Source organism: Rhea pennata, chromosome 5 (genome assembly GCF_028389875.1).
Source record: "Rhea pennata isolate bPtePen1 chromosome 5, bPtePen1.pri, whole genome shotgun sequence".
NCBI lineage: Eukaryota > Metazoa > Chordata > Aves > Rheiformes > Rheidae > Rhea > Rhea pennata.
The window spans coordinates 48,106,984-48,395,341 of record NC_084667.1 but is presented as its reverse complement, the minus strand read 5'-3'; the positions used below and the strand labels follow the sequence as shown (position 1 = coordinate 48,395,341).

The 288,358-nt window shown below is 38.2% G+C and overlaps 2 protein-coding genes and 1 long non-coding RNA gene across 4 annotated transcripts; 2 read left to right on the top strand and 1 right to left on the bottom strand.

The window, feature by feature from the left end:
* Positions 1–74,677: 74,677 nt before the first annotated feature.
* Positions 74,678–89,790, bottom strand: LOC134141599 (uncharacterized). The gene is made up of 3 exons (XR_009958665.1): positions 89,716–89,790; positions 76,030–76,125; positions 74,678–75,229 (listed from the first exon to the last, which is right to left on the bottom strand). It is a non-coding gene; the product is annotated as an uncharacterized LOC134141599 (long non-coding RNA).
* A 70,356-nt stretch (positions 89,791–160,146) lies between these two features.
* SEL1L (SEL1L adaptor subunit of SYVN1 ubiquitin ligase) lies at positions 160,147–198,993 on the top strand. Its single transcript, XM_062576934.1, has 21 exons — positions 160,147–160,323; positions 167,181–167,218; positions 167,562–167,784; positions 171,369–171,536; positions 172,124–172,229; positions 173,665–173,827; positions 175,613–175,666; positions 175,747–175,806; positions 176,423–176,504; positions 176,773–176,927; positions 177,693–177,749; positions 178,547–178,615; positions 179,853–179,930; positions 181,025–181,087; positions 181,791–181,878; positions 182,135–182,283; positions 183,155–183,320; positions 185,480–185,554; positions 186,880–187,052; positions 193,621–193,749; positions 195,003–198,993. The coding sequence occupies exons 1-21, from the start codon at positions 160,176–160,178 to the stop codon at positions 195,204–195,206; spliced, it is 2,448 nt and encodes an 815-aa protein (XP_062432918.1). The 5' UTR covers positions 160,147–160,175; the 3' UTR covers positions 195,207–198,993.
* Positions 198,994–207,873: 8,880 nt separating this feature from the next.
* STON2 (stonin 2) lies at positions 207,874–288,021 on the top strand. Of its 2 annotated transcripts, XM_062575925.1 has the most exons (8): positions 207,874–207,956; positions 221,212–221,276; positions 225,262–225,473; positions 225,919–226,173; positions 232,825–233,022; positions 274,049–275,884; positions 282,422–282,624; positions 283,796–288,021. In XM_062575925.1, the coding sequence occupies exons 3-8, from the start codon at positions 225,386–225,388 to the stop codon at positions 283,877–283,879; spliced, it is 2,664 nt and encodes an 887-aa protein (XP_062431909.1). In that variant the 5' UTR covers positions 207,874–207,956; positions 221,212–221,276; positions 225,262–225,385; the 3' UTR covers positions 283,880–288,021. The 2 variants fall into 2 exon arrangements, with proteins under 2 accessions (XP_062431909.1, XP_062431910.1); XM_062575926.1 differs by lacking the exon at positions 221,212–221,276 and having other exon boundaries at positions 207,904–207,956.
* The last annotated feature ends 337 nt before the right edge of the window (positions 288,022–288,358 follow it).

The following is a 288,358-nucleotide window of genomic DNA, read 5'->3' as shown; positions in this document are numbered from 1 at the left end:
CAATCAAGGTCATCTAAACTCTCTTCACCTTCTCTCTATCTGAATAACATGGTAACCATTCCATGGTCATGATCTTAGTGATTCTGTCTTCTGTGGGATTGCAGGCAACTAAGTGAAAGACTTTTCTATGGTGACTGTTAAAATATACTCAAGTCTTTTTCCCTCATATATTTTTGTTCCATAAAAGCTCTGCATTCATATTGTCTATTTTAGCTTACTTCTATGACTTGATCTTTTTTCCTTTGTTATTCCCAGCACTCTGCAAATAAAGTTGTTTATTCAGCTCATGTTTTTTCATAAATTACTTCGTATGTTCTAATTTAGAGTCTCCAGTCCATGGAATAAACTGCCTGAGCTGAGTTTGAGAATAACAGTATGTCTATTTAAATCTTTTTAAAAGATGTATGGACTGTATCTGCTAAAGCAACTTGGTAATTTTGTCGACTTAAAGTTCAAGTCTCAGCATAGAGTTGCTCCATCTCTCTCCCCATGAGAATAATTGTCTATTAAAATACAGACAATTACAACTCCATTTTTTTTAATACATTATACTTTCTCTTACTCTCCACTCAGCTTTGTATTTTAATTGCTGGTCCTTTGCTACGTGAATATCATCTTATTGCCTTGTGGATACCATTAAAACCATTAATAAGTCATTTCAAAAGTAAGGTAGTCCAATTCTGAATACACACAAAGAGCAGATCTTTTAAGTAAGACGGAGCCATTTTAGAAATCATTATTTGGAACAGAATCACATTTTAAAGCTTTGGAAACAAATACAGGAATCATTTTCTTAAAGCAGATACCGCAAACATCATACTAAACACTGACACAGGACTAGATTTTCACATATAATTTATCAGTCATATGACTTGAATTCCACTTCTGCCTTTTGGGTCATAAACAGATCATGATCTATATTACTCTGAAAAGTGGAGCAGCTGGTTCTTGTGTGACCTGTAGTCTAAAACCTTGCACGAACTTTAATCATTTAAACAACATGGTATTTTTCTACACTTCAGTGAAGCATGCAAAAACATACCCTTATTACTCTTTAACCTAATTTGGTAATTCCTGAAAAATAAAAGTTGAAGCTATTACATGAAAATTTGTTTTGTTTAGCCAGCTGATAAATTTGGCTTGAGCATTTTTTATATTATTCTTACCACGGCTTCTTGTTCAAATTAAATGATTGCAGTTAATTCTGACAAGTTAATCAAGGCTACAAAGTATTAGAATCTGATTAATTGAGTTTCCTGGAATTAGTCATTCAACAAACACAAAATTTAAAAAAAATGGTCAAAAATACACCACTTCACTGCTTAGTTTGAGTTGAGATTGGATGGGCTGGGGCAAGTAGCCAAGTGGAAATACATGTTTTGATTTTTCTTTAATTGAAACTAATAACTAAAAATGTGTAGAGTCATATTTCTTGTGGAAGTGCACCCTAGTTGCTCCAAAGCTAAAAAAAAGGCTAGAATTTGGATGCAAGAACCAGAGCAGCTTCAACTCTTGTGACTTCTGAGGCCTGGTTATTCAGCACTTCTGCATATAGCGTTAGTGATCTTGATACCTCTGTCTTACTATTTTTTAGAGTAGTGAGATGTAGTTGACAAAGAATGTAAGGAATGGACACTTTAAGTCTCAGATGAAAGTTTGTGTAATGCAACTGAAGTCAGAGGATTACTATACTTAGATCTCAAGCTCCTTATTCAGGAATAATTCTGAAAACTGCACACTGCCAGCAGCCAAAATGAACTGTGTGAAAGGACAAAGCAGTACCAGGCTCTGTAAGAGTTTAAAATCACCAGCACTGCAGAAAACTGGAAAATGTGCAAACAGCTGTGTGCTATATCTGAAAGCAATAAGTGATGGTGATAATAATTAAAAAAAAAATCAACATACTTTATATTTGACAGTGATGATCCTTGAATTATTTGATTTGTTTTAACAGCTTCAGTTTACTCAAGCAGAGGAGGCAGTTTATAAAGTTCCAGTACAGAAACATGGATTCCCATACAGAAATTAACAGGGTACAAAAAAGAATATGAAATTACAAGAGATCTTGCAACTGACAGGAAGATGAAAAACAGATTTCATTTTTCTGGGGAATCACCATTAAGAAAAGACTAGCTCAGAGATAGTGATCACACACACTAATTCGTGGAAGAGGTAGAATCACCTGATGATGAAGAAATTAGAATTTATCCAGCACAGACAGCCACCAAGTCCATGATAAAGTGTTTAAAGGTTAGTGGTGTTCTGATGATGTAGACATGAAGACAAACTTTGAAACAGAGACCAAGTGGGAAGTCAGTCAAAGAAGCATAGCAAAATGAACTGCATGCATTACTTGGAAAATAAAACCTTTGTCTTTGCGTCAAAGAAAAGAATACTTCTTGTAGGAGTGGACTGTTAAATTGTCAGTCTAACTGGAAAGTGAGACATTCAAAGCAATTAAGAAAAAGTCATGGGATGCTTCCATGGAACAGAAATAGTCCTATCAATCTCAGATTTAATATTTTTCTATGTACTTAAAAATCAAGTGTTCGTGAAAAATCTCCTGTGAAGAGGAGGCTTTAAAGAAATGGTATCTGTTAGGCAAGTATAGATGTTTAAAGAAAAAAATCATCTTAATTTTTTTATCCTGAAACATTACCTCCTCTCCATCTTAATGAACATAATAACCTAAATGTTAACAGCATACCAATACTGTCTTTAAAGAAGCAGGTGAAGAATCTACAAACACAGCTGAAAAATTGTATGGAATGTCTCATCAGTACTGTTCATGAATATTTATGGCATATATTTAGAGTAATATAAAAGGCCACTGTCAAGCAGAAATCATGAGTCAGATCCCTGGAGCTCTTTCAAAGTTCCAGGCCACTTTTTCATCTTTTATATTGTTTACTTTGCATCTTTCAGTCATCTTGAAATACAACACTAGGCTGATCTTGCACAGCCCACATGACAGATGGGCCAAATTCAGCACCTAAAACTCAGATCCTATTTAGTAGACATGGAATGAATTAGAGGTATTTAGGGCCTTCTTTTGCTGCAAGGCTTATAATTCTGATACGCCAGAAAAGTCTATAGCTTTTAATGGTATTTTCATTTTTAAGGGAAAACAATTCACAACCAATGACTGGTTGATTCTTTTAAAATTTCCACCTTGACTTACCCTGTTTTTTAGTATTCATCAATACAGTATATGCTTGTGCAGTCAGTCTGGTGTTCATCTTGCTCACTGAAGTATGGGAGGTTTCATAAAAGGAGCTCGGGACCTGCATCATAGCCAAAAAGATACTTGGCAGGAAAGAATCTTGTGTAGTCATGCACCATTGCAGAGAATCAACTGGGATAGACAGAAAATCTAGAGATAAACACACTGAATTCATTAAATAAACAATCTTCTCCTAACTGGGCAAAGATAATTCTGGATCAGAGAAAATGAAAAGTTTAGACAGATCAACGGGACAAAAATCAGTCCTTATCACCTTAAGGAAACAGTCTAAGAGCACCCCTGTGTGGGGGCTGGAAATCACAGGCAGAGTTTGTATTATTACCTCATTAAAAACCTAGCTTGTGACAAAAGATCACAAACTGGTCCCCTTTATCTGATGAATAATGCAGCAGAAAGCAGCAGGAATATCCAATCAGCTGATTACATGAAAACTGCTGTGATGAGGACAGCAAACATGCTAGCCAGTCTCTATAGGGGACCTCTTGACACTGTTGTTTCATAAGTTGATGGCTGCTGGCTGTCATTCCATCCTCTTCGTTATCTTTCACTATTGTTTTCAAGTAAAGGTTACTTCCTTTCTTCCCTTTTCCTTTCTGTTACAACGATAGAGGTTAAATATGGATAAAAAAGGCAATTAAAATGGATCTATCATGCATTTGTTATTCTGGTGTGTCACGCTGTATTCCTACTCTGCAGTGAGTTGACACTCTATGACAGTAATTGAAATTCTTCACCGCTGACAGCTCATAACTAATATGGTGATTTTCATTACATGTTCCTCTGAATACAGCAAAGATGAATGCATATTGAACTAGAAAAGTGGCAGATGTGTGGGCCTGCGGAAAATCACTACTTTCTCAATTCAGCACTCTCATAGGCACATGGCAACAAGGGTCACAAGCACTAATAAGAAATCAATGACCAAAACTAGCCAAAAAAGCTCCCAGGCATTTTCTAGCTAAAGAAGTATCTCTAAGCAATCTCTTTTCCAATTGCAGCACTTGTTTTACCATTCCCTGACAAAAGCCAGTAAACAAATTCAGATAAAATCCAAGTCTGCTCCAGTTATTTGAAGCATTTTGGTAAGCCCATGGGGTGCCATCCAGGTGGTTAACAGGCCTAAGAGGTAAAGGGTTGCTCCACTGCTACCCAGCTTGGTGTACAGGAGAGAAATCTAGTCAGGCATTCAGAAAAGAAAACATAGGCAACAAAGACATGAGGAGGCTAGAACCTGTATCTGTCAATCATCCTTGGATACTTCATCCTATCTATCTAAGCATTTCCCATACATGCCACACAAATAAGTGATCCTGTTGATACTGCATTTGTGTTTTCCTAATGAAAAACAAAGGGAAGCAGAAAGGAAAGAGCTTAGGGTGTTACTTGTTCCAATGAGAGATCACACATAAACACAATGTCCCGGTTGACTTGTAGCCTCCTGGCTCTTTAGGAGTCCAGAGAAAGAGAAAGTTTGTTTGTTTGTCTCTGCTGTCAATTCCATGTGCCAAAAATAATTGCCCATATAACATTTCTGGAAATCTGCAATATGCGTTATGTTGCATGAGCCCCAGTAGAATCGGGGAAAGACAAAAAGGGGAAAAATGTACAATATGTGTTGGAATTCAGTGTTGCTATAAGTTGGACTCACTTTACATAGCTTTTTCTAAGCAAACTTTGAAAATTCAACATCCCAAATCAGAATGCTGGAGGTCTACTTTATTTTTCACACGTCTTTCCTCTTACTAATGACATTAGTAGGAAAGTAACACTGTGAATCAGCTGCAGTACCAAAAAGATATGGAACAACTGTTAGCATTTTTGCATTTCATTAATGTATAATTGTGTGAAATGAAATGACAAATACTTTCATGCAAAGCTCCACAAGGGAGAGATTGTATAGATAGATACATCCAAGACTGTCTTTGAAGTTACTAAAAGGCCTCGTTGCTTGGAGGAACAGACTATTTCATGATCTGATTTTGATCCACTAAATACAAATGCAAAAAGAGTGTGTTTTTGTTTGTTTTTTGCTAAGTGTTTTTATTGTATACTAACTTAATACAATTTCTTTGCCAAAACCTAGTTATGAAGAAAGGCAGCTGCTGAGCCAGGTTTGTTATGTAAACTACTTGGCACAATTCTGTAAAAACACATTGCACAACAGTGAGTTCCAATCTCGTTTGCCAGGTGAAGTCTGGGCTGTTGTAAAGACAGGGCCAAAGATGTCCTTTTCTATCTTTTTACCTGGGAATGATTTAGTTCTTTGGACTAACAACTCTAGAAAGCGACAGCCTCTGTGTACTGTAGAAAAAGCATCATCAGCCAAAGGCAGTATAGGAATATCTCTTTTCTGGACCCCAAGAATGCACAGATTCCTACTTGGAGATACCATTTGAAGTCAATAAGCAGAATAATCTCTTAGGTCAATCAAAATACTTCATTGATAATGCTCAAATGCAAATGACATGGATCTACACAGAGAGCATAAAGGGGGAAGTGTGCTTAGCTCTCAGATACAGACCTGCCTGTTTCAACCAAAAACACTATGACCTACCAGCTTGGACTATTTTTCTGTATTTCATGATCATACACACTGTGCTTCTCTTGGCAAATGATGGTTTCTGCCCATCTGGCAGAACAAGAATCACAGCAATGTAGCCCTGCTCTTGTTACAAATTTAAGACAAATCAAAACTGCAGAATTAAATGAGGGCTTTCAGATTTCAGAAAGTCAGATATGGTCTCCTAAACTACAGGGTTTAAGCTCAAACTGATGTTTGCTGTAAGTGGGCTTAAAAGCTGTTACTAAATATTGAAGTACTAAGTAGGCAGTAAAAATTAGTGACTACAGCCAGCAAAATGGAAAAATCATTGCCTCTGAGCCTATGCAGTAAGTGGAAGCTCCCATTTGTCCCATTTTTTCTTTAAAGCTACAACTGGCCCTTAGACTAGTGTTTCCATGTTATCTGTGTGTTTTATGGACTGCAATTAGTTCCAAATGTGAAAATCAATTAGTTTAAATGGAGAGAAACTATGCAGGCTCCCATTGGCTTTTTGATAAGGGTCAACCAGAAAAAGCTGGCTGTCAGAACCTGTATGTGAGACAACTAGCAGCTGACAGGTATCTTCATCAGATATTTCAAGTCCATACAGGTTCATGTTATGTTTTAAAAGACTTCTAATCCCAAATTGAGTGATTTTTTTCCTTCATATTATCTCCCTTGTTATTTCCATAAATTATATTTTAGAAAAACTTGTTCTTATTTGCTACTGGAAGTAGCAGGCTGATTTATAGGAGAGAAAGGTCTGGCTTTATCCACCAAATTTATCCCCCAAGTAATATCATGGACTTTATAAAAGTTGTATTATGGAAAAAGCTGGCCCATCACCTCACTACATCATTGGCTTGGTGCTGTAAATATAATTTTATCGCAGTAGGAAAATTACAAAAGCATGTCAGCTTTGACACATTTTTTAAACTAAAAAAGTATTACTAATTGAAGAAAAAATGTAAAAGTCAAAAATTAAATGCCATTTCTCTGAGTTATATATATTAATACCATTCAGCAACAGCATAAGGGTCATTTATTACACAGTAGTTACATCTCCATAAATGTTTTCTGTCTGTTTTCCAGAGGATGTCTTGATTCTGTTTAGAGCAAACACTAATGCTTTTGACAACAGCAGAGAATGGAACGAAAAGAGAGAACTAGGGAATGTTCCAAACTTCCTTGGCTGGAAGACACAGGCTGAAACTGTATTCTAGCCCTGTCCTTATATTAATGGGATTACTACTGAATATACATCATGACAGCCAGCAGTCTTTTAAAGAAATAAGACTCAAGTTTAAAAAAAATGCAAATAGTTACCTTTACATATTTAATAAGATATTTCCTCAAACTCAAAGGAAGCTGTAAGTGAGAACAGGATTAAGCCAATTTCAAAAAGATCGGAGCTGAGTCTTCAAAGTCTAAAAATAAATAGTTTGGAAGCCAAAAGAGTTCTTTGTATCAGGACAGGAACTGATAGTTTAGTGTACCCAGGACTCAGAGGCTTGTGCTGTTCAGAAGCTAACTAGTGAAAAATAAAGAGTGATCATTATTTATATATGTTAAATTAATTTCCATTATTCAGTGGAAAATACAATCATATCCTTGAACAGGAAAAAAAATGACTCTACAGGACTTTGCCACTAGGAATTTTATCCCCAGACAGACTGCAATCTCTAGCCCTAGCAAAGTAAAGCTTATCCTTTACATTCTCAACTGGAACTTTATTTACTTAACTAGAAAGAGTTAAATGACTAGGTGCCTGCTTTCTTACTAGAGACTTGTTTGCTTTTTCCCCCTCAACAGGATTAAGCTCACAGCTTAATCATGCTGTCCATAAAGGTTTCTTTTTTCAGAAGTCTGAATATGTGGATCTTCAATAATTAATGTTTTAATTTTACTTTTTTCAGTGAAATGGCTTATGCTTCATTTATATATCTTGCTGTCATGTTTTTTTTTTTTACCAATGTGTTATTTGTACTGTGACTCAGCTTCAATTCTACACCACCTATTCTCCAAGATTTTCTGAACAATCTTATTCTCCATGCTCAGGTGCTGTATTTCTGAGTTTTAACAGTCTATTAAAAACAAAATGATTGGTTACTTTTAATAATAGAGTGTGCCTAAAGGCATAATCCAATATGAGGTCCAAACTGTTAGGAAAAATATAAAGAAAAAAATACACAGACTGCCAAAGACCTCTGAGCCCCTCTAAGCTTTGTCAGACAAAGCTTTACAACAGCATCTTAATATGTGCAACTACTAGCAAAACTTTCCATTTCTTAGTGTTTTGCCTGGAATTTAAAAACAAGTACCAGATGCAGTTTTGCTTTCTTGGGTCTCTTTTCCACCTGGAGGCAAGGGGCAGGAAGGCTACTCAGGGAAACAAGAAGGTACTGACCCCACCTCACTAAGCAGACTCACAGCAAAAGTGAATTCCTTTCAGAAAAAAAAAAAAAAAAAAAAAAGACAGAAGATAGGACCAAATGATGCTCTTTCGAGGTAAAGAGCTCCATCAAATGCTTGAATGGTGCTTACTAATGCACAAAGCTCTCCAGGTTTGAGCAGTGAGTCAGGAAAGCAGGTGTTAGGCTGAGGTGCCAGCTCTGCAATGTGTTGCCAGTTAGGTTGCCTTTTTCTGCCTTCAGTGCCCGTAATACATTTTTGTAGGTGTTATTGCCACAAATCAAGAGTTTTAAACCTTTTATCCACAACTGAAATTGTTCAGTTTGGAGACAGGATGGAGAACACTGAGAAAATACAAACAGCAGAACAGAGGCAATCCAATTCTGTCTTTGTGAGGAACAAATTGTCTGATCTAGATTAATCGGGCTAATAATATTACACAATGCTTTGTCCTTCTCTAGTACTTTCCCTTTGAGCCTCTCAACCGGGAGGCTTGAGGTAGGGAAGCATTTATTTCCCTTCTTTGTTTAGGGAGCAGAACAAGAAGAAATGATTTGTCCAAAGTTGCACAAGAAGTTTAAGAATGAGCTGAATATACAACCCCATTACCCAAGTTCCCTTCTTCTAAGATCACTGATGCTTTGAATATGGTGGAATTAGATACAGAGGCTTTTGCATACCATCTGGCTGAATGCTGACTATACAAACTGTTCAGAAAACTGAATTTTAATTCCATTGAAAATATAGACCTCTCAATTCAGAAGTAACAAAATTGATCTGATTGGTTTTAAGCAAAACAAACAAACAAAGTTTTGAGAAAAGAACTATCAATATAACTTGACATTTAGATGTAGAAGTAGGTTTTATCTGTAGACTTTAGTTGTACTTAGTGGGGATTTTTCAGTTGTTTAAACCAAAAAAATAAGAATCAACATCTTGCACTGACACAAATGGACAAGTATTTTTTAACTAAAATCAAATGTGATGAATGAAACTCTTCATTTTTATATTTTTTAACCACAAAAGCCCAATATTTCTCAGCAATTGACACTTACATATGAAAAATTTGCTTAAATTACGTCATTTTTTTTTTAATAGGAAAATTTGCAACATGAAAACTAAGAGTAACTTGTATGAGTTCTTTTGTTTAGATCCGTGTTATAACTCAACTACTTACTAAATCCACTGTGATGACCAAGCCCAGAAAATAATCCCGTTCTTTTTTTGAACTCAGGAGAGCACTACAGAGCGAGATTTCTTGGAGACTGGAAGTCCTTGCCATATACCTAATAACTTGCAGAGTAACTTTACTTACAAAAACACTCTCTAGAACAAGGCTCCCCTTGAAAGTAAGTGCCTGTCATTCTACCATACCAATTCTGTCCACAGGAGTAATAATGGTGAACTCAAAGCCATTGGACTTGTCTGGCTTTCAAAATACAAAAATAAAGAATGTTTTGTCACAGGATTTACTAAGGTCCTTAAAATTTCCTGTCACAGTTTTTAGTTTTCTTACAGGGTCAGCTTAAATCTAGTTGTTCATAGTTCAACATTTTGGGTTTTTTTAAAGTCTAAATTGATTTGAATACATACAGATTACAATGAAGATAAAAGTCTCTGATAACTCCTGGTAACTCCACCAAGCAGGATTTCTTACTGCAGGTTAATCCACTGGGAATCAATTCATATTTTCTTTTTTTTGGCTTATATGTAGAACGGCTCAGATGATGTTCCTTAGGGAGAGGAAACAATTCCATTTCTCTAGCACACTTTAGGAAAGAAAGAATAGGATAATAACTTATATTCTGTCCTAGACACTTCTTATGATTTGAGATGGAGAATTTCACCCTAGACTTTCATTTCTTCATCTCTAAAATGCAAATAATATATTGGACTATGTCCTTTGCATGAATTTGTCAGCATATGGAATGCTTTGGGGAATCTTACAGTAAGAATCTATTATTAAAATATGCTTCACTCTACTAAAACCTGTTCAACACTTGTTTCATAACTGCAGAAGAGCTCTTTTGCATTGGTATAAATTCTCTGTGACATGCATATATCCCCGCAGCGCCTGATCAGATCATAGCTGCATGCTGTCAATGTAGTATCAACAACTCAGTAGATCTGGATAGTTTTTTAAAACATCATTTTCTCATCACCAATCTTGTTCTCCTACCCAACTGCCCGCTGTGTGCATAAGCTCTAATTACTGTTTTTTTGACTTGGCACCTCAGTACCTTTCAGATATGAGGGAACATCAGCTATCCTAGGTTTTCTTTCAAAGCACAAGGTGGCTATTTTATCACAGCTGAAATCTTTGAATGTTCTTAAAAATAAATAATATCCTTCACCCTTGGAAATGGGGAAAGTATGGCAACAATCAGCGATTCACAGTGTGAGATTTTTAAGCACTTCATTTTTATCTTACTTCAAGTGTTTTATCTCTTCAGAATAAAGAATCTAACATGAGATGAACTGCCTTTCTGTCTAACAGCAGTGTCTTGCATTAATGATCAATTACACATATATCCAAGAACAGACTTGTCCTAAGAAAAGTAATAGGATTTAAACTTGAAATTATGATGAACAGAACTGTAGCACTTTTGCACCCCTTTTCACTATTTGAGAAGACCTCACAACAGGCATGCTAATTCTATATTTAACACACTGCAACATATTCTTCCAAGAGAAAAAGTCATGAGGTATTTGTCAAACTTGTGGCAGAATAACTGTGATTGGACACCAAGTAGGGAACCCAAGAAACTGAGTTTGGGGGCTTCTGGGTTCAGTTTTTCCTCTAATTCATCTTAAATTCCTCACGTCATTCAGTCTTTGTCTCTTTTCTCATCTACAGAAAGAGGATGGTACTTTATCTCCATCAACACACTGCTGCAAAGCTTACTTGATAGTATCTGTAAATCACAGTTGGTATCTTAAAATGCAAGACTCTCAAAATGCTTTGTCCCAGTAATTTGCTATTACTCAGAAGAAATTTAAACTGCACTTCCAGCTACGCTTTAGGATGTGTAATTTTAGTGGGTTTTTCTTCTTTCGTTGCCTAAACAATGTCGGTGTCTTTATTTCCTTTTTTTATTCAACAATACTTCGTCTTTGTTCTACAGTAATGTGAAAAAAGCTGAAGATAGATTTCCTTAAGATATTAAAGACACAAAGAAAAGCTATAAACATGAGTAGAGAAATGGAGAAAACAAAGGTTTTCAGTGAGAGTTTTAATGAAACTAAACAAAATAAGCACCTTTATCATCAGAAGAATGAGAGTAACATGACTGTTTAATATAGATTCCTATAGAAAGGTGGTATTTTCTACTGTAAGACTTCTTCAATTTTGTAAAAGAAAAGACAAAACAAGAAATAATAGTAGTACCAGATTGCCAATTTCTTGATTAGTGTTTTTTGAGAAGATGAACTTTAGTGAAACACAAAGTACTAGATTCAACACAAGAAAAACTGTGGGAGTCTACTTGATCTAAGTTATACAGAGCCTAGACTGAACAATTCTTCCTGGTCAAAAAAAAATCTATGAATAGCCTCTATCCCCAGCATTATGTTTGTTTGCAGTAGCAACATTCCCCCTAAAAACTCCCTGAAGAACACATGACTTCTCTATTTCTTAACAAAATTCTTAACTCATAGAAGATTTAATGTGGAGTTTCAAGGTGACAGAATGCTTAAATGATTGGATTGTGATTCACAGCTTCTGAAGCTTTCCTTGAAAAAGGCTACCTTCTACTTCTGTATTGTAGACTTAATAATGAAATCCTTACTCAGGCAAAACTCCAGTTATCCTCATTGAGTAAGGCTTGAACATGAAAAAACGTGAACAAAAGAACATCTACATTTACTTCCTGAAATAGCAGGCAGCACTATATAAACTGGATTAATTATAATGAAAATTGTCTGGCAATCTTAGAAGTGGCTTTTCTGCTTATAATGCCATGCCACTTGCATAATTTGAATAGAAGTTTTTAATGCCGAGTATCCACCAGGATGACCACCATTACTACTGTTTAACAAAGCAGAAGAAGCTGGCCAAAGACATTCAGCTGTTTCTGGGAATATATCTGTAGGAAAATATTTTTGCTGTATTACGATATTCTTGGGACTTTTTTCCCTTGAAATGTATTATTGCCCTCATGCTTTGAACCACACACTGAAGTTTGTTTTGCAATCAGAAAGCAGGTCTCTGTGGACTTCATGAAAACTTGTTCTGATTTAACCAATAAGTCTTTGAAAAACTGCAGTTCTGAATGTGGAAAATATGCTCAGTAGAAACATATTTAGCAACTTGAAAGTTCTGAAGACTCCAGTTCTACTGACATTTTTCCCATCCTCTTGGAGGTTCTCATGCTGAGGGTTTCTGCACTGTTCAGATACACCAAAGGTGGCTCACAGTAAGTGAGTTTCAAAGGACAACATGCATTAGAATGTGTCTGATGAGGGCACTACCAGGTGTTCATTCTCCATTATCTTTGTAATCTTTCAGTGATGTATTTAGACATATTTAGATTCTGCTCCTTTTCACTCTAGTCACACCAGTGGATGTAAGATGATATTTAGTGTCAGAAAAATCCAGGGTTCCTGAATGATAAGAAATTTTTATTTAGAAAAATATTAACAAATCAAACAGATACCCTAAGGATAAGTAAAAAGAAGAGGAATTCAGGGACATTGGAGGACCCACTAAAAAGCTGAAGAAGTGAACCATTTCAGCTATTTACAGGTGACTCCTGTTATTTTCTTTGAGGTTTTTATTCACTATTTTCTTTTCTTTTCCCTTCTCCTCAGCTTCTAAGATCATATCCTTAAATGGTCAAACCAGAATAGCTGAGATCTGATTCTGAGTTCCATCAATGTAAATAAAATGATTTTGGCAATGATAAAATGATTCCATGGTACTCAAAACAGTCTCACAAAATCACCTTAGACATATTCCAGATTTAGTTTAGAGAGATAGAGTATATCCTTGGAAAGAGCAGTCAACTCCTTTGGTAATTATTATGAAGATCAGTCAAAGCAGGAGAAGATCCATCTCAGCACTCCTTTGGCTTAATAATTTACATAGTTCTGTTTGGAGACAGCACATTTTAGATTCAAATCCAGTTCCTCACTCATGCTTAGATTTTAAACAACTTCAAGGATTAAGATGTGTTTAGACGTAGATTTTGTCTTTGTAATCATCCTTCTTTTGTCTTGAGCCTATAAGTATGATATACTAAGAACTAAATGGTCTGTATAAGATGAATTCTGTAGTCCTTTTAAAGGTAACATTTCTGTTAACTTTAATGGGAGATTCACCCAACATAACTGATTCTGTTCATTCATACTAGTTATGTGTTATAGTCTTTCACTGACATCAAGAATCTACCCTAATTTACACTAATATTACAGAGAATAAAGCCCAAAATAACAGACTGAAAATTCAGACTTTTATGTCATCAGAAGTGTGGAAGAAACTTTCTAGACAACTGACTTTCAGGCCTAAGTCAGAAGATCCTATATATATACACAAAGTGGCTTCTCAGCTCAAGGGTCATGAACCATTGTGAAGGACTTTCTGCCTCCCATACATTTCTAATGAGGAAGTTGTCCAAGTATGAAAAATACTGAAGAATAATTAAGTGCTTACACAACATAGAGGTTAGAGAGGAGGGATAGGATGCAACAAAATGCAAGATGAATGAGTTATGGGTGATTAACATGCATCTTGACTGACAGGCATCCTTATTAGTTTATATCACATTCTTGGCAATATCATGAGGTGTATTAGATGGAGCTCTAACATAAAAATGTTTCAAACATTCAGCCAAGAAAGCCTTCAGGTCTGAAGGTAAGGCTGATGCTTGAGACCAACAGATGATTCTGCCTAAGAAAAGAATATATATGCCACATATGTATGTGGTCTGAATGTGGTGAAAGCTTACCCAATGGATCATGACAATGAACACAGAAAGGAGGTTACATAAAGTCCGTTTGATTAGCTAGGAAGGGTCATGGTCTGTAAGGCTCTTAAAGGTCATCAGCTGAGCTTAATTTAGTAAGATGTCAATGTAATTGAATAAACATAACATGGAGGGTGAATAGTGAGGAGACTAGAAAATTAACTGGGCAGTACACTTTGGAATAGCCTTCAGAGACCAGGGAGGAAGAAGAGGATCAAGAAGAGGGAGGTAAAAGAAAGGAGAAAGATTAATATTCAACTTTGTTTTTATTGCAAACATCGACTGGAAGATAATCAATTCTAGACCTAATACTGAAATTCATACTACCTTGTTTCAGACAATGAAGAAATGAATAATTAATAAACCACTTCAAAGTTCAAAATTTCCTTCTGCTCCTCAGAGCTAGTCATTGGAGAGGTAACAGCAAGCTAATAACAGCTAATAAGCTTGCTCACAGTGTCTTTCACAAATTAAAGCTTCATTCTCATCATTTCAAGATTTTCCTAGTAGCATGGTCAGAAGGAGACCTGAGACATGGCCATACTCCCCCTAACCCCACTATTCCAGCTCTGCTTTCATTCAAGTACGTAAAAGTCAATTAGGACATTAAAATGTGGTGGCCACAAAACAATGCTGTTTATAAAACTTACAGAGATAACTTTATGGGCAGTTGGAAGATGAATAGATCAGACATAGAAAAAGGGGCACCCAATCTAGGGACTCTGACTCTCTAAACTGATGTATGAATCTTATAATCACCTCATGCAAACAAATGTTATTAAAGAACATTGAGTTCTCCAGAAAAGAAACTAGCTTTGTCACATAAACAGTAATAAACTGTTTCAGAAATAAGAGTGTTCACTTCCTGAAAACCCTTTATCCACTACAGAGAAAAAAATCTCTTTTGAGGCTCCAAAATTTTCCAGAAACTGTGTGATTTATCCAAGATAAGAACATAAATGCCACAATATTGCAGAGAAAAAAAGGCTTTGTAATATTTTAGGCTACACTTAACAGAAAAGGTCATGGGAAAAATGTGAATTTTTCCCTGCAAAATCTCCTGAAAAGTCAGTTATGAGAAGTTCAGATGTGATTTACCATCCAAAATTTACATTTCATTCATGAAGAAGGAAAGAAATGCAAGGTAAGTAGAAGATAGGATCTTAGATTAACTGTTTCACCAATTTCTCTTGTATAAAAATGTCTATGTTCAGATTTCTTCTCCTTACATTTACATTCTTTCTACATAAATGTTCTGACTGCTCAATCTAACACCTACAGGAAACCATTTCCAGTTCTTTTTCAGTGTTTCCACAGGGCAAACATATCATTATGTCTCAATTTATTTCTCCCCACCTGCAAGATAACCATCCTTGCTTTGCTTACTCACTAGCAGGATTTTCAAGGACAAATGTAGCCCTGAAATAAACAAGGACAGCACCCATTCAGCTGTGCCTAGTTGTTACATTTTGACCATGTAAACATTATTTCACTTAAGTCTTGCTACTTCTGTCTCAGATCCATCTCTACCACAGAAATCTCTGGGGAAAAGAAAAAGGAAATTTTCATGATTTGAAGAATATATTTTGATTTTTATATCTTCAGTTATTTAATAGTTCTAAACTGTTACAAACTAGATTCTAATAAAAATGCAGCAAAATGAGTAATAATAAAAATAAAGCATAAGTCATGGCAGGAACCTGAAGATGAAAAAAATGAAAAACAAAAACAAACCCAAAGATTTAGAAATCCATCGAAGAGCACTTCCTTTACTACATCCCATCATAGGCCCCAAAAGCATTGTTTCTGACACTGATCCACTTGGTGTCAACCAAGTATGTCCTTACCCAGTTGGAATGAACATTAGAGGTTTTCAGTATGACATAAGCATAAAATTTGGATCAACAGTTTGGATACCCTTTTTGAAAAATTGAACTCCTATAATTTTCACCAAATGCAAATTTGCACCCTCCTGCATTCTATATTTATTAAACAGCAGGATTTGTTTTTAATAAATTTTCAGCTGACATGAGGAGCAATGACAAGAACTATTACTTAAGCAAAGAATATGCACTGCTTTTTCTTTTCAAAATTCAATATGCAATTTAGCTACTGTTTTCAGAAAACCTCAGCATTCTTATCTCTCAGTAACAAGTGCACAAAGAGTATTATTTCTGTTAAGATTAAAAAGTCAAATTTGATCATAAATGTAGACTTCCAAAAGAGTATTTTTCCACAACTGAAACATCCATATGCATATTTGCATAAGCACATGGAATGCACATCCATTTTAGTGCCATCAACAATCTTATTTTAAAGCAATTAAATATTCCCACATAGTACATGTGATACAAGCAGTAGAGCTACATGTAAATGCACAGAAATTGGAAATTAAATGTGGTGACTGGTCAACAAGTTGACTACTTTAATTGCCCAGTGAATTCAGAAGATATGGAAGAAAGAAATATTTACTGGAGGAAAGGAAATTTTTAATCCATTCCCTTTATGAAAAGATACATGATAACTTTATAAGAAATAAATATATCTGTGCGAGAATAAACAAACTAATATAAATTATAGAAATGTTTATTTTAGCCTAAGCATCCCAAAATCACACGTAAAGGAGTAAGCCTCAGTGACACATATTAGTAAGCAAGAACGCTATGAAATTCCAGTCTTCAAGGAAGGCCAGACAGCCACTGTTCTCATTCATTTTTTTTTTTAAAGCAGAATTATCTTCCCTAGGCAGGAAGTGCTCAGGATCTAGTCCTGATACTGTGATCTCTGTCATTATATGACCCTTTATAAAAACAGAAGTGCTGCCATTCTGTCAATAAATCAATTAAACAAACTTTGCCTGTAGGAGGTGAAATTTAATTCTCTGTGACAGTGACTATTCAGAAAGCAGCTAGCAATACTGCTAAGGAGGCAGAGAGCTTAAAAAGAAAGAATCACATAGCCAAGTAAATCTTATACCCTTAGTTTTTCCTCTTATCTGCTTTTCTGGGCTGTTTTCCCAAATTAAGAGTACATGGTATGCAGTATCAAGCATTAGCAATTCTTACTCTCTTGTTCTCATTACAGCCTGGATCTCTTTAGTCTTAGAGACATTTAGACAAATTTTCAGTGTATTTAGTGGATTATAACGCATCTCTTGAGATAATTAGTCATGTCAGAGAAATCCTTATAAATACACATGCCTGCTTCTTGAGCAAAATACACTTTTCCATCAGTGTACTTTCACAAAGAGTAGCCTGAGGATGAAGTGAGCTTCTGATCATCCAGGGCAAGGTCAGTGAGACCATCATCACTGTTGCAGGCAGAATAATGGTGCTATCAATAACAGTTAGATCAGGGTTAATAAGTGGGAGATAATGAGGAGGAAGGGGAGGTCACATTAAAATACACTGCAAACTTCTTGGCTTACAAAGGTGTTCAGCAGGGCGTGCTATTTTCACCTTGTCCATAGAAAGAATCTATTTTTACTATGCATTTAAACAGATTCAGTCTTCATCAGATGTTCATTTTCCTGTCAACTTCAGGCAAATAAGGGCCAAATCCTGCTGTGTAATTGAGTTCCTGCAGCTCAGAAAAAAACTAAATGAGGCCAGAACTGACTGAAGAATATTTTACTACAGAGATAAATAGTTTTGTCCCAAATTTCTTAGTTAAGAACAATGAGATAAGAATGCATAGATTTATTCTTTTTCTGTGCATTGCACAAATACACTTAGCTCATCCTCACAACTTTGCAAAGATTCAGATTCAAGGGTCTAGCTCATCTTCCAGAGCATGGAAGAGAAAGTCGTGACAGAGATATCACGCCTATAGCTGAACAGCTACCACTTTTTTTTTCTCCTTGGATATATGGATGAATAAAACATTAGATTGTGCTTGACCTCTGTATGCTCTCCAAAAAAGCCACCTCCTCTGTGTAAGAAATAAGTAAATTCTTAGATCTCATGTTTTCACCTCTCTAGAGCCCAGTAGCCAAGCTAACTCAAAAGCAGCATAACAGTATCCCTACCCTGCAATTACTGACACTCAGGGATAAATGTGCTGCTCTGAAAGAGCACACTGCGAAGGAGTTAGCAGTTCTATGTCAGCCAAATGCTACCGTTAATTCTCATTCAGTCTTTGGGCCTTGCTAGCAAGACTGCAGCTGTAACTAGAGCTGTAACTAAAATTTTTATAGTCTTAAGATGAATTGAAATGTTATAATACATTACAGTCTGTTCTTGCACTAAAACTTTCAATAAAACATTTATTTGCCAAGTGTTGCAGCTGTTTAGCCTCTGAATGCTAAAATACTTGATCTAACACAAATTACTGGGCTGGCTGGCCTTTAATGGTCTAATTAAATCCTCCTAGAAATTCACCTGCAGTATTTGTCTGGGCTCTACCCACCCCCATTTTGTGGTATGATTTGTGGTTTGCTCTCTACCGGTGTGTGGTAACTGAGACTGACTGACAGAGCAACAGTCCCACCTCATGGGAGAGCGAAGCCCCACGCAAAGGCATGCACTGACAGGAAGCCCTGCCAAAGCCCTGCCATGAAGACCACTGGGTTCCCAGTGAAGCTCAGGGTGATGTGACAGCTTCCTTTCCTACATGACTAGATGACAAAGGAGTCTAGAAGGATTATTTGGCAATAATATAGGTCACAGTACAACAAAGACAGAGAACTGCTATGGTGGGCTTTCCCATCTCTAATTTCAGAGGATATTTAACTTCTCCAGCTCTACTTTACACAACTTGTCAGCAAAATTTGGACATAAAACCTTTAAACATATCTTTAAACATATCAGCACTTGATAATAGTGTGCTTTAATAACAGCATAGCATAATTGTACAGTATTCATTAGCATGTTCACACACTGTTCCCTGGCTTGGTTTTATTTTATTGTTTGTTGCAGCTAGCTGTGCTTCTTGATTCTGAACAATGTGGTTATGCTGTGATCTGCCATTGTGGTTGAGGTTGAATCAGAAATATATGCTCAGAAATGGCTTCAGAAAAAAAAGATTAGTGTTATGAAGTTGCTGAGTTAAACAAATTGCTATAAGACTATTTTTCACCTAGAGAACAAAAGAAGCTTATGAAAAATCATCAACTCTGTCTTCTCTCATTACGTACTGTAAGACTGTTGGTACGAATTAATATTTTATCACTCTTGACCTCTACTGAGCAATTCTAATTTCTTATACGCTACCATTCACTGCAGCTTCAGCTAAGCAGGAAAGAAGAAGGGCTTTCCCCCACTTCTTATTCTACCAGTATCATTCTCAGTATCATGATTATCTAAAGAGCTGCTGTTTGGATTTGTGTCCCATCTGACACCAAGTTATTGAAAGAAGTGCCACAAAGAAGTGGCAGTTCTTACAAAGGAGTTCTCCTGCCCAGCCTCTCCAATGTTCCATAAACACAAAAAGAATAACAAGTTTCACCAGAAATCCATTATTTAGGTAGGTCAGGTTCAGTGCTGCACTGTGGTTTTCATGCTTCTCATTACTGGCATTAGTAGAGAGCTCCCACAGACACGCATTGCCTTCACGCCTGCCATTACAGAGACAGCACAGGAGAAATCTGCAACCTGAAGAGCGAAATGCCAAAGCTGTACAAGAAGAAGCAAGGTCGCTCTGGCGCTAGGGGCCCAGAGATGAAATCCAGAGTTGGCAGTTGATTTATGATTGTGGAGGAAGGAGCAAGACTGAAGAAATCAATAAATGCTAAGAAAATAGGATTCTCTTCCCCTTACACATACATATTCATACACACGTCCAAAGATAACATACTATTGCTCTTTGCATCAGTGCAAATCAGCAGTACGTTTGAGAAAGTGTTTTAGTCTATATAGGTATAATTTAGTTCTTTCTAGAATTATCTGTAGAGTAGATAAACATATATCCTGATATCTTCAACTTGACCTAAATCTATTTGGATAAGAGAAGATTGGTGTTCTGCTTGCTTGAGTATTTTGTGGCTAGCCTTTCTGCTTCTCTTAGATCTTTCTAATTCACATGACTCATCGTACCCACCCTTCAGTTAAAATCTCACCCTCTCAAAGTGAATAGCCACTTTTTGTACTACATGACACTTCGTGCTGCTTTTTTTTTGGGGGGGGGGGCAAGGAGGAAGGACATGAGGGATGTATGACAGAGTTAGAAGCATCAGCTGCATTTTTCAATATTTGTCTTTGGTAAAATTCTCATTCCTAAGAAAGATGTATTTGGCTAACTATCAAATTAAAATAACAAGTATTTCAAAACTAAACAAGCTAGGGTAGAAGTTCTACATTAAAACAAGGTAAATCTCAGTGCAGCAATGTGTTTGCCAATAAATGGCAATGGCTAGGTCCACACAGGGCTGGCCACTTGTACATTATTTACGTAGGTACATTTTGAAAAGACTGCCAGTCTCTTCAAAACAACAACTGCAAAGCTGCTCCAAATCTCACTATCCTCTACTTTGTTGATGAGGTACAATGAAACACAGCAGAGGAGACTTCACATACCTGTTCCCAGAAGATCCCAGTATAGACACTTATGTGGAAAACACACTGGATGGTCCAGAGTAGGTCATTGGAGAAACTTTAGCTGCAGTCAGCATGTTAACTTTTAAACCAGAATTCTTCTTCCTTTTTTTTCCTTTTTTTTTCTTTTTTTTTTTTCCAGGGGGAAGAAAAGAATTATAATTTTAAAGTTTTACCTACTTTCTAGAGAAATTTATCAAAAAACATAATGGCCTGGTTGGTCACATGTATCTTCTCCTTCTAGAAAATATACTTTGACTACATTGAATCACATGCTGTTTTCATAACACACATGTATTTTAAAAGTTACAAGACTCTATTAATGGAGTATGCATAAGCAGACGTTTGCACATATAGTCTTACAAATACATAATCACTAAAAGATACTCTCACATTGAATATCACATTCTTTCTTTTTTTTTTTTTTTTTTTTTTTTTTTTAACAGTCTGGTATTTTAGCACTGCCAAAGGATTATGACATCCTCACCCTGATCTCACCTAACTCTGAGATTCTCTTTCACTCAAAGAAAAGGTCACTCTGCAATATGCTACTATATTCCATTTCATTCTGAAAGTGGTTTTCCCCCAAAAGCGATTTCTCAAACACATGCTCCCTCTCCTCAGTTTGCGTGGTTCTTGCACTGCATCATCTTTGGCCATACACTAGGCTTATTCAGATAATCAATGGACCTTTCAAACAGTCATCTCTTTCCTCTTTCCCACACTAGTCTGCTGAATTAGAATGACACCTTGCCTACCCCCTGGGAAATTAAACCGTCGATCCAAATCCTGTAGAGCTGTAAGAGGCCACTTCTCCACTAGCTCTCTCCTTGATGCTGTCTATGCAGTTGGAATCTATCCTCAGAAGAGAGAGAAGAGCAATCAATAGTATCTCTAAAGAAGATGCCATCAGCAGCACAGTAGCACTTAACCACTGCAGCGAACCACATGCTCCTGATTAAGATGCCTGGGCAGGGACTGATTGATTTGCTTGTCTGCACAGCATATTAACCATGAGCCTTAAGCTAAGCAGCTTTTTTCCTCCCCACCTTTCCCACACTTCTCCTTCCCAGATAAGAGGGAGCATATCTGAGAACACAGTACTTAAATCTGCAGATTGGAAGAAGAAATGCTGATGGCTGATAACTCTCTGAGAACTCAGCTCCTGAAGTAATGAAGTGCATGACTAGAACTCCTAGAGACACATAAGAGAGAGATAAGAATGGCCTATTGGATTACACTTAATCCATCTCCCTGGAGATTCCTACAAAACTCTTCTTATAATGTGTTCTTTAGGGCTGTGTTCATAATGTGTTCTTTAGGGCTGTGTTCAGTCCACTTTAAAGTTACTTGAGTAATTCCTCAGAGACTATTCCAGAGCCTAACAGACTTCACTGTTGGTAGCAAAGTGGGTTTTGTCCTCTCAGCGATATTCATTTTCATGTTTCTTTTCTGAGTTTTCTTGGTCGTTTTATTCCACATCATGGTATTATTATTCCACACAAGATCCACTTCACTGGATAATTCAAAGTCTTTCTTTTCTTATGCTCCTTGCTGGCATTTGTAGACTTACATAGTTGCTACAGGAATGATTCTTATTGTCATTAGCTATTTTCTAAACTCTGCCACTGTATCACCAGCACTACACAAATATAATCTCTAAGGATGCTCCCTAAAATAGCAATTTCAACAAGAAATAGAAATGGAAAGAACTGCAAGGTTAGAAAAAGCAGTAACATAGAAGGGCTGGAGACAGAATTTATTACACACAGTACTGAAAAGAAGAGAGCCTGTTAAGGAATCTGATATGTGAAAGATGCTGCTTAGTTCTGGGAAGATATTTCATGTCTACTATTGGCATGGAGAAAGCTCCAGAAGGAGCTTTTATTCAGGGAGTCAGCTTCTTTCACAGCCTTGGCTCCAGACTCTAATCTTCCTTTAAAAGTCAGAGTATGCAACTTAAGGTGTAACCTAAGAACTAGACAAAGTGAACTTTTGCTCAGAGTAGCCAGGAAGTGGCCAAAAAATCAAACAGCCATTCTATTCATTTTGCTCAAGCTGGCTGCTGCTCCCACCACCAATTAGGAAAATTTAAGGACACAGGAACAGTAGTTTAGGTGCAGCAGTCAATACAAACCTCCCATCAATCCCTCACAGGAACAGTGAACATGACTCTCCATAACTGTCTTTCCAGCATGTTTCATTTATTTTCCTCCTCCTTTTTCTGATGATAAGAGCAGTTCAGCCACAACCTTATTTCAACTCTTCATCCTTCTGGGAGGCAAAACACAGTTTTGCTTGCATGCTGAAAACCATCTTCAACCATTCCTCTTTTCTTCTTAGATGTTTTTCACATTCGGTCACATCTTCTGGATTCCAAAAAGGAAACAAGGTATTTTTTTGTAATCACCTATACATAATGTACACTGCAGTTTGTCCTCATGCAAATGGCCAGTGCACCACTTAAAACCAACTGAAGTTCTCATAGAAGTGTTTAAACAATACCTAAGATTGGCCTTTGTCATCTCTGTTCCTTGCCAAGCTGGCTCAGCATAAGTATCTCCAAATTAGCAAGCAATATCACATAGTGATCTCAGATGTGACTTACCACTAGCCATATTTTTTGACATTATTCATTTTTTGACATGAATTTGTATCTCTCAGAGAATGCTTCTGTTTCTGATTGTTTCCTACTCTGCATCAGATCCTTTGTCTTCTTACAGCATAACTGTGTGTATTTTTCCATTCATGTGCTGGTGAGATATGTATCTGTAAAGCTGATGGGTGTACTGTTCCTTTTAAATTTACCTGCCATCTTCATGCCTAATAAATGACTTCATGTCTAGTCATCTTAACTTCCTAGCAAAATTTTGCTTTGGTAGTTCAGCACAGGCAGCTGAAGATGAAGAATATGGTCTATATACCATCCTAACTCTTTTCCCTCCAACACTTGGATTTTTTCTTCCTTGCTTTTGTAGTCTCTCAAAGAATATAAAGGACTTTCTGATTGACAATATCTAGGTGTATTTTAATTCTGTGTGCATTTAAAAAACAAAAGTTAGTAACATTATGTAAAGCATGAGGTACAGATGCTTTCTTGTTATTTCCCAGTCCGTCTGGTTTCCAGTGTATCCAAATTAGACAACACCTGCAGACTACACTAAAAGGTTGTTTTAACCCCTTTCTTAGGTCAGCAACGTGTCTCATGTAAAACCAACTTCATACTACAGCACTTCACTTGGCACTAGCTCTTTCCTACTATATTTCCAAAGATATTACTGTTCATTATTAGCCTTTTTGCCTTCTGCTCTGTCAGCCACTCTTCAATCCAGAATTCCACAGCCTTGAGCTCATACATATGGTTAATTCATATTTGAAATAGACTTTTTCAAGACAGCAATTAGGGAAAATGCAAAGTAAAATAATGCCACTGCCTGCAAGCTGTAACATTATCTAAATTTTAGAGACAGGGAAACATCTCTATAGTCAGTACTGCTGGAATATTAAAAAGTAGTCCATATAATTATACTCTTGGGAACAGTTCCATGTCTCAACCACCAGGTGGCAATTTCATTGCATTATACGTTCCATTGGGCAGGCAATGGCCTAAATGGTCTGGAAAGATGAATGTATTTTCAGACGATGTAGTTGGAGAAGGACAGAGAGATTCTAGTGGTAGGCAGGAAAAATGTCTCTTTGTAAGACAGGACAGCCGATCTCTTCGTTGAATTTCGATAGTTCTTTTATTTGTGGCTATTTTAGTGTTCACTCACAATTACAGAAGATCCCCAGTTTCTGAATCTGAGAACAAGCATTTGCATAAAGTTTGATAATCATAGGGAAATCCTGAGCTCACTGAAATTAAAAGGAACTTAGCTTTTATTCAATCACGATTTTTGATCAGGATGGGGATATGAAGATAAATGAGTCCTCAAAAATCTGAACTAAGACCTTATCAGGCTTTTCCCAAGCGGTACCAAATTTGACTTTTTTGGACTGCACTGATTTTGAAATGACTGAATAAATCTCCTCAACCCTTAAAATTTTCTTTGCTGTATTTCTTGAAAACTCTGACATCTCTCTTCACTACCAGTAATGTTTGTCTTCATCTCTTCTCCTCAGTAGATCTCCTGGCTCTGTAGCTAAGTAAGAGAGAGAATTCATCCCTTTCACAAGCTATATCATGGGGAAGAGGGAGCATAACTCTTTCTTCCTCTAAACCATTAATTCTTGATCTTTACACACAACGTAACAAAACTAATGACACCCTTCCCAAGCAAACTCATATGGCAGCAATCAACTGTTCCATACTGCTATGTGCCTCATGTCCAACTCTGTTTCGAGCCCATTTCCAAAGACAAATGATCACTAACCCCAGAGTCCAGTTTAACTCTGCTCCAAACTCACTAATGTTATGAAGCTTAAGATTACTTTAGAACTGTCATTTCTTATTTTATCCAGAAAGTATATTGATTATCAATCTACTTCTATTTTGCTTAATATCTAAAACTACATGTTTTGAGACCTCAGAGAGGGAGTGTCAAGTTTTAAAATACAAAGCCAAGCTCAAATTTCTAAATATTATTGATATTGAAGTTAAAGCCTTCACTTGATCTTATATTCAACTTTCAAATTCTCCAACTGCCTAGAAGGGAATAATTAATGTATCTATTTCATGTCAATGTTTTTATTCAGTGTTACAAAGCATACATGAATACAATAGCCATAAAAGAAGTCCCAGTCCTGGAACTCATACCCTTATCCCACCTCTTTCCATACTGGTTATGGTGATGTATACCCTCTTCTGTCTCCACAGATTGCCATCACCCTCCAGACTGGAAGTAATGTATGGCATGTTACCTTTCTCATACCACACCCAAGTAGCCTGAAACAGATAGTAATATCTAACAGTTCCAAGGTCCTTCATGAAAAAAAAAAATAATTAAGGGACTTCCAGAGTTTGCTAAATTCAGCAGCTGAATCAAACTTCCCAGAGCTGACACTTTCATACTTAGCTGAAAAACAAATTCCCACTGCTTAAGCTTTTTCTTAGCAACTTTCTTCTGGGACTTTCCAGTACAGTTAAATCTTTGGCTCTCTAAAGTCCTGCAGGAAATTTTGATAGAAATGCATCGCACCTACAGATGAAAGGGTTTAAGTGAGCATATTTCTTTCTGAATCTCTTTTTGGAACAGAAGAAAACATCTATTTGTGTGACAGGGTTATTTTCAACCCCTCAGCAATTAAAGATGGATCATTCTGCATTTCCTGAAGTGCTCCCGATCAAGTCTGTCAAGCAGGAAAGCCATCTGGGAAGTTTTCTCTGGTAGCATATCCTGTGGAGCTTAAGTGTCAAATGCAGCGCAGGTTTCCAAAAGAGTGGAGTGAAGCAGAGGATTTAGTGGAGGAGCAATAGTGGCTGCTTTTCCAGTCAGCAGAGTGTCAGCTTGGGTGATCATTTCAAAGCTCCAGGCATATTTTCAACAGTCCCATGGAGACTCTACAGAGATTGTTGTTTAATTACAGTAATGACATCCTTCCCCCCCCCACACCCCCAATTTTTGACTAACCCACATGAATGATGGGCAGAATCATGGTTCTAGTAGGACAAATCAACCTGAGAGCCTAGAGTAGGAAAACAGTGAAAATTAAACTACATCACATTAAAGACATCTTCTGTATAAATGAGGAACCTTTCACCTGTCCAGTGTCAATTGCAGTTTACGGCCACTTCCCTTTTTTCAAAAAACATAAAGCTACACGTGCCTCTGAAGTTTGCAGGTATTATTGGGTATTTTACAATCCAGAAGGAGGAAAGTATTTAGCAATTAGGCCTTCAATTTGGAAAACTTACTCTTGAGACAACTGCTTAAAACAGCTATCATCAGACTCATTGAAAATGGAGCCTTTAGCAGTAATAACTGTAGTATAAATTCCTTCAATTTCATGCATATAGTATTAAATCTGTCACACTCCACATCAGTAGAGAACAACCACTTCCATCCTTGTATAGCCAGACTTTGAGAATGACAGCTATGTAAGACACCACAGGCAGCTGATACACGTGGCCAGTGAACAAAGGAAAGATAAGATTCTGTTCATTAATGGGGAAGCATTTGTCAAAGGATATACTGTATTTGTTTTGTCTCCTATCAGGAATGTGCCATTCACTATTCACTGATTAAAGTGGGAACTTTAAGAGCAGAACCATACTTCTCAATAACTGTTTCAATGTCTACTTATGTTATTGTGTATGAAGATTTTAGCACTGGTATAGAGAAGTAAATACTTTTTGATTATGTATGAAAACGGCCTCCAACTACCTCAATCACATTTCGTAGACAAATCCTGATATGTAAATAACAGCTCTTGATTTCAATCCATTTTTGATGCCTAGTGACTTCCTCATTTTCCACCAATCCTGTTCTCACTATTCTATGTTCTAGAAATATTATGAAATGCTTATACAGGAATGCTGAATATTGTATTTCAGCCTATAGTACAAAAATTTCTCTGTTGCCTGAAGTAATCACTGCATATTTCACCTACCTTACAAAAAGAAAGGATGTCTTCTCAAGACATTCTAAAAGCATATATTGTTCAATTAGTATGAAAGAAATTAATGGTGATGCTATCTGTAAAAAATATATATATACTATATATACTATATTCTCTATATTACTGTATACTGTGCTAAACATATACTGTGTACACTACAAATATATACATATATGTATACACACACACACACACAAACACACATACTATATACTGCATAGACAGAGAATTCTTGACAGTTTGTGAGATTTCAAAACATGTTTCAACATGTCATGCTTCTGCATGATTATCATCACCAGATTCCTCCATAAAAGATTACTGCTGCTTAAGGAAAAATAATTTTGTCTTTAGACATAAAAATCATCTGCAAAAAGGAAGAACATGTTACCTAAACATAGAAAGGTTTATATAAATACTAAAATCATTACAAAGTGAAAAGACAATTCTTTACCCATTTTCACCTTTTAAATGCAGACACTAGAGAATTTCAGTATGTGGTTGACATTTCAGATATTGCAATATGACCTCCTCAGGACTGTAGTCTGTAACAGAAGATGAATTCTTCAGATAGACCAGTGCTCTCACTCAAATGTCCTGGTGCTTCACAAAAACATTCCCAGCATTAAAACCAGTGGGTTTTAGAGGCACAGAGTAGAGTTTTCAGGGCATGACAAAACAAACTGTGCGTATTATAACCATTAACAATAGAACTCTAGAAGAGCAAATATATCTGCTGATTCATCTCCCTGAATAGCCATTTTTCCAAAAATGTTTTTCATACAACAAAAGGCTTTCTGAGTTACAAGGTTTCTGTATATCTATTCTCTGTATATCTATTCTCTGCCTGTTTTAGAAGAAACATGTTAAATTTTCCTTCATCCATATCACCCACCCTGGTTCAAATGTCAGACATCTTTGAAGCATGAAGAAGTAAGTTTTAGTTTTATCAAACTCATTTAAATCTAATCTTTAGAAAATAGTCTTCAACTTAACAAGCAGGACCCGAGTTGCTGCAGTTCTCGTGTCACCTCCCTTTGCAAGAAGAGCCCTTCCTTGTTTCATCCTGTGAGTGGAAACAAGGTATATGTTCTGTGCACTCTCTTGACTTTCTAGGATTAAAACCAGCAAGGCAAAAAAATATACAGCCAACTTTAATAACTGTTTGATTTAGCACTCCCAAACTGTTCAACCAGCTAATATTGCTCTTTTTAAGAGAGCCTTCTATTTCTCAGACTTTTTAGAGTGTTGTTTCTCCCTTCAAAGACCCCCAATTTTGAGTCCCATCAAGAGGATGCTTTCTGTTAAGACGCTAAGCATTTTTCTGAAGCAGTTGCTACTCAGTCATCTGAGACCAAACTGAGTGTAACTTTCTCTGTTGGGGAAAAAGCCTGAATGAGTTGCTTTAAGAGAGCTGTATTTCTCTTCACACAGCTGGACATGTTTTCCTTCAGCAGGCTCAGGTTTTAAAAGAGTCTCTTCCTAAATCTTCATTTTATACCCAGCAGTAGCTCTTTTCAATGTATAAACCACTAACTTATCTGAAGAAAGAGCTCTACTCTTAATCTGAAAGCTTCTAATATAAGAAAATTCAAATCCATCAACAATTAACCACAATGCTTTGGGGGAGAATTTTCAAAAATCTCTAAAAAGAACTGAGTACTACTAGTGTGCATCGGTTTTCTTATGGCTGTAACTTGCAAATTACCCAGGCGATTTTAAGAAGAAATGTGTACTTTGTGTTTCAGTTAATGCTATTTTTTTTTCTGTTTTTCTTACTCCCCCCTGCCCCTCAGGGTCTATGTTCTGGGCTACCCACATACTATTCAGTTTCCTATGATGTACATATTTAATTAAGATTTTTCTTAGTTTCATTACTTTCACTAGTAAAGTGCATTATATCATTTGCAATAAATGATTTTACATTTATTTCATGGCTTGAGAATAACTGACTAATAAGATCAAAAAATAAGCATTCTTCAGTATTTATAAATGATATTTATAAAGTAACTTCTTTATAAAGAAGTTGCCAATAGTTGTGTCACACATTCTATTCTCAGACCTAACAAACAACATTGACTGGGCATTATTCCATATATTTTTTTTAATAGAATTACTTTTACTGAAGTTGTTTGGCCTGTAAAATTTTCAGAAAACTGAATGTTTCCATTGTATGCTGATTTCCAAAAACCATTAAGATTGTCATTTGCCATTTTGGTTATAAGCCTCTTATTAAGAAGACTACTTAGCTAAGGATCTTTCTTAAAGTATTTTTGTTTCTATCTCCTGGTAACAATACACACCTACTATGTGTCTCTAACCTTTTAAGGTTGTTTCCCTTACGAGCTACACCATAATCTGGGACTAAATCACTCAAAACTGTCAAAATTGATTTCTTCATTTTTCCTCATACAGTATTATCCCCCTGCCTTGTATACTGGCCTTTCTATTTGACATTTAAATATACTTTTTTGGTCTTGCTAGCATGCATTGCATGATGCTTTGATTTTCTAGTATCTCATTTATGAGTGAGTTCCCTTAAATAATCACCCATTGGATGGTTCAAGTCTCCCTTATGATTCATGAATGTCACATCATCTGTCAAGGTATTGGCAATAATCTTGCATTTCTGTAATAAAGTGTTAAGTGATTGTAAGCATGGGTGAAATGGGCTATGAAAATGCTTTTACTACCAATGGGTAGCTGCCTTTGGCATGCATCAAAGTACAAACTATTCCATCGTCACCAGAATTGCATAATGAACCCTGGCAACTGCAGGGAGGAAAAATAGTAAAAGAATTTACTGGGATCAGTGACAGTACTGGAAAAGAAAAGATTTGTTCTTTGTCCAAATTTACTACATGAAGAATTCTAGAATGATTTAGTAATTTGGCATTTAGTGGAGCTTACTGATTTTATGACTAAATTCACCTGCCCATTCTGACCATGTATGGCACAGAAAGAGAGACCTCGTATTTTAACACTGTCATTTCCAAAATAATTGAGGGATGGGAACATTTCATGAAAAGTTTTGAGATGTTCAATATATTCTTTGCTTTTTCTTACAAAATTGAATGGAGTGTCTAAATAAAAAGAATAGATGTCATCACAGATTTAACTCTCATGCAAAAGGATACAATTAGCCCTCTCAATAGAAAGTACATATCTAGGCACTAGGGGTTGTGACAGTCAAGTTCATTTGGGAAAATCCCTATTCTCTCACCCCAGGTGAGAGCTGGCTAGCCATGCTGTTCTGCTTTTGCTCCCGGTTAGTTTTACTGCAATGTTGTCATCTTACTTCCCTTAAAAGTTTTCACTTTGTTTTACCGCAAGACAAGACATAACCATGGGAAAAAAAAAAAAAAAAAAAGAAAAAGAAAAAAAGAAAAAAAAGAAATTCTAAAATAAAATGTTGTGGATTTCCTATTTACTGCATGACTATTTGAAAAGAAAGACTTGCCTTCAATTCCTCACCCTTTATCTTAAGTAATCATAGAATAGATTAATATTTGTCTTGTTCAAATTCTTGTCAAATTTGATCTTCTGTCACATTCTTGTTTGGAGGAAGAAGCACTGTGATGCCCTAAGAACATAAACTTGTAAACAGCTATGAAGGCTGATGTCAGGTTGTGTACTGGAAAGGATTATTATGTCATCATATCAAGATACATTTCTAGCCCCTTCCTCTCACAGACAACTTCACTGTTATTTTCACAATTTCATTTTTTTAACATCCATTTGAAAACTGAAAGCCAGTTCTTTACGTAAGTCTAAAGTCTTATTCCAGCATATTCAAGAAATTCCACTTTTTCACTCCAAGCACATTGATGTCAACTCTGCAGTACCTCAGGCTGGGCAAAGGTTCAGCATTGATTTTTTTTTCTTTCAGTATTTCAGAAACAGTCATAACACGTTCACCTCTGAAATACCACCAGAAGAGGCGTCTGCTAGGTTCATGGGTAAAATTTCATCTCAAAACAGAATGCTTAGAGGCTCTACTTCTCTGCATCTTAGATCTTTTCATAGCTGAAATTATCCCCCTTTTCTTTCTACAGATGCCCAGCAGTGAAGTGGTGAGGTGAGCTTTGAGAATGGGCCCTATGAAGGTGTACGCTTCTGGAACTGTGGATCCATGAGGGTCTTAATAAAGGCTAAATTTCCAAGACTTCTTTCAGCTTTCAGTTTGTTGAAAAAATATAACTTTATATGTTGCTTCTCTGTCCCCTGTGTGCAATCAAGTCATGAAAAATATTCTTTTTTGACTGAAGTGCACTGAAGAGCCCACCCACATAAAAATGCTTGTGAGACTTCCCTTCACAGTTGAGTGTTTACTCCATAAGAAAACATGGCAAAATATTTAGTGTGGTTATCAGCCACTTAAACTCATGTGTATAATCTAAGCAACCTACAAATAGGGCATATCTGAAGCAGTTCTAAGGTGCTTGCATATGTTTCCAGATGGCACTGGAATCTGTAAGTGGCTGCACAGTTTTATGTGTCTAACTTGATTCTCAAGCACATTTTACTCGAGACAACTTTTCTCACATCCAGACCTCTATAATTATGCTTATGATGAACCTAACTGAGGATAGTCTTGGTGTATAAATAAAAAATCTTTTTTACAGAGCCATCATAACGTTTGGTCTGTTAATATTTGCTGAATGCAGTCATACTGATGATTGTTATCTTTTTTTCAGTCTGATTACTCCAGTATTTCTTGGAGTTTTTTTGACACTACTGCTATTTCTGCATCCATGGTGATGCCAACAGAAAGAGCCAGGACATCACAGAACTGCACAGGTCATTACAAACGACATTTAGATTTGCTATATGCTACCTTTTTTTGTGGATGAACATTCTAGAGGGGACAGCACTTATAAGTATGGCTAAAAACAGAGGTAATTACAGATCAAGTTGAATTTCTCTATTCTTCTACAGTAGTTTACAAATTCAGTTTAGAAAATTAATGTCAGAACATCCCCATTCACTTATTTTCAATTATAAGATCAGTTGAAGTATCAAACAGTAAATACAACTGTAGAAAATGACCTTGCAATCATTCATTTCACTAACAAGATTGGTACATCGTTATGTCTAGGACTTCAAAAAGCAAATTGGTTCAGCACGTTTTCCACTGGCAAAACAGAAGTCTTCAGAATATATCCCACCTCTCGCCCCAAATCACAGCATCGGTCATGCCTCCTCTTCCACCTGTAGGGCCACTCCTCACCCTCAGCCTAACCAAGCTGCCCTGTCATCATTAAGAGTTGGATTTTCCCTGGGGAAAGACCTCTCTTAATGACTCCGCTCCTCAACAGGCTCTCCTTCATTATCAGCAACTAGCGAAACACTCTGAGAAATTTTCAGACTATTTCCTTTTCAGCTTCTTCCAGGACATGCCGCATTACCATGTCAATTTAAGAGCTTCTCCTCTTGTTTTCTTCTCAACAAATAGCCTTTAGCTTTTCTCATCCTCACATACAATCTCCTACTCTTATTTTTTCTTGAAAACAGTTTGCCTCCTGAGGCTTAACCAACACTATTTACTCTATTCAAGAGATGAATCACACCTCATTTTGCTGACACCCAGAGCCTCTAAACTTGCCAGCGTATGACAGGTAGGGTGCTCACTCTTAGTCATATCTATTTGAACTTAATATTTTCCCTAGAAAATCCTTTTTCTTTCCCTATCCTTTGGCCATCCTTTGCATATCTTTTGCACAAAGCTGTACTGTACGGCTTGTAGAGGTGTTATCACTACTACGAATAAGTTTTAGTAGCCCTGATATTGTTGTTTCTCTTTCTTCACATTCTTATCAGGATATGTTTTAGCAAATATTGCAGTGAATATCATGCTGTATATAACTCTTTATTTCCCAGTACCTCCTAAGCTGGGGTCCTGGAAAATTTGTCCTTAGTCTGAAAGTGTAAAGAAACTGGAAATCCTGAAAAAGTTTAGCTAACACACGTATGCAAAAGTATCTACTACATATTATTAAGTTCTCAGGTATCTTAAAAATAAAAGCTTAAAATCAGCTACACCTAAAATGTATTTACTTCAGGTCCTTTGTACATTTGTCCACAGAGCTGGAGACTTTTCCTTTTATGAGTTCTCATTTTATTTCTTTTGAGCTTACCAGCACCATAAATGGGTTCTGGTTCTGCTAAAACTGTTATTATTATTCTATTATTACACAACTAAAATATACTTGTAAACAGTAAGATGAACAATATGCTTAGAGATTGTCCTGAATATATACTGATTTTAATAGCATCCATTAACATTAACATCCAGCTGAGATAAAACAGCAGAGAAAACAAACAAAAAAAATGTAGAATTAGCACTTGAGCTGCAGACACACAACATCTATTATAGTTTATCCTGTAGGTTTTTTTGAATTCTACTTTTTATTATGTTTTTAGTGACATATGATCTCTGACAATCTGGAATAAAACTCTGTGTTTTTTGATGAATGCTATTACAGAATCATATACAAGAAATACAGTAAGTAATGCTGATATTTCCAAACCACACACCTTTTTGAAAAAAGCATTACAAAGCATTAACTGTAATATTGCTGAAGGCCATTTTACTTTGCCTTATAAATTACTTAAGGGTTCCAGTATTCCACCACTAGAGAGAAAAGCCTCAAAGCAAGATATAAACACTGATTAGTGAAGGAAGAATATAAAATTTTTCTATCTAAACATATATAAATATAATTATTAAGGTAGTTATATCCAGAACTCCAGTTTTGTAGCAACTGTTTTCAGGATTTCCAGGTGGAAGAAAATAGGTAAGTTTAAAGAAGGAGTTTTCTGTTTTGCAGCAAGAGAGATATTTTAAATTAAGTCATGCTGCAAATAATGAAAATGTGTCAAGTTCCAGAAACATTCTGTGAACTGATGGCCAAGGTGACCACCATCCACCAGGGTCCAACACAAAAGTTAGACCAAATTATGCAGAGCTTTGTTCAATTGAAAATCTGCAGGGGTACTTGCACATTTCTGTTTTCTCTTCATTTGTTGTAAGGGTTCATTTGGGGTACCTTCTACAAAGTTTTGGATAAAATTGATATTACTAGTCATGGCAATCAAATTCATGCAGATTCACATCTAGAAGAGTTTAAATTCTGCGACTTTACTGCTTGATTGCTTGCTATATAACTTTTAACATTTAATTTGATGTATCTAATGCCTACACAGACGAGAAACATTTAGACAAGAACAAATATAAGTTTTCAGCCTATTTTATCACAGACTTTTCATGATACAAGTCATATTTTTTTTCTTTAGCATCTCTAGGTTTTTCTTTCAAATAAGTCCTTTTACAAGAAGCAGTTTATAATCTCTGCTACATAGAATTAATTCTCCATTCTGTGTAAGACTTCATCGGCCTGCTCAATTATGTTAATTAAAAAATCATAATGTAAGTCTTTAGATTCTGCCATAGTTTTAAAGAGGACAAGCACCATGACAGATTCTTTTGAATGAAATGAAAAGAGGTTCTCACATCCTAAAGCTGAGAATAAGACTGAGAATATTTTCCAGGTATAGATAAACTATAAAAACTGAAGATGTCGGTTTTTACTGGTAATGTTCCAGGTCATGCAAACAAGGATCTCCTAGCCCAGGGAATCTATCCCACAACCCGAGAGGGTCAGCTAAACAAGGTGTGTTTCATAAGATGTTTTTCTGAAGCATATTTCATAGGTAAGATAAGCAAATAGCCCTATTCTATACAGTTGAAATAGTTCTTGTCCCCAGAGGTCAACAGACCTCATTTTATGAGGCTGCTAGTAAACATAGCATTTGAGGGCCTAACAGATTTACTGTCACCACAGATGTTATCTACATTTCACAGGTGGGTCAGGTCCAAAGCAGCACACAGCAGCACGTCCAAGAAACCTGCTAAACAGAGACTTGAAACCAGATCTCCTAAGTATAGTGCTGCTCATGCCAAGGTCATGGGCTCAGTCCCCATGTGGGGCTATGCTGAGGGTTGGACTAGACAATCTCCAGAGGTCCCTTCCAACCTTACCATTCTATGATTCTATGAATTCTCTTGGTGTTTTTGATCCTAGGCATCTGTCTTAGCTAGGGAAGAACCAGAACTGTCCAGATCTGATTATAATATAGCCTTCATCTGATCTTTCTTCCTAAATCATAACCTCAACCTGACCTTCTTTCTTGCTGTCATGGTAGGTTTCATGACCTTGCTGTCATACTAAAATCAACACATATCTCTGTCATTTGAAGTCATCAGTCATCCTACTCTACCTAATAATCTGGATGTATTCAGGGAATTATTTGGTGCATGCATGTTTACTGGTGCTTGCAATTTTGGCTGTGTATGTAGCATGTTTCCTATGACTTCACTGTGGAAAACTTCCCCTTTTTAACTCTCCTTCCTTTGCTGTTGGTTAGCAAAAATAATCAGTGCAGATGATCTGACAGCAAGTGATTAATGCAAGGAAGGGCAGCTTGTCTTTCACAGATCCATAGCTAATACATCCACATAAGCTTTTCAATTTGCTTTGACCAATTGATTTAAAATTCGTAAGTCTGAGTCATGTCACTTGTGAGGGCAGTCCCAGCTCAAATTAGCCATCCATTCTCAGTCAGATTGTCCTAACTGCCTTGCCACCAGAAGCTTTAATGTAAGCCTCATGGTAAGCTTCAGTGCTAGAGGGCATGTAGACATTCACTAGTATTATTCGTAAAATTCTCTGAGATGTTTAATTTCAACTATTTCATTTCTTTGCATGGCATGTAATGGTTTCAGATCTTAAAGACAATAGGTGTAAAGACAAAGTTGTTATGACTGTACAGTTGTTGCTGAACTTCAGTGGCATATGTTTCCTCAGATTCTATTTAACTGAGACAAGGGTCATACTCTCAAGTCAAATTAATAAAAGATAATATAGTTAGTTTTCCTTAGAGACGCATCACTTCTTAGCAGAAAGCTTCAGTGAAACAATAGCTTGTAAAAGCCCATGAGGATACAGCGCTTATCTTGTGCCTTTAAACTGTCAGTTACACCTATGGCGCTTTTCAAACAATAATGTAGTTGGGTAGTTCAGTTGGGTGAACTGTTCATTCAGAACCACAGTCAAAAAAGACTGATTCTTCCCAAGGATTTGCAAAGGTCACAGATCTGATGTTGATTATCTATCTCTCCATTTCACTCTTCAAACTAGTGATAACACTGTCACAAAAGAGCTGAAGAAAGGAAGTCTATGCTTGTTCTCTACTACCTCTCTTTATCCAGTAAAAGCAGGGGCTAGCTGCAGGGGTTCTAGCGTTTCAGGTCTATGTGAATAAGATCGAGTCATGAGTCGCAAGAATAAATCAGCTCAATACTGACTCTTCTTATCACCTGCTGGATTTGTTCCTAGGACACATAACCAATGCAGGAGATGTAATGGGAGGAAAATCAGCTTGGAAAGAAAGGCTGTGTGAGAATTTCTGGTTCAATGCCTTAACAAAGTTGGGGAGAGAAGGGGGTTCACTATATCCTGTCTGGCTTTAGACAGATATAGCTACTTGTCACTTCCTGTGCAAACAACTCTGACAGCGATATCTGCACAGATGGCTGTATATGAGCTTGTTACAAAAAGCAGCTCTCCCCTTACCTCTTGACTCCAGTCATAGATTCTAATTCTTGCACCTGATTTCTCTTCTCACTGGGAGTGTTTTACCTTCTCATATGCTACCATACACTTAAAACATTCCACGAGAGCTTTTCTGTCAGCCTGCTTCTCTCTCTCTCTCTCTCTCTCTCTCTCTCTCTCTCTCTCTCTCTCCATCTCCTCCCTCAGGTTTCTTCTGAACTGATCTGTTGTAAAATGTCTTGTCTTGCATTTGTCTTGCCTTGTCTTAAAATATAAGCTCTTTAGGGCAGGTAACATCTCTTTCTAGGTGTCTAAAATCTATGTAATTTGATCCCACTCTATAAATGTTTTAGAATAATAACAGTACCAGAAGACACTTGCATATCTCAAATGTCAGCCCAAATAAAGGCAAATATTTCACATTCTAAATATTAGCTACTAGAGTCTTCTACTTGTAGCATAACTGACAGACGTTATTGTAATCAGTTAGCAAAGCTACCAAAGTTTCACCTCAGAAAACTGCAAAATGAAAATGAATGAAGAAGCTATGGAAATGACATAGAATCATAGAATCAGTTGGAAGGGACGTCTGGAGATCGTCTAGTCCAACCTCCCTGCTCAGCACAGTCACCTAGAGCATGTTAGACAGGGTTGCATCCAGGTGGGCCTTGAATATCTCCAACGAAGGAGACTCCACAACCTATCTGGGCAACCTGTGCCAGTGCTCCGCCACTCTCACAGTGAAGAAATTCCCCCTCACATTCAGGCAGAACTTCCTGTGGTTCAATTTCTGCCCATTGCCTCTTCTTGTCTTGTCACATGGGACAACTGAAAAGAGTTTGTCCCTGGCCCCTTGACACCCTCCCTTCAGGTACATATACACATTGATCAGATCCCCCCCCCCCCTCAATCTTCTCTTCCCCAGGCTAAAGAGACCCAGCTCTCGCAGCTGTTCCTCATAGGGCAGATGCTCCAGCCCTCTGATCATCTTCATAGCCCTACTCTGGACTCTCTCCAGTAGCTCCATGTCTCTTTTGCACTGGGGAGCCCAGAATTGGACACAGGACTCGAGATGTGGCCTCCCCAGGGCTGAGTAGAGGGGCAGGATCACCTCCCTTGACCTGCTGGCAACACTCTTCCCAATGTACCCCAGGAGACCATTGGCTTTCTTGGCCACAAGGGCACATAACTGGCTCATGGTCAACTTGTCATCCACCAGGACTCCCAGGTCCTTCTCTGCAGAGCTGCTTTCCAGAAGGTCAGCCCCCAGCTTGTACTGGTGCAAGAGGTTATTTTTTCCCTAGGTGCAGGACTCTGCACTCGCCTTTGTGGAACCTCACAAGGTTCCTCTCCGCCCAACTCTCCAGCCTGTCCAGGTCTCTCTGAATGGCAGCACAGCCCTCAGGTGTGTCAGCCACTCCTCCCACCTTGGTATCACCAGCGAACTTGCTGAGGAGGCACTCTGTCCCCTCATCCAGGGCATTGATGAAGTTGAACAAAACTGGATGCTGTACTGATCCCTGGGGGATGCCACTAGCTACAGGCCTCCAGCTAGACTACACACCACTGATGACAACCCTCTGAGCTCTGCCTTTCAGCCAGTCCTCAATACACCTCACTGTCCACTTGTCTAACCCACACTTCCTAGCTTACCTAGGAGGATGTTGTGGAAGACAGTGTTCGAAGCCTTGCTGAAGTCAAGGTACACAATGTCCACTGCTCTCCCCAGCCAGTCATTCCATCACAGAAAGCTATCAGATTGGTTAAGCATGATTTCCCCTGAGTGAATCCATGCTTACTACTACTGATCACCTTCTTTTCCTCCATATATCTGGAGATGACATCCAGAACGAGCTGTTTCAACACCTTTCCAGGGATGGAGGTGAGGCTGAGTGGCCTATAGTTGCCTAGGTCCTCCTTCTTGTCCTTTTGAAGACTGGAGTGACACTGGCTTTCTTCCAGTCCTCAGGCACCTCTCTAGTTCTCCCTGACCTTTCAAAGATGATGGAGAATGGCCTGGCAACAACATCTGCCAGCTCCCTCAGTATCCGTGGGTGCATCCCATCAGGGGCCATGGATTCGTGGATGTCTAGCCTGCCCAGAAGGTCTCTAATCCTATCCTCCTCAACCAAAGGAAAGTCTTCCCTTCTCTGGACTTTCTCCCTCACATGCAGATTCCAGGATTCTTGAGGGCTGCCCTTAGCAGTGAAGACTGATGCAAAGAAGGCATTCAGTAATTCTGCCTTCTCTGTATCCCTTGTCACCAGGGCCCCTACCCCATTCACTAGTGGGCCCACATGTTCCCTGGTCCTCCTCTTGCTGCTGATGTATTTGAAGAAACCCTTCCTGTTGTCCTTAACATCCCTTGCCAGACTCAGTTCCAACTGGGCCTTAGCCTTCCTTGCCGCATCTCTACGTACTCTGACTGCGTTTCTATAATTCTCCCAAGTAACCTGTCCCCTCTTCTACATTCTGTGTATTTTCTTCCTCTGTCTGAATTTGGCTAAGAGCTCCTTGCTCACCCATGCAGGTCTCCTGCCTCTTATGCTGCACTTCTTACTCATAGCGATGCACTGCTCTTGAGCTTGGAGGAAGTGATGTTTGAATATTAGCCAGCTCTTCTGGACCCCCTTTCCTTCTAGGGTCTTAACTCATGAGATTCCACCAATTAGTCTCTGAAGAGCCCAAAGTCTGCTCTCCTGAAGTCCAGATTTGCAATCCTGCTCTTAATAAGAATAATGAAATTCAAACACCTAGTGCAAGTATGGTGTATAATCCATTACTTGGAGATTAGATGAGGTATAAATGCCTAAAGGATATGAAATTATTGATCTAACATAAGTCATCTGTTTTTGTAAACACAGAATGGCAAACAACAGACATGTAGATGATGCACAGGGCAATCCAGTATTTTCATGGTAGGTGAGAATAGAATTTAATGACCTGCACTGTCAGGCAAGGTCTTACTCAGTTTGGGATGTTTTTCTGCTTTTTTATTTTTTTCTTCATATTAACCTAGAAAATATTGTCAGGGTCTGGATAATTTTTTAATTAATTCATCGGGTCTGACACTCAGAGCATGAAGTTTCAATCCCCAGTTCAGCCAAATCTCTCTATAACTCTGTTGCTTGCCTGTGATAGAAGGTAACAATGTTTCCCTCTATCATATACATGCTGAGGATGCATTTGCTAATCTTCACCACACGCTAAAACTCTGCACCAATGCTGGATGTTGATGTAAGCAGAAAGCTATGAAAAATCTAAGATATAAATAAAAAAAGCATTAAGCTTGGATTCCAGAGACCAGGAGTTGAGGAAGGGTTGAACCCTGGAAAATGTTACCTCTTCTAGGGAACTTAAGTTAAAAGGCAGGTATTTTTCAGTAAATGGTCTCACAGTTCTGGAGAAGCACACTAGCTGTCATCTGTTTGAAGTGAAAATGGTTAATAAGTCTCCTGATCCTATTATTCATCACCTCAGCCAAGTGTAAGTTATTTCAGGGGAAATGATCTGTCCTGATATTTGTATCATCTCTATTCTTGTAGTGCTCCAGCATCTTACAACCAAGCAGAGAGCACAATGTGAAGGCAGGATGGGCAGTCTAGAATTCAAAGGGCAGCAAAAAACAGACACTGCAAAAACTCCTGTGCTACTCCATGGAGCACCAGCAAACATGCAACAGAGCAAGATTCTGAACCTAGGTGTCACTCTGGACAAATCTACCCGATTACCCAAATAATCCAGCAGCACCAGCAGTAGACAACAGTCAGGACACTTTACAGGAAAGCATGTTTCAGTTATGGATACTTCATGCTCATGATGCACTGCTATCTGGTAGCCAGTGCATTTAAGTTGAAAGGCAGCAAGAAAAACAATGTTTATACTGTACATTCACTAAAGCTGACCTTTAGTCTAAAACAGTCATGCTTCTGTAACATGCAACAGGAGCATGTCTGGCACCTGTAACATGCAACTATACAGTTTTCAGCATGCAGGCCCTGCATTTCCGGTCACTAAGCACATTGGAGGGCGGGGGGGAGGAGAAGCTATTGCTTAGCACAGGCCAAAATAAATATTTAGTTGCAAACAGAGGGTGCATGACTATGCATTCCCAACCTGAGCATGTCATCATCTATTTCATAAGATTTCTGTCTTGTGTGGGCTTTGTAACGAGCTGGTTAAAGACTCTTCATTAGAAAGGTATATTGTTATGTGCACAACAAAAGACTACAGGATAACTAGGATAATTAATTTAACTTGGATAACAATGTACAAGTGGTACCCTTCAGATAAATGTGGATCAGGCACACTTATCTGACAGTAATATCATAATCTATGATAATAATTAATGTAAAATAAGAAATCTGCAGTCTTACTTCCTTACTCAGCTGTAACTAACCTCTTTGATCTCAGGGTTTGAATCTTCTTTGCTCATACCAGTTTTATCACCAGATTTGGAGCCACAAAATGATTGCAGTGACTAGCCTGCCAAGTGTGCAGGCCAGCCAGACTGCACACAGGCTTGATGTGTCTGGCATAGAGAACTTGCTATATGAAAGCACAGAGGAAGGCCTGTATGTGTATACAACCACAACTAGAGATAAATGTCCAATAAAGCTGTCAAGTTATCTATAGTATGCAGGCACTCCAACAATGAGTGAGAAAGACAGAGTACTAGCCATCTATAACCATTTCCATGGACATATTAGTTCAGTGGGCCCACTATCATCTGTAAATACTTTAAAAAGGTAAGACATGAAGACAGTTAGCTAAATTTGGCTTCTAATTCACTGTGTGCTCTTGGGTAAATCACTTAAAATCATCACACTTCCTTTCCTCTTTATTTGCCTGTTGTATCGATACTGTTTGTATCATTCATTGCTAGGAACAGATTTCAGAGGACCAAATCTAGTGTAATTTGAACTGCATTTGAGTCTTTGGGCTCTGCTGCAACAAAACAATCACAAATGACAATGGAAACATTAGAAATAGCTGACAGCTTGAGGGCAGTGTTATGATAATTTTCCACATATATGCAGAAGTTTTATTTTCAGAAGGCCCAAGCTAGTTTGCTTTGAAGGGAATACTCATGAACATCCAGGTTGAATATACATTATGTCAGTGTAGGATTGCTTGTAAATGCACTGGAGTTTTTTTGGTTTTTTTGTTTGTTTTGTTTGTTTTTTGTTTTGTTTTGTTTTGTTTTGTTTTGTTTTTGGTAGAAAAATTGTAGCAAGTTATGAGGTTGTTGATCCAAAGATACTTAAAGAGATAAAAGGGTCATTTCTCTTTTCTTAAAGTCTCTCTAACTCTGCCCCAGGCCTCAGCTGTTGTGTAGTATCTTTCTACAATAACTGGAGAAATGCTTATCATTATAGGAAGGAACAACCTGGTAAAATACTATCTACGTTTAGAGATGCATCTGGAGGTTTCTCTTTGTCTGATTTATTGCTGTCCAACATAAACATTCATTACCTAGATGATTTAAGAGAATCCCTCATCATTTCTTCCAGAACACTTCTTTATGCTGTGCATTTTAGGCTGGCCCCACGTACACCATGTGCACTTTATACAAATTTCATTAATGTCCAAGTAATTACTTCTGCAGTTAATAGGAAACACTGAGTGGTCTGGAATAAATAATAAGTAGAGTAGGTCTTAAAGAGTTAAGTGACTCTTTAACTCTTAGGTAGCCTTAAGTAACCTCACTTGTCTATCCAGGACCTCTCACGTTTCACATGTTACTGCCAACAGATATTCTAGAGAAAGAACTGAATAGAAGAAAGGCTTGAACAGGAATATGCCTGTAAGAGGCACTACTCAAGGGCTGAAGCAGGTTTATCCCAGCTGCCAGTTCAACAGCAACATTGGTAGCAATTAGTTACAGCCCTGCAAAGGGCCAAGTATGACTTTGAAGTATATTGCAGACCACTAGCATCACAAATACCACAGTTTGTGCAAAAATCCTATTGTATTCTGAAGATTAAAAAGAGTTTAGAAAATTTGCCTTCTATTCTTGCCTCTGTCACTGAGTCATGCTGTGCAGTTTCCAGGATCCTTTTTACTTTTTTCCCTCCATTCATTTTTCTGCCTTGTCAATTTAGATTGTTGCTATTTGAGCCAGAAACTACATCTTGCTACATGTTTGCAGACTTCCTGGTATAATAGAAGTCCCTTCTGGATAGAGTGTGAAGCATCCTAACACATGAAGTAAAATACTGTTTTGAAGAATCAAACTGCATTTGTGATCATTCATAATTGCACTGAACAGCTGCCTCTGAAGAGCGTCAGGTTATACTTTTTGTATTGAGCATTCACTGCAAACTCCTTGCTGACTCTCTAACCAGATACTTAGAGAGTATAACTGAATGTAGTCTGATAATACTCCTCTGGGGCAGCGGAGAACTATTCCTGCTTTCCAATTTGTGTGTGTGTGTGCGCACGTGTGTGTGTGCGCACGTGTGTGCGTGTAACATGATTCAACATCATACTTCAGTCTCAGTAAGATAATTGCCAGCTCCACTTCTGGCTGCTCCAAAATTTACATTGCAAGCTTATATCTAATTAAGATAATCTCATAGAATTAAGGCATCAGGAAAAAAAGGAAGACTTCACAGAGTGTAATTGCCTTCAGAAGAAAAATATTCCCTTATGAATTTAGCTTTTTCTGAATAGTTTAAATGTCAAATAATTTTTTTTTCTCATTCTCTCTCCTCCTTTCAAATATATCAAAAGCTCCTTTCCTAAGGTTCTGGAAACTGTTCAGATGAGCAGCAAATATTGATCACTACAAGTGTGCTAAATCTATTTTTATATCTTCAGCTCATTTCCAGGCACATTTTTCCATTGTTGTTCCTTTTGATGCTCCTAAGGCACCTCATTCAGATAGAGTTCTCACTTAAAATATCCAGAGTTCCTTGAAGAAAAGACCAGAGAAGGGGTATGTCCCTTACGAATCCTATTCTTCTGCATCTCAGTATAACACATACTTAAAAGCACTAAAATCTGTTTTTGTTTTTTCATCATTCAGCTTTCATAGTGCAGATCACCATACCACTGAGACAGCTGTTTGACGAGGAATGCCTACAGACATATACCTCTATTTCTACTGTTAACCTAATGTGCTAAAGCATATTCTAGTAAAACTAGCAACTCTCTGGGCTGTTTAGGCCTGTCTTGCATTTAGATAAATTGTTGTATGTATCTGGTCAATGATATTATAACTCCGGTACTCAGCATCTCAGTCCCTTGAACGATCTGCTTTGGCAGAAACATGTTACACACTGGGACACGCCACTATTCAGTAGTATGTCCATGACACAACATTCTGTTCTCATTTGATTTAATCTTTCATGAATATGAGGAGGAATCAGAAACTTATATTTCACATTGCTAGCTTAGCTGATCCTAGTCTTTGACCAGGAGCTTACTTCAGTGTGTTTCTTACTGGTGCTAGCTATGCAGCCTTCCTAGGGATATTCCAGTCAAAAATGTTACTCTAATATGTTACTACAAACTTTGTATCATCAGCAAACTTCTTAAACTTGTGTCATGGTTGTTAATTAAATATCAAATAAGATTAGCTACAGGACCAAGACCAATCTTTGAGGAAATCTGCTTATTATCTACAAGCACGCTAGAAACTGTTCCAGCATTCAAAAAAAAAAAAGAAAGAAAGAAAGAAAGAAAAGAAAACATACTTAACTCTTTCTTCTACTTCACCGTTCAACATTCAAACAAATATGCCTCCCAAAAGTAGCATGTAATTATCCTCCAGTACCAAAAATAGTGCTCTTTCTGATCAGAAGTAGAAGGAAGGAACATAGCAGTGCAACAGCACATGACATCATTGTTTGAATATCATCTGAATAGCTCTTCTTGATGATTGCACCTGCACCTGGTGCCTGCCCTAGGTTTAGTGCAGCCAGTGGGAATTGGTTAAAAAAGACAGGAGAATTCAGCATTTGAAAGCTACTGAAACAGCAGGTGGAGACACAAGGAATTAAATTACATTGACATAGAGACTTTCAATCACCCAAACCGGGAATCTGTCTGTGCAATTTATGATTTCTGGGTGAAATACTGAACTCTTTGTATGTATCCTTAAAAATTTGGAGAGTCCATTTTGTATATACAGCACATTCTTCTGTATCACTGCTTCTCTCTGAAACTAAAAAATGTAAGACTTACAAGACACTCTAACTTATGCAGCTTTCTTTTTATGCATACAACCCTAAACAACAGCCTAGATCACACCCAAAAAGGGTGATTTGTCAGAGACAGGTCATTCTAGTTACAAAGTCTTCCACAAAGTTTTACAATCACATGAGCTAACCGATCCAGCAGTCACTGCTTGAAGGCCAGGAACTACCCATTTTAAGGAGCTATATTAATAAATGAGGAGTGTGGGTATTAATTGCAACAGAAGTAGGCTGATGAAGAAGGGACAATCCAGCCTTCCTGAACAGACAGCTCCACTCTCAGACAACAGTGAAGGACTCTACAGTTAGTTTGCTCTTTGTTAGATGATCTGTACTCTCAGTTTTGTTTGGCAGGTAAAACACTAGTATTTCCAGACTTCTGCTCTTACCTAATATTTCTCTGACTCTCTGCTTGTAGCTGTTGTATATGCCTGACTTGTCAAACTTGTTAACCTGCAAGTCGTATTCTGGGAGAAGGTGTTTTAAGTGACAGAACAGCGTGAAGAAATCAGCATTGCTCCTAGGAGAAAAAGGCACTACTGAGCTCCAGACCCAGGGAGTACATATGTCAAGCAGCAGCCTAGGGGCCCTGAAATCTGAACCAGTGCCTAAATTTAATTCTGGAGGGAATAAACTATTCAGTAGATTCAGTGGCTGAATCTCTTTCCAGTGTGGTCACTCAACAGGGTAAAGTGACCATATCTCAAAAGTTAAAATTAGCTTGCAAGATTACAGAAAGACCATCTTTTTGTGCTGCAGGAACCTGCTTCATGCTATAAATAAAGAAAAGGAGTATTTCCCTTTTTATAAGCCATTTCACTGAGGCAGAACAATTGGAATTAAAGAAAGAGTTCAAGAGAGAAAAAAAGAAAAAAAAAAAAAAAAGAGGAGGAGGGGAGAAAAAAAGCAGTTTCTTCAGGTTTCTCTGCTCCAACACAGAAAAGCAGTTTTATAGGGGCAAGGCACTACATAAGTCGTTCAGAAACACTTTGTTTTGTAAGCAATATGTCAAAGAATAGGGGAGTGAAGTGAAAGAAGAACCAAAAATAAATCTGATAGCACTGTATTTTGCAGAGAAATCATCTGACCTTCCTGAATTCTCTTCTTCCTTACATTTTAAGAGATGGGTAGCCAAAGTTTCTATCAATCACTCATGTGTGGAAGCATAGCAGCAAATAAAATTAAAAGCCCTTCTGGATAATTGTTATAGAACTTAGTAAGACATGGAGGAGAGCTAGGGAAAAAATATCAGAACCAGAGATGTGCAGAGAAAAAAAAAAAAAAAGATGATATTTAAAATACCAGCCTCCTGTGAGCATTTCTTCTTCCTCTCGCATCTTTTGCCATTCACAGTTCCGGCCATGGACTGCTGCTGCCATCTACTGCCACCTGCAATGCCAGGAGCTGAGCTTCCCTCCTGGATCCTTGCAATGTGATGAGGTGGGGGTGGGCAGGAGAAGAGATCAGGAAATTAAAGATTTTTGGATGATGGAGTAAAAACAGGTTCAAGGGAAGAAAGCCTCATAGCTAAGATAAAACACCAAGCACTGCACCACCCATGGAAGACATAATGCAAAAAAAAGCCCAAGCTCTGAGTAGAGAGGCCTAAATGAAACTATTCTCATTTTGAAAGGCAAAGGAAACCCCATACCTTGATCAACCTTTCTGTGATGCAGTGACCTAAATCTATCCCCAACACTTACAGGTTATTAGTTTAAGTAATTGACATAATTGACAGTCCCCATTAAATGATGATCCCAGATGAGCAGCATAGTATTTTTAAGCTGGCTGAATCAGGAGTTTGTTCTTTATGTAAAAGAATATTTGTAGAAATCTAACACTACCTTCTCCTTCCCTCCCCAACGCAGGCATCCTGAATTATGTCTTCCCTAGATGCCCCTGGAATGGGTAAGATAGAGCACCCTGTTAGACTTAAACAGTCTTACAGGCACCCTGTTAGACTTAAAACTACAGCAAATTAAAATCATTTCCCCATACTTGGACTCTAAAATTACATCTCCAGAGCTCCTCATAGAAAAATAAATGCCATCCTAGAGCAAACTGACTAACTTATTGCAGGGAAACCAAAAGAAATGAATGAAAGCCTAACAGAGGATGGTATAAATCAACTGATGAAGCTACATTTACCATATTCTGTTCAGGAAATGTTAAACATATATTAGCTAGTGGAGAATCACATAGTTCAGTAATTTTTGGTATATCCAGTGTGAGATCCATTTTAGGTGTCATTTAGATTGCTATGAACCGTGAGTAATTACAATGCTGCTTCTAAAGATGGGCCAAGTCTTTCAGCTAAAGCACAGGATTTTGATATCAAACTCAGTTTAGTGCCAGACTGTCAAGGGCCTTCTGGATGAACTATGGCAAATTTCTTCAATTAATTCCTTTTATAGAGAAAATGCATCAAGGAAAGACAATGGGTCAAACTGGACCACATTAGTGGATCATTCAGAATGTGAAGCCCAAGTCAGTGCTTCCTTGATACATGTGTGCTAATAGCTATGCTATTTAAACTGGTAAAATGGGCAAAGTAGCATTAGACCAATTTTACAAGAAAAGAAGGAACATAAGTCAGTCCTCTGCTTTTCCTTAATAACATCTTTACTGTATCAAAGATGCAAAGCAGAATGCAGACTGTCATCCCTAAATCACACACATGCAGTTCCACAGAACTAATATAGATGCTTAATAATGAACAAAAATATTACATAGTAATGAGCCAGCAAACATAAACGGATCATTTATCCAAATAAAACTGCCAACAGAATTAGTCAGCTACTATAAATTATCCCAAACTGTACTGATGAGGACTCACGGTGTAAATCTGCACGATGTATGTCACAGAAAGCCTTCTGGACAGTTTACAATTTTTTTCTCATTACCATGAGAAGGACTATATATGTAGAATTCATTTTCCTCACTGTTTGAGTTTCTGTCTCTGCTTGCATCTGAGATCCAAAATAAGCTCTCATCCCTCCACAGAAAACTAATTTTTTTTTCCTTCTAAAATCTGGCAGATACAGTTGTAGAAAAGCTGTCATTTATGCTAACATGAGGTATGCTGCAACCCTATGTAAGACCACTAGACCATCACATCAACCATGAGAAATGAAACAAATCAAGGGCCATCAAACACTGAACTGCAGCAGCAAATCTGCACAGAGTGATTCCATGCAGGTGTTTCTGTAACCGTGAGACACTGGGCAATTCATGGCAATCAATAGCCCTTGGCTTCCCACTTCAAGCTGTGAGGAAAGAGGAGGTTACTATGCTGGACTATAATCAAAACATTTAGGGTATTGACAGACTCAGAATTTGCAAATAGCTTTTTTTTTCTCTGCCTCTGTTGTTTTATTTGTCAGCTTTTGTTTGTTGCCACTGCATCTTTATAAAAGCGCATTTTTATAAAGCTTGCAGAAGAATACGGGAAAAAGAAGCAGACCAATGTGGTAAAGTATAGATCTACTTCTGCCTCTCCTCTAGTATTCAGTTGTGACTTTTTTGAAGTCATCCCTAATATAAATTGGTCTCAGGAATAATGAATTTATGACTTCATAAATTCAATAAAGGTCACACTCTTCCAAGTTACAATCAGTTTGATTACAAGGTGCACTCTGCTGCTGAATTTGGAAAGGCTACATCCTGACTGCTTAATGTTCCACAATGATGTTTTTCATAAAAATAGAGGGTTATCACCAATATATTAATTATTTCTTACTATCATTACTATCATTCTTTCTGTTGCTCCTCTGCAGTATGACAGATACTTCATCTTATCTCATGCTATTACCCAGAATTGTGGTGCTCATTGAAGCACCTGCTGTGTTTCTCTCTAGAAATGGATGCAATTCATTGATGACTAAAATGATCCTTTTAAATACAGCATAAATCAATGGTGGTGTAATAAGGACTGACAAAACTTTGAACTCTTTCAACGATAGGTGTAAAGTAAATTCAAATGAATGTCAAAAATAGACACAAAAATGAAATAACCTACTTCCCCCCCCCCAAGTTTATCATTTCCTCAGAGCTGAAAATGGCTATTGGCACTATGTGATTATTTCGCTCTGCTGCAGAAGTGATGGTATATGTGTTGGGCCATAACTTGTTTACTCCTCAGCATCGATCTGAATTTCATTTTGTTCTAATATGATTCCATTCTGAAAGGTATTAGCAGCCTTACTCCTAACATTTCCTATTTATAAAAGCACCTTATATTTTATCAGTCAAAGGTTTCCTCTAACCTGCCACAGACTTGAGAGAGTGGGAGGAGGGAGTGGGAAGGAAATGAAGAAAAAGTGCATTGATAGAGGCAATCCAACAAGTCTATAGCTACCGAACAAGACTTTTAAAGGACAAGCTTTCTACTTTGCTTTTAGGACTGGCTGTATAGTAAGTGAGATGCACTCTAGACAAAACAATAGTTTGCTTCCTTAAGATAAAAGTATGTACAACAGCCTAGCACCGTTGAACCTCCTGCTCTAATTCTAGCTTGTTTGTGGATTGAGGGCAAAAAGCTACCCTCTGTTACAAGTACAAGATTTCCAGGAGTATTTTCCAGTACTGAGTAATTCCACTGCTGATCAAACCCTATGCTATTCATCCTAGGAGTTGGATCTGAGCACAAATATGTGTGTTGCAAGACACCTCAAGTCCATGAGCTGAAAGAGGAATCTCACAGGTTCTCAAACATGGGACATCCTTAGTTTTCTAACTATTCCTAGTTCATTGATTTTAGTTGGACTTTCTCACTAGTGGAGTTAAATACATATACTGGGAGTCTACAGGTTCGGGTGCTTATTGATCCCCTCTCTTTTATGTCGACAATTAACATCACTTAGACCTCCTGTTATGTTAGGCTAAAAGCAGGTCATAGCTCTACAATTAAAATTATAAAATAAACAACCTCTGAAACACAAACATAAAAAATATCAGTGACTTCTCCTTTGGCACAGTTTTCCCTCACTTCAGATAGCTCTGAAGAGTTGGGTGTCACTGCATAACATTTTCTCTAAGACATCTTTGCCAATATACTTTTGTATTGGTCCCTAGTATTTTGTTATGACCCTGTGCAGCAGACACTGGCAGGTTATCTTACATAACCAATACCATAGAAAATAAAAATTCCGATATGACTATTCTAGTTTAACATAGTTGTGAAATTGCATTGTATTTGCTCTGAATACTGAATAAATTCCACTGTGTCATCTTTTTTAGTCAGATTAAGCTCTCTTAGCTTTGTGAAAGTCATTAGAGTTATCCCAAAATTACTATAGAGTGATAGGGAGCAGAATGCACTATCTTGCTATAAAGACTGTAAATGCAACTTCTTATGCTCAGGTAAATGATGATAGATGCTGTATTTTATTTTCTACCAATTTTTCACAGCATCCCTTGCAAATGCAACCAAACAAGTGGATACAGGATATCACTACAAAAATAATATTTTGGCTCTACTTGTCATATTCATACTGATGAAAAAGCAATAAAGAAATTTAAAATGTTTTTAAAATAGCAGTGTTATCATGTTGAAGTCTTAAAAATATCTGTTGCCTATATCAAGCTATGTATTCATTTGATATAAAATGGGGAAACACTGTTACAATTGCATATGAGGAGAAAAAAGAGTGCTCCTTTACTGCCTAGAGTGCCTTACTGTGTAGTGTATTGCAAAGGCCCTCTTCCAATAAAGACAATAAAGGCTTCATTTCTGATCACTTTTATACCTATGACCAGATAAAGTAACTCAAATAGTAGTAATACAATACTACTTATGAAACAAGAAGGTTAGCTGGGGAGGACAGCTTATGCTGACTCAGGATCAAATCCTGTCATCTTTTTCGTGAACAAAACAGCCACTAGAGTCAGAGCAAGGACTGAGAAAGTCTGAGTAAAGCTCAGTACCAACTTAGAGTTTTGAGTTGCCTTCTAAATAAAACAGGGGTCTGAACTGACACCTAGACCCTCTTCTTCAAAACTCCAGGTCTGGATTTAGATTTTGTTGCTTTTTGATAGGTCAGAATAAAACCATATTTTTTTGCCTGGTCATCCTTGGACCTGGAAAACTTTCAAAAAGCAGATTGGAAGCCTCAAAATACATCCCAAGATCACTGGTTCTTTAAATGAAGTATTTGAATCACCATGCTACACTAAATATGAATTGACAGGGGATATATTTATTTCCACCTAAATATTGCTTGTAGTCTACATAGTTGGATGCAATATTCACAAAAGTGAGGGTCTAATAAATCTTAAAACTAATTTTATCACAAACCGTTTTCATAAGGTTTTCCTATTCTCTGGAGCATGTCACTGCTCTCTCTCACAGCATCTTTCCTGTATCCATGAGAAAAAAAGCCATATTGTGCATGCAGTGCTTTAAACTTGCTTGCAGTATGAGAGTTTTTAATGTAGAAAATGCCTGTTGAAGACACTGTTCACAATCATTGATCACAAGATGGGTGAGTCTGTGCATTAGAAAACAGGAGGGGAGAGAGAAGGAAGGTGGTCTGGTAGCACCAAATCTCTAATCTTTCCTTCCTTCCTCACAGGAAAAATAATTCCACAGCATAAAATCCCCCATTAACTATGATTTATCAGAAAGCTCTATTTAATGTATATTGCTCCCCATTATCACTCCTATCCCTCTTCCGAGCCTACACTGCCCAAGTTAGGGAATTAACCTCAGATTTAATGAGGAATTAGATGAGAAAGGAACCTAATGATTTACAGGCAAAGACCAATTTAACCTAGCTGATTTCAGTGCTCAGAGAGTGGAAGAGAGGAATGTGATGCTCCTAACAAAATCAAGACAGCCACCTTTCTGCAGTACACATAACATCTGTTCTTTTGGACTGGTGCTGAATCTACCATTTTTATTTCATTTAAAATTCAACACTTCTCCTTCAAGTTACAGTATATAAAATAGAGCTGATATTTTTAATACTTCCTCTCCCCCATAATACAGCTTCTAATTAGGCAGCTGCAACTATATGTAGGTGTAAAAAGCAGGCTATGCGTTGTGAAAACATCAGCATTTACCACATGAAGTATATGACTTACAGTAAGATTTTTCCACGGGGCACAAAAAGATATCAGAGAGGTACAGAAATAAAAAATTTATTTATAGAATGTAAAGATACTGTTTTTTAAAGCTGCTGATCAGAGAGACACATAAAAAATGGTCAAAATTTTACCCAGCTGCTCAGGAGACCTGTCTCTGCCACCTACTGGCATCAGATGCTCAAAAGGAAGGTTTGCACATGAAACATTTGTCTCAAGCTTAAAACTCCTGGTGAAAAGCTGAAATCTAAAATTTTCCCAGGCTCTGAGAAGGCATCCGTAACTTCTCACAGCAGAAGAGGATCCAGTAACCGTCTTCTTTCCTCATCTATCTTCATCTCACTCTCCATTTCAAAATATAGTTGTTAGTTTTGGGCCTTGAGGAAAAAAGATTCAACAACCTTCCTCAAAAACACCTGAAGAGACTAGTATTACTTATAAAAAATTCTGGTCATTTTGTTATTCAGATGAATATTCTTTTTTCATATATTGAGATGTTATTTTGCCTTCAGTGATGCTCTGCTGCAGCCATTTCTGTGGTGTAATCACTTATGTGCAAAACAATTACCACTGTTTCAAATTTCCCAGTATACTACCCTATAAGCTTTCTGAAAAAAATTTCTATAGAAATGTGCTAATATTAGTACATTGTCATTGAACACACTAGAAGAGAAATGTGTATTAGAGCAATAAAGAGGAATGTTTTTTGCTGCATACATGCTTTCCCAGAGAGATTGTTCAACAGCCTTGTATTCCACCCAAGAGACATCCAAATGCCTACCCCTAGCTGTCCACCTGCTCATCTCCTGTTTTGTACTCTACTCATTCCGATTTCTGTCTGTTAGTGCAAACAGTAAGATGGCCTTTACTTCTTTGAGACATATTTAGGTGGGCTTCATCCTGACACTTTCAGGTGAAAAGGAAGGAACTTCAAATTGTGTAGGAGACCTGTATTTGTACTGTATCGCTGGAGAGAAGAGCCCAGAAAAGCGATCATTAAAGTTTTTTTTCCCCCCTTTTTTTTTTAAGTGACTGAATGTTTATTCTGGTTTGAGGTAAAATTTATGATTTCCACTTTTGCTAATGCTTCAAAGTCAGCTGTGGCACTTGGCAGAAGTTGGTATTTGTTGTTCCTGACCTTGTTACCACGGTAAGTATTCTGCAGCAGAGTTGATGTGACATTTGAGCCAGTCTGACACTGAAAGGATTCAGCATCTTCCTACCATACCTATATTGAAGGAAAACAGGAAGTAAAAGGAAAAGAGAAGTAAAAATTATGTTTTAAGTAGCAGTGTTGACTTGAACCAACAAAGAGAGCAGGTAAGTTATATAGAAAGTTGCTGGTTTTAGCCACATCTATGATTATTATCATACTTAAACTTCATTTATTATGGTTTTTTCTTTAATGCTACAAATTACCTTTAGAATCTTGATTCATTGCAAGTTATGAGACAGTAAGTTTATTGATTCCCACAAAGTGAATATGGAAACTGGCACACAATCAGAATGCATTTAAGCTGATGAATTAGAACATTATAACATGCAAACACATGCACGGGCATGCAAATACACATATATAAGGTTGGAGCTACCTTTTCCAGCTGCGAGACAAATGCATGGCACAATCTCCTCTGTCTAAACACAGATGCCCTGGATGGGGGGACAGAGTGCCTCCTCAGCAAGTTCGCTGCTGATACCAAGGTGGAAGGAGTGGCTGACACACCTGAGGGCTGTGCTGCCATTCAAAGAGACCTGGACAGGCTGGAGAGTTGGGTGGAGAGGAACCTCATGAGGTTCAAAAAGGGCAAGTGCAGAGTCCTGCACCTAGGGAAAAAATAACCTCTTGCACCAGTACAAGCTGGGGGCTGACCTTCTGGAGAGCAGTTCTGCAGAGAAGGACCTGGGAGTCCTGGTGGATGACAAGTTGACCATGAGCCAGCTATGTGCCCTTGTGGCCAAGAAAGCCAATGGTCTCCTGGGGTACATTGGGAAGAGTGTTGCCAGCAGGTCAAGGGAGGTGATCCTGCCCCTCTACTCAGCCCTGGGGAGGCCACATCTCGAGTCCTGTGTCCAGTTCTGGGCTCCCCAGTGCAAAAGAGACATGGAGCTACTGGAGAGAGTCCAGAGTAGGGCTATGAAGATGATCAGAGGGCTGGAGCATCTGCCCTATGAGGAATGGCTGCGAGAGCTGGGTCTCTTTAGCCTGGGGAAGAGAAGATTGAGGGGGGGGGGGATCTGATCAATGTGTATACGTACCTGAAGGGAGGGTGTCAAGGGGCCAGGGACAAACTCTTTTCAGTTGCTCCATGTGACAGGACAAGAGGCAATGGGCAGACATTGAACCACAGGAAGTTCTGCCTGAACGTGAGGGGGAATTTCTTCACTGTGAGAGTGGCGGAGCACTGGCACAGGTTGCCCAGAGAGGTTGTGGAGTCTCCTTCGTTGGAGATATTCAAGGCCAGCCTGCATGCAACCCTGTCTAACATGCTCTAGGTGACTGTGCTGAGCAGGGAGGTTGGACTAGACGATCTCCAGAGGTCCCTTCCAACCTTACTGACTCTATGATTCTATGATATATAGAGCAAGTAAGAGGTCATTGGTTTTCTGAATCTATGCATTTTCTCTTATAAAGTCAGATTCTTTTGATCATATGTATGTCTACATGAAATATCAAAAAGCAGCTCTTATCTTTCTTTGTGCAATGAGAGTCTTAAATAGCAGTAATTCTCAGTTCTTACACTCAGAGACAATGTGGTGCCTATCACCAGCTGAGGTTAGGAAGAAATTGTTTACAGTACTGCAGTGTGACAAATATTTATTTTCCTATAGTATCTATATAATATATTCCACACAAATTATTGCTCTATATTGACAATACTGTATCTTTTACAGTCCTTCCAAATATCGAGGACATAGATCAATCAGTGTCTACAGCTACACATACCAATCACCAAGGTTACTGATGAAGCAATGACAAAGAAGAGAAAATAAGTAAATCAAAAGTAAATTTATCATTGTGTAGTGACTGGATCTGTACAATGGCATTGCCTTAAATAAACTCACCATATGGAAAGGCATTTTGTGTCTGATTCTAGTGCATTCCTGTGTGCCAATCTTAAAAAGAAAAAGAAAGAAAAAGAAAAAGCCTGGAAGAGATAGATCTTCACTGTGATCAAACTCATTTGAAATGCATCCCATAATTAAGGATTTTAAAAGGAAAAGAGATAAATTTTGTCAAATGTATTATTAAAGTATAATGGGGTCCCCTAGGTCCCAATTAGGAAACTGATTAAGAAATGTTTGAGTTTAAAAAGCTGCAGGTAGGGAGCTGTGCTCTCAGTTGCCTTGAATTAGCATATTGACGGAACCACAGCTCTAGCTGGAAGGAAAGGCACAGACCCAGCACATATTTTGCCAGACCAGCACAGTGCTTTCTGAGTACTAGTGCCTCAGCCTGAATATAGAATTATTTATACAACCAGGTGTGATCAGCAAAAACAGAAAGTTAGAGTATGAAACTGCACTACTGGTCAGTAGAGGAGCTGGAAAGAAAGGTATTGCAGCTGGAGCAACACAAAAAAAACAAACAAACAACAAAAAAAAACACTAAAACAAGCTAAAATCTGTGAGGTTTCTGGTTTGTTTGTAGTAGGACCTTCATCTATGACCCTGATCCATAACAGAATGATGGCCTCAGTTACAGCATATGACAAAGTTCTGGTGCAAACTCAGAAAGCTTTGTTAGAAAAGCCCTTGAAGTCTGGCTTAATTTCTATCCTGTAGAAAGCTTAGGACTACTGTTTGCAGTAGATTTCAAAATGGAGCCCACAATTTTGGCTTTGCTTGAATATTACTTTGACTTCAGATTTTTTACTCAGAGCTCTTAAACATTACAGCTGATGCTGGTATAGTGTCTAACCCACCTTGATCATAGAAATAAGACCTCTGATCATTCAGGCACTTTCTGCACCTTAAAAGTACTTGTCACTTGCCATGGAACCTGGCACCTGGCTCAAGAGGAACTTCCCACTGTACTAGTTACATTCATTTCACTTACTGCAAATGCTTCTGCTCACTACCATCTTGCAAAGGCTCTGCTTGAGCATGCTGCTTTTTTACCTATCCCTTCCTGACTCAAAACAGCATCCTTCAAAGAAGCAGCAAAGCGGAAATTTGTAAGATTTTTTTATGGCAGCTATTAAGGAAATTGCTTCAATAAAGTTCTCGGGGAACACCACAGAAAGTACAATCCTGGTGAGCAAAGGAGAAGGGCAGGTGAAGCTAAGGGAAAGCAGCAGGAGGGAAAGTTCTGATAGGCTTATGGGAAGATAGAGAATTGATAAACATGAAACGTATGGAAACTCTCAAACTAATGAATATATACACAAAGAGAAGATGATTAAATTGATTTATATTTTGGTGGAAAGGAGGTATTTTTGTCTGAAGAATATCACTATTACTATTGCTTCAGGCAGATCTTTTGGCAGGAGACATTGGAAGGTTTGCACATCATCAAAAATTACTTGGGTGGATAAAGTCAAAAGAATTCACACAAGTGTGCTGAGACTGTGTCTGATGATAGAGGTAAGAGCAACATGAACTGTTTTCTATTTTCTTTTTAATATCTTACTCTATTACTAATAAAAACAATAGTTCAGAAGGACCACCTGGGCATTTTTGTTATCCTGAAGAACTATACTCATAATGGCAGTCCACTGCAGAAGCACGTACCCAAATGTGAAGGGAATCTTCCTTACTTTTTAATTCAAGGACTCCTTGGCTTCCTGACTTGTAACAGCTCCCTCTCATCTGAATGATTTTCTTGCACAAAGATTTTTTTTTTCAGATTATAAAGTGATTCTTCTCCCAAAACACATGCATGAGGAAAAAGAATGAAAATGCAAAAGAGCCAAGAAGGTCACAGATATTGCTCCCATTGCATCTATAACTCAGCTCTCCTGAACGTGCACAGTATTTCATAATACTGAACTTGCTGCTAAACTTACACCTTGACTATACTGTATATACAGGACATTATGGTGTCTTTGACTGTTCAGCTAGTTTGGGTCTGTTAAACCTTAGAAGGTAGTTTTACATCTGCTGCTTATCAAAGAGCAGTCCAGTCTGCTGACCACATTCTGGACTGCTTCATGATCTCTGTCATAGGTCCTGCGTTAGCCTCTTAGAGAAAAGAGGATTTTGATAGTGTAAGGATGGACGAATGGCCTAATGATGTCCATCTGTACAGCCTGAGAGTGGCTGTGGGAGAAGATAGAAGCACACACAGGAAAGACAACTTGATAACTCTCTGCATATACTGAGCTCACATTGTGTCACTGATGCCACTGTCTGTTCTGGTGCAGCATGGTCTGAGGAACAGTAGTCTCTGATGTTCTGTGAAGGTTTTTGAAGTTTTGCTCTTCTTCAAAGGTCAACTAACCGAAAATACAGCTTGGTCAGTACTTCTGGCCTGCTTTTTCTTTTGAGAAATGACTATTCCTATATTGAGAAATTCCTAGAGTAAAGTGTACCTCTGTCTAAAAGTGACATTGTGCCTTTGTGAAACACCAAAAGTCTGTGCTACTACTAAATAACACGTTGTTCGTGTGGGCTGCAATACAGCTGTTGTCTGGAGAACCATGAGTTTGAATCGCCAGGCCTACATAGGTACATACTCAACAGTACTCAGGGGTTACCTCAAAGCACATCAATGCTTTTCTTTTTTCAAAATATCACCAACAAAATGTCAAGTGAAACCAACAACTTTAAACTCAGACTCTGAAAGACTCTCTCTGAGTGAGCTGCACTTTGTGCATATGAGAGAAGAGTTCTTCTCATGAGTTCTTCTTTCATATGTTACCCTCTAAAGAAAATCAAAGATCAAATTTCTTATACATTAAAGCACAATATGAAAAGAGGCCTAGTAATGCCTGCCAAACTGCATAGACAATTAGTAATACAAGGTACCCTTCACACAGCAGTGGATACTCAGGAAAGACTCCAAATAAAAACATTTCTTCTTAGAAATCTCTGGAGTGTAGCTAGCCTCTAAAATTAGACTGGAGTTTCCCTTATATATTCAAATGAAGATACATACAAATTTAAATATCATCCTAGACAGACGAAATGTTCGTCTAGGTGAATATTCCATCTCCTAAGATATCGTTAAACACACAAAGAAAAGTATAAAAATGGGGCAATGCTTCTCTACAAGTGTTACTCTCATGCTGCAGATATTTCTAGCTTTAAAACTGTGGCCTTAAAATCTACAGTCTAGCTCTCAAGAGAAACTCGGGTCACAAAAGAAGAATGAGAAGAAGGCAGTTGCTAAGTATGTATGCATTACAGCAACAGTAGCCAAAATTTTGAATCTGCACATAGAAGAGCTGCTGTTTTGAGGCAGGAGGAAAGGGAACACTCTCATGCTCAGCTCACAGAGGCTTCAGAGTTAGATAGGCCAACAGCAACTCTTGTCTACTTCTGTTAGACCTATGAACTCACCAACATTCACAAACTTCTTATATAGATCAACCACTAGAGTGAGGCAAAGGATAGTTTTCTCCTCAAATAGCTTACATTCACCATTGATACTTTTTTTTTTTAATTTGAATAAAATGCATTCATGCTTTAAGTGTATTAATCTTTTCTGTATAAAATTCTACAGATTAAATTCGTAATATCCCTACTGTCACCAAAGTTGGTAAAAAAAATCAAAAAAGAAATGTTGCTGTTAAAAATAACATTTTAATCTAAAATTGCTGCAGTTTATCATTTGTTGCAAAGAGTTTTAAAACTCTTGTTTTTTTCTTTTTGTTTTGTTTGGCAGTGCATCTTTTTTTCCTCCTTCAATTTTGTAAACAAACTTTTAACCCCAATCCAGACAGAAAATTGTATTAAAATAGTTTCATATTTATGAAGCAAATCAAGTAGTCATCGTCACCTCAAAAATGTTAGTAAAAATATATTTTGAGGATGGGAAAACAAAATGATGATTTGACTGTCTTTGCTAACAGTTTTTTTGATATTCAGAAACTTCAAGAATTCTGTTATAGCAACTAGGTTTCCACAAAGCTTATTATAAGGAAAGCAGAGAAGTACATATGTTTATACAATTAAATAAGCAGATGGATTACTGCACTTTTTTTTTTTTTAGCAATTTGATGCAAAATTCAAAAGGGAAAACAAATAGAAATGAATAGGGAAGCAGTATAAATCAGAAGACTGTCAAACAATCAGCTCTCTAAAACTGCTGAAATAGTTCTAGAAAAAGAAAAAAATGCTGAGGATGAAAAGCTTATATTTTGTAATGTCACCTCACTCAGATTTATATTTCATTTGTCCTAAATAGACTGGAATATCTTGTGTGCAGAGTAGAATATCTAGTGACATCTAGGTTAGCAAAGAATTATGACTCCAGTTAATGATGTTACCAGGACCAAGAACAAGTTTTTGCAAAAATCTCACCTATTCTGATCCTGCTTTTCTATTGGTAAATGGAATTAGAATGAAGTCATACTATCATTAATTTATCATCATAAAATGCTAGTGCTTCTAAAATCACTTGAGAGGGCATAGAGAAATCCATGGCTACTAAAGCATAGTGCCCAAGCAGAGCATGACCCATTCTGCTAAATTATAATGTTAAGCCACATGGCACCCTACAAGAAAGCTTGCAGTTAAAGTGAAATTAGTGTGAAGTCACCCTGCTGCTCTGTTCAAGGCAAAATGTTTGAGATTTTTTGGAGATTAAAGAATTGTATCAACAGATACAATTTCCCTGGGCTAATTTCTAAACAGGCTTATGATTAGCCCTACGGAGTGTTATGAAATATGCTTTGGAAAAGGTAGTTGCTCTACCTGATAGAGGGCACAAAGGAAGAATAAGCAAGAGCTCCGGGTACCATCTTATTCTTCTGCAAGGTAGAGGAGGGTCAGTAAAGCTCTTTCTTGGAGATGGTGCATCTGTATTAATTTACTATCACAGTTATTTCCTTTGCATAAACATCTCATAAAGCTACCTTGGGAGCAGTAAATCACAGAACTGTATTTTAACGGGGTTTCTTGAGACTAAGACCACAGCAGCAGGTTCAGGCAATTATGGTATTCAACTAGACAGCTCTGGACTCCTTATCCCTGTGAAGATTTGCCCTCAGATACATGCACACTCAAACAGAACCCAGAGAAGCAACATCTCACTGTCCTATATGTTTCCCCCTTTTCCCTGACAACCTATCTTTTACTAGACCTAGTATAAATTATGTCATACATCACAATCCAGAAAATTATAAAACCTTAGCACTGGGGAGCAGGAGCTGCACTTCAGTTCTATGTTTGACTTAAGACACTGGAGTAACTACTTTCTGTGCTTTACAACAGTAAACGCATGTTTCTCAGGCCACTGCTTCAGCTGCTGCAAATTCCTTTTTGCCAGTTAATTCTGTGGCTCTCTGCAGCCAGCTTAAGATATATGTCTCCTCTGAGTTAAATCACCTGATATGGAAAGAATCTGGTCCCTACTCAGATGCAATGAATCGGCTGCCACTGTGAAGTTATTCAAAATTTCGCAATGGCAGCACTGCTCCAAGCAGCTTGTTTTATTAGTTCCTAATTTATATTAATTCCATATGCTGCAGTGTATTAATATCTCTCTTCCCTCTTGCCTTTAGAAATAAAAAATATGATTTATCAGCGGCCTCTTTATACTGCCAGCATATAATTGCATGTGGGTTAATTGTTAAAGTTCTGAGGGAGCTTTATGAAGGGATCAATCCTTTTATTGCTGTAGTAATGAGCTTCTAATGGTTGGCTGGCTAGACCTCCTAGCCTTCCCAGGGAGGCAAGTTTTAGCCATCCCTTTGCTATCTGCACATTAATCAACGGTCTCCCCTGACAGTAGATCAAGGGCAGAACTGTGCTGTTGAAAATAGGGAGCAAAAATGAGAATCATTGCATCTCATTAGCTCTGCTAATACATAAATATAGCAGCAGTCCAAATAATTTCCTTACATGATTTGAAAAGAAGTCCTGGATGGCTCAGAGCCATGGTAAAGAGACATCAAGCTTGTCTTCTCTAGGTCACTGATTCACATCCAGGCCAGAATAATAGTGACCTACAGTCATTACCATCTGATGGCAAGTTTAAAACCTCACTCTAGGGAAACAGCCTAGCATTGCTATTAGTTATAACTGTCATAGTTGGTCACTGGAGAGCAATAGCAGGTTCCTTCTCCAGGCCAGAGAGTAAATCTGCTGATTCAACTGCACTCACAAAACTGAAAAAAGGAAATGAAATCTGAAGCTGAAGGAACATTTTGTGTGTGAAGAAAAATCTCAAGAAAAGAAGGAAGGACCTGAGATCAGTGTGTTCTGGTAATGAAGCTTAATGTTCATTACCTGTGTTGCCTGTGATAGTACAGGCATGGGTTTCTCATCCCACATGGTCTCTCCAGTCCTACAACATCAGCTACAGACACCTTTTAGGAACTTGACTTACTATTGCTAGTAAGACTTAAGGCCATCTAAAATGCCTTGTTGTATGTGTTGTACTTCCTGATGAAGGAATAACATCATATCTCATGGTTCCACTAATCTCAGTTGGTAAAAATAGTTACTAAAAATGTTTCTCTCATCAAAACAAAGTCTTTTATGTTTGGCACCAAGGAATCCACCTATCCAGTCCAAAGGCAGCTGAAAAGCCATCATCTCTCCACTGCAACAACTCAGTGAGCCTTTAGACTCTAAACACAGGCATTTGACTAAAGTGCCTTACCATGTTTGGTGAATATCTTTTATGAATATCTTTTTACAAGGCCAGAAGTAACATTCTTTGGAGATTTTAGAGTTCATTTTCACAATAGTACCTTTTCTCAGTTTCTATCAATAGGACAGTGCAGGAGGGTTCAAATATTGCTCCTTTCCAAGAAAAAAATACATTTGTGGAGTCAGTAAAAGGAAGAATGGTTGAATGAGCTACTTTCTTTAAGCCTCTGGGAAGGGTAGAAAATAAAGTAGGTGGACAGGCACTACTGGGAAATCAACAAGCACACTGCATAGTCTGGTACTGTGCCCCAAAAGTCAGGCTGTAATCTAGCAGTTACATGAACCTACTTTCTCATCAACTATGATGTAAGGATTCTATGATTCAGCTCCTTTTTCATGAAACATTTATTTTCCATTTGAAGGAAACTGTACACTATCTTGTTGGCACTGCAGTGTTAGCAGGAGGTTACATACATGTCGTCTATGCTCTGTCATAAATGCCACAGGCTGGGACAGTAGGTTTACTTCATGTAAAATACATGATACCCATACATCTTGTGTCACACACTATTTCTGCCAAAGTGCAGAAGTTCAGATGGTAACAACTGCAGTGTGTTCTAGGACCTGGCGTTCAGTATAGGAAGCAGCAATCTGGCTGTTCGATAAGCAGGAGGAATATCTCAATTCCTATGTAGCTGTCTCTGAAAGAGGAGTATCCGGAAAAGATTTTCATAGCATTTTCAGCACAAAATCTCACTGCCAAAAGCAAAAACTGTTCCAAATACTGCAAAGCAGGCAAGAATCTGAAAAACTTAGTAATCACAAAATCAAATACCTCTTCAGTACAGAGCTCTACATATGGAGATGTTCAAACTACAGTTCAGAGTCACAGACTAGTAGGGGTTGGAAGATTATCTCCAGATAATCCAACGTCCCTGCTCAGACAGCATCATCTACAGTATGTTGCTCAGGACCATGTCCAGTCATGTTTTGAATAGCTTCAAGGACAGAGACACTGGGACGTTTGTGAGAAGCCTATTCCAGTGCTGAGTCACCCTCACAGTAAATAAGTGTTTTCCTATGCTCAAGTGGAATTTCCCATATTTCAGCCCATCGCTTCTCATCTTGTCACTGGGTACCACTGAGAAGAGTTTGGACCCATCCTCTTCACACACCCCCTATCAGATATTTGTAAGCATTAGCAAGGTCCCCCCAGGCCTTCTCTTCTCCAGGCTAAACAGTCCCAGCTCTCTCAGTCTCTCTTCATGTGAGAGATGTCTTAGAGGTAAGATGCTGAGAGGTCCCTTAGTCATCTTTGTGGCCCAGTTAACCTTCTAGTCTTATGTGCTCTAGTTAACCTTCTTGTTCTGAAGTTGTGCTGTCCAAAGAATAAAGGAATTCTATGCTCAATTTCTCTGTGAAATGGAAAGAGCAGAGAACAGCTCTGAAATTATACTTTTTCCTTACTTTATACATCTAAAGTGTAAAATTTCTTTGCTAATCAACAAAACAGATTCCTTTAATTTGGCTGTGAAAACTAAATGATATAGAAAGGAAAATAAGAAGAAAAAAGTTATATTTAATTTTACTTTCATTTAAGAAAAAAAATGTTGTATTTAATTTTACTTTCATTTACCTAGGAAGAGCAATCGAGAATGTTATTGCTTTGGACATTAGACTATTGGTTTTAGTGGTGATATACTAGTTACCTATTTTTGCAGCAATCTGCTGGCTTTTCTGACAAATGGTCACCAGACCTATGCTAGGCTGGCTTTTTGTTCTCACGATGAAGAGTCTATACAGGCTATTGCCTGCCAGTGCACAGTTAGCCCAGGAAGTCTAGAACCCGTGAGACTGACCAAGAGTGCTGAGCAGAGCTCCTAATTGCATATGCTTTCCTCAGCAGAGTATTTGCATCTCTGAGCAAGGGAAATAAATTCTGAATAACGTATATTTGAATTCTTCCATAAATTATGTGTTGGGGATCTTATGCTACATTCATGATCACTTCACTGAACTGCCTGCATTCTTGGATATTTAAGGCCATTCAGGGAATATACGAAGCATTACATCAGGTTTATGTTGAATTTCCAGTAATTTTCCTTATTATCCAGTTACAAACAGAAAAACAAGAACATTTATTTAAACAGAAATGAAACTGACACTGTGGTAGAAAAGATTAATAAGTATGAGTTTTACTTAAATCTTTTGATATCCTTAATCCATCAAAGGTGTGCTAGAGAGAAAACTAGTAAACATAACATTTTCCTTTTGATATTTTTAATAATGAGTAGTGAGAGAAATCTCTTTGCAGGGGTAAAGTAAATATATATAATATTTTAAGACCAATGCAGACTGAAGGAGAAACATCTGAAAAGATATTAAAAAAAAAAAAAAAAAAAAAAAAAAAGAAGAAGAAGAAGAAAGATACCACTATTCTTATTAACATCCTTCTTTAATCTGCATAGAGTTGAATTCCTCAGTCTTCTGTAGCAGGAGAGGTATAAAATCCACCCACTCGAGTAATTGGGACATGCATTGCTAATGAAGCACTCTGTTAAGGAAACATATTTTACAAATGGATACAAAGTTAACCTAGTCAGAATTATTCATGACCCAATTCTGTAATGTCTTCTGCTATTGTCTTTTACAGCAAGGCCAAAAGTACATAAAATGAAACTAAACCAGACTGGAAATGATCTACAACAATTTGCATTACTATTGTTTGCAGCAGCGCAACAGAGTATTGTGCTCTAACCTTCTAATTTGGTGGCATTTTATGGCTAAATCGCCTAGGTTTAAGTAAATACAGGCAAGACAGTGGCCTATCAAGGCCCTGTCACTTGGAGGGCAATCTGCCTCTGGCTGTCAACCATGTAAATGTCCAGGAGCTGCTCAAACATTTCTTTCAGGGACCTGACTGATGGGCCATAAAGGAACACGGGTGCTCTGCGTCAAATGGCAAGGGCACTGATGTACGCCCTGCCAGCCCTGAGCTATGGAGCACACAGCCAGCCAGTTTAAATGCAAACAAGCGCACTGTCAGTGGAAGCTGAGATTTGAACACACAGGTCTTGTGTCATCACTCTTTGCTTCTTAAGCCTTTTACTTATCGTCTGGTAAATTGGAAGCCATCAGGATTAACAAGCTTTCAGAGTCAGGCTATGGGAACAGCTCAGCACTGAATGTTAAATGCTGCATTTCGGAAAGCAACATGTAAGTCCTTATTCAAACTAGTAAATTAAAGACCTGCACTTGCCTTCATTGCATTCCCTATCTGCCACCCCACTCTGCCAAATTTCAAACAGGCAATAGTGTATCTTAAAACAAGTAGCAATTAATACAGTTCAAATGAAGTGGAAGTGCCAGAAAGTTAGTATCATCAATTATCTTTCAATAGCAACTGTAATATTGAATGGAAAATCTCTTATCTGTATTACGATGCAGCTCAGAGACCTGAGCTAATATTACCACTAACTGAGACAAAACCCAAACTAAAATGTACAGAAACAGGATTTCAACCCTTATTTGAAATTCAGTTTATTATACTTATTGCCTATTAAGCCAATTTCTTTATTTAAGCAGCATCATGCAATAAAAATACATCAAGATTAAACTCACAGTTTAAGTGATTTAGCTGTAAGACACATGCAAAATGGTCTAGCATATGTCTTCTAAGCACAGATTAAAATACTGCTCCATAACTTGGCATAATTTGCACTCTCTACTTGAAAGGAGTCTGGTCCTCATATGTTAGAGACATGTTTCAAAGCCAGACTGAATGTCCTTTCATGGAACATGCTCTGTATTAGCATTGCCTCTAGTCTAAATATATAGATGCAACTCTGTTGATATCCCACTAAAGATGAGAATCTGGCAGAGGTAGTAGGGAGCTATGATCACCCAGAAATGACATGAGAGTTCCAAGCCAGAAATAATTTGTACTGACAATAATAGGCTGAGGCACCTGGAGAAGATGCACAGGGAAACATTGATCATGCTCTTTTCTTATATAGAACAAGGAGGAAATTAAAGGAAAATAGCTGGTTGCAGATATGCAAGAAATGGTAGGAGATTCTTCCTCACACAGTTAAGCTGTTGAACTCACTGCCATAGGACATCACAGCTGCAGGATGTTTACAAGGATTCAAAAGGCAATTGGAAAAAATGCCCAGAATAAAAATTCATCAAGGTCTAAGAAATAGAAAGATACAACCTCTGCCACAGATCACCAGATGCTGGAACAGCACATCAGGGAAATATCAGTACAAGCTTACCAAGTTCTTACACTCAACCATAGGCACTCACAGCTGGCCATGTTTTATGTTCTTGTATTAAAGGACTAGGCATTGTAGAAAAACTAAGGTAGACAGGATAAAAAAAATAAAATAAAATAACCATAGAAATTACTGTTGGAGAGAAATAACACAAATTACAGGAGCTTTCTGCCGAGAAGCCATGCCATGAATTAGTACATGTCTATTGCTACATAACAAGCCTAAGTCTCCCAATTCCTATTAGTTCCTTAATTTTCAGGGGTAGCAAATTCATTCACCTATCTTAGAATATTCAGTTTAAAATATGGATGAAGCATGTACTAATTTTCCATTGTTCTACAGAGGAGGAACAGAAATACTGTTACTAGTAAGGGAAGAAAGGATTGTAGGAGTGTAATATTTCTTTGTTTAGAAAAGGACTGAATGGACCTGTGCTTTCTTTGTACTCAGAATCACTCATCTTTCATCTCTGTAGCACAGTGCCAAGATAATGTTAGTACTACTGATGAAAAGCAATCAAGTTGCCTAAAGGGCTTATCCCATTTGAGATTTTTTTACTGTTTCCTTTTTGCAAGGATGGTGAACCAGCTCCATCAAAACTAAAAGGGCAGGCAAGTGGTCAGTTCAATATTCAAATGAGGTTTTTTACACAGTTTATTGTTGTGCCAAGGTTTCAGGCAAATAATGTATTACAAAATGTTATGTCCCTACAAAATAAAACAGAATGCTTCTTTTGTGTATGCTCTGCTTCAGGCATCTATGTTCTGACTAGATAATCTACCAAAATATGATGTAAGCAAGTATGAGGGAAAAGAAATAAATTGAAGTAATGAGAAATAGATAGACATTTTCCTTCCATCAGTATTTTATAAGCATTTATTAATCCTTATCATCTCTGCAAAATAAAGAATACAAGAGGTGATATTACCATACAATAAATTCAAAAAGCAAAAGGTAATTCCTGAATGTCTATCTATCTGAGGCACTGCATTTCAAGTTGCTGGTTTCACTCCACATTTTGGGTTGAAATATCTACATTCTTAATCAAGTCTTCAGAAGCTTTCCAGAACATAGTCCCAAATTCTTTGTCTCAAGTCATCAGGTCAGTCCCTATCAGAATTTGGACTGTAGCCTTATAGTATCCATACTGTGCCTCCATTTCCCTGCTCAGTGTGCAGAGGCACACATGGAGAACACCTTCTTACAACACCTTCAGCAGCATTATCCTCAGCTGCAGTAGGATGACTTTTCCCAACTATTTGAGGCTTGAGGCTCAGTTTGCACCAGATCTCAGAGGCTAGTTCGCCACATTTAGTCAGTGAGGCCCCTAAGGGAATAGGAAAAACTACAGTCCTCTGCTGCACATCCCCAAAATGCAGACATCACATCAAGGGAGTGTAAGTGGAAAACCTAAAGCAGTCAGTCAGTCTCATACTGAGTCATGAGACCTGAGAGGTCTGTGCATTCATGCCTACATCTCTCCTTGCAATGATGTGCAAACACTCACTCAATGGTAACCGTGTAGTCATCGTATAAACCTGGCATCTCATAGAAAGTGTCTGGTTTTATGGGAATGGATTGAGTCAGACTTCTGACTTCTTGACAGAACAAGATGATAGTTAACAGGCTAATGAAACAGAAAGATGCATGAAGGGAAATGGGATTTTAATACATGTCTCCCTGTTTAGCTGTAGGGATAAAATACACAAATGAATGACATGACCTAAGACATTACTAATGTCCTTCCTGTGAAAAGAATATTTAATTGCATGCATGTCGCTCTGAATATTGGCAATACATGCCATTTTAGCCTAGGGAAAAGGGAGCTAAAAGCTTCAGATAGATTTAATTTTTAATCTTGGATGTATGCAGCCACTCTCAAGCCTTGAATGTATGGTCTTTGCTTGCTTCAGTGCTCTTAGCATCAGCAGAGAACAACAAGCATGCATATGCACGAAGAAAGAAAACTGTAAAGAGGAAGATCATTTGCAAAGCCTGAGTGGTTCACTGAAATAAACAATCCCGTGAACTGCATGTAAAAGCAGAAGGGGTCAGGGTGAATCAAGAGGCCACACAACCACTTACATTAATATGTTGCTTTAATTCTCTCCTAGCTGATACTAAATTTCTGAAAGAAAAAAAAACAAATTTAATAGTCAGGATAAGTCTACTGGAACACCACAATATTTGGTAAGCCTAGAAGCACAGGAAAGGAGAGAAAGGAACAGCAGCTGGTTTCATTTTTTTATGAAAAGGAGAAAACTGCCCGTACATATAATTTTCTCACTCAGTACTGAGGGCTTTATGTCCTTATGCTGTCATCAGCTATTGCACTGTAGAATATCATGCAGTAACACTATCAGCTCCTAACTCTAGCTGGAGCATTTTTATACAATGGAAGGCAAAACTACATCTGTTGCAACCCTTGAATTCCATTGTCACATAAATTCTATTCTATACCTCAGCCACATCCCCATCTCTTCTTGCAAAAATGTCCATTAATCTTAATAGAGGAACATATTCATTGACGTATGGTTCGTACCTTCAGCACTAAATCTAGGATTTGGGGCATTACACTACCTCTGATCGCTAACTGAACTTCTGCTTCTCTCCTGCTCTTTGGCTTTACATACATTTCTGGCCCCCTCTCAGCAGACTATAGGCTGATATAAGACTGTATTGTCCTTTTGGGAAAAGTGTGAGATCAGAATTCAGCCACAGGCAGGGCACTAAGATAACAAAACAATGGGTGCCAGAATGCAGAAAATGGTAAACTGCATTACACAAGTACTGAGTTCTGGAGCATCCTGACAATTTGCCCTGTTGTGGTGGCAAAGCAGTTATAGATTTCATAGTGCTCCCTACTGAAAGAAATGGGGTGGTTTTCATTTCCCCAATCTACTGTTTCAGGCTTTTTCACAGAATCACAGCACGGGTAAGGTTGGAAGGGACCTCTGGAGACCATCCAGTCCAACTCCCCTGCTCAAGCAGGATCACCTACAGCATGTTAGTCAGGGTTGCATCCAGACAGGCCTTGAATATCTCCAGAGAAGGAGACTCCACAACCTCTCTGGGCAACCTGTTCCAGTGCTCTGTCACTCTCACAGGAAAGAAATTCCTCCTCATATTTAGGCAGAACTTGCTGTGGTTCAGTTTGTGTCCAATGTCTCTTGTTGCATTTTACAAAATCAAACAGGATTAAATTGATTTCCACTTGGCTCACTTGTAGATGTATAATTAATAATTACTAGAAATATAATTGCATTAAGGAAATCTGATACTAAAAAGCATGGATATGTGACAAAAAGTAAATTATATGTCTACAGAACACATGGCCACTACACTAAATTAAAATAACCCTCTGACAGATGCTCTTTTTTTAGATGGGAATCAGGATTACAAACTGCTTAGAGAATACAGCTCCGGCTTTTTTTCTATGAGGCCTCCATTTTTTTTTTCTGACTTTGAACCTTTTTTCTCCCTTAATAGAATGGCCAATGATACAGCAATTAAGGGTAGCACCTGCCAGACTGAAGTCTTTTTCAAGTCTTGGAATCTCTTAAAGATAAACAGATAATGCTTAGATAAAGTAGAATCGGCTGGGGAGAAGATGATTGTTAGCCATGTCAAAGAGCAACTTAAAACCACTCTTAGGTTAGTCTAACAGAAATGTTCCATGCTAGGGAAAGCACGAAGGGCAGGGACTATCAGTACCATCTGATTTGGTTTAGTTCTGCATTCAATTATCACAATATCACAGGATCATGCATAAAGGGTCTAGAATTGTAGATGCACTGCATCTTGCTTTCCTCTCAAATACTGAATTCATGACAAAAATATTGGGAGAAATTAGGGAGAATAAAATCTGTAAACAATATCAAAGAAAACGCTACAGGAAGTATCAACTATGTATCTTTGAATAGGAAACACTCATTCCTTTTGTACTTTTTTCTATGGGAAAAAAACCCAGCTATTTCAGCTGAGCAACTGTATTTTATATCTGCATTCTTGAAGAGCTGCTTAGGAAGGAAAGTCATCACTGTTTTCAACCCGGTACTATCAATTAGCTTTTAACAAGTGCTTTTCAGAAGTGAATACAGAAATAATCTGCTTTAAAATAAGCTGATTTATCTACTCCAGAACAAGAGTTCTGTGTAGTATCAGCAACACATGTTAAGTGTCTGAGAAAACGTTTGCCTGTGAACTGCAGCAGGGACACAGATAAACGGTGCATATTTCAGAGTTTAGCTATAGAAGGCATTACCTCCTGCCTTGTCTTGCCAAAGCACTTCATCACAAGCCCCAAAAGAGAGAGTGCCACCTGATAAACCAGAAACAGGAACTGTTATTTTTCAGCCCAAGATTTAAAAGCACTTGACAAACATGAAGGGCTTGGCCATGGCAGAATGCCAGCAATGCACTGACCAAGCAGAGCAGTATCACACTCTCAGGAGCAAAGCGGAGCTGTAGCTTCAGGTCCTCCCTGTGGACCTAGCGCATGACTGTATCCAAATGGGCTAATTCCAGTAAGGCAGGAAAGAAGGCAGAGGTATAGACTTACATCCTATGTGGCAGTTCTGACACTATCCACAAAAGCAGTCAGACAGGTGGATAAACAAGCACTTGACCATAAGACTTATCCAGACAAAGAAAGGAAACTGAGCTACTGCTAAAGTGAGACCAGAACCTAGAAATTTGAATTACTATTCCACACCTGTTCCCTTTCATGCCTCCATGAATATTCCCCTTTCAGTAACCCCAAAGTTCATGACTGGATCTGAACTGTAGCTTAGTGCTGCATCAATACACACAATTAGCACAGGGCAGTCTATTATCATAGAGCTACTTCATAATGAACTAGTTAATGGTTCAATTAACAACTTTTAACAATTTCTCTTGAATTTCCTCTTTTCACTGCTGTTTGTTTATTTTATTCCACTCCTCCCTCTTCTTGTCATGCAAATATAACTAGGAGAGACCTAATTAGCTGAGGATATTGCTTTATAGAAACTTAGCTAATGACTTATTCTTGCCAGAGTGTCAGCTTAAGTGTCAACAGTTTCCTGGGAAGCCTCATCGTTTTGTATGTGAACTTTGATCCTTACTAGAAAATTAATGACTAATTCATATAACTTAATATACCAAAAGCAGGCAACTCAGAATTAGCTGAAGAGATCTGTTTACTTGTCTATGTATTTGCTTATATATTTGTGAAGAACATGCTATGTCAGTTTATTCTGTAGAAAAATTTAAAGCCTTTACCTCTAAACTAGGCTTTTATTGTTAGCTGCTGTTTTTAGCTAGTTAGCTGCTGTTAGCCTATGCCTTTAGCTCTCTTTTAGCCTTAGGGCAGGCTTTTCTAAAATGATGGACTTTGAATATGACCATAGTAACAAATGTCAGCAACCATGCCACATAAACATCTGGCTGAGCTCTGACAATGGGACTCACTCTAAACTGTAAGCTCTTCCACCTAAGAAATACATTTTTCAATTTATTTGTCCTACAATCCCTAAATCATTTCTGAAATGATATTGCCTCCTCACGTCTTCCACTGAGGTGACACAGGGTGATAATGCCTGTGTTTCAACACTGTTGAACCTGTGTTGTTTAACACAAAGAGAATACAAGTCTGCTCCCAGGGTCAAAAAAGCTGCTTTCTCCTTGTGCACTAAAGCATTTTATCCCAATGGCTAGATCACCTGTTCCCAGGTATTCAACTGAAATAATTGTTCTTGATTCTATACCTCAGTTCAGATCTGACTCAATCCCAAAGCAAGAATTCAGACTGACAAGCCGCTCTACTCCAGCCACTTTTAATGGCAGACTCAGACCTGTTAGCCACTTATTTCAAGTGCTAAGCCTTAGTAGTTGAGGAAGTGTGAGAAAACTGGCTGCATTAGTTCATCTGTTGTATGTATCATGAGAATGGTACTGTGAATCAGATGATTCTACCTTATTTGATTCAAGTCCTTCAATTGCATTTGCCTCATCTTCATCTCAAAGCTTTGTTTGCTCACTTGCTCTTCCCTACTCTCTACAAATCATTGGAATAGATTAGCTACAGCATCCCAGCTACTCCTACAGAGTTACTGATGGAAAATGACTTGAATCAGAAATCTCTTACATCTCCCAAAGACTGCATCCTCATCCAAACCATTATAGACATTCACGTCTAATTGTTCTGGTGCTTTTGGTGATTATATATTTATCTGTCAATCACATACTTCTTATGGTCTTCCAAAACCCATTATTTATTTCTAACATTCATTATCTTTTTATAACAACTTGCATGCAAAGGCCTCAAAGCTCTCTACAAATATTAATAAGGTAAAGCCTGCTAATACCCCACCGTCCTTATTCTGAGGATGGAAAGCCTAAGGCATTGCAAGGGACTTGCTTGTGTCAGTGCCAAAGGTCAGAAGAAAGCCATGACTAACCGTTCCCTGATTTACTACTGTGCAAACATATGAAATCTATGCTTATGTTAGACATAAATTAAAAATTATGTGGTCAAACATACTGAAAGCAGCCTCAAAGCTATCATATCATTCAAAGAGAATCATTGGAAAACAGCTAATTCATGATTTAAGACTGATCCCTAACAGGCAATTTGCTGTAATTATACTAAATAGTTCTATTATTATTTTGCATGTTTCATGAGAACAAACTAAGGCAACACTAACAGCAAGGAGAGAGTGGGTTTCCAGTTTTTGTAAGACTCTTTAAGATCAAACAGTTCCCAGACTAAATTCCCAGTTTTCTCCATAAGTCACACTAGCATCACTGGTCCTCTCCTGTGGACTAAGAACTCCTTCACAACATTGCTTTACTTTATGGACAATCCTCAATCTCAAGGTCTGGTGTCTCTATTTTTCACAAGTCTCGTGCAATATTAAAGAACACAAGTGGTAAACAGACACAAAAACAGGATACATCTTCTCTATTACTTACTGTTCCAAAAGTTACTTCTCAAATATAAAGAATAAGCAGAAAGATGACCAAGCTACGTGCACCCACTATCTTTCAGAGAACCATTTGTGTGAGTGTACTCAAGAACGTTGTACTGTCGGCAAACAAAAATATCTGTTGATGTCAAGAAAAACAAACCGTAATACCATCTCTTCTGTTCACAACATATCATCAATATGATCTCTCAGAAAAGTTACTAGATAGCTATAATTACTTCCCCTTATTGCAAAATTTTTACATTCTCCTTCTGGAATAATATTTTCCCTTAGAATTTCTCTTCTTTCTATCCTACTGGTTTTGCTTGTATTCAGCATTTTTGCTTCCTCTTCCTCATCCCCATGCCTTGGTGAACTAGATAGCTTCTGTTTTTAACACTTCTGAGTACCCTTTCACTAGAAGAACATATTATTTTCTATCTTTTGTGTTATACTGAGAGTAAAAGCAGGGAGTTTTTATTATTATTATTATTAACAGATCTGAAAGCCCAGGCTCTTAACTCAGCCTTCATAGTGTCTCCAGAGCTTTTCAGACTTATAAAACGATGCTTTTAATTTGGCATTTCTAGAAAAGAATCAGAGAACCTTATTTATGGAAGCTGTGTAGTACTCTTTTGCAGGTCAGAACTTTAAGTACACATGAAGACATTTAAACCTGGGGAATTATTCAGGGAACTTAACAAGGATGCAGACAGTGCTTTGCATCAGGTTATAACCACCAGGTTGGGAGACAGGAGGAAGGTGCCTACAGTGTAAAAAACATGCTCAGGAAATGAAAAGCTAAGATGGATCCCAAATTGAAGAGCAGTGCAGGAACATCAGCAGAGGTCAGAAAAGCAAGGCATTGAATAAGGCCAAGAAAGTTATTTACAGGAAAAACAAAAGGGCTAGTCAGGAATCTGGGACTGGAAGAGAAGTGACAGAGGAAGAGCATAGAACAGAAGGTCCAGAAAGATGCTAGAACTAAGGAGCAAGTAAGCAAGGAGGTGATAGACCCAGTAATCAGAGCTGGTTACTCAGCTTGTAAATGTAACCAATATCCAGCCCAGAGCAACTGAGGGGGTAAATCATGCAACACTTTGAATGCAGCAGATCATCCAACAGGCTCAGAGGTCAGTTCTCAACTGGTTGGGCTTCTCAGACTGTTATCCAAATTGGAGCCCAGCTGATGATAGAAAAGTGTGCTTTTCCAGATGAAATCTAACAGGGGCTCTAAAAATCTTTAAATAAATCACTTGGCTTTCAGAAGTGCTGAGCAAACACTGGTTCTTCTGACTTCATTGTTACTCATGCACTGAAAACTTCCTTCACTCCTGAAAAAGATTTTATAGAATCAAAACACACGCCAAAGTACTGAAGGATGAACAAAAAAAAAAAAAGAGTTGTGGTGAGATATGAAATTTGATTAATGTAAGTAAAGCTGGTGACCCCTCTGTAAATACCTCTGTAAGTTGTTCATTTCACACCCCTGAATAAATGCAACTAACAAAATATTAAAACAGATAAAAACATTTATTTATTACAACCTCTACAGCATTAAACTCTAAGTGTATGATAATTGTGGAGTGAATAATTAGCAGGGGAAAGAAAATCCAGATTAAAATTTCCAAAATTTTCAAAAAGGGCAAGAAGGAGGATCCAGGCAACTACAGGTCAGTCAGCCTCACCTCCATCCCTGAAAAGGTGATGGAACAGCTCATCCTGGATGTCATGTCTAAGCATATGGAGGAAAAGAACGTTATCAGGAGTAGCCAGCATGGATTCATCAAGGGGAAATCATGCTTAACCTGATAGCCTTCTGTGATGGAATGGCTGGCTGGGGAGACGAGGGGAGAGCAGTGGATGTTGTCTACCTTGACTTCAGCAAGGCTTTGGACACTGTCTCCCATAACATCCTCCTAGGCAAGCTCAGGAAGAGTGGGCTAGATGAGTGGACTGTGAGATGGAATGAGAACTGGCTGAAAAACAGAGCTCAGAGGGTTGTCAGCAGCAGCACACAGTCTAGCTGGAGGCCTGTAGCTAGTGGTGTCCCTCAGGGCTCAGTTCTGCGTCCAGTCTTGTTCAGCTTCTTCATCAATGCCCTGGATGAAGAGACAGAGTGCCTCCTCAGCAAGTTTGCTGATGATACCAGACTAGGAGTGGCTGATACACCAGAAGGCTGTGCTGCCATTCAGAGAGACCTGGACAGGCTGGAGAGCTGGGTGGAGAGGAATCTCACGAGGTTCCACAAAGGCAAGTGCAAGGTCTTGCACCTAGGGAGAAATAACTCCATGCACCAGTACAAGTTGGGGGCTGACTTTCTGGAAAGCAGTTCTGCAGAGAAGGACCTGGGAGTGCTGGTGGGCAAGTTGACTATGAGCCAGCAATATGCCCTTGTGGCCAGCAAGGCCAATGGTCTCCTGGGGTACGTTAGGAAGAGTGGTGCCAGCAGGTCAAGGGGGGTGATCCCCCTCCCCCTCTACTCAGCCCTGGTGAGGCCACATTTTGAGTCCTGCATCCAATTCTGTGCTCCCCAGTGCAAGGGAGACATGGAGCTACTGGAGAGAGTCCAGCGTAGGGCTACAAAGATGATCAGAGGGCTGGAGCATCTGCCCTATGAGGAACAGCTGCAAGAGCTGGGCCTGTTTAGGCTGGAGAAGAGAAGACTGAGGCGGGATCTTATCAGTGTCTATAAATACCTTAAGGAGGGTGACAAGAAGATGAGGCCGGATTCTTTTCAGTGGTGCCCAGCATTAGGACTCTTGAGAGTAGGCACAAACTGAACCACAGGAAGTTCCAGCTGAATATGAGGAAGAATTTCTTTCCTGTGAGAGTGACAGAGCACTGGAAGAGGTTGCCCAGAGAGGTATTCTCTCTGGCTCTGGAGATATTCAAAACCCACCTGGATGTGATCCTGTGCAACATGCTCTGGGTGACCTGCTTGAGTAGGCGAGTTGGACTAGATGACGTGCCTTCCAACCTCAACCATTCTGTGATTCTGTGAAAATAAAAGTTGAGTGATTTAGTCTATTGTGGGCAATAGAAGGTTTTTAGAATGGTGCAACTACCCTAGGTATTTCCAATGCAGGATTAAATGCTGTAAAGAACGGTGTCTGATGGGTGGGATTAGATGCAGTTCTGTTCTCTGGATTGCAAATAACTATTTGCTTTTCCAAGAAAGCTTTGAGGCAGTATTACTAAAAGCTCATAAGCTGTCTGCCACTAAGTGAATTTTTGTGGAAAGCATAAACATGTCTACTGGGAGAGGTTTATCACCATTTTTTCAAAGAAATGATTCTATCTAGAATCTGTGATCCTCTAGAAAGAGAATACTCTGAGCATGAATTGCATATTGTATGTGGTTACTGTTAGACAGAAACGAATCATAGGTTAGAACAGATGAAGCATAAGAAGTCAGGGACCTTCTATAAACATAGATATCTAATGCATGGATATGTGGCCAGGAGAGTATTCATCTGCTGATGATCTCTGTTGGTTTGATGTAATAACAAATGTTTTTGTTCTAGGTTCTAGCCTAAGGAAAAGAAAAACTACACCTTGTAGCTCAAACCATACGTACAGGATAATTTCAGACATACATAACCAATTTCTTAGTCCAAAGCAGAAGAGAGTAAGATCCATACTTTAGCTGGTAGTTTAATACAACAACATGGAAGGCAGAAAGCAATATCTAATTCACAGATTGTAAAGGACGACTTTAAGACGGATTTAGGAAACTACAACACGTTCCTAAGACATACCTGGATTTGAGTAAAATAGTTCTTTATAGAGGTGTTTTAAAATTGCATCTCCAGCTTCAATCAAGGGCATGTTGATGGAACAGGAATACAGTGCAGAGGAACTCAAGTGACAAAGTGCTGAAGAATGTTTTACATAAGAGAATCACAGCATGAGGAGACTTGCTAAGAACTCTGCTGGCAGGACTCAAGGAGGAACTGAGGCACTTTAATAAGATGATCGGGGTAAATGAAAGCAAAATAAAAAGAAAAGAAGAAGAAAGGCCAATGTAATAGAAATTTTGTCTGACTACAAAGGCTGAAGAGATGAAAGGCAAAAGGAACTTCATATATTTTCTACCTTCTTGTTTTTGGTCTCGGATGCACTGACGTTTCTCTGCAGATGTCAGCAAGTCAGAAAGTAAATCAAAAGAAACAGCTCTGATCTGGCTTTTGAAAATTAGTAGACCTACAGAGGCTGTAAAATGGCACATCACGCCACCTATATAATGAGGTGCAGCAGATGGGAAGGAGGATAAATTACATCAACTCCTAAATGAGAAGGCTGGTAGAAGAGAAGGATCTGTTTTGCTGGAGCTTTTAGTAGGAATCATTTGTGTAACAGCACTTTGAGCCTCAGCTTTGGTTCACTCTTTCCTATACAGAACAAGTGCTGTTGGACAAAAGATCTCAAGGAGCTAACCTCTGGATGAGAGCCGTGGAAAGCTATGCTCTCTATAAACTGTTTCCAGAAAGCTTGCAAAACACTGAGCCAAAGCCAATTTTTTGCTCACATTTTGCTAGTGTTTCAGAAAACATTGTGAAGTTAAAAGAAATTACCTAGGTGTCATGATTTGTAAGCTACATCTGAAAATGTTAATCATTAACTTGTTCAATAATTTCTTTTGACATTCACAGAATTTTGTCTTAAAATTGTAGCAAGTGAACAAATTAGATCCATAGATAAATGTAAAATAAATGCAATATTTTTGATGAGGTAAAAAATCAAAATCAAAGGGAAAAGAGGGGGGAAAAAAAAGTGAAATAAGTACCTAAGTTGATAGAATTTTAAATAAGCTTTTGAAATTTGGTCAAAAAGCTTTAATATAGTTAGACAACAAATTTCTCATGAAAATTTAGGAGAGATGCACATTAATGTAACTATTCTGATGAAAAAATAAAGTGCTCAAAAGAGCAAGTTGAAAGATAGCATTCAAAAAATGGCTATGGTCTCTTTCATTTATGTTTTACCAACACATTCATTTGAGGTCTCTCTACCCTTACTGTGAAATAAAAATGGGATGGGTATGTAAGCAAGCATAACTTGTTAAGATCGAACTAATCCCTGCAATGCTGCTGCTGTACTTTTTCTCCTTGAACTTTTGTGGGTTTTTTCCACTAGTTTTCATGTAACTACACTTGCTGAGCAAAATCAATTTCATTCCTGTGTGTTGATATCCAGACAGTGAGTTTTACATCTACTTCTGTGAACATTCACACGACCAAAAATGACAAATTGAAAAAGCATCATCTAACTTAATTTACAGCTATCAATTAAGCTCAAATTACCAAAATAATAAAGTAAAAAAATTATGTCTATCAACATAAAAATATTAGATCTTTTTGTTTGCAAATATATTTGCAGAAGTCATGTAGAACACTGGTCATTAAACAAGTCAGGTTCTTCACTGGTTCATTATTAGCTTTATGTTTAACTATTGCACAAAGTTCATATTAGTAAGTGGAACACCATAAAAAGTGGACAAAAAAAAGGTTAGGTCAAGTTATGTAATGATAAATATCAACATTAAATTTTGACCAGTACTTGAACTAGCTGCACAGTTTGAGTTTTTTCAGAAAGTTAATTTCCTTTCTCTTTTAATTTCATATTATTCTGCTACTCATCATTACTGAGAGCTACAAATGGAAATACTGGAAAACATAATATTCTCAAAAACCACACAAATCGGGTTATTCCTCTTCTGTTTCAAAGCCCGAGGAGCCAAAAACCTCAAAGGGAATTCTGTTCTAATGAGATTTCTCCTCCAAAGATTTTTGGATGCACTTGAATACACATTTGAACCCTTCAGGGTCTATCTGATCAGGAATGAAGTGCTGGGCAACCTTCATATTCTCATGAGGCCAGCATGGCCTGACCTGGAACATCTTGTTGTGCTGGAAGTGACAAAGTAATGAAACTAATAGCTTTATTAGAATTAAAAGGCTAAAAATGAATCAGGAAAAGACCAAGATAATTAACTAGAGCTCAGTAACTTTATCAGGGTATTTAGTATCATATCTCAGCTGCCATTGCAATACATTTCCACAAAACCAAAAGACTAAGTTTCATGTATAATAAATGAAAGTGCAATCTCTCTTTATCAGGACACATTGACATCTATGCTGACTTTCATTTGAGGATAAAAGATTAGGATGCCAACTGAATGACAGAGTGACCTTAAATGGAGTGATCCAGGGCAGAGTAAATTGACAGAAATACACAACAGTTTTGCAGAAAGCAGAGAGGATTTGCTGGCAGACAGCTTTTAAGCACAGCAGCTTTCTAGGCACTAGGGAATTATACATTTTTGCTGTTGCTTCTGCATGTTACTGCTTTAGTCATTTAAATTGCTGTGCAAAATGGTAAACATTTGTGAGTGAAGCATTCCAGGAATATAGTATCTGCAGCCATTTTTTCCCTTCTCAGAAGCAGAATAAACTACATGAATGCAACCTGTTAACCCATCTAATGTCCCTATAATACCAAACAGACCGGAGCCTTACCTACAACCTGAATGTTTGCTCTCATTCTGACCAAAAAGCTCTAGCTGGAAAGGACTGTGGGAAACTGAGATTATAATAGACAGTGATTTGGGGGACTAATGCAGATTGGCAGGTTGAGTTGAAGACGAGTTTTGGAGGAGCCGAGCATGCAACCCAGGTTTCACAGGTTTATGAACACTGAAGCACAAGTTTGGCTATTGATTATGGGTTTCTAATAGGGAGGGAGATTTCTCTAACACCTTTTTCTTATCTGTTCTACTAAATAAAACTAGGGATATAGCAGCATCTAGCTCTGCAGTTCCCATGGAGACAAATATGATAATGAAGTGATTGAAAGGGACATGAATAGCAGAAAGCAAGATCCCTTCTTCTGTCCCATTTTCTTAAAAATTCTATTCACTGTAGTGCATTACCAAGTTTATTTGTTTAAGCAGCTAATACAGTTCATTTCATTTCAACTCTGGTCCCTACAATTTCAGATCTTAGATTAAAAAACAACAATGCTAAGAACTGAGAAGACATTAATAAGGGCAATGACATGGGAGGCATAAGAGCAGATCTGAGCGTAGACAGAATACTGAACAACACTACACTGCACGCGAAGCAGCAGTTGTGCGCTGCCTATTGGCTGTGCTTCAGGTAAAGTGATCCTACGACCTAAAGATGTCATCGCTGGCCTCACTGAAATGAATAGAGAGAAACAACTGCAGACAGAATTTGGTTTATTGCAGAAGCAAGGGCTTTCTGCAAAGAAATACAGTTTTACGTCAAGCATAAATGATGAAAGACTCCTTACTGTTGGTCTTTTCTATGTACTTGGAACATCTTTGCTACACATATGCATTCCTTCCTTTGCCCTCTGTAACTACCCCTTTCCATTATCATCTTTATCTTACTGAGCAGCAGCCTATGATTCTGAGCCAAAAAATTGTGCGGTTTGTCAGCAGTCCTGTATTTCTGGAGCAGACAGAGATTGGCAGTGTTTGTTTGGCCAAAGATTGTAATATGTTATTCCAAAGAGAGCGATGTTTTTTCTTTCTTTTTTTCTTTCCCTCCTTCCCCATACCTCATCATAAGCTACTTGTAAGAACTTTTTGAAACATAAGCCAAGAGCAGATTTTAGTTGGTATTTAGTACTGACCTCTTATCTTCACAATTAGAAGTAGGCAAAAAAACAAACAAAAAAAATCCAAACATACTTCTTGGATTTTTACATTAATTCCTTTCACATGTGTTTGTCCTTCAGAAGCGTTGCCCTGAACAAGGCTTCTGTCGGAGTTGGTTAGGAAAACAGCTAATTTCTAGTCAATATCACAAACTACTTTAGATTAAAGTCACAATTTCCCATCACTAGTATTCACACTAAAACTCAGTTTCTGCTACTGACTTAAGGTATAGAAATAAAATCACCTGCATCTCAAATGAGCCATCTGGAATTCTGAATTCAGCAAATATGAACTAACTGACTGCGAATAAGCTTCCAAACAAGAATTACAGAAACTAGCCACGAAGGAAGGAGAAAATCTGATCTACTTCAGAAACTTTCAAACATAAAAGGTGACAGATTCACTGAATACTGTATTCATTTTAACCAATCATGCAGAGAAGAAAGGCTTTGCAGAGGATCAGCTGAAGGTGCCTAATTAGTCCAATGGATTTTTGCACAGAGATGAGCACAGGCCAGAAGGATGCCAGCTAGGAGCAGCAGTAAGGCAGGTGGTACAATTAGTGTATGACAACACTTTCACAACACAGAACAAAATCAGAGCCAGCCAGCTGTTGGTATTCATTGCAAAGAATGAAGGCAACAACTCGAAGGAAGAACTGTTAAGTCCTGCTGTAAGACATTAATCTGGATTATTGTAGTCATAAGAAAAACAAAGGCATAGTAAGAGTGACTGGACATTACATTTAATAATTGGGCTGTTCAGAAAAGATAGATGGTAGTAAAGAAATAGGAAGTGGTAAATAGATAAAATAAATTGAGTTCAAGACAAATCAGAGGAAGAAGCATACAAGCAAAGAATCAGAAGTGCCATTATTTAAAAAAAGAGAGGAAAAGCGATCTTGGCAACTACAAGGCTTGACTAAAATCAGAAAAAAATATGAAAGAATAAGAACTAGTGTATATATAAAATATAGTGAAAGACAATCTGTTATTTTTACTTATTATAGTAACTGATTTTCTAGAGAAATTTGAAAAAATCCAATCCATTGGACTGCAGAAGAACATTCAATAGGGTCCCAGAGAGGAAACATTATTTATGATGAAGGAGATGTGGCATAGTTCTGAACTTCAAGATGATCTAACAATGCTGTGAAAAAGAACTATTGGTGATTACAATTTACAGAAGTTATATGATTTTTTTTTAAGAAACAGGATGTTTCTGGTGATAGAAAATAGAGATGCATTATCAACATAAATTAAAGTCTTTCAGGAAGCCCTTGTTGCTGGTAATTGTCAAAAGCATTGAAAAAAATCTGTTTCACAGCAGAGTTGTGCTTTTAGGCACTCTAGTTCTGTATTAGAACTAGGATTCTGCTATTAAATGGAGAATCATCACATAGGAGAGACAAAAAGCAAAAATCTGGGAGTATTAGCTCATCACTGAAGGTACCAAGAAATGTAACTTTGGCATGACAAGCTCAGCTCCAGGCTATGTGCAAGGCAAAGTATTGCCAGTGAAATACAACACAATTGTACAATGCTGTTGTACAAAGCATAGCAGAATGAGGTAATTCTACTCATCCATGTTCAAGAAAAAATAAATTAGAACAAAGACAAAAAGTGTTCCTGAACGGAAAGAGATAGTTATCTTACAAAAGGCAAATATTTGTCCAAGCAAATGCAAGCTGATCAAAAGTGCAACTGCTCTTTGCTACCATAAAGAGGAGGACAATTAGTTAAGCTAGAGAACATAGAAATTAGTACATATGAACTAGCAAAATATACAGTTGCTGCAGAAGTAAGAAAAGAGATTTAACTATTAAAGCATTGAGGTTCTTGAACAGCCAGAAAGTAGAAAGAAGATCAGAAAAACTGCCTAAGGTTAAGATAGAGCGAATAGTAATACGACAATCATTCTGGGGTATATTTTGGACTTAATAGGCCCAAGTGCTTGCTCCTGGCCCTAATTTGAGTGTTCTCCCTCGTTGCTCTCTGCAACCTCTCCACAGCTTGCAAATTCACATAGCATCATCTCCAGGTAGGGGCTCTCTCACATCCAGCCTGTGCTTCACACATTGAGGCCTCATATAAAAAGCATATTGTCAGTGGCTCTTTAAATAGTAATTTAAAAAAAAATCTTCAGGGAATCAAAAACATGACAGAGAGTATAGGATGGGACTGGATGCTGCAGCTTTGATAAAAATCTTGAACCTGACTACAGCATAGAACTCATTTACTCCAGAGGGTTAATAACAAGTTGTTTTACAAAAGAGAGTTCTGTTTACAGAGAAATAGATATTTGCATTTATGTTCATGTTTTCCTTATTACAAGATATTCTTGAGTGTAAGCAGGGAACGGACTAAACTGGAATCAATGCTGTGTTTGCTGTGTTCTTGATTAGAGCCACCAGAATCCAAAACAGGACAGATCTCAACATCAGATGCCACAGAATCACGAAACTTGAATTTTAGGCAGAAGATAGATTTATTCATTTTCAAAGAACAGCCTCAGCCTTTTAAATTAAAGAGCATCTCTGCAGTTAAGACTATGCACAGGCAGTTGAGCAGTTCAGGTCCCTCCTACTAAAAGGCTTAATTCTACACAGCACTCACAGTAGAGACTGATGATCATCTGCTAACTCCAATGATTTGGTAAGAGGGCTTGCAAAATCTTTATCTGTTTTCTGGCACATTAACTGGACTGAGTTACGCTCCAAACTAGCATAATGGCCAGAGTAGTCCCTCTGATAGCCATTATAAACAGTTGCATTGAATTCTTGCCCATTTTTCCCTGTGAAAGAAAGCCACTAGGTCTGGACTATTACAAATCCTTTTTTGTTAGAGCAGCTCAGCATGTTTCATGGTCTGTGACAGGGGAAATACTGCAACTCCTCAAGGAGCTCTGTAAGGATTTTCTTGGAAATAAGACTTCTCAGTAGTGCCAAAATGTGACCTGCAGTGCCATATCCTACAGCTCCCCTCAGGCAGAGTTGGTATGTGATAAGCAACCTCAGCCAACGGTAGTGAACACACTCACCTTAGCAGTGAGGTAACCCTATGTGTTCAGCAGATATAACGTGCAGGGGGGGAAATGAAGAGTGCAAACCTCGAGGGAAAAAAAGTAAAAAGCAAGAAAGCTGAGCTTAAAGAGAGCACAGGGTCAGTAGTTACAACCGGTGTAGTAGACCAAATTTTTTTCTGATAGAACACCATCCATAACTTGGGTATTGATGGCTCTTAAGATTCTTTCTCCATAGTAGAATATTCTAGGTCCAAATATGTACAAAAGCGAAGTTCTGAAATCCCTGAAAATTCTTTCAAAATTTATTTTCCTTTGTCATCTCAATGACAATCCCATGTTTTCATATTCCACACCAATTAGGTACAGCAGAATCATCATTTAATAACATTACACTGTAAAATCCTTACCTAGTTGAAGGATTAATTTAATCTGAAAGAAAGTGAATAAAAAACTTCTTTGCCAGGAAATATGGTGTGCTGAGGTATTTGGTGGCTCCGGATTCCACAGTTCCCATCACATACCATTTTTTTGATCAAAATCTTTTCCAACATAATTGAAAGATGAAGATACCTGTGAAAATTATATTAATTGAAAGGCATTGGCATTTTCAAAGGCAGTTGGTGCTAATGAGCCCAGAAAGAAAAGCTATAGCCAGCTATATAAGTAAAACAGCACGACACTTAACCCTTTGCTAAGAATGGTAATTAGCAAGAAGGTCAGGCTCAGTATTAATGAGGTAATATTTTTATTTCAGTGAGATTAAGTTTAACAAAGCAACTGGTCCAGTGTAGGGAGGAAGAATTGCTAAGATCTACAGCAATACAGAGGTGGAAGTAAAGTCGCCCACTCAGAAATGCCACACGGTTACTCCAGCCTCTTAAGAATCTGTGGCACAAGGAGTTTCAAAGTCATATGAATGATTAGGGAGGCTAAATCCCTGAGTTTGTCACTTGGACTCTAAAAAATAAGATAAGATAAGATAAGATAAAAACTACTACTCCTCCTCTCTGCCACAAGCACTTAAATGGACAATGTGGAGGTAAGATACTCTGCCCTTCACCCAGTGCGACTGACAGACCAAAACCTTGCCACAGCACTCAAGCAAGCCAAATTTCATGGTGCATTTTGTGATGGAGGACATCTAACTGCCTTTGTCCTGACAAGAGAAGTTCAGCATATTGATCCACAGGATGATTTTATATTTACAAGAATGCTAGTTTCTAAACTATCTGCATAATCTCTTGCCTCTTCAACCAGTCACAGGTGGGAGGAACCCTTTGAAGTGAAAGGAAACATTATTAAAATGAGCCCAACGGATCATCTTCTCCTGCTACTGTTAATCACTTCAAATATGTGGGAATGGATTTGAATGTTTGTTATGGTGTGCTGAGAAAGAGATAACATACATTTGTTCACCAATTCTGTAGAAAAAAACAGCATGACTTGAACTGGCTTTGAGTATTGATTTTCTCACTCTATGCCACACCCACAGTCCCTATTTTCATTACATCATGAAGTGTTGGACTTGATTTTTCCTACTAGGCATATTTGTGGCTTAGTAATGGGAAATTGCAGAGGAAATCACAGACTTCATTTCTCTTCCCTTATAATGCATGTCTCCCTGCTCTTGCATAGAGTCCTACCAAGCAGTGTGCATCTGGCAAGAGGCACTCTCCCAAGTAAGCAAGTGCACACCAGTGAAAGCAGCAGTGTTTAAAGCTGGCATGTTCCTTGAGCACTGACTTTTATTGCCATTCTCGGTTCATCACTTCAGTACTTGGTGGAGCTTTGAATTCTCTTGGCTCACAGTTCCTTGCTCTTTACACCACAAAGCATACATCAGGCCTACATCCTCACAGACATTATCCCTTATCATCTGCTTCAGAATGAACAGGACAATTAATAGGAAAATTGAGGAGAAACATTCTGCTTAGACATGTCAATGCATACAACTGCATTGTGTTCAGGCAAGTGGTTCTTTGTTCTTTGTTCCTGTTTTAGTATCTTGCTGCTTTTCGGCAAGCATTATACCTTGGCAGTCGTTCAGGAATTCTGAAATGTTTTCACATACCAGGTTGTTATCAAATGTGCTAGCAAATATATTCTTGAATTATTAGTTCCAATACCATCTAGACTGAGCTAAAACTTGGCATTATAGAATGGCTGTTTGGAAATCTAAATAAAACAAAGCCCTTTGCTAGTGGGCAAGCATCAACACTACAGGCAAAAGCATCAGAGCTGGCCCCTTTGTTGGTAGTCTCAGCATAGATACCTAGCTCAGTGTAGTGTTAAGCAGGCTAGAGAGTCCAAATTTTAACTCTCAGAACTGGTCTTCACAAATCAGACCTGCAGCAGTGCCACAAGTTTCAAAAAAGGCTCAAAGAAATGAACAAACATTCCAGTTGTCTGTACTCTGCCTGGATTGATCTTGAGAAGACCTGAGCATCTGTAATTTTTTAGAAAACAATCAGTCCCTAGAGCTGCCAGATCAACCTCTTCCATCGGCCCAATAACACTTTTTTTCTCTAGGATTTCCAATGCTTTACAGTATTCAGAAAGGCCTGGTGAGTGAGGAGGACTTTGACTAAAGAATAATTCCACCTGTCCAGGCTGCAGCAAGTACTGTTATATACTTCTCACAACGAGTTTTCTGAAAATCCTCTCCGTTCTTTCAATCCAGAAAATTGTATATGCAATTACATAAAGTGATTACTGAAGTCTATAAAGCTTGAGAAGTTAGTTATCTCTGGTATTTAACAGCCAAGATTCTCTATTAATACACGTTAATACGCTAATAACCATTTGTTAACAGTAGTAATTGACAACTTGTGAGAAAATTACACTGTATTTAATAAATGGTGCTGGGGAAGATGTACAGCAGGACAGGACCAGCATCTGTGTATGCAACAGTAGTAACAGACTCCAGAATTTGTTGCTAAATTTTCTGACTATTCTTCCAGCTAATCAGAGTAGACTTCTAGTTTGGTGTTACAATGGTTAAGAGTTAGACATTGTTAAATGTAAATACAATTGAGGTCAAAATCTGCTTTGCATGTTAAAAGGTGTTCTGTCACATTTTCAATTTCATGAGAGTTTTCAGTTGCTCTATTCCCCAAACATAAGTCTGGTGAAAGCTGGATGTCCATCTTGTGGCACTCCACACCTCCACTCTCAGTCCCTCTGTAAAAAACACTTCATATTACTATCATTCTCTGGATATTAGGTAGCTTTGAGGGATTCAATCAAATTTGTCTGAAAAGCTGCTGTAGTTTATACATAGGTTTCAGTCCATTAAGACAACAGCTCTAATGCTGCGGAAAAGTAAGCCTCTCCCTTTTACGTCCTGTGGAGGCTAAGAGCATTGAAACTTGGTTCATTTTACTATATTAACGATAAACTGGTCTTTCTGTTCTTGTACCTTTGTTGAAATACAGTGTCATTAGACTGTTGTCCTTAAGAGGCCTCCCCACCAAAACTGCTAAACTCATTTCAGTCTAGATCAACATGAAGAAGGTATTTCCATCTCCTGCTGCAGGGAGTCACATGCATCTCATCTTGACAGCTTTGAAGGGAGAAGCAGTCCCTATAGAACTAGGGAAGGAACGAGATGGCAGGCTGTCCAGCAACAGCCAGTGTCATCTGATACAGCAGCCCATCACACTATTATGTGAATGAAATGCAATGCACAAAAACTCCTACATTTCCCTGCTGGCTTTTATATGCTGGAAGAGGATTCATCATGCACATTTAGGGGTTTGACAGTTCAGAATTTGTTCCAGTAACAACAATGCTCAGAAGTGGAAGCTTCCTGAAAAATTACTTAAGATGAGAGCAGTTAAACCTCCTCGGAAAAAAACATGACATAGGATGAAAAGTTGATAATATTTAGTAGAACTAGGGTGTTGGATGATGCCATCTCATTTAATGTCCTGTCCATGTAACTCATTCTCATCACCACACTATTGCAAATTCATAATTCCTACTAGGTCCTGAATTTGTCCCTACCCACTAGAAACACAGAAGGAGCAGATGCTCCTGCATTGGTTAAACAAAAAGGCCAGAGAGGAGCTGGAAGACCTATAGCAGATAGCGATAGTGTAACCAAAGCAGACAGTGCATAGTATATCCTTGTTCTTCTACAGTAGGTTCTACAACACTGCATCTTGTTCCAAGACAGAAACGCAAGAGGAGAAAGTTGCTGCTGGCTGTCACAAACAGCACCCAGAAATCTGCAAGATTCCTATTCCTATTTTTGATATCTGTGTCAGATGGATGCAGTAAGTGGTTGAATTTAATGGCAAATAACTAACCAGAGTCTACTACCCCATGGACCATAGCTGGACTATGTGATACACTAAATGAAAACTCCAAGCAAACACAGGAATTCTCTCTGAAACATCTGCAGTTGCTTCCTATGGGTTACAAATTTCTATATAATCTCTTCTGCCCAGGAGACTTGCTAGTTTGCTGGCTTCTTCAAGTAAGCCAGCAATTGCTACATAGTAAGCTACAGTAGAAATTCAGATTTTGGGGCTTTGTCCTCTGGCTTAGAAGTGCTCTAATAAGGCAAAAAAAATGGACTCCTAAATTCTAAATGTGGGGAAAACACAAGTATTTGTGGGAAAAATTCCCTAGTCTCATATCCTCAAAAGATCAATTTTCTTGTACCGTTTGCCACTAAAAACAATGAAATGTGCTTCAATAAAATTTGAGGGTTTTTAGCCTTCCTCTCCTCCTCCCATTTTTCTTGTACTTCTTTCTGCAAATTGAATGCAACAGATTGAACAATGTCCAGATTTTCCTTCATCACTTTTCTATACTCCTTTTTAACAGTATAGCTTTTTCAGAGGCTAAAGTTTTGAAATGCTGAGGAGGAAAAGAACAAAAAGGAAACTATTCAGTTCTTCCCTTCTGCTAGCAAAAAATAATAAAAATGATCAATAAGGAGGAAAAAGGAAGAAACGTATGTCATCTCTTATTTTCAAAACTATGTGGAAGGCACAGAAGGGAAAAAAAGATTAATGTTTGAGGAAAGTTCTGCAAATATTTTATAGATTAGTCTCAACATTTTACGTTAAAGACAGTATCGGAACTGAATAATGTCAGAAACAAGGTAGAGCTCTAAAAAGGTACAATCAGAAAGCACTCACAGTAGCAAAACTGAGTAAAGTCACACAATTCAGAAGTTTTAAAATATTTGAAAAATAACAAACATATCCTTTCATATTACTGTAATTTCTATTGTTAGAGCAGGAATTAATTTCTCTATAGCACAGAATGAATCATCATCATTCCGTATTTTTACTGAAATTTTATTTTAAGAATAAATGTATGCTTCCTTGTGTCTTCTTGTTTGTAACCATTCTGGTAACATAATTCTCCTTTCACAGGCATTCACCTGATTCCACGAAAGAGTATGGGGATTTCTTTTAGAGGCTACTTATCAATAAATGTCTAACAGCATATAATGGAAGCACGCTTCTGAAGGAGACTGTTTAAAGTACAAAATTTATTCAGTATAATTATACCCCCAAAATAAACAAACCTAACTTTCCCCATTTAATTCTGAAAAGTATGAGTTTTAAACTAATAAATTTTGGAGGCACTGCTAGTAAATTTTAATATTTCTCAAGGAGGAATGAATGACTTGTAATTTATTAAGATGTTACCTACTCCTATTTTAATTAAATCCAGGCATCAATAGCAATTCCTCCAAAATAAGATATGAAAATACAAATGCAACAAAATAAGTTAACAACATTGTGTTACCCTGAAATAAAATGAGCCAGGAGCAAGGAGAGATGACTGAGAAACTGAGAACTAGAAGGAATCTGGGTATGCCCATCTCATGCAAATTTGTGCAATATTTTACAATACCTGCTGCATTCTGCATGCATTTCACCTCAAAGAATCTCCCGCTGGTTTGCTAAGGACTGGCAGTTGAAGTGCCTTCTGTGAACAAATGGCTTATGAAATAACACCTACCCTGGGGCTCCAATTAAAAAAAAAAAAAAAAAAAAAAAAAAAAAAAAAAAAAAAAGATAAGGTACATAGGAAAGAGAGGATCACCAGAGAGACCAGCTGTCCCTAAAACTGGAGCAGATGTATTCCTTTTCTAGGATACAGACTCTGGTCCCACACACTGCTCTGACCATGTCCAAAGACATGTTGTTCCTGCTGTGCCAGGAGTCAGTGATAAACTCTGATCAGCTGCAACAGGAAAGCAGCAGACTTGGAGACAGCAGAAAGAAACAGGCTGTCAGATTTCAAGTGTTATGGGAAGTTTAACAGATAGGCTATATCACAAACAAACACTTTGAAATCTTCCTCTACTTTCCTTGCAATATATTAACACACCTTGTTATTTGTATTACAAAAATCTTGGAACTCAGTAAAGCTGGAGGTCCACTTTATTAAATATTTTATATAGTAAGAGAGGCCCTTAAATCTTAACATTTAAAAACATAAGGTAGGCAGAAAGTGAAGAAAAACTCTTTTGCATCTTGTTTGAAGCTCAGTTAACACCACAATATTTCCAACATCTTTAACCGTTCACCATCTTTCCCCATACAAAATTAGCTGTGCTCATTTTTATAAATGGAAACTGAAGTGCCAAAAGGCTGAGGAAATCGTCCAAGCTCGCAAGAGGAGTAGCAGAGGTAGTTGTGAATGAATCTCACTGCAGCAAGACCAGTTCTTTAACTGCTTGACAAATCTCTCTCTCAGGAACAGTTTTCACTTCCATTAGTATGTGCCAGTGAGATTTTAGGAGTACCAAAATACTGAATCTGAATATAGGTATAGGTATACTATACATCCCATGAGAGGAGATGCTGTATATTTAAATAACAGGAGATGCTAAAATAGATTCTGCCTTGAAACAAAGCTAAAAAAAAAAAAAAAAAAAAGAAAAAAAAAAAGAGTTGCTGGGTTTTTTTTTTTTTCTTTGTAGGAAAGACCTTTGAAAAGTCTGTGCACAAGCTGCCAGACTTAGTTTTCCACATATCTATGTAATCAAAGCTATCAGGTTGCATACCCAGGTACTGGAGTTCTGATGAGCACAGATGAGATACAGTCTTCTCAATGTATTGCTTTCTACTTGCTGATCCCTTCCTCAGAGAGACAAATAATCCAGTTTTCTGATGAGAGCTGGATTCCGTAGAGATAGATAGGCTGAAGCAAAAAAAAAAAGCAGGGGAGATGACTAGAGAAGAGTAGAAAATTAGAAAATAAAATAAACAAGGCTTTACTTTAGTCTCAGCTAAGCTCAGCTTAGCTATCACATTTCCTTTAGTTTGATTTTGTCCTTTCAGATTTTCCCAGAATTCCTGAAACTCAGCATAACAAAATAGAAACAACGTAATTGCCAGGTTACCCAAGAGGAGTCAACAGACTACCCTGAAGAACAGATAACGCAGTCCTGCACTGTGTCCTTACTAGTTCTGTCTCACAATAGTCAGAGCTTTGGCTTTAAGCTCTTCTCACTTTGCTACTCAGCTTAAAAATTCTGATATTACTCAGACCCCTTATCAGTGGAAATGCAGTGGCCTCTGCATATTATGCAATAGATCGCAGTGGAAAAAGTATACATTTTAAGAAATTAATGCAATAACATGCTCAGAATAGGAACAGAAATTCAGCAAGAAGTGTTGCCTCCCATACACATCACACGTTGGTGATTTTACACTCTTGCAAAGATCCTGTGGACTTCATGGAGTGTTGACTGATACAATCCTAATTCTTGCTTGGAGAGGCAAAATGTTGCTGATCACTAGGATGTGCAGTCTGTCTCTGGAAAAGGCTCAGGCTGCAGGCTGCCAGCTTCTTCCCAGTTCCAACCTGGGTAAAGAGCGGGAGCTTGATGGAAGTGGCAAAGAAGTTGCCACAGATCAATACATCTTGCTCTTGCACAGGAGGCAGCAGCTCCCAGTTCTCAGTGACCTCTAGGACCACAATCTTTGCACCCAGCCTAGAAGAGATTTCACAAATTTGCCCCATATCTATGGTTGTAAATACAAATCCCAGTAAGTTTGTAGGAATATTCTTCATTGAGTACCAGCCATTCTTGGTAAAGAGAAGGCCAAAACTAATGGTGACAATGTATGCACATTTACAAAGGTGAAAATGTGAAAAGTGAAATGCCATAAAGGAGAAAGAAGATTAAATGCTCACTGCTCTGATGAGCATCTTTGCTGTACATATTCCAAGAAAATATAGATTCTCAGATCAGCAATCTTAGTGTTTAAGGTTAGTGTAGGAGAGTAGAATATTGTTTTCCAGAAATATCTGGGGTTTTAGCTTTTAGCTTGCTTTTTTTAAAAAAAAAAAAAAAAATTTTAACTATACATTCTCTTAACTTTATATTTTAAAAATATGCTCCAAGAACTTCAGTAACTTTTTGAATTTGAATTGTATTTCACTTTGTTCTGAATGCTAGTGTTTCTAGGCTTTAATCCTGCCTGTTTATTCTATGCACATGTTTGTTCATTCACTTGGCTTGGTATATAATGAGGTTGTTGGCAGTTGGGGCTTTTTTTTTTTTTTTTTTTTAAGTATCATTAGATTTTATGATATCTACAAGTTCAACATAGCGGAATATTCACCTTATTAAAATGCACAGAACAATATCCACCAATTAATACTGGCTGCAGGAGTAGTGATGCAGACACTATGAAATAAAACTAATAAAAGAAATCATTTTCCTATCCTGATATTTCTATTGCATTCTGTCTTCCAAAGAAAAAAGAAATGCTTCTGTCTCTTTCCAAAGCCAGTCCTCTGGTTAAATATAGAATGAAAACATGCATACACTATATTCACACACACATTCATTTAAAAAAAATGAAAAAAAAATCTTAAAAAATCTTTTTGTCCAAACACCATGTTCTCCCTCAAGAAATATGAATCAACCCAAAATGACAGCTCCCCCCCCCAAAAAAAAAAAAAAAAAAAAAAAAAAAAAAAGAGGAGCTAGTAGAGGAAAAACTGCTTGCAAAAGTCAGCTCTGTGACACAGCTTTCACATTTGCAAGGAAACTCAGGGAAAATAAACCTTTATAACTACACAAGACTCCTCCCCCAACAGTGAAGAGACAAAAATCATAGACATGTGACATGAGCTGATTCACAGGACTCTTTAGATTTCTCAAGATACTTTGTTCTTGGAATGAATCTTTGTACCTGGAATGAATCTGTCATGCTATGGTAGCAAGACCAAAGCACTATGCAGCAGAAGAGAGCGTGTGTTCCCTGAGGCTCCCCAGGAGAGCAATTCACCCATTAGCTGCTTGTATGAAGCATCACAGCTTTCTTCCTTCACCATGACCACACATGCTGGATACAACTCGCCAGCAGAAAACACAGTCAATTATCTGCTATACAGAGTCAAAGACAAGGAGGTCTTCTTCTACATAACCCATGGAGCTATGCAGCAAATATATGATACACAAATGCAACAGCAGGGAGCATGCAGAGCAAACAAAATGTAAAGCTCGCACAGTATGACACTTAAGTTAAATATAGGGATTGTGAAAAAGGCTAGCTGAAAGGTACTCTAATCAGTAAAAATGCTGGAAGGATGTAGGGAGTGTTTCTGTTAAGTCATTCCAAGAACATTGACATAGGAGAAAAACTCAAACCTCATTAAGAACAGTTTTAAAGATTTAAAGGATATTTAGTTTTTCTTTAAAAAATGAAGTGGCTAGCATTCTTTTAAATTATGAGGAAGGAATCAAAACCATGGAAGGCATCATTCATATTTCTCTGATAACACAGTACGTTTAGGGACTGGTAGCACATTATGTTTACAACTTTTGGTGTCCTCTGGATCTACAGTTGATTGTACACTGCTGTGAAGTGCATTGGCTTGAGGTAGAATTGCTCCCTAGAGTTTTATGGACTAAATGTCTATTACAGGATTGGGCAGGATTTATTTGCTGACCCTGGAGATATGTTCATGTTCTATGTGTCTAGGTCCTAACAGGGTTTATGAAGTATAAGCTGAAATTCTACAATGATTCCATAGAGCATATTTTTTTAAAAAAATAAAACTAAATACCCCATCTTTAGTTATCAGATCAAACATATGCTAATTTACCCATATATCATCAGTATAATGACTTTTGTGTGCCCTAATTATTCCAAGATTCAGAATCAAGGTCAGGGTTAATGCAAAGCAGACAGATATAATATAAATCTTGTGGTTGCTTTTTTAAAAAAGAAAAAAAAAAGTGTTGGAATGCTCTCTTCATCATGCTCCAATATCTCATAATTACATACACTATACTGTAAACCCCTAAAGGGAAATGCAGCTATTATAAAGAAACTTGAGAATGAAACAAAAACAAAAACTCATGTTCAGAAAACTAACCCTATCCATATACACTTTTTCCCCCTCAAAAATCTCGCTACCACTTCCCAATTTAATTAACATGCTATTTGAGCAATAAATTATGTGCTATGCAATACAAATAAAAATAACCACACAGAGCTGTCTATTAAACTAAGCCTTCCAAATATTTAACAGTAGATTAAAAAACAGTTCTTATAAAAGCAATTAAAATAATGCCACACACAGTATTTGAGTACAGTCTCCTACACTCTGAGCATTTTTTTTCTTGACAATTATTTGGCCTGTTTCATATTCTCACTCTTGCAATATTTTGCTTTTCATATTTTGGAACTAATGAATTCAGCTCTTCCAAAAAAAAAAAAAAAAAAAAAAAGTAGTTTCACAGAGGTCTACCTGTCAGATTATGTTACTCATTTCTCCTCAGTGACTCTTACTGTTATCACCCTTTGAGATGGCTACAGTTAGAAAACGACAATAGTCCAAACTCCCTGACAGATGCTTTTATTAAACTGCAAAAGCAAAAAAAAGGATAGAAACCAACTCCCAGTCTCCATCCAGGTGCTAAGTCTGCCCTGAACTACATTTCTTCCCCCAGCTGCTCCGTGTTTGTCTCAATGTTGGTTACATGAGCTTTCCTCTAGATGGCAAGTACAAGAGAATGCCTTATGTTTAAATTCATCAGCTGATTTTTTTTTGTTTTTTCCTTTTTAAAAAATATCAATTTACAAACAGATCAGACTTCTTTCAGGTATAACACAGTGAACAACCATGAAGCAGTCCTAAAAAGATGTCCCATTTATATCAGCACTCCAGTATGTTTAGTATAATTCCTCTTTTACTGATAATCAGAAGTTTATTAACTTTTTTTTTAACTTATTAACTAAGTTTATTAATAAACTATATTTAACCTTTCTGTACTACTTTTATGAGCCATGCTCCTACAGTCATGCTAGGTTGCTAAATATAAGACAATTTTCAGCTGGAAAAACTGAGGAACAGAAAAGTGACATGACTTGTCACATAGGATCAGCAGGAAAGATTAGATTTCTTCTTTCACCCTATCGTCCTGCATTGCTACGCTTACCAAGGAAAAAGAAAACTACAATCAGTATAAGAACAGCATCACATTTCAGTCATGTTTTAAGAAAACTGGAAATAGAAAAGTAATATATTAGGTAGAATGGAAACCTGAGTCTGAAAAATTGAATCTCAGATACCATGCATCACAAAGCAAAATGTTCCCAAGCATCCCACTCTTCTATTCAAATTCACTGATTTATTGCCATAAAGCTACATGTAATTTATTCACTCTCTAGTTATGCTGCCAATTTAAAGAGTTATAAATTAGGATTCAGAAAGCAAGGTAAAAAAAAAAATCTTTTTTTTTCAATCATGTTTTTCTAGCTAATATGGGTTTTGGACTCCTCCAGGCCTCCAAAGTTCATATGAGAGCTCCACTTGTTCAAAAGTCAACTTTCCATGCATGCAGAGATAAAGGAGAAGACAGAAGATGCTCTTACCTCCTGCCTCACTCTCTCCATATAGTATAGGCAGTAAAATTCTTCAGCTCTTTACCTTACTATGAGATCACAGGAGCCCTTTTCCTTTGAAAAACTATTTAGTAGATGTTTCTGCTCCTAAGTTGCTCCTCTATGTTCCTATTTACAGATTTTAAAATCAGCATGAATGGCACAGAGTTAAAAGGATGTTTTTATTATTCATTATCAATTAAATATTCATATTTAATATGAATTAAATGCTTACTATTTTATTTACTTGCAACTGCTTTGTGATTTAGAGACTCAAAAGTCTGCCTTATCACACGATATTGGATTCAGGAACTTATAGAAGAATGGGTGTCCAGCCTCCTATGTGCACTTAATAACAATGACAAAAATCTATCATATAAAACCACAGTAATGTTAGTTATGTACTGGAGCAGGCAGGTGACCTATATTTCACCTTAAGATCTCTCCCAGATCTACTGCGTTATGATTTCTATGATTGATCTAAAATTTAATTTTACATCAGTATGATGAAATACAAAGTGCATAATGGCCTGTAATCAAGCAAACATTATTTCCTCATATAAATCTTACAGGTCTTAAGATGCATCCTATTGCCTATGGTATAGAGTGTAGTATAAATACCAAAATGAGGCATGACTAGACAGATGGTCCCATACAGTTAGTATAGCATTCATTTATCTAGTCTTTAGACTTTTCCTATTAAACATCTATATCCAAGCTAATTGTTTCAACTCTCTTTATAATGAGTAGAGAAAACCTTCTGTGTAATTCATTGAGTGTATTTTAGATTGTCAGAGGGACTGTGGACAGCATCACAGTCCACAAAGAGGCTGCCTTAAGGCTGACTGCTACTTCTGACAGATACCACCATCACCACAATCACCTGTGTGAGAAATTCAGTACCATTTACATTTTTTCTTGGCAATCAGATTAAAACCCAAACCTTTCCACATAATGTGGAATAGATACAGAGAAGCTTCAGATGCAAAGGAATCAATGCAGTAAGCTCATTTTCTGGTCCTACATCCTTAAGTGCATTCTCCATTTATTTTCAGTCTTAGCAGAGTCCACTTTATTTCCCCAAATTCAGATCAAGCTATTCTGTTTAGTTTTACTCTTTCCTTGTATTCAACCAGAACTTGTCCTTTCCAAAACTCTCCTTTATTAGCAGATAAAAATGTCTTCATGCATGAAGAATCAACAGGTAATACAAGAAATATTGAACCTATAAAACACACAGCTTACAAGTACTGACGTATTAGCTGTTTCTGCAGGAGCCATGAGTGCTTGGATTCTAATACTTTCTAAAATAAGAAATCTTCTTACCGTATCTCAGTATTCTAACACTGTGCACATTGTAATATATCCACTACAAATATCATCCTTTGTTAACAGCCTCACAACAGCCTTTAGGCTATCTTTAATCTGAATGCAAGGGTATCACATTAATAAACTTTACATCTGCTTACAAAGCATTCAGTTAACACTCAGTATTTCATATTTTTGTCATAGACCTTGCATGGAACTGGTCCTCAGTTCTGCTTATGGCAAGTGGATGCTTTAGACTTTCACTGCCACAGATTGTTGTGGCATTAATTTTACAGAAGGTTAGAAAATATTTTGGCCTCCTCACTGCTCCCCCTCCGGTTTCTAGAATGGAGCTAGAGACAATGCAAAGGGATCCAGTGCTGTGGCAAGGGATACTAGAAGAACTAACAGAGAAGAGCTGGAACTAAATCTAGCCCCAGGGCTGCGCTGATTTGGGTCTGCCCCCACTAAAGATACTATCAGATAATCCTACTACAGCCAAGGACTTCCTCCTTGGAGCTCAGGCTCTGCCTGCACCAGGTGCCTGGACAGTGTGCCAAGAACTTTTTACCTGATAAGTCAGCAGAACACGAGAGAAGAGAAACAAGAATACACAAAAACAGTATGCATCTCTAGCCAACAGTTATTGTAATTACAGATGTTTAGAAGTCTTCAAATGAAGCTTTTTCTTGGATAAGTGTCCCTTTATTCCAAAATAATTTCTAAGATATTTGCATTTCTTAATGAACTTTTTTTAAAAAAAATCAGACTTTAATTTTGTGCTTCATTAACATCAAGCTACATTCAAAAATAGATGATCAAACACAAATACATGCTTTCTTGTGCCACTGGGTAGCTGTTCCAAAGCCAAATATAGTTTGAGAATAGTATGCACTGAAGGGAAAAAAAAAAAAAAAAAAAAAAAAAGAAGAAGGAACAGAACCTTGGACTTTACTTCATTTTACTGAACTCATTCTCAAGAAGAAAAAAATTGGGAGATAAGAATGAAAAATCCTTTTCCTTTACAGAAAAAGTGCATGAAACAGTTGTTTCATTCTCTAGTCTACTTCCAGCTCTATTTTATGACAATGTTCTGAAAGGTTGATTCTTGTCCCCTCTACTTGCATCGCAAAGCATGTTACTTTGTGATTACTCCCCAAATCAGAGGGATTATCTGCAAGACGATTACGAGCTTGATCAAGGATGGCAAAGTTTTTGTTGTTGTTGTTGTTTTATCTCTCAGACTTCTGAGAAGCAAAAAGGAAAAATATAAATGGTCAGTTCCCACTGCAAATTAGAGCTGTCTCAAGATACACCTGCATCCTGACTGTCACAGTCTTGCAGGCACTTTTACTAATCCAGAGGATCCCAAGAGCATGGCTTTGCCTATTCTTGTCTGCACTAAAAAGACAAGACTTCAGCATTCCTGGTGTTTCTAAGGTCAGCTAACGTAGTAAAGAACACCCTGTGGGGCCTCCTTAATCCTAGTGGGAAAAGAGCACTCACACAGCTTGTTCTCTTTGCAGAGATGGTACACATAACTGAACCCCCACAGCCACATCAGACAAAATTTGTTTGGACAGAACAACAGCCTGAAGAGACCAGGAACATTTGGGAATGAAATAAACCCAAGTCTCTAAATCACAACCAACAGATCATCACCTGCTACCAATATCACCACCTAACTCTTACATACCTCTAATCAATCAAGAGAACTCCTGTTCCCTTGGAAAAACCTATTCTGCCTTCTTATAGCTCCTCTAAGGGATACAACATTCACAAATATTGATTCATCTTCTCTGCTTAGTGGAAATACTGTTCATACACTATAAACCCAGAGAAAGACCAGTTGCCATGCACAACCAGAATTCATTTTGAAAGGATTTACCTTCTTCTCCTTTTCCACAATTTAATGACTAGATCTTGATTTTAAGCTATTTTTAACTCAGTCAGAGGGCAAATGCTTTTTCAAGAATATCACACACTTAAATCATTCATCATTTTAGTTCCCTGACAAACCACCACATCTCTAATAGAAATATGGAAATCTACAGCTGCATTAACTTAGACCATCTTAAAGAGGCCATTTATAACAGCACTGCACCAAGTCTTGAAAGCAACCCAGACTATAATCCTCAGGAGTAGCTTCAGTTCTTGCAAGAATTATCCACAGTACAGGGATGACATGGGACCAGAAATTAGCCTTTGCTGAATGTTCATAAAGCTGGAGTCTAATACCATTAGCAAAATTATTTTATTCAGACAATAGTAAAACTGAAATCAAAACTTAGCAGAGCTACGAAAATATTTTTTTTCTTTAATGGGATAAATGGAGGAATCAGAACACCTGGAAGGCCACTCTGAGGTTTTATGTTTTTGTTGAATTTTTCTGAGAACTAAATACCAAGAACATCTTATTTCTCAAACTCAAGCTTTCCTGTTTGTGTAAAACCAGCAATAGTAGCACAGGTTTCTGTCTTGCTTCTCTGGTCATTACTGATTTTGACACAGGTGGATACTCTGGGTAGTGAATAATTGAGGGATGCTAAGTTGTTTAGTGACAAAATCAGTGGGTAAAATTAGATCTGGCATGCAGCTTATCTGCTTATGCTTCAAAGTAGAATTAAGGAGCAAAATTTCTCAGTTATGCCTCAAGTTTACTAAAAATAGGCCTGAACCAAAATGCCCTTGCAAACATCGCAAGATGTTTGTCCCACTGAAACTAAAAGCAGCATGGTAGAGTGGGTATTCACACACCATTGTTCAAGAACTTAAATTATGTAATACCTGCTGCTGTAATTAAGCATTTGATTCAAGTTTAGAAAAAAGCTAACTGATTCCAAGTGACTCGGTTAGAAAGAAAAAAAAGATATTCTTGGATAAATTAGAATGTCACAAACAGCTGCTCTCTGCTAGATACCGCTATACCACTACAGAAGTGAATGGTTACCACGAGAACGTGAGTCCAGCCTTTTCTTGGTGCAAAAAAATCTCTACAGATCTGCCAGCAGAACCCTTCAAAACCTCCTAATTTGTTCAGACAAAATCATTTGGTTAGATTAGACTGTGGTCCAGAATTAACCTGGATGGTTTTCCCTGAAGCAAGTGAGGGAGTACTTTCAGAGATTGCTCTAAAGGAAATTGACAGTGAAGCTAAGCTTCAAAGCAAATACCGTCTCCTTAGGCTGATAGTCTTTCGAGAAGAAAAAAAATCCAAGCACTGCCTGCCATGACCATGGGGATTCAGCTTCATCTACCCGTGCTGCATACAGTCTCCATACTGTCTGCACGTGAGCTCTTTTTCCACAAGGGTTGAGGAAGTCCTAGAGGCTGTTCTTTGTCATACTATTTGAGCTTAAAAATAGCAGCAGAAATACTAGGAGCAATGGAGCACAGCTGAGGTCAGTAAATTCTTCCACAGACATAGCTAAATCCAGAAAACAATGTCTATGCAGGGCCTGGAGCCAGGAACCTGTAGCCCAGTTGGATAGGACACTGTGCAGCTGCAGATAGAGATCTTCTGGGGCACAGTCTCAGGACTGCAACAGAAAGGGCTTTTGCAAAGAAAAAGTTGACATGAACTGATGCAGCTACTGCCTCGTAACACTGATAAGCAGTGCAGGAAGTCTGACTTTGAGTCACTAGCAGTGAGGGTTTTCATGATTTCAGTAACATTTATGTTGACTTCACATTTTTGAAGAAGGGGATTTGGGGACTAGAGTCTTCATTTCAATGAAAAAATTCAAACCCCTGTAGTGTGCTGGGTTTCAACAACAGAAAACAATTGTCTCTCCCTACCATCTGCATAACAAAGAAACCAGGTCCCTCTTTTCTCTTGCCTTAGGGAAAGGTTTCCCCTGCACTAGAGGCACTGCAGAATGATCCTGTAAATCTCCAGCATAGACAGGGGAAAGCCCTTATATTTCAAAGCTTTCTATAGCACAACAGAGGGCAGTCAGGGTGTGGGATAATTGTGGTAAAACAGGTTAATTTTGCCTTTTGCTTTAGTAAAAATAGCTACTGCATTTTCTTTTTTTCTAACTTTTGATTCTCTTGATTATCGTGCTACCTGAAATGGAGATGCTGTTATTCTGAGCTGTTTCTGCCCTTGCATTGTTATTGTAGGGATGCCACTGACCCCTGGCTTGAGAACACTGGCCTTGTACTGTGTATACTTGTATGTGCTGAGTACTGTATAATGTTTTGCTATCCTCTAGTTACGAGTCCTCAGCCTCAGCTGCACGTAAGCTAACCTGCTGTTGTAGAAGTGCTAAGTGCTAGATGACGTGCTTTTTCTCATATTATCTATTCATGAACTCCAGGTTAAACAAAGATATTTTTCTATGGTTGCTATGGAGGCCAGAGTAGGCTACACTGCCTGTAAGAGTTAGCTGAACTACTAGAAAATTATGGAGAGAGGGTAAAAATGTTTTCTAGATTTTTTTTTTTTTTTTGCAAGCACAAATATATCCTAAAATTTTTCATAAACACTAATAAATAAATGGGGACTGTATATCTCAAAACTGCAAGAACTCCAGGAAATTCACTGTATAGTCATGCTGCTACTTAAGGTTGAAAGCTTGAAGCAATTCATCAGACAGAGTAAATCACTAGGGAGCTCTTCAGCCTCTGATGAGGATTGCTGCGCAGGCCAAAATAACTGATATTTTGTGGCCAGCCTGTTTGTGCCTACTGAGGGATGCTGACTCTGGTCTTTTCTAAGATTTTCATGTATATTACAAGTACATAAGAAAAAAAATGTAGAAACAGATTATCTGAAAAATAACCTTGTCAATCCGCCTTTTAACTCTTAAGGTGATATGGTGTTAATTTTTCATGCCCAGCAGAGAGTCAGAACACTCTGTAGTACATTTGGAATCTTTTCCTCAGGTTGGAAAAAAGAGTTTGAGTCATTTAGAGCAGTAAATATTTCACAACAAACAAACAACGTATACAGAAAAGCCGTGTAGCATAGACTGTCAGGCGATTTGGGATTTTTCATGTTAAAATTGAAACCAATGTTTCCCGTTCTGGTTTTGATTTTGACATAGTAAGTCCAGTGACCTAAAAGCAAACTGTGTTATTTTTTCCCTCTCTAATTTGGATCAGTTCTACATACCCATTGATGCCAGTGGCCAAAGCCTCATGAGGAATGAAGAGATCAGGGATGAGAGGAGAGATCAAGCACTGGTCATGCAGCTGCAAAAAAATACCAAGCTAACAAAAGTCACCTCAAGTCTTTTCATGGTACAAATTCATCCTAAGCTCTATCAGCTTCTGACAGCCTAGACATGAGGGAAAACTGAGTATGATGGCAAAAAGAGCCTCAGAGAATAATTTTGAACAATGGTGGACAAACCCTCCAGCAACTTTTACAACAAAGTAACTTAATATGAAATACTTATCCTTTTAAAATAATTGAATATTTCCCGTTTCCTGACATGAGTAAGATTCTACCTCAGCAACAGACCGATGTGACGTATACATGGGATCTATCAGGAAGAAAAGAAGTCGGAAAAGATACAGAGCACGCTTATCTTTGAATAACCTCCACTACAACTCAGATTTTGGAGGACAGAAATCTCCAAAACAACAGTATCATTCAAGTTCTCTCAGTATTCTCAGTCCAAACGTTCCCTGAGAAGGGAAGGCCCACACTGCCTCTTGTAAGCACAATTCAAAGGCAGAGTCTGGCAGGAGCTGCTCTATCTTTCTGCAAAGGCCAAAAAGGTAGAACAAAGGACAGGTATATAAATTGCCCATGTGAACCACAGAAAGCTCCATGAGCTCATCTGACACAAGGAATTTATACTTAATATACTTAACGTATAATAAATTGCTTTATGGTCTTTTCTGCTTTATAGGACTATACCTCAAGATTATACAAACAGGAATTATTTAGCAACAACGTGCAGTCCTAATTGCTTCTCTTGAACTGTGTCAAAACCACAGAATTTCTGCCTCAAGGTAAGTTTGTGTATATCACTAGATTTGCTAACTATAAACACGCTGACGTCTCCTGGTAATGTTGCTCTAATCAGGATTATAGTCAAATTAGTATAATAAATTAAATATTACTCTGTATTCAAGGGTAGGTGACAGTAAAGCCAATGGCAACTGAACTTTCTTCCCTCTCTCCACTGCATTCCCATTTTCAACTAAATAAGTAAACTTGCCTGGAAAAAGGGCTTTGTTTCTTGAAACGTACCTGAGTAGTTCTCACTTGTGACTCAAAAATAATATTAGCACATCATCTCTTCACAAGTTCACAGTTCATAATCATATGAAAAATAAAATTGTGAAAAAAGAAAATCAGAAATACCAACTTCTCATTGAAGGAAAATAAATAACAAAAGAAAAAAGATACATACAAAAAAAAGGCTCTACACTTATAAAGTATCATCTGCTCTGATAGTGTCTTTTCTATGGCTCTATCTTTTATATGATCTTACCCCCCAACGCAACCTCCTCTCCTTTGTCTGAACTTTCTCCCTGAAGTAACAAATACTTGTCTATAAAGCATTACATGTATATTGCTATGATATTAAGCAGTGTCTAAGATAGCTTACACAAAGAACCAAGTAACCCTCAAAATCTTACCAGTCTCTCTTTAAACGAACGAAAGCTACACAGAAAAGGAAAACGTATATAAAAGTATTTTTGAGGGAGTGAGTTTTTTTCTGTCCATTGGGAGGGGGGAAGGAAGGAATTGCTGCGTAACATTAGACCTGCATTCTATCTCAGCAAATTCAACTGAAATTGCAAGAAAGAGTTCTATTATAATAAAAAAGCAAAAGATTTAGACTCGGAGTATTTATCATGATATGACCTTGCCCAAAACCTTTTGGCATTCTCATCAAAGGCAGTGCCTTGGAATAGAAATTTCTGATAATCTCCGTTTGCCTTCATTTGTAGAGAATAGGAGTTTTCTTCACAAGCTCTTTAATACATTGCCTCTGTAGAGAACATATAGAAAATACTTGAGTCTCTAATTTTTTTTAAATAAATTTGCATTGTAAAAAGGTGTGGTAAGAAAACAAGAGAAGGTTGAATCTAGGGAGCTCAAGCAATCCCTGCATCCCCAATCTGCCTGAAAAAGATGCATCAGAGATTTCCCTACTTGCTCTAACATAGCTATATCAACAGGGACAATTTAAACCTCCAGTTAACTGAAAGGCTCCTATTTTACATAGGATTGCCCGAAGCTGATGCCTAAAGGCTCCTCATGTTTGCATTAGCAGAATGATCCTGCCTGTCTAAATTTCCCATGGCAGGACTTTGACATGATTCCTCCCCAGCAGACTAAGGAGTATGGAAGATCAACCTGTATTTCGGCATATCTCTTAAAATTACTTGGAAGTGAAATTTACAGATAAATCACTTCTGCCTTCCCCCTCCACATGAGCCTTAAAAAACTTTCAATGCTGATTATCAGTGATGCTTAATGTGCAGGTAGAACAGAAAGCTAGCCAAGCTGGAAGCCTTTAAACCCTTGACTGGGTGTAAGGTTCAGTGACCTGTGTTAATTTACTTCATTTTTTGCATGGTAATAGTCTTAAAAGCACTATACCAGCAGATCAATGAACCAAACAAAAAGTTCTCATTAGCCAGCTGCTGCAACGATGTGTAATAACACAGGAACTGCATGCAATACCTTGAGAGAAGTAAGAGCCTATTCAAATGATGGTACAAAGCAGTTTTACTTCACTGACTGATGGCTGCGACACTCATTCAAGTGTCAAAATGTTCTGCAGCTTTTCACTTTGTCTCATCCACAGCTTTACAAGGGAAAGGTTACCCTATCACTGTATAATGGCTCACCAGCACTACTGTCTTGGTCCTCTACTCTCTCTGACAAAAGGTAGAGTCCTTACTGACGTACTAGACCAAACTGTTTCAAGTTGTAAATCCATCCTAGCAGCAACTTGCTCAAGTGCGGACTAGACTTAAGCTTTATAGACTGGAGAAGCTAAGAGTTTTGGCTATCATTCCCTCTCATATCTTCTCTCCCCAGGGCACACTCTGTATGAAAGAGCAGCAGAGAAAGTGGCCTCAGCATTTGGAAGAGCCTTCATTAATCAGGCTCATACAATTGATTCCATATCCTCTAATGTAGGAAAGTTAGACCATCAACTATGCCCTGTAGATTCATGCCCTTTGGTCAGCCCCTTTACCTACTATTTTGAACTGGCTCTGGAAAGAGTTGTGTTCCAAGAATAAATCCTTGACACAGAGCATATCTAATTGCCTAGAAGTGCTGATACTACAGACTTACACTGCATATCCTGCCTGGAACGGGTATCAGCCAAGCAGGCTGTTGGACAGCTGACCTTCTTACCAATAATTGTCTTCAAATAAAATTAAAACTTCAGTCAGCTATATATTAACTTTATTTTTTAAGAGAGACTTGAATGCTTGATTGACAGTCCTGGCTGGGAAATAAGCATTTCCCTTCACCGGTTAGCTAAAGTATAACAGGTAGCAATGCAAGTATCTCTGATTCTTTTTCTCTCCAGTGAGTTAGGTCCAATTCAAGAGATGAGAAGTTCATATCATTTGGTTTATTCCATCTTGTTTGGTCCAGCCAGGGAATCAGCAGTGTATCTACTCCAGCCTTCTAGTGGTTGGAGTAGAACCAAAAAACTATTGGCAGTAATCTAGACTGTATTTGAACTAATATCCCATACTTAAGAGCCTCGAAAGATACAAACTGTTCCTTGACCTACTTATGGCTGAAAATAATCTTTTCTATAAATAAACTTGGAATTTTACCTCCAAGTTGTACAATAACCTGTTTTTTTTCCTCAGATGCCCACAATAAAGACAGATAAATGGAAATCTTAGCCTGAAAGTATGCTGTATAGGTAGAAATGCATAATTACAGCACTAACCACCTATAGCAATCTCTTCCTATTAACAAATATTCTGTTCATTGTAAATAGAGAGGAAAAATAACAGGGGAGGCATATTATAGACAGATTTAATCAGCTACAACTCCTCTTGTCAAACAACTTCAAGGGAAATTGCCTTGGCTCAACTGCCTTCCAGTCAGATTAAGTGTGACTCACTTCACATCATTCAGAAAGATGCTGACCAGTTTCATTACCCTCAAAAACTTCTGTCATTCACCATCCTATAGTTCACAGGAAGCGACTGAAAATGAAGTGACAAAGTTGGAGGGGGAACTGATAAATAGCTCTGATTTTGAAAGTTAGTAGAATGTCAAGAAGTTTTCTGATCGCAGGTCAGGATAGGTTTAACTTGAGCTTTAGCCAGAGTATAGGCAACACAGAATCTCAGTACTGGAAGATGCCAAAGATGAATTTGTAATCACTGTTGCTTAAGATGCTGCACAAAAAGAGCGAATACTTGAGGAAAATATGTACTTTCACATACAGCTTGTTCTGTATGTGACCTGGCTTAATAGATGTGTGTGTTGTTTTGAACAGTGACAGCATATGCCTTCTTCAATAATAGCGCTATGTTGCTATCAACATTTTTGAATGATAGATTACTGGCATGATCCCTACTGCAAAGAGGACTGTGTGCTTATTGAAGAAAAATTCTGAAGAGGAGCATATTGAATTTCTTAAGTGCTCTGAATGGCAAAACGACTTGTCCAAAAAAAAACCAAAAAAAAAAAAAAAACAAAAACAAAAACAAAAAAAAAACCTACTTAAACACTGAGGATTCTGGTGGCTTTTCATTACTGGCTGAAAGCCATAGCAATCCTAGGTACTTGCTCCACTTGCTACTGTTGCAGGAGCAGTCAGGTCAAATCCACTCGTTGTGCTGCAAAATGTCTCAGTACACCAGGCACAACTCTACCGCTGAACAGCCCACATGCATCAGCCAAGAGACACTGGGCTGCAAGGCACTCAAGATGCTCAAGGTACTCCAAGGATTTTCACTTGTGCAGCAATAGCTGAATTCAATGCCAATAGGGCATCTTCATTATCACTTACATACATTCCAGCAGACCCATAATATATTTTATTCTCAGAAGCAAGAAATCCCAGGAAAAAAAAAGGAAAAAAAAAAGAAAAACTGCCATAAATTTTTTAAGTACATATTAAGTAAGAGAGAGATTCCTTTGACACAATTCAGAGTCACCATTAACATAAGAGTAGTAGCTGATGAGGATCTGACTCACCCAATTTTAATGCTTTAATATATGCATTCTTTAAAAAATAAATAATTGAACTGTCAGGTCCATCTAACTGCCTCATTACCATTCATCCATTTCTTGTTAGCACCACAAAAACAATTTGGAGAAGGGCTTTGCATAAGGATAGAGCTCACATAGGAAAGGGGGAAGGTGTTATATGCAAGAAGGAGAGCATGGGAGATGGTACAGAGATGAACCAGTCAGCACCGAAGTATGTGATCAAACATCAGAGAAGTAAAGTATACCTGAGGCAATCTGGCATGGAGATTTTAAGGTGTAAGTAGCTATTTAAATAGCCAATGCTAAAAGGGATATTATATTCCAAGGAAAGAAGTATTTCATGTGCCAGTGTCCTCTGATTGTGCAAAGTCCCCTAGCAAGCTAATGCTCAACAGTAAAAGGAGACTATACTAATACATACTCTCTAATTCAGTATTATTGAATCTAGATCACCTCTGCACCACTGGCCTTTCCTCACAGGCAGGACTTATCATTGGAAACAGCACTGAAAAATACATGCCTGGCAACTAACGGATTGGCTCTTATTTTCCTACCTTTCCTATGCTACAGGCTGGGAGACTGACTGATCTTCCAAATTTCAGAGCAGCCTCTGCACAGAGGAAGTAGTTAAAACAGTTTAAAGCCAAGTTATTACTGCTATTACTAGGTACGCAGGCAGATACCTTGTAGTTCTCACATCCTGCTGGAAGACAGACCATCATTGTGCCCCCTCACTCTTTTCAGAGAGGGAAAAGGTCAGCACCAAGATCTGAAGTGACCTGCCAGAGGAGTCAGGAGGTGAGGATGTCAGTTTTCTCTTTCTGTTTCTCAGCTTGGACATGGGACCCAGGCTCCTGCTGAAACCCAATCTGAGCTCTGTGGCTGATGAGTGTGCAAAGGATAGCTTGTGAGCGACAGAATGAAAAATTATGAACTCAAAGAGGAAAATCGCACTAACTCACTCCTGCTTTTATGTAGTAGGAGAGCCTTTAACTTCTGTCCTTCTTTGTTCTGCACAGAGCATGGATTCATAGATTATTATAATGAAAAAATAAGTTATGTTGCAGTCCCTACGATCACACCATTACCGTACAGTGAATCACAGTCCTTTCCAACATGAAGCACTGCTTCAAGGCTTTTTCATATACCCAGTGCCATAGGGATCTTTTCAATGAACTAAACTATATCTTGTAGAATAATAGCCATAGACTTTTAGCCAAAGCTTGCAGGTGAATGGGTGTTTATGTGTACATTTGCCAAGTTAACATATATGCAAATTAAACTATCCTAAGAGTAGGTGTTAAAATAAATGGCAGAAATACAATTGATCATAAAGACTGCGGTAAATCTTTTTCTCATAAGGGCTGACTACAGCATTAATTTTACTAAGTCTGAATCAGTACTGTATCAGGTCTTGGTTCAGTAACAGCACTTATCACAAAGTGTTTACAAATGGAGTACTTATTCAATTGTCTGTTTATGCCATTAATACAGTAGGTTTTTTTTTTTTTTTTTTTAATGGATCACATAAATGGAAATTTTCCTGGTCCAGAGAATTCAGCCACTAATAACTCAAAGACACATTTTGGCAAAGACCATGCATATGTTTTACATAAAGGCCCATAGTCCAGTTGACTTGACAAAAGCTCAAGCTGAAATCCAAGTATATTAGGTTGATAACAAGTCCTCTGGTACCACATGGTAATACGCAGTTATTACACATAGTTATTATATATCATACACAGTTTGTTTCCATCAACATTGGCAAGAACCTAATCATAATACTACTATACTACTGCAGTGGACAAAGTCATGGTTTTATAGGGTTGGTTCTGAAAATCATTGCAAAACAAAGTTTAATGCTTACTGCCCTTCCGCTGTTCCCAAATTATCAGCACACGCCTGCATAGACAAGGACTTCCAAGGGGTTTCAGAGTGCAACAGAACATCTAAATATGGCAAAAGCTGGAAACTTCTTCAGCATGGCCTGAGGAGGAGAACTCTTGGGAAATATCTATTCAAATAATCAGGAAATATTTAATAGAGGGTGACAGAAAGTCCCAAATTTAAATACTGTACTTAAAGTGACTTCATTGTAGCACATGTCATGCCTTTGTTGTTTCCTACCTTTTCTGCCCATTTAAATTGTATTTTCAGCTTTTAACAGAGCTGCAAGAAGAAATATTTGCATCTCACGTAATCCCTCCTCCTTCTCCACAAGTATCATTTCCCCTGAACAACAGAAGGAGCTGTTTTCTGTTAATTGCTCAGTAAGAGGGAGTGCCTCAGGGCTTTATTAAGAAAGGTTTCCAAAAGACTGAACCATGTGCAACCTAAATTGGCTTCATAAGTGGTTTCTGGAGGGCAAAAAGCAGTATTCACAAACATAATCGCCTTTCACCTTGACATTAATTATATACTTTAACATTCAAAATAAGTCATGGTCATGAGCTCGAGAGTTTGTAAAATAAACATGTAATGGAGGGTAGATACTACAAAATGAACAAAAAATAGTCAATTCAGCACTATTAAAAATCCTTTTCTCCCTTCCCTCTTTTATCCTCTAAATCTACAGCATGGCCTGAGTAGCAAACAACCATTGATCTCTACAAGGCAGCAGCAAATCTTCACCTCTGTAGGTTGCTTTTTTTAAAAAATAAAAACAATAAATGAATGCTCATATAGGAAAATAAAAGAATCTTACTGGCTAAAAACAATTTGAAGAGCTATATGTGCCTCAGGGTCTCAGAAAAACCCAAACAAATAAACCACTTCCCTTAATATATATATATAGTTTCCTACAACCTTTCACTTCTGCATTTTACTTTCCTGCTTTTTTTTTTCCCCTAGACAACTGCTGATGGTTCCTGTTAGAGACTGTTGAATCAAGTGATCCCTTAGATCAGATCCAGTATGGTTGTTCTTATTGACTATCTGTACAATACCTCCATTCTCTGGCTGTTAGCTCTTATGTTTCTCACATAAGGAAAGACTAAGTTTCCTTCAGAACAATGTCTGCCATTCTATAAACTGAGTATTTTATAAGCCTTTGACATCTTCCCTTTGATTCAGACAGGGTTTTAGTTACAAGTATAGTAGACTACATTAATATTACCCTTTAAATTTCTTGCACTTGTTTTTTTAGAGCTTAAGGCTCCAAAAACATGTAGATCACAGCTTTGATGAAATATATCGAAGATCACTATTAATCATAAAGTGGTGTTTAATTGCAGGAATATAGTGGCACTTCTAGTTCCAATAAATTAATTGGGAGCCTTATTATAGACTGCACTGGGTCTGAAACGACTGTGATGCACAGATTCCCCAGCAAAGGGATTCAAGTAAGAGCAATACCAGCAGTGAAGAGGTCTAAGAAAGAAAATACATCATGAAAGATGTATGAAGAGCTAAATGATCCAACATTTAGGTGTAGTATGCTGACTTCAGCAAAATGAGAGCTACTTGCAAGAATGAGGATCCAGAATTCTCTGTTATTCCCCAAATGATAGAAAAATCCAAATCTAGGAAAAATAAAGTTTAGTTCCCATGGACCATTCAGTCTCAGTTCCCCTGCTAAGAACATTAGCTTGTCTGTAAATTAGAATGATAGGGGCATATGTCCCACTAAGGCTTCATCTACACTAGATGGTATAGTCACCTTAGGGAAATTATCAAAAGCTGCTGGCACAGTTATGCACTTGCTAATACCTTTTATTCTAACTCTAAATAAAAGCCTTTTTGTATTACTAACTACATTAGTGCTTTCAATCTTGTAGAAACATAAAAGTATTACACTCATTTACTGTGTTACAGGCAACATTTCTACTGTAGGCATACCCTATATAAACAGAGATCCACCAACTCCTTCCCAATAGACCTTTAAACAGATTGGATACTGGTACTTGCAACTTGCCTAACAAATCAGGAATCAGATCTGTGACTAGGAATTAAGAAATTTATCTTCTATCACTGATTCAGAAATGTTTCCAAAACTTTGATGAACATTTTTGTTTTTCTCTACTTGCAAGAACAAACTAATATACATCTACTGATAACATCACAGCCCTACTTTTACAAGAGAAAATTCAGTAAGTATATTAGGAATTAGCTGATCGTTAATTAACATTTGAAAGATAACAGACCAGAACATAATTAAAATAAATGTTACAAATAAAATATCTCCCCATTATTCTTTTGACAATTCCATCCCCATTAAGTGTTCACTATGTGTTCAGTGAAGTGCAAAGAGAATAGTTTTCCTTTCTAGTTATTTACCAGGAGGTCAAATTAGTCAAGATTCAAAGAACCTCAGCTCTGATGGAGACTTCCATATGTCCTACTTAAAACCTCAGCTCAATCACCACTATTAAAAAAAAAAAAAAAAAAAAAAAAAAAACAGCCTATGAAAAAGAATGAGTTATTCTTATCATGCCTTTAATTCAACAATATAAGAGCATAAGTATTAAATATTTCACAGCATATTAGTTCAGTCATTGTGCACAGGTGAGAAAAACTAAAGCTAGAGGAAGCAAAATAACTTTATCTTTTTACGCAGGAAAACGATGGCACACTTCAGAATGGGGAAGCCCAGTCTTCTGTTAAATGCCACGCTCAAGCACAACAGCAGCAAAGGCCCTGGAGGTCTGTCATTTTTATCACTGTGGCTATTCAATGCCTCTCGAAATAATGTCTTGCATAAAGTACACACAATAAATAGTATCAGGAGGAAAGCAAAACTCACTTCCTTTTCAGAGGGCTTATCCCCAAGAACATACATCAAATTTCCTAAACACAAGGTTTTCAGAAGCTCCCTTGAGAGGTCTTCCACAGCATACATACATTCATAGCAGCACTCCAGTCAAGCAAGCTATGCCACCACATCTCTGATCCCAATGAGATGGCAGTCTTGCACTTGCACACACACCTCTGATTCCTTCTGTTTGTTCCCCATACTGCAGTCATTAGCATACAGGCACTCCAGAGAGAACTCAGTTGTACTGATTTCCCAGAAAAGGTAGGAGAGCTTTCTCCACAACGCTGCCCTCACAGCACTTCCTTATTTGTGAGAATATGCGCAGAGGAGACTCCTTTCTGCCCTGTTTTGTTTTCAGGGCCTCTCCTTCACATCAGCTTGCTCCTATACTTACCAATCCAATACACCACTTCCTCAGTCAATTGTGGGTCATATCTTCCTCTCCCTAGTTTAAAACTCTGCTTATCAGGTTGGTCAGCTTGTTGACAAAGATGCTTTTGTACCATGTGATCAGATGGATCTCATCTCTTCCTAACCATCCTCTACCCTTAAAGAAGGTCTCCACAGTCATAAGCCAAGATCCTGTTGTCGACATCAGCTGCAGCCAGCTGATCTGCAGAACCTGTCCACTCCTCTTCAAGTGCTTCCCCACCACCAGCAGGACTGACCTAGCCCCTCATGTCCTTGCCCTCTGCCTTGAGAGTCATGTAGTCATTCTGGTTATGGATGTCAGAATTAAGTGATTTCTAAATTCCCAGATCTCCCTTAGAACTTTCCTTTAGAACTATTGGTTGAATACAACACAGGCCTGAATATTTTTATTAAAATGTTGTTAGTCTTATGTGCTCTCTGTTTTATAAAATTTATAAATATCTTTACAGTAAGTATCAGATACAAAATACTAAGAGCTGTGTAATTTAGGTCATCCCTTAAATCTGCACAGATGTCTCTCCAGCAGTAGAATTGAGTGGGTGGAAGTAGTTAATTAGTGCAACTCTTGCCACAGGTGCTATGGATACTAAAAGTTTACCTATGTTTCAAAAGCAATCAAATTAATCAAATCAAATTGTCAATGGCTGTTAAATATAAAGACCTCCCTTCAGTTTCAGGAACACTTGGTGTTTGGGAGTATACTCTGGAGAAGTATCATTAGCAGTTTTCCTTCCTCTTAGTCTTTTTACTTAGCATTCATTATTGACCACAATCAGCTATTCTTTTATAATTATGTAATAGAATGAGAAGAACAAAGCCAAGGTCAAAGAGAAAGGAAAGTTTCCATATTCTGCCTAATAAAGTGTCAGATGCTCAGAAATACCTACCAGTAAGAAACAAAGCTCAATGTAGCAAAGAAGTATTTATTTGTTACAAAGAAACACCTCTACCAATCTGTTCAATTGATCCAGTTCTCTTCTGACACATTGCAGTAAGTGTAGAATTCTTGCAATGCTGATGGTTAAATATCATCTTCATAGAAGTGACAACTTTATTTTTAAGTTTGGTGGGCTCAGGAGAGTCTCCAATGAATGAATGAGCTATAGAGACTGAATTTGCTGATCAGTCTTCTGGGGGACTGTCCAGAAATGATTTATACCTCATTGCCACGGGCTGTGTTGCATCATTGCATAAACAGAAACAAAACTGTCACACTGAAAACTTTCACCAGTACAAAATTCCCTAACAGACAAGAAAAGGAAGAATATGAAGGGCAGGGGAAGGAATCACCCAGCACTGCAGAGAGTTACTAGGAAGAGAGAGGAAGGATACAGCTATTTAGCATTTCAAAAGAGGCCTTTCTTCTTATATTCCTTCAGAATGTTACAAATCCATCAACAAAACCAAAAATCCTTAAGCTACAGTAGCAGCTGGTCTGTTTTAAAGGAGATCACCCTGATGGATTGTAATATATTGAGCTAGTATGTCAGTGTGGGCTAATCTGAAGTTACAGGGGTAATTTGTCAATTCTAACAAAGATAAATACTGCTTCACAGTGCTTCATAATGCCAGGCACTGGCCACTGGTTTCCCCAACATGATGGATTTTACAGTCAGGTGTGGTGACATCTCACGATCTAAATAGCTTTCACAGAATGGTTGGTCTGTTTTGAATGATGATGGATTACACTCCAGAACTCCCTGTGAAAAATGACATTTCAGGCTTGTAATATTGTGTGGATATGGATAAGCCCTAGCCAGCTCTTAGGCTTTCACTTAGTAAGCTTTCTCATGGTTTTATTGCAACAACCTTTCCATATTTTCACAGGCCTTATAGCTTCTCTTCCTTCCCACTCCTGGCCTTGTTTCTCAGTCATCTTACCTTTAACTGATAATTGCATTCTTCTCTGCATATCTTTGCAGGGTTGCATATGGAAATAGGAGGGAAGAGATATGAATATCGGAAATACTGGTAAATGGCCCCTTGAAATAATTAAGAAACACCAGATTTCTGAGAGGTCATGGATTTTAAGTAGCCAAGTTGGCAACAATGACAAAAGATATTAACAGCTGGGCATCAAGCATGAGAGAATTGACCTAATCCAAACTTTAATGAGGCACTAACTAGCCCCTTGCTAGCAACTAGTCTCAGCAGAGAATAAATTAAGAAATAAGACTCATTAGAAAGATCACTTCTAAAGACAGCTCCTAACCAAAGTTGAATCATTTGACAGATAGCAATTGACTGTCCACAATATATTTGGAAAATAATTCCTTTAGTTTGTCCAATAAACAGTTCTGGTGTCCTGCAACATTTTACCACATTCAAGTTAGGAATTTTAAGATAAAGAAGAAAAATAAGGAAATTCTTCACCTACCGCTGGAAAGTTTGCATTAAAAAAAAATCCAACCCTTTCATTCCTGTGGCAAGTTGCTATGGAGCTGTATTACAGAAGTTTCTCTGTCTGACTCTTGCTGTTATGTGCCAACAGGTGAAGCATTGCTTATATTTTGCCCCCATATGGCAGGGTGTCATATGACAGGCTTTTCTTTCGCTTGCCATCCTCCCCGCTCTCAACACACCACTGTTCAGTGTTCTCCCTTGGCTCTTTATTCCTTCAGTTCAGCTCAAGTATTCTTGAGCTCACAGGAGAAAAACAATCTACTGAAAATTTGTTCTAAAGAATCCCTCCCCCCCAACAAGTATATCTAATTCCACATTTCTTTACTATAAAATTTCCCTTTGAGTTGTCAAGCAGTGTTCAGAAGAAGCCCTAAACCAAATAACTTCTTAAGTTTTCAGTCCTCTCCTGGGGGAAAAAAAAAAAAAAAAAAAAAAAAAAGATATTTCCTTTCTTCAGAAACCAACACACAAGGGTACCATGCTGGGCCTTGTTCCCTTTTCTAAAGCCTAGCACAGATAAAGAAGGAGTAAGGAACAGCAGGAACAGTTAAGATACCAACACTGATATTTTCACCTCTGTGTCTTTTTAAACAGAAGCCAATTTTTCAACTGGTGGAAGAAATAACCTCTTGCCTGTAAACAAAGTATCCCAAACAAATGCAACTACATGCATTCTCAGACTACATCTAGCCATCAATAGCCACAAAGCAAGTGTTCCTTCCCAAGCTTGTTGACAGAAATCACAACAAATAACTGGGGGTTTTTAAGCAGAAAGATTTGTATTTATTTCATGCTCACAATGTTAGGTAATTTTTCAGCAAACATAAATATGGTTGTTTCCATTACACAAAGCATTTTCAGTCTAAGGAAGTCAAAATAAATCCACAGAATGCTTTATTCAAACAATGGGTTTTCCTTCTCTTCTGCTGATGTTCAGTCCTGCCTGGGGTACTGGACAAACACTGCCCATCTCAGTGTTTCCAGAATATTCCTTCTATCCATTTTCTTTACCTGTTGCCAGGTCTCTTTTCTTGGTAATTACCAAAGGGAGTTTAAGCAGATGTCAGTACTAAAGGAATACATTTCTACTGAAGAAGAGCTATTACACTACAAATAAGGATCACTTGCTTTTTCAATATACATAAATTAATGTAGTTCTTTAGAAATTAAGTGACTGACTACAGACAAGATTAATCCAAGTAAGCTTTTCATATATTGTTTTTCTGGAGTGCCTCCCTTTGATCTGCAGTACACAGACTATTACATCCACACTTTGTAGCTGTTCTAATACTGACAACAAGCCAAACTTATGCCAGACTGTCCTCCCATGACACATTCAAATATTCCAACTGTGGTTTCCACAGAGAAAAGATGCATGCTATCAGAATTATCTTGAGCCCTCTAGTAAACCAGCTTGAACTAGAGCTGACATCAAGCTCTATCATTCTTGTACTGACAAAATTGAAACACAGGTCACTGGGAATATTGCCTAGGCAAAGGCTCCCTAACTGGGTCCTTTGAAAAGGGTTTTCAGCATTTCAAGCTAGTGTACACACTGGCTCCTAACTTCTACTGTTTTAGTGGTTGGAGTGCAAGTGTTTTACAAGATTGGAAGTAATTGCTCCAAACAATTAGCTGCTTCCTGTTAGATTAGTACCCTGCAGGCTAGAATCTTGTCATTTGAACTAGAATATAGATGGGTAAATCTTGGAAGACAGTTTATAAACTCTGTTTATTCTCAGTTTAATACTAATACCAACCTCTCTTTCCAAATAGTAGTCATGTATACAAATCATGCTAGGAATATTCAAATTCAGCCAGAGTCATACTTCAATGTTAGGCTAATCAACTGCACTTCAATCAAGCTGGCAACTCTGCTACAACTTAGAGAGTATCAGATCCATCAAAATCAAGGTCATTTAAGATGACATACAGACAAAATAAGCCCTAACCCAAACCTTCACCTGAGAGGCAGTTCTTGTGAGACTGCTCCCATCAGTAATTTACGTGCACTACAGAGTCAGGCAGACTCATTTCATCCTCATTTACTTTAACAAATGCAGTGCCACCTGTAGTAAATGGTCTCTTTGAGAGCTGAAGGTGAGAATGATCACTTTGTTCTCCTCTCAGCTTAATAACCCAAGCCCTCCTTGAAAGCGTGCTCCCTCTGTACACATCAAAAAATGAATTTAGAAGATTGTCAAAGCAGTTCATAGGAGCATATGTATGCCTATAGAATTTTTCCACAGGAAACACACATAATTCAAGTCAGTAAATTTGTACCAAAGAGCTAAAGATAAGTCGTCATAACATACCAGAAATTGTATTTTAAAAACAGCTCCAGAAATTCTTCAGGATTTGTTTCTTTAAGGGACAGAGAATATTTTACAGCCAAATTTCTCTTTATTAGCTCATGAAAACTGCAAGAAGACATTTGCTTTTGTTTTTACAAGCATTGCAGGGCCTTTCACATGTAGTAGAAAACTGACATATCTTCCTTTGTATCTAAATAAGGACAACTTTTAGAAAGAAAGTTTCCCCTGACTTTACTAAAATTAAAGGAAAAAAGAGATTTTAAAAAGCACAAAAATGCAAACCTATTGCCTACCTTTCTTGGACACTTAGTGAAAGAAAGAGTAAACTCAGATTTTCCCAGTTCTCAAAATACAAGATATTATAGCCATTCCAGAATTTAAGGTGACAGAAATGGTAGAACACCAATTCCTCTTGCTTTGAAAAGCATGGATTAACTACCTGAACCTAGGAGAAATTTCCTCACACTATTAGCCCTACAATACTCACGAGATTCAACAAGTAGTTCTTACTTTTACTTGCCCGTCTCACAGAACTTAACTATATGGCTTTCTTAATCGGAAATATTTAGTAAGTGGTTGTCATGCTCTAAGTTTTCCTTGAATTCATTGACATTGGAGCTTTCTCACATTCAGTCTGTTTGTTAACAAGATAGCAACTCTGATGCTCCAACAAGACATTTTTGTTTTGCTTTACAAATTTCATTGCATTAAAAAAAAAAAGAAAAAAAAAAAAAGAAACAGGCAGAATGCTTGTAAGAGTATTTGGAGAATATTTTAAGTTCACTGCTGTGCAAATTCCCCAGATGTAATGTCCATTCAGATTTCTGGGTGACATGCAGGGACAGGGGAAAAATAAGGCAAGCTGAAGGAAGGAAAAGTTAGCATAAGAATTGCAAGTAATTGTTAAGCAAGATGGCTAAGCAAAAGTGCATCTTACTAAAGGTGAGTGGAAGTGCCATGGAAGCTGAAAGTAAATTTGCTTGAAGATCAGCCTTAGGACTGAGCTTAATATAATTGAGAACTCTAGCCCAAAAAAAGGAAACACATAATCTCACTGATATGAACACTGAAGAACCAAATATAATTCTGGGAGGTTTCAAGAAAATATTTACTAAAACCAGGTTAAGTACAAATGTCACTTTGACCTATAATGTAATACAGTTGCCTGACAGCAGAAAACTCAGTGATCCAGATGTTCTAGTGCTACATTCCTAGAGAGGAGAGTAGCAAGCTTTGTCAGTCAGAAATGCTATACATGCCCTCTGGTATTCGCCCCTCAAAGAAGGGATCAGAAACAGAGGTTCAGAGAACGGTGATAAGAATGGTCAAGGGCTTTGCAAAGATCTCACAAAAACACACTGAACTGGCTTCAATTGTTTGCCCTAGAAAGGGGCTGAATAGGAGGAGCAAGATAAAAATGTGTCAGACAAAGAATACTACTGGCAGAAGGACATGGGGAGTTTCTTTTCTTTTGCATAATACTATATTGGGGAGATGTGCGATGAAACTGAATGGTAGAAATTGAAAACTGGTAAAATCTAATAGTTATCCATACAATATGTAGATAGATGGCAGAATTTATGTCCACAGGAAGCTGAGGATGCCAAGAACTTAACAAAGTTTTGAAAGGAAGTGGATGTTTACAGGATAATCCTTTGTTCTGAAACCCTTGAGATGCGAGAACTCTCCCCACAGGTTCTGCTGCTTTACTGGGTAATGTTACTCTTCAGAACACTTTATTCCTCATCAATATCTATGTTATCAATCTGTAAGCCTGCCTACCCATCTGAAGAGAAAAACATCATATTATCCTTGAATATTGCCTGGTACTCAAGTGCCTGACACTGCAAGAGTGGGTAAGTACCTCAATTTAACGAATCAATACAGGATGATTTCTTGTTTGCTAGTTACTCTAAAACCAGCCTTAACCCAATCACAATAAGGTAAAAATAAAATCAAGAAATCTACTTGCAAAATGCAAATATAAGAATATATAAAATTATAAAAATTCAAGAGTTTTAAAAATGTAAAAATACAAGTGGAAAACTTTAAAAAATGACACTTGATCTACCCATCCCTGTATAAGCCCTGGAGAGTTTATTCATTAAAGACTGACCACCTGGCAAGCTGATCAGAACTCCTGATTCTGTACTGCTGTACAAAAAAAAACTAGGGCAAATCTAAAAAGTATAAATACACTCTTCCCTTCACAGAATTATGTATGGCAGAAAGTGTAGGACTCCAGTTTGTCCAGATGTCAATGGACACTTATTATCTGCAGCCTATTGCAAAGATCAACCAATCTATTCCATATTTTAACAGCTTTAGTTCACTTACTCTCAAACACTTACTTTCTGTTTAGTTCACTTACTGCCAGACTCCAAGCCTACATTCTTCTTAGTTTCCTCACTTCATCCACCTGCATCCTCAGATAAATTTTGTCCAGAATTCTCCTTTGTCACCTCAGGTCCAAGGGAAATTCATGCATTAGCTTTCTACATATTTCCTCAGTAATCTTTTGACTTCTTGATTGTCTATGTTCATCTTCCCTTACCTTCCTTCAGCACCTCTCTGATACAAGGTAAGCCAGTTTGATGTAGATAAGATGCACACCAACCCCAGTCTTTCAGCTGGTCCCAACCAGGACTCTGACTGGGAGTCAGAGACCACTGACCATTTACCGTAAGCATCCCATTTCCCCCAAGAACAGTCACAGCTAGACCAGAAGACCTTGACTGGTGTGTTCTGTACAAAGCAAGCAAGCATGTGCATGCATGGGCGTATACAGAAAACACTGCCCACCCACTCACCTTACACTTAGTAAATAAATTTCAAACATTTGTGGTTCTGTTCTTGCAGCTAGCCCACCTTAAATTCCGCCTGACAATCAGTTTTTTGCTTCTCTACAATCTCATTGTTATTGCTAACTTAGGGTGGCAGGGGGCTGAGCTGCACCTAGAATCTGGCCCATACCCCAGCCACTAGGCACAGCCCAGAGTAATCTGATCAATGTTTTACAGCCTCAGCAAGCTTCTCCTTTTCTACTTGCAAGTTATTTAATTTTAAACTTTCCCAAACGGAGTTGGCGGGAGTGAATGGCTGTGTGTCCTGCATTCCTTGCCCGAAGGCAGATTCACTTTGGTCATAGTTACTAGATCTTAGAGATGAAAGAAATCTTAATGGAAAGACTCTGAACCATATCTTGGGCTCTGGCTGTTTTGTGATGCGAGTGATGAAGAAGTCTTGCTAAAAATATCTAATCAGAAATACGATCCAACTAAATATAGCTCTAGATCCTTTACGACTTTAACAGAGCTTACATGGGATGAGACATCTCGACATATCAGGTCTAGGGCTATGCTATGATTTCCTTCCCTTAATATATCCTTCTTGCAGTCACGTGTCAAACAGAACAGCACTGAAAAGACCAAGAAATTCATTTTAGCCCTGAGCCTAATGAGCTGAAATAATTATCTCTGCAGTATAAAAAAAAAAAAAATCTAAATTCTGTTAAAATTTTTCAAGGATGTTTTCATAAAATCTTAGTCTTCCTTTAAGAAAGAAATTTTCTTCACTGAGCATTTAAGTGTAACCTTTTCTTTACAGAAAAAAGTAGCTGCTGAGCAATACAAAATAGCAGCACACAGCCAGTCAAAGTAAGAGGTAAAGGACACTGCTCCATTCCCTTGAGCAAAGATGAGTTTTATTATCTAAAACTTCAAAAGACAAAAGACTCAATAAAATTCGGAGGGCTCAGTGTACCAGCTCTAGAGTCTTAGAACGTTTTAGTTGAGGAATCCTTTAATCTTTAACACTAACTACACTAACACTCTAGTGTACTTTGTATTCTTGTTCTCACATGAAACATTGCTCAGGCCACTGAAGTGGCCAGTAACAACATTTCAGATGTTTTGACTGTGTCCCATCTCTGTCTCAAAATTGAGACAGAATCTAGGATTAAAAACCTCTTCTAATTTCCAGGGAAATGCACTGGGTAAGATAATGTCAGCTTTAAGGTCTCAAATTCTGATGCAACTTCTCACTATATTCTAATGCCCAGCAATAAGGATGTTGAACAAAATAACTGCATCTCTCCAAAAACACAAATATCAAGTTCCCCATCCCCACCAGGATACCATCCACTTCTGCTTGCAGTGTCTTTCTGCTAATTCTCAAAGCACCCGCTTAGTGACACACAGACAAAACAGACCTGCCAAACAGGAAGAAGTAGAGGAGCAGGGCCATGCTTCAGCCCCTTCTCTCACTCCATCGTCATTCATGCTGCTGAAGCCAGGCACCAGTCCTTACATGGTCTCCCTTCCCAGCACAGAGTCAATCACTTAACAAAAGTGGGAATGCAGGCAGCATAGCTATGACCACTCACTTCAGGAAGCATGTATTCATTCTCATCAGCTGCAACCACTTAGGGAGAATAGAGTCTCTAGAAACTGCTTAGCTGCCACCTTAGAGCTAGTGAAGATTAAACATCATGACCCTGCCAGGCTCTTGCTACCACATAGGAGTTACCCCAAGCAGCTGCCTACTTGACTACACTAACACTGCTTCTGCACAAGGATGTGTATGTCCTATCCAAGACATAAATCACTAGGACTGAGTTGGATTCCAAGGAGGACTACAGTCAGATTAAGATTCCAATAAACAAGGGAGCGGTTACATATGAAATTTCTTTATAGGCAAGTAAAACGTTATACAAATGCAAGAACCAGACTTTATTATGAGTTTAAGAAATGCTTTAACAGTCTAATAAAAATATAAAAAAACACTAATAATTCAAATGATCCTACTCCTATTAAGAACCAGTAACGCAATAAAGTCCACAGAACTAAGTATCTGTTCCTTTCTTCTGATAGTTCTTACCCTTTCAATGAAGTGAATTGTCAGCTGGGAGAACAGCATTGGAGGTGAGGATTTTTTCCTCAGCCTTGTGTCCACTCTAGGTTACTTTCACATGTTTATACTTCCTATTTGTTAACTGATTATCTTTGGGGGATTTTTTTGCTCCTTTTCTAATGGTTCTCCAGGACAGTTACAACACAATACCTTCTCCATGTAGGGTATGATACAGTACAGTGCACTATGGTATCTATCAGGGGAGAACCACAAAATAGCACACACTTAAGTAAAACTTAGCAAAATTCGGCAATAATATAACCAACAAGCTCCAAATCACAGGATAGGTAGAAGACACCTTAACATTGGAAAATTCTGCTACTACAGCTAGGATAGGCCAGACAATAGTCATCTGATTCTACAACAAGTTGCAAGCGCAGAAGTTTGAGTGACTTTGTAGATGCATCTAAAGTTAAGCTAAAAATAGATTCAAAGACTATGTAAGCCCAAATAAGGCTTGACAAGATCTGAGGCCTGTTATGGCTATTTGTTATTAGACAGCGTGAAGGCTGTTACCAGTGCTTGGAAATATCAAATTGTCTGAGTCACAAGAGTACAGAGCCAAGGACAAAAAAGAAAACAGAGAAAGCAGGGAGACACCACTTTGAGACACTGTAGAAGAATACAAGCATGCAGTCTGGGTCAGAATTGCACATAATCTGCATAGATCAGTCAAAAAAGATAAAGCAAGAACACAAGACAGGCTATAAACCAGTCAGATACTCAGGATACTGGGAGAGTCAGGATGAGGTACAGACAGGTACCTTTTTGTTTTTTGAAGCAAGAACAAAACTTTAGTAGGAGATGGAACAACAACTCAGGAACTATTGACTATAATTGAAAAGATGGAATCAGGAAGGGAAGTAGGCTCTGCCATAATTATCTACAGGGTTAAAGTCTCCACATTACCCAAGTATTTATCTATTGTTCTCATTCTGTAAATATTTATCAATACAACTAGGTTAGTCAGTTCACATCTATTCCTGACCAGTTTCACTTTCTCAAGCACTAAAAGAATTCCCTTATCCTGATACTGTAAATGCTGCAGAAGGATGTTTATCTGACCCTGGATTTAACTGTAGTTCTACTTAATCTTTATGCTTTTGCACCTCCAAACATATTCAATGAAGAGTAAGAATGAATCCCTAAAACTGAAGTAATCATTCAGGACTAAGTGGACATTATTTTGACATGTTCAAACAATTCACAATAAAGAGAAGACAGATTTTATTCCGATTCAGTTTACAAAAAGAATTCTGGAATTGCTGCTAGGATACAGATTATGAAATTTATATTCCCACCATCTAACACTTTTGTTACATAATTCCAATTCCTTTAGCCTTATTTTATCTGCTCTCTCCTATAGGCAACTGTAGCTTTACTTGTGCCATAACCAGATGAAAATACACTACTTTTAATCGCATTCCTTCCCCCATGCAGATGTGAGAAAATTAACTCACTCATGCAAACAAGAGTTAGGCTCAATAGGAGGAAAAAGTGCTCACTAAAACTCTTGCCAAAATGCAAGAAAAATAAAGCTGGAATTATACCTCTGATAAAAACAAAAACTGCACAATTCTGCATCAGCATGAAAAATGGTTAGCACCATAGTCAACATTCTGTCTGTGCTTTTGCCCTGGGATGCCATCTCATGATGTCTTCTCAGGTGCTCATTTGTAACCAGACAGTGAGTCAGTCCTTGGAATTAAAAACAAAAATCAAGAGAGCAACTTCAAGTGCTGTTGTATGTCGTAAATCCAATTGGTCTTGGTTATTAATGCAACAGTTAAATACTTCTGGTAATATCAATTTCCCAGAATTCCCAATTCTGTTTTACCTCTCCAAGTCAAAAAGATCTCTAACTGTTCAGCCACTCTCCTGATCACAAGTTTTTTCCACTGTGAATAGGGGTTACAGCTGCTTTAGTACAGGCTAGAGGAAACTAGGTAAGTTTAACAACAAGAATTTATAAAGTGGTATTTGAACACTGCTTCCTAGATTTAGAACTATATGTAAGGATAATCACACCAGTGGCTAAGATGCAATAGAGCTCACTTTTGTTTGTTTTGGTGGATTAGGCAGCTAAAGTCTTGAAAGGAGCACAGGTTCATCAGGTTTCCTCCTCTGCAAGCAGTGATGCATCCCTTTGCTTTCTAATTGAAGAGTGTGTTTTGCAAATATTACTGCTTTTTCAATTAAACATAAAAATAAAAACATTGACTGAACATATAAAATTTTTCCTTTTTAAAAATTTCAAGGAATATTATGTGAAGGCACTTTCACTATTTTCTATTTCAAAGATAAAGAACAAAAGTATTATTCCCTAAGCAGCAAAAATAATTTTTTTCCATTAAAAGTAAATTAAACTTTTCGAATGATGTGAGAATTATCTGATGTGAGAATTAACAGCCTGTATAAAGGTTTTAGTTTGTTGGGTTTTTTAATTGTGAAGTAGATTTTTCCTACCCTAACCCATTCTGTAAATAGCGTGCAAAGGAAGATACTACTTCTATTTGTTGTTTAGGAAGTAGGAAGATAACCTTTTTTATGAATTCCCTGCTTTTTGGCACAAGATGCCAGCTAGTATTGAGTTTCTTGGCATTCTGATCTCTTCTCTGGCACAAATGTCTGCTTAGAACTTGTGGGAAGTGTTTGCCTCATCCTTAAGTTTCAACCTCCTTCTTGTGTCCACCCTCAAAATCCACGTGGCTTTCGCAAAAACTAGCTGTGATACTTGCTAATTCCTCATGAACTCTTCACCTCTTTTTTTTTTTTTTTTTTTTTTTTTTTTTTTTTTTTCCAGCAAAACATTCATTAATTCTCCTTTGGCACCACTTATAATCAAATGTCAGCAGGTACCAGGAGAGCCCTAGAGCCAATGATGTGAAACAGACACAGAGGGAGAATAAAGGAAAGGTGACTTTTACAGTGGTTTGATAGTTGCCAATCTTGATCCAGTGTCATCTTCTTTCCTGCTCTCCTCCCTCTTGTGTTCTGGAGCCAAGAACAAGCTGCTTCTTTGGAAACATTTTTTGCTTAGAGAGTTTTGGGTGAGGAAATAGAAAGCAAAGGGACCATTAATAGACCTCAGTGATTATTAGAAAAAGATTCCCAGCTGTAAGTCCTAGAATATATACATATACATGCACAAACACACACCCCTTTTCTCCTTATGGTTAAAATAACAGGCCATCATTAATCCATTTAGGAAATGAATTGTCAATGAAACCTTCCCTCCACCCTTCCCACTGGACTTTCTGCTGCCAGCATCCCGGCTAATCAAGCTAGCACTCAATCTTGCCCCTGTCAAGAAAGCAACAGTCAAGACACTTTGGGGCTATCAAATACTCATCAATTCCAATTCAAGTGTGCTGATATTACAGGTCGCATGGTTAACTTCTGCTGCCTGAACTCTAACCATTCAAGCTGTTGTTTTGTCCCTCTTCTTCTCACAAGTAAAAAGGCTTAAGCTGAACATAGTTGACCATTTTGCATATTGTACATAGCATAAAAAGATCCATCTCACTATCCTGTAGTTTTACTACATCTACAGGACTAACAGGAGAATCAAAATATTATTTTGTCATTTTACTATAAATAAAAAGATAGTATCTTAATATTTTTAGGGAACTGATGTTGAGACCTAGCTCTGTTTTGTATTTCACCTCATATCAAGATTTATATTGGAAAAAATCTCAAATCCTACTAAAGTACAAGCAAAGCATTACACTTTTAAGACACACTACTGTGATTTTCAATACAAACGATGGCAGAAAGGTTGGCACCAGGTTACAATTAATGTCACTGCCTGCTGAATAAAGATGTACAACTTCCATGATGTCTTTTCAATAGTAGCCAGAGTTTAAAATGGAAAGTCATCTATTACCACTCTAATATTTGGCAACACATACATTTGGCATGCTGCATGCTTCCATGAAGGATGTTTATCTGATTATTAGCTGATCTAGATGATCAACTACTCATCTATAGCGCAGCAATTAGATGACATATCACCAACCGACTGCACATTTGGCTGTATTTAAAATTTTTAGAAAAGTGACAATTGAAGAATTACTGCCTTTTTTCATGACTTTCAGGCAGGCAAGTGTGTTCCTGTTTTGGCACAGATGGTTCATTTGCTGGTGTAAAAGTTTCTGTGGACAATATGCCTCCATGGAATTACTAAGGAGCTAAATTATCTTTTAATCACATTGAAAAGGAAAGACACTAAAAAGACTGGAGTAGATTCCTACCTTGGTAGGAATTTAAAGTAGGACCACCTGTTAAACAGCACAGCAGTGATGCTTGCCATTTTCTTCCCTCAAGGCAAATTCCCTTTTCATCTGCAGCATTTCTACTACTTTAGAAAGCTAAGCTTTGAACTGGATACTAACTAAAGCTGGGTGGGTTTGTTTTTCAAAACGAGAAAGGCTACTCTACCTGCTTGTTCACAGACTCCTCAGAAAAGAAGAAAGGAAGAAGCCCTTTTTATAAAATAGCTAGCCTCTAGATCCAGCTAGAAAATAAGTCTGGAAGGAATTCCAGTACTGTCCTCCAACTCTTGGACTGCACTGTCAATAGTAAAAAGCTTAATAGAAAGAATTCTATTCTGCCCTGTAGCACACAGCTCACACAAGACTGTAATGCACGTACACTAATGTAGCTGCATGTAAATTAAATGCTATTTACCTCACGTCTGAATTTTTGCTCAAGCTGGTTTTTCCCTTTAATGCAAATTGGCTTCTACATACAGCAATTAAAACTAAGCTGACAAGCAGAAAAAACTGTATAAACCTCTCATCATCCTGGCATCTTACACTACCCAGACTGCATTTTAACAGCTCCTTATCTTACCTAAAACGGATGATCTTAGTGATGTTGTATAGTCAATGAACTTCCACTAGATCAGCTGCCTCTTTTTTTTCTAATCCTGTGTTAATTTTACCAAGTCCTGAATAATATTTTGGACCAGCTGGATTCCAGATGTTTCAGCCAAATTGTATTCTACCCAAAGCTCTATTCACACTATACTGGGAAAATACCCGTTATACCTTACAGATCTTCTTCAGATGGCTTGTTGGAAGTAAATACTTACTTATTTTGCTTCCTGGATGCCATAGGTAATCTGAAACAAAAATCTGAACTGCATAGAACCTGCTGAATTCAAGTTCTTTACTTAAACTCAAGACTGTGAACATATTTATCAAGAAGATTAGATCACAAACCAATTTCTAAGAAAATGCAGTTGTTTTACAATGGAAAGTTAGTGGCTTTTATTCTGTTTCACTGAAAGGATAAAACAATTTGGGTTTGGAACATGTTTTGTTTTGGCCTATGAGAGTGTTTAGTACTAAAACTAACAGAGTTCATAGGAGAAGAAACTAAGAGGTATTTGTCTGAGAGATCTGAAGAGAAACAGTTTCATGAAGCCTATCAGCAAAGCAAACTCCTTATAATGAAAAATGAATCTGTGTTCAGGGTGCAGTTAAAAGGAATGAGATTTTTAGCTTTTCTATACAACTCCTAAGCTATTTTGCTAAAGGGTAGTAATATTTTGATCAGGCACACATACAGAAAAGGACAGATACTCTTTGGGTTAAATCCAAGACTGAAGGCACAAGAACTGGTTTTGTTCTCAGGTCTGTTGATGGTTCAGTGACCTTGGAGTATATTCCCATAGCTTTCAAAATAGAACTAAAACATTGATCTCACATGAATCATTAAAGGGCTTGCTTTCTGAGGTTCAGAAACTTTAGGGTTCCTGCTGAGAGCCAACTTTAATAGTGGTAGTAAAATTAAGCATAATTAATCCAGAAATCTGTTCCCCTCTACTGACTGAGGGGACCACAGTCAAATGAACATAGTAAGAGAATAACTGATCTGATACTTTTAGAGTAAAGTTATTGTCCTGGAGAAGGAAAGATAAAATAAAGTGCTAAGGAAGAGATTTGAAGAAAAGAACAGGATAGCACAAAAAGGGTATTCTTGTTTCAAATGTTCATATGTGCAAACAACAGAAGACTTGTAAACCTCAGGAGGAAGACTGGAGAACATATCTGGAGATCAGACTATATTTTTAATCACATTGTCTATAAATCAGGTAGATATTTTTACAATTTAAACTTTCTTGTATTATTAGATGCCAAAACTTGATGCTGCTTGCTCTGAGGTGAGAGTCAGATAATCTGACTGTTTCAATAATCTGAATACATCTGAGTCTGTACGTCCCTTTACAGGTGTTCAGAAAGGGATGAATCATACTTACCTGTTGTCATATTTTCAAGTTCAATATCAAATGAATAACAAATAACAAAATGGGAGACAGTGTCAAAAGCCTTGCTGAAGTCAAGGTACACAATGTCCACTGCTCTTCCCTCATCTCCCCAGCCAGTCATTCCATCATAGAAGGCTATCAGACTGGTTAAGCATGATTTCCCCTTGATGAATCCATGCTGGCTACTCCTGATCACCTTCTTTTCCTCCATGTGTCTGGAGATGACATCCAGAATGAGCTGTTCCATCACCTTTACAGGGATGGAGGTGAGGTTAACTGGCCTGCAGTTGCCTGGGTCCTCCTTCGTGCGCTTTTTGAAGACAGGAGTGACATTGGCTTTCTTAAAAAAAATGCTGAGGGATGCCAGGGGCCATGGCCAGTAATGCCTGAGACTGGCAACTGTGAACAGCTGCATAACATAAACCAACACAAATTTCTGCCTAACCTTCCTGGACAAGCAACAATCTCTGGGCCAGGAAAAACTCAAGACTTCGTGAGCATAATGCTACAGTCACCAGCAAGTAAGTACATGGGGTAATTAAGTAGTATAATAATTTTAATCTCATTGGATCTTGAATAAAATCCCACATGCAGGTCCACTATGGATTGTCATCAACTCTGTCTCACCCGTTACACCTTCCAGAAAATTGTCTGTACAAATTTCAGACAACTATCTGCCTGCTTGATCCTGCAATATTCATTCTTAAATAATTGACCACATTTAAAATCCCCTTCCTCTTTAAAGTACAGAAAAGAGCAGAAGAGTGAAAGTTGCAGTACATGATGTTTCATTTATTGGTAGCCAAAAGTGATGCATGAGCCACAAGCAAGTATATCTCACCAGAGGGAGAAGAAAAATACTCAAAGAAAATAATTATTTATTACTTCTAATTTGCCAGTTTTTTCATGCAACTGAGCTTAAATATCACATGATACAGCTGACACTAGAAACTCAAACACTGGTGAATATACTTTGGAACACACTTTGCACAATAGACTAGCATAAACCGCCAGATGTTTTCTGCATCTCCTTTTGCACTTTTAGTTGGTCATTTTTTATTGATAATTTGAGATGTCTAGCCTTTCTTGAAATATCAGCTTTTTTTTAATTTCTTTTTTCTTTAAAAAGCCCTACAAATTACGGATTACTGTGAAAAGATGGACATCTCAAATTTTGTACTTCTGAAGATAGGTTTCTAGTCCTAGCAGTAAGAGATAAGACTGCAGAACTTTAGCAGTTTGAAAACAAGATGACAAAGCAAAAACTAGAATCTTTCATTTTTGAATTTGAAATTCATTCCACTTATTGAGGAGAATCTGCACTCCCATTTTAAATTACTGAAGCTACTAATAAGTTTTGAGTTTGACTCAGTCCAAGGTCTGAAGCAAATTCTATCACATTTTCCATGATAAGAGAAACTATAAACAAATTGTTTTGCAACTTAATCTAATTTCACTTGCAGCTTTTATTCCAAATTCAGCTGCAGCAGGTGGAAAAGGTATCAGCTGCGAAGTTTGGGTTAAAATCTACTTTTTCCTAAAGCTCAAGTCCAGATTTTCTGTACAGCCTGCTACAGAAATAAGAGCTATCCACAAAACACAGCCATCAATCCTGATATTCTTTGGCCAAGAACTTTTCAAAATCCAGATACTTAGGATACCACATACTAATGAATTCTCAGAGATGCTCCAATAGTGTGATGCTCCATCACACTCTCTCCTTTCAAACACAAGCTTCCTCTTTCTACCATCCTGTGCACAAGTAGCATTTTTATTCTATTTACTGCTTCACTAACTGACTCTTTTTTGAAGGCATGTCCACCCAAAAAACTGAAGGAGAGAAAAGTGGAGAAGCCTGGACAAAATGAAGGAAGAAGCATAATTGCAAGAAAAAGAAGGGAAGAGGAAGCCACTCCTAACAAATCTGGCCCAAGATCCTGAGAATGATACGATATACATGTGAGGAAAGTGTTTAAGCCTGTTCTAGAGAGCGCTTCACTCTAGAGAGTTTTCCTTCTTTGCTAAGGATTGCGCCTAATGCATTAAGTTGTTACCTTCACGGCCGTAGGCCTCTAAGATGTGAAAAGACATGCCTCTTTTTCAAGCACAATATAGTTATCTGCAGAGAGTGGTACAGAGCATGATCTCATGAAATCAAAAAGGAGAAAGCAAAGGCAAGATGACGTTTTATTCTTGCTCATTGTTTTTAGTCTTGAACACTTCCATTTCTTGAGTCCTCCCCCTCATGTCACTTCTCATCCAATCCTTACCTCCTCTTTACTATCACAAGAGCCTTCTCTGCAGCCCAACGAAGTTAAAATTGCTGCTTCTCATGCTCTGCACTATCTTTTTCCCTTTAATTTTCAGCCTCAGCTGGAAATGCTCTCCATCAGTGCTTCTGCTGCCAGTCTTATGCCTGATTGCTTTAATTAAAAGGCCAGAAGGGATGATTTAAGAGTCTCATCATCAGGCTTGACATAATTAGACTCCTGGAGTCAGTGTCAAATGCTGACAGGGTTTCCTCAACCTTTCATCCTTCTAAGCCAGCTATAGGCAGTACCATAGAATATGCTTTATGGCAGAAACCCTTTCTGATAAAAGCTTTAGAAGAAAGGTTTTGTCTTCTTGAGACATGAAAGAGCCCCTAGCGCTTTTTATAAGAGCCCAGATTTGTTTTAGTAACCTCAGCCAAAGCAGTCCTAACATTCATGCCAGAAGTAGCTTTAGTTTAGTAACAGCAAGGGTATGAGGTTGAAAATTGTCTAGTGATCTCTGGAACAAAAGGCAGTACGTAAATAGCTTTGCTATTTATACCCTATATGGGGCCACTTTTTAACTAAAACTGGAAAATTAAAGGGGAAGAAAAGGTCATTGCATACTCCGATATTCTCCTGCATTTGTCAGTATCAATTAAGTACGCAAGATCAAAACAGCTGAAAGAATAGAACAAGATTGTTTTCAAGGTGTGTCAAGTCCCAGCACACATGACAACTTGGTATATGCCACTGAGCTTTGCCAAATCACCAGAAATGATCTGCTGCAGGTCATAGATATGGGGGCAGGTTTAGCTCAGTCGGTTAGAGTGTGGTGCTGCTAATGCCAAGATTGCGGGTTCAATCCCTGTATGCGCTACACTGAGGGTTGGACTAGATGATCTCCAGAGGTCCCTTCCAACCTTACCATTCTATGATAGATATGGTGTTAGTCCCATAATTACTGTGTTTTCTCTGACTCCTCTCTTGCAGAATAGCTCCTAGTTCTTTCTGAAACATTTTAGAGTTGTGAAAGCGATGCATTGAACATAGTAGGGGACACTGGGAGATCCTTTTATTAAGGATTTTTGCTTGTCGTACAAAGGTGATACCACTACAAACACAGACAAGCAGCTAGCAGCTAAAAGGTTTGTGTCTGTGAGATCAAATTAAATAGGACATACACATGACTGAAAACTCAAAGCTCTGCCCTAGAAGTAGAAGTAGTTACCATGAAAGAATGCATCTGCACCACTGCTGAGGTGCAAGCCTTAAAAACAAGAATGTCTACGCTCCCTATTTCAGTGGTGTTGTACTGCCACCAAGTGGGGAACATGCAAAGGAAGGAGAAGGATAAAGATGGTCAAAGATGTACTAACAAGGATACCAAACCGAGCAGTTCCAGAATTGTGAATTCCCAGTTCTAATATTTACATACTAGAAGACCATTTCAAAGTAATGCACAGATATTCTGCTGAAATATCACTTATACCTCATAGATACTAAGTATGGATAAGTAGTACACCAAATGCATCAAAAGCTTGTAATCAAACCACAAATTAAGCCATATGAAGAGATCCTGACAGAGTAATCTGAATTATCAGAAAAGGGAGAAACATTTTCCAGGGCAAGGTGAAGGTTAAGTTCTGCAAACAAATCACTAGTTATATATGATTCAAAAGAATTACTCAGAAGTGCATGGTTCTCCAGAGGCACACAGAACTCTAGAGATGTATCCTTCTTCTCCTTCTTTGGGTTGGTTTGGTTTTACAATCATATGCTCTCAAACAACTGAAGGGCAAGACTTGGGCCAGGGAGTGTACTTGTGGAATTACTACCTCCATCTTATGTCACAGGTTTTAATTCACTGGAGAATGCAGTACCCAGCTCTGCTTAGAGCCTGTGAAAGGGTTTTTGCATAGCCCAAATCTAGCAGAATGTCTCTTCTCTCTTAAAGAATGCAGGTGTGATGAGAAGAGGAAGTAATACTGAGCCCTCAGCCAGCTGCCGCCACCTGCAGTGCCTTAGCTTCAGGCAGATAATGCAAACAGTTCAGCATGCTAGTTTTGATGGGGAGCAAGAGGGATATTCTTGAGTAGACAAAGAGATTCTCTCATATTAGTGTTCACATTGCCAGGTTCAGAAGAGGACAGGAAAGTTGTGGGGGTTTTTATTTGGGGGGGGGCACAGAGAGGAGCAGATAACAAAGGTATTCCTCTGGCAGCCTTTAACCAATGAAATTCAGACATGGGATTTAGATAAATGGTATGAAATGAGACTCATCAATCCATTAAAAAAACATGTCACCAGGTGGTATTATTCATGTTTTATGAGTCCAAATGTGCTTTATATGTTACTGAGTGTTTCCATTAACTCTCAGGCACAAAGGGAAATGTTCACATTTTGGCAGCAGGTTACAGACAGTACGTACAATCAGAAACTGAGAAAAGTGTGGCTGAGGGCTGCCATTCTCAGCAACAGTCACTAACTGGCAGGCTTTAAAAGCTGTCTCAAAGACCGAGGTTCATCCATTGTACATGCACCCCAAGCAGGTCCAGTAGAGCTAATGAACAGGTTAATGCCTTCTGAATGACTTGTTACCGTAACAAGGGCAAGATCCTTTTTACACATGTAGAGCTGCCAAGCTCTGTAAAGATGTTCTTCGTTTCTGGGCTGCAAAGTTGAGATTCAGGTCTCTCTCAATTCTCCCCAACACTCCCTGCCCAGTAACCCCACGTATGTAGTACTCTAAATAGATTACAGGACCCTGATCACAGTCTTCAAAGAGGAAGGGATTAATTTGCTCTCAATTACCCTGTTTTGGGGTAGGGGAACACATTAAATTACTTTAAGATCTTCTCCAGAACTATTTCTCCATGATTCCAGGAAACTAATGAGAGAATAGACAGTGTGCACTTCCTCTGCTACTTGAAAAACAAAGTGATCACCTACTCTGGCTGAGTCCTTAAGATGATAGAGAAAATTATATAGAGAACCATGGAGATTCCACAAATTTTGCATAATATCCTTCCTTTGACAGAATCCACTCAAACAGTGGAGCTCACCTAATCTAGCTACTACTCTTTAACACAGGCCACAGAACTGATACGCATAGTCAGAATTTGTCCCAATCTATACATTATATCAATTTATAATCCAGTGCTGAGTTTGGCCCTAAATACCTCAGAGCCCCCAACTTTTCTACGTATGGTTCTGCAGCAGCTGAAATCTAGATTCTCCCAGAATAGTACCTTACTTAATAGGAGAGGTGACTGACAAACAAAGATTCACACTACAGTAGGAAAAGGAACTAGCATGTTTTCAGGAAATTACAATTATCTCTTCAGTAATACTATACAGGCTATCTGCTTGAGCTGGATAATCATGCATAAGCTGAGGAGGAGGAATAAGGACTGCCTGAGCAAGACAAAGGCACAGGAACACAGACCAGTGATAAGAGTAATTCTGTAACTTTTAATCTTTTGCTGTTTGCCTGAGACTTCAGACACCACTAAAGTACCTATATTTATGACAGTGACAGAGGTAACTGAAGAAAGCCAAACATCTTAGACACCTCAGAAAGCACAATCTAGGCAGCTGAAGCAAAAACTGAAGCAGCTGAGCCACTGGGGCAGGAAAGACCAAAATATGATGAAACTGTGCTTCACAATTTAGAGAAAACAAGTGGAAGCAAAGGTAAGAATTAATTTTCTCAGGTCTAACATGTCCTGTATGAGAAATCAGGTCCAAAAATCAGGAAATTTATCTTCTTTCTGGTGGTGTTTTCTCTGTAATTGCTTACATAAAAAAGCCTCAAAGAAAATGGTTTGGAGAGTAGGTGGATGAGTAGGTGGATAACTTTACACCGTAATGCAGTCAACTACTTTGTGGAGCATGGTGGATGTTTAAATGTTCTGTCACATTGCCAGAAGAAAGTGCAGAAAAATGTTGTGTCTAACTGCAATTGCATGGGGAATCTGGGAAGGAACGATGCCATTACTCAATGAGAATGCAATAATGACACTGCAACAAACAAGCCCTAGCTTCCTATCTTCCTAAAACAGCAGTGACAGTCAAGTTCCAAGATTCCTCGGGACACTTACAGTCTGGAAAACAGAAACCAGCCTGAGGAAAGATGCCATATACGAACCAAGACCTAGGCTTAGTATTAATATCCAGACTTCTGTCAAGATCAGCCCGCTTTTGAATTTCTCAAGCTTCTATATTTAACAGGCTACATCCAAATAATCTTAGACTCTTTAGTTAGAGAGTAGATGATCCAAAAATCCAGATTTGTATCTAAATCAAGGACACCTATTCCTGGAAACATCACTTGCTCTTCAAAGAATTTCCCACTGGGTAAAATTAATTTGTTTGCTTGCCAATTAATTCCTGCAGTGAAAGCTGCATATGTCCCTGCAGCAAAATGAATGAATGGATAAATTTCAAGGTTCTCTGGCTTTATCCCATACACAGCTATCTGCCATCTCTGATGTCTGTAACCCTTTGAGCAGAGGCTCCCACCCTAGCCCTTTGGACAGATTTCATGCACTGAACTGCCTGCTAGGGACCAAAAGCAACAGTAAGGTAAAGTCCTACTATTCTCACTTTTAATACAAGAATGTATGGTAGTGATAAAAAGCACTGACAAACCCTCTGTAATTCCACTGTGAAATTAACTGGGTGCTTACAGCCAGGCTGAAATGATTTCCAGCTATTTTATACTACTCATTTAACTACAAATATTTCAACTTTAAGATTTATTATAAAGAAAAAGCACTACAGGCAGGGAGTCACTAAGTAAAGTTTCTTACAGCTCTCCACCCACCAGATGGTTATTATTCTTAATAATGCATACAGCGGCAGAAAGCATTTTTCTTTCTCCTCTTACTACTTCTTACAACATGCAGCCTTTTAGACTTCCATAACAACCTGTCCACTATCACAAATCTGTCACTTTTACATGTCATGTTCTCTCCTCCATCCACCTGTGGTTTGACAGTGCTTTTTAAATAGTACTGAATTAAATAATTCTCAGGGAAGCTGCTGGATTCGGATTTGGTCTTGTGCTGTCTCAAATCCAGAGCTGTATTAAGAGTGTATTGAACATTTTTCTACAGAAAATAAGATGTTTCAAATGAAAGGAAGATATAAACCATAGGAATTGTCATTCATTCTTATTTTTGTTACACGCAGATCTCACTTGGGATCATGACCTTGTTGCACAAGGCACACAAGATGATTAAGTAAACTTGAAAAATATGCTGGCATATCATAAGCAAACTTCCAATATAAAAACTTTATTAGTTGCTGAACTTCCTTGTTATTGGGTAACTATTGCACAGCTCAGCTCTTAGGTAATGACTGTTGCAAAAGAGCATTTGATAGTGGCATTGTACCACATCACCACAAGATTCTGCATAGGATCACCATACATCACCTGCAGCACATGGGATTGTTAACATCCAAGACATACCTGGACACCACAGGGTGTTGAGAGATTTCGAAAGAATATCTGATATAACTTATTCCATGCCAGAAAACAACCAAGAAAGGGACAAATGTAATGAAACATGGGTTTCCACATCATCCAGTTTTACGTGCCTTAATTGAGATTAATCACCTCATTCAGTCCAGAGACAGAAGCTTTTGCAAGAATTAAGAGAGATCGCTTAACTGAAGTTATTATTCTCAGCTGCCTGCTGCAAGAACCCATTTGTACTACCAAGGAACCAAGGGAAGCTAGTCTAAGATAAATGCCCACATTTAGATGTTTGGTGCTTGACACCAGCTGTAATGACTTAAAGGCTTGCAAGACAAAAATGCTTATGGCACAGGGGGACAGACTGTACTGAAAAAACAGGGAAAATGACCAGGAATTAAGATGCAAGTTAACATAAATCCATCAGCATCAGCAGAGCTTTGCCAGTTTCAATATACCAAAGAACTACAGTAAAACTGTTTTGCTGCCTTATTCCCTTCCTGTGGCAGCCAGTCTTGCGGTGACACTAGATTCAATAATTAAAGACTAACACATAAATGCAACAAACAGTAAAGATATGTTAGTAAAACTGTAGCACCAACATTTTCTTCTTCTGACAGTCTCCCTTTACAAGCTAAGCACTAAAGCACAGTGATTTTTATAAAATATGTGTAGATGTTTGTCACTGACCACAGTGAATGCCTGATTACATTATCACCTCTTTTTAATCCCCCTACTAAAAGTAACTGAATCATGTTTACATGTTTTTAAAAATATATTGAAGCAAGGTTTTAACCAAATAGAATGAATAATTTATCTGCAATATTTTAAAAATACACTGTGCTGCTCTTCCTAAGCTGCAGCTGAGAATTATCAAGATCTCCCATAAGACTACATGAAAAGATGAACAGCAGGCAAACCAAGGCAAGTGCCTCCCCAGCTTTGCCAAGAACTAAGCGCACAGCTCCAGCAGCAGGAGGGCTTGCTTTAGTAACAAAATCTGTTTTAGCCTGTATCTAAAAGTTTTTCTAAAGCTGGAGATTGAAGTTTAAAGGCCACTAGAAAAAATGCAGAGACAGCTCCTATAAGAAAAATGCTATATAGAATTTCCAGAAAGAAAAAGGTAATTATTACTTTTAACAGCAATAATAATAATAGCAATAGTCCCTATTCTTAATGATTCTTTCCCAAGAGATCTCAGCTTGTTTTAAAAGCTATATAAGCACCAGTACAAGTTCACATAATATTGTGCTCCATCTCAGAGATGGCTGAATTTCAGCTGCACAAAACAATATTAAATTACATGTTAGTATGACAGAAAAAATGCTGTATTAATTTGAAATCACAAGGGAATTCTGGCAAGACATTTGGTGAGAACACCTAGGCTAAGAGTCCTGTCTTCCTGGAAAGGTGCCATGGAACATTTAATGATCTGAAATAATCAAGATTTCTGGCTTGTCAAAGAAATGAAAAAGACACCTTTCTCCCCTCCCTCCACGTTGCAAACTGAGGCAGTCCATTCATGACTGAAAGGAAAAAAGCCTCTGCATACTGAATGGGAATAGCCATTCAGAATGTAAACAGAAGCACAAGCACTACTTGCACTGCAGACTCGTTTTATCATGAGGAAATTAGTACCATTTCATGTTACATGTGCATGTAAAGCATGGACTGACACATGCTCACAGCTAATATATGACAGACTGATAGTGTAATGTTAGCCTGGAATTATTTGTCTTAGCACAGTGTTAAAATGATGACAAAGGTGAAGTGTGATAAACTGAACAGTAGGAACATGATAAGTTTCCAAAGGAAATTAGTTTGCTCAAAATATTACTGAAATACAGCCCAACATACATGTATATCTGTCCTACAACAATGCTACTTATTACTTAGTGACAATGAAGGAGGCAGAGCTTTTCACATTTTTACCATTTCATTAATAGGCACAAGTAGGCAAGGCTTCCATTGTACAAAGCAAGGTGGAATATGGTTAACCTACTCAAATGTTACACACTATCTTCCCACAGTCACATACATTTTTTCTATTTCCTCTGCTCATCTTCTCTATTAACCATCATTCAATCTTATCTTTGAAATCCACTGATACTCCATGTTGGGTATTTCTTCAATTAAAAACAAAGAGCAAGAAAAACTTGAAACACAGATAAAGTGCTTATGGTCTGGAAGCATCAGCAAAAAAAATTGCAACTGGAAATAAGCAGAATTTTTAAAAGTATTTTAAAACTTCACTTATTTATTTTTAATCAGCTTTATGGTCTTCCCAGACCAGAAACATGAATTTTGAACACTTAGGCTTGAAAGCACTTCATAAATCTCTTTGCCACTTCTGTCTTTGATATAAGTTGAGTTTTGAGCTAGATAAAAAATCAAAAAAAAAAAAAAAAAAAACAATTGGGAAAAGCACAGAAATGTACTTGGTATCATTTTATATTGTGGCCAGAAGCAAAGGACAATCTAGCACCACCTCAGCATGATTAAAACATGCTTCATTGACTGTATTAAAGAAAAAATAGCTAATGCAAGCAAGAGAGGATTGTCTTTTTCTTCTAGCCTGTTTTGATGGCTCAGCTGGCCTCTGATTATACGAAGATTCAGAAGTCATCTGAACACGTTAGTATTCATCTATTTAATAATAATACAGTGATCAAGTGTCTAAAGCTACCTTAGCCAGTTTAGCGAATGTCTAAGGCAAAATGAGCTAAATTAACAATGGAGACACAATGGCTCTTATTATGGCAAGGGTATTACAGTAATTGCTCTTAACAGTAATCTCCTGCCAAATTGATGCCCATAGATATTATATAATTGTTTAACACTGTACATTGGCGGCATTTCTGTCATTCTCAGAAGACTTGCCAGCAAATGAATGGACTGTAGAGACTTAATTGCCCATTAATGTTCATAAAATCACCTGTGCAGGTGAAGTAGCAGTAGCCCAGACAGTGCACTAGGAGGAGAATTTAGATCCCCTGCTGCAAGAAAGCAAGCAGTACATTTACAATCAACATTCAGAATCCTATCAAGGAACAACAGCCACAAGTCGTAGCTTGGGAGGTTCATAGTAGAGATAAGAAAAAGCTTCTTCACTAGGAGGGAAGCACAGAATTGCAAGAGGTAACACAGAGAGATGGTAGAATCTCAGTTACATCTAGACAGATGCAGTCAACGTGGTCTAACAGCACCAACAGTCCTACTCCAAGTGGGAGGCTGCAGGGGCCCTTAGAAGCCTATTCCAACCAACTTTTCTGTGATTCTATGATCTTAGGTATCGGCACCAATGAAGCTAAGAACCAGCCACAACAGGAAGTATCATGATATGGCAATAAGGCTATTTGCCTGCACAGATTCCAGGTAAAGACCTATACCACAAGCCACAAGGCCCTGCACTCTGTTCTGCTGACTAAGTATAATTTTAACTGGCTGGTGAGATCAAGACAAAAAGGTTTTATCACAGCCAATCCAAACTTACAGAGAATCCTAAAAAAAGGAGCCTACAGTGGCATTTTTGGAAAGGGTGGGGCATTGCTCTGGACTCCAATACTTCTGACACAGCTTTTAAGTCTTTTCTTCTCATCCCAGTAGCAGCCTCAAGTGAAAGTAGAACACTGATGAGAAAAATAAATGGCTATCACTATGTCTACAGTGAAAGGTCTTTGTATCAGGCTAGCTCTTGGACACAGAATACAGAAGAGTTAAGGCTGGAAGGGACCTAGTCCAATTCCCCTGCTCAGACATGGTCACCTAAAGCAGGTTGCCCAGGACCATGTTCAGACGCCTTTTGAACATCTCGGGAGACTCCACAGTCTCTGGGCAACCTGTTCCAATGTGCAAAAAATCATGAATCTCTGTAGAATATGCTCTATAGTCCAGAAATGCAAGGGCCAAAATGCTATGAACCCTGGCTTCTTATGATTTCCTGGAAGGAAAAAAATTTTTTTTTAAATCCTTCAGCCCATGTATGCCAAGTTAGAGCTATGCTAGTGACCAATGCATTATGTGAAAATGGAAGAGAAGGCTTGCTTCCATATGAAGCATTTCATTCTTCCTCAAAATGAGCAGTGCAGGGTAATCAGAGATAAGGTGCCATTAACAGTGGTGAAATATTTACATGCTGAGGCACTTGGAATAGTTCATTCTCTCCTTCTTTCCCTTTTCTCCAGCGTGTCTGATTTTTCCAAACTTCCTACCTTCCTCCTTGTTTCTTTTGTTTCATCATCTCTCCAAACACTAGCTTTTCATTTTCCCAGGTCATCCTTCCCAGGGCTACTGTCACTCAGAATGTTGTCATTAGACAGAGCCTTGACCCCAAACCTCAAACAAATCAATGTTTATGCAGGTCTTCATATGTTTTACAACCTGTAAAGATCACTCAGCATAACTTTTTACAGCCTTAAGGCAGCTTCCAAAAGCTATATTCAAACATATTCTTTAACAAGATACTGTCTTGTTTTGAAGTTAAGACTTCAGAAGTGAGGGTAAGTGCACAACACTCCTTGGTGAACTGTCTAAAGGTTATCTTCTGGCTCGATTATTGCAACTTATTTTGCAATTAAATTTGTCTAGTTTGTTGTGTCATTGCAAACAAGACTGAAAATTCCTATAAGAGCGTATCTTTTTTTTTTCAGATAGTTACCTGCATACACTGATTAAGTCAGCTCAGACTCTTCTTCAACATAAATGGAGAATATCAATGTATTCAAACTCATTTCCAACTAAGGATCACTTTTATGCCCTCCTTTGAACTTTCTCCACTGTTACCATGTCATTTTTGGAGTAGAAATGCCAAAACAGGATGTAGGATTATAGCAATCTTACTAGTGTTGTATTTAGAGGCAAGAACGCTTCTATATATTTACCTGCTATTGATCTTTTCAGGGTTCAAGCCTTCATATCAGATATTTTTTGCACATCATTTTACTAAAAGCTGATATTGAGATGATTATTCATATTAATTATCCGAATTACTGCTTTTCAGGAGTTTATTGGAAAGCTTTTTTAGGCAGAGCTAACATTCTCCTCTGTGTACTAAGTTGTACTTATCTATATAAAATGTTTAACTGATGATTTATCTAGGTAACTCAGATTACTGTGTAATAATGTGGTAGGGTCTGCCCTCTTCATTATTAAATAATCCACTAATCACTATTATTTGATAGTATTTTAAATAACATTTCAGAATACTGCTAAAATGTTGAATATAATAAAAGCAAATAGATTCCTGAGAGAGATCTTGTTAGAAATAGACTTACTGATTCTGTCCCAATAACCACCGACTTGAGATCTGACAGGATGCCAGATTTGATCCATCTAGTATATAACCTGTAAATTCAAAGGTTTTTTTTAGATTAAGATGTTAGAGTACTAAGTCAAATGCCTTTAAGAAATTCAGGTATACAACTTTCATTCTGTGTCTTTACCTGCCCAGTCTGCAGTCTTGTTAGAGAATGACAGTTATGTTTGACAGGACCTGTTTTCATAAAACTATCTTGACTGACAATAATATGCTCTTTGTCTCTAATTTTTTGTCAATGGCATCCAAATGAACTGTTCAGCTCTGTTGTCAGAACTTTCATGAAAGTAACTGTTCTCTTGAGTTTGGGATCTTCTCTTACAATACTTTTAAATATGGGATTATGATGACAATCCTGTACTGCTATAGAACTTTTCCAGTCTCCAAAGCTCTTGAACATTGAATTAGTTGTTCAGAGAACTTAATGTTAGACCTCTTAGGATTTCTGGGTATCAGTTAACCAGAGCTGCTGCTCAGAAAAATATTTACTCTTTCTTAATAGATGTTCCCTACATCTCCTTTTACCATAGTAAATAAGCTTATACTATGCATATCATTAAAGGAGGGTTAAAAAGAGAAAAACAGCTGCTTGAACACTTCTGTTCTGCATCATTATTTATAATTTTACTTCCCATTCGGCAATGGATAAATCAATTGACCCAATTTAAAAAAACAATTTAATCAGGGGAATGTGGAGAGCAAGCTAACAGATTGCCAAGAAAAAGTAGGATTGAAAGTTGCATGCCCTTTATTCCTATACCTTGCTTTAACAGAGACAAAATACAAATTAGATGCTTAAATTTACCTATGTCTTTCATCTAAAAACATAGAAAAATGATGCAAAAAGATTCTTGTCTAAGTAGCTCTGTGCATCGAAGAAGGCAAGCTTCAATGAAGAAAACACTAACTGAAACAACAAGCACAAAAAGAGACCTATTTCTTCAATGTTTTTCACTCCACTCATCCTTTGAATGTTAGAATTATCTTCATTATCTTTGGATAAGGTATAGGCTAATACAGAAGCCCAAAAGTTGTTTGATTACTTTAAATATAAAAATAGAATTGATGCCTGTGAGAAACAAAGCCAAAGCATCTAAAAAGTTTATCTTAAATGATGGAAGATACAATGCCTCCTTGATCCACTCCCCAGCTCCTGGATTTTGGAATGGCATAGAGTGAGTTAAAAAAAAGAAAAACAATGCAACTGAAACCTTTTCCCAACAAACTGAAAAAGTTGATTTTGAACACTAGTTCATTATGGAGCATCAACATCAAAAAACAAAAGTGCCAGAGTGGGACAGACAGAGAGATGTCCTGATTCTATATCTTGATTAGATTCTTGCTTAAGGGTTGGCGGATTTCTACTACAACTCTTCACACAAGGAAAGTTTCTCCATTCTGTTTCCCTGAGGAGTGGGAGGGGATGGTGTAGAGGCATCCATACCTCTCTCATTATGTTCTGTGCTGTTATGTTTAGTTATGCATATGCCAGGGACATGAAGCATATGGCCTGGAGGCTGACAATGTCCCACCTAGCAGATGTCTTCAATATATTCTCCCATAAAAAGTCTTTTTAGGGGGGCTGGTTAATTGCTTTTTCAGATCATTGTTTGTAATTGGTTGATAGAAAGTTATTCACTAACTAAAATCCCACTAAGTTAATGCAGCTTTTAGTGAGCAGGAGCAAAGAAATGGAAGACTACTATTCTCCCAAATTAAGCATGCACCTAGCAGTTAGATTACATAGAGGTAGATTCGTTACTATATGTTACATGAAATCATGAATCTTCCAAAAGTCATTATATTGCTTTAGATTTTTGGACTAAGCAGTGAGAGACACAGGAAATAAAGACAGTCTTTTGAGAGGCAAGCACTCTCAATGTGTGACATTACTCCATGCCTCCAAAGATAGATACACCAGGTAGCACACTTTTGCAAGCCTGGCATGCCAACAGGAAAGAGGAAAGCACTTACATTTTACAGAAAAACAGCAGAGCAGGCAAATTAAGTATTTAAGGTGAATAATAACCTTGTGAGCTGCCTGGGAATCCACTGCAAATTAATTTTGCATTCTGGCATTGTAAGGATTCACCAGATAGTTCAAATGGTGAACAATATTTAGTCCAGTAGGCTGTTTTACAACTCCTTTACCTGAATCATTTTCTGGCCAATTATTTCCACACTTGATATTTGGGCATTTAACACTTCCTTCTTTAAGAGGCTACAAGTGTTTGGAAAAATCCATCAAAATGAAGGACAGAATCCTGCTAGAAATTATTCTTTTTTGTCCAGTAGAGGACAGATCAACAGATAGCAGAATAATGCTGGATGGTGTAAGACAATGCTGTGGTACAACATTGATGCTCTGTGTTAAGCCACAAGACAAAACAAACAACGGTGAGAGCATCGAAGCTAACAAGATTCTAGTCAGTGAGCTCTAAGGCAGCAGAAGGAAACATGAAAAAATAAGATTTTGTTTCTATTTGTAATTACATTTCTTGTTAAATCTGGACACTTCTACTACCAAGTATCAGGATCAGTTTTAGTTCTGATCTAGAATTCAACATATGCATCACCCAAAACTTGTGTCCTCACTTAAAATCAGAGGGAAATGCCTAGTACATTTTTGATCCTTCATGAAAATACTACACAGAGCAAGACTAAGCATAACTCAAAGGAAACACCTTTTAAATGCATCTAGTTTGAAAATGAATTATTTCACTTTAGTATGTTTTTCAAACCAGAGGGGACCCTTTCCATTCTCTTGTTAATCTGAAAATTACAAGGTGTCCCAGATTGAATGACTGTCTGAGATGCTAAGATCTTAAACTCAAGAGAACTTATTGATTTTCCTCTTATCAAGACAGCCAGACACTCTGACCGAGAAAGAAATGTGAAGACTAGACTTTGCCAAGCCAGCACAGGGTATTTTTCTTTGCCCTGTTAAACCCAATATGCTTATAAACTGGCTGCTTGTTGATTTGACTCTCTTGCCATCAAAGTTAAAGCAACTTGCCAACTTGGCACTCTTTTTCCTTCTCTAAGCTCATACAATGTTTACTATTTACAGTTCTCTGGAACCTATCTCCATTCTCTGATAGTTCTTAAAGATAATCATTAATAGCTGACAACTGTTTTGTCTAGTTTTCTGAGTAAACTAGAGTTAAAGTAAATTTTATCAGTTCCTGTCATCTTTCCTTTTCAAAAAGACATTCAAGTATCTGGTCACAATTAACTTTTTGTGGATGGCAGCAGGTAGAAAACAGGACAGACACTGAAGCCTGAAAGACATTAAATATTTAAGCCTTCTGCATAGTCCACTATTCGCTTTCCTGTTGCTGGTGTTATTCTCTGATATAAACCTATTCTAAAAAATCAGTAATGTATTTCATACATTAAATTGAAAGACACTATGGGTGATAAATCATCATTAAACTAAGGACAAATTTAGAGGAGCAGAAAAGCTTGAAAGCAATGAAGGCAAGTGGGTCAGACAGAGAAGCTACTCATGATATTCTGATGCTTCCTTCAGTTGTAACATATAATTTTACTCTCAACGGGCTACTGAAGATTCAAACAATGCTGAGACTAATATGGTCAGAAGACTAAATTTAATCCCAGAGTTGATTAGGGGTTTTTCTATTCCTAATAGATCTACTGCCCCTCCCCACAAAAGAGAGGGCTTTTTGAACTATCCCAATAAAATAATGTTTTCAATCAAAATTAAGGAAAATTTAGATTTTTTCCTCCAATAATTCCCCAAGTCATGCTCAGCATATTCCCTTGTATCTGTGACACAGAATAAATCATGTTTTAAGAACAGGAATTCCCCAGTTTTTTCACAACCTCATTATAAATACCCCAGTGGACAAAGCTTCCACTCTCTTCTTCAGGACATTATTCCATACTCTAATGAATTTCACTACCCATTTGGGATTCAACACTATGGAGCATAAAATTTGAACAGATCAAAGGAAACTGTATCTAACTCTACAGGCAAATTATACTCAATTTTAATGCATTTTTCTATATCCTTCTGAGAAGTCAATCACTTGATTTAGCTCTGACTTTTGCTGCTGGATTGCCATTTAGCTATAACGCAGTATAAAAGTTTAATAAGCATATAGAAAAGTTTCAAATTATTAAGAGAACTTTTTATTTCCTTCAGTTGCTGCTTAATTCTTAGAACATTTTGTATTGGCCCTGATTCAGTAAAGTACTTGAGTATGTTTTTGTTTAACTGCACTGTCGTCCAGTAAGTAAATAGTGCCTTGTTTTCTACGCAAATCAATAAACAAGTTTATTTTGTCTAAGGGACATTTTTTCCTACTTCAGTTTAGTACGAGTCACACCTGTCAAAACCCTTGAAATATCTCCAAATGACTACAATAAGAGCAGACAGCTTGGGCAGCTGATGTAAATTTTACATAATCACTTATTTAAGTTTAGAACTATACATATATCTACTCATTGCTGTCTAGATAAATCTTTACTGTCTTCCAGCCCACAAGTACTCTGTGTCTGAGCACAATCATAGAACAGCTCTTGTGTTTTCTAACTGCTCAACTGTTCATTTTAGCAAATCCATGATAACATCCATAGCGTGACAATGGCAGTGCAGAGTGATTGCATACCAACACTTCAGGAAGGTTTAGCAATGTGACACATTCTCAGAACTCAGATCTGATTTTAATATTCCTACCCACGCTCAAGGCAAGAAGTTTCTCTATCAGACAAAGCCAAGAACAAAAAGAAAATAAAAGCTCCTACGATGACCAGGATTACTGAAGAAAGACAGTAGGAAAAACAGTTTTCTTGATGTAACTATCGAAAGAAAAGTCATAATTGACATTTTTAAATTATATTAAAAATGTATGATCATTGGTTTATGGGTGGGGAGCTTGACTCAAAGAGAAGAAAAAGGAGTGAAAGAAAATGTAATCAAGTACTGTTCATCCTTAGGCTTGCTAAAGAGAGAGACATGCATGCTTAGTGGCAAGCTTAAAAATGTGTAAATTGAACCGAGGCAATAGCACAGAGCCAGGCTATTTTATTTAAGGCACCAAACATTGATATACAAAATCCCTCACTACAAAAGCTAGGAGAGCAATTCACAGTGAATAATTTAGTCTCCAAATATAGCTCTTTCACTATTCAAACTGTCCACAAAGACCATGCCGTTTTTCACAGATGTTTGCTATTAATAATTCTCCAGACCAATTTCTTTCTAATCCATGTCAGTTCTCACATACTAAAGATTCAGAGTTCACAATGACAGTACTGCAACATGTCAAGCAATTTAGATATTGTTTCTGCTGCTTAACTAGATAAGCTAACTTTATGCAGAACTACAAACTTCTGAAAGTAACTTTGTCTTAATCATTGCAGGAACTACAGGCCTGAGATTATCTCCCAAAAGCTTAGTATAAGAATTGTATTCCCATAAAAAAAATATATATAAGCCAAAGAATTTTACTGAAATGTTTCACAGTTGTTAGGGTTTTTTTAACTTATTTCTCCAACTGCCCTTTAAAGCACAGGAAGAAAAACAAGACAGAGATAGAAAAATTTAGTAGATGTTCCCAGAGATGGTTAAAATTAGTCCTTTTTGTCTTATCTGTCCCTTTCCTCCACCCTTTGAAATTCACTTTCTTATTTGATGAGATAGCAGAGCTGAATTCAAACCAGTAGCATCTAATTAAAAGGTACTATACCCCATTACTAAACCTCCAAGGCAGATGCTTTCATTGGTACAGTGCTAATTGTCACAGTGCTTGCAAATTTGATGCTTTGCATCAGGAAATACATCTCATTTTTAGCTCAGATTTTTAGCAGTCCTAACAGATATCAGCAGAAAGGTCTGTCATTTGTAATTCACATAAATAATATTCCATTTGGCAAAGTCAGGTTTCTTATTTCCTTTTCTGGTCAAAATACAAATAGAAGCACATCTGCCTTGACGAAAGAAGTTATACCACCTGCTTTATTAGTGCTATAAAGAAAGTTTAATGTATGAGATCTTTTATAACAATGCTTTCTTGAGATTATTCAAGGATCACAAGTCTCTTCCCATTATATTCATCTTAACCTACTAAAATATTCCCATTTTACAGATGGAAAGATTGACATCACTGTGACCTGTGACATTTGCAAATTAGATATGCTACAGTCAGACAGCTATACTCATGTTCAAAACTGAAGATACTCAGCATCTCTGAATGACATTTTTTTTTTGTACCTACTATTGGCTATATTAAAGAATTGTTGGAGCTCAGTTTTGAAAATTTTTTCCTACATGAATAACTCACGAATATAACAGGAACATGTGTAGGCAAATTTCTTATTCTAATTACCACATTTGCAAGTCCTGGATTAAACATCCATTGATAATTTCTCCCCTCAATATACAGTGGAAGAATAAACAGTTAATGTTGCCATTTGCTGTAAGTAAATGGAATAAAAGCACTAGGTTTATGACCTTGTAAATGTGGGCTAGATAACACAGTGCTCCTGTTATGCATACAGCGCTGTCCTTGCTTTCCTAAGCTACTGGTAAGTGGTATTCACATTCTACTCATCAAGAAGACTTTAGAAAGAAATGGGTATTCATTCAGTAGTTTAATCAGTGTTTGATTATAAAGCTAATAGTATTTTTGGTCTGTAAAGTAGACAGAGGAAGAGTAGATTCTGATCTTTTGAGTTTATCCATTACTCATAATACTGGCTTGGCATATAGCTGTTACACATAAAGGTTACCTAGTTAGACCACAGACAAAAGCCACTTTCAGTTTCTAAGTATGAAGTCAAGGTTCAGCTCAGTAACTTTATAATGAGTTAAAAAACAAATCCTGAAGCAGAGTTCTTTCTCCACAAGCTTTGTGGCAATTTAAGAAATTAAGAAATTTTAAGAAAGACGAAAAAAATAATATAAAATGCTGGATGCATTCGTCCACATACCTGTGCAATAACATGTATATGAAGGAAGTCTCCACAAAACTGTACTGTTTTGTTGTCTTGTTCCCTCCCTTTGTTTGAAGAACCCAACTCTTGCAGCCTATATAAGTAAAGAATAATATATACTTACACATGCTAATCAATTTATGTTATATCATTCATCCAGCATCTTACTGCTACAAGAAGTTCTGAAAGAATTTTTCCTTTCCCCATGAAACACTGCATGATTGACTATCCTAATTATAGAAGGATTTAAAAAGAAAAAAATCTCCAAAACATTTAGTGATCTTTGAGAGAAAAGGTATTAAATCTGAAAATAAATAATAGCAATCTCAGTAATACAAAATTTTGCTCCCAGAACGACATAAGTGAAAATCAGGCACTGCTGCCTACATGGGTAGATAAATGTGGTAGCAGTTCCTTCAAGGATACGAACTGAGTTCATACTTAAGCTGCATAAAAAAAGAAAATAGATAAGCACTCAGACAGCTTGCTTAGTTTTCTGTGTGAAAAGGAGTAGCATATACAGACATTTCAATGTAGACAACTTTATAAAGAAAATAACTAATACATTTCCTTTCGGAAATTTGGGTTAGATATTGATCCATTTCTTCCTTACCATATGCTGCCTCAATTTAGCCACTAATAAACCTCTAGGAACAGAAATACAACTGATATAAAAAGAAACCTAATCATTACAAAATTGAAATTGGACCAAATTTGTGACATGAAGCTTAAGCTAAATCTGCAGCAATCAAGAAAGACAAGTTTTAAATTAGACAAGAAGTCTAAGAGACATTTAGTCTGAGTTGTATTACACAGGCATAATACATAAAAATTCCACATTCATTCAGTAAGTATTTTCAGTCCAAAATCAGAAAAGCTGATTTTTACAAATATTTTGCTTCCAGAAATAGCATTTTCAGAATTAAGTGGAAGCAATTCCCAGGAAAAAAAGTCAATCTCAATCAGATTAAAAAAAAAAAATCGGTATAAAGAACGTGTAAAACCACAAAAGCATAAACTGTTGCCCGTGTCTGATACAAGTACTACCCATTCCCAGAAGACTGAGGCAAGAGAAAGATTCAATCATGTTTAGGGATTCAAAGATTTCCAGAACTCAACCATATATGTCTTCATTCCAAAGAAAACTGCTGTTATTTTACAACTTGGTGTGGCAGATTCATAATGACGCTACACCTCATTTACTGTATTCAAGAAATTAATTCTGCTTTGCATCTGCTTTTATCTGTGCTGTTTTACTTACAGATTTACATAGCATTATTAAAATATCTAAATATTGTTCTAGTAGTAGGATCTTGTTCAGTAACAGAAGGAAGCATTACTAATGCCATTTCATAGTTAGACAGCTAGTCTTGAGGGATTAAGGCCAAACTTATCAAAAAGTGGACTCTGAACTAGAAACAAATTTTGCCCTTTATTTTTAGGGACAGGAAGTATTAGTACCCCTTACTGAAGTTTACAGAATTCAGTCTTAACCAGTAGTAGTGTTCAAGATGTTTTAAGGCATACTCAAAACAAGTGTCACTTGATGAGCATATCAGACAATGAAAACTCTGGCTCCCCTCAAAAATCCTGAGTTTTCAGAACTTTGAGAGGTTTAACTAAAGAACCTGTCCACGCTCTCTCTCTATAAATTCCCCACTTCCATTAACTATTTGAATTCGATTTATACTTGAATGCTTGTAAAGCCATCACCAAAACATTCTCACAGAGCCCATACGGTTTTCCAGCCACAGTTCAAAAATAATGCTGCAGCACCATCTAGTGGGTGAAGACTGCTTTTAACTAGTGCATAGGGGGCAAATTCTGAATATATTCCTAACAAACAGGTTATGTAGTAGCCCCCGGGATGAGGAAAGAGCCTATGTTAAAGCGTAATACAATAGAAAGCACCTTTATACTGCTTTATGGTATCTTACTTTCGCAACAATTATAATCTTTGAGATATTTGGAATTGCATATTGAAATAGTGTTTAAAAGAATTTAAATGTTTAGAACACAAACCACTGATGAAAAATGCCCAATTACTAGTCTTAAAGATTGACATATGTGGCAAAGCCCTCCTCATAGGGAAAACTCCTCTTAAAGCAAAGTTGCAAAGCTCCTCCTGCACAAACAAATTAATAGCTGTATCTCTATTCACTTTATAGTTTAGTCCACTAAAATTCATAAAGTAGATACTGAGTTCCACCAAAACTGCCTTGTGTACTGTGGGTTATTGAACAGCTTAACAGACAGGAATTGAGATCAAAACAGAAGTAAACTGATCACACTAATGCAATTGTCCTGAGGGAATGTCATCTTGTCAGAAGACTCAAACCAAGCATTTAAAATTCAAAGTAGTGATACTCTCCAGACATAATTTATACCACTTCTATTTGCTTAGAGGAAAAACAGAGAAAAATCTAAGACTACTTGCATTAAACAAAAGCATAGTCTGTAGCCCTTCCACCTGTGAGAATCATCTGTATCCTCGCGCGAGCTGATGGACACTTGCCATGCTTTAGGGAGACAAGCTCAAACTCCTGGAGCAAGAGAGGAATAAATCATCTCAAATCATCTGAGCGATACTTTAAGCCCAGTGCCATAAACTTAAAGCTATTGTGATGCCTGCACCTCCTTTAACAAGGCCCCATAATTTTTGGACAAGATACAGGGCAATAAGCAAAATTTTTAACTTGTTTCTCCTCCACTGTCTCTTACAGATTCAGCACCTAACTCCGTACTTTGCAACAGACAGATGTGAGCTACTTGAAAGTCAAAAACTATGTATACTTTTTAGAAAGACCTTTCCATAGATCAGGCTTATTAGGTTGAATACAGAACTATCATAGTACAGCTAGGTAGGTTCTGGATCTCAGCTGGCTCAAATCTGTATCTTAGGAAGGACTGTGTATATTTAAATGATAAATTCCTTCTTAGAGTGTGTTGAATATACAATGTGAGTTGGATTCACCAGAGCAGTTCAATAGCATCTTAGTCAGAAGTAATGCAATTATCAGAAACTAGGTCCCATTAAAACAGACCAGCAACATATTAACATTTTCACTCACTTGGTTGGTATAGAACACAATTGTAATTCTTCAGTAGGCAAAAGCATCTGTGTATTATTTACCTTATTTGTATACCAGCTGAACTCCTTTAAATGAAGAAGAAATGAACCACCTTTCTCTATATTATCCCAGAGATACTGATTTCTTTCCTGAGGTATAAAAGGAATTTGTAAGTTTTCCTTATTAGGTGGGGTGGCAGAAAGGGCACTGAGTCTTAATAAGCTTACACATACTTCTTTCGTGCCTGTAAAAGTTTTTGGTAAGCAGATGTAGGAAGAAAACACAAGCATAGGAACTATGAGCTTGCTCAGGCAACCGGCAATTGCAAGAACTGTTACTGATGACTTAGAGGAAGATAAACTCCACTTCTTCCAATTAAATATGCTCTGCCAGTTATGGTTCTCTACACCTTTTACAAGTATGTGCAGAATATCATTTCCCAGTATTAATAATCCTGTACTTTTTACTGCCTTCACTAACAAAAAAGTAGACATCATCAGAAACACAAGCCAGGGAATTTGGCTCAAGCCTTTTTCATCAGAAGTTCTGTTTCAGGAGTCTAGCTCATTTCTGAATAATCAGAACATGAAATCAGGAATGTAAAGATATTAACTGTATATCAAAAATGTCCAGTTGCTGGAGGCCTGTGATTACATTAGTATTCTGATTTTTTTTTTTTTTTAAGTTTCTAACCACAGAGGCTGTAGAGAAAAGCTTGAAAACACATTACAAACCATTCTACAGAGTGAAAAAGCAAATAGAAGTGGTATAAGTTATGTCCGGAAAGTATCACTACTTTGAATCTGCTGTCACGCATTTTTTGCAGCTAGTCTCAGCAAAAGCAGATTTGAGCACTGCATACAGGATCTGAAAAAAACCCTATGCCCCATGAATGCAAAAGCACACATATCTAGCTTTGGTAAACATTTAAATTAAATTAAATTAATTAAATTAAAACATTAAAACATTATCTATGGCAGTAACCTAAAATAGAGGCTTTGCATCAGTAGTACAGTTCACAGCACGGATTAGTGCCTATTAACTTCACTTCACTACAGAAACACTCTTTCAGCTTCAGCTATCCAGGAAGTGGTTATAATGCTGATCCTAGTTTCTGCTTGCAGAGTAATGGAAGTTTTACTTAGGAATAGGACTATCAGACTCAAGAAATTTGCTGGTTCAAAGTCAATATTACAAAGACTAGTGTTTACTGAGTAAGACAAGTATTGCAGCTCTGACCACAAGCTAATAGAGGTTACTGAGGGCTTTCACCTTCATGTTTATGGCACCCTTTCCAAGGAGTTTATACCCCAGCTGTGACTACTTTCAGCCTCCCCATTCCCCCACCCCCAAAAAGGTCTCCTAGCAGTTCAATAAGATATTTAGCAATCTTATTTCTTCCTTTTAAGGGCAGCACAGAATTAGTGTAGTGTATGAAAAATATTCACCTCAAAAAGCTAATGCATTTCATTGGGGAAGTCATTCCTGTACCCAAAGACAAACTTTGCTTTTACTTGAAACACATCAATCTACAAAATTCAAGGAAACTGTATGGTAGGAACAAATGTATAAAATCAATAGAATTATCAGATCCAAAATTCCTTTCAAATAATGTACATATTTCCCTTCTTCCACTGCCATGATTAATTTCCATGCCATCCTAAAAACTCATGAGTGAAGTTCCACTCAGTCAACAACAGAAAGCTCACCTTATGACCAACTAATGATAAAGGACTTAGCATTAAGAATGTAATTCATCAGCAGGCTTTTTACTTCCTGACTTGACACTGATCACATGTGCGATACTACTTCAAGAACCAGAAATATAGGTACTATTTATTGTGGAGACCACATCCAGGTCTTCAAGTTCAATAGCTGCTAGCAGACCTGTTCTTTACAACCTTCTTCATATTTTGCAACATTGTTGATGCTTGTGTCCCTACCTTCTCCTTAAGTTCATTATATTCTTTTCATAACATGATGAACAGAAATGTAAAAAATGTGGGCATAGCAGCAGCATAACAATCTCTGCTTTTCTATTCTGTTATTTGCCTAGTAATTCCTAAAGTCCCATCTGACTTCTTGAGTGTTGCTGAACATTGAACTGACATATTCAGAAAACTACCCATGATAACACCGAGACTTTGTAGGGGTTTAGCAACAAGCACACGGGGCTTTTAAAAATTTTCTCCTCAGTCTGAGAGAGGATAAAAAAAGGTGGGAGAGAGAAGTCAAGAAGAGTTATAAAGGAAAATATAATAGCAACAGTAATAGTGAGACAGGAAAACCGAGGCTAGAAACTTCTGAACAATTAAATTGAGAGTAAAACAGGAGTGAGAGTGCAGAAGAGTGCTTGTGGAACAAAATATTTAGAAAAGATTCCCATTGCTTCAGAGCGCATTATTGCATTGCTGCTATTAAGAATAGCCAGTATAAATAAGATTTTCAGATAATCCCTATGCCATCTTTCACTCCCTTTGTCTTTCTCTTTCTTTTGAAAAGACTAATACACATCTTATTTCTGAAGGGTTGCCACTGTTACACTGTTTTAACTCATTCAGTAACAGAACCATTGGCTATTTAAGGAAAACAGTATCTGGGAACTACCAATCATGTGATAGCTCAGAAGAAACAGATTTATTATCTCTTGATTCATATGTCATTATCCACCTATACTATATAAACATCTGAAGGCTCCATATGAACAGCTCCCTACTACACAAGTGGCTACTAAAATACAGCGAATGTCAAGTTTCCAGACCAGGAGCTTATATATGCTAGATAGGACAATGAGCAACACAGAGAGCTACTCATTCTTAAAGAAAGTGGATGCTGGTTAGGAAGACGAGAAAAGAATTAAAATCAGAAGATCAATACCTCACACAAGAGGTATGAGCAAAGAGTCTGCAGTCACATGTCTACAACCAAGCTCCATGACACAAGTATGTGGCACACCTGATGTCAAATGACTGAAAGCTAAAGCTATAAAAATTAAATCCTCTCCATCCTCCCCTAAACCACCAGAAATTTGCATATGTAAACTTTTGGGCAGTCTCTCCCATAACACCTGTTTACATTCCAGGTTGTTCTAGCTCCTTCAGTCATTCCTGGACCACATTCTTCTCAAACACTCTTTTGCTCTTGTTTTCCTTGCTCTTTCCTTTATTCCTTTCCCTGCTCAATTACTTTTCTTCCTCGTTTCTCTTCCATCCTTGAGCCTTCTACTTCTCTCCCGTAAGATTTTTTGAGAAGGTAAGGAGTATGCTATGGAAAGACAATTTCATATATGAGCAAAATTGAATTTCACATTCAATTCCTCAGTGAGAGTGAAGTCACTTAACCAGGTACTAGACACTATAAATTCATGAATGTTATAAATTCTGTATAAACCCAACCACAGTTCACTCATGCTATATGGTACAGTGCTTTAAATTGCATGCAAGACCCTCTCACTTCACAATTTACAGTTGTAAAACTAAGGGCTACAGATAAACCACATATAAGAGTAGCTAAACCATTAGGGAAAACAGTCTTTTCACTAAAGTAAATGTATTTAAAATAAATAGGTTGATACACTGTTCTATTGTTCTTTTGCTAGACATCTGATCACTAAACCACTTCTCCAAAGACAACAGTCCTGCTTTCCTTCAAATCTCCTGTTTGATCAGAAATGCCTGTTAATTGCTTTTATTAAACTGAACATTGATTTTCACAGCCCAAATGTGATATTAAAAAAGCACACGTTCTGCCAGTGCTAATTATACTTCCCTGCTCCCAAATCATGTCTGAATACTGTAAATAGGCCAGCTTGTGCCAGCTTGTTAGTGGATCAAGGGTATCAGAGTACTGACATGAAAGCAAGCCAATGACAGGAGAAACTCCACAGGAATGTGATATCATCATTTGGTGGCAGAGTATGACTTATGCAGGCCTTACTGGAAGCAATGAAACAGAACTGCAATATTGGCTGCATATTACCAGCAACCAATGATTTTAATCTTGCTTTCTTCAATAGTTGCTTTCTTGCTTGCTTCAATTTTACCCCAAAGCCTCTTACTTATTTTACCTCAAAGCCTCTTTTAGTCCCTTTGAGTTTTTCTCACTTTAAAGTAATTCAGGTTACTGTAGAAATTAAATTAAAATAGACACTACGACATCCATAAATGCAAGTACTGTTTATACTACATTTTTAGGTTGCAAATAGCATTAAATAAGACTAATGTCTTTATAATAGATATGTCACTGCAGCAAGCTATTTTCCTTGAAATTGTTCCTTTCCTAAAGTGTTTACACTGCAACTCACGAGACAACTCTCAGAAAACAATGTCAAACACCTACCTAATTTCACCTAAAATATTTAAATTCACACATTTGTACAAAAGTAAAGGAACAGACTATTTCTCCTGATTTCCAGTTAGATTTTAACCATGAGACTACGCTTTTTCTAAAAAATATATATATATTCCTTGTTTTGTCCAGCTGCTTAAATATAGGTGCTAGAATGGAATTCTACTGTTTTTAACCAGCTTATCTCCAAGGATTAAGCTTTTGTTAAATACTGTGTTTTCCCCAGATTTGTATATAGATTGACCTGATGTCACTACACTTTACCTCAACAGAGTTGGCTGGTGTTTGTTACGCTGTAATACACTGCAAGTTCATTTGTGTTTTGCTATTCATTGTTACCTAACAACAAGACCTCTAGCACAGGGTCAAGGGGATAACGTTACTTCTAACTCAAGCACACCAACTGCCCTTGCCAAAAGATTTCCACACCTCAGCTCTTAGCACAATTCAGAGACTTAAGAGATTTATATCAGCAAGTAACTCATGTCCCTGGGACCCTAACATTACAAGTCTGGCAAGCATGTAATACTCAGGTTTCATTATTTCATATAGGAAATCTCACTGAAGATAACTGGAGTGGTTCCCTAGAGAAGAAAAAACAGTAAAAAGGCAAGTGATAGCAGTAACTCAATAGTAAAAGTAAAACCAGAACACAAAAAGCCTCCCATGATTCAGGGAGTTTAAATGAACAAAAGTATTTTTTCCTGTATATCACTGTAAAGGCATGTGGAATGTAAGAGCAGCTCATTCATTATTTGTTAAGGACTATTCAATGTAATAGAAATAAGCAAAACAGAAAGCAATAAAGTAAACACACAGACACACAAATATTAAGAAGCAGGAAGTAAAGGAGACAATAACCAAAATCAGAACTCTTCAGTCACTGATTGATAAGTTATTAAAGGAACTACTCAGGCAGTCTTGAAGAGGATCAACCCGAACTTCGCAGCTGTAGCGGAGAGGGAAGGGAGTAAACAAGATTATCATGATATAGTACGGGATATTTGAGGGGGACTGTGGGAGTATGCGAGAGTTATGAAATACCAGAAAAGACTTGCAGGATTATGTAAAAATTATGTGATGGTCAGGGAAAGAGATAAAGGCAAGGAAAGGGAGGGATGAGTATGGATAGGGGAGGAACAAGTATGGGACATTTGTCTGACAGCCCTGCACTTGATCATCACAGTCTATCTTGCTATTAAATCCTTTTCTTGACTTTTTCCTTTTTAATCTCACTCTATCCTATAAAAGTGCTACAAGGGCCAACTGCAAGCAACTGGAGAAGACACCAGACTGTGGGTCACAGCACCTGTAGATCTAGTCACCAGAAATGGAGAGATAGGAGTGCAGGAGAGATCTGGCTGCCAGCAACTGCATAAGAAACTATGGACCAGAGGGCTCAAACCTAGCTGTCAGCAACTGGAGGGACAGGGGATGTGCTGCAAGGTTTAAGCACCAGCAACTGGAGGGAAAGGGGATGTGCTGCAAGGTTTAAGTGCCAGCAACAGGAGGATGTGCTGTGGCTCACATGACTAGAAGGTTTAGATGTCAGCAACTTGAGAATGAAGTGCAAGAGAGGTCTGGGTACCAATAACTGGAGACCATGCGTCACAAGTCCCATAGACTATGGGTCACAAGTCCCATAGATCTAAGTGGCAGCAGTACCATATTATATTTTCTTAAGGAATTTTGTACATGTGTGGGCATGTGCACATATATGCATATGTGTAATTTTCCAGCAAAATTCAAATTAGACCAGTAGGAGTACCACCTACTTCTAGAAAGATTGCAGGTATGAGCAAGGAACCAGGTAAAGGATACAGGGTTCACATACTGATATCGGATCATCAGCCCCTACTAATATTTGAATGCATAAACATGGGGTACTTGTGAGAAAAGTGCATGCATCTGCTTGCTTGCAAATATAAAGCTAGACTAGCCAGTGAGTAGGAGGAGCTCAGGCAAGGGGCGTGGAGTACAGACATGGATATCAGACTTTGAGATCAGGCTGATATTTGAAGGATCCATGAATGCAGGAATACTTATGAATCTAGAGAGCAACAGCACATGTATTTTAACTAGTGAACTTCAATCCTGATTAACTGGAAAGAAGAAACAGGACTGGGCTGTTTGTACTTTCTTCTAATATCAGAATATTCTGCAAGGATGATTCTTAGTAAATGAATCTTAAATATAATAAGTTTTGCATTGCTTGAACTTCTGTAATTGCATACAAAGAGTCATAAAAGGAAGTTTCCACAATCCAGGTAAAAGAAAAGTTTTGCTACAAGGAAGAAGAAATAGTTGTGCAACTAAAGTATAGAAACAGGAAACAAATCACAGAGTGCAAGAAACTTCCATTAAGTTATTAGGCACATGACTGAACTACTCAGAACTTAAGTCATACATCCTTATTCACCTACCCATGAAACAAGAAAAACATTACATCATTTCATACAAGTACTAGGCAGTACATTAACTGCTCCAGTTCAAAGGCCTGTTGAAGATTTTGATTGGATAACAGTACTTTGAGAAATTAAAACCAGGTGTACCTAAACAAAGTGTGAATCCTTACTGTTTTCCTGATCATTTGAAGTGGTATTGTAACCTGTTTTTCAGTCTAACCCAAGGGAATTGATTCTTCCAAGGTGCACACAAAGAGCATATTTTTGTACAGATTAAAGAGACAAAAACACAACAAAATACATAAGTATCCATTCAAAACTTTACAGAATACACATCTTTGATTAAGAAAAGTAGTAAGAATTTTATTCCTGATGCACGTATAAATGGAAAGGCAACAAAATAATTATCAAGCTCTTGGAGTACAGCACATACCAAATTAACCTAGACTAATTCAGTCCACAATAATTTCAGATTTCCAATTTGGAAGGCAATTAACAAGTTCAAAAAAAACCAACTTTCCCCCAGTATATTTTTCCCTTCGACCTCCCTTTCTCTTAACTCTGCTTGTAGCTTTAGGCCTAGAATCACAGAATTACAGAGTAATTTAGGTTGGAAGTGACCTCTGGAGATCATCTTTGACACACCTGCTCTAAGGAGGACTACTGAGATCTGCCTGGCTGTGGCTGGACTTGCTCACGCAGCTCCAGAACATCTCTGAGGTCGTAGACTCCACACTGATTTTGCTTCCTGCCTTTTTTGTTGTTTTATTTTTTTAAACTGATCTAAAGAACAAAGTGATTCTTATGAGAACAGAAGAGCTGTGTCCCAGAGCCTCAGTTCGTTTCTGGAACTGACACTTCTCTGAAGACAAAGTTCAACTAATTAGCTCCTTCGTGAGTTTCACAAGCTTCAGCTTGCTGATCTGAGTAGCTATTGAAACTGCTTCTTCATCTAATCAAGAGAGTATGCTCAGTTGCCCGGAATTCTGGTGTCTGAAATGTGACTCTTAGCTGCTTTCAAAAGCAAACTAAATTTGTAAACATAGTTCTCCATTAGAAGAAAAAAAGTCAACATAGAAGTCTAAACTAATTGAGAGATACCTAGCACAAACATGAGAAGAAATAAAAAAACCAGAATTTAACAAATTAAGCTAAATCCTCTACTTCCCTTTTCCAGGTGCCTTGAAAGAGAGGATGGAATTACGGTTCTGACTTTGGCCTTCTGTGTATTACAAAACTTGTAGCCAAACTGAAGAAACGGTGACCCCATTTCAGAGGAAAGGTTTTCCAGTAATGTGTGTGTGGATGGCTCCTTTTCAGTACGAGTGGGTTTTTCCTCCCTCCCTTTACCACTCCCACCCTGCTCCGTTTAACTGCGCCACGCCCAGCCCCGCAGCACCCTCCGAGCATAACAAGGCCACGCTCTCTGCGCGGACACCAGCCGGCTCCCCGCTCCGCCTGCCCCTTTCCGACCACTATAAACCGGCGCCGAGGAGGCGGCATGTCCTTCTCCACTCTCCTGCCTCCGGCGCTGTGTCCGCCTGGCAGCCCCGCTGGGCCCCCTGCGCACAGAGCTCTACCTCCCGCCCCGCTCCGCATCCCGCGCTGCCTGCCCACAGCACACGCAGAACCACCGCCAGGCTGCGCTACCGCGCGCGGGGGCGCCTGGGCCTCTGCGCGGGCTGGCGCAGAGCATGATGGGCACTGTAGTCCCTGCCGCCTGCCTCGTCATTGCCGCCTTAGCGGCCTAGTGGGCACGTGTTGGGACGTAAGCTGCGCAAGGCACTGTGGGTGTTGTAGGAAAAGATATGTAAGCCAATAGAAGCCGTAGTTTCAGAAGGGTACGTCGCGCAGCCGGCCCTTGCTGAGGCACGTCCTCTCCTTTCACGAGTCCATTGGCTAACAAGAAGGTGTCTCAGATTATAAATAATCCCCGAAACCAATCGAAGCGGGCCATGTAGAGAAAGTCGTTCCCTTCGATGGATGGCGTGGGCAGTGACTAGCGACTGATAATTGGTCGTCGACGTGTCTCTGTGGTGAGCGGATTGGTGGCGGCCAGGCCGATGGGCGGGGTGAGGAAGCCAGACTCGGGGTTCCTCAGCGGTGGCGGCGGCGGCCCACAGGAGCCGGGCAGGATGGGGCGGCGGCGGGCGTGCCTTGTGCTGGTGCTCTGCGTCGCGGTGCTCTGGGCCCGTGGACTGGCCGCAGCTGGTTAGTACTGGACTCCCACCTCCGCGCCTCAGCGGGTCTGAGCTGCGCGGCAGCCTCGCCCCCCGCGGGGCCTGAGCCGGGGTGCGGAGCTGGGGCTCGGCTCAGTGCGCTGGGGCCGCTCCGGGGGGCGGCGGTGTCCTTGCGTCCTCACCGAAGGCGGGCGGTGTCCAAGGGCGCGGAGGCGGGGTGGAGGAAGGGTTCCGGCGTCCTCACCGGGGGCGCTGAGGAGTTCAGGCGGGGTGAGGAGAGACCAGGGCCCTCGCTGAGGGGCACCGAGGCGGCGCAGTGGTTCCTGTGCGGTGGCGAGAGGTGCGTGTCCGCAGGTGCTGGGCAGTGGGCGGCTTGCTCGCTCTGTGCCTGCTAACTGCGAGGTTTATCTCCCCGGGGTCCACTAGTTGATGCAGTAAGAGTTAACATCTTGTTTGGTCTGGCTCTAGCCTTGAAATAGGCGCCTACCTGGTGATGCTAATGCTGCTCACCAAGAGCTATTTTTTTCTCCCTAATACAAGTTTTCTAGCTGTGGAGCTGATAATATTGATGTTAATGTTGTCAGATCAATTTTCTCACACAAATATGTACAGAGCACTTCTAGTGCCTGCCTTATGTCACTCTAACACTTTTTTTTCTGCTGCTTTTATTTCTATGCAGGCTAGTTTTTGTGTGCTGCTCATATGTTCTCATCAGCTTCCTCTCTTGAGATTTGTCTCCCACTCCCTTCTTTCCACCATGAGGGGGATGAGTTCAGTGCATTTATTTAAGTGTTTCAAAAGCCAGTAAACAGTTGTAATTGACAGCTTTATCAAATGCTTATTGCAGTGTGCTCTTAGACTCTTAACTGTATTTCAAGGTGGTAGGATCATCTTGAGAGGTAAGTTCTGTGGTTTTGGATTTTTCATGTATGCAGTAGAAAGCTAAATTTTGGGTTATTGTTAAATTACGTTATTGAAAATCAAGCACAGTTATTTTAACTTTATAAGTAATGTTACTAGCCAGTGGTGCACTTCCAAAAGTGTAGAAAAGACAGGTGAATTTTGATGAAGCCAGATTCTGTCTGAATAGTGTATTCTTGCTAATAGTGCATATATTAAAAAAAAAAAAAAAAAGAAACTCATACTGCCCTTATTTTTATCACCTGACTTCCATGCACACAGCAGATAGTTTACCTGACATGAACAGCCTCATATCACCTTAGTGTATGTCAGTGGCTTTTTTAGCATGTAGAATGCAGCTCTTCTAACTTGACTGCTTTTCCACTATTGAAGTTGTGTTTGTGACTGTGAAGTTCCGATAGCTTAAATCAGCCTTTAAAAACTCATGTGTTACAAACCAATTGAACTAGTACAATGAATGTACCCAAAGAAAGCACATTGTTCAGTGCACAAAGGATTAGGTGCTGTTGCCAAATTTGATAATTGTTACTGTGGGGTCAAGTTGTTCATCATAATCCAGGATTAATTAGGAAAAGGTGTTGAGTGTTCTGTTTTAGCTTTTGACAGCAGGTTATAACAGAAAGACTTCTCTCTCTCATATTTATTAAGAATCATTTGTAATTTTCTGCAGTAACTTTATCTCTGGAGACTGGTACAAGCTTAGGCACTAGGTGTTAAATGCCTCTTTAATTTTTCTGTGGAGTAAGCCTTCCAGATAACTGTTTCCAGACATTAGGAATGAACAGGTATTCAAATAGTAATCAGAGATGTGAACATACTGGAGGGAGGGGTTTTTAGAAGGATGAATAAAAATAGGAGAAAGAAAATCCTTATTAAAAATGCCTTCTGAAGTTAGGAAATCTAACTTTCGGGCCACCTGACTATAGCTTTGAATCTTAACTCTGTCATAAACTTTACCTCTTGCAAACTTGTGAAAAGAAAACTCGCTGGCCTAAAGAAATGCTGCTTTTTAATATATACGTGTGTGTGTGTGTGTAATATTAATATTGATTATCATGAAGTTGAAAGCTGAGGGCTGATGAAGGAATACTAAGGAGACTATGGGACAAAAGCAACTAGAAGATAGTAATTGTTCCTGTTCCAGCCAAAGCAGGATACTTTCTGCTTATTACAGCAGTGATGGCTTTCTGCTTTTTTGTGATCATTTGTTATGAACATTGATAAAAGAGCATCTCTTGTTTCTGCTTGCAGTTATTATTTGATTCCTAATTTCTCCCTTGCTTGCAGGACTAGGGAGGCACAAGTTCCTTCAAGCTTCTTGAAGAGAGGAAATGATTCTTGTTCTATTTATGCTATACTTTCCTTGGCTAACTTCAGTGACAGGCAGAACTTTTATACACTGTTTTTCATTAAGTGGTAGGATATGTTAACACAGGCACCTGTCTTCAGGAAACTTCTGTAGCTATTCTCTCAAGTCATGCTCACTGTTCTATCTTTGACCTTCCAGATTTTTGTTATCTAACTGAAAAATATTCTGTCATCTTATCTGATAAGGATCTCAATTGCTACAAAAGGACTGTTGCAGAGTAAGTCTTGTAAATAGCTAGCCAGCTATTGCAAGGAGCCTGGAAGAGATTTGTATTCAGGATGGGAGTTGATCTGTACCTTAATCCTATACTTGCCCTAAAATGAGTACACTGCAAAGACTGTAGCTGGAACAATTTGCTTGCTGCCAAAGATACTCAGAAACTAGTCTTGTGGAATAGATGTCATAATCAGGATTTTGCTTAGCTTGCTGTGTGTTTTGGAGGTTCATGTAATAGGAATAACATCTGTGCTAAACTGGATCTGATGTCTGTTTCTTTTTTCTGAATTAACAGTTGAAAAATTTGAGGCGATCTTGGGAAACTTTTTTTTCTTAATTTCTTTCCCTCCCCTCCCCCAAAGTAGGATAAACAAGGCTTGCATTTTGTTTCAAAATGTAACTAATTGTTTGCACAGAAAGAACATTGAAAGAAATAACTAAAAGTATCACAATCTCTGGATGTTCTAAGGCATGCAAAAGCTTACTAGTTGCTTTGTTGTGATAGTGTTTCAAGTTTGAAAAAACAGGGCAAAAACTAAGAAGAGACTCTCAGCAGACAGCTAGGGTATTTGTCAGATGTGAGATTGTCTACTGCCTGCAGTTACTGAATTTTCAGCAATTTCCCAAAGGCCATTCTAAAGTTACAGCCAATAATATTGTTACCTGGTAGTTACAGCCCTCTAACTTTTTTTTTCCTTTGCTACCACAAAAATTAAGCTTTGGAAATATTGGACTACCTCAACCTGGTGATTTTCCTCTCTGAATCACACTGCACAGCTTTTCCAGTTCCTATCTCTTCCTTCATACTGCTCTCTTGGAAACAGTAATTCACCAAAATGGTAGAATCTTTTTTTTTTTGTAGCATAAGCTGCCTGAGTATTTTTGCTGTATTTAAATAGACTGACTTCTGGTCTTTCTAACTGAGGAAAAATAAGTAAGTTTTAAAGTTTAAAGTTGGGTTTTAATTACGTATAAAGTGATAGATGCTTGAAACAAGTGTCTAGTTGTATGGAGTGCGTTAGAATCCTAGCTGGGCACTGAGGCACCTAGCAGTACGTGTATTTTAACATTGCTTCTAAGTGAAGCATTTTGTTTAGCAGTTGCCTGTTTCAGCCATAAGTATTTTTGTCTAATTTTTCCTTTTAATATGTCACAGCATCTCTCTATTAACAGATGTTAGGATTAGCTTCCAACTGACTTTTTTTAGAAAGTGCTTATAGAATTAGACAACCTTGGTGATGGATTCAAATTCAGAAACAAAGATTAGTTAACACTTCTGTTGGCGTTTTCTATGGAAAAGCAAACTAAACTATCAAATTTAATCTCTGAAGCAGGTGCACAAACATAGCATATGTGATTTTATTCAGTAGTTGAGCCTTGACTAATAAGCTGTTTTTAGGCTGAAATGTGACCTTCCATTGATCATGCATTAACACTTTCAGAATAGTTTTCTTCGATATCTCTTGAAGTGGATGCACTTTTGAGTAGTGGGTGCATATTAGCCAGCAATCTGGTTTAACAACAAGGCTGTAAATGATCACTTTTATAGTAACATTATCAATCATCACAGCAAACTCATCTGTTTAACTTAAAAGGAAGACCAAGAGCTATAGTTAAACCAATAATTTTTGTTGCTTTATTGCTCTGTTTTAGAACAACTATTTTAAAAACAATTATGTGACTAGGGTTTGCCTACAGCTTCTTAATAACAAGCTGATTCCTTCAGAGAGAATTTAAATGATGCAATAGAAATGAAATAGGATGATTTACTTTCAGTGAAGAACAACAACATTTAATGAGCTTTTTGCTTACATTACTCAGATGCTTCTTACTAAATTTCATAATCACTTTGCTGTGGATAGCTTGTGGATAGCTGACTTTACAATAGAAAATAGTTATTGCTGGACCATTCTGACTTTTCAATAAAAGCTTTACAATGCCAGGCATATGGGCTGATTTTGACCAGACCTTGGGGGGGGGGGGGAAGAAACTGGTGTAGCTGTTAAAAATAACAAGATGCTTGTTACTACAGTAACAGACACTATGTAAGTGTTTTCTATGTATTAGCTACTAGATGTACAAGCTACTAGATGATTTAACCCTGGCTCAGTTTTCCCACACTGTAGAAGTGTATCTGAATCTCTTGATAAGCTTGAGGTTGAAACTGCAGAGAAGACATTTGGTTTTAGATCAAGATTACTTATTGGAAGGTAACTTTCAGGAAATGGGTGTTAAACTGTTATTTCATTCTGTCCATCTTGCCTTGTGGTTTCAAATAAGGAATGCCTAGCAAGTATCCTAAATGTGTGCATAATTTTAATATAGTTAAAACTAGCTGCTATATGGTGATCTGAAGTGCTGAAATTTAGTGATAGAATTTCTTACATGATTTGTTGCGGTCGTTCTTGTGTTGGATTCCTCAAGCTGAAAAGCTCAGTGGTCTTTAGAAATGAAGCTAGCCTAGCTATCTTTTTTTAAATACTGTTGGTATTTCTCTAAATTAGTGTGTGTTCATGTGCAGTTGTCATTGCCATTTTCAAGGTCTATTTCATCTAGGCTGCTGTCCTTCTGGCCACTACTGACTCTGAAGGACTCTTCATCCTTTATTCATACTGTAGGATACAGCTGTTTATCCCATGACTGTTCCAGATCCTTTCTAGTCCCATGTCTCCTGGGAGCTGAACTTGTTCAGCTTCACATCTTGCTCAGTAGATGGTTATCTCCTTGTTTCAGTTATACCACCAAACTCCTATTATATCAATCACTCAGTTTCACTTACCAGACTTAGCATTCTTCTTGATTTTTGTTACGCTTTTACAACTTAAAGGTAATCCTTATCACTTCTGTGTTGTAACCAAAGGTTACACTTTGTTAGACACAAGGTTAGACTTCAAATAGTGGAAAGATGACTACTTAATCAAGAGTCTTTCTGGGATCTGACTTCCAAGATTAGCCCTTGCACTGAAAGTACCTGCAGCTGTTTCCTTACAGTAACATTAGACTCTTCAAAACATGAAATCAATGAAATGCTGTGTCTGTGGTTTGTCACTCCAGAGATGACTTGTCTCTGGTAAGATGCTTGACTTGCATGAAGATGAAAAATCTGCTGCACAATGTCTTCAGAAAGTCAGCAGAGTTGCATAAGCTTCTGGCATGCAGTATTTGTGCAGGTAGTCTTTAGTTAGCTAATTGTAGCACACTTATTCCATGTGCAATGCACCAATGTCTATTAGTTTAGATTCCCTTTCTGCAAGTAAAACAGATCTTTAACCTATCAACTGCTGTAGGACATTACATACCCCTAAGTCTCAGAATGGGTTGGAGGGGGGAAGGCAGGAGAACAGGGAAGAGTTTTAAATGTAGTTGGTAGTAGCTTTTATGCTTAGCTACTCATTTAGGTTTTTGACCTTTTATTTAGGTGAATGCTGCAGCAGGAAAGAAGAATACATCATCTTTCTAACTTCATTTTTAGTTTATGTAAATGAGGTAGTATGAGATCCCTGATGGATAGGAACAGTCTTATTTCAGCTGTGATAGTTTCCCAGGCTTTTGAGATGCCAGTGCAAACTTAGTTTTAAAGTAGGTGACATTACTACTGAAGATATGAGAACTAAGAAAATCAGAAACAACTATGCACAACAGAAACTGTCATAATAAATTTTTCTGATGGCTTTCCCTCCCATTTTCACCTTCACTTTTTGCTTTATAATAGCCCTAATAGCCAAATAACCCTTCTTTACTATTTCTTCTTTCACATCTAGAATCTAACCAAAGATGTCATAGCCCATTCAGATGAGTTAAACAGGGACAGAGCTCTTGACCATTAGCTTAGAGAACATTATGTCCTGGTCTAATTTGTCACAGTTTGCATAGAGAAATCTCCATTCAAAGGTTTGAATATGCTGATCAGACAAAATGAATTACACTCTTCTACAAAGAACAAAGTTTAAGTATGACAGAGTTGGATGGTGCTAATGTGACTTTCTGGTCACTGTGGAAGCCCTTTATGTTAAAGGTGATTTGGTGACTTAAACCATAGCTTCCACAGGTCATTTTTACTTGGTGCCTGCCTTTCTAACATTTGGTTGAACTGGAACTACTCAAACTCTAAGGCAAACTAGAGAACTGATTTTTGTTAAAATATTCCTCATGCTTTTTCCAGTGTTGGATGCAGTTGTGTTGATCTAATTTTAGGAGGAAGAGGATCAGCTGTGAAACTTCTGATTCTTCTTGGCAATTGTAACAGGCTCTTCTGAATTACGTTAGTAAACTTGGAACAAGAGAATATTTTAGAACAAAAGTACAATATTTAAAGCTCAAGTTTATTTTTTTGAAAATTGCTTATGGGAAATCTATTTAATGACTTCTAACATCTCTTATAGATGAAGAGGGAAATCAAGATGAGTCGCTGGAATCAAAGGTGAGGACATAAGTTCCTAGTCATTTTGGTTTTCATGTGGAGTGAGAGCAAGGATTTGAAATCTAAGACTGAATCCATTTTTAAACTGTTTAACCTGTAGTTCTCACTGCTACATTAGTGGTGTTCTGTGCAACAGAAGAATTAGTTTCAACTCTTTGAGAAATATTCTTCAAGTGACTAAAAGTCAGTGGGAACTGACAGATACCTCAGCAATATACTTTTGATATTGCTGCTCGAACTTAGTATGTTCACTAAGCATATCTTTAAAAAAATAGTCCTTTTTACCAACTGCTGCTGTTTGGTTCCTAATCCTTTGAGTTATAGTGTGACTGCTTTCTTTTAGACTTTATCTGCAGAGGATCAGGTAAAGGACCATTCAACAGGAACTCGGGTAGTAGCAGGTCAGATTTTCCTTGAGTCAGGGAAATCAGACTCTCAATCTGAGGATGAAGAAAACTTTCATGGTCAAGAGGAGGAAAAAGAGAATTCACTGGAAGAGTTGAACTCTGTTGAAATGTCAAACCTGTTAAATAAGGATTTGGAAGAAGCAGAAGTACAGAATGCAGGTAATTCTTCTCTGGCTTTTCAGCAAGTGGCAAGAAAGATGCATCTGAGTAACTTTGGCATATAGGTGAACTTGAGTAGTTAGTTTGTACATATTTAATAACTAGTGTCTTAACCATTCTAGAATGGAGTGGTAATTATTTTTAATCACAAAATAATGTTATAAAGAATTTTTAAATATACTGTAATTGAAGTCTCGGTCATTTTAGATGCGTTATAAAGTATTTTTTGTAACTTGCTGCTTCAATCACCTTGGAAAGTTTTAACTATCAAATGGAAAAAGCATTACTTTTTTCAAATGGGACTCAAGTACACAGACTATCTTGTGTGTATATATAGTAAACGTAGAAGGAGAAATTGCCTTAATGTTTCAGCCTGCTGGTTGTATGCCTAAAGAGTCAGTTGATGGAGGAACAAACTTAGATACGAAGAGAGGCTTACTAGCAGTGCATTTAGGAGCCTTAGGGCAATACTTAGATTGCATGTAAACTCTTAAGTTTTCAAATAAAAGTAAAACCTTATGTCCTTGCACAGAAATTCCCCAGGAAAGCCTAACAGAACTTTTCGTATTAGTATTAAAAATATAAAGTTAATTTGAGCATTATTTTTATTATTCACTAACTGAAAGTCAAATAGTGATTACAGCTGAGTACCCTCGTCTATGCACCAAAGAGTTATTTCTTTTTACCTGTCCATGTAAAGTAAACCTTCAATTTCAACATGAATTATATTTTTCATTAAGATTGCTAGTTATCTACTAAATGTAAAATGTCCAAAGAAAGCAGGGGTAAGAAAGCTCTTGATTATACACAAGTTCCATTTCTTTTCTAACAAGAACTCTTAATGCAGAACTAATACAGTTAGTTTAAAAATTTGCTATCAGGTTTAAGTATTGCTGTAGATAAGTGTGGCATACAGGAAAATACTATATAAAATCCTTAAAGTAGCTCGCTGTCCCCCATCCCTAGAAAGTGAGGTCAACACCATGCTTATTTAATCTGTTCAGTCTACCTCAGAAGCAAATTTCAAGATACTTGAAGGGTGTGAGCAAATGTCTCTTTCTCGGTACTGCTTCCAACTGAGATTAACTTCACCCGTCAAAAATACTGCATGTGACTTTCCAAAACCATAAGTGTTCAGACGTCTTGAATCTGCTATAAAGTAATAAACACTGTGGATGAAAGGATTGCTGATTTTTTTTTTCTAGAATGTGATTTTGAGGGGGAAGGGTGCTGAGGGGTGGGTAGGGAATGATACTGCTAAAGAGCAGCATTGCTGCAAGCTTTCTTACTCAGCAGGACAAGAAACTACCTCAGATGCAAATGTGTCTCTTGAATGAGCTACTGGAAACAGGGTTACATTAAGGGAAATTAAAACTTTTTTCTAAATACTACTTGGGTTCTTTGTTTGGTGATAAGCTTACATTAAAAAAAAATCAAATTTCCACTTACTTTGCAGGTTATTGAGCAGAAGTGATTTTTTTTTTCTTTAGTACCTTAAAATTAGTACAGTTAGGGAGTTAAGGCTTTCTGTGTATTTTTTTTTTTTAAGAAGTCTTTTATCCTGCTGTTAAGTCGACTCTCTTCCAGTCAGTGAGGATTTTTGTGTGTAAAGAAGCTGCTATTTTTTAGTGTTTATTTTAGTGTTTTTTAGTGTTTATCTTGCTCTTAATTTATGGGTTTTCTTTATCAGTCTGGAGCTTGATTGCTACTGCTTTTGCTGAAAACTGCCCACTAGTTTGCACAAAGCTGGTAATTCCTGCTGCATTCATTTTCCTGTTTGGGGAAAATTTTCAGCAGTATAGTTCTTAAATCTGCATTTGAGTATCCTCCAACTTCAATTATTAAATGAGATGAGGATATATACGAACAACATGATAGAAAACTATGTACTTGATATAGGTATAGCAGGGCAGGTAAATCCCTATTTGTGCACACAATTTGTGACAAAAGTAATTCATTGTTTGAATTAATAATATGACCTAGTTTGATGTATTTAACATTCCTTAAGGACACAACAAAATAACTGTAGTCAGCAATTTATCCTGTAATAGCACTATTTTGTTGTTTAGGAATTAGTATTTGTAGTTGCATGTGGAGGGGGAAAAAGCATTATAGCTGAATTTAGAGTTAAAAAAGGCAAGTGAGAGGACTTCAGAGGAATATTTTGTAAAGTTTTACTGAGAGTTTGCAGTTAACTCTCATACAGAGCACTGTCCAAATTCTTCCACTACAAGAGACAAGGAGCTAGTCAATACAGGTAAACTCCAAGTTCTCAGTAGTATTAGTATCCTGGACTTGGAGTTTGTTCAAATAACAGTGATAAGAGATCTCAACTGTAGTTACGTGTACCCTTAGTATGACTTTGTGCATTGCCTTATGTTTAACAGTTGTCTAAAACTGTTCCAGACTAATTGCATCTAGTAAGTTTCCAGAAAATTACTTCTTCCTTATGTATTAAGAGCTTAATTAACTGAGGAGGAGAATATCTGCCAAGGAATCAAGTTCAGAAGAGCAGTTTGTAAGCAAGCTTAACTAGTCCTGAAGGTCTTTTCTTATACATCAGATTGACACCTAACCGCATTCAAGAGACACAAAAAAGCACTCACTACTGTCACACAATTTCAAAATCAGTATGATCAATAAACCTTGCAAGTATAGTTTCTAGGGGGAAAAAATAGCTTTTTAATCACAAGAATTTTGAACTTTAGCTTGAAAAAACATTATCAATCAAGCGATGCAATGGCTTCACAAATGTCTTCAAATAAAGCTGAAAGCAACTGTTGGATATAGCATAATTAGTGAAAGACCTTTAAAAAAGCTGATGGATTTTTTTTTCAAAAAAAAATGAAGGTAATCCCATTACCTTTCAAAAAAGTATAGTTAAATATCATTGCAGTATTGGAAACATTCAAGTTCTGATGCAGGAGAAACAACAAATTAAACTGCTTGATTTGATCTTCCTAAATATAACCTAAATATATTGCTGAAGTGAAATAGTTTTCAATATAAGTGTATGCAGCAATATAAAATTACTTGACTTGTAGTGATTTCAGTCAATTTTCCTTATGTTATGCATCCTAATAATATACTCCTTGCTGGTGTTCAAGTACTTTCAATAGCACATTTGTCAATGTGAGTGGTTCTGTTACATGATTGCATTTGGGGATAAAAAGAGTTCATGAATGTAAGTGTACTTGGTGGGTAGCCTTTTGCATGTGAAAAGGAGTGTAGATTAGAGAAAGAAAGGAAGGGCAGTTTATCTTGATAGTCAGTAAAAATATAACTGATATCTGCCTTTTCCAATATAACCAAAAGTATTTCCTTTGCTTAGAATTAAGGAATATAAGAAGTTTCATATCTGTTTCATTTTCTACTTAAAAATAGGAATTATGTTTATTTTTCTAAGTAGTACTTTAAAAATGCCTTTTCAGTTTCATAAATTCAGAAAATTTACTGAAATATAGTTGAAATGCAGGTCTTTAGAAATTGAAAGATCAGCATATCATTTCTTTCTTGTATATAGTGGTTGGATTTAATTTGTGAATTAAAGGAAAGCAGTCTTATTTCTGGGTATATATTTTCAGTTTTGACAGCTATCGGAGGCACTGCAGATGGTGAACCTTGCCACTTCCCTTTTTTGTTTCTGGAGAAGGAGTATGCAGAATGTACTGCAGATGGAAGGGAAGATGGCAGGCTTTGGTGTGCAACAACCTATGATTACAAGAAGGATCAAAAGTGGGGCTTCTGTGAAAGTAAGTAATTGCATGGCTTTGTACATGTCTAAGGAATGTTTACTTCAGTGTTTTCAGTCCTCTTAATGCTCTTTTTTCAGAGTTTAGAAGTCTAGTTATGTATTAAGCATCACTTTATGCTATGGCATGCAGGTAACTATAAAAACAAAGTTCTCATGATGAAAATAATGGAAAAGATTAGAATATAATGCAGATATCACAATTGTGGAAATCTTGCAATAGAGGTATCTATTAAATTCTTCCTTTCTGAGTCTGTAGAAATATAGGAATTTAACAGTGTTTCCCACTATATTCACTTGTTACACACATGTAACCCTTTTTTAGTAAGTATCTTGCTGAAGGAATTATTCCTTCCTTCCTATTTGCTGAAAGAGACAGCAAACTTGCATGAGAGAGATCAAATGAGAAGAAATTGTCTAAAATGATATCCAACAGATGTTTTGGACAACTTTTTTGCTGTCACTAGTGCTGTTTATTGCTCTTTAAAATGTTCTTCTAGCAATATTTTGTGCTTATATTTGCCCAATAGGAATTCTGAGAGAATGTCCTAAAGCTGTGTAATTGAAGCTCTTAATGTACTTTTTCAGCTGAAGAGCAGTCTAATAAGAGAAGACAGATGCAAGAAGCTGAGGATGTTTATCAGACTGGAATGAAAATCCTTAATGAGAGCAGTAAAAAGGCTCAAAAGAAAGAGTAAGTCTATTGCTTCCATCCCCAGAAGAGAATGAAGACATGGTGTGTCACTTTGGCTTAACTAAAAGCTAACTTAAATGAGATGGGTTTCTTAGTTTTTTTGTGATGTTTCTGGAACTTAGCATCAAGTAATATAGTGACAGTGCTGAAAACAGTTTTTAAAGTCAGAAGACAAATTCATGCTTGCTTTCCTCTGAATGAACAAAAAATTTGTATAAAATTGATTTCAAGAGTTCCAACAGTATGTTGTGTGGCTCCAAATGTTGACTTAATACAAACTGGTGCAGTTATCTAGCTGTGATGTATATCTAGCAGCTGCCCAGAAAAAAACTAGAAATGAGGTACAAGGTAATTGATGTATCAATGTCACTGTTTTTCTCAAGTCCTTTTACAAATATTTCTTAAATTCCTGTTCTCATTCTGCTTCAAAGTTTAAGTGAGAGAAATTAGTGTTTCTTATCCTGTTTTGGTTTTGTTCCTGTTCTCTTAATATTAATTTTTATGGTGACTGAGAATATCAACTTGCTCCAAATAGTTGTCATTACAACTGTAGTAATTAGTGTTGGATGAGGTAGCAGGATAATGCTTGGAAGAAGAAACCAAAAAGGATAGAAAGAATGAAGAATTCTATTCATTCTGGTCTGTTTACTTTCTACTCTATAGTATCTCCAGTTATTGATTAAATAATTGTCAGCTTACAATTGTAAATTAACAATTAACACAGTTAACTGATTATGTTACTATACCTATGTTAAATTTGTCAGTGGGGATAAGGAAGCATTTTCCTACCTTTTGTATCAGTGAAACCTCTAGCTGTGCTTGTTATCTGTTACACCTTGGGAAAGACGAAGGGAACCACTGTCAGAACTCAGATTAGTATTTGTATACAGTGGTCTAGGATCTTTTAAGAAGTTTTAAGTCTAAGTTCTCAAATACCTTATGCTTTCTTAGAAGACAAAAACATATGAGCAAGCAGATTTGCTTTAACCTACTCTAAACAGAGGGATAAAGAAAACAAGTCTGAGAATAGAAAGCAACAGTGGTGAAAAAATGCTTTCCAAGGTCCCTGAGAAATCAAGCTTAAAGAATACTTAACAGTACTGTGTTACAATGTGTAAGGTCACAATTTCTGAAATTGCTGTTGAAGCTGACGAGAGTAAAACTAGTAAAACCTTTAATAAGTTTTATACAGGAGAAAGCATATTGCTTTCTGTAATAGTGAACATGAAACTACTTTGCCTCTAGGTGAATCCTATGAACTATTGAATAGCATAGACATTTCACATCTGGAACAAATGACTGTTGGTATGTGGCAGATAAGTAGAACATAGCTGTTAAAACACAGGAGCAGAACACCTTCCCAATATATTTAGTTTATGAGTGGAATCTGCTTCTTTGGTTAAAGGTGACTAGCAAATTTTTTTTTTCCTTTAAGAGCATATCAGTATCTTCTGAAAGCGGCTGACATGAATCATACCAAGGCAATGGAGAAAGTGTCGTATGCTTTGTTGTTTGGGGATTACCTGAAGCAAAACATCCAGTCATCAAAGGAACTATTTGAAAAACTAACAGAAGAAGGCTCTCCTAAAGGACAAATGGTATGTATGTCCTTAAGTTCTACATAAGCCTGTCTTCAGATGGGTCAATCTATAGATTATTGCTTTGAGAACGCTAAATGCAAGAACTTGCCTTTATTTTTTGGCTGTATCTGCTCTTTGGTTAAATATGACAGTGGGCAGACTGCTTATTAATTTTGTTTGCGAACGTAATGTAAAACATTTGATTCAAATGTTTTTAGTTACTAATGCTTGCTTGAACATTCCTACACCTGACTACACATTGGCTTTATATTTCTTAATTGCATCATTTCCTTGATTTGGTTCACAGATGGTCCCCTAGATGTTGTGCTAGCTTTTTGAGAGTGCAGGAACAAATAGCAAAAACTGGGTAGAGGAACTATCTAGGTTTGTGTACTAAGCAAATACATGTGGAAACACAGGATAAATTGCACATAAATGGGAACAGTTGTTTTCTTTGAGTCTTAAGTGTTAAACTACTGGTAATATAGTTTAGTAGTTTTGTCACCTGATTTCTTGTCTATTGTATAATGAACTAGATTGGATGTATAAATCAAAACCAGATAAATACAGGTGACTTCAGCCAACAAATCCTCTCAATTTCTGCATTACCTCTTCTGTGGTTTGTGTGGGATTTCAGATACTTTTCATCTATAATTGTATCTAAGGTAGAGAAATATTCAAGTTTATTACCCAGGAAATGATAAACTCCTAGGGAATCCTGGCATTTCTTCAGTGGAATGAAACTCCTTTTGTCCATGTCTTTGAACATTATAAAACTATTCATATGTAATTTCACATGTGAGTATTTGATACCTCAGGATCTACATATATATTGTCTAGCTCTATTATTATTTATTTATTATTACTTATTGTTTTGAAAGTGTCAGCTTTTGTAGGAGTTATCTATCTTCCTTTAATTCTTTGATTTCCACATCTCATGCTATTCCTTGTTTAATGTTGGAGTGCTGATTTTCATTAGAAAGCAGAAATATGTGCTTTCTATAGAGCTCAAAAAAGACTTCTACTTTTATTGGTCTAAAATTCATTGCTGTTTGTATGAGGTCTCCTTTTGCACTTTCAAAATTGCCTAGAATAGCCTTAGGACATTGAGCATTTTAAATGTTTTTATATATACTGTATCTTCTGTTCTAGTTTTCCTTTTGAGCCATACAGCTGTAACAGATGGTATAGGTAGAGCAGTATTTATGTAAATATTAAGAATAAATATAACTTTGGGGAAAAAAATCAGCCAAACAGTTCTTGGAACTCTAACTACTTACATTTATGGTCATAAATGCAACTAACTTGCAGCAGAGCAGCCCATGCAAAAGGGTAAATTCATAGAATATGTTAGGCAATAAATAGAACAGTAAAACTGCTCTAGAGAAGGTTGTGGTCCTTGTGTTCTTACACTAGCACGTGAGGTAAAGAAGATGCATACATGACCTGACAGATGTTGCTTATCTTCACTTGAGGTGTATTTAAGGTGGATTATTTTTAATGGTCGGAACTGCTGGATCTGCGGATCCAACAGGAAAGTAGTTGGTGCATCCTCTTGTTCAGTTTACTTAAACTGAATTCTGGCAAGGCATGCTTATGGTAGTGTCCTACACAATGAATAATATAGGTACTTCATAGTCTAAAAAGGACAGAGAAGGACATAGATACTGAAGTTACCAAAGTGGAGTTTGAGCTTTTAGCTGTTATATGACTTTTTTTATACATATGTATTCTAGACAAAATCCTGAGTTTTTCAAAGGATGTGCTGACTAACCTTTTTTTTTTTTTTTTTTTTTTCCCTAGGCTCTTGGATTTCTTTATGCATCTGGTCTAGGAGTTAATTCTAGTCAAGCTAAGGTAACTTACAAGTCTTTTGTATGTGCTCTCATATTTTATCATGTAGGCAAATGTTAAATAACTAATGGTTTTGTTTTAAGGCCCTGGTCTATTACACTTTCGGAGCTTTAGGAGGAAATCTGATAGCACATATGATCTTGGTAAGTAACATTTCATAGTGAATTTCAGTCTTATGCACAGAACTTTTCTCCTCTTAAACTTTTAACATAAGATTTGAAGTCCAATGATTTTATTCATATACACTTTCAAAAGTTTAGACCAATGTGTGTGTAATGGGTGAGTGATAGTATCTTTCCTGTTGTTCATTGTTAACTTAAGGAGAAGTCTGCTCACTTAGCTGCGTATAAACATGGACTTAAATGGACTAAACTTCTATTTCTTTTGACTCTAAAGCAGAAGAATCAGACTTCCAGGTCTTAGAGGCTAAGAACTGAAATCTTTATTGAAGATTCAGTTTTATTTGATACTGAGATTTAAGACAAAGTGCGACAGGTATAAGTAGAAGGGCTTTTAACTTTTTGCCCATAAGTATCAGTCTGTTCATTTGCTTTTGCCTGAGTAATGTGAGGTATACAGGCTTTTGTTAAAGGGTAATGACTAGTTGCTTTTAATGCAGATAAAATGTCCTTGTGGCCTTCATTTTGTCTGTCTTATCAAATCTTGCTCAAGTCATGTTACTGTGTAAAACAGTTTGTAGCCTGACAGGTAATATGTTAGAACACCAGGTAGTTCCATATTTTTATACTTTCTTTCTAGGGTTACCGGTATTGGGCTGGGATAGGAGTCCTTCAAAGTTGTGAATCTGCTCTCACTCACTACCGGCTTGTAGCTAATCATGGTAAAATGTTTTACTACACTTGTGTTCTTGAATTATGTAGAAATAAACAAACTTCTGCTATTAAACAGTTCAGCTGTCTGGTGCTGAATCATATGTTAATTTTTAGTGCATTTATTTTTTTTAATTCCTTTAATTCTTAAAGATTACCAGAGTAATTCATGCTCTGTGAGCAACAGTTGGAAGCTCTGTAGAGATTTGTTTACTAAGTTGTGGTGTAATACTTGTATTGAACGAAGCTGCCTGAAACTTTCCCTCATCTGTTCTGCAGTTGCTAGTGACATTTCTTTGACTGGTGGCACAGTGGTTCAGCGAATTCGCTTAGCAGATGAAGTAGAAAATCCAGGAATGGCAAGTGGAATGCTAGAAGAAGACTTAATTCAATATTACCAGTTTTTAGCAGAGAAAGGAGATGTACAAGCACAGGTAATAACAAGTCAACCTGATGGAGTGGGAAAGTCTTCAGGAATTACAGAAACAGCTTTATGAAATATCTAAAGACCTTTATAGTGTTAGTTTTCTCTTCCTCTTAAAACAGACTACTAGATCTAGTCAAATATTTCCTTTTTCTCTTTTTTTAAGAGAAGGGACTTGTATTTCACTGGGTTTTAAGTAGAACCTGGAGAGGAAAATAATTTTTTTTTTTTTTTTTTGTGGCAAATAAGTGCAAAAAGTTATGACTTTCATATTTTGGGAAAGAGCATATTGGCATTTGATAGAAACAAGCCAGAGGAGCATACTAGTTTAAGGGTAGATTTGGATATTGTGGTGGAAGCCTTGACCAAAGAAACTGACTCTGACAAGGGACCTCAGTTTCTCATTGCTTGTTTTAGCTGTCTTCTGTATGCTGCAAGTAGGACCTCTTGAACACTGCCATAGGCAAATTGTCACAATTCAGTTTGGTCAGATATGATTCAAGAACTGAGTAGGCAGGATACAATTGGACAAACATTTTTTATACCTAAAACAGTCGCTAGTTCATCTGAGATGAATTTCTATTTAGCTTTAGACTCCTATTAAAGAGAGAATTATAATATCACTATTGAAGCAAATCTGCGCCTTCAAACTTTGTGGCTTCTTTGACTCTGATATGGTCTGTCCTTGTGGATGTAAATTATTCACTGATATCTGTATTTCTAGAAAATTAACTCCCCAGGGAAAAGTGATTTTCAATTTCAATTTAATTTTTAGGTTGGCCTTGGACAGCTGCACTTACATGGAGGACGAGGAGTAGAGCAAAATCACCAGGTACCCTTTCTGTATATCACTGACTCATGTTCCACTTGCAGGAGCAGTGGGAGAGGCATTTGAAGGCTCATAGCGAAGACCACAATGATGTGGAGTTATGTTTAAGAAGTACAGGAGTGTATTTGGTATAACTCAATAGTTTCCTTAAGTACACGTATATCTGTACTTTTCTGATTAGTACACGGAACAGACTTGCAGTGCTATGGATATTAAGTAATTAAGTAATCATAAAAATAAAATTTTTGCTGATGTAGGCCAACTTAGCTACTGTTAAAGAAGTTACATTAGTTAATCTTTTCTTAAAGTCTGTTTAAAAAAAAAAAAAGAGGATGAGTGGTCCTGAGGTTTATTTTAGACTAAGCTAGCAAACAGGAATGATTTAATGACTTATCACCTTAAAATACCGGAAATGACTGTTGTATAAGGGTTCAGAGATACTAAGTTGTCAGGTTGACTGTATCCAAGCTCCATGTAAAATCCAAATAGAAACTTCTAGATGTCTATTTTTCTGTACAGAGTTTGGAGGAGCAACAAGAAAGCAAGTTTCACCTGTGCAGCTTGTGCAGGTTACCAGCTATACTTTTTGGAATACTGACAAGAGAGATTACTGCTCACTATTAAGATTATATGTGGGGAACTCCGTGTTACATACCTTAAATTGAGTGAGATTGATAACTCTTATCTATTCCAAGCAGAATGTGGTATTTTGGCAAACTACTCATCTCTGTTCTATTTGCAAGAAAAGGTACTGAAATCATATGTCAAGGATGCTAAAATACATGTTTTCTTCCTTACAGCGAGCATTTGAATACTTCAATCAAGCAGCTAATGCTGGAAACTCTCATGCCATGGCCTTTCTAGGAAAGGTAAGATAAGAACACTCCAAAGTAAGGAAATTGCCTATATTTTAGTAGAAAATAATAATTTTCTACTTTTTGATCTCAACAGATCTTGAACTTGAATGGTAAAAGAGCTTGGTTTTGCTAGTGGTTTACATTGTCTTGCAAGATCTGAGCATCATAATCTATCATACTTCTACTTACTCCTGTCCCTTAGGAGGATTTGTTTTGAAACTGTACCTGCACTAGATTTAAAGAAATGAAATGATTAAGTATCTTAATACACTGTTTCTATGGTAGAGTTCAAAATTCAGATTTGGCCACCACACATTTCCATGCAATGTATGAGGAAAACTAGGTTTCTCAGTTTTACCTAGTGGGAAATGGTAAGTGCAGGAAGAAGCAGGAAACCCAAATTCTTATCCTATCTAAAAAGATACAGCATCTGAATCAGTTGCCAGTAGTTCTGCATCTACTCTAGTTCAAAACCAGAATCTGTCTGCAAGATGGACCATTGTATCAGTTTTCTTGTCTTAGAAAAAACAGGGCATAAATCTGTTACTGGCAAACTGCTATTTGAGATGTCACTGTTTTTCTGAAAGGTATTTAGGCTACTTGCCTGAGAGCTGGATTGTAGACTCTCATGTGGGGAATCAAATCTTTATTAAGTTTGAGTACCCTCTAAGATTAAGCTGTGGTAAGGAGCAGCTCCTAGGACGTCTTTTTGATACTGTCACTGCACTAGGGGAAGCACAATTCATGTACTTTAGAGCATGAGAGAAAAGCTTGGTGTGCTGGTTACCCTGAGAAACTGCAGGTTCCTGCTTTCTGTACTGCTTGCATATTTTGTACCTAGTAAGTGTGGAATTATGTTAGAAACAGGGTCCAGTATCCATTTCTTGCTTTGTTTTCAAAAAAGTTTTGAAACTAATGTAGTCTGTCTTCCACTGATATCATGAGACTGTCTGCCTGGTTGTGTTCTTTACTGCATATGGTACAAACTGAACAAATGTGAAGGATGTCATCCAACCTTTTTGATTTTATGGGCAGATCATTCTCCATTGCAAAGGTAAACCATCCAAATCTGAAGTTTATAGCATAGAGACATGTTTCCTGCTTCTGGACAAATTCTATAATTATTCTCTACTAGAATAAGATTAGGGCTAGTAGTATAATAGATTTCCTGATATGTGAAGTTAAAGTACTTCATGACCGCTACCCTAAATTGACTTACCCAGTTGTTAATAATGCCTACCTTTTTCAGATGTACTCAGAAGGAAGTGATGTTGTGCCTCAGAGCAACGAAACAGCACTTCAGTACTTCAAGAAAGCTGCTGATATGGTATGATTATCCATAAACTAGAAATACTTACAGCATTTGTGCTGAAATAGTTATTTAGCTCAGGTTTGCTACAAATTCCTGTTTGTGGGCTTTGCACACGCACCTACTCCTAACTGGTAGGCCAGGTTAGCACATATTTAAATCCTGTTTGTGTAAAATGTCTGAAATTGCCTCCAGTTGTGATCATAGTGCTTCATGAAACTACATAACAAAGTCTAACTAATGAGTGTTGGCATAAGTATGAAATACTGTCCACTTAAATTTCCTCTGCAATTTTGTTAATTTTCATTACTCCTAAATTGCCCTGCCGTGGTGATGTAAGATGCACTGATACTGTATTTGGTTCTACGTTAGTCAGGAAGTAGAAAATGTTTTTGTTCTTGTACCTTTTGTCTAACTGGAGTATTCATTCTTGAGGTGTTATCCATCCCTTCTTCCACCTTTCCCCTATGGTAGCGTTTGTAGAATTAAAGCATAAGTAGCCCTCAAAAGTTTTTGAAGGGACTGTTGTAAGAAAATGCTATCTTTGTGCTTTCTGCATTCCACAGTTAGATTGCTGTGCCCTGAGTAGGGATCTCTCCATTTGCTGACTTTGTTCAGCAAAGTTTTCTGGTATGTACCATTGCCTACCTTGGTACTGAAGGGATACCATTGTATTTACTGTTGTGGAGGCATTGATCACTAATGCAGCCTGCAGGACAGCCTCATCTGCCCTGAATTTAAGATAGATGCTCAGAGCTTCCTTAGTCATTTTGGGAGCTTCTGTAACATCCAGAGCATATCAATCTTGGGAAAACTGAAGACAAAATAAGTATTAATGCCTCCACCTTTCCAGACTTTACATCCTATGCAACATTTTGAAAATGCATAGTAATAACTACGATTGTATGCTTCTTTCTCTTTAAAAATCAACTGTAGTTAATGAATAAGAACTATGAATTTCTCTTTTCTGCCTAAATAACTATTACTTAATAGGAGGAATGATACAGAACAATTCTATCTTATTTTTTTTTAGTGACGTTAAAGAGGTACTGTAATATTGGAAACACAGCTATGAGTTTTGCCTTTCCAGAAATGTTCTCCTGTGTTTTCAGGGTAATCCAGTTGGACAGAGTGGATTAGGAATGGCTTACCTATATGGAAGAGGGGTTCCAGTGGTAAGCTTTTGATAGTCATTTTTCTAATCATAGGTGATTGTGTAACTTGTCAACAAATGCCCTCTCTGGAGGGAATTACTGTAGGCGAGTTATTTGAGAAGACTTCTGCTACATTTGAAAGCATGAAACATACTGAGTTCCTTCTAACATTCTTGAAAATGTTGCTGAAACTATTAAAGTGAATTCTCTGCAATGGGTTTAAACTTAGCTTTAAATTTCTTGTGAAGTAAGACAAATATGTACTGCTCCAATTTTTCATCTTCCAGTACAACAAGGAAATTGGAAGAATGCTTGGAAACTTAGTTCATTCGCCCTGTTTCTCCCCACATGAAGAGTCTTTATCAAATGCTTTGTATTTATCTATGCAAATAGTTATTCAAAAAGTTGGATTAACTCAAAGTTATGAAATTAAGTTTTAGCTTTTTCTTAAAATGGAACAGGGCATCGTTTGGCTAAGCGTAACTGGTCATAGCAATGCTGCATGTGGATGCCAGCTTTCAGATAGGCCACATTGATATTAGCATTTCCTAGGTCTATAGCTGCTTCATTTTCTGCTTCTGAACTAAAACCTGGTGTATTTTCACAATAGAACATCTTGCTATAATTATTCTATAATACAGAAGGTCTGTCCACACATGTTCTTGCAATACCCCACAATTTAAGTAAAGAAAGGCTCTAATGATTGGACCTAATATTCCTACAGAACTATGAGCTAGCACTGAAGTATTTCCAGAAGGCTGCAGAACAGGGATGGGTTGATGGACAACTTCAACTAGGTTCCATGTATTACAGTAAGTGGTATCAAAACTATTGCTTACCAGGACTTTATAAACATCTGCCCTTCACTAACTGTTCACTAGGTGGCATTAGAAGAGTAGACATACTTTACTTCACGTAAAGTGATGTTACTGTATTCCTTTTTGTTTTTTTCCTAATATTTACATAATATTACCTTTTATTAATATTTTTTAAAGAATAAGTACCTCCTGTATTTCACACAGCTCTTTTTTTAGGAGGGATGAATAGCATTGACATTCTTTCTTTTAGATGGTATTGGAGTCAAGAGGGACTATAAACAAGCTTTGAAATACTTTAACTTGGCCTCCCAGGGTGGCCACATCCTGGCTTTTTACAATCTGGCTCAGATGCATGCTACTGGCACTGGAGTGATGCGATCCTGTCATACTGCTGTTGAGGTAAGGGTTCTTATAAAGGTCAAATAAATGTTAGCTTCCAGAGGCTGGATAAAATATCAACTTATATAAACCTATTTTTTAGCAAAAATCCATTGGTCACTGTGGAATCAAGGTTATTTTAAGTGAAATATAAGAAATAATATCAAACACATTTGTATTTCATGAGGAAATACTTTAAGTTCTGTGGTACTCTGATATAGCAAGCTAGTGATTTTGTTTGCAAAACTTGAAAGAAAATCAAAGTAATATAAAGCAAATTATCATATTTAGAGTACTGAATTCTTCATTTAGACAGTTTCAAGCGTAACACTTAAACTGACAAATAGTAAGCTTCTGAAAAGCTAATGTTTAGTATGGTTCTGAGTGAGCATCTGAATCTTGTGGAATTCCAAGAACTGGATTTATGACGGTAAAAGCAATTGAGTCTTACAAATGCATTTTGAAAAAAGACGTGAGAACCTATATAGGAAAGCGGCAGTTATACCACTATAGTTTGTCTTGGACACTTCCGAAAGCATCTGTTCTGCAAATTTTGCTGAGCCGCTAACCAGTATAGAAATTGTTAGTTTCTAGCAGTTTTATATTCAACAAACTTACAAGCCTTTCCTTGTAAAGACGGTGCTTCTTGGCTGTCAGAAGGCATTGTGAGGAAGGTGGTCTTGTTTTTATTGTTGGTGCAGTTGTATCCATGAAGAATTTCTAACATATGACATATATTGCTTTTGCTTAGGAAGTTGCCGTAAGCACTGAGGTTCTGTATCTATCCTTCCCTTTGAAATGTTAAGTACCTTGAACAGCTATTAAAGGTGCTTTTGCAAAATCTAAATTTCTGAACTTATGACAACCATTCTTGTGTGTTTTTCCTCTGCAGTTGTTTAAGAATGTATGTGAGCGAGGACGTTGGTCTGAAAGACTTATGACTGCCTACAACAGCTATAAAGATGGTGATTCAAATTCTGCTGTGGTTCAGTATCTTCTTTTGGCAGAACAAGGCTATGAAGTTGCGCAAAGCAATGCTGCTTTCATACTGGATCAGAGTAAGGATCTAGTATCAAAATACTTAAATAGCTTAATATCAGTATTTAAGTAGCTTTTGTAAGCTAGTACTTTTAAGTGAGACTTGTGTCCCTCTTCCTGCTCTTTACACTGTGAAGCAGTGAGTTTTGTCTTTACCTTTAAGGATAACATTCTGACTTAAAAGATAGTATATGTTTAAATTCTCATTTCTGGGAAATGTGGAATAATGAGAGAATGTGTTAGATGTCTGCACAGTGGTTTTGCTTCCCAGACTTTCTAAAGAGTTTTTACATTTTTATTTTAAATCAAAAAAGTAGGGAATAATATTAGTTTTACTTTTGTTCTTTTGCTATGTACACAGGCTTCTCTTTCATTTATTCTGTATTTTGTCATTGCTTTTCTCAGTACTTCTTTTTTTCCACTTGTTCTACATTTGAAACAGAGCCAGATAGTTGGTTCTGTTAGACTTGGAAAAGCTTCTCATTCTCTTTCACTGAAACTAAGCAGCTAGATTTAAGATTTGTTAAAGTTCAGGATCATGGGGAAACAATGGAAGTACAAATAATAAATCTTTTCCAGAAACTAAAAAACCAATATTTTAGGCTGTCTGGCTCTCTGATTTAATGCCCTAAGGCACTAAGCTTTGTATCTTTAATATGAAAATCAAATACTGGTGTCTAATAGGCTAATCTAGTATCTTAGTTTCTAACTATTGTTTTTCAAAGGTGCTTCAGCGACTCTTATTTAAACAAGCTATAGCAGTGACATCACTTTGAGGTCGTTCCTGCAGAAAATTTAGCATCTTCTCTGGCTTCAGGTTTCAGTTGTCATTACTGTAATATAATTATATCTCCACTGGAGATTATTTTAAAATTATTACAGCTTACAACACAAACAAGTAAAACAAGTTCTGTTCTGAAGTAGCTGTAACATTGCTGTATAAAGCATACAGTCTGTCCTGTTAAGAATTTTAAGCCTCTTTTTTTGACTAGTCTGGCTTTCTAGACGGCCAGACCAGAGTGTGTACAATTAGTACTTATGTCTGGGTGGACCTTTGTCAGACTGATCTTTATGCTCTTGAGATTCTGTGAGAATTGCATCTTCTGGTATTCCTCAGTGCTTCAGAATCTCCTGGAGTAGAAAAGGGTGAGAAAATTGTAAGATTATATGAATTCTTAAAGAAGACTAACTTAAGATTTATTTATGATCTATTATTTTTTTTCACAATTAAAATACTGAAAAATCTAACCCCTATAAAGAAGACTATATACTACTCAACCCTCTGTTAATAAGTACTTTTAACTCAAAATAATCAGGAAGTTCAATTTGTTACATCATACTTAATTTCTAATCTGCTATAAGGAACAGTTTAAACATCTTTTTCTATGCAGTAAGACTAGTAACATGTTAGCATTTTTATATGAATGACTTTAAAATCTTAAAGTGCTGAGAGGTTTGTGCGCTCAAGCATGGGACAGACATTGCTTGCTAGTGCGGTTTTCTGAAGAAAACTAGTTGAGGGATGTTTTTTTTTCATTTTAAGTGTTAATGATTGCCCACACTTACAAGTTACTAGACTATATATGGAAACTGTAGAGGAACTTAAGTGTAAATGCTTTCTGGAGCTCTGTAACAAGGTAAACATCTACAAAACAGTGTTTCTTGGTGCTCTTTGAAGTGGTAAATATAGTCGTTCAGGTTTTGCAGGTAAAAATTAAAGGCCTTTGTCAGAAGGTTAAAGTCCTTGCTGAAGATAACATACTGAATCTACAGAAGGAGCTATACTGCTTGTCGTAGAACTTGGAAGGTGAAAATATGTCTGTAAACCACTTGCACCTTTGTGATCAAGGTACTGAACTGGCCACCAGTCTAAATCCTAGCAAAGTAACAGCCAGTGTAAAAACTGCTCTAAATTACTCAGTCTAGAAATATTTTGGGGGAAGGTGTGCAGTGATGTGATTGGCTGTTCATAGCCCAATGTGGGCCAGAGACAGAAAAGACATAAATGAAGGGTTTGTTAGTTGCAGATAGGCTGAATTTTGTTTCTGCTGTAGCACAGATTATTTAAGTTTTAATTCATTTTAGCAGATTGTAAATGCAAACAGATTTTAATGATCTGGCCTTCTTGTAACTTCTGTGTACATACTGTGTTCATTAATTGAATTCTTTTCTTCTCTAGAAGAAGCTAGCATAGTAGGAGAAAATGAAACCTATCCTCGAGCCTTGCTTCACTGGAATAGAGCAGCTTCTCAAGGTAGGTATCCTGTCTGATGCTAACTAGGCTGGAGTGTACCCAGTAATAGATACTATCTATTTCTTGTTACTAATATTGTAGGTTTGTTTTTTCTTGGAATAAGATTTAGTCTCACAGAACAGTATACTTACCTTGTATCCAGCTGACATGAAGTTCAGCTAAGCAGAGTCTGCTCTTATCCTTGAGCAGCATGCGAGCAAGTTTTCACACTGCAAACTAGATAAAATATTTTAAGTGACTTGTTCCACATCTACCTGTCCTTGCCTTGTTCATAGTCTCCTTCATTGTGGATAGTAATTACAGTAATTACACACAAATACATACTCTGCAGTCTTCAAGTTTTCATAAACTAATGTCTATATTCCAATTAAGTTATTTTTAGTAGAGCCACTAATGTTTAATTGTTTATGAAACAAAGAAGAGGAAGACGTATGTTTTTCAGCATTAGTTATATTCTGCATAGGTTAGTTCCCATTCGTCATTCTATTGGTAATTATCATGTCATTGCAGTATACTTGCAATCTTGAGGCTCTGAAGAATAAAAGGAAGCACAAGTGTGTAGATCTGGTGTATATATGTTGTATATATACTCTTGCTATTCTATAGGGAATTATAGAATAGTATTGAACAGTAGGATGAATGTATACTGAAACTGACTTTTCTAAGAACAGATTCACTCTGAAAAATGGCTGTAAATACCCTTTGTGATTTTGGTTCCTGTGATCAATTAAGAGATACAATTTCCCACTCAAAGCAAGCAAAGCTCAGTGATCAAGAATGCAGCCTTGATGTGCAGTGAAACAGAGCTTATGCATTAGTTAAGCTTAGGCATATGACCCTATCAAAAAATAAGCAAAGCTAAACTTCATCGTTAAACATCTGTGTGAAGTCTAAATTTCACACAGGTGCATGCATCTACATTAATGTCTGTCTATTATCTATTTATTGAGTAAGTGTATCATGCAAAGGAGCCTAAAGATTTGCACAAAAGTCTGTAGAACTAGTCTTGTCTTTGCAAAAAAGTAAAGGATGATTAAGTATTCCAAAGTAGGAATGCTGCAGAGATTGCTGGGTTGTGACCCTTCTCTTTATCACTTTGGTGGAAAAAACAATTAGTTTTTGGTTATATAAACTATTTCTGGAAAAGCTGTTTACATGAGGGAGGAAAAAGGAACTGGTCTGTGCAAACTGGAAAGGAATACTTTTTTCAAAAGTCCTTAAAACATTTTTCCTGTGAAATTAAAGACTTTGCCATCTGTGTGTGTGGGGGGGGGGGGTGTTTTTCTGTTGTGTGGTTTTTGTTTTTGATGTTTCTTGATTTATAGGATATACTGTTGCAAGAATTAAACTTGGAGATTACCACTTTTATGGTTTTGGCACTGATGTTGATTATGAAACTGCATTTATTCACTATCGACTGGCATCAGAGCAGCAGCACAGTGCCCAGGCGATGTTTAATCTAGGTTACATGCATGAGAAGGGGCTGGGCATCAAGCAGGTGAGTAAGCAGTAAACTGATGGTGTAGTTCCCTGAAATAAAAGGGCATTTGCTAATGCTAGACAAAGGCCTTAACCAGTATTGAACTTTGGGTACTTGTAAATGCTTAACTAAAATTAACATCTCTCTGTGTGTTCTCCAGGAACAGATGGATAAGTATATCTACTTTACACTTAGGTATATTAGAAAATGAAGCATAGGGAAAAAATTAATTGTCTAGAATTGTGAAGACTGGCAAAAAAAAAAAAAAAAAAAAAAAAAAAAAACAGTCTTAAAATATCCTTGAATGGTACCCTCAAGGCTCTGAAGTGTAACAGAATGGATGCAGATCAATTCCACAGTCAAAGTGTTTTAGCACAAGGTTATTCTTCTCTGAAACTTGTTTTCTACATTATGATGTTTTGAAAACATCTTAGCTCTGTGCATCTTCAAGTGATAAACCAGACACACTAATGTCAATGTGATTGTTAGCTATGGTTTTTCAAATCAGGCTAGTCTGTAATTTGCTTTACAAACTACATTCTCTAAAACAAGGCAGTTTTAAGTTTAAGTTTTAAACTTATTGTTTATTACTCGTGAAGAATTAAGATTTGTAGAATCCTGTAAACCCTGCATATCATACTATTGTAGATATTAAAGTCATTTGTACTTGCATGCTAATTTTGAACAGCCTATATTGTATTAATGATTAATCCATACAATTAATGAATGAGTTTAGTAATATCTTTTGGGTTGCCTGGCACTTTAAGGAACAGTTTCATTTTCTTTCTTTTAATGAGTTTCAACACCTAGTTTTGTGTAGGTACACATCACCTTATTGATCTATTGAAAGACCATTCTTTTTCTTGGCAAAAACTCAGAACAGTATATGGCAGGTCTTAGGTCTATATTGTTACTGTGGCAGCAGCAATCAACATTTGAAAACTGCTTAATGACCTAGCTGCAGAGATGGTAGTATAGTATGCAAGCAGAATTATTTCTCAGCCTATCTTCAAATTCTATTTAGAACTGGTTATGAGATGTCATCAAAAGACTGCCAAGGCTTGTCCACATGTCAGACTACCACCTTCTCTTGCTCTTCCATGTGGGCACTAATGATACCAAGGGCAATTGGAAACCATGAAACAGGATATCAGAGCTCTGGGGATGGTGGTCAAGGGTCTGGGAGCCTAGGTGATCATCTCAATCCTGCCAGTAAGGCACAAGGATAGGAGAAGGTGTAGACTGATTTTCCAAGTTAACTGGCTGTACCACTGGTGTTGGCAAGTTTGACAAGTTGGCAAGAAACCAGTTTTGATTTCTATAACTATGGGACCCTGTTTGAAGATAAACAACTGATAGGGAGAGATGGGATCCACCTGAAGCGAGGCACATATCTTTGCCAACAAGTTGACCACTCTGGTAAAGAGGGCTTTAAACTAGGAAGGATGGGGTAAAGGGAGAGATATGTTGACAGGGTAGTCAACAAAACACAGCTGAAGTAGGGAGGCCTCCAGTGGGTCCATACAGCTAGGGAAGTGCAGATGAGACATGGCTATGGGGGACCCTCTTACCCCCCTTCCTGGGAAACCTGTATGCACAGCTGCCTCTCTGAAATGCCTGTATGCCAATGCGTGCAGCACAGGGAATAAACAGGAGGAACTGGAGATGTGTGTGTGTAGCAGGGCCATGATCTCATTGCAGTTACAGAGACATGGTTGGGATACTCACATGATTGGAATGCTGTCATGGATGACTATGTGCTTTATAGTAAAGATAGGCCAGGAAGGTGAGGTAGTAGAGTTGCTCTTTATGCGAGACACCAACTGGAACGTATCAAGCCCTGCCTAGGGGTAAAAGAGGAGCCAGTCGAGACCTTATGGGAAAAGATTAAAGAGCAGGCTAACGTAAGTGACACTGTTGTGGGTGTCTACTGCAGGCCACCTGATCAGGAGGAGGAAGTAGATGAGGCCTTCCATAGAGAGCTGGAAGTAGCCTCATGATCACAGGCCCTAGTTCTCCTGGGGGACTTGAACTGCCCTGAGATCTGTTGGAAGGACAACACAGCTGGACATAAACAGTTCAGGAGGCTCCTGCAGAGCATTGATACTTTTTTGACACAGGAGGCTGAGGAGCAAATAATGAGGAGTGTCCTACTGGACTTTGTCCTAACCAAAAAGGAGGACTGGTTGGAGATGTGAAGGTTAAGGGCAGCCTTGGTTGCAGAGACCACAAGACGGTAGAGTTCAGGATCCCACATGGAGGAAGCAAGGCAATAAATAGGATCACAACCGTGGACTTCAGGAGAGTGGACTTTGGCCTCTTCAGGGGGCTACTTGGAAGAATCCCATTGGCTAGGACCCTAGAAAGAAGAGGTGTCCAAGACAGCTGGCTATTATTTGAGCATCACTTCCTCCAAGCTCAAGAGCAGTGCATCCCTATGAGTAAGAAGTCCAGCAAAGGGGGCAGGATATCTTCATGGATGAGCAAAGAGCCCCTGGAAAAACTCAGAAGAAGAAGAAAGTACAGAGAATGTGGAAGAGGGGACAGGCCACGTGGGAGGATTATAAGAACGTGTTCAGAGTATGCAGGGATGCGATGAGGAAGGCTAATGCCCATTTGAAACTAAGTCTTTCAAGGGATGTCAAGGACAATAAGAAGGGCTTCTTCAAATATATCAGTAGCAAAAGGAAGACTGCGAAAATGTGGGCCCAGTACTGAATGGGGTGGGTGCCCTGGTGTTGAAGGATACAGAAAAGGAAGAGGTGATGGAACAGCTCGTTCTGGATGTCATCTCCAAGCATATGGAGGAAAAGGAGGTGATCAGGAATAGTCAGCATGGATTCACCAAGGGGAAATCCTGCTTAACCAGTCTGATAGCCTTCTATGATGGAATGACTGGCTGGGGAGATGAGGGGAGAGCAGTGGACATTGTGTACCTTGACTTCAGCAAGGCTTTAGACACTGTCTCCCACAACATCCTCCTAGGTAAGCTCAGGAAGTGCAGGCTAGGTGAGTGGACAGTGAGGTGGACTGAGAATTGACTGAAAGGCAGAGCTCAGAGGGTTGTCATCAGTGGTGAGGAGTCTAGTTGGAGGCCTGTGGCTCCAGGGCTCAGTACTGGGTCCCATCCTGTTCAACTTCATCAGTGATCTGGATGAAGGGACAGTGCCTCTCCAGCAAGTTTGCTGATGATACCAAACTAGGAGGAGTGGCTGATACCCTAGAAGGCTGTGCTGCCATTCAGAGACCTGGACAGGCTGGAGAGTTGGGTGGAGAGGAACCTCATGAGGTTCAACAAGGGCAAGTGCAGGGTCCTACATCTAGGGAGAAATAACCCAGCATATATAATATGTATACCAGTACAGGTTGGGGGCTGACCTGCTGGAAAGCAGCTCTGCAGAGAAGGACCTGGGAGTACTGGTGGACAAGCTAACCATGAGCCAGCAATGTGTCCTTGTAGTCAAGAAAGCCAATGGTCTCCTGGGGTGCATTAGGAAGAGTGTTGCCAGCAGGTCGAGGGAGGTGATCCTGCCCTTCTACTCAGACTTGGTGAAGCCACATCTGGAGTCCTGCATCCAATTCTGTGCTCTCCAGTGCAAGAGAGACATAGAGCTACTGGAGGGAGACCAGTATAGGGCTAAAAGGATGATCAGAGGACTGGAGCACCTGCCCTATGAGGAACAACTGCGAGAGATGGGCCTGTTTAGCCTGGAGAAGAGAAGACAGATCTTATCAATGTGTATAAGCACCTGAAGGGAGGGTGTCAAGAGGATGGGGCTAGACCCTTTTCAGTAGTGCCATGCGACAGGACAAGAGGCAATGGGCAGAAACTGAACTACAGGAAGTTCCACCTGAATGTGAGGGGGAATTTCTTCACTGTGAGAGTGATAGAGCACTGGAACAGATTGCCCAGAGAGGCTGTGGAGTCATCCTCTCTGGAGATATTCAAAGTCCTCCTGGACATGACCCTGTGCAATGTGCTGTAGGTGACCCTGCTTGAGCAGGGAGGTTGGGCTTAAGTGATCTCCAGAGGTCCCTTCCAACCTCAACCATTCCGTGATTCTGTGAACTTTTTTCTTAAACTGTTTTCTCAAAGCTAGGAAACTTGCAGTTGAGTCTATACCTATTTCAAACTCCTAACTAAAAACAATTCAGCCATTTTTTTTCTGAAAATGAGGCTGCAGCTTAAGATAATCGTACTGAAGCTGAGAGTTCTTTCTTAAAAATCTAACTTCCTGGTTTTGAGCACGGACCACAAAAGTGTTCCTTTTGCTTCTGCCTTGGAAATAAGGCAACTTAGAATGAATAATAAATACTTGGAAAATGTTGTTACATCATGGATTAACAGCCAAGAACTTGAGAAGAGTGTGTTCTGACACTGTCACTTGCACTGAGTATTCTTCAACCTGCGGTGGAGATGGCTGCACCCAGACATCTGAAATGAGTGCAGGGTGGCTTATATTCTCTCAGATGAGCAAAAGCAGCCTTGCTTTATCTAGTTGAATAATGCTTTCATATAAATCCCTTACAGAAGGAAGAGTTGGACTGTATTGGAAATGGACTCATTCAAGAGGCAGGCACTCAATGTCTAGGCAAGGAAATTCTGTGTATGAAACCAGTCTAGGAATTCTGGGTATGTCAGGTTTTTTTTGCTGAGTCCAAAAAGACTAGGACTGCAAGTTGAGATAGATTCTTACTGATGAGATAAGACTGAATTGAGACAATGAATTTACATTCTCTGGAAAAGACAAAGATTGAATTTTTGAGTGAAGCAAAAGAATATTTGACTTTCCTAGAATGGAAACTACTGTATTTTGAGCATCTCTGAAAATAACTGACAGTTGAAGCTTCATGAAGCAGATGTCTATAACTGAAGTCTGTTCTTCCGCCAGAGGTTTGTGGAAGGGACATAGTGTATAGTACTATAGTATCTAGCAGATTGGGAATTTACACTACTGAAGAACAGGTTGTGTGCTCTTCTGCTCTCCCTACCTCTGTCAGCATAATAAAATTGCAAGCAATCCAGAGTTAGAGAAAATGATCAATGAAATGCCTGCATGGCTTCAGTTCAGGTCACTGTTCATTCTGAATAATCCTGGACAACTGCAGTATTCCTCACTTTTGTCCCCATACAGCCTTTGCCTTATTCAATATTTACTTACTGAGTAAATGTTTTTTTTTTCTTGTTAGATAAAGGATTGCATGTCTTATAAAAACCACCTACGTATATTTAATACCAGTTCCATGCCAAACGTTAAGCCCCTTCAGAAATTTCACACACATGAACTGTTATACACTTGCTTTTCATTGATTTATTATGCAGTCCAGCTCCTGAGTCAGCTGTTGAGAATGAATGTTGTTTGCATATATGAACAGCCTGTTCAAAATAATTTAACATTTTCATTGACTTCTAAGACTTGGCATGATACTTCAGTTCTTCATGTGTATTAAGTTCATGAGTTTCGCTTCTCACTTATCTATCAAGAGAAAATGAAAAACATGTAAGCAGAATGCAATGCATGCTTAAGTAGAAATAAAGCGAACTATGATTAGAATCTGCCTCTGTACTGATGTTAGCATAGTACCAGGGAGATAAAGAGCTATTTAAAAATTCTTTCAAAAGGCAGACTTCCCAGGCTTAAGGAGTATTCAGAGTTGTTCTATTGAACTAAAATACTGAAGTGTGTGAGATACCCAAATGTGTATCTTTTCATATTGTTATCTTCACTTGCTATGACACTAAGCTTTGCTATCAGTGAACAGAAAATGAAGGTATTACACAATTAGGATAAAATTCTAAAATTAGCGTGCTTTGTGAAGACCTGGAGTTTTCTTTTTTTAAGTATCTGACTGAGCTTACACAGACTTAGAGTTCTCTACTCTCAGCCCTATGCTCAGCCCAAATGAGCATAGGCGACTTATATCTAAATGTCCAAACTTTGCAGAACCAAAAATGGAAAGGCAAACTTTTTAACTACGTATATCATCTCTTCTCACTACAGTCCCCTTCTTACCCTAATTCTACAGCAGAAAACACACTAAGACAAACTCATTCTAAAATTGCCAACTATCTGTGCTTATGCTTTTGCTAAGCTGCTGTCACAAATGCAAGTTATGTCAATTTGGGTAAGGATTATACGTAATTTGAGAGTACATGCAGAGATGGCTAGAAATTGGCAGCTCTCTGCAACAGTCATAGTATAGCTGGGAGAAGAAACTGGTATGCCCTTCTGCATGACTTCTGTTTTCTCTGGTTTTTGCTTAGTGTGGCATTGGAGATGTAGTGTGATCACTAAATATGTATTTTATAGTTTGCAGTGCATGGCTTGACTATATCAATACTACTCTCTTTATGGTCTTCAATTTTGGTATCAGTTATAGTTTCATCCTCAAATAAAAGCTTCCCCCTTTTTCTCTGAGGGATGCTGATCTTTGAAGAGAAAAGTAAAGGGAAGTCTTATTAAATATTTTTTGTTAATTCAACAAATAGTCTCATTTCTAAGTGATAGTATAAAATAGAAAAAGCTCTAGGTTTTATGGTCGCCTGTTTCTTTAAAACTTAAGTTTTAAATTTGCTTAATCATAGGACATTCACCTTGCAAAACGATTCTATGACATGGCCGCTGAAGCAAGCCCAGATGCTCAAGTTCCTGTCTTCCTAGCACTTTGCAAGCTTGGAGTGATTTACTCCTTGCAGTATGTACGAGACATCAATGTAAGTAATGCAAAATTAAAAACAGTAAGAAAATTACTGAAACTACAAGCTGCCTGCCTTACTTTTGCGATTGTATAAAACTGCAATGTGTCCAGCCAACACTGTGCTATTTTTCCCTTGGAGAGAATTTCCCTAGCCTATTTGACTGTTCTTATCCATGAGCACCTGTTATCGGAGCTAAACAGATGATTCCAATGACATGATCATTGTTTAAGAAAAAGTGCTTTTTTGCAGCTCTAATTTGTTACTCTCTGTAACAATCCGCCCTTGAGTCCGGTTTGATTTCTTTGAAGAGATTCTATGTAATAGACTAGCCACTGTTCAGAGTTTGTGCTGAATGATGGCACTGAAATACTTGGCTAAATTCTTAGGTTACTTCTCCATGTAGTGTCTGAAATCATCAATATTCTAGTATCTTACTGCCTGTTGGATTACTTGGTGAGTTCAAATGGTATGGAAGTTATTCCTACTTACAGCAAACTGAAATTTAGCAATCCAGATAAGATTGACCACACTCAGTCTAGGACTAGGGTTTTCTGATGGGGGCAATCAAAATATTCTAAATTGATCAAGCAAATATCCACGTACGCTAACAGAACCTATTATGCAGAACACTTATATTCCAAGTTTCATGTTTGCAAATACAGACAAATTGGCAATGTCTCTGCATTAGGTCAGTGTGTATCAACTGTGTATTGACGAATGCCTAAGCAAATTAGAGTCCAATGTAAAAGCAGTTTGGTCAAAACTAACAGTAACTCACTTTGGCTGATAAACTTAGCTGTACCTTATCTACATGATCCTCAGCATTATACTACACAAACATCCTGAGGCTTAATGTTCTATTGTTCACTGGCATCTGCGGATGGCCTACAGTTTGGCTGGACTGATTAGTTTGCTGCCTCTGTATATTGGTATTTCTTCCTCTTGAAGACAAATAGTATGGTTACGTATCCCATTTAGATTTAAATTATCTGTGTTCTTTAATGCTACGTATTTGAAAGTCACAAAGCTATGTAGCAAGGAGCTCTGCCTTTAGAATAACTCATCTTCCAAAACATGGCTCATATGAACATTTAATTCCCGGAAATTAAGGATGTCACTGAGGTGACTACTACTTTTTAGAGTGGGAAAGAGCTACTGAAGTCTTAAAAATTGACACTTGTTCATGAAAAAATTAAGTCAAATTTAAAATCAAAGTAATATCTCATTCTTGCTCTTTAATGTGGTCATATGGACTTCTTGTTTCTTAGATCAGGGAAGTATTCTCACATATTGACATGGACCAGCTGCTGGGGCCTGAGTGGGATCTTTACCTTATGACCATCATCGCCTTGCTTCTGGGGACAGTAATAGCTTACAGACAAAGGCAACATCAGGCAATTCCCAGACCAGCAGGACTGCGGCCAGCTGTGCCTCAACAAGAACCACCACCAGAGCATCAACCACCACAATAGCAACGTGAACCTCAATGAAAGAACTGGATTTTTTCAACAGGAATGTTTTTCATTGTGATTTAGGACTTTAGGACTTTGGATTAACGATCCCTCCCCAAAAAAGAGGCGCAAAGAAGTTTTTTTAAAAAAAAAAGTCTGAAAGCTGCTTAGAATGATGCCTTTTTTCAGGGATAAGAAACTTCTTTTTGAAACTGATTTGAATGTTATTTCAGTGCCAATGGAATAACACTATGGCTTTTTTCATGGAAGCACAAGTGTGCTACTACAAAAATGTTGCCTGCTGTATCTAGTTCCTCTTTATTCAAAGTCCTTCTCATCTCCTAGAGAGAGCAGAAAACTAGTATTGGAAGGTTTTGCCTGCCTGATAGCACTGACCTATTAAAAAAAAAAAAAAAAGTATGGCTAATTTAAGTCCCAGAAGCCAAAAATATTCAAAGATTAGGGCAATATGTACTTATGTTCAGATACATCCAAAGTATCACAAGTATTTCTGCAGTTCCTATTTTATTTCTTAGTATTTCTCACACTTTGATCTTCTATGCTGTCTTGGATGATTTAATGTTGTTTATTTATAAAATCTGTACAACTAAGCTAGCAAACAAATCACACTGCCTTTGTGCTTTTGTTGTAATTATTTTCCTTCATTAACCTTAGTGCAGACAATTGTCAGCAGTCAGTACATAGCCCAGGAGGTGGGTTGGGACAGATTGGGTGTGTAAGGCCAGTCGATTGAAAAATATACACAGTGCCCTGACCTCTCATTTTTCTACAACTTTTGGAGCTTGTGTGTAAGTTGTCCTTATTTCAAAAAGGATTACAAGCTGGTAGTGTTCCTAAATAGCTGAATCTTGCACTTAAAGAGAGGCTGAGTCAAGACTGCAGAAATCACCAGTATTAGTGTGGACATTGAAAAAAGGACTGAGGCAGAAGTCCTAGTGAGTCAGCTTTTTTTGTTTTTAGAGGTGGAAGTTTTGAGTCTAATTTAACAGTCCTATAAGTGATGTGCACTGTGCAAGATGTTCATGCAGCTGAAATGGATGTGGTATCTTTTTCATGCACCTGTTTTATGCCCAAGTAGCAAACTTTGTAGAAAGTGACATGAACTTACGTCAGTAATGCTAAAATGTGGCTAATTTTTTTTTTTTTTTAATAGCTCACAGCAGTGCTTTGCTGGGGCATACCTCTCTTGTCCTTGGTGTATATTGGAGGGCTAGAATGACATACCTGAATGGCTGTGCCCTTGTAACAAGAAAATCTAGAGAGACAAGAAACTGAATGTCTATGGCCTCTTGCTGTGTCACTGGGTCAGTGCAGAAGCTTTCTAATGGAAGTAAAGAAACGATCTGTGGATTGATGTTTTTTAGACTGCAGTAAGAGTTTTGACTTAGTAATTATTTTTCATTGAACTATAATCTGGGGGAGGAAAGGAATAGCTTTGTGGGGCAAGAAACATCTATGTTTCTGTTCCTGTCTGTTCAATGACATTAAATATTTGTTTCTATATTAGCATTAAACCCTCTGAATATGCTGTCTTAAAGCAGAGTGAAATATGAATAGAGAGAGTAGCAGGTCTTACCTGCTTTCTAATTAAATCTGTTGCATTTAAAGGGTTATAGACTTCCTCTCATACATAAGCTTTTTTCCAGTGGATTGGCAGCAACATATCAATATGCTGTAGAACTGAGATGTCTATATAGTTTTATACCCTAATGCATTTATAAGGAGACCATTGCACAATATATCTGTAGTTTGAGAACAAGGATAAGAAATCCACTCTTTTGGAAACTGAAATATCAATGATTAGTATTAAAATATAGGTAGAGCTTCTTGGTACTTCAAGGTGCTTATGTTGGTTATGTGCAGACAAATCTTTCATTTCTGTTTGGAGGGATGCAATGTGTGATAGAGGAATGTCGTGTTTCAGTCCAAATCATTAGCAAATGGAACAGTATTGAACTTAAATATAGTGTCTAAAATGTACAGCACTCTCCAGCTACATTTCTGAAATATCCATGATTTCTGAACACTTACTCTAAAGTATTTTTACCTCTGTCACTTAATAGTTCTTTTTAGTTCAGCATGAATAAATTGTATGGAAGCTGTTTTCCAGTTAACTACCATTAATTCATTGATGTTGGTTTCTTAGGATGTTAACAAATTTGTTACAGCTTTTTTAATCTTAAAATTCTTTTTCTTGTGTTTAACTAAATTCTTAACTATCCTGCTTGTATGCAAATCTCTCATCATTGCTGCTGTGTGAGAGTCTTATAGCTGACTTTTCACTAAACTGTTGCATTTTACATCCAAGAAATCAGCAAAAAAAAAAAAAAAAAAAAAAAAAAAATTAAGATCACCAAGTTGTTTCACTTTAAAGAACTGCTTTTTGAAGAAGCGATAAGGAAGTCCTCCTCCTGCTCTTTTCCACCAAGTTGCTACCACTTAACTTTTTCAGATGACATTCATTTGAAGGTGTGTGGTGGTAGTAGTAGAAAGGTACTTAGTAGAAAGTTCACTCAGGGATTAAAGAAGTGAATACATTTCCTAAATCTGTTTAGAACATCACTTAAGGTTTTTTTTTGACAATCCCTTGCTGGTCTATTTGAAACTTGCATTTTGAAGGAAGCGTATGTAGCTCTTACTAGCAATATGTTTCTTGTGTTGTGCACTCAATTATCAAACAGCTTTTTTTTTTCCTATGGGAACTGGGTTGTTCAGTTTACTGAAGTGGTCTTCCCTTCTAGTAGCATGCACATTGTCTTACACTTTATAGGCAGGAGTAGATTAGAGGGGAAACTATTTAAGGGATGCCTTCCTAGGAACGTGCAATGTGATTTGAATGGAAGAATTGTATTCTTTGGTAGTAACGTAGGTCAGAGCCAGCCTGTTTGACCTTCCCAAACACATCCTCTTCTCTCCCTGCATGGAGAATGGAACGAGAGCAGTAAATGTTGTCAGTAGGAGCTCTGCATGTAGAAAAATGGTGGAAAGATAAAGATTTGAGGGGAAAAAATTGTTCAGCATCTCAAAACTATTAATCAGACACATCAGCTTTTCTTGCAGTTTGAAAAAATAACATTGAACTTCCTCGAAAACAGGATTCTAGTTCTTACCTCTGCAATTTGACACAGTTTAGTCTGTTAATACTTTTCCTTCCTTTATATTGTCCATCATAGGACAATGTAATGGAAGATACAGCCTTTGATTATAAATACCCCAAAGAGACTCTTGAGACAATTTTACTTGCTTTTTAGTTATCTTCCATAAGGCAACAGCTGTTCTTTGATTAAATTTGCAAGAAAGAAAATAAAACATGTTGTTATTCTCTTTGGACAAGAATATTAAAACATGGCTTTGAAAGGACTTTTAAGACTATGCATTATCTAGTGTCCACCTGTTATATGCTAAGTTTGGCCTATAATGAATTATTACAGGGGATTGCACTCACCTTTGCAAGTTGCTTCGTTTTTAGATAGGCAACAAACTGAAATTCTATTTTTATTTCAGAGAATATTGAACTAAGAAGATTTAGTTTGATTTGAGAACTACTGCAAATGCATATGGTAAATAGGGATTATTGGGGGAACCCTTTGTTTTTATCAGCTGCAGTTCTTAAGGTTATTGTAGGAGTTTTGTAAATTTATTTTGTATTTAAAAAAAATCAGTATAAAGGCTGGTCAAATGTAATATAATTGTGTAAACAAATTCTGTTAATAGAAAGATGTACAGATTCATTTTGTACTGTATCTTTAATCTTGTGAAATAAAGATACCACGTGTGTGGATGGTTACCCTCAGTGTTCACAGTGGTTATGATACAAGGATGTCAATTGTTAGTCCTGTATACTGATATATACCACTACCAAATGCATCTGTCTATATGAGGATACTCACATTGCTTTCATTTCTGTTCCTCTCAAAAAAATTAATCTTTAATTTAGGATGACAGCAGAAACACATTTCTAGATTATATTTTCTGCACTGCTAGAGACTTATGATAGGTTTTTTTTTTTTTTTTTTCCAGCATATAGTCTGTACTGTTTATGCCAGACATGGAATGGCTGTGTGATTTGAGAAGTGGGCAGTAACTTTAGGTTTATTCTTGCATCTTTAAAACTAAGAGATTTTCTAGTGAGTAGAAGTAGATACTGGGGGATGGGGTACTCTAAGCTGAGCAAAATGACAAAATGCACTTCCTGCCTTTCAGCCCTCTTTGTGCCTGCTCATCCCTTCAGGCTCCACCTGTTGGGGTAGTAAGTCTTCCATCATAAATGTACCATAAATGGTTTGCTTTCCAGTGTGCTTGTTCATGGGAAGGAAAACTAAGTGAACAACGGGACAATGGTTGTACAAGCCATCAGTAGGAAAAAGGCTTCAGCAACAGTTAGAGTTGTCTGATGTATTTGGGATGTTGGAGAAAAGCTAGTTCTAAATAATTAAAGCTGCTGACAGTAGCACTCATTACACCTAGTTAGGAAACAGGAATGCTGATACTAACACCAGCTTCTGCCTGGTGTAGCTCAGGCTTAGGTTGTTCATCCCCTTCCCAGCAAGGCTGTGGCTTGCTATGTGATTGCTCATGTGCTTGAGGTGGGGTTAGAGTGGTAGCTAGCTTATTTTACCTTCTTAGCTGTGAAACAGATTTGAAGGCAGCTGGGGAAAGCTGTTCTTTCTGAAATGCTGTTTTAAGTTTCTAGGTTGTAGCAAATGGGAGTTTGGTGGGAAAAGAGTACCAGGCATATAAATGATTGTAAAAATAACCACTGCATCTTGTTCATTGAAAACAAGTGCATCTGCAGTCTCTTGGCTCTCAACTTGGTTGTTCTTGTTTGTTTTTCAGTGACTATTCTTTTCAAGTTTGACACTACAATGCTTCATTTAAATTAAAAAAAAATACAAAATATCATTTGTAAATCTGCATCTCCTGTTTTACTAATATTGGTTGACAAATGTCAGTGTTCCTCATCTCTAAAGGATCATGAGCTTAAAGAAATTTTTGGATCATGATCATAGATGCCTAGTTGCATAAAGAATTATCAAAAAAAAATAAGATACTCTAGTCTCCCACCTACCAGAGTCAGAAGTAAAGGTGTGGGGGGATTTGAAATCCTCCCATTAATGAAGACTTCAATACCTAGTCATAACTTTCATCTACAATGAAGAAAAATAAGTAGAGATGGAGCACCACTGTGATTGTACAACGTGGTGAGGTAAATGCGATCAGACTTCCATGGCACTGTAACTGGTTTCTGTAGTAAATCTCAGAAGGACTATTTTTGCATTGAAAGGTATCAAGGGCCAATGCCAGATTTTCTGGTAAGCTTCTCTGGGTGCAAAAATATTTCAGGCAGTCTACGACCCTTTTGGAAACAGATTGCTCACACTTTCATTTCTTTGGAACCCAATTTAGCAGTTTTTCCACATGGCACTGGTTGCAATTCCAGGTTTTGGGAAATAACTTGGGGAAAAAAACTTGTGTTGCAAAATGCTTAAGTTATCACCTAAAGGAATTGTAGAAATATATTTTCCTTTTTTACTTCCTTCAAGGTTTTTTTTCTGCACTTACTCTTCAGAGTAATTCTATCTGGTCTCTTAATGAAAGAGCACTGAACTTGAATATGTTTGCCTGGGGTGGGAGGAAGCTCTTCAAAAACATTGTTCAGATTTAGTGTTCAGGGTCTGTCTGGACAGATGTATAATCCACTCCAAGTTTTTTTGCTTCAATCTATTGAGCATGAAACTGTTCTCCTATACTTGGAAAAGGTTTTACTCCTGTTTACTTCTGATTCAGAGAAGTGTTCCTTAGTCAACATTTGACTCTTGACTCTTCCTGCTCTTCTCGATCTCATCTTGTATGATGTTATAATTTTTCCTTTCGTCTTGGATTTTTATGGAGAAATCTTACTTCAGTTTGTTCTATCATTATTGATTTCTTGGCTTCTGTGGCAGAGAGTCTATCTTTATTCATTGCTAGCAACTTGACTAAAAATTCAAACATTCAGATACCTTCCCCTAACAAAGGTCAAATTGAAACAATTCAGTAGCTAATTCTCCTCATGGGTCAAGTGCCTGCTCTATCTGATACCATTCAAGGGTTTTTTTCAGCTCTTTTCTCCTTCTTTTTAGTGTTCAAATTGCACCCATTACTATAAGAGGTAGAGAGGAAGAATAAACCATGAATTATCTGTAAATATACTGTGTCCTCTAATTGTTTGTGTATTTTTTTCATACAAAATCTTTTCGTGTTCCTATTAAAAAAAAAAAAAAAAAAAAAAGCTAAACTCAAAACCAGCACTTCAGAACATAATCTTTACAAAAATGTTCACTCACATTTAAAATTGAATAGCTTTCAATTTGATGTTCCTCTAAACAAAGCTAATCTAAATGAAATATTTCTAAGCCTTGATCTTTGAACTCTCAAGTTAGCTTTTATACCATATGAGTTTCTCTCACTGTTTGTTTCCTCTTTTCTAATGAATATTTCCCCTAATGTTTGCTGTCCTTTTCTTACTGTCAAATAGAACTTGTCCTTGTGATTGCCTGCATTTTAACATAAACATCCTTATATGAACATCGTCATGGAAAGCGCTGTGCTGCTAAATGTGCTTGGTGGTATGTATTTACATCACATTTACTGTGCAAGACATGGCTTTTTTGTAATGCTTCTGCTGATTTTGTAAAAACCAAATAGACTAAAAGTCTGAGATTCAAGAAGTTGGTCGATACATAAACACACTAGCACAAAAAAGAAAATCTTAAAATAGACAGACTGTTTCCTATAGGTCATGCTATCCATGCTAGTCTGTCTTGCTACATCTTTTGGGAATATTATGTACAGACAAAATTTGAACTAATTGAGCCATAGCCTCCTGGAAAATGGCTACTGTTGGCAAAGTTAGATCTGCATTTTCAGAGAGTACGAATACTTTCTCACTAAAACAAATGAACATGTTTTGCCTCAGTTGGTAAAACTTGTTTTAATTATTCTTTTTTTTTGCTAATGAGATCATCTGATGAAGCATTTATAAACTGTCCAAATAACTTAAAATATGCATTTTACAAAAGTGTTTGCTTCTGACCAATCTTCCTTTGGTGCTTGCTAGGCTCTGGATTTTGCTATTTACCAGCAAAGAATTCTGTGACATAATGGCATATTAGGTGCATTTAGATACATGTTTTTAAGATGTTTCCCAAAATCTATCAACAATAATGTTAAACAAAAACCTTGCTTGCCTTGCTAGTATCAAAACCAGGTGTGTGATCAAAAAATCAAATACACTTCATCATAAACTTTAAGACTAGGAAAGATCATTTATTATAGCTGATGTTACTGGCACCAAAGAAATATGTGGCATGCTCCAGTTTACAGTTTTTAATAAAAAGAGTATCTCTTGGAGAATCATCTAGTTTTGATTAAAAAATTAAAGGCCTGAAAATTTCCTCTCAGTGAGTTTTCCAATGTTTAATTACCTTTGTTACTGATGCTGTGGTTCACTCTCCTTAAATGCTGTTGAAGGAGAGGAGTTGAATTAGTTTTGTTCAGGCTGCATTTAGTTTAATCTTTGTTTCTCATCAATCTGATGATTAGATTGGACAGTCCAGTAAGAATAGCCACATAAAAAAGTATATATTTTATAGTGTAATCCAAAGGTTCATGTCTAAATGTTCATCTGTAAGCAGATAGGTAAAGCACTTCTGATCTCTTACAAATAATTTAGTGTAACTTGATTGTTAAACTCTATTTGAAGAAATATTGCACAGAAGGGAGGTGACTATAGTAAGGAAATTCAAACCCAGTGAGATAAATGTGGTGATCTCACTGCATACAGCTATGTTGGCTTTTTCTGCCACTTTGCTAAACAAACAGTCTTGATGAGTTTCCGGCTAGGAATCTAGTCTTTTACCCCATGGAAGGCAAAGGGTGCATATAAGTAAGAATTTCTCAAAACAAAACAAGAATATAGGGGCTTTTTGGTTAATATATTTTCTCTCAGCAAAGAAACATTTTTGTGACTATGACTGCATTTACTACATTTGCCAGTTCTGGTGTCTTGTATATTCAGTGAAGAGCTCCATAAAGATGCAAAGAAAGACTAAATTGTTTTGCACATGTGAAACTTCTATTATTGTTTTGTTTTGGGGCCCAATTATTACAGTGAGCCCCCAAAAGTTTGTTCTGCACTACCTTTGTTGTTTTTAGTTCAATTCCAAAAGATAGGGTGACAGGAAATTTTTTTAAACATTTCTGGTGGTATTTGTTAATCATCATAGAGCACAGCTGTCTTACATTTCAAGTAAACATTGCAGGTCATCCTTTGGCTGAAAACTGAAACACTATATAGTAAATAGTAAAAATGGGCAGTTGGGGGGAGCAGAAAGGAATCAGTTCACAAACTAGAAATAAATCTGTTTTTGTAGCATTTCAAATATAATATTGTATTAGTCCTATGGGAGGTCTCTGGGACTGTGAAAGGTGCTAGAACAAAAGGGAAACTATATCACATTATTCCTTATTTAAACACAACAAATAACGTCTTCATTTATACTACCTGCCCAGGATTTCCACCGGCCAAAAGCTAAGGATTTTCTTGCAGCTACAGGAAAGGAAGTTTTCAAATGATACAAGTAAGCTTGTTTGCTAAATCTTGAACTCTCCCTGTGCTGCTTCTGTGCTACGCTTCTTATACTTCCAAATTCCTGTACTAACTATGATATTCATAACACTAGTATCTTATAAACTTGCTTGAGCCACAGAACATTCTCTGCTGCTACTGATTATTTCAGCTTTCTGTGCATGGCAAAACAAAGGCTCCTAGATGCCTGAACAACTTTTCTTTGTGGAAAATGTCCTATCTGTGGGGAAACAAAGGTGATAATATTATGGCCTAAAAAAGAGCACTTTTGGTGTAGTGTCCCGGCATTACAGATTTTAAACTTATCTTGTCAGTTATGACTCTGAGGAACTGAGAAATGACAAATACATGGGCCATATTAATTTCTCCTTTCAGGCTTAGTCTGTGTCAGCTGAAGCAAAGACCATTCGTGTGCCTCGATGTGCCACAAGGTAAGGAAGGCAAGGAAACAATCTTCCGGCATGGCATCTTTATAGGCATTTATTTTCTCTGCATAGAGTTGATATCAGCTTATAGACGGAGGAACATGCATGGGCAAGTATCAGTGAGACTATACTCTCTGTGATACTGCATAAACAAGTATGAGATGTACAGAATTGCTTAATCATGGAACTAGTTTCCATGTAGGTATGTGTCTGAAGATGCTTCAGTATGCTTCTGAATTGGGCTTCTATTGGAATACCTCTAGGGGTTAAATCCCTCTCCAGAGATTGCACTGGCTTTGCTTATTTTGTTCAATAATATGAAAAATATTTCATTCTTTTAGCTGATGTAATTCAGCTAATCCTGCAGGGAAATTTGCTTGAGAATTATTCGTATTTTGGATTGGAATAAAACAGAATAGTTAAAAGTTTCCCAAAACAGAAGGAAGTATTGGTATAATTTTAAAAGTAAATATTAATATAAAAATAAAAAATATCGATATGGTGCCAAGTTAAATGAATGAAAAATCAGGTGATTGTATTCAAAACAAATTAGAATAGGGATCCTTCTAGCATTAAACAGTTCTCCGGTATGTGTGTTCATAATTATGATCTCAGATGCTCCAGCCCTGTAGAGTTTCATACCTAAATTTTGAATGTAGATCAGAATCCCAAAATAAAATACGTTATGGGTAATAGGTGATAGTATATCATATTCTAGAAAATAGAAAGACATATGTAATCTTTAATATTCAAACTTTAACTCTTGGAGTATGCAAACCAGACTCTAAAGAGTGCATTAAATTATTTTCTTATTTTGGGAGAAAAAAATGTGTTCTAACTTCTGTTTTCTGATTGTCTATTTCTAAATTCTGAGAAGACACAGGAAAGCATAAGAACTGTTTTATTTTTAAAATCAACTTCTATGTTGCCTGCTTGTGCTTCCATTCTAGGTCTTACTAGTGAAAGTGTTTGGGAAGCAAAAAAGTAAAAGTTGTTGAATATCTCACAAATCCAAGAATAATGGTATTAAACAGAGTTGTCTGTAATAATGTTGATAATAATAATGATAAATAATTTTGATGGAATAAATAGTTCAAAAGAGTCAAATTTTCTAAACTGATAATGTTGGTATGTACTAAACAAGTGTTGAATACAGCAGTTTTGGTTTACTTAATATCAAAAAAAGTAATGGCTGTTACTTTTAAGTTTAAGCCACTTATTCAATCTACAGAAAAGAGGAAAAAAGTACTATATAAACAATATATTACGTGCAATTCTTCCTTTAAAGGTTTCTTAATGAAGAAACATCCCTTTCCTCATCCTTTAAACTACCTAAAGACTATTAATAATTACATCATGGTGGGGAGGAGAGGGAAAAGATGGCAAACAAACAGAAAATATAACTTCTATTCTGACATAGATTCTTAATTTCAGTCTGACTGATAAAGAAAGCACATAACATGAGGTTTTATTCATCAGTGCAAGACCACCACTGCCAGTATTGGACTAAATGTGATACCATTTTGACTGAATTTTTGACTATAGGTTTATAGTACTATTGTAAAAAGTCAGCCTGGAGTGGCTAATCCTGACCGTTACTCACAAGGCAGAAGAGGAAAAAGAAGCAATTGGGCTCAGAGCTTTTCCAAAGCCAGGGAGGTGTTGACAGTCCTGATCTGTCTCTATTTCCAGTCAGGGTCTCTCCCAGGTCAGTACATTATAGGTTGATGATGCCATACGGGCCCTGGATTTATTAAAGATGGGGAAGGAAGAGAGAAACTATTTGAAAATTAATCCACAGTTATTTTGGTCCACAAATTAATTAGGAGAAGGAACAGATAGGCTACCCTTGGCAACATAGCCTGCGTCAATGTTGTAAAACAGTTAATTTTGACATGTGTACGGCTGCTTTTCTAAATCTGTCATGGCCCATGAGGATTACATGTAACTAAAAAAGAAAAATTCCAAATAGTTTTATCTTGAGAAATCAAATTTTTATGGTGCTGGATAAAACTATGCATCATGTGCAAATAGTGTTTTGAGTATGTTTGAGCTGCCTGTTATTTTCTTCTAACTGCCTCTAGCTGGCACTCCTGTCAACGTTTTATACTGGAGGATTTACCCTGCTTGTATCACAGTAGCTTTGGTTTTTCGCTGAGTGGCAGTCCCCCAATTAATATGTACGAATAGTAAATCTTTGAAACATCTGTGAAAGCTCCTTCAAGACAACACACAAAATAAGATGAACCAGATATGCTAGGCTGCCAAGCCTAGTACCGGTTATCATAATTGTACGGTTATATTGCACTTTTCGTTTCAAAATTCTCAAGTGTTTTATAGGAATATTTTTTAAACTGTTTGTTCCTTTGAGAAAGAGTTATAAACTTCTATGATTTTTAGAATGATTCCCCCGTACTATTCAGGGCTGTTAAATATTATCATAATTTATTAAGATTATTAAAATTTCTCAACTTGCAAGGTTCAGTTTCCTAGGAAGCTCTTTGGTGACTTGATACTTGCCAGCTTTACTAATGGCTGTGTACGCATCTGTGCTCATGTTTGTACACACGGTACGTACATTCATTTTCCATAATTTGCCTTTCATTAGAAGTCTTGAAATTGTAGTAGAGTTAAAAATTAAAGGTTCTAGTCATTTGTATACAAAGATTATAGTCTGAAATCTTTAAAGATAAAGATAAAAATGGAATTCATATTTTAGCTTAATATGGTTAGCTCTGTAATACTTCAACACAATGCTTACTCACTGTTTCATAGGCATTGCAGATAATTATATTAATCTTGATTAATACATAATCTGAGGATATTTGCTACTCTTGTGAAAGTCGTCAGGGCTAACAATGTAAGTATTGAGATAGCTATTCATATTGGAACTGGATATTTTAAAAAGTCACAGTTATAAAGTTATATGGAGACATTTAAGCATTTTTAAGAATTCCATTTGAATGACTCCAAATGGAATGACGTTTATATCTTATATAACGTCTTGTGTACCTTAATGAGACATCAGTGTCCTACAGAAAAAAAAAAAAAAAAAAAGTTCTTAATGCGGAAGAAGTTCTTAACGTGGAAATCTTACACAGAAGGTAGGAGAGTTTGTAAGGAAAGGCAAGAAAATAAGCACCAGTAGGGGTGAGACTGGAGGCAGGTCAGCACCTTGATTTGGAACCATCTTCACGATCAGACAAGGAAAATACTTAAACGGATTAACTCTGGGAATAAGGAAACAGAAGTCCGTTTCAAGATCCGCCGCCGCGTCCTCGGGATGCTGCCCCGAGCGCTCCAGGCGCGGCGCGCTCAGTGCGGCGCCCCAGAAACGCGCCCCGCCGGCAGCGGCAGCGGCGCCGGGGCTGCACCGCAGCGCGCGGGGCCGCCGCTGCTCGCTTCCCCCGCGGGGCTGCGAGCGGGGCCCGCCGGCGGCAGCGGCGCCAGGGCTGCACCGCGGCGCGCGGGGCCGCCGCTGCTCGCTTCCCCCGGGGGGCTGCGAGCGGGGCCCGCCCCTGCGCGAGCCCGCGGCGCGGGGGCGGGGCGGCCGGGACGCCGCGGCCAATGGCGCGCCGCCGCCGCCGGGGCGCGCCCAATGGCGGCGGCCCCGGCAGGGCGGGCCGGGGGCTGCGCCGCCGCCAGCGCTGCGCCTCAGTGGGCGCCGCTGCGGGCGCCGGGCTATCGCCTTGCCCGGTAGGTGTCTGGTTGTTGCGCCGGAAGTCGGCGGGGGCCGGGCTGGGGGCTCGGCGAGCGGCTGCTGCGGCGGGCGCGAGTTCGGGTGGTGCTGCCGGGGCAGGCGGCGGCGGCGGCGGCGGCGGCTGGGGCTGCGCGCTCGCGGGGGCTGCGCGCGGCGGGGCGCGTCCAGCGCGAGACGAGAGCCAGGGAGGGGGCGCGCCCGCTGCGCGCGGCCCCGGTCGGGGAGCGGAGGTGCCGCGCTGCTTGGGAAGCCCAGAGCGGGCTTGCAAGCTGCGTTTGAGCGAAGGTTAAGGAAATCTACGAATCGGAGCCAAGGAAAAACTAAATCGGGCAGCCCCTTCCCCTCGGGGTGGTCGCCGATATCCTCGTTTCGCCCCTGACTGCCGTGACAGGAGCCTCGCCCTCCTTCCAGGCGCTGATCGCACCTCGAGGGAGCTCGAGTTTTCCCTCCGCTACCCAGCTTAAAGCTCCCTGGCTGGGGCTCAAGGCGTCACTCCTAGCCGTAGCCGTCTGGACTGTGTTTCACCCTGTCTCTCCTTGGTTCTTGCATCCTTTTTAATAACTGTTTATGATGAAGCTATTTATGATGTGCAGCCTAGCAACCCGTCAGTATCTTCTCTCAAATGTGTGCGCTCCTCTATTTGTAATAACATACATTATGTCTGGGTACAGGCACTGGGGGTTTATTACACTGCGTCCGCAGAAGGGTTAATGAATCATTAACAGCAGCGTGTGGAAGCTGCCTGTATCCACCTACCCCTCAGCTGCTCTGTGTAATTACTCACGTTTTGGTTTTTTTCTTTCTTGATTCTACTGAAATATATTGTGTTCTAAATGTTTTTTTTCTGCGGTTAAGATTCTGCAAAGCAAATACAAATTGCCAGTGATCTTTCTATGGTCTATTTTGAATACATTATGTAAATTATAGATTAAAAAATCTCAAACTACATATGCCCACATAAAGTTAATTTTTATGTTGATATACAACTGGGCAGACCCTTTCCTGCCCATCTGCACAGTCATTGTGTTAAATATCTTTTCCACACTGTAACCCGCCCCCTTTTTTTTTAGGTTTTTGCTAGTTATTTTGTTGAGTAAACTTGCTAAAATCAGACAACTTTTCTGGGTTTATCTCATGATTTAATCTTCTTTGAGACTTGGATTTTTATTTATTTATTTTTTTTTTGTATGTTTCTCTTTGAAAAACTAGTATTTGTCTCCTTGACTGGGTCAGGTAATACTTTACAGCTCACCTCTTCCTTTGCTCAGTCAGGCCTTTTGATGGGAATTATCCTTAGACCAGTTTCACATGGTTTGAGGGCATTTTTAGTACTGTCAAGGCAAATATTTGATGAATACAGCATTTTATGCTTGTGAATCATCTATGAATCATTCATGTCTTCTGTGAAATGTATGTTTGGTAAACTTACTAGTTTGGGCAAGTAAATTTCAAGGTAACGGTTGCTTGTAAAATGCTTAGGTTCACTAACTGTGACACAGGATTCTTTGTTTTTCTTTTTTTTCTCTGCCTAGATGACTAAAATGTACCTTGTGTTCCACTAACAAGTGAGCTGTGGAACTTGTATGAATATTCGTATAAATGAATCAGGTAGCAAATTAATCTATTAGCAAAATGTGGTGTTTATCACAAGCTTGAAGACTTCCTTCCCCAATCTAGAGTGAGATGTGTTACCTGGGATTATGGAGTGCATGCCATTTCCCTACATACTTAAGAGTTTCCCAAAGCCTAGATTTGGAAAGGTTCCTGTTTAAGGCATTTTCACAGGTTTATCTGATTATAACTTAAAGTGGTATTTGCTATGAATTATTTTTAATCTATGATATCATGCCTTTGTCAAGTAATGGTTTTGGGGTCCTTCTGTACAATACTAAAGGCTTTCTGTGGTATTCTTATGGTGATCTGAATTAAAAAGAAAGTAGCAGTAATAGCAAGACTCTGCCATTCCTCAGGAAGATCTAAAATATAGTATAGCCTAGATACAGGAATACAGCTGGCAGCTTTAGTGATCACTATTTTTTTATATAGTTGAGCCTTCTAAATTATTTTTAAAATATCAAAGCCATTAAGAACATGACAATTAAACTTTCCAAGAACAGAAACAGTCAGGTTTTTTTCTCTCATACAGTGCATTGGATCTCATTTCTGACTACCTGTACCCGCCTATGATTCATGCCCTTAGTTATCATTAAGGTCTTGCCAATCTACCTTACTCTTTAACTGCAGACCTCTCCTTTATTCCTTTATCCTTTTGCTCACTAGTTACATCAGTGACATTATTAATATTCTGCTGTGTGGTGGTTTAGATAGAAGTCCAATGGCCACAAAGTAAATAGCAACAAATAGTGGTCATTTCCAAACCTTCCAGCTGCCTTGCCAGCCTAACTCACTAAGCACTAGCAACTGGTACATGTTCATGTTTGAGAAAGCCAGACTGTGTGTGGGCTAAAATTATACTGTGAGTGGGCTAAATGCACCATTTTTCAGCTATGTCAAGTCTGGCATCAGTAAATGGAGATGAGAAATAGTTTCTATGCAATGTATGTGCTACAAATCGCTCAAGAGGATATTTTGCTGTGTCGGGCTTCTTTTGCCCCTGTTGTGCAAGTGATGAGTTTTCCAGCCAGAAGGCAGTTTCCAAGGTGGGACTAGCTACAAGCTTTGTCCTGCTTTGACACTGCTCCTGATAGTACCACTTCCTCAGGAGACTTTTAGCCCAAGTGTATGGCACTGAGGCTTTATGCAAAGCAGCCATCCTGGAATTTGCCAGTAAACTAACAGAATAAGTTAAATTTAAATTGGTGAAAAGCTCTGTGCTTACAGGTAGGCTGAAAATAAAAGTCTGGCCCAAGTCTGAAGCTTTTCAGCAATGTTAACTTTCTCTTTGAAACAAGGAAAACTAAAAAACATTGTCAGGCAATAAGTTAGAGATGTAAGTTTTCACATGGTGGGCTTCTGTGATATAATCTTGGCCATTGAAAAGCTGAATGTGTTTAAGCTAATCATTTTAGCTTACTCTATGGTCAGCTCAGACAGGAGAGCCTTCAGAAGGCAATTCTCACCTATTATGGTGTGGAAGAGCTGAATTCTCTGGAGCTGTCCTTTTCTCTCTGCTAACTGTAGATAGAGTTTAAAGGCTAACTTTAGAACATGTGACTCTAAATTAACTTGAATTAGGTAGCCAGAATCCCACAAAATCATCCCACCAAATCAAGACCTAAAGAACCCAAAGAGCCCCTGATCAGCAAAATTCAACAGAACTGTTTGCATGTGTCTCTGTGGCTGTTCACTGTGGAAGTGCTTTCAGGACCAGTTCAGAGATAATCTGAAGTAAAAGCTCCTAAAAGCAGTAGTATCAGAGCTACAACCCTAATGCCAAGTGTTTCATCCTACAGATCTGTTCCTATTGGTAAGGTTTACACTGCTTGCTAGTGTAAGCTTAATCATCTTGAACTACTTGTTTTAAATTTTTCAAATGTAACATAATGCTAGGTATATATTTACAGGATAGTATGAAGAAAATATGAACACCATAACTTACTGTTCAAAAAGAAGTTACAGTAAGAGAAGACATTAATGCATATGTCCCTTGAGTATCTACAGATGCACAGTGCTTTACTAATAGAAAATACTATTATAGAAAGCATATTACTGAAATATGTAGATTTCTAAAGTATCAGTTCTGTAGAGATATAGTTGATGAAAGGGAGCCATAAAATTAAAGAGCCTTCCCCATCACCCATTCCAAAACTACCTTCAGTAGGTACTTTTCTCATAGTAAATATTTTCTAAAATGTTGAAAGTGGTTCAGCAGTGGTTCTCAGCAGTGGTTTATTGAGGTTCATCAGTCTGCTGCCTTGACTTGTCTAAAAATATATATAATACTTTTTTGGAAGTTTACATTTTTATGTACTAGAAGAGGTTGTGCTCTACGAACCTCTTGATTTGTTGTGCCATTACTTCAAATCAGCACTTGGTGATTTCATCTTATATTGCTCAGAGGCATTCATATGAAATGTGAAATAAGCTTTTGAATAACAAACCAATGCTGGTTTCTCTTGCTCATTCTTTGCAGAGTAAGGCAGGATTGTTTCTTTGATACTGACAAGAAAGATGGGATGCACAGATTATGATCCTACTTATATTTTTCGTTGTGTAAAGCCATCTTTCTTGAATATTAACTGTGACTCCTAAGCTCTTTTGGAGGTATTTTCTCTCTAAAAAGACAGAACTAAGTGAAACTCATAGGAAAGAATCCTGGGGAAAAAAAAAAAAAAAAAAAAAAAAAAAAAAAAAAAAAAAACAGCCCTAAGGAGAGTAGTGAAGGAGGAAGCCAAAAAGTAGCATCAAAAATACCCTGAGAAGGATGGGGGATGTTACTTGGTAGCAGTAATAATAAATACCTGCATAGAAGCCCTGAGGGATCAGGAATACATACCTTAGGATTTGGGGAATTAGCTGGATTCCCTGGAAGAGGTTTTACTGGGTTAGGCAGGATCCAACTTACACAACATACCAATGAAAGGGGAAACTGAGGCAGTCAATAGAGGCAGACAGTATTATTTTTGGCTGAAATTCAGCTGCCATAACTTAGGTGTGACATATGAGCCTAAGTTAGTTGCCATAGGCTTTCCAGAGGGTGATTCACCTCATTTTAAATAGCTCGGATGAAGGCTGCTGGGGGTGGGGGTTGGGGGGAGAGGGAAGGTGTCATCTTCTTTCTGTTGACTGTAAACAGAGTATCAAGTGACTAGCTTAGATGTGTAACTTTGGGTGTCTAAAGTTAGATCATCTCCCTTTATTCAGGTAACTGAACTAGTGTCTCAGTGTAATTCATTTGGCTTAAAACTAGGATAGAATTGGCCTGTGTGCCTCAAGAGCTTATGAAAGTGCTCTCTAATAGTACAAGCCATCCTCGTAATCATAGAGCAGCAGAGTACCCTGCTGCTGAGGTTCAGAGCAGGGCTCCTGCAGTCCCTGGACAGCAGGCCTGCCTGGTGCGTGAGAGAGAGAGAGGGTCCCTTTTTGCTGAGCTGTGCTTCTTGTCTCATTATATTCTTTTAGGCCAAGCTCTAATTTGCATTTATAGAATTGAGTGAGTATTTATAGAAACCAAATCTGTCTGTGGGCTCTTGGGTTTGCCCGCTGTGAGCTGAATTGAAAGATCTATCTTTGATTTACTTCTGAAAAACAGGGTGGGTATGTTATGTAGTAGTTTTGTTCTCTCACTATCTAAACCAAGGGCCTCTTGTGAACAGAAGGTACCATTTTGCAGAACTGCATGGTGGTTTTGTGGTTGTGTGGGTGATTGAGACTCATGTAAAAAGCACTACTAAGCATTTTTTTGAAGAGAATAAGTATTACCAGCTACGTTTCTGAAACTTAAGCTAGTCAAGCTCCATAGCACAAGAGCAGTTTACTTCGCAATAATGATTTTAATAGAACAGCTGTAGGGAAGAATTTGGCCTATGAAGTTTAATGATTAGTTGCTGTTTAATGACTAGCTGTTCCTGTGGACTGTGACTTGCCACCCATAATTTCTCCTTACTCTGATTCTTGGCATGCTATTTCTGGTTTTCTGAAGTTGAAATACTTACTTGGCTGAAAATTATGTCCACTCATATCTCATTCATGATGGAAACGTCAGGTGTATATTCCTGAATCTCACTCCAAATTATAAGGTACGTGAGTTGGACATAAGGAGTAAGTGCTCAGAGGGGATCTGAGTGCCTGGACTTTTTAAGAATTCACTGCCAGAATCCCAAGTGTCACTAAAGGGAGCAAACCAGTGGTAGAATCTGGGCAGATCTGGGCTTTTTCTCTCCCTCTGAATAACTCGTCACTGTGACTTCTGCAATTTAATCTAATTGTCCAAGTCTGTCTGAATGGAGGCAGCTCTATTAGTTTACCACAGTATATGTGTGCTCAGAGTTTGTTACCAATATATCTAAATTGACTCTTTTCCAAAAGAAATTACAAATATATCCTATATTAAATCCAAACAATTTGTATGAAAATGCTTGGAGCCCAAATTGTTTGAGGACCACAGGCTTTTGGGAATTGCAACTTTGAACAGCCAGATAAAGCTCTTCTGTGACAATGAATCAGGCCCTAACTTTCAAGCTTGAATCTCTTCTTCTAAGGAACTTTGTTAGCCTTGTAAACACTTAAATTCTTCCAATTTTGCTAATCTTCAGTAGTCTATAACATGCTTTTGTTTGTGTCTATATGAGTTATGCTGGAGTCAGATTTACAGCTCTGCCACAGTGAGTCACTGGCAGGCTGGTAACAGCATGTTGGGTCCCTGTCCCTTTTGCTTTCTACTGTGCTTCAATTCTTCATGGGCCTACGTCTCTGTTAGTTGATCTCAAAAGTCTTTTGAAATCAACTTGTCCACCTCCCATTTTCAAAACTAGTCCACTGAGTAGAGACGTTTTTTTGCCAAAAGTTAACTGGACTTGAATTCCTATGAGCAGGAGAGAGAGCAGAAATGCTGCTTAAACATTTACTTTGAACCGGCATTTCCACGTATCATAATGCTGTGCGACTCTGAAATACCCTAGGCTGAGGAGCAGAATAACCATGTCAGCTTATGGCTGTGTTAGCTCTGGTTGGCACCAGGGTAAGCTGACAATCACAGAATCAGGCAATGGTTGAGGATGTAAGGGCCCTCTGGAGATCATCTATTTCAATGCCCCTGCTCAAGCAGGGTCACCTAAAGCACATTGCCGAGGACTGTGTCCAGTTAGTTTTTGAGTATCTCCAAGGATATGAGAGGTCTCAGAACATTTCTGGGCTACCTGTTCCACTACTCACAAAGGTCACCCAGGGTATTTAGTGTGTGTGTGTGTGAAAATAAAGTAGATAGAAACCATAAATGTGCACCAATAGACAGAATTTATTTGCAAGTCCTTAAAATTCTTATTCTTCCACATCCAGAGCAGGCTCAATAGGCAGCCATGTGGCCAGCTACAAAGCACTTCTGATAATATTACCTAACACAAATTTTGAAAAAGGAGAATAATCAGATTCTATACCTTTTAAGGAAAAATGCCCTGACTTTGCTGTCTGAGTGCCTAGCATCCCTCTCAGTACACAATGCATTATATTGGTTTCTCAGCAAGATAAATGAAATCTTCATGAAATTGTTTCTTTTGCTTTGTTTTTGTGAAAAGAATTCAGAGTCTTCAAGGCAAAAGTAAGTCTGTCTTAAACCTATTTTTGTTTTGTTTTTATAATTTTGCTGTACTGAAGTACAGAAATAGTGCAGAATATGTTATACATAAATCAGACTTGATGCTTTTATTTAAAGAACATTACCTTTCTGGTTACTTAGATCTGACAGTGTCCAGAAATGTAATAAAATTCTTATCTAAAAATTTGGGAGACAAAATGTTCCATCAGCCAAGTCCAGTTGAGAGCTGAATATGTTCATTACTCTAATTGTCTGTCTTCATCATGCTCATCTTAGTGTCTTAGTTTCCTCGTGCATAATTTAAATTATAGGTAGGTGCAAGGTAAGGTATAGGTAAGTTAAATTTAAGATAAGAACATTTTTTGTTAGGTATACAGGATGGCCTAATACATTTAAAACTTACATGATTGAATGTTAAATCAAATGCCTGCTGTTTGAAACTGAAGACCATATATTTTTTTTTCCTTTGAAGGACTAAGAACTGAATAAATTATCTGAATAGGAAAGAACAGTGAAATGCCTCACTGTAGATCTTTGGGTTTTTGTTTGTTTGTTTGTTTGTTTGTTTTTTGTTTTGCTTATTGGAACTTGAGTTTGATATAGCCAGCTAGCTTATTCTCTATCTTCAAAATGTGGAATATGGAACTTGGAAAGATCACATTCTTATTTATGTATAAAAACTGGATTTTTTTTTTCCTATACCTATAAATGAATGTTTGTTTAATTTTAGATTTTATGTATATCACATGCAAGTACATATACCCAGACAGCTTGTACATCACTGGCTCAAGCCAGGTGTAAGAGAGGCTGCCATCACAGAAGCTTCTCCCCAAAATAATACTCAGTTCAATCTGCAGCAAACTTTCCCCAAGGTCTCTGCACAGCTGTGTTAGTGTTTCTGTAACACAGTGCTCCCTGCTATTCAGTCAGTTTCTTGGCAATCTGCTTCGGCAATAATGCCCTAAGCATTGACTAATTGACCAATGTCCATTTATTTATTTATTTATTTATTTATTTATTTATTCTTAATCATTTTGTTTTACTACCTGCTGGCTGATAGCACTGCAAATGCGTGTTGGCACAGTGACAGCTGACTATTCCCTTTGAGCCATTCCAAGCACCCTGAAACCAGGGACTAGGGTCATCCTTTCTATGTTCTTTCTTTGGCAGAGAATTAACATGAAATTCAATATATAATACCACATATTTGTCAATATCTCAAATTCTTCATAGTTGGGCATTAGTATCAGATTAAAAAATCAGCACCTCCTGGAAGCCCCACAACAGTATTTGGATTAACTCTTTCTGCAGTATTTGATACTCTTAAATGCAACTTCTCTGTGTTCCTGTGGCTGATATTCAGGCCTGAAATGGCTTCTCCTTTTCCTTCCTCAGCAAAATCCCTTGATTGTAATAAAAGGCAAGTCATTTGCTGTACCCAGCTGGGATTTCCCCAGCCTGGCTCCATGTACCATTGCACTATTTACATGATCTCATGTAAATACATGGCAATGTGTCTTGGATGCCTTTTCTGAAATGCACCGAGATACCTGCCGTCTCACAGGCACAGCTGACTATACTGAAGGGACGCTACAGTACCATAAAAGAGAGGAGTAGCAGATACTCACTGAAACCAGTCAATGCCAAAATGCTGGTAGTTAGCAGAATATTTTGAATTTTATTTTCAGGAAATGGGTTCACTCCTTTGCATGAAGGGTAAGAAAGCTTTTGTGTTCTGTTCAAATTCCAAGTGAACCCAGAAGATGAGTTAGCAACTCTGAGGGACTGTCATTTTACTGTCCCTTTGTTCTAGGTATGGTCTTGCTGACAGAGATATTCCACAATGTTGTTTCTTTCTTTTCTTTTTTTTTTTTTCTTTTTCCCTCCCTGAAACATGTTTTGTTCTTACTAACACCATTGTGTTTTCTCATACACTCTGTTCCAGATCAGGCTAGTTTAGCACACACTGTAATTCATGTTTTGATGATTATAGAGAAATGCAATTAGACCAATGCCTGAGATAATACTGTGATGCAAACATGTTTTTTTGAATTGTGTGTGAATTTGACTTGTTGAGAAATCTTTCTATGCTGCTTAAATAAGCTATTTTTTATATCAGTACATCAGGAATTGGGTCCCTTTAAATACAAGCTTTGCTCAAGCATGCCTTTTTCAGAGTTGCTTTTCACTCTTTTGACACAGGGAGTTTTCATGCTATAAACACACAGAATCATCAAGTCTAATGGGCCTATATTTAGAGCATCTAAAATAGAAAGTGATAACAAACAAGGTATTTGTGGATTGCCCTGAAAGACTGCAGTGTCCTGGCATCATACAAAGTTGTATAATCTCAAATGGCTATCCAAACACTAGAAATGAGGAAAGATCAATTGGATCATTCAAGGAAATTTTCTGCCAGGGCAGGCGTATTTCCTTTGATACCTCTTCCAGTTTGTTCTATTTTGTTCAACTTCAAATAATCAACCAGAACTTCCTCAAAATGAGAGACAGCTGCATATTTTACAATTCCATTTATACATAGTCCTCAAACAGTGTCTCTCTTCTAGCGAGAATCCCCTTTTAAAGTCTGTTCCTTTGAAAGGTGCTGATACAGCTTGGAAGTTATAGCTTTAAAGTAAGGCAAAGACTCAAACAGAACACAATTTTCATACTTACTGTTCCTAATCTCCCTTTCCGTTCAACTTTCTGCTCAGAAAAGCTTCTTTGCTTTCTTTCAGGACTATGTCACCTCCTTAAAGGTCCATGTTTTTCTGCTGCTTTCACAGTTGGCTCTTCTGTTTTTCCCTCCATCTGAATCTGTTTTCCCATTCTGTGAGGCTCACAGCTCAGCTAAACAAATACCCATTATCTAGGTAGGCATACAACCTCCACTGAGGCATGTCTAGGTACCGATTCCCGTTTCTGACTTGTCTTGAATGTGACTACTGTTTTGAGTACTTGACTTCTTTCTCATAATTTTCTTAGTCCAAAATGAGTTTGGCTGGTACTATTCACTAAAATTCACTATTTTCAGTGAATTTGTTTGATCTAACTACTAGTATAAACGATAGTATGAATTCAGCTGTAATTTAGAAGATAACCCCTTTCATTTGTGTGACTGAAACTAGCCTTGAGGTGTAGGAAGAAATTTACTGGCTGTCCTTTCACTGATGGAAGCCTTGCCAGTTATACAGTGAACACTGTCTAAAGCAGGAATTTGTTGCAAGATAGACAGGCAATGCTAGAATAGTAGTATCTGGCAGAACAGGACTGCATTTCATGTAAGCCAGGATGTGCCTTTACTGGAAGAAGGCTTATCATCAAGCAAAATAGGCTAGTAAAGTTTTATGATTACTTACTTCCCTGTTTCTTTTGTCATTAGTCCTAGTAAAGAAAAAAGATGTGCACAGGCAGAGCTTTGCAACCTGTGTTCACCTGCTGCCAGGTTTATTTAGTGATACTGGACTGTAATGCCATAGGTGGTCCTAGGGTGATTGTAAAACACTATGCTTTCTACTTCAGTGACTGTAGCAGAGAGAGGAGATGGCTGAGGAAAAAAAAATACAGCTTGATAATCATCAGAACAATAAGTAAAGTAAAAGAAGTTCTGGGGGCTTTAGTGAATGGAGTACATCTGTCTAGTTTGTCTGTGCATGACTTGGACAAGAACATACTGATAAAAGCTTTCAAACCAGATGTGCAAATTGAGATGCTCTGTGGGAGCTTTCTTTTGAAAAAGGTGTCCCTTACATGATCCACTTTTTCAGGTTTGATAGAAGAAATCGCTTTTTTAACCCAGTTCCCATATTATGGAGTGTCATTCCTAGTGGCATTATTTGTGCAATAGGTGGCACTATTGCAAATTCACCATCCTGAACCTATATGAATTAAGCTCTCATGAGATAAAGCAAATAGGGGTCAGAGAAAGTTTGTGACAGGTGTAGTAATGGGATGTAGGAAAAAATCATAGATTTTAGAAATGCAAATGACCTGCTAAATAACTTTTCATTTTTTCTACTGTTTCAAGTGATTTTTTTTCTTCTCTAGTCTAGTTTTAAGGCATTGTTGGTCTATAAAGTTAGAGTAGTATTTGACAAAGACCGGTCTTTCTTTACCTAGTTCGAGTTGCAAAGCTGGCAGTTTGGAAAATTATTCTTATGATTTTAATGCAGTTATGCTTTGAATGCATCATGGGCCCCCAGTGAGCTTTATTTAAAAAGCCCTGAAATGCAAAGCTTCTCCTGCTTTCCTGATGTGACTGGAGATGTGAAATATCTCTGTCAAACATTTTGTCTGGTATCCTCCCTTAGTTTCTTCCCGTTAAATTACTTTTGATAACTACAAATTATATATAATTCCTATTCTTTTTCTGTGTTGCTGTTCTACAATGCCTTTCTATAATACTCAGGTTCTTGAGAGCACAAGGAATAGAGGAAGAGATACTGGAAGAAAATTGCACTATCAGCTTTTTCACCCCTCTAAATAGTATCTTATCTGGTAGCCTCTAGTTATGAGGCATTCAGAACTCATGAAGTGTTTCTAAAGCATGGCCTTAGCTGAAGAAAGAGAAAGCATTGCCTTCTGAACTCCCCAAATATCCTGATATTGTCTGCAAGCGAGGATCTTAGATGTTCTGTTTCTCATCTGGAAAATAGAGGAGCTTCTGTGACAGATAAATCATGATGTAAAGAAAACAGCAGCTGCTGACCTTTTGGATATTATCCTTGATACAAATCTTCCTGAGGGAGACGCTTATCACTTTTTTTTATCCACACATTACCTACGGGCTTTCTTTTCTTACTGTCACTAAATGTGGGCTTCCAGCATTTGTGGGGCATGGTTTTATGTTTGGCTGTTGAGTTTTGTGATCTAAAGAAAATATGGACATCTCTAAACATCTCAGCTCTAACGCTGGTTCTGTCACTGATTTGCAGTGTGGATTTAGACAGATGATTTATCATCTGTTGGAACAACTGGCATAGCTATTAGCCAGTGTGACTGGGTACTGTGCTCAGGGAGACTCTGACTGCTTTTCTGTCATCCAACATGCCAGATGGCCCTACTCTGCCTCCCTCTATCTCTAAAATTGCCATTTCTATCGTCAGCCCCAGGGGATGATAATATACTGGGCTGTATACACAGAGTGCTATCAAGGCTCTTGCTGCTGTTTGCTTGGAGTCATCTGTAACAGGCAAAGCCATTTCTGCCTCTGGAGAAGCCAGATGAGCCACTTGTGAGTGGCTTCAGTGTGGGTCCCTTGGAGCCCTAATTCTTCCCTATATATCAATAGCTTTCGTACAAACAAGTGACATGCACCAAATAATGACTGAACCTATTAGGGCAATGCTGAGATCAAGGAACTCCATATATTAGCACATCTGAGTCACAGAATAAATAAAACTGGGATATGTTCTAAAAGCTGGTGTAATCTGAAATTTTCTCAGGGGCAACTTGAGCTGGGGGACCTGTATACATGGGGAAAATATGATCTTCAATATAAAGAATGCAATATGTAAAATAATTTAACGTGATTGCTTTCCTCTCATCATCTCTGTCATTCATTAACTTAGGGATAGCTGCTGCAATGACTTTTCAGTAATAATAAAAAAATCTAGTTCCTTTATTTCATAAGGTTTCTTCCAAGGTTTTTTTCCCGTCATTTTTTTACCTGGTCATGTTTTCTTTTGGTTGTAGTACCCTGAGGTAGTTAGGATTGTCTCTTGTTGCTCCAGAACAGATTTCCAATTTGGAGTTTGTTTATTATTCAGGTCATGATGTGCTGATGGTCAGTGTTTTGTTACAGGCCAAGTTGAGAGGAAGAACCATGAGCTCTCACTCACTTGGAAATTTGCCCAAGGCAGCAATCATTCTGTAGTTCATGATGTTAGAATTGTTTTGTCTCTACAGGTTTGCCAAACAGACAAGATAAAAATTACATATTTTACCTTGAGACCTTCCTGGTATTAGTGAAACTTGTGATTGTTATAACAAAATCCATGGTCAGAAGGGTGACGATATTTCTTTGTATCTATTAATAGAGCGGGGGTAAACAAGAGAGGAGAGAGCAAACCTTGTCACAAAAAGAAGCGGCTATGAACTGGCTGTGAGTATATGTAGATTTGAAATCAGAAGATGCTTCTAGTTGTCAAAGCCATTCTATCGTTTTAAATGAAGCTGCTTCAGTTTTAAAAGAGAACTGGGAATAATTGTCACTTATTTGTCACTTTGTCACTGAATTACACATCTTGCTTTGAAACTGCGGTGTAAGGAAGGGAAACGTGAAGCAGAAGTTAATGGTAAGGGGGTTAACTGGGGTTAACATCTGGCTTTATCCTGTATTTGCTTTATAGTAGTTGAACACCTTCACAAAAATTTGGGGTTCCCTAATTTTTGATGACCAAGCTATGGTAAATAAGTTTTTTTTTCCTTCCCCCCCCCCCCCCCCCCCGCAATTCATCACCAAAGACTTAATCCACATAATAGCACAAACCCAGAAAAAAGCAAAATCCAGATACTTACATGAATTCTATTTATAAAGAGAGATGCAGTACTGGCATGGCCTAGGAATACTTTGTTCCAATAAAGGTTTTTACATCTCCTTTTGCATGCATTGACTACAGCATTGACTTTTGGCTTTAATCATAGATCAGTTAGAGTAGAGATGGACCATTTGCTTCTTCAGTACTTGTAGGCTCCAAAATCTATTTCTCTAGGAATAGCTATGGAAGTTTGGGAAGTCTGAAGGAGGAGAGAAAAAAATCCAAAATTCTCTTGCAGAGTATTCTCTGCATTTTTTAAACAGTTGATGCTGGTTGCTTTGCTAAGAAAAGGATTTGGGTTTTCCTACAAAGTCAAATGCATCTCCTAGGGATATGCACCTCTGTACTTGTTCAGCAAATTGCAGCACCATTTTGTTAACTGAAAGCATAGTGGAATTGGTGTCCTACTGGCTAAGCCTCCTTGGTTCACAGCTGGATTGTTTGGTTTGTTTTTTTACGGGGCATTCTGGAATGTGAAGAGTGGTAAAAGTAATTCAGGTTGAAGCTCTATAGCCTTTTCTGCTCAATCTGCAAAGGAATTAACTATACATCATTCACAATTCTGTAGAAGTGTCTACGTCAGGTTATTGGGTTAGAGTAGGCATTGTGAAAAGCTGAGAGAAATTCTCTCCTTTTAATATATATATTTTTTTCATCCTAACATATGCATCCTCAGATTGCCTCTGCTTTGAAAGTCTTTGATAGTACAATCTATTTAGGCTGACTTTTCTTTCTTTCAGGTTGCTTCTCTGAAAAGTTGTGGTAACTCTAATAATAAGTCAATTCAATCTCCATCATATACCAAACTAGGAAGTCTGTAGAAAATTCCAGCAGTGGAAAAGTCGTATAGTTAGAATGTGCCCTTAATGGTGCAATTTTTGGTGCTCTCTGATGCTTTCCTGGGCTCATATTCCTCACTGTCCATATTAAGATGCATGGTCACTGTATATACTATACAAATGAGGAGACTGACACAAGACTTCATCTACAAAGTAGATCTGGAATTCAGACTAAGGTGTAGTCATTCTTCATACTATGACATCAGTTTTAAAACTCGAGGGCAAATCAAATGGAACAGAACAAATAAAACTCTAAATCAGATATTCTAAACTATGACATTGAGTTGTTTAGTACTGAATGATTTTAGAAATTCTGCTTGTGCCAGGGCAGCAGAGTGAAAGAAGAAATCCATGGCCAAATAGTGGTAAAACTCTCCTACTTAATAGCACATCTGGTGATTCTTTTGTGGCTTTTTTCCTTAGATATTAAAAAAAAAAAAAAAAAGAAAAGAAAAAAAGCTCTACTGAAGTCTGTGTGCATTAAGCACATGATAAACTGTTTTCTTTTTTCATTTCATGTCATTCCATGCTCCAGCAGGACTTTTTCAGGAGAATGGGGCGAGGTCAGTATTCAGATGTTTAGGAAAAAAAGATGTAAGTTACAGATATTTAAACAAGACAAAAATAGGCAGCTTAATTGTTCACATGGGGAAAGCAAAATATCAAGGTCGTCTTCTTCCTCCCTCATATGAAGTCCCTCTGACTCTAAAGATCTGATTATTCTTTTTCTGCTAGCTTGTCTCTATGTTAAGCTTTGTCTGTGATTGCTATTAATAGAGCCTCTAATGGATTCTATGCAAGGCACGCAAAGGTACCTGCCCACGCGGCATGAATGCAGACTTCCTACCATGGGCACTGGGGCTCTAGTGCAGCTGTTTCTCCAACATTAGGGAATTAGTGGTACAAAGAGGAAAAGGGTATGTGAGGTGACTGACTGTGGGATGGCAATAAGTTCTGGAAGAACTGAATTGGGACAGGATCAATCTTCTTCTGGCAAATTGCACTTGACAGTCAGGACTGTCTTCATGAAATCATTTTCTCTTTGCAGAAAATTAGATATTTTATGTTACAGTCTGGTTGAAGAGGTCCAGTTTTCAGCTTGCAGACAATTAACTTGGATCCATAAATTCTCTGTCGGCTGTCAAGCTGTTTTGTGATATCAAGACTTGAGGTTTTCAGCTGTTTCACACAGCTTTTATTTGATGACCTGCCTGACTAATCTCTTTGTGGACGTAAAGAGAATAATATTGGAGCTAATTAATGATCTTCTTGCAGAAGATGCTTGAAGGGTAAATGCATTTAAATGTTGTTCTGCTCTGTGGAACTTGATGTTATCAATGTAGAGTAAAGAGATATCTCAGTAAAATATTTGTTCTTTTAAACCAACATGAAGTTTTGCCAGAAAAACATTAAATTAGGTGAGAGGCAATAGGCCAAGAGATGCCACTTATACACCATTAAAATAGCCAAGTCTGAGCTTGTTAGCAGTTTCAAGTACTTAGATACCATGGCAACAAGAACTTCGATATTTCAGATAATTAGGGAGAGAATTCTCACACTTCCCTAGGAGGAGGCAATAATCCTGTGAGAGTTATAAAGTGAGCTTCAAACCTGAGCCTGTCTTGGATGCTTGTCAAAGGACAGTTTCTCTCCCCAGACCTGACTTTCCAAGTTATCAGCCAGCAGTCGGACCCCTTTGTTAAGTGTCCCACTGATCCTAGCAGGTTCCCAGATCTATGTGAGGTTCATCCGATCAGAGTTCATCCTAATTAAACTTACCGCTTCTGTGAAAATGTTTACTGGGCTACAGCAAAATCATGCTCAATGTCATACGAGATTTAAAGAAGGCACTGATTTTTAACATTAAAATGTGAAATTCCATTCAAGCAGCAGAGTTGCAGCTAGCTGCCAGGGCATCTTTTGATACTTGAACTGCAATCTGAGTCTTGGACAACCCTATCTTTCAGATACTGTTTTCTAGATTATGATCCTGTACTTGGTGTAAGGCTTTTCCCTATGTCTGCCTTCCTCACACAGGCATGTTGATCTTGCTAATCAATTTGATAATCTTATTAACATGTAATTTTTCTGTTTATACTGTGTTTTGTTTTGTTTTGTTTTTAACTTTTTCATGGATAGACAAGAGTGCACATCTTTGCTGGTGAGAGTCAAAGCTTCCCAGTAGTAAATTTGTATGATACAAGTATTAGTTCTGCTTACAAAGTTGGTTGTAATTTCAGATCTGGCTATATACATTTTACTGATAATAAGAAATGCAGATTGTTGCTAGTTCTTCAGAGGGATCAGACATTGCAGGTAGCAAGAGGAATGAGGACATGTTGGGAATTGGATTAAATTAAATCATAATCAAAATTTGCTAGATTTGGGAGAATCCCCTCACAACCTGTTTCCCAAGATTATGTGAGCACAGATCTCTGAGTTAAGAATGAAACATAGTTTTCTGTGATTGATGAAAGCATCTAAGGGTCTTTAAACACCCTCATGTCAAAATAGTCAAAGAGTTGCTCTAATGTAGCCCTCCTCTGTACAGAGGTAGGTAACATTCCTCTCCCAAAGGCAGCAACATTTTGGCAGTACTGAGCCTGTGGTAATCAAAGTGTTTTAATATTCTATAATACTAGAATGGTGGCACTTCTTTTTCCATTTAATTTTCTAAAAGATGTAATTTAATCCTTTCTTATCTTAACAGCATTTGAAAAGAAAAGAAAGCACAAAGAGGTGTTTCTCTATACTGGCTCGTCTTCACTATACTGCGCTCCCATTCTGATTACTCTTCACAATCACTAAAAGAAGATGAGTAGCCTTTTGCAAATATGACATCTCTGACTGGTGTCATTGCTTCCCACCAATCTGAGTGGGTGTCCTTCAGTGATGACCTGCTCCTCCCTGTTAAACCACAAGGTAAGACACTTTTGATTTTTTTTTTTATCTTTTAAAATCTACTTTATTTAAATCAGATCAAATACTGTCATATACTTAGCATCACAGAGCCTGCCTTCTTAGAGGAAGCAATATGAGAAGAGATTTAATTATCTCCTGCTGCCCCTATGTAGTAGGAGAATTTGGGCAAAAAAAGGTAAAATGCTATCCTTATGTGAAGTATTTTTTTAAAAAAAATAGCTCCATTATAGGCCTTAGCTCTGTAATTGCTTGTAAAGGACAATGTCCAAAGGACCAGAAACGATGTTTCAGTTATTATCAAGTGCAAACCTAAGCCCACTGTTAGATTAAAATCTACATTAGGTGGTGGGAAACTTTGCACCTACATGGCATATTTTAGAGACTTCAGCAAAAGAAATGAAGTAATGGCAATTGCTACCATCTCTCCATTCTGTCTTTATTTTAGGTAGCACTGAGGAGCCTCTGGAAAAATATTTTTCTTCCTCAGACACCTCCTCAGAAGAGAACCATAAGGTGAATGGAGAGTTTCAGGACCTCTTCCACAACGATCTGAATGATGCAGTTGAGAAGCCCAAGGTGGATTCTGCTGTGCTTGGGAACCATGTGTCTCCCAGAGCTGATCTGTCATCATCTATCAGTGCTTGGGTTCAGTTTGAAGATGTGCCATGGACCAGTGCTTCACCAACCCACCCACAAGCAGGTAAGGCACACACAGGAGAATACTATTCCATTAATGCAACAGAATATAGTGAGGGCCTGGAAAACTTTTTCCTTGCTCTTTGATTTCCAAAGATTGAATTTGGTTAGTTTGCATTGTATTTTAACACAGTTAATATTATGAGAGCTCCAAAAAGGGCTCATAGTTTAGTTCTGACACTAGTCAGTGGATTGAACAGCGGTATAGACCCAATGTCTTGTCTTTTTGTAAACAAAACAAAAGGGTTCTGTGATTCATTCAACCTATGTCTTGTCTTTTGAGACTGCCAACAGGTGCATTCATGGAGAAAGAGTGTACTAAAGTTCTTAGTAGTGAGATTTCTTGTGTTTTTGTATGAACAGTCATCTGAGAAATTCTGGGCCATTTTCACTTCTGTAACCTGGAACTGAGAGAACACCATTTACTATTTACTTTGTGGTTGTTTCCTTTTTTAAATTCATCATAGTCCCCACATTGCTTCTGGCAGAGTTCCAAAGCTTGGTAGTAGGCCATGTCAGGAGAGAAGGTAGCCTTGTAGGGTTTCTCCCTGTGTTACTATTATGGGCTAAGTGTCTGTCCAGAGTGGTGATGCAGCTCTTGCTATTAAAGATTTCTAGTCTGTGCTATCCAAACAGAACCAGAGAACAAAACTGGGGAAACACTAGGAAAAACTCTGCAGATTCCAATGCATTTCCAAGGGCTGCTGTGTTGATGATCCAGGAATTCAGTGCTCTGCAAGCTAGCTTCTATCATGGCAGAGAAAATGAAAAAACATGATTGCATGAAGTGATAGGACAGTTCCACAGTATGCATGAATGGGAAAGTAGAGGAAAAAAAAATGGGTTTATGGAGGCTGATTGTCTTTCAAGAATAGCCAAAGACTCTTACCACTTGGGCCAAGTCTGAGCTCCTAACAGGGCACATGAGGCTCTTCCAGACTTGGAATAAATTTCCACCAGAGAACTCTGGTAGCATGAATCACTGGTATCTGTTCCATGCTCCACATGTATATCATACTGACATTCTTAGTATGGCAGAAGTTCTGGTAGTGTTTGATGATAGCTTTCTGGCAAAATAAATGGAAGAAAATTATGTGCTTAGACCAAGGACGAGTATGCTAATTTACATCAGTATTTTTTGCTGCCTATTGATGATATAATTTAGTAGCTTGAGAATTACAAAGATAGCAGAAGCTGACTCTAACTCCAAGATTGCATGTGCTTTTGTTCCACTGTAAAAGTTCTTTTGGATTTACTTTAGATATGTATACAAAGCCTTTGGGTTACATCTTCAGCCCATATTGACAGATATGGTTATATAAGCTTCTAGCTTTTCTTTGTGCACAGTGTTCATATGAAGTATTGAAAATTTTAATTGGGCTCATTTTTCTCAGCAAATGGTTAGTTCACTGATAAGGGCAATTTTGGTCATTTTGTTCCATTTGTTTGAAATATAGTCATCCAGCTCTTCCAGATGTGTCTCAAGTAAAGATTTTTTTATTATTATTATTTCTCATAGGATACTCTGGAAAAATCAACCAAAGGAAAAGTATGTTTGCTTTTTGCATGTTCAGATTGAACTTCACATAATAATTTCATTTCGTCACTTATAGCTATTTAAAGTAGTTTAAAGAGCTACAGTTTTACTGTTTACTGAGTCTGTCTAAATACTCCCTGTGATATCAAAAATATATCTATTAGAAAACTTGAGTTGGCAGGTTTGGGTTGGGTTTGGGCTTTTTGTTTTCCTTCTACTTTTTTTTTATAGGTGCTACAGGCTAGTCCGAATGAGACTGTGGTTAGAGCTTTGTGCAGAGGAAGGTGGGTGAATCCTGCAACATAAATTTTTATCTTAAGCTCTACATAAGACTGTCTCATCTTTATATTTATTTGTTGGCTATTCTCTTAGTTATAAATACTGATCCCTGTGACAAGAAGGACTAGTACTCGTAATTGTAAAACTGCAAATGTGAGGTGTACTACCTCTCTACTAGTTAGTTCCGTGATTAGGTAAAATTGTTTCTTGTGAAAATGATATGGACAAGAGTTCGTGCTCTTGTTCAGAGAGGTTCATAGAGGCACACACTTTTGTATGGTGCTGTTGGTTGCTTATTACACCATATTTCATTACTAAGCTTTTGGTCTTCTTGTTGACTGGAAAACATTAAGTGCGCTTGCTTCTTAAACAAGAAAACGTGTATTTTTTTTATGAAGCTAAACAAACATAACAAAAAGGCTTTCATAAAACTCATTCCACAGTCTATTACTTCATTCCTTTTCTTAAAGGGTGGCTTAGTCTGAATGGTCCATGCTCAGCAAAAGTAGTGCGTTAGTTTGTGTTCTTGCAGTCACACGGGAGACCAGGTTGTAGGCAAAACTTTTTGGATATCCAAAGTAACTGATCAGGGAAGACAAAGAAGACATTTCAAAAGCACTAGCATTTTAAGAAGACATCCTTTCTTGCCCTGTGTGGGCAAGTGATCTATGAGTGAGGGGTAGAGTGATCTGTGCCACTAGGGGGGACATCCATACTCTGTAACTTCTGGCATCTGAGAAGGATGTGTCCTCTAGCAAATCAGATCAGGAGCCTTGCTTTGTTAGGCTGTAAAAATACTTGCATGGGAGGCTATTTCCTCTCTGTTAGCTATATAACTAAGGAGACTTCTAAAATGCAGTGATGTGAATATCATTTACTTTAGAAGACTTATTTGTGGGCTAATCCTATGCCTATTCTAGAGCCCATCTTATAAATGGCCAGAAAAAGTGCAGCTGATAGCCTGTAAAGGGCAGGTCACAGAGCAGAGTGAATGACAGGGCTTTGTCTCTGGCTGTCTACCCTGGGGGGCTTTTGACAGCAAGAAGTAGGATAAACTTCGGCCTTGTTGTTTTCAATTAATTTGCAGGTCGCATCTTTCCTCTGTGGTCAGCCACAAAGAGATTTTTTTATTACAACCACCATACACTGACATGCTCTGTGGAAAGCCTGTGGTGACAGCGTTACTCATTTTCAGTGGAAAACAGCCCACGTAAGAACAATAGCAAATAGTTAATTATGGAGGAAGAGTGAAAATGCCAAGTATCAGCAGATGCATTGGAGAGAGAAGGAAGAAATATTTGAAATCTATTTTCTTTGTAGCCAGCTGTAAGGAGCAATGTCCTGAAGACTCAGCACCCTAGCCATGTTCCTGTCAAGGCTCCAACACTGGAAATGGCCTATGTGTCCTTCCACTCTGAAGCAGCTGCAGAGCTGACAAGACAATTACCCAGACTGATGACCAGGCTGCCTGAAAACATGTTTTGAAAATGGCTTGCAAAATGGTATTTCCAGAATGTCTTAAGAACACAGAGAACAAACTCTAGAAGAGAGAAATATTGTCTCCTTCAGACTTGAAGGCTACAATATTTTTGCACAGATTCCCTGGAAAATGATCATAATCTAAAAAAATAATACTTTAAAAAAGTGAATCCCATGTACTGGTTATCCTGTAGGAAATACGTTTACAAGAAAAGCAAGCCTTTGTTTTACTGGGGAAAGTGGAGACCTTATTGGAAAAGCAGAAATCAATGGGATTGATAGCCAGAGATAGGGCTGAAAACATGGACAAAGAATTTGGAAGGTAAGAAGAGAGGTTGAAGAGTGAAGCGCAGAAATGAGACACACATTTTGAGCCTCATGGAAGTTATCTTTACTCAGAACATTCTTGTAAACCCTTAATTCTACCAAATCCAGCCAGAGTAAATGCTAGCAAAAATCTTTCTTTCAAAATATTTCTACTTTTCAGGTTTATCAGCCGATGACTGACAGCTGCTAAATGATATGGATTTCTCCCTGGGAACCTGTAACTCTTAATCAAGGCCATAGATACATTTAGTCACAGAAATGATGCATTTGGATATCCTTTTCCCGATTCTCCTTTTCATGGAAAAAGAAGAAATTTGATTTTTCTCTTAGTTATTATCAGGCTAGCCTAAATTGTTGTTGCACAAATGAAAAATGAGGTTTTTAAAATTGCTTAAATGTTCCTATCAGGAATGTTACACAATCTGTAAATAATTGCAACCAAGAGGTAACATAACATTTGCATTTGTTATACAATGGGCCTTCATTTAGAAATCTAATATTCTACTAGCGTTAGCTGTGGTCTTGAATTCAATGAGGTATTCAGCAAAGCACCAAAATTAGAGCAGGGCAAGATCTATTACATCATCTGTTCCACCTCCCTCTTTCCCAAGAGCTTTGTCTAGTTTTAAATGGCTCAAGTAACTTGGACTCATACCATGTCCCTTGGGAGACTATCCCACAGTAAGGCAAAAATATCAGTTTAACTGTTTTGTGCTGTTCTGTCTGCAAATAGGAGGTATATGCCACACAAGAACTCAGTAAGTGAAAACTAGCCAAACTGTGGTGCTGTCCTAAAATCAGAAATATCTGAAGTGCTATGTGGTAGGAAAGGAAAGGAAGCAATGCTGATGATAAAAAGGTCTATTGGAATTCAGTGTGGGAAACAAGGAATAGGTCCCCAAAACACCAAAATGAATGAATGCTTAAAGATCAATCTGCATATTAAAAACCAATCCAACGTTCCATGAACAAATGCATCAATAAAATAAAATAAAATGCAAGTGGAGAGAAATACTTTTTCAATTTGGAAAACAATGAGTTGATTTGCAGTATCTATGCAAGTTACAGGATTTGCGTTTTGGGGACAACTCTGGAATTGGCTGTTCAACACAAACAGATTTCTGAGAATTCCTGCAACTGAAAGGCCTTGACTTTACATGTGGTGACATTAGAGGTTAAGTTCTAAAATACTAGGAAAAAACTCCCTCATTTAGGAATTCTGTTGCTGCAATTTTAAGAGGCTGGAAAGCAGCAGAAATACCTAAAGAGAAGCTTAAATATGTGTATATGTTTACTTCAGCTTGTTTTTTTTGAGATTGGTGGTAGTTATTTGACATGAGGCAAACTTTACTTTTACTAATTCTGAATTTCAGCACTGAGGAACCTAGAACAATGATTTACTATAGGGGACAAGTACAAAGCATATTTGGAAAAACTTAGCTCTTGCCACTGGTTCCTATGAGAAGCTCAAAAACTGAGCCCATCTTCCATGTCAAATAAAACATTCTATCTGCCAAAGAAATTTCAGGTGAAGTTTTAAGGCTGGCTTTTCAGATACTTCATGCCATGTTTAATAAAAGTGCTGAGGAAGGAACTGACAGATTATAGTCATATGCTTGTCATCATTTCTCTGTAGGCATTATATCTTTTACAAGACTAAGCACAACACAGTGCAAAATTACTGGGGAAAAAGGTGGGGTTTTGGTCTCATCACTCCACAGTTGTCACCATACATAATAAGGACTCACCTAACTTTCAGTTCCTCATCCTTAGGGATGACTCTACTTAAAAACAGCTCAGTACATTGGTCACAGCTGTGCAAATAGAAATAGATTAATGTCTACTTACCTGAGGGTAGCAGCATAACTAAATAAAATAAATTTACACTTCTAAACTGGTAAGGTAGGGAGCACTGTTTGCGTAGTCCCTCTATGCATATAGCAAGGTGGATATGTTTCCATAATGAGATGAAGGCCCATCACACTCTTTCTATGAGTTAAACTATGAGTAGATAGAGATAAATCCTCATTAATTTGCCATTATCTTCCAAAGTATCAGGCAATCTAATAAGAGTTGGATATTTTTACGTGCTGAGAAAGGAACCTCTGTATCACAGGTTACTCCATAAATGCAAGATTTGGGATGCGTTGAGATTTTTGTGGGCTTAGAGGAGAAACACAAATACACTAGTTTAAAAAACAGTTATTATGTTGAGATTAAATTAGAATTGGTCTCTACACCATTCCTTAATTCGGCAAAATTTTTTTTGTCTTTTTTTTACTTCCTCACTAGAATCACTCATTGCTTGTAACAGTCAAGTGATAATGTGGTCAAAGAGTATACAATAGAAATTTAGAGATGTGTACAATTGCTTTATCAGTTCTGGATGATGGTTAGGCAAGAGTTACTTTTTGTCACTTAAGTTTAGCCAGAGAGTAGGCAAAATTTTTGGCCCAAAGTGAGCAGAAATTTCATGCAGTTTATTCGTATTGGGGTGCTCTATCCTACATCTGCACCAGTTCAGAAATAAAAGCTATTTTTAGTTCGCATCAGTAGGTCAATTTCATTTTATTTTTGTACTATTACTCCTGTGTTAAGCCTTCCTAAGATGACTACTATATTTGAGTGGATGGCACAGATGGGGAATGCTTAATTTATATAATAAAGCTGCTTTATAAAAATCTATGATATAAGAACCTAACTGTGTTGCACAATACAGATATTCAGATCATGTTAGTAATGGCAAAAACACAGAATCTTCCTGCTCTGAAAAGCTGTAGTTGTCAGCAGTGTGAGATCCAAGGCAGATAGCTGAGTGGTTCTGATTTCATGCAGTTGAGGGTAAGTGGCAGTTGCTAGTTAAATTACTGTATGTTTCTTCTAAAATAACTATGTTTCTGTGGATATGGAATCTATGTTTACAGAGTCTCAGTACGATGACAGAGAATATCTTTAGAATAGTTGCAGTCTTCCACTTATGCAGAATTCCTCTGGTAAGTCCATCACTGATGCCTGTTTCTTTCCTGCATGCAGTGTCTCCATCAAGAGCACCCAGCTGGACTTCCCCCTCCTCTGACTCTTCTGAGAAACGAGCCCATGTCTCAGAGAGCAGCTGGACAACCAACTCTGAAGACGCTAGCAGCCCAAGCGTTGCTCCTTCCTACACAGATCTGCAGTCGATCAATACTGAGGACTTGACGAGTGGTGGAACATCTGCAGCAGATTCAGCTGGTAAGAGGGAAGGTTTTAAACTTATGTCTCTGTCTTTTTGATAATAGTCAGACTCACTCATCTTGGATCCACAAACAAATTGACAGATTAGTTGGACAATTCCCTCCCTGGTAAGCACACGTGGTTTTAACACACCTTTGATATTTGCAAACTCCTAGAATAAAAGTAAATGCAACTGCATACGTACTGCTGGAATTACCCGAGTGAAATGCTGGAGTATTTCTGTTTTCTGTGTGCCATATTAGCTGAAGCTGATCTTGGAACTGGTTCTCAGTATATTGTAGGAGTATTTGGCTGCCCATCCTAAACTTCTGGGCAGAAATGATCTTAGATTACCGATGTGTTTGGTTGAGGCAGTTCCAGCTCTGCATGCTTCTGTCTGTTTAATCAAGTGCCAAGCTACACATCCAGTGCTGTGGATATGCTCTTTCCACTCTACCTGCATTGTTACTGTAGAATAAGAGAAAGTGTAGGAGATGGCAGAGGGTGGTTCAGTAGCAGATTTTTGATCCTTTAAGGGTCACCTGGCCTTGTAGAGATCTATTCATGCCAGATGGTGTTGTGAGTGTGGAGGAATTTATTGCATGGCATTGTAGCTCCCTGTGCTTCATTTGTAGTCCAGAATTTCTGGAGCAGGAGAAATATAGCAGAGTGGTGGAATTAGTGTCACACAGAGCTGGGATGACCAAAGCACCCATGTGACAAAGCAGACTTCCATAGCGCATGAGAAACCTTACCCTTACCCGGCAGCATCAGGGTACAAAATGAGAAATCAAGCCACTCCGGAAGTAAAAACCTATAGTACTTGGAAGCTGCCTACCCGAGTCTGAGGAAGGTCATTGGCTAACCAGTCTGTTGATGAAAACTGATTTGCTGGTGACATGATAGGGCAGACATATGAAGAAATTAATAATTAATAATTGCTCTCGGATGGTGAATGTAGCAGTGTTTGTAAAATAAGAACTTTTTTGAGAGAATGGACACTGTAAGCCTCACTGAGGTCATAAGTGCCTTTCATGAGGAGGACATGAGGAGGAGTACAATCAGCTGAAAAGGGTATTTGCCTGATGGTTCAGTGAGGTTAGGTTGAACATCAGGCAGGTTCATAAACAGTAACATAGTAGGTTCTGGCCAGGTACCTTAGGACAAAGGATTTCAAGAGAAATGTTTATTACTTTGGACAAATAGATATTTCTTTAAATAATACAGCTGTCACATGTCTGTCTGCTAGTTTTTTACAGAATCACAAAACGGTTGAGGTTGGAAGGGACCTCTGGAGATCATCTAGTCCAGCCCCCCTGTTCAAGCAGAGTCACCTAGTGCATGGTAGACAGGGTCACATCCAGGAGAGTTTTGAGTATCTTCAGAGAAGGAGACTCTATAACCTCTCTAGGCAAACTGTTCCAGTGCTCTGTCACTCTCAACAGTCAAGAAATTCCTCCTCATATTCAGGTGGAACTTCCTGTGTTTCAGTTTGTGCGCGTTGCCTCTTGTCCTGTTGCTCAGCACCACTGAAGAGAGTCCAGCCCCATCCTCTTGACACTCTCCTTTAAGATATTTGTAGACATTGATAAGATCCTCTCTGTCCTCTCTTCTCCAAGCTAAACAGGTCCAGCTCTTGAAGCCTTTCTGCATAAGACAGATGCTCTGGTCCTCTAATCATCTTTATAGCCCTATGCTGGACTCTCTCCAGTAGCTCTCTTGTACTGGGGAGCCCAGAACTGGACACAGGACTCCAGATGTGGCCTCACCAGGGCTGAATAGAGTGGCAGGATCACATTCCTCGACCTGATGGCAACATCCTTCCTAATGCACCCCAGGAGACCGGTGGCCTTCTTGGCTACAAGGACACATTGCTGCCTCATGGTTAACTTGTCCACCAGGACTCCCAGGTCCTTCTCTACAGAGCTGCTTTCCAGCAGGTCAGCGCCCAGCCTGTACTGGTGCAAGGGGTTATTTCTCCCTAGGTGCAGGCCCCTGCACTTGCCCTTGTTGAACCTCGTGAGGTTCCTCTCTGCCCAACTCTCCAGCCTGTCCAGGTCTCTCTGAATGGCAGCACAGCCCTCAGGTGTGTCAGCCACTCCTCCCAGCTTGGTATCGTCAGCAAACTTGCTGAGGAAGCACTCTGTCCCTTCATCTAGGTCATTGATGAGGAAGTTGAACAGGATGGGACCCAGTACTGAGCCCTGGGGACACTGCTACAGGCTTCCAACTAGACTCCACACCACTGATGACAACCCTCTGAGCTCTGCCTTTCAGTCAATTCTCAATCCACCTCACTATCCACTCGTCTAACCCACACTTCCTGAGCTTCCTCGGAGGATGTTATGGGAGACAGTGTCACAAGCCTTGCTGAAGTCAAGGTACACAACATCCACTGCTCTCCCCTCATCTCCTCAGCCAGTCATTCCATCATAGAAGGCTATCAGATTGGTTAAGCATGATTTTCCCCTTGATGAATCCATGCCGACTCCTCCTCCTCATCTTCTTTTCCTCCACATGTCTGGATATGACATCCAGGATGAGCTGTTCCATCACCTTTCCGGGGATGGAGGTGAGGTTGAGTGGCCTGTAGTTTCCTGGATCCTTTCAGACACCTCTCCAGACCAGGCAAGTCTGTGTCTTTAGCTAAAATACAAGCTATACATTGTCTTAGTGGTACTGGAACTGGAAGTAAGAAATAAATTGAGTCTTCTTACCACCAGATGTGCAGTTTGCAGAAGGGTAATATAAACAAAGAGCTATTTGTTCCAGTTCATAGGATGGCTTGTAGCCCACCCAGTTCCTGAATTGCCCACTGGCATCAGGCATGGTTTATGAAGGTGATGAAGCTGAGGGCCTGGTGGCTGTGCATCTGTTGTACAGTTCTGGCTGTTTTTCTGTTGTTCACTCAACCTTCATCCTACCTTCAGAGTGAACAACTGAACAAAATGGGTGACCTTTTTTTTTTCTCTCTCTGCATATGCACCTTCTCTGTCCCTCCCCAGAAATTCGGTTACTCAAACTTGACTTGCTTCAGACATTTGAACTTTTTTCTTCCTTGTTGATTCACATTTCTTTTCTCAAAAGGTTGGTTGCTCAGTCTGTAGAAGAGGTTGAAGGCTGCATCAAGAACATGAAATAACATTTTTTTCACGAAGAGAGAAATTCCCTTTTGTATTTGATTTCATGGCAAACTTATAGGTTGATGTCGTCTTGGACTTAATGTGCTTTCATTTCCTCTGTATACACTGGCCTGTTTACAAGCTCTTGTTAACCAACATGTTGATGCCAAGCTCAAGCTTGAGTTAAAAGGAAAAAAAAAAGATTCAATTTACTGGTAAAAGTCAAGAAAAACAAATTAAATTTTGATCTGTTTGGTGATGGTAGAGAATTAGAACATTAAGACTAGCTCAGGTCTAATACTGTTTCATACTAGAAAAACATTGACAGTAAGAGAGTGAAAAATTCTGCTCAGTGGTTAAGCACTAGTTGTTTTGGCCACAGAGAATTTCTATTGCCTTTAAATTTGCCTTTTCTTTGTCTGTTTGTAACACAGAAGAGACATTGTACCAAAATCTCAAACTATCTTGCATTTCTCCTGCATGCAGAATGCTTAAGCATGTAACATGGACATGTTTATATGGTTATAGGAACAAGCACTTTACAACCCCACCCAGCTGTGGCTTCACAGTGCTTATGAAGCTGTATTGGGTGCTGGTAAGTGGCCCATTGCCTCAGAGCTTCCTACTATGCATTGCTGCATTGTTTAATTTGTATCAGTGAGCATGCACAGAAGCAGGAGCTTTTGGTATTTGGACTGCAGTCTGACAGATAAGTAATGCAGAACATCTCTGTTACTGATACAATAGAAGTATTTCTTTATTCTGGAGCAAATGCCTGTCTCCATTATCAAAAAAGGCTGAATATCTACATGTGAGGAGAGCAAGGGAGAGAATCCTTTAGTCAAGATTCCAGATCTGAAAGCACTGGGTTCTGTTCTGAGATTTCACACAAACATCTCACAGCTAAATGTTTCACATTAGCACAGTGATCTCTCTTACACAGCTTGACTTAGATTCTGCATTTCAGTGTTCATCTCAATAATAATTTATAAATAAAAGTTAAATATAGACTATATATAATATACTAAATAAAATAATTATATTCATACATATATATAAGTAAAATGCTGGTTAGCCTTGTAGATATAAATTCTCTGATACATTTTTGGTGGTTAGTAGTCAGTTCTGTTTCTGTTCTGATTTGTATCTTAGAGCTGCTGCTACACAATGTTTGGTGTTGATATTTCTATTCGCTGACAAGTTGCACTGTTTGGCATTCTTCTAATGCTTTGGGACTATTGGGATTATGAGGGAATCACTATGTTGTTATTTTCTAAAAACATCTGCATGTTTGGAGATACAAGGTTGCATGTGTGACCCCTAATGGCTCAAACCCCAAAAAGAAAATTAACTTTCAGAATTTTGTTATTTTTGAAATAGATTGTGTGGTTTGAGGAGGTTCTGCTTCTTCATTTTTAAAACTTGGAGGTGATGATACTGACAGGCTGACAGACTATGGGGGCAAGTACTAGCTTCACCCCCCACCCCCATTCTGCAATAATTCTTTTTCAAACACTCTTTATGTGATGTTAGTCAGCTAGATACAGCATCCTGATATGATGATTGCAAGAATGTTATTCTGTAGGTTTTAATCAAGAAACTTTAATCAAGAACAGTTTATACAGCTGTACGATATGTTTGCACTGAATGTCAAAAACAGGCTACATTAATTGTTACAAGCTTTGAAGAAGATGTCCAACAGTAATTAGCAAGCAAGAGGGAAAATAGCATATGCTGTTGGCTGCTTCCTTCCACCCCAGAAAAGGCTGCACTCTGGTTTTAACTGTGTAACTTTTAGCCAACTTGTTCAGGTATTTTAAGTTCAAATCATAGGAAAAGGTCTGTACAGGAGAGCCAGCCAAAGCCAGCTGGAGAAACTACACACGAACAGCTAATCCTGTGCTGAAGGGGCAGAGGATTTCTAGAGTATGATGAGCAAAGAGTATCCAAAATGTGTTCTTAACGCAAATACAATCTACAAGGGCCAAATTCAGTGCTGGAGACAGTATTCTCCTCCTCCACATCCAATAATCGCTAAGGACTGACAGGTCAGGTATTTGATACCCTTGTAGGATTGAGGGTGTTTTTTTTATTTTCAAAGTTCTGTGGGCCATTTTATTTGCTTGAAGAGCTTTTACTTGAATAGTTTAGTTCCATATTTTTTTCCAGACAAGACATTTCCAGCTTCTTGATTAATAATATATATGTGGGACAGAACTGGAAAACTTGGTCTAGATAGCTCATAAGAGTAGGGAAGTTCTGATCCCAAAGCAGGACTGTGGATCTGGAAATCAGTTCTAACTTCCTCTTTAACACTTTTATGGATGCTTTAAAACATCTAAAATATCCCAATATTCTCTGCAGCAGTGTTGAATCCTTATCATTTTTTGCCCTGGAGGAGACTGTGACTCACAGTTGTGCTGTGTGTGAGGTATGACTAGTCTTTGCTTTACAGTCTGATGGCTGTTTGAAGCAGGCTGAAGATTGTAGATAAAAATAGTGAACAAGCAAGAGAAATTGAGTCACTGTCTTCATTCTTCCTTATGGCAGGAGGTAAAGACGTAAGAAGTCTATCAGGGCAATGGGGAAAATGTTAGGATGAGGAAAGAAAAGGCACAGCAAAAAGCAAAAGTTTATTTTGATCTGTTCAATAGAGAGAATTACTGAATAGGCTTGGTCTGTGGACAACTGATTCATAGACTTTAAGTCAGAAGATGATATCATTATCGTTATTTAGACTGGCCCTCTGCATAGCTCAAGCCAAAGAACCTCACCCAGATATTTCTGCACCAAACCCATAACTTCAGTTTGAGATCTAGCATATCATGAGCAAATATCTCAATAATACTTTTTTCTGATAAATGTCAACTTCAGCAAAATATTTGCCCCTCTTCAGCTGTCTCTAGTTCTTCAAATTTCTAGGAGTTTTAGCATGCAACTCAATGGTTTTATTTTTAAAGACTGTCCTCGTCTTACTGATAATAATTAAAACAGAATTGAGATCTTCGTGATCCCAGTTCAGCCCTGCCAGCTATTGTGACCTCAGCTGGGGCTAGAGCTAATTTCCTAGTGTCAGAAGGTTCCATATCTGCTTCACTGATGCCCTAGAAAATAACTCTGATTACTTATGTTCTCCACATCCCTTCCTACCAAGAAAGAATAATTAAAGAAGCTGCAGGATGCTTGCTTTCCCCACAGAAATGATGAGGAATTTTGGGATGCAGGTGGAGAGGGATATAACATGGCTTTCATAGGAAGAGGGAAGATAGGAGAAAGAGTTTGAGTTTGCACATACTAATTCCTACCAAGCTGGGTTGGATCCTGCTTACTTTTATGATTTAGTCAAGCCTCTTTTGCATCTCTACATCCCTGAAAATGCCAGGTCTAAGACAGAGAAGAGGTAAAGTGCAAGAAGATAAAGTGACAGCATGGAAAAGCTGGGTCTTGTTTTCAGCATTGTGTAGGAATGTTTCAATTAAAAATGGTTTTCTTAAAAAAAAAAAAAAAAAAAAAAAAAAGAATAAAAAAAGTTGCATATCATTGTGCTATTAGTGAGTGTTTTCTTGCCTGCCTGTCAAGGTAGAGTCTGTTCTAATCTTGTATGTGTCATTGGCCTTCTGCTGCAAACAGCTAAGGGAGCATCTCTTCATTTAGATGCTAGGAATTGGAGTTTTTTCTTTACTGCTACTCTGAAGTGCAGGCCACAGTGACTGTGGATTGGCAACAGGATTATATATGTTGTTATAAAGCAACTAAGTGCTGAGTCTACATGACGCCCTTTATGAATTTCCTATCCATTGATGTTTGTATGCAGTCAGAGCTGTTGCAAGGAAAGTGAACAGAATTGCAGCCTCAGTCATGGGACTGAACTGCTGATCCCCCTTCATGTAGGTACCGTCCCAAGATAATAGCTCTGGGTAGATGCTTTGTAATTTATCTCATGTCAGAGAGGTGATGTAGGTAGTGTGAAACTCTCCATCTGTGTTTATAATGCTGTGATTCCTCAGCCACTGTGTTTACTTTGGCCCCAGTTGCTCTCTAATGCAGTGTGGAGAGCCACATGCCTATGTGATAGGCAGTACTAGTTCATTAGGAGATTTTGAAGCTGGGCAGGACAATTTGAAACTTAATTGAAAACTGAATACCTATGTGCAATGGCTAACTGTAATTGCTGTGTTGAATGAAGAAAAACTATTTGTTTGGATCAGTTCTGCAGGATACTATATTGCTTCTGAGCTTAATTAAGCCATTGGGAGTGAAGAACACCAAAGCATCTCCCAGCATCAAGCTCTTTGGCATTATATGGAACTGGAAAATGTTGATAGCAATCTTCAACAGCATTATTTTGCCTTTTGCATTCTGTTCCTAGCAGCATGCAGCTGTATCGCTGGCAGGAGGTAAAAACAGCGCTATTGCAATACAGCGATCGTTCAGCGCTATTCCAGATTGATGCTGCACTGAGACCTAACTAGTCCCCCTTGGAGCTATCTGCACCATATGGAACCTGATTCTGCAGTGCTCAAACAATAGCTGGATTCACAGTATAGAGAAATTACCCAACAGAGAACTTACATTTTTGCTGTAAATTCTGAATGGCAGAGAAATAAACAAGGTGTCAGCAGCATTAGTGGTTAACAGGAGCTGTAAATCATTTCATGTGCTCTTAATTAGAGATATACTATCCCACTTCTGTGTGGAATTTCCTGTCAGAATAATTGGGGCTGAATAGAACTGGCAGTATTAAACAGCAGGTAAAAACACTGGCAGAGGCATACAGCAAATAAGAATGAGAAATTTCAACAAATAGTGTTGGAGCACAGATGTGACACGAATCTTGCAGAATGAGTTCATTTGTTATTAGAAGCAGTTTGATTTTAATTATGCCTACATTTGATAGCTGTGAGACTGAAATCTACTTAATCTCAGAACAGATATAAACTGGGATTTATGTTTTGACTGTGCTTATTAAGCAAGAATAACAGGAAATTTCAGACTACTTTATTCATTCTGAGCTTACTAACTAGGAGTGAGAATTGTCCTGTTTTTTGTGACGTGGATGCCTGTCCGCTGAAATAAGATACCTCAGTTTACTTGATAGAAATTACCTAATAGTATTACACTAAATCTCTTGCAGATGGATTTGAACTAATCGCTTAGGATTCAATTTTTAAAATCTCAAGGGCCAGATTTTCAAGAGCTCAACACCTAAAGTGAAGGACTCCAGATCATAGTTTGGTACCTGAAATTGCTTCCAAAGTGCTCAGGTCCTAGCTATTTCTATTATGGCATGGCAAAGTTTTCAAATAGCTATAGCTTAATGTGCTGCTTTCAAAATCTAGCCATTTAATTTAGTGCCTAAAATGAGAGTAAAAATCCTTTGTGTTTTCAGGCACATTACAGGCTTTGTAAAAGTTGCACCATATAAGTGTAGACTCAAGTCACCAGTTTATTGAAGCTAGTGTATCTTCACATGTAAACATTTAAAGAGAGCTTTAAACATTACTCACTTAAGATCATAGATGATAGATAGAAGATATTTCCCTGGACATCAGAGTATATTTATTCATGACCGTTTCTCATCCACTTATTTCTGTGACTGTATTGTCTTTTAAACACCTTTTTGCTTTGTCTGGTATAAAACCCTTTAATGTATTTATACAGTGTTATATTCCCCTCTGCAGCTTTCATTTTGCTAAACTGAACAAGACAAACTTGTATGCTCTTGTAAGACAGGTTCTCCATTCTCCTCTTCATCCTAGCAATTCCTTCTCTGCTTGTACTCCAGTTTGAGTTAATTTTCCGTAGATGAGGTGACCAAAACTGTACCCGGACTGAGGTCTCACCGTAGCCTTATACCATGATACTACTATTTCCCTATCTTTTGGAATTCTCTTCCTGATAACATCTTTTGTGCTGGTGTATCAGTACTGTTTCACTATATTCAGATTGAATTTCTGTATCCTAAATTACTTTCTTTCATTTCTAATTCCCTTCATTGTAACAAAATGTCCTTAAAAGGATTATCCATCAAAACATTCTTAAAAGCCTTTAAGTGCAATTGTAAACTTTATAGTGTTTATTCATTTCATTCCATTTCTGTTACTATAGTCTTCCAGATCACCTGCTTTCTGTATGGTATTCTGAGCTTCCTTTATATATACAATGCACCCTAATTGTACACATTCAGCAAATGCCATGCTCATTAATTAAAATATTAGATAAAATGGTCTTGCCCACAGTCTTTGAAAAATTCTACTTGTGATTGGTCTGACCTAGTCTTTCCCTTAAAGCATCACTGCACCCTTCCTTTTAGCTTGATCTTTATTCTTCTCATAATACTACTGTCAGTCTCCATTTTAACAGTTTCCCAAGTGGGTACCATATTATATTTCTTTCTTTTGAATAGAGATGGACTTATCTTTTGTCCAGAAAATCAAAGAAATCTGTTAGATTCAGCGAGAACAAACTGCTTCTTTCAAACATAGCTTGCATCTCATTTTTTTCATTTACTGCTTTTCACTTTTTTCTTCCTCCCAGGACTTGAGTCTTGCATACTGTTGCAATCAGACTGCCAGCATTATATATTCTGGAGTCATTTTTACCCATAGATACTACATACGCATCCCCTTCTCAACTGATTCCTTTAAAATCCTTGTGATCAAAGCTGTAATTACATACATCACTTCTTTCAGAATTTAGGGCCAGAGCTTATTAGACCTCCTGATCTGCACACAGTAACCTCTCCAAAATGTTTACTTCACTAATGTTAATATCTACTTCCACTCCTTCCCTTTGATTATCTGTCCTGTCATCTGTCGCCCTTATCACTACATTCTGTATCATCATGCTTATTGAAGAAGAGTGGTGAAGTATTCATTAGCTTGTCTAGATGCATTTAATCTCTAATTATTACAGCCCCACTTCCTTGTTCTTTGTATAGACATATGTATGGTTTGTTTTAGATCAGTATATAACATTACGAGCAAGGATTATTTCTAAAAAAGCTAATGCTCCTTAGGACTCAGCCTTCTAGGTAGTCTGGCCCAGTATTGGCTTTATTGAGCTTTTATCTTCAATAAGAATTCTAGATGTAGAGGGTAGTTAAATGGAGAGATTGACAAAATAAGTCAGTTTGTAACTCAAACAAAAGTATCTCTAGTTTCAGTGACTTAATGACATTAGACTATGGAATAATTTTATCCTAGATGTATATGAATATGTGAAGGATATGTGAAGTGGCTAAACCTTCTCTGAAAAGCAAAATATTAGGGCAGAATCCCTCTCTGTCAGGTTTATATGCTGATTAGTGCACGCACAACTAAATTAACATCTGGGAGATAAGGAAAGGGTATTTTCACCATTTGTATTAGTGCATTGTCACACTGTGTTATTGCATACTGTGCACTGTGGTCAGGATTTCTTTCTTTTTTTTTTTTTAACCCCTTCTTTAACTGATATACCCAAAGAGCTGGCTCCAGACATAAATCTAGTTTCACAGCATGAGTAGAGTTGGCTGCAGGGGGGTGCAAAACACTGAGAGAAGAGCAGGAGGTGGGAGAGTGGGGTCGAGAGGCTAATGGTGAGGAGGAAGGACTCAGTGAGGGTGAGGGGTTTCGTGCTCCAGAGAGCTATGGATGCGTTCAGGGCTCTTGTTCCTCGTTCTTCCTCCACTCATCTTGCCCTCTATGCCTGGGTACAAGGATCCATAATGCATGCCTCCACAGCATTGTGACAGGGGAGAGGCAAGGCCAAGAAGAAGAGCAGGAGCTCTAGGCTTTCTGGGGCTCCTGCTGTTTGGGCCATGGGAGCTGCTGCTAGCAGGAGAAACTGCCTGCACCCTTGGCAGGACTCGGACCAAGAGCAGAGGGTTGTTTGAGGTGGGAGTCAGCTATCTGAGGCAGAGTAAACAGTCTGTTATCTGCTGGCACAGAATAGCCAGCAATCTGCTACACCTGGAAGATCAGTATCTTGGATTGCCTTTTACTTTTAGCTGGCACACACAAACATGCACACTAGCACTGGTAAGAGGTATAACTCAGTACTAAGGCAGTGAGATACTAGCCTCTGCGGTGCAGTTGCCTGTGGGAATCTCCTAGGTGACTGAAATCTCAGTGTGGGTAATGTTTGAGTAGGTAGGCTCCAGCCTTAAGATTTGTTGATCTTTTTCACAAACACAATAATGGAAAGGGAATTACAAAGTGCACTGTTTCCTGGAATAGCCTATGGCAGATATTGGACCAGTTGAATAATTTAATGTATGAACAGCATAAAAACAAATAAAGTAACCCTTAAGTCTCTTTGATGCTCCATAACCAAATATGAAATAGAGTGTAGGACTAGAGATCAGTGGTTAGTAATAAAGGGTAACTCATAATGTAAAACAGACATTTAGAAGAAGATGTTCTATCCCAGCAGATGTTTTGATTGTTATCTGAAATACAGATAATATTTAAGCTTAGACTTGCCACTTTCTTAAGTGTCAGGTTATGCTAAAATGAACCTTTAAAAATCTTGGTCTTCTATCTCACTACATAAAGAGGATGGTTCTTCATAGCAACTTCAACAGGGCTAGAGGGAGCAAGGTAGCTCTAACTCTGGATTCATACTGATCTGGTAGATCTGTCAGTGTTTTGAAAAGATGGGGGATCTGCCATTTGTTGCATAGGTCTGATAGTAGTCAAAATAATCTCTATCTGTACAACTCTGTACATAAAGAATAGGTATCTAGCACAGGCAGGTGACAATTTTACATAGCCCATTTCCTATATCCTTTTTTCTAATCTTGTTTTTTTTTTAGTAGATCCCTAATCTGAAATAAACAGTCTTTTGGGGGAACTTACTATTTGGTTGCATAATAGTGAGTGTGGTGGTTGAGATGTGAGTGTTCTTGCTGGATAGATATGGTATGAAGAAAGAGCATCAGTTCTGAATGCAGTAAAATAAGTTTATGTTCTTGCATAAGAACCAACAATATTCTTGATTTTCTTCCTAAAACATTCAGCCATGTTCTCCTCCTGAGAAGCCCAACAGTAATGTTCATTCAGTGCAAAAAGCACAGGGCTTTCATCATGGTTGTGCTTGTTATACTCTGCCTCCACCTACTTGTCATGCGTTTGTGTGCTTTGTAGTAGGCACAAATCTTCAGGAAGGATCTGACCAAAAACCAAGTGCATGCCAGGACACAGAGTGCAAAGGGTGTTGCAGACACACAGGCCTGCCAGCAGAGCAGACAACTGGAGAGTGTTTGTTTATTTGACACTCCAGCCAGAATACTAGCTTCATTGCTTCACTGCACTTTAGGGCAAGCAGCGCTCTGTTGCCAGCATAGTGAGCTAGCTCTGAAAGTGGGACATGAGGTTCCCCCAGGATGCTTTGCTATATGCCCTCAGTGACTGGCCCTTTGCTAGTCAGGCAGAATTAGCATCTGAGTGGGAAAGTTTCTACAAAAGAAGTAGGGGAGCTTTACTGTAGGCTTTGTTTTCATGAGCCTGTCACTCCTCCTCCCCCTGGATTGATTTGTTTGTTCAGGCTTTGTTGCCTCCAGCAGCACATTATTAGCGTGAACTATGGTGTATCCTGGGAAACCTGCAGGATTCCCTGCAAACCTTTTGAATTCTTAGTCTCCAAGGAGGGTGAGACAGAAAGGCATTTCACTTTGTTGATGCAGTTGCATGTACATTATTCTCACTTTTTGAATGCTTGTATGTCTCCTCAGCAGATGCTGTAACTGCATTGACAGTCTTCATCATCCTGCTTCTTCATCCCAATCAGTAGAATATCCTTTTCTGAGGTAGAGCTAATACCACTTGGTAAAGCCACCAGCTTTAACCAGCAGCTACACTGCCTTAAAAGGTCTGTTTGAAACCAGATAGTCTACTATGCTTAGCTGAGGCTTCAGCAGAGCTGTCGACTTGCTGTCTCTGCAAACACAGGTCAATCCTTGTTGATGACAGGCTTTCAGGCTTTCTGAATATGTCTAGTCTTCAGGTAAATATGGCTTGTGTCATTCAGGAACAACTTTCTGCTTGGTTTAACGTAGCTACAAAAGCAACAAAGACATAATGGCATGGATTAGCAACATGGGTACATACCCAGGGCTCTGCTGAGATCATACACCTCTGCTAAAACCAGTGGCACTGCACCTTCTTGACAGAGACCACCCAAATTATATGATCAAGTATTATGTGAGCCACCCAATGCTGTGGTCAAACTCTGTAAGTAAACTGTCTCTACTCTGTTTGAAGTTAACAGGATTCAGAATGGTTTTTCTCAGAAATCTGTTTGCTTCATCTTCTTTGGCTGTTTTGTCTCCCTGATTCACAGGACAGCCTATTATCACAGCATATTAAAGCATTGTGAGAAGTGTTTGGATTTCCTGATTAGAATCACATACATGTCTGGAGACAGACAGTGTCAGATGGACTGAACTCCCATAGAGGAGTTCAAGGTATGTTAACTAAGACAGGTCAGTGCGCTAATAATTAAGGTACCAACATCAGATGGCATCTCAATAACAGAGCAGGGTCACATATAAGGCTTGTTAGTGTTCCCTATTAAAACATTGCTGGTGATAGCAGAGGGCTGATGGGAGGTGAGAGGGCTAGAACAACATCATTTCCTTTGTTTTCCTTTGTTTTCCTTTGGCCAAGCAGTCCAGTTAGCGAGACATACATACTGAAGAGCTATGCAGTTTCTTCAGTGTATTCAATTTAAGGCTCTGTGCTTTGCAAGCCTGTTTCTCAGTAAAGGATACTGGACGCAAGGACCATGGACATGCTGACTGCAATACCTCCTGCCCCACCAGGAGCCTTGTACCCTCATCAGCCAAGTTGCTGTGGGGAGCTGCTTCTTTTCTGCAGCCCTCCATCCCCCCTGCCGTGCTGTTCTCTGCCATTCAGGGTGCTGGAGTGTGCTGGGGCGAAAGGGTTAGCTGTGCTGTGCTGAGATTGACAGTCCAGCTGCATCCACAGAACAAAACCAGTTTGTCTCGCGTGTCTGAACAACCCAAAGGCTGAACTAATGGAGTAAACAGGTGTGAAGGGAGAGATGGGGAGGGGAGAGGATTTTTGCCAGTCACTCCTGGTCTGCTGGATAAAAGGGAGATCAAGTCCATAGGAATCAACACATCCCTCATCAAGTGGCAGGGAGAGAGAAGGCACTTGAGATTAACCTTTTAGTACCTGAGGGCTTGCTTCAAAAGAGATCTCCAGTCAAACAGCATGTGACCCAGTCCCAGCAGGCTTGCCACTTTGTACTTCATGTTCCAGCCCATCCGTTCCTTTACAGAAAAGTTTCAAAGTGATTCCTGAGTCTCTTGGCTCCCAGTACTTTCTGAAGAGAAGAGAAAGCTAGTAGAGGCTTTGCAGTCAAAGACAGTTCTGTTTCAGGTACAGTAACTGTAAATGATACTGCTTCCTTACATATTCTTGCAGTTTTAAGGAGAAAAGGCTATTTTTTGCTTGCTTATCATTGTACACTTTTAAAAATATCTTGTATTCTATCTCAGAGGTGACACCCTTTCAGGATGCAGTGTACACTTCAGTTCAAGTCTGTACAATGCCTTAGGGTCATTTTGCTTGGAAGCTGCCTTATTGTATATTGATAAGATCATAAGTGAGGTTGTTCTTTTCCTGCAGAACTGCCAGCTTCACACAGTTACTAGATTTTACTAATGCTCTCTAATACATAGTCCAAACAGCCCAACAGCCTATCTGTATGAGCTGTGTTGAAACACAATGTTACCAAAACCAGGTAAAACTTTTAACTGTGGACTTTGCCTGGAGTTTTAGTGTTGTCCAGGAGGTTTTCTTTTGCTATGTTAAATGACTTTGATACACCTATTATGCAGAAATATTCTGGGCAGAGATAAAACTTATCCTTCAATTGTTGAAGTCTTTTGTGTCCATTACCTAGCTCTAAGAATTGCTATTTTAGCTACCTGGTTTCTTTTGCTTCCCCTACCTCAAGTTTTTCTCTCTTCCCTTCTGTTTTTCCTCTTCTGGGTGCTCCCCTACTTCTATTGCCTTCCTGTTTAGAATAATTGAAATGCTCAAGAAGTGTAATGCAGGGTACACAGCCCTTTCCCAACAGGTGAACCTGCTGCCTTGCTTTCTCTTAGCATAGATAGAATGGGTAAAGGTACTGTCCCTGTGCTTTGCTTGCAGAAGACCCCTTAACATGCAAAAGACTTTCCTTGTATTCTACTTAAGAACTTAAAAATCTTCCATTCATTGATTTGATAATTAGAGTGGCACTGTTGCAAAGTAATGAAATAATGGTACTTTTGGAGAAAATATACCACTTCTAGTAGCTGCTAATGCTATACTGAAATGCTTTACAGTGTCATTTAAACTTCATCTGTGATGATTTTTGTGCCTTATAGAAATCTGAAACTGCAATGTTTTTCGAGTTGTTTTCACTTTCTGGTGTATATGCTCTAGGACTCTGGCTCTTGTATCTGTTGTATAAGAAAAGTGTGTTATCTTCCATTTTTTTTGAAATTTCATTTCCATTTTTTAAAAACTCATGAAATCAATTCCACTAAAAAAAAGTCTTATTTCCTATACTCTAATACTATGATTCCAATCTCTCTTAAAGTCAGTGGAACTTATTTTGGAGGCAGCTGAGACAATTATCACACTTTAAAGTGTAATCACCTAGAGTGCTCCATGCAATCTGCAAAAGAGCTACATAATACAGGCAAGTTTGCTGGAGTTGCATCAAAACTGTCACATAACCAAAATTAAAGTATAAAATAAGTTATTATGTCATTTTTAATTTGTGTAGTAATCATTAGGATGTAAATATTCCTTACTTTTTTGACTCAAAGATTTAAGAACATAACACTTCCTTTACATTCCTGAGATTTTTGTTTTAAAAGCCTTCAACTTAGAAAATCACAGCTCTGTTTGGAAAATATCATTTTCCATATATTTCCATTTAAATGGAGTTGGTTTTGTGATGTGTTTAGCTAACTGAATCAGTTTCCATATTGTCTATGTGCATCCAAAAAGAAAAACATTTTAAGAGAAAAATATGATTGTGGATATACAAAAGTGTTTAGGAAGATCTCTAGGCTATATGTCAAATCTGCCAGTATAGTTTATTTTAAAGTAAATTTCAAGTTAACATCTGTACAAAATGGTGGATATAGAGGTTAATATTTACATGCCAACTCTGATGAAGGAGAAAAAATAACTGCTAGGATCATTACTAGGATTATTACTGCTAGGATAATTACTGGGGACATAAATGGCACACATTATGTTCCTTACTGTTTCACTGTCCTCTGTGATGATTGGCAGAACTAATGATAATTCTCTTTATTACAAGTATTGTAAGGATAAGGTCATTTTTAATATCTGTGGTGGTGGGAACAGTGAAGATCCTCAAACATAATCTTCTCTTCTATGGTTTCTCCAGCAGAATTTTGAATACAAAGGTTGCCTTTAACAATTGCATGCTGATTTTCTCAGCCTCTTGATATATTTGATAATTTGGCTATGAATTTTAAAGAGCATCAAATGGAGCAGAGATTAGAAATTAGCACCCTTTGTGTCCTCTTGAAAGCAAAACAGCTCTTCCTTCTCAGACACTGCTGAATTCTCTGCTAATAAGGCTGGCTGAACAAGTCTTCATTAAACTTCATGTTACAATGTTGGAGAATTTAGTTGGCTCCATCCTTCCTTCAGACCATGACCTAGACAAATCAACCGTAATGCCTCAGATTTGAAAAGCTTTTGTTTGGCTTCTCGCATTCTTAACACAATTAGTAGCTCTGCAGCTCGTCTCCTTGGGCAAGGTAGGGTCATAGGGTCTCTTGCTGTAACTACTGCTCTTAAAGTAACTCACTTGGAGGATTCCTCAAATGACACAGTAACATGTGAATTTAGCCATGTAATTCCCAATCCCCTGAAAATGAATGGCAGACAAGAATAAAGCCAGTTGCATCCAGTTGTTACAATCACTCTGTACTGTCTGTGCCTTCAACCTGCTAGAAGACAAGGGGACATAATAGGCCAAAATCTCCTTTAGTTAATGTAAAGAAATTTACTTTTGCACTATATCTGTCACTAGGGTGACTGACACTTGTCCCCACTTCCATACACTGTGGACCAGCTGCATGCCATCTCTTTTTCAATCAGGAATAAATTACAAGAGGTACAATTTCTGTGCATCATTGCAGACTACATACAAATCTGATTAAAAATCATCTTCCACTTGAATTTAAAGTTATTACAAATAATACCAAACAAAATAAACAGCTTTTTGTAGTAGTCATTAAAGCCTTAGGAATTATTTCACAAATATGTAATTCCTTGGGCATGTTAGAGTTTGCTTTGCCCTTGAAGAATGAAAGGCCAGAGTTTTAAATTGTATTTCTTCATCCTAAATCCTGAGGATGATGCATTTACTATGGCATTAGTTTCCCTGCTCTTTCAAATTAGGTGTCTGTTCCCTTCAATATTGCTACCACATACCAAGTGGTATGATTTCCATTTATTACAGTCAGGAGTTAAGATTTCAGGTTTCTTCCCCAGGCACTGACTTGTGTAGCATTGAGGCTTTTGTTTTTTCTGTGCCTTAGAGTCACAAGACAGTGGAAGCAATCAACAGGTAAGCCAAGGCTCCATGTATGTGTATATGTAGGTGTATATAAATATGTATATATTTCTGTATATTTGTGTCTATATATATGCATGTATGTGTGTATGTATACATAAATTTAATTTTAGATTCTTGCATGACACAAAATCTTAAGTAGCATTTGCTGTGGGAAGGAAAAGGCGAGCATCAGACAAACCCAACAGAAGGATTATGGAAACAAACAGTTTTTGAAAGCACTAGAAATAGTTGCCTTCCTTTCTGGTGCTCTTTCTGTTCACCTTTGTGCCTCCATACACTTGCAGATCTAAGTCTCTTAATCTAAAGCACTGACTGCAGCAGCAGGCTCATGGTTTTCTGTTAGGTATCACCCAACTAGTTTGTAAGGAAGAGAATGTTTTTAGACTCTCCTCAGCTAACCTCATCCTTAAAGGGGAGAGAGCTGCAGTCTTCTACTAAGTTAGAGAAGGGCCTGATTAAGACATATCTGAAGAGATCTGTTCTAAGCACAGGAAGCATGACAGTGCTTTGAATGACAGCCCCAGTTAAGACATCCTTGGGAATGAAGGATGTGTCTATGAGAGTCCCAGCACAAGAGCTGGACATCCTAGGCATTCGTCTGTGGCTTGTGACCTTCTTTCTTTACTCTGCGCTTCCCACAAAGCTTAAATGCTTGCTGGCAAAACAGTATCTCAAGTATATGACAACATGCGGCGAGCAGAAGCTCATCTTAGAGCGTGTCTCAAAGAGATCCCTGATATTAGCGGGTTTGGTTATTCATCTTTTCAGCCATGAGAAGCCATATTTAGCTCTAACTAGTGCCTGGGTTGAACCATGTGTTATATAGCTGTGGATGCTCTGGCTTCAAGTAACTCTTCCCTCCCATTGTATCTTGACGCTTTTAATTCCTTAAGACTTTGTTCCTCATATGTGTTTTTTTGCTTTGAATATATCCTCAATGGCCCAAACCATCTCCTTGTACTACCAGAATGTTACGCCAGTAATGCTTTCTAGACCACAGAGTTTTAATCTTATGATCTTTTTCTCCCAAGAAAAGGATCCTGGGATGGCTCCTGTACAGAAGTCATTGGTTGCAAAATAAATTACAAATACTGAAACCAAACAAGACTGACTTGCGATTGTGTTAAGCTGACCTTTACAGGCTAGATTTGGTTCATTGTCTCTTTTTCTTTCTCAACTGCTGCAAAATGAGCACGCTTAGACTAGCAGTGACAAATGCTTAAGAGAAAATCCTTATCTATTATCTACACTCCAAGTGCATTAGGAAACAGAGTTGAAACAGAATTTGATCCAGGTTTCTCATTTTGTAAGGATGAATGTGAATAAAGCCTGATGAACTATGATGAAAAATAGAGCACATCACAAGTAGCCTGGAAAGCTTCTGGCTTCTTCAGTGGTTTTTTCCTGGCAATGAGATCCATTAGACTATCAGATAAGTCCATAGCAGTAAAAATAAAAAAATAACTGATTAGTTATTTACAACAATGTCTGATATAGAAATGACTGACATCTAAAAGCTAATCTTGTGTTGTCTTGGAAGGAGTGGACTAGATGCCTGATATTTATCAGCTCTTTTTAGTTTTCCTGCTGGGAGTTGTTGGAAAAATATCTGTTCATAGAAAGTTTCACAGATATACTGGGTTTAGCAGAACTTCCATAGAGGTCCAGGGTGGACTTTTGAGAAAAACAGTCCCAGAATGAAAAGTAAAATGGTGACTAGGGTCCATCTGTAGGATGGACGACATGGAACTCAAGTTTCTGCTCTGTGTAAACAAGAATCCCCATGTAAACAAGAATGTAGAGTTGAACATAGGTTTCCCTCAACCAAAGGCATTTTGGAGTGGGCCTATCCTTATTTTTCACAAAGGCCATTGAGAGTCCTAGAGTTTTTCGGCTTAGAGATAACAACAGTCTTTTAATGCATTTATTTTTTTTGTGAAGTATATTTTTTTTCCACAAAACTGATTCTATTCCTATTTTAATTATAGAAAATTCTGTGCACGTATCAAAATCTTGTAACAGACTAGAGGTCAAGAGACTAACACTGTGTAAAGAAAAATCCCTATTTCCCAAGAAGCAAGTTTGCTTTGGTATGTCCCTGACATCCCAATGCCCCGTGCTGTGCTGTGTCTTGGTGGCCAGATTAATTATGGACTTTAATTGGGAACAAGAAACAAAAGAGGGAGACCAAGGGAAGATGACTTCATCCCCCTGGTTGTCTGTCTTTGCAGTTTCACACAGAAAGACAGAGGCAGCAGACAAAACAGCAGACAAAGTTATCTGCGCAAAGGTCCTCTCCCCTGGCTGAGGAAAGAAAGGATAAAAGTGAGTAAAGGATCACTGTTCACTTGGAAAGTCATGAGAGTAGGTTGCGATATTCTTTTTTTTTTTTTTCTTCCAGCCAAGATGCTTTTTTTTAAACCCCACACCTTTAAAAGTTTCTGTGTAAGCAGTTTGTCCTTGGGCTAATTCTCCATCCTGTTCTGCCTTAGCCTCAACTTGCTACAAGCCAGGGAATTTTTGACCTTTGTGAAACAGAAGGTGCCTTTTCTTAATGCTAATAGAGAAAATCCTGTCAGCTCTGCAAAGCTATTGCAACAGGGTGCAGGAGGGAAGTAAGCAGAGATAGTCTTCATAAGGGATAGTGTCATGACTGGCAAGCAGACTAGGGGGTGTTAGAAAACAAGCCTTTCAGCTCTTTCATTAACTAAGTAATTTAGGATGAGTAGCATACGCTCAAATTTACAAAGGCCGAGATGGAAGGGTTAGTGCAAGCTGAGGCCATTAGCTGGTCACTCTTCATACAGCAGATGTTTCTCCCTGGGGAGAGGCATCAAATACCAACTCTGCACTCCACCTGCCTGCACTGGAAGCTGTGATCACCCCTCAGCAAGGCTAGCATCCCTCTTTGAGAACTGGCAGCATCAGCTTTGCTGCATGCTGTTCTGCCTCTCTGCCACCTGAAAAACTTTTGTGTAACACACCTGTCCCTATGGCACTTGATCACCTCATCCTTCCTTAATCTAATCCCCCTTCATTATTTAATTCACTCTTGCATTAGACCAAACCCTGAAAATCATAGGTGGGTCTTTCCCTGTGGATCCTGCACAGTCCTGTTGTACTGTTCATCCCATAAAACCATTTATCTTCTGCAGGTAATTGAGTATACTTCAGATAATTCCTGTACTGGTTTTTAGTTAAATGTCAAATTGATGAGTTATATGTAAGCTAGATACTTTCTGGCATGATTTCCAAATTATCCAGATAACTTTGCCTTCTAATCTGCTAGTTTTCCTTAATGTGTCAAAATCCCAAATACATTTTGCTTCTCCATAGTAACTATCAAGGGGAAATGAGAAAAACCTGAGTAACCCTAGAAATGTCACAATGGAGCGGAAGGATGCTGGCTGTTCCTCAGAGGCCCTGACAGCTTGTCCCTGTGGTTTTGAGTCTTAGAGCCAAACTTCTTGGGGGAGGGGGAGGGTTGGGGAGGAAGGAGGACAAAAGGAGAGGAAGGGGTAAGCTAAATTGGGAGGTTTGATCTAGAGATATATTTTGCACATAGAGTACTCTGTTTTGGTGAATCTAGCTGTTGGCTATATAGGCTGTTTCTCTCTTTCATTTGTTTTTTATGGGAAGAACTGGAGTGAACTTCCTGGTTTGTGAAGTCTAATCCTCTGCCATATCACAAATGGACACATCCTGTTATCCCTGTCAAAAATTTGTCATGTTTTATCTTAAAAAACAAGATTTTTACATCCTTGATACTCCTTCTGTAAGACTGTATTAGAATCTCACATACTTTTGATGATCAGAAGCCTCCTAATTTCTGTCCTTTGGTTTGAAAGAGACGTAGGAAAATATTTTCTAGGCGGTGCAGAAGTATAGATTAAAAAATTACTAAATTATTTAAAATGTGGTAAGTACTTTGTATTTCGAAGTTATCTGTATATTTACCCAATCTGGAATAAATCCAAAACGGTTCAGCAAGAGGAAGGGAAAAATCCCTAAACCCAGATGGCACCTAAGGGTTAACCATAGAAAGTGATTCAGTTGCTGACACAGGGGGCAGGCTGCTGGGTTTATTGCAAGGTAATCAGCTGAAAAGTCTGAAAAGTTTTAGGTTTGTGGTTTGGGGGGGGGGGGCAGGAGTTTGCCAGAAAAGGTAGCTTTTCTACGAAAGAAAAAGCTTAAGTTTTTGTTTGGCAGGGTTTAACATGAAGTTTCCCACCCATTCAGTCTGTAGCTCACTGCCTTGCCGCCTGTCTCTCACTGCCTTCTTTTCTGGGTGTGCCAGAGCTGAAAGTAACCTGCACATTTTTTTATATCTGCCCTGCCCACCCAAGGCAGCGAGGCGGATTGGCAGGCAGCGAGCCAGGGGCCCTGCCGGAGCACGCAGTGCACATACCTCTCCGCACGGCTCCCGCGCCAGGCCGCCTGCAGATGCGCGCACGCACACACACGCACACACATGCTCGCACACGGGGCCTGCTGGCCAGCCTCGCAACAGCAAACACCTTGTTTGAGACCTGGCTACCTGCAGCAAGAGGAGGACTGGAGCGATCGGGGTTGCTTTCACCAGTGGAAAGACAAGAATTGATTTAGAAGGAAGGTATGATAGCAACAGGGGCCAAAGAGTGGATTGGTAGATGGGCATGTAGGTAGATGGAGGGATGGTTGATGGATGAACTGCGGGAAGAGAGGACTGGGAGAAGTGTCCTAACTGCTGAAGTGTAAGGGAACCTGTAGCATGATACCCCTGACTCGGGAAGCTCTTATTTACATGAAGAATTTAGTGCTGTGAAATTGTTAGGATGAGGAAGAGGGTTGACTTTGGGTCCTCTGGCAATGTAAAGCTTTTGAAAGTTAGAAAACTTTTAGCAGAGTGATTGTTGTAAATAATATGTATACAATTAAATTAGCCTGTAAAGTGCTCCTCTGCCATATTTACAGTGGCCACTATGCTGGTGCAAATACTCCAGACTTGAAAATTAAGGAGGATGTGGTGGAGGAGGGCAGTTTGGTTCATGAACTTTCGTGGGAGGTTATTTCTTTTCTGATCAGATGGAGGAAAAATAGGCTGTTTCCTTGTTGATAAAAGCTTCTCTGTGGTGTAAGGAGATAAACTGAACCATACAAAAAGAACTGTATTAATTTTCTCCAAATATTGCTGAAAGGATAATAGAAATCTGTGTCTGTGCCCACTGAGGTGTTCGAGAAAGGGAAGGTTTGGAAGCAGGTTTTGCTGTGAGATTAACAGTGCTGAGCTGGTCTGTATAGAATTTCAGTGGGTGAGTGAGCAATTCAGATTAGTCAAGTGCTGCATTGTTAGAGGACTTCAGTGTTTCAGTATTTGTTGAAAACACAAGAAATCCATTACCCTCATGAATACAAGAATAAGCAGCTGGACTTATAAATAAGCATAATTTAGAATTGAGTTCTGAAATGTGAAAAGCAAAGATCAGTTAAATTGGATACTGTGATCTATGCGGAAGTATAATTTGATACAACTCCTTTTTTCTTCCTCTGTTATTTTTAAACAGTAGTTTGTAATAAAAGCTCATTTTGTGTAAGAGCATGTATGGTTTGTGTGTCTGAGCACTTTGAGATCAGGATGTGTGAAGACAGCCCCACAGATATGGATGTATCAGGCCTCCAGAGTACTGTCCTGGCTTTGTTTATAAGTTCTGCTTTCAGTTCCTTTCTGCCAATTCCAAAATGCTTAATTCGGCATCAACTCTCCATGCTTAATCTTGTTACATTAGTATCTTTCTGTGAGGGAGCAGCACCACAATTCATTCAGCTATTTTTAAATTCATCAAGCAAGAGGGGAGTGAGATGGAACTGGTTTTACTTGAATAATTTACTTAAATCTGTTTTTCCTGTGTGTAGTTACAATAACAGCTGTTTTAAAATTTAAAAATTTAAAATTCATAGATTAAAAAGTCAAAAAGCTTTGAAGTGATGCAGCCGGAGCATCTTTATGTCACAAACCGTAGCACATCCCTGACTTAATTCCTTTGAGATCTGAAATAATCTTTTAGAACAGCTCTTAATCTGCTTGAAACACTCCAGTAATGTTTTGGTAAGTTGGTTCAGTGGTTCGTTGCCAGATGCAGTTAAAAAATCTGCATCCGATTTCTAACCTCAATTTCTCCCCTGTTGCCTTCCAACTACCACATTTTGCTTATTAGAGCAAAGAGCTTTTTTCTTTTATAACTTTCTGTGTAGATGCCCAAGCACAGATGGTTACTGAATCTCCTCTGGAGTAGACTGAATAGATCGAGCTTTTGTCTTTTGCTATATAGTAGGGTATTTATTTGTTTAATGTTCCTGTGGATCTTGTGAACCCTCCCCAGTTTTTCTACTTCCCTCAAATCTGGGCAAGAGAATGGGTCATAGTGGTCCATTAGGAATATGCCATGCTATGTACACAAGTAAACACCCTTCTACTTTGTTTTTTCCTCTTCCTAATATTATTTCAGTTCTTTTATCATCAGTGTTGCACTGGCGTGTGATTACTCAGCTGATAATCATCCAAATCTTTTTCAGAATCACTGCTTCTAAAGGTGCCATCTATCCCATAATGTCGCCTCGCTTGCCTCTGACCTGCATGCTACTGAACATACTGTTCATGGTAGAATACATTTAGAGACAAAAATGAGTGAGGTTTACAAAACTGCTCTCTAAAAGTAGCTCCTACAAATTCAGTGTAGCAAGAGAGGCTCCCCTTTGTGTCTTCAGTGCAATTGCTACTTATGGAATAGAAGAGTTCTGGTCTGTATCTCGCCTGCTGCAACATGCAGCGTGCACGGAGCCTAACCAGCTGAGGAGTGTCTGCGCTGAGTAGTGAAACCTGCTTGGCATCTGGCCATCTATTGGCGAACAGGGCAATCCACTTTCCAGGTGGTCCCTTGCTAGGAAATGAATGAAGTAACACAGATAATCAACCTGAGCTTTCTCTTTTCCAAATTTAAGCTGAACTCTAGAGCTTTTCAGAAGGTGGAAACTCTTCAGTTGCACTTAGTTTCATGTCTGTTTTGCAGTTGCCTCAGCATGTACATGTTCCATCTGGGACCAACCAAGAATCACTGAAATGCTGTCAGGAATGCTGATCCAGGAGGGTTTCTGTCCTAACCTGAAGTGCAAAAACTCTCGTGAAAGCTCCTCTTCTCAAGCGATTTTTATTCTGCTTTGTGGATTGAAAAGAGGATGAAAAAGCACCAGACAACCTATTTATATGAACTTCGTATACAAAGTATTAAAGTAGACAGCTACTCCAGCTGGAATTCTTGTTTCTCCAGCTGAATCAAAAGTAAAGCTTCTCTTGTCTGAAAAGGGAATTACTTTGTCTCTGCTGGAGGTTGTTCCCTCAGTTTCTGTGCTCAGGCATTACAGTGAATAATAATGGTAATGGGAGGATAACTACTTATCTTGTTCCTTTATTTTATCAAACATCATCTAAAATTTCTTGCCTATTACAAAAGGAGTCAGAAGTTCTCAGTTTGGACAGGGAGTCTTTGGTTTAGAATCTACAAATCTGCATGCATGTATGGAGACTCAATACTGGGAGCCAAAAGTTAGTTTAAGGATATAGAATTCCAGTTACAATCTTTCCAGTAAAGTCTACCCAGAATTTGCAGAGGATGATAGTACCAGTGTGGTCTATATTTATTTTTTGTGTTTGGGAAGTTTTTGCCACTTTCATTAAATGACTTGCTGATTGTTCACACTGTAGCATTCTGTGCAGGAGAAAGAGATAAAATGTGCACGTTTAGTTGTTGCTATATGTTAAAGTTGCAGAACCGCTACTCAGCATTTGTTATTAACCTGAGCTCCCTGGAAAATGAGTACAACCAAGAACATTATGAATTTCTCCAGTCTATGTTATTATTTCTGGTGAATCAGAAGGATGTCAGTTACAAACGTGCTGTGTTTTTAACCCATTTAGTGCCAATTATTTTTTTTGATCTAATTATTTCAAATTCTGTAATTAGCTCCAAGGCTACACAAGTAAGTAGTCCAGAATGTCTTTCATAAAAGCTAGCCTGCACTAATTCAGCACTAACAGTAGACCTTAAATATATTCCTTGTCTTGTTTTTCTCTATCTTTCCCATTTAGAGGTCACAGTAGTTATCTCCAGCATGGTATTACTGCTTTCTTCATTTTGCTAATAGAGGGCAACTAAGGGTTAACATTTCTTCCTATTCATTAATAGCTGTGCATAGCCTGTGGGCTAGGCAGTGCAGGACCCTGGAGTGGGTAGGCTACCACACCATGGCTGTGGCAGCCACAGCGCTGTCCTGAATTGCATTCATCTTGCTGCTATAGCAACAGGTTGGAAATTTGTCTGTCTGAGCCGTAGTTGCCTCCATTCAGAAATGTCTGCTTTGCAGACAGCTTCATTGTCCACAGAACAGTGTCCTTCCATGAGTTTCCACTGAAGCAGCTTCTTCCCGAAGACAAAAGGTCCAGCACAAAGAAGGGACTAAATAGGACTAAAAGTTTAAAGGAAAAACTCCCTTAATTTACATTTTAACTGTAGGAGAGAGATGAGTAGAATAATTCTAGGTTTTCTGAAATGCTACTTCATGAAGGAGGAGAGGAGGCATAATTAAATTTTGCTGGGATTTGCTAATTGCTTCTTGATGCCTTGTGAATCTATTTACAGGGAGACTGGCTAGCCCACAAGACTGCATGGCAGAGTCATTCATCTCTGAGTAGACAAGCTGCTGCTGTCTGATAGCTGCTCAGATCCTGTGATAAGAGTTGGGTTTCAGTTTATTTTATGGGGAAAACATTTTTTTCGTATCAAAAATCATTAGCTGAATTGATCCTAAGGAACAATTTTGTTCACACCCTGTCAGGAGAATTAAACACAGAATTAGCTACATGTCAAGTAGATACCTGATTTTCCTTGAGGCTGCCTCCTTACGTTGTGGTGCACAGATGATGAAGAAAGCTAGGGGAAGGATACTGCTGAGTTAGTAAATACATGATTTAGTCTTTCAAACTGTCAGTCTTTCTGGAACATTAAAATTCTGGCTCAAATAAACACACTCCCTTCCAGTATAATCTGTTTACATGTTCCTAGCAGAAACCTTCACCTCATTCAGCCAGAAAGAGGGCAAAATCCTCCTTTATGAGTGCAAATGTATGTACACGTGCTCCTTAGAAAATTATATAAGAAATACCACTTTCATGTGAGAGGTTGAATTCAGAGCTTTGCATAAAGGGCATGTCCTTGTCCACTTTGCTGGCCTTTTCATTTCTAGCATTTGGCCTTAGTGTGACCTAGATGAGTGGTGTCAACCTGCAAACTGCAATCACTGGGGAGATGCAGCTCAAAAGGCCAAAGATTACATTATGTTCCTAAATCTCATTAGATACTTTTTTTCTAGTGTTGTTAACTCAGTAGAAGCAAGCTGGGATGATCCTAATGAATTTTATCCATAACTTATCCCAGTAAACCAGGGGGCAAAAAATCTCCCCCAAACTCATTTCCATAATGTGAAAAAACTGTGCAACATTATCTCATGAATTAAAAATCCTCCTTTCCCAGGCAGTGCTCAGCTTATTTCTTAAAACATGAAAATATGGCATTTCCCTAGGAAACTGAGGCAGTCACTCTTGTTCATAGCAGTGCTAGTCTTTTTACGTAACTCTTCTCAGGCCTCCTGCAACACTGAGTTCCACAACTTAATAAAATAATGCTTTAGGGTACCTGGGTACCTGTTAAGATTTTGTTCCCCATTCTTTTATTTACTTTCCTTTTGATGTTTTTATAGGAATACACTGATGATTATTTTTCATTTTATAGTCTGTATACCTTTCTTTTCAAACTGTCCTTCTAGTAGTTTATCTTGTGGTCCTCATTTCTCTAATCACTGCTGTTTCCTTCTGGCAGACCTTAATTCTTTCAGGGTTCTTATGTGAAATCTCACATGGCCTTTGAGAAAGCATCGCTTTGTTTACAGGGCACAGCTGCCATGGGGCCCTATTGTTGTCTTTCCCATCAGTCACATTCTGCTCTCAGCTCTCATCTCGCTGCCGGCTACCAAACTGGCAGCACAGCACTTGAGGTAATTCCCTTTTTATTTGATAAAGGCACGAAAGTTTACTATAACATTGGCCATCTTCTTGGTTTTCATCTTGCTCTGTACCCTCAAGACCTGCTAGGTCTCATCCACATTACAAGAACGCAGAAGTTTCTTTCTGCTTAGTTTTCTGTGATATGTTTGGTATAGGAATTGCCTTGACAGTATCAGAGCCATGTATCATCCGTACTCTGTACCTGCCTGGTAACTGCTATTCTATGACAGAAATTTCCAGGTTCCTTGTCTATCACCTTTAAAGCTGACAATTTATTCCTTTCACACACACACACATTTATATATACATATACACTATATATGCACATATATATGGGTACATATATATGCACACATGCTATATAAATATGGCACTTAATTCTTACGCCACACTGAGATGGCTGATAGTTGGATATTCTGCTTCTCCGTAAGCTTATTTTAATGTTCTCTGCTCTTTGTCTCAATCTTGCAAAGAAAGAGATGATGAGGCAGATTCCTCTCCCTCTCAAAAGAATGCAGACCATCATTGGGGAAGAAGGAGATTCACAGCTATGTGGTGGTGGAGGGAGCTGAGGACTTAACAAGAAAAGAAATCAGCATAGCTTATGAGCTATGCAGGACTAGCATAAGGGAATCTGGGCACTGCATACTGTGTTTTGCTCACAGGCAGAACTGTATTTTGGGAGAGAAGGTGCCTGCTAGAAATGGGAATATAGGAAGTTAGAATTTGTGCAGAGAGGAAGGAAGCATGGATTTCCTCTTCACTTCTTGCCACAGACCACTATGAAAATATCATGGTTTGCTTCTTTTCAGCCTTCACACTTCTGGTAAGACTCTCTTATTTAGCAGTGAGGTTCATGCCTAACTCTTTTTTGTAAACATACCAGTGTGGGCCAGAGGAGAGAGGAAGAAATGACTTGCTGGATCATTCCTGTTTGGCTTCTTCTGTGGAGTGGCCCTAAATAACCCTGTGTACTGTGGTAGCTACGCACACATACACACACGCGCGCACACACACACACACACAAGGGAAAAATAACTCTGAATGACATAAGAAAGATAACAGCCCAGTATTCAGTTCTGTTGATTTCCTGCAATCATGAATAATTGTTCAAGAACTGGGCTTTTATGATGGGTGCCTGGGCTGAAGGAAAAGGCTATGTTAAGGGACTCTGAGGCCAAGAGCTGGTGACTGAATGTGCAAACTGGGGAATGGCCTGATCAGTCAGAGCAATACATCACAAATGAGTAATTCTCGTATAATAGTGCCTCCTGGACTTGTGGGCAATTACCTTGAGATTAGACATGAGGTACCGATAGTATCATGAGATAAGTGACAAGACTCTAAACTGCCTTTTAGCAGGAGCAGTTAACTAAACTAGATTTAGGTGAACATGCCCACAAGCTTTCTGTATCCTTACTCATCCTCAAGATCCCTTTCATTACATACATATGAAAGGTGATCTGGATCAACTCCATCAGTTCCAGAATCTGGTTGAAGTTGTGAGACTGTCTCTAGTATGGTTGTGCTAGTCAGCCTGGCAGGGCAGACTTTTCAGTTATGATTGCTGATATAACCATGCTATGAAAGATACTTTCTAAGGTAGCCCTTGTAACATGACTATAATTTTCATGGATGGACAAAAACTCAGAACAGTCTTTAAATATTACCATAAAGGAGGCTAAAGTCAGATTACTGCTAGTGGAAGTATTCCTTTTTATGTCCTGTGTCCAGAAAACATCTTAGCATAGATCTAAAACACATCTTTAAAGTCCTCAATAGGTGAAAAATCACCATGCAGATGAAACCTGACTCAACCCTGTAACCACTTCAGCAAGGGCATAATATAGATTTGGAAGATAAAGAGTAAGAGTGCTTATGAAACAAATTGGTGCCCATCTATGTATAACAAACATTTTCCAGTTTCTGTTAGATCAAAAGTCTGCTTTCCAAGCTCTCAGTAACTGAGCTGGTAAAGCTTTTTCCTCCAGAGTTTCTGTCAATATTTTCATGCAATACAAAACTTTTCTTATTTGGGATCTCTGAGCAACCCCCGTAGGCTTTAGTTTTATCAACCCATTTCTTCCTGAGCAAATATTTAGGTCTTTCTGATGTACAGTTTAAAAGAATGGGTACAAAAATCCTCCTACTCTTATAATCACAGGATGAAGAGCAAGCCCCACACTCATCAAAGAATACTGGAAAAACTCTTATTTTATAAATGTTCTCCAGCCCACCTTACCATTTGATCTCAGTGTCTCAGGCCTTTCTTTGTCCTAGTCCTTGCTGACTCCTTGAAGTAAAATCAGATATCGAATACTAGCAAACCAATACAGATACTTTAATAATCTCTTTATCTCTGTTTTTATACAATATTGTCAACATGTCTACCAGATAGTAATTTCTGGTCTTCTAAGATTTTGCAAGGCAAACACATTCAAAAATGACCAAGTTTTAAATCATTAATTCCTAGCGCTATCAAGAGCTGATAAAAGACATTCATTCTAACTATGATCAGCTTTGCCCACTGTCGATATTAGGTCAGTATGAACCATTTTTTTGGCAGAGGGAACTATACCTCCCTCTCACTCCCCTCCCGCCCCCGCTTTTGATCTCTAGAGATCTCCAGAGACAGTAGTTTGCTGACTGTTGCTTGAAGTCTTTGTAGCTTAACTCCAATATTTTTAGTTCAATCCTTCTTGCTTGTAAATAGTATGGGTAGTGCTCTGTTCCCTTGTATAGAGGAGGAACAAACAGTAGGGAACGTCTCTTTTCAGTTCACAGAGTGTCTTGCACTTAAGCATCCAGTCTTTGGTGTTGAAGCCATATTCTTGCTGAATTTTCTCTACCTTTCTGCCAGCTCTCATTTAGATATACTTGCAAGCAGCCAGTGCACAAGGAAATTCCTTGGCTTATATATGTCAGTTCTTGCTCAGCCATGGGCCCTAGCTTCTACTGTCTCCAATCATTTTATTCCCTAAAGGATCTCCCTTGCTTATTTCATTTATCCTGAATGGTCCTTGGAAAGCCCACAAGCTTTAACATGGTTTATGATTGCTTGTTCGTCAAACACACTTGACAACAGCCATTAACGCTTTCCTTTATATCAGCATTTTTGCTTTGCTACAGAGAGGAAACTTGCATAGCAGAGAACATAAATTGCTCACTGAAGGTCACTTAGACAATGACACAGTTCAGGTTAGCACCTATGCCTTTTCAGCCCATTTCTCTGTCATATCCTTTGCATCATAATGCTTCTCAAACACCTGTGATTATCATTTTTTGTTGTGGGTGGAGGTGTTGCTTTGGCAGATGCATCCTCAATGACATCTACATGGATTCAAACATTAAATGTAGATGCTCTTTTTATTTTTGACACACTATTTCCAGCTTGTCTCCTTTAGTCTTTTGTGTTCTGTATCAAAAGTCCATGTAGGAATTTAAAACAGGCTTCATGAAACATTACAGTAAGGCTGAGACATGGCTTTGCTACAGCTCCTCTCACCTTAGCACTGAGCACCTCAAATGTTAATTGATGCATCTTCACTGTAGCCTGAAGCTTCCACGTGCGTTGTCCTGCACTGGGTCAGGAAGGACTGGCCAAACTGGCTACCACTGCATGGATCAATGATTTTCTCTCAATTTTAAAACAAAAAAAATGTTTGCCTAACATGTTACAGGGGAAAAAAAAAATACTAGCATAAGCTGCAGCAACAATGGAGCACAGTTAACTTCCATAATTTATAGGTACGCATCAGCTGTATTGTCTATGGAACAAATCTATCTTTATAGTCAATCAGGTAACTAAATGATTAAAATACAAACCTGAAGTTTAAGTTTACCAGAGCCTTACATTAGAAAACAGGAAACAGGTCTTTGGATTTTTAAAATGACTGAGCAGTGGCATAACTTGTAAATTGTTTTGAGATTGCTCAGATTAAAGGCAGTGTAAAAATATTAGATTGCCTCTTGCCTGGATAACCTAAGATATGCAGGCAAATCTGGCAAACTGAAATTGAGCTGCTAACTTGATATAAAACTTGATCCTAGGAAATGCCTTGCATGGAGGAATCAGGAAATGAGTGCTACTATTTTTAAAAGTTGTGGGGAGCCAAAATTGTTGGGCAATAATGTATTTTGGGGATAATGTATTTTAGCACTGCAATGGTCAGGCTTATCCCACATGGTGTTGTCCCAAGCACAGAAGATAAAGCCTGAGAGGTCTGCAAACCTTTGTTATCAGTCCATCACACCTTGCTTGCCAAATTAAGTACCATATTGTCTGTGCACCTGCTCTGTGCAAAAAAGAGCTTGTTAATGCATGTTATCAGCTCCTAAAAGATAGAGCGGCATTGTCTTTGCATTTTTAGGGTTGGCCACAGATTTATTCTGTTTACCAAAATATCACAAGCTTCCTGAAACTTCTTGGGCTAGCAATAGCACTTCTCTTTCCTTATTCACCCCCAGAATATTTCTTCATGAGCTCCATGATTTCAGCTCAGTGGCAATTCCACTATTGAAGTATCTGCTCTGTATAATGCTGATTAAAATCAGAGGTGAAGTGGACCTTTTTGGATTGAAGTAAAGTCCAAAGTACATTCAGAAGCAAACAGTCTTCATTTATCTTAACAAATGTACTTTGCAAAGAACTACTTTAAAAAAAATAGGTCATGCATGCGTCAACCATTGTTCACGTTTGTTCTTTTTTGTTCTTTTGGATAAAAGATGAAGTAGAGAAATTCATTCATCATTTAATCTTCTTATTGATACCTCTGTTGGAATAGGTTCAGCTTGGTATTGCCTGGCTCTGCTCATTCCCTGCACATGCAGACTTTGTCTTACCTAGTCAAACTGGGAGCTTGAGTATTACGTTTGTAGTAATAATGGCTAGCACTGAGGTGTATTCATAGTCTTGATAACCTCTAGATTGAGCATACTTGTTGAGAATGAGGTTAGACAACACATTGGTAAAAATAACAGTCATATCCTGTGAAATGTCATCAAGGATGGAAATTAAATTGCTTTGTAATAATTCATGAATCATATATGTATGCTTAATTGTTAAGATGGTTATTTTATGAGTATATTAGGTACGTTTAATAAAAAAAAGCTTTAAGGAAAAACCAGCAGGTTTTAATGTTCCCTGCACCACTTACTTCAGATCAGTCCAGAACTTGGCCGAAATGATTCCTAATTGTAAAACATGAGTTTTATGTCATATATATTGTACATTTTTGAATAGGCATTGGTTTGCCTAAATCTTGTAAAAATCTTGAAGACTTAGTGTAATTATATCAGTGTTAATGTACCACCCTCTGGCCAGCTAATGGAAGAACACAAACTGATCTATAGAGAAAATATGTGCTTTCTAGATTAATGAATCTCAAATGTGCTTAAATCAATATGCTTGATTTTTTAAATATTTTGCTTGATTTCAGTAATATTTTTGGGATACATTCCCTACCACTGTTTTGCACACAGGAGGAGAATACCACATTTTGTAAGTGTGTGGCAAGAGTAAAATGTATTTAATTCAATTTCTCTTCAAGGTAGCATTCTTTACTGAAAAATCAAAGAAAGATGCTTTTTAAGTAGTAAATAGTGCTTTTGCTCAGAGTTCATAATGTCTTCTACTTATTACTAGGAAAATTGTATTCTGTTTTTAAATTCCTTATCATCATTAGTTATTTTGAGATAGCCAATAGTTATATCCAATTTGATGAAATAAATGATAGCTAAATTAATTGTATTGCTCCCATCTCCTAGATAATATTTAATTTAAGGAACTTTCAAATATGTTTAGCTTTCTTATACAAGAAAATTCTTCCACTACATGATTAGCCTTCTGTTCATCTACAATATTGAGAATGGCTGATATAGGCCATATGGGGACTATGAGCAATAGTGGCTTCATCAGTCTTCATTAAAATATTCAGTTTATTTTGCATATATCCCTGGAAACAAAATGTCTAGATATGAAATTAAGCCAGGATTTTAAAATTTTATGCAAGAAAGATACAAATGTATTGGCAAAATATAATGATGATACTGTTCACATAAAGTTTAATTTTAATAATGTATGATGAAATTGTAATAAAATTTTAAATCTTTTGGAGAGGAGCTGTACTCTGTAACTGCAATTATCTGTGCAACCTTGCTTAAAGAACAATAGAAGGCAATGAAAAATTTTCAGAGAAGTTGGATGTTGGCTTGAAATCAGTTCAGCTTACACACCAAGGAAGATTGACAACATAAGCTGCTTCTCATTTTTTTCTTGAAAGTGTTATGCCACCTTTGTCTTCTGCCTTCAGGCTTTTTCCTCTAACTAATGAATCCCTAAAGTTTAAGCTAATAAACAATTTAAAATAGTAATTAGATTCTTTACTAATATTAACACAGGTAAATGTAGGGAGTACTTACAGGTACTTTTCACAGAATCACAGAATGAGTAAGGTTGGAAGGGACCTCTGGAGATCATCTGGTCGAAACTCACTGCTCAAGCAGGGTCACCTAGAGCATGTTAGACAGGGTTGCATCCAGGCGGGTTTTGAAGATCTCCAGAGAAGGAGACTCCACAACCTCTCTAGGCAACCTATTCCAGTGCTCTGTCACTCTCAACAGTCAAGAAATTCCCCCTCATGTTCAGGCAGAACTTCCTGTGGTTCAGTTTTTGCCCATTGCCTCTTGTCCTTTTATATGGGACATCTGAAAAGACTTTAGCCCTGTCCCCTTGATACCCTCCCTTCAGGTACTTACAGACATTGATAAGATCCCCCCTCAGTCTTCTCTTCTCCAGGCTAAACAGGCCCAGCTCTCGCAGCTGTTCCTCATAGGGCAGATGCTCCAGCCCTCTGATCATCTTCATAGCCCTATGCTGGACTCTCTCCAGTAGCTCCAGTAGCTCTCTTGTACTGGGGAACACAGAACTGGACTCAGGACTCCAGATGTGGCCTCACCAGGGCTGAAGTGGCAGGATCACATTCCTCAACCTGCTGGCAACACTCTTCCTAATGCACCCCAAGTTACCATTGACCTTCCTGGCTAGAAGGACACATTGTTGGCTCATAGTCAACTTGTCTACCAGGACTCCCAGGTCCTTCTCTGCAGAGCTGCTCTCCAGAAGGTCAGCCCCCAGCCTGTACTAGTACATAGGGTTATTTCTCCCTGGGTGCAGGACTCTGCACTTGCCCTTGTTGAATCTCATTAGATTTCTCTCTGCCCAACTCTCCAGCCTGTCCAGGTCTCTCTGAATGGCAGCACAGCCCTCAGGTGTGTCAGCCACTCCTCCCAGCTTGGTATCGTCAGCAAACATGCTGAGGAGGCACTCTGTCCCCTCATGCAGGTCATTGATGAAGAAGTTGAACAGAATGGGACCCAGTACTGAGCCCTGGGGGACACCGCTAGCCACAGGCCTCCAACTAGACTCCGCACCATTGATGACAACCCTCTGAACTCTGCCTTTCAGTCAGTTCTGAATCCACCTCACTGTCCACTCACCTAACTCACACTTCCTGAGCTTGCCTTGGAGGATGTTATGGGAGACAGTGTCCGAAGCCTTGCTGAAGTCAAGGTACACAACATCCACTGCTCTCCCCTCATCTCCTCAGCCAGTCATTCCATCATAGAAGGCTATCAGATTGGCTAAGCATGATTTCCCCTTGATGAATCCATGCTAGCTATTCCTGATCACCTTCTTTTCCTCCACATGTCTGGAGATTACATCCAGGATGAGCTGTTCCATCACCTTTCCAGGGATGGAGGTGTAGCTGACCAATCTACAGTTGCCTGGGTCCACCTTCTTGCCCTTTTTGAAGACGTGAGTGACACTGACTTTCTTCCAGTCCTCAGGTGCCTCTCCAGTTCTCCAGGAGCTTTCAAAGACGATGAAGAGTGGCCTGGCAACAACATCCGCCAGCTCCCTCAGTACCTGTGGGTGCATCCCATCAAGGCCCATGGATTTGTGAATGAAGAGCTCTAATCTCTCTAATCCTATCCTCCTCAACCAAAGGAAAGTCTTCCTTTCTCCAGACTTTCTCTCTCATCTCCAGGCTCTGGGGTACTTGAAGGATTCCCTTAGCAGTGAAGACTGAAGCGGAGAAGGCATTCAGTAACTCAGAACAGATACCTTCTGTATCCTTTGTCAACAGGGCCCCCGCCCCATTCAGTAGCAGGCCCACATTTTCCCCAGTCTTCCTCTTGCTACTGGTGTATTTGAAGAATCCTTTCTTGTTGTCCTTGACATCCCTTTCACTCTGCTATACAAAGGAATTGACCTGTTGCTCTCTCATCTGAGAAGAAATATTGGTATTTCTTTAGGATATGAGTTTATTTTCCTGATTCATGGTTTTTTTCCGAATTTTGGCAGAACACATATTTTTAGAAACTAAACCCCAAAGTTCTAGAAAGTAGTCACATAATTCTTACATGACATGAAGATCTGTCAGTTTCTTCAATATGCTAATAGCCTTGTCCATGACTTGAATTAACTATGTCTAATTTGGAACCTAATGTTGAAATTATAAATTGGAATTGTTTGGAGACTCCATCTTTCCTGTGCATCTGTCATTCTTGCACTGGCCCCCGGCACACAGTCACTTATATTTCAAAGCTGTATATCTCTGCTGTTGTATTCATATGTGAGGATTAATCATTAACCAACAAATTAAATTTCCAAATGGAAAATATTTTGGTGAATTTTGGACTGTTTGTCTGTTTTTTCTTCAATATAATTCTAAGATTACTGGTACAACTTCTAAGTAAAATCCTATTGTGTCTATTTAGATACATTTGTTAAACACGAACATTTGCTGTAGTAATCTAATTTACCAGTTTTGTGCATTGGCTGTGTTACAGATGCTTGGTTCTCTAAGACTAACATTCTGATCACCTAATTGGCTGCTCAGGACAGGCTGCACAACATGTATGAAACTTTTACAAAACTATGGTTATAGCCAAAAGCAAACTACATAATTGAAAGCAAAAGGGAGTTAGATATATATTGATTCTGAGTTGCTGAAATATCGCCTCAGTTGTTCCATAGCACATCAGAAACTGATTTTTTTTTTCCATGTGTGAGTGTTTCATAGAATCATAGAATCAGTAAGGTTGGAAGGGACCTCTGGAGATCATCTAGTCCAACCCCCCTGCTCAAGCAGGGTCACCTAGAGCATGTTAAACAGGGCTGCATCCTGGCAGGCTTTGAATAATCAGTGGATTTAATACAATGAAAATATTAACTATTATTATATTAATTGATGCAGGAAAGTTCTAAGTTGCAAACTAGTTTTTGTCATCTTGGACATTTTATTTACTCAAGGAATAATTACAGGGCTGTGACTGAACTTCAGACTTTGTTTAATGAGTTTCTCCCTTTGAATAAACAGCGTAAAGGAAAACAGATGAGCCAAAAGAGTACACTCATGTAGCATTGCACATAGGTGATTACAATGTAGCTCTCAGCTGAAGCTACTGCTCTTCCTGTGTGTAGTCTGATGCCAGTCTCCTAATGGTTGGGCCAGGCTGTTAGCATGATGTTCTCTTCCCTCCCCAAGTAGGAAGAATAAGTGTCAGTGAAGGAGACACAAACTATATAAGTAACTCAGGACTGTAAGGCACTGTAAACACCAAAACCTGAAGTGCAATAGCCCTATATACCCATAAATCTGTAAGTTTGTGTATATATACAATAATAAGAAAATGGCAAGACATCAACAAATAAATCCACAAAATCTGTGCTAACCTCTGAAGTCCTTTGGGATTTTCTTTGCGTTACAGGGAAGACAGTGCTTTTCAATAGCTTCCTTGCAGTATGAGAGCTACTACAATCTGACTGTGAGAGGCTGAGTCATAATTTGCTTGCATTTCGTCTTCAGTTTAGTATCTGCCTGATGACTCTCATGGGCTAAATTCATTGAATGTGGAGGAAATTCATCATGTTATAAATAGAGCTGGAAGCTGACTAGTGATAATTGCTTTGTGACTTTGACAATTTAACTTCTTTTGATGATTTAACTTCTTCTGGGACTTGCTGTGATGAATTTGCAGTAGTTAACCAAAGAGCAGGAACCATATTTATAAACAATAATTAACCCACTGAGAAGAGACTAATACTTCAGAAGAGAAGTACTGCAGAATTAGGGTGAAACTCCACTGTGTTTAATCAGGCCACTGATTTACATGACCTAACTTTATATATGATGTTCAAACAGCTACAGTGACAGAATATAACAGAGTATGATAAACTGAAATGTTATTTAAGGATGAAGCCATTCAACATGATCTGAGAAGCCTGTCAGGTGGGAGAAGGAATAAGAATGGGAACTATGGTGATTAGGTCTATGACTTTAGTCTTTCATCTTGCACCTTCTTCTACTGGTTACTTAGTCTGTGCTGTTTTTGAAATCTCTCTTAACTGTGCTGTGAAATGCAAAGTTAAAAACATAACTTTTATGTAGACATGCTCAGCAAGCACAAGAACTAGATTGTTGTTAAATTTTTGTGTTGTTTTAAGCAGCACAAGTAGAGAGCATGGACTATATGAGCAGCCATCTCTTTCATACATCAGATCTTGCAGAGACACTCAAAATCTGCAAGAATGCTTATAAATGTACCTTCCAACCTATTGGCTGTTGGTGCCGTAGGTACTCAAGGCCTTCTAGTTTCTTCCCATAATCCCCACCTGTGGAGGGTTGATTGCCCCTTTTTCCCTCTCCAAAGTCCTTTCTGAATGTAATGGAAAGAAAGTGCCTGGCAAGTTGGAAAGCACATTTCTAGGTATTTCTTTAATGTTGCTGTATGCTGATTGATAGCATAGGTACCCAGAAAGCATGTGGAAATAACTGATATCCTCACAGGGATATCCTCTGTGCAAAATAAATAGATAGTAACTTCCCATTGACAAGTAGCCCTCTGCACTTTGAGCTGCAGATAATTGCAGTTAATATCCGTGGTGGTTTTCCACTGTAGTCTTGATTAGTTAGGGAAATTTAGACTGATGTCTGCAGCTGTAACACATCTGACTCTCCACCATTTACAGAGCTGTGATAAACAGCAAAACTTACAAAAGTTAGCCTGGCTTCATAGTTTGTACGAAACCTCAAGCTCTTCTCTTATGTGACAGACCACTAAAAAAAGTGGTCAGATACACTTGTTGGGACTTGGAAAAGGAAATGCAAGGAAGTGACCATATACAGACCTCACAGAAAATACGTGAAAGGATAATCTTTCCTGGGGGAGATAACTACACAACAACCTAATCCATGATTTCACTGAAGTTCTGTTTGTCTACACTTTCTGCTTTTCTACCATTGCTTACAAATGCAGAAATGCTGAAGTTTTTTAACTGGCAGTCTGACACGACTTGTCCCAGAGTGCACGCATTACCGGTCTCACTGGGGAAGGAGACACAGCCACCATCCCCTTTGCCTCCTTGGTAAATCTGCTGCTCTGTTTTGTAGCTAGGCTAAAGCAACCTTTCAGATTGGAATCTGCAAGGTCATTCAGACAATTTAAAATGTTTTTTTATTTTCCAAGAAACACCTATCAAAGCCATTACCAAAGAAACGTACGTCAATCAAGAAGGAAAAACTACTTGCTTTACTTGGACCACATCTTTTGTTTATGCAGAACTAACCTTTCTCAGTCAGGAGTCACTTTATGTCTGAGTGCAAGACTGTCTGCACTGTATCAGCAAGCCATCTTCCTTGTTTTATTTTGTAGAAAGAAATTTTTTAAACACTGAGGAAGGCAAAGGAGTCAAGTGATGAGCTTAACTGCTCATGTAAGGGACTACTTTCTTAAATGCCCTCTCCCAGACCTACTGAGGTGTTGCCAGGTGAAAGATCTTTACATTTTAAAAATTAGCATTCATGAACTTTTCAAAAGACAACATGGGAAAAATCTCAAATTATCATCTAAGCCATTCTCTAGCAATGTCAAGATTTTTCAGCATGCTCTATTTGCCTTTGTAACAGAGGTTCCAGTATTTTTCTTGGGATATACCAACCATTTCATCTAGTTCTCAGGAACTTTCTTTGGATGCTTAGCTGCATTATCATGTTGTTATTTTATCCTCCCTGCTATTAGTCATATTCTCATAGACAAAACTAAAAACTTGTCTTTTCTCAAACAACCTTAGTATTCTTCAAATATGTGTAAACCCAACTGTATGTTTTTTTGGCAGCAGCAGAAGGTACTTATAATTTTACTTCTAAAAGAAAAGACTCTTTCCTAGATTTGCCATTTCCATATATCAAATCAAATACCAGTTTATTATTCTTTCCATTTAAAAAATTACACAAATGCTTACATTTATTAAACTGTTGTCTGTTAATTCTTCTACTATATTTCAGGACATTTGTATCAAAAAAGCTTTACTTTTATAACATTTTATAGTGTCTTATAAATGTTTAGTTTAGAAAAAAATGTTGTCAGGTGAATTCTGTGTGTATTTCATATGGAGTCCCAAGGATATCTGCTCATTTGCCTATCTCAAACTTGTTCTGAGACTACATGTTTGCTGACCAGGTCCTTGGGAAGGTATGACACAGTGTAGTGGTATGAGTGGACTGGACCTGGGAATCAGGACAGCATCAGATTATTTTTCATGGTTTTTAAATTATTTTCTGGAGCTCACTTTAGGCTGTGGTTCTGGATGATGATCAGGATTTTTTTACATAAATCTATTTATAGATTGTGGCAAAATGTAATGAATAAGGGACCCATCACTGTACCCAGTGGTACATCCAGTAGCAGGGACTACGGATAGGCATTGTGATAGGTAAGCCAAAGAGCCTCTCTTGTGCAATAAATGTTACCTAGGCCCTTTTTATAGTGCCTTCACCATACCCCTCTGTGCTCTTGCAATAACAGTAAAAGTGCAGGCAGGTATGTGGAGATGGAGTGGAGGAATGCCCTTCCTCAGTGTTCATTTCTTCTTCCTACTGGATTGTCCTCTACAGTAGAGGATAGGGGGAAAAAAAGCAAAAAATGGAACAAAGGAGAGAGGGAATGAAACAGGCAAATGAGAGAAAAGGAGCAAGTCTTTACAATTTTGGCCAAGTCTTTTGAGTATCTTTCTTGTCTTTTTTGAGCATGCAAAGTATTGTACTGACTGTGTTTTTCTTTTAGTGGAGAAAACAAGGTAACTTCAGAATAATTAGCTGTAATTTCTCTTTTTCTTCCTCCCTCCCCTCATTTTTTAAAGACAATTCCTCATCTCTTCAGGAAGATGACGAGATAGATATGGAGGCTGTCAACTGGCAACTGAACAACACCTCCATGAATGGGCATTCTGCTACCCCAACTACAGCTCGCTTTCCCAGCTGGGTGACTTTTGATGACAATGAGGTCTGTTTTTCACCAGAGAACCTTTCTCCCTTGAAAACAGACACCCCACCTGCAGAAAAACAGACTCCAGATGTCAACTTTAACCTCACTGCATCCTTTAAGAAAAGAGAACGTCCTAAAAGCACTTTGGGCGACCTCTCCAAAATTCAAAAGCTAGATCTTTCCTCCTTAACCAAGTTGCCTTCTGTTGAAACACCACCATGGAGTGCTACTAATCCCTTCTTAGATGAATCTCTGCGAGATGTCCAACCCTCACCCATCAATCCATTCAGCTCATTCTTTGAGGAGCAAGACGGGCGTTCCCAAAGCTCTTCTGTATCTAATGCTCCAGGCAAAAGCCAAAGAGACTCTCTTATTATTCTTCATCAAGAAACTGATACCATCAGTTTCCATGGGTCAAACAAAAGTATAATCCACACAGATGCGGTAGAGCAGCTCAAGCAACTCCAGATTGGAGACCCAGATCACATGACCAGCCTTAACTTACCTGATGATGACCCCATGATGCCACATGATCTGGATGCCAATTTATTTAACTTGCCACTAACTCAGCCAAAGGATGGATGGCCAATGATGCTCAGGATCCCAGAAAAGAAGAATATTATGTCATCCAGGCACTGGGGACCAATATATGTCAAGCTGACTGACAGTGGATGTATACAGCTTTTTTATGAAAAAGGACTGGAGAAACCTTTCCGGGAATTCAAACTTGAAATGAATCATGAGATTTCAGAGCGCAAGCTCCAGAACTATGATGAGAATGGAAGGATACACAGTGTGCGGATAGACCGCACCACTTACAAGGAAAAAAAGAAGTATCAGCCTAAGCCAGCTATAGCTCACGCAGCAGAAAGAGAGCAAGTTATCAAGCTGGGGACTACAAATTATGAAGACTTCCTGAGCTTCATCAGTGCTGTGCAGGACACACTGATGAACTTGCCAATCTCATCCACAGATCTGAGCACAGTAGGACTGAACTACCAAGAAGAAGAAATCACTGTTGATGTCAGGGATGAGTTTCACGGCATCTTGGCCAAAGGAGACAATGTGATTCTCCAGCACAGTGTGCTGACCCATATCTATGTTCTCAGCTTCCTTTCTGGCCTGGCAGAATGCAGACTGGGCCTTAATGACATTCAGATCAAAGGGAATGAAATAGTTGCGAGGCAGGATATTATGCCCACTACTACCACTAAGTGGATTAAATTATACAGCTGTCGGTTCCATTCATGTGTGGATGAAGATATGTTTAATAATTCCCGTATTATCCTATTCAACCCCTTGGATGCTTGCCGATTTGAACTGATGCGATTCAGAACTGTCTTTGCTGAGAAAACTTTGCCTTTTACTCTGAGGACAGCAGCCAGCATCAATGGTGCTGAGGTGGAGTTGCAGAGCTGGCTGATGATGTCCACTGGGTTCTCTTCCAACCGTGACCCTTTAACTCAGGTCCCTTGTGAAAATGTGATGATTCGCTACCCAGTACCAAATGAGTGGGTGAAGAACTTCCGCAGGGAGAGCGTCCTGGGGGAAAAATCTTTGAAAGCCAAGGTGAACAAGGGTGCCAGTTTTGGATCAACCAGTCTGTCTGGTTCAGAGCCAGTAATGAGAGTAACTTTGGGAACTGCCAAATATGAGCATGCCTTTAATTCCATTGTGTGGAAGATAAACCGACTGCCTGATAAAAACTCAGGTGAGTGGTGCATATAAGTGGTGGAGTGAGTAAACTAACAGAAAATATCTATTTTGGAAGACAGTGAATACTAGGTTTACATGGCAAGAGATAAATCATCCTTTGCAGTATACCAAAGTATACTTCAGTTAGTATATTCAGTTAGTAACTTCAGTTAGTTACATGAAGCATTTATCTGACCCTTCACTGCAGTAGTTCTATGTATCCTACAAATATTGCTAATAATAGAAAACAGTTTTAGCTTTTCCAGATGCAAAAATGTGCCACCTGTTTCTGAGTACATTATGGAACTTCTGCATCAAGTGTCTCATAATGTCTAACACTGTTATGGGAAGCAGAAGTTTTTTCAGGTAGCTTATAGATGCAAGGTATTATGCTATGCTAATTATGCTATTAATAAGACCACATACACTGCTGTAGCTCTAGCACATATGAATTTTTTCCCATACTTTGCCAAGTATAGTGGGCCAGTGCTATCTATTTCAACCCATATGCTGCAACTGATGCCTATAAGGTACCTGGAATGAGGATTTTAAGAGGATACAAGGTATTGTGTAACAACTACAAACAAACAAAAGTTTTCCAAACACAAGTTTGTGGCTATGTTTCTTCAGTCAGTGCAGACATGTCTTAAATACAGCTTAACCCTGAAGATAAAATACCAACATAAAACCCACAAACCTTCTTGTTTCTTGAAACACGTTAATAATTAAACATTCAAATGATATGAACAAGCTACTGTTCCTTTTGGCCATCCCTGCCATTTGTTCCACTTTCTGCCTTTCGTCTGCTCTGGGCAATAAAGCTAGACCAGTCAGGTTTCTTTTTTTCATAGTGAATTCCATTTTCTGATTTCTCTGATCTAGATTACTCTTTTAAAAACTAAATGTAATGGTTTTTAATTAATGCTGTATTAAGGCAGCTGTCTAACAGAGTGGGTTTCCATATTTAGGATTCCCTGAAAGAAAATTCATTGTTTTACCAGATCCAGTATTTTCTAAGGAGATTTTTTTTTCTCCTGAGGTTGACCTACAGTGTCAACAAAATACTGATCCTAGTCTTTTAATCTTTTGAATAACATTTCAGCCCACTGAGGCCAGGTTACACCATACAAATTTGGAGGGATATCACTGACAAAATTGAAAGCTCTATGTTTTCTGTTAGTATAGAATAGAGGAAGGGAGAGTTTTGGCACTTAAGAGAAATACTGCAATGAAAAATTAATCCCAGGCTGTATAAGAGCAATAATATGCTTAGGAGGAAAATCTCACTATGCCATCTGCATGAGCTCTGGGAATGAGATACTGTGAAATTGGGCCTTCTGTGGTATCTTCTCTCCAAAGATCTCAGTATACCATATAGACTTTACAGCTGGAAAAATCAAAGCTCTCAGATTTTAACACAATCACAGAACATGCCAGTTGCACCATAGGAAAAGCAGCAGAACTCCTGGCTCTGTTGCCTACTACAAGTTGAGGTCCCTTGCCCATTGCCACTTTGAGGGAGGTGTTAACCCATGTCTCTGTTTCCTTGGTCTTATCTCCCCCAGTGTGTGGCTTTATCTACCCTGTAGAAGGGGAAATGAATCACAGACTTGGCACTGTTGTTGGAGCCCTGCCACAGAGCATCTAGCTGTCTATGTCACTGTGCAGAGCTCAGGGCAATTACTATGTGTTTACATCCTGAGAGGAAGAGACTCTCCTCACCCCTCTGATCAGGTCAGATGTAATTTCAGGGAAAGGAAAGAGCTTGCAAGCACTGTCTTTGCCAGGACACACATGAGGTATGTGAGAGGGAGGGAATCGCAGTTATGATAGGGACAGACCACGTGTAATTTAAATCTGACCTTGCCTTTCAAGGACTATTTCTGTTTCTTGATGGTGCTTGTCCCATCCTGGAGTCTTCCTTACTCTAAGTATATGGCAAACAACAAATTAGACAAACAGGGGTATGAATGGAGCCACTCAAAAGCACTGATTTACCAGAGGAAACTATAAAGATTTAGTCTCACTCCTTTTGAGATTTTCCTGGTATATAGCATACACTAATGATCACATGATACAGATATGTGGTCTACTCACAATTTTTGTATGCTTGGCTGTATCCAGCCCTACCCACAATTTTATGTAATAGCTTCTCCACCTACTTACAGAAGTTTCTGTAAATGATACAGGTCCCAAGCATTAAGAATAAGAATTATTCTTTTGGCTCCCACTTCATACTCTTACTGCAGCACCTACATTTCACCTCTAACAGCTCTTTGGCTCCCTCTGTAGATGTCTGATCTACAAATAGCAGCTCTCTCACACACTGCTGAGGTGCCTGGGACCCCAGAGCAGGAGAGAGGCAGGAGAGAGGCTGTGCACTGCAGCTGGCAAAAAGGCTGCGGGTGGTCACAGTCCCTCACTCCACCCTTCCTCCAGAGTCTGGCATATAGTGCGCACAGCCTGGAGTGGACACACTGCATGACCCCTCCAGTGTGCATGTCTGTCATGAAGACCTTCTTGCCTGTCAAAGGAGTGAGTACGTAGGCTGACACCTATGGGGTCCTTTGTTCATGCCTGAGGGACCCATCAGTCCCTCACATATGCGGTCCCAGGTCTCCAGGGAGCCACCAGGAGCATTTATGCTCTACCCCATTCTCTGAATTTGAATGAATGCAGGCTCTGCATAGCCGAGAGGCTTGCCACATCATCTGACCTTCTTGTGGTCCAGCATCCCTTGTCTGTTCCGAGGGTCATACCAGTGCTGCAGTGCAGCAGGGGTGGTGGGGGCAGGAACAGCACAGGGTGCTCACTGCCGGCATGCAAACTGTAGCATCCTAGCACCCAACTTGTTAAGAATTATTTCAATCACATCATTGCCTTAGCCAAACGTTTTCTCTTTGTGCTTTCTATTGGAATGAGGCCCTTTGCTCTCTCACTTTAGGAACTTGTTATCAGTACTATCTGTATATTTTGTAGCCAAGGTATCTGCTTATGACTAGAAATTCAAAAGTATACAACAAACAAAGGACTGCGTGTACTCTGTCTGTGATTTGACCTAAGAAAATACTATGGACTGGATTTCACTAAGTACATTGTTGAAATCCTTTCCAAAACAGCTTGGTAAACTTTACTGCCCTTCTCTTATTCACAGACAATTACTCTTACCCTCTAAGCAGAACCTTGGATCTGGACATTTGAAATTTGGGCTAATTTGGCCATGGATCCCAGGCTTGCTGTCTGGTATACCTTCTTTAGTAGAGTAAATTAAATCCTTAAATCCAAACATCTTGGGACATCAGAGTAGCCTGGAACAGATTTCCCAGTAGCCCAGTCATGGTAGCCCAACCATATATATGAATTACATTATTAGATTCTTGATTGATAGGATGAAATGTTAGTAGCTCAATGAAGCAAGATGCTCAAAAGAAAATAAGTCTGTTGATTTCCTCTTGTTTTTACTACAAAAATGTATCTACCCAATAAAGAAAGAGCTCTGAATGAGCCTGATAAACAAATAGTAAGTATATTGAAGTTCTGCTTTGTGTGCCTCACGTGCAGGACACTAATGGACATCGATATGCTTGGTATTTTTGTTATAGATTTGGTGGAAGAGCTGCTTTCTTAATCAGTTCACTTGATTGCCTACCATGCTTATCTGGCTTAAATGAACAACTACCATATGTTTTTGAGTGTTGTGTTTGGTCTTTTCTGTCAGTGAATACTACTAGTAGAAGAAATTAAATTACTGAATAATTGCATCATTAAATTGAAAAATAAATTCAGATAATCTGTGATAATGGAATTAAATCAGCAGGACAAACTTAACTGACTATTTCATGAGATCCAGTTATTTGTAATTTTAAACTACAGTTGGTTTACAAAAGTTACATCACAAATTCTTTAGAGCAGAGACTGTCTGCTTCAGACTGCATGCATAGCTTTGGATAATCAGTCAGTAAGTATTAATTCAAATACATGCACTATCATATCTATTCTATGGCTTAATCACTTCTGTATCCAGCCCTAGTTGCTGAATTTTGTTTCTCAGTCTTTTTCTTAAGACTTTCTGTCCTGAATGGCTTTACAGTAATGCGGAGAGGACAGATAGAATGGCCTTTACTAAGATGTCCTCACATTTTGCATTTCAAGGTATTGCTTCCAGTTCTGCTGAATATTAACTATGCATGGTTGTGTCACATACTGAATGCCTGCCTTGAGCATTTTTTTTTAATTGCCAAATAGTAACCAGAGTTTAATAGCTCAGATCCCTTAATAGCAAAGAACCTACTGTCACTAGGTGTGCTCAAGCCTAGTAAAACACTTTCTAGAGTTACCTTCACTTGGATATGTCCAAAAAGCAACTAAGCACACTCCAGCTCAAGAGCATGGGGGTAAAAGCTGAACTTTTTGTAACAGCTGCTCTGGATGCAACTTGCATCTGAGCTCAGAGATGCCTCTCCCATGTGTCATGGGCCTCCGCTGAGATCCAGGCATCTAAAGGAGGGATTAACCTGATAGAAAGTAGGGGAGAAGAAAACGGTAGCAGAGTGGATGAGAAAGATGCATTGCAATGAAGAGTCTACTGAGACTGGCAAAGAGTGAGGAGACGGAGAGGAAGGGATGGGAGCTGGACACCAGTGTGCAAGTTCTGCACATGGGATTTCTGAGCCAGGAATTACTCCTCTTTAGGCATCTTCATCATGCAGTGACACAGAGCAGTGATTCTCAGGTGTACACAGTGGTGCTGCGCATGCCATGAGAGAGGTTAAAGGGCATAGCAGTGGCAACCTGCACGTTCCTCTTGTCTGCCCTCTACAGTCAGTCTCAAGAACTGGGCAGAAACAGAAGCCATGTGGTGCCAAAGGATGCAGTACCTCCATGAGAAGCACTCCAATAGCTACAACTGGGGCTGGTGCTAGCCCATGCCAGGTGGGATCATCAAAAAGGTCTGTTGGACATCACTGCTTTTAATCCAGAAAAACTGTTGTCCAGCTATAAGCTTGGGAAACACTGTAAAAGAAAGATATCCCAGCTTGCTCTAGAGTCAGGCCAGCTGAGTCAGCACTCCACTTGGGATAATTAATCCTGAGCACAAACAGGTAATACTGTACTAATGCTTCTAGGACTCAAACTTTTATATATGCTTGCTGCTGTATCAGTTTATTCATAACTTAATTCCAGCTGTGATGCTGCAAAATCTCTGTGGTCTCTGCTGAACTGCATAGCCTCTCATTGCATTTGCTGCACAGAAACAAGTTTCTAAACCTTCCCATCATGAGGAAACTCCAGACAGACTGCCTGGAAATACGAAGCACACTCTAGATGAAATTCACACCCAGACCTGGACCAGGTTGAAATCTTTTTCCAACAATATTTCAGAGCTTAAGTGAGATGTTGTGATGCCTGAACCTTCTGAAGAGTGCTCAATCTCGACTTCTCAGGATGATATCTCAAAATCCTACATCTTTCTTTTCAATCTCCAGCCCAACAAGGCTGAATTTTGGACTGCTGTGAATTGCTTTCAAGGGCCAAGTTTGCAAGTCCATCACACATGGTGTTTTCCTGCTGCTCTCAGGAGGAGCTTTCAGGCTTTCCCAATCTGATTCTTTTTACTCTGCCTGCTGTCCTCCTTCCTCCTCCTTGAATAGTCAGAAATCCTAAGGCCTTTAACAGTCTCAGACAAGGATTCCTTTAATTCCATTATACATTACTTTCATTTACACATACTTACGTAATAGGATCTCTTCAATCTGAAATCCCAAGGTGACTTTAAAAGCTTTTATCCTCATTTTGCAGACAAAGAAGCTGAGATAGAGAACAGTTAAATGACTTGCTCCAGACCTTAGGGAGCAGACAGCTCTCAGAAATAAAAGCAGCTCAACCTGACTAGCTGTACCTACTCTAATTGTTGCTCCTTACTGCTGTCCAGCAAAACAAAGTGGAGGGAAATCCCCAAAGCTTATCATTTACAGATGACAAGAACTAAGCATGAGTACTTCCTCGCCTTGCCTTCTTTAATGACTAGACCTCTTGTGATGGGTTACAGTAAGGAATTAACAGTTATTTGTTAACTGCACACAAATTTGCTCTTTGAACCCAACAAAGTTATGTAAACTTACCTGGTATAGTTTCTTTCCCTTCAAAGATGTAACAGTTTCAAATAAAGGCAAAATATCTACAGTTCTCACCTTTAGTTATGATTAAGTCATGACATTTTGGAAGGATGTGTCACAGTGTACTTATCAAGTTACGTAAACTGAGGAGAGCAGAAGAGGGGAAATTCCTTTAGTCTGTGGTGCTTGATTTACATCTTGCATTTTCATTCCTTGGAACCAAACTAGTGTGACGGACAGTCACTTTCACAGTTTATTTTGTTAGTTACTCTGGAAACTCCAGTGGCATTGATACGGTAAGATTCTATAACTTGCTATGAATTAGTTCACCAAGGCAGTTTCTCAGTTTCTTGCAGTTTTAAGATGCTGCTTCCTAGCTGTTGTCTTTCCTGATCCATTCAATACAAGTTTCATACCTACTTACTCTCTTTTTCCAGCTTCTGGCCATCCTCACTGCTTCTTCTGTCATCTAGAGCTTGGCTCTGACCGGGAAGTGCCTTCCAGTTTTGTCCGCCATGTGGATGTGGAATTTGACATGCCCACCACGTCTGCATCCAAAGCCACTGTTCGGTCTATCTCTGTTGAGGGCAAGACCAATGTGAGAAAGTGGGTCAACTATTCAGCACACTACAGTTACAAGGTAAAATGAGCATCTGGTGATCACCATGGTTACTTTGCATACTTCATTTTCTTGAAAAGTGTGAGCAGACAAAATAACATGAGCAAATGAGGTATGAATTTGCTACATGTCAGGCTCTGTGCAAGTAGCTACCCATGTACAACTTCTTGACTCATGACAAATAGGCAGTGGATTATCCCTCAGTGAAGACAGAATAAATTTTCTTACAGTTGCTTTGGGGAAAGAGCATACACACAACAAAGTACTGGAGAGGAGCTGAAAAACAAGCAGTGTGAACAGGGAGTATTGCTGATCTTGACAGTGGCTGCAGTGGGAGTGCTGCAGTGGGAGTACTGCAGTGGGCGTTCTACAATGGGAATGCTACAGCAGACAAAAGGATTGCACTATTTCTGTGCTTAATCTTTTTTTTTTTCCTGCCTATCCTAAGGAGAGGAGCAGATGGGAAAATGCACGATGTAATACCTGCCAAGAATCTCTGTATACAAAAATTTGCTTGTTAGCTGATCAGGAAAGAAACAGGCATTCTACCTGTCTTCTTCAAGAGCAATGATGAGAGACATTGAAAAGATTCTCATGTAAATTATTTTTAGTAATAATTTCAATTATATTTTCAGTAGTCTCTTACATTCCCTGGAGACAGTATTTGACCTTCTCAAGTATCCCTTTTCAGAATTAAATAGCAGATTATCACTGAATTTTTTGAGGTGTTGAAATTTTGAACACAAATGTAGATATGCATTTTGTAAATATATCTATTTTTGCTTTATATTAGTGTTTGCAGAGTTTAAAACTGAGGCTTTTGCTGTCCCTTAGGAAGCCACCTATCCCCTACAAATTTGGTTCTGGGTTTGGACTGGGTTGGATTCAAAATACAACTGAGGATGGTAATGAATATACACTCATGTGAGACCTGATCTCTTCATGGTATTACCTCTTCTGGAAATGATTCCATGACACTGTTAAATCATAAGCCTGTTTGGACTGAACTGAAAAATCTTATAGTAAATCAAATTCAGCTCTCCTTCCTTTATTTCTCTTCACAAGCCTTTCAGTTTACCAAGAATTTCTTCATCTGAGCAAGACACAAACCAGCACTAGTGAAAACTTTTGATTTTTTTCTTTCTCCATTCTCATTACAGATGTTCTCCCTCTTTTTTTTTTCTCCTGCCAGGTAGAAATAGAGCAGAAAAAAAGCTTGAATGAGGATCTGAAGGGAGAAGATACTGAAAATCTCAATGAATGTGCCACACAGTGAAAGAAGATTGGTCTGCAAGTCCTGAGAGGAGCCCTGGAGGGGCAAGAGAAAAAAGCCACAGAAAAAAGGAACTGCAGCATTTTAGTATTGTTCTTATAAAGTATGGATTATTACTTTCAAAATAATGCTCCACAGAGTATTGAGTATTTTTGCTCATGATGATCCATACTTTGAGAAGAAGCTCACCAGTGGTTTGTTTGGAGTGGACCCATGGGCTTTTGCTGGAATGATTTAAGTACAGTTGGTGTAGAGACAGACTGACTTGTATTACAGTCAAGTTTGTCTTCGCTGCCTCCTCACCGTGTGGGTTGTTCACTGAAGTATGGTGTGGCCACCATCACAGCCAAATCAGAAAACAGCCATCATCTCAATTGCAATCTTGCCCTCCTATGTTAAGCATATGCTAAGCTGGTTTGCTCATCAGCAGTTTCATTTCCTTCTGCACTGCCTAATAAAACCCAGCGAGCACTGAGTAAAAAGTGATACAGTGTCTCATTTCTGAAGCTGTCAACACAGTGAAAATCCTAACCATCATTCTGGAGGATCAGTGAACTCTGCATCTTAAACATAGTAAATGTCAACCAGATGAACCACCGACAGTACAGCTGATCATCTAGCTGTTCTTCCATTCATCCTTTCCTGTCTTGTCCTCTGAAGTAGAACATGTCACAGTGCACATTTTCATCTTGGGTCTGGACAAGTTACAAGAAGGCTTTTGCGGTTCTTAACATTTTCATTTTTTAGTCTCGACTGTTCCATTATCTTGACTGAACATGGTTATAGCTGCTAGTAACAGAGGATGTCGTTATAATAGAGATGATATAGAAGGGACATAACTAGAAAGGAATTTAAAGAAAATACATTCTTTTTTTAATGTTTTCTTGGATGAGTAATGTGGCTGATTATTGAAAAATGACAGCAAAATATTACTGTCTATCCTTGCAACATAGTATTACTTTCATGTTCTATCTTGAACGTACAAGTAATTTCTGTGCAACTATCTTTATAAAATACCCATTTGCTTGCACTCAACATTTTTTTTTTTTCTGGCATTAAAATTGTTGGCTTCCATTGTAGAAATTTTTAGATCTCCATTTAGCCAAAAGTAACAGTAGGTCTTAAACCTTTTTTAACAAAAATACAGAAGGCAAAAAAATCACAAATTTGTAATTATTATCATTCAGATAAAATAGTATTCAGGATATCTTGAAAACAAGTTAAGGTTGTTTTCATTGCTTGCATAATATTTTGTCTCAAAGTAACTTCCAATATGAAAAGTAATTTATTAAACCATTTATCTTTTAAAAGGTTGCTGCTGGCTTTAGCATATTTGGAAGGCCCTGGCAATGTAATTTGACATCATAATGAATTAAAATGAAAACTTTTATAAAAGTTATACAAGTATTTTACATTTCACATAACAGAAAATTAATTTTCACTTCTGATTCATCACTACTTTCACTGTTTCATTTTTCACCATGAAAATCACTACAGTGGTTAAGGTCCCAAATAAAACATGAGATTAATTATACTGAGTCTAAAACCTACAGTGGTAGACGTTAAAGCAAATTATAGGGATTGTCTGAATGCCTTTCTATATGCACCTAAATTTCAGGCCTAGATCAACCCAGTGATATATATTTAACCAGCCACGCACCGGAAAAATCACATTGCTGTAAATTAGTTAAAATCTCAGTCCTTCAAGGACTTCTTGATGAGCATGTACTATTGTACATTGCAAGTAGTCTTACTGAAGCCCAGAGAACTTCTCTGAGCATGCCAATTAGTACTGAGTATTTGCAACATCTCTCTGTAAATGGGAGAATGGTACTAATTTTTACAAAGCATTTTGAGATCAGTGGACGAAAACTACTGATAAAGTGCTAATTATTATTATTTATTAATTAATAATTTAAATAGGTCCTGAAATGTGTAATGGCACTGATCTGCATTCATGCTCTCATGGCATGATGAATTTCATGGCAACTCCTCTGTATAAAATTCACTTTTCTTCTCACTGTTCTTTCTTTTCATTAATTGTTTGTACTGCAGAGAATTTCTGGATATTCTTTGTGTTTTTCTCTTCTGCTTTTACAGTACAGTTTTGAGAAGGAATAGCAAGAAAATAAACCAAACAGACTTGAATGTGTTCTAGGGTATTGCTAATGCAGTGAGAGCTTTGTAAAAGAAAGAGTTAGGGAGATTTCCAGCTCTGATCTGCAGACCCAAAGGTCTGCAGTGCTAACTCAGTGTTCAACTTTTTGCATATTCTTCTCCGGCCCTTGGAAACACAAATAGCAAATAAACAAAAATACACTCTTTAAAGTGGGGAGAAAAATCAAAGGATATCATTTCCCATCTCTGTTGAATTCTAAACTGTTCAGTCTTTATCATACTCCATCCACAGAATATTTCATGTCCAGCAAATTGAAAGGTGAACATAAGTGATATTTCTGAATTTGTTTTAATTCTCTAACTCTTCCTCACTTCCTCTTTTCTTTTTCATTTGAAGTTCATAAATGAAAATAAGAGTCTGACTCTAATCTGTCTTACCTAGTGTAGAACAGAAGTCTCTCTTCCAAGTCTAATGGGGCCATGGCTTGTAAAAAAACTATTTTAATCAATTTTGGTCTTTAGAGAGTATCTTTCCAATTTTCCTGCCATTGAATTTTGAAGAGTTTGGTATGATTCACCTTGGCCAGATTTTTCAAAACAAAAGATCTTTATTTCCCATTGAGACACTAAAGTCATTGTTTTTTTTTTTTTTTCAGAAGAGCAGTAAGCACCAAATTCTTTAGTAAATCTCATGTTGAAAATCACCAAGTATGACTGCTGAATGATTTCTTCAGTCTAGCCCCATTTTGAGCACCGACCATTTGAACACAGGGATCTCTCTGCCTTTAAGAGGGTGCCACTCTTCTTACTTGATTAGACAGTGCCAACTTTTCAGTGTTAATGTCTGTTACTGAATGAACAGTATGTGCATGAACCATATGTTCTTTATCCATAGGTAATAATTTGGACAGATTGTTGATGAGGATGAGGGGAAGAGAACTGAGAGTTTTGTCAGTTTTAGAGTAGTAGAAAGGATTTAGATAAAAGATGTGGCTGTAGTAGAGATGATTTTATTTCAGGGAAGAATCTCCTTAACTACGTTGTTTAACACTCCTTTTGAGAAAGACATAATCACTGTTCTTTCGTTTATTGGAAAACTCTGTAGTAATCAAATACTCCATGCAGGAAATGTGCCTTCAAATTATGGATACCTTTATTCCCTGAAGCTATTCCCCCTTTAAACTTTCCTTCTATTTCTCATTATGGTTTTATTTCATTTTTGTACTGTGGTAAGACTTGAGCTATTGTAGGGAATTTTACATAGAAAAACAAACAGTCTGATCACAAGAGGTAAAGATGAACATCACCTCTGGGCAGCTGAGCTTATTTGAGCACACTCTTCTTATATTTATTAACTGTAGATACTCTGCTAACAGAAGAAAATGGGCAAATTCAGCTGAGAAGTATTGCATCAGACTGATGATGTTTGTGTCCTTTAAAACTACTTTATTTAGAGTCAAAATTAGTCATCCCATGAAGCAGAGAGAGATTTTTAGGTTCTTCATTGTAGGAGTTCCATAAGAAATTGCAGAAATATTTTGCCTTTTCTGATGGGTTGCCAACTGACATGTATACTTGGCAAGACGTCTAAGACCTGTTGGTCATCTATGTTTCCAAGGTTGAAAAATTCCTTTCAGTGACTTGTTGGCTCATATTTATAACTATACTCATCTTTGGAACTGCTTAGTGTAAGAACCTGCCCTCTTCTGCCACTTAAATTAAACCTACATCATCAGTTGTCTGAGATTTGAAAATTTCTGATAGCTGGCCTACCTGTTCTTAGCCGCCTTTTTTGTTCAGTCATCTAATCATTGTTACATCCTTCCCTTCCTCCTTCCATCTATATTTGCAATTCATTCTTTGCACTGTTGACATTGATTGATTCGATTATTTTTTGGTAACATGTTCCTACCTTTTTTGTTTTGTAAAATAAGAAAGTCTATACACTGGGTAACTTTGTGCAAGTGATTTATTTCTTGTTCATTTTATTTCAGCAGTTGAAGTGGGATGTCATTTTTTGTTTGAACTATGGGAAAACTTAAATAAATGTTAAGATGAAACAGAATATCCACATTTTCACTGTGAAATTGAAATTGTGTGTAGTACGTACTATATTCAGATCACTCATACTAACCTTCTAGAATTCAAAGTAGGAAAAGGAAGTGTTTTGAACGGTACAAGGAAGAACATAAATTGGAAGTACTGGGATTATATACAGAACAGAGATTGTTTCATCTGATCATCCAGACTCAAAGACGATCTGCTAAGGAAGTGAAGAAGGCCTACAGCTTGAATCAGAAAACAGACGTATGAACCAGTGCTGATGTAATACAAAGAGAATCCTACATTTTGAGTGAAGCCTTA

Excerpts from the sequence above, each read along its gene's own strand:
- SEL1L (XM_062576934.1), top strand. The coding sequence starts at position 160,176 with ATGGGCGGGGTGAGGAAGCCAGACTCGGGGTTCCTCAGCGGTGGCGGC. Across the intron at positions 167,219-167,561 it reads ATGAGTCGCTGGAATCAAAG|ACTTTATCTGCAGAGGATCA; the intron begins GTGAGGACATAA and ends GCTTTCTTTTAG. Across the intron at positions 177,750-178,546 it reads GAGTAGAGCAAAATCACCAG|CGAGCATTTGAATACTTCAA; the intron begins GTACCCTTTCTG and ends TCTTCCTTACAG.
- STON2 (XM_062575925.1), top strand. The coding sequence starts at position 225,386 with ATGACATCTCTGACTGGTGTCATTGCTTCCCACCAATCTGAGTGGGTG. Across the intron at positions 225,474-225,918 it reads CCTCCCTGTTAAACCACAAG|GTAGCACTGAGGAGCCTCTG; the intron begins GTAAGACACTTT and ends TCTTTATTTTAG. Across the intron at positions 226,174-232,824 it reads ACCAACCCACCCACAAGCAG|TGTCTCCATCAAGAGCACCC; the intron begins GTAAGGCACACA and ends TCCTGCATGCAG.